At 37.6% G+C, this 288358-nt stretch overlaps 1 protein-coding gene across 1 annotated transcript; it reads left to right on the forward strand.

Moving 5' to 3' along the window:
- On the forward strand, positions 5886-207462 carry ADAMTS20 (ADAM metallopeptidase with thrombospondin type 1 motif 20). Its single transcript, XM_018047904.1, has 39 exons — positions 5886-6294; positions 6873-7234; positions 26842-27004; positions 55177-55436; positions 65789-65872; positions 66392-66516; positions 67824-67864; positions 78432-78537; positions 80353-80499; positions 82351-82492; positions 85923-86027; positions 94445-94590; positions 95730-95911; positions 96009-96145; positions 99267-99384; positions 101675-101770; positions 104800-104966; positions 105125-105254; positions 110207-110333; positions 111895-112105; positions 112244-112408; positions 113423-113587; positions 115847-115966; positions 116553-116660; positions 117387-117551; positions 117647-117937; positions 118722-118883; positions 120400-120576; positions 154283-154450; positions 163494-163667; positions 163743-163913; positions 169260-169460; positions 172204-172333; positions 172545-172639; positions 172727-172821; positions 173351-173484; positions 181099-181190; positions 202992-203096; positions 206021-207462. The coding sequence occupies exons 1-39, from the start codon at positions 6204-6206 to the stop codon at positions 206108-206110; spliced, it is 5748 nt and encodes a 1915-aa protein (XP_017903393.1). The 5' UTR covers positions 5886-6203; the 3' UTR covers positions 206111-207462.

Below are 288358 nucleotides of genomic sequence, written 5' to 3' on the forward strand. Positions count from 1 at the left end.
ATTTGCCTGTTACTCCAGGTGTTTCTTGACTTCCTACTTTTGCATTCCAGTCCCCTATAATGGAAAGGACATCTTTTTGGGGTGCTAGCCCTATGTTGGGAAGCCCAAATGCACTGTTGTTGGATGCATTTTAAAAGTAGAATCAGAAAGGATCTAACTGCATCCCAGAACAAAGTTCAGGAAGATTTATAGGAATACAAACACATGTAGCACCCCAAAATGTAATATTCACAATATTCACAAGTGTAATATTCACATCCATCAAAAATTATCAAGCACTCAAAGGTGCAGGAAAGTATGACCAATACTGAGGGGAAAAAATCAATTAGTCAAAACTTGACTGAGAATTTTTTTCATATGTTAAAAACAGACGTCAAAAGGATGACTGCAACTGCATTTCATATGTTCAAAAAGTTGAGTAGAGGCATGTAAACTACTAAAAAGACCCAAGCTAAAGTTCTAAACTATAGCTTGTGAGACAAAAGATACATTGAAGAGGATTACTGTCAAACTAGACATTGCAGAAGAAAAGACAAGTGAATTTGAAGACAGCAAAAATAAATAAATAAATAAACCAAATGAAACACGGAAAGGAAGAAATAGTATTTAAAGAACTGAGCCTTAAAGAGCTGTAAGACAATTTCATTCAATTTCATATACGTATAATTAGAACCCTTAAAGGAGAAGAAGGAAAAAAAATACATTTGAAAAAATAATGGCTCCCAAGTTAGCACATTTGATGAAAATGATAAACTTGCAGTCCCCAAAATTCAATGAACTCCAAAAGGAAGACACATGAAAAAAATTACCTCAGGGTACACCATAAACCATTCACACAACAATAGTGATCAAGAGAGAAAATCATAAAAACAGTCATTACAAAGATACCCCATATACAGAGGAAAAGGATGACATATCTTTATTGGCAAAACACTCAAGGAAGAAGAAAGTAGATAAAAATCTTTAAATTATGAAAGAGAAAGAAAAAAAATAAACCTCAACTGAGACTACTATTCCCAGAAAAAAAGAAGAGAAGAGAATAGGAAACAAATAGCAGGATGTAAATATATAATTACATTAAGTATAAATGGCATAAATATCATAATTAAAAGAGAGATGATAAGATTGGCTGATCAATTCAGTTCAGTTCACTTGCTTAGTTGTGTCTGACTCTTTGTTGCCCCATGGACTGCAGCATGCCAGGCCTCCCCATCCATCACCAACTCCCAGAGTTTACTAAAACTCATGTCCATCGAGCTGGTGATGCCATCCAACCATCTCATCCTCTGTTGTCCCCTTCTCCTCCCACCTTCAATCTTTCCCAGCATCAGGGTCTTTTCACATGAGTCAGATCTTTGTATCAGGTGGCCAAAGTACTGGGGTTTCAGCTTCAGCATCAGTCCTTTCAATGAATATTCAGGACTGATTTCCTTTAGGATGAATTTGTTGGATCTCCTTGCAGTCCAAGGGACTCTCAAGAGTCTTCTCCAACACCACAGTTCAAAAGCATCAATTTTTCAGTGCTCAGCTTTCTTTATAAGTCCAACTCTCACATCCATACATGACTACTGGAAAAACCATAGTCTTGACTAGATGGGGCTTTGTTGGCAAAATAATGTCTCAGCTTTTTAATATGCTGTCTTGGTTGGTCCTAACTTCTTCCAAGGAGTAAGCGTCTTTTAATTTCATGGCTGCAGTCACCATCTGCAGTGATTTTGGAGCCCCCCAAAATAAATCTGTCACTGTGTCCACTGTTTTCCCATCTATTTGCCATGAAGTGACAGGACCAGATGCCATGATCTCAGTTTTCTGAATATTGAGCTTTAAGCCAACTTTTTCACTCTCCTTTTTCACTTTCATCAAGAGACTCTTTAGTTCTTATTCATGTTCTGCCATAAGGGTGGTGTCATCTGTGTATCTGAGGTTATTGATATTTCTCCCAGCAATCTTGATTCCAGCTTGTGCTTCATCCAGCCCAGTGTTTCTCATGATATACTCTGCATATAAGTTAAATAAGCAGGGTGACAATGTACAGCCTGACGTCCTCCTTTCCCTATTTGGAACCAGTCTTTTGTAAGATTGGCTGATAATTTTCCCTAGTTCTCCTAGGTTATAGAAATTTTGGTACTTAAACACAGCATTTGGTGATGGAGGATACTTCCTCAAACTCTGTTTATAGTTCTTTTTCACGTGATGATTATAATCTAGTTTTGTTTGCAGAAAAGTAAATAGACAATTAGAACATAGGTTAGTAAATCCTTGGGAAGTGGAGCTTGGTTTTTTTCTGTATACCTGTATATGAATACTGCAAATAACAATGGTTTAAAAGTTATTAATTCAATGGCCACAGCTTGTACTATTTTAACTATAATAATGAAAAATTTCCAGATCTGCTACAACATATAGAGTTTCTACTTAACAATTGGTCATTTATAATTAAAAATTAAACAGTAACTCTGAGGGTCTCTTGGCAAACCCATTTTCTGTGCATTTACCATTTTCCAACTCTTTCCCCCTGTTAGGTCAGTGGTTCTCAACTGGGGCCAATTTGTTTCCCTGGGGGCACATTTGAAAATGTCTAGAAATATTTGGGGTTGTCACAACAGGAGTGAGGTACTCCTGGCATTGTATGCATAGAGGGCAAGGATATTGATAAACATTCTAAAATGTACAGGGGAGCAACTCTATAACAAAGACTCACTCAGCCCAAAAAGTCGATGGTGCCTTAGTTAAGAACCTTGCACCTGAGTGACCATTCATCTCAGTTTGCTCAGCACATCCCGTTTTCACATTGAAAGTCTTGCATCTCAGAAAACCCCCCAGTTTTAGGTAAACAGTGGAGAATGATAAACCTAAACCCTACCTACTAATACTTGAAAAGCAGTCTGTATTCACTTAGTTGTTTCTTTTGGTATGAATGCTCAGTCTCCTCTTGTAACACAATAAAAATCATAGTCAGCACGAACATACATTAAGCACATATTTTGTTCAGTATTATGCCAAATATGTTAGCTCTTTTAGTCACCTTAACAATTGCCTGAGATAAATATCATTGCCTCTATTTTACAGTTGATAAAGAGTAGGCTTATAGAGTTTGAATACATTCTTGAACTTTACACAGCTGGTCATGGTCGAATTCAGATGATAAAGCAAGGTCTATCTTGAGTATAGTGCACATATATCCTTGCTCTGAAAGACTGGAATTACTTCTTCCACACTGTGCCAATATCATAACATAGTTTGTATTTATAATAATAATTGTTGGCATTATAAATCAAACAATACATTTGATATAATTATGGCTTTATTTTCCAAGTTGTTGTTGGTTATGACTGTGCTGCATGAGATTTGAGCTAGTATGAAGAATACAGTCTGTTCTTAAAAATTATGGATTTTGAAACCAAAGAGATTTGATATGTGATCTGGGTTGAATTACCAAATTTCTCTAAGTCTCATGGGGGGAAATGCATAAATAAATAAAGTAACGTTTCTAAAGTCCCTTGTATAGTGCTTGGTATGTCAAAGGAATTCCATAAGTGGTAGCTATAATTGTCCATGTGGAGAAATGTTTGATTTAGGTGGCATAGATTAGTTTATTCATGACATGTTCACCAGTAGGGAAGGAAAAAGGAAGAGAGATAATGCAAGATAATAAAGAGAGATAAGTAAATGTTGTGATATTCATCACAACAGTTATGGTCTGGAATAATGAAAAAATTCTGGTGTCAGGGTTTTTAGAAATCCAGTCAGTTACTTAGTTACTGCGCAACATTTATCTTTTATAAAAGGAAAGAAATAATGCTCTTTACTAAACACTGTGCAGATTATAATGACATAAAATACATACCCCATACATCTTCCTGCTTCTTTAAAACAAGAAAAAAACAGTTCTGTTCCTAGGACATTGTTTCCAAAAAGTTACAGCAGATCAAAAAAAATCAAATGCTCCACTGCAAATACTACTTTGAATGACAAACATTCTGTGATGAAAATGAAATATTTATTTTGCCTGCAGTCGGCAGTCATAGTCAGTTAAACAGGTGCAGTTCTATTTTCTGTTATTTGTATGAAGGTAGGCATGGCACCTGGGCTTCCCAGGTGGCACTAGTGGTAAAGAACCTGCCTGCCAATGCAGGAGATGTAAGAGATGCAGGTTTGATCCCAGGGTTGGATAGTACCCCTGGCAGAGGGCCTGACAATCCACTCCAGTATTCTTTCTTGGAGAATCCCATGGACAGAGGAACCTGGTGGGCTACAGTCCACAGGGCTGCACAGAGTCATATGACTGAAGTGATTTAGCATGCACACACAGGCATGGCTCCTAAGGTAACGATGCATTCAGAGCTGCAGGGCGATTGGAATGACTCTAAATTACAGTATACTGAAGGCAACCACCAAATAGCTGTGGGTCAAGTCCATTTTTGCTTTGTTTAGAGTAACAGTAGGATTAATTTAGAAAAACACCATGAGGAGTCTGTAATTCTGTGATGAATAAAAATGACACTTGTGAGCAAGGGGTAGATGAGTAGGGGATGGATTGTGGAAGAATTACCATTATCAAGCTGGGTAATTTCCTTGGCAAAAGTAAGAAAATCTTCCTTGGACAAGACTTCCACATTTGTGATGAACAGATGGACTAAGGGCATGAAACAGAGGCTTGTTATGAGAGGTCAACTCAGAGTGAACAGTATTTTCATTGTTGAGAGCTCAGAGGAGAAAGGACAGCCAGGGACTAAATTGAGAGTGTATTTCTTTATGTTTGTGAAGATTTATTCATCTAATTCCTTTATTTTTTATACTCATACTTTTTCTCTCCCTTAGTTGGATTTGGAGAATATCTGACCACTGCCTCTTCCTTTTTTTTTTTTTTTATATATTGGTTATTGAGAGGAGCAATATGGAACCTGTAAATTAAACAGGTGGATTTGGGTAATGAGAAAGGAGTTCTGAAATGATGACACTTTTTGCTGCCCCTGAGCTTTATCCAGCTTAACAAACCACAAGATGACGCAACTGGGTTCAGAGCTACAATAAATGCTGAGGAAGATAACTGTGAATACATGGGGCTATTTGAGTGTTATAAACAAAGGGCGTATGAATATTGTGAAAGTATCCGCAGGAAGTCTCATAAAAGCAATGGCCCATAGACAGGAGTAGATCCAAATTTTGTGGTGGCTGATATTTACATAATTTGGTGAGGCCCTTTATGCAAAATTAGGTACAAAAAAATGAATATTGAAATTAAAAAAAAGTGATGACTACTCTAACTTTAGAGACTGCGATCCTTTTCTGTCGTTGTTGAATTTCTTTAGGTGATTGTCAGAAATTCTCCCCAGAAGTGTGTTGATTGCACCTTTGCTTTCCACTCTAATACTGAAACTCTCAACAACTCCTCGGGTGCACAAGGGGCCCTGCAAATGAGGCCTGGCCATTAAGCATCATTGGTAGCATCCTCTGCCTACAAGATTTTCCCTCTGTAGTTTACTTTATCTTGCTTGAGAAGCCTAACATTACCATGATGCATAAATAACAGAAACTTTTCATCTGATGCTTGCCATTTCATTGTAGGAACTAAAACCTCACACACCTATGCCCTATCTGGACCTCGGCCGCGCAACTTGAGTCCTAGGTTTTACGGGTACCTGGATGGTGTCCAACTGGGCCTCGGGCGACTCACCACGCTGCACGCCCACAGCGGGAGCCCTCAGGGACCGCACTCCGCGTGCGGCTGGGAGCTGGGGGCGGGCAGCTCGCTGGAGGGCGAGCCGGGGCCGCGCCTCCCTCTGATTGGCCCGGCGCGGCCCCTGGGGGCGGGCTCTCCCCCGCGCTAGCCGGGCCCGGGGTGGCTCTCTTGGCACCGTTCCTGCTAGGTCGGCTTGCTTCCTCGCGCTGGGCTGGACTGGTGTAGAGGGCTTCTGAGGGCGGTGCGGGCGCAAGAAGCGAAGCGAGGCTGCGGAGAGCGAGCCGTGGGCTGCGGGGCTGCAGTGAGATGAAGCAGTGGCTCAGGGAGCGAAGACTGGCAGTGTGGCGCGACGGGCCGGCCCGGGGCCGAGGCTGCTGCTCCGGAGGCTGCTGAGACGCCGCGGCGGCCGGCGCGGAGAGCGACAGGCGAGAGGGAGGAGAGGCAGCGGAGCGCTGGGAAGCCGGCGGGGCGGCGGGCGGCTCGAGTTGGCCTCCCCGGTCGGGATCCCCCGGGTGGAACCATGCGGGTGGTCAAGTGGCTGACGGGGCTGCTCTACCAGCTCTCGCTCTTCATCACCAGGTCTTGGGAAGTTCACTTCCACCCCAGGCAGGGTAAGGTCACCGCGGGGCGACTTCAGGAGCGAGGTGGGGCGCGGGCCAGAGGGGGCGGGAGGACGGAGGCGGGGGGAGCGACTCTGTCCTTTGGGGGACCGTAGCCCTGCCGGGGCTCTCGGGACTCCGGGATCCGTCAGCCCGAAGCATCCCCGGAGGTTGCGGCTATGTGGGGTTTCTAGGAATCGCGCGCGCAGGGACCACGTCTCCCTTCGGGGACCACGCGGCGGGGGCGCGAGGGGCAGGATGGCGAGGGCGCCAGCGGGCACGAGTTGGCGGCCACAGGGAGGAGAAGAGGGACGCGGGAAGGAGGTGGCTGCTGAGGACCCTGAACGTCAGAGTCCCTGCTTGGGGAGGGTGGAGAGAATCGGGGGTGTGGGAAAGCAGGCAGGCACACTCACAGAGCGCACGTGTGTGTGCGCGCGCGCGCTGGCCAGCGTGTGTCCATTTGTCGCGCCCGGCCGGGGATATGGGGACCTGGGGCTTCGGCCCTTTGGAAAGGAAGTCTGGTTGATGAAGTTCGAGGCTGGGAAGTTGGAAACGGGTGGGGCTCAATGGCCGTATCCCTGTGATTGCAGAAGCCTTAGTGAGGACACTGGCCTCCTACGAAGTGGTGACCCCCGCGCGGGTCAATGAGTTCGGCGAAGTATTCCCGCAGAGCCACCACTTCAGCCGGAGGAAGCGCAGCTCGGAGACTCTGGAGCCCACACCGTTCAGAACCCACTACCGAATCCGCGCCTACGGGCAGCTCTTCCAGCTGAACCTGAGCGCCGACGCGGCCTTCCTGGCTGCGGGATACACCGAGGTGCACTTAGGCACCTCTGCGCACCAGGCGGAGGAGCGCAGCGCGGCGCCCGCAGACCTGCGCCACTGCTTCTACCGCGGCCAGGTCAATGCTCGCGAGGATCACACAGCCGTCTTCAGCCTCTGTGGAGGCTTGGTAAGCGCCCTCCGCCCCCTTAGCGTTTTCTTGGGATCCAGTTCAGTAAGCCGAACATTGGCTTTTCCTGAATGAGCGGTTGGGGGACCCAGGCGATCAGAGTGCGCCACCAGAGGGGTTAACACCTAGATGAACCCAAGCCAGAGGCCACTCCTTCCTGCAGGGGGAAAGGGATGTGGAGGATCAGCCTGTCCCTCTCTGCTGGGCAAAACTGACCCTCTTTTGCAAAGCTGTGAGAAAAAGTGTCAGATGCTGAGCAAATCGGGGAGGCAGGCGGGGCTCTTTGCCCTCACATGAAGTGCGGTTTCTAGCAGGAGGGCAGGCTTTTTCACTTACACATCCATGCTGGACTCTGTTGAGACCAACACCCCTGAATTTACTTAAATGTGTTCTTTGAATGAAGAGTGATAGAAGAAAAAGAGAATGAATATAGGGTTTGAAAAGAGTTGGTTTTTTTTTTGGCTAGTGTGGGGATAATCATTAATCTGTGAATTACAGGATAGGGAAAAGGTTGAATCTGTCTGTTTAAAATGTACACTTAAAAATGTAGAGCCTCTACGAAGATCTGGTGCCAGCAAATGAGAAATGACTATCAGAATGACAAGAGTAAAAGATGTGGCTTTTGTAAAAATCTCATTGTAGAGAGAGGAAATTAAATGAAATATTGGATTCTAAAACAGAGGTTCTAAACCTTCTTTTTTTTCTCCCCATCAAATTTTTCAGCATTCTAGGGGAAACCCAGGACCTCCTGTCAGCATAATTTTACTGTGTAAAATAGCATACCTGTTCTTTAATTGGCTTTCTTTTAAATACTAACAATAATCAAAATGTTATAAGTATTAGAATTTGTGATGTCATAATACTTCCTTTATTAATGTATTAAATAATATCTGTTGGGGAGAAGACTACTTCTATACTTTTGTGGTGGTAATGAGAATAAATAATCCAGATAGTTTCATATTGCATTATGTTAGTGTTGAAGTAGCTATTATTTTGGGGCTTCCCTGGTGGCTCAGTGGTAAAGATTCCACCTCTAGTACAAGAGACATAGGAGATGAAGTTTCGATCCTTGGGTTGGAAAGATTCCCTGGAGAAGGGCATGGCAACCCACTCCAGTATTTTTGCCTGGAGAATCCAGGGACAGAGGAGCCTGGAGGACTATAGTCCATGGGGTTACAAAGGGTCAGACATGTCTGAAGCAACTGAGCACGAATGTGCAACTATTCTTTCATTGCTAACAAAGTCACAATGTCTGTAGTTTTACCTGCAATCGTAATTGAAGGAAATGTTAAGTATCAGAAGTTAGGGAAAATAAAGATGTAACACTTTTCTATCCAAGTTCACAGAACCTTTAGTTGTGAACACTTAATATTAAAACATCCACGAACTTAAGTTTGTGTTCAAGAAAAAGACTAATAATTTGGCTACAGAATTCTCTTCAAGTATTCTGGCTTTTGTTGGTCAAAATTTAGAAGAGTTTCAGAACATCAACATTATTTACTTTCTGATGAAGTAGAAAATTGATAACAGTTCCCTCTAGGCAAAATATAATACTTCCTTCCAGGGTAATTGATGTAAGATGTCTTTCTGGGTGTGAGTATTGGTCATTACTAAGTAGATTTGGAATGTCTCTTTGTTCTTCTCCCTGCTATTTTAGTGTGTGTGTATATATATATGTATATATATATATATATATATATATCAAGATATTACATATATATCTCAAGGTATTTTATATATATATATAATTATTATTTTGATTTATACATACAAGGAATGCCGTGGACAGTTTTCTTTCCTGCTATAGATAAACGTAAAATTCAATATCAGAATGGAAGAAACACGCTAATATTTACACAGCCATCTACAGATAAAAGAAAAGTATTCTCTTTTCAAGAAACTTTCAAAATGTTTAGTTTGTCTGGACAATTCTAGATTTACTACCACAAATTTGCCACGGTCAGTATGTTTTCTTGATTTAGTATTTAAGGCATGGAAAAAAGTCCAGATGGGAAACGTTATTAGGAATGATGTTTCTGCTCATGTTGATTCATAATGTTGGTGTAGTTCAAATTATTTTTCAGCATCTCCTTTTTGAAAATGTTTTTAAGTCTTAACAGAAGTTCATCCTTTCCTCTCACTTCATCAGTTAGGACATAGTTGTCTAGTTATACTGTGTTATTAATTTGATTTATGTATGTACTTTGCTTTTGATAGACTTACTGATATTATCAGAGTTTAATTTGATTTAACATTTAAAAACATATTTTTCATAGCTATATAGCTCAGCTTTATCTCATTTTCTTTGTATGTGTAAGTCTGTGTTGAAGACATCAGTCATGGCAGAGATAGAAAATTTCTAGTAACACAGAAAATAACTAGAGGTACCAGGATCTAAAAATCTTTTAGAAGTGTAATGAGGACCAATTATAAGTCTGAATCACTAATGAGATTAGTGACATTTCTTTGATTTTTTTTCACTTATGATATTAGTACTATAGCAGATATTAGCTATTATTTTGGGCTTCCCTTGTGGCTCAGCTGGTAAAGAATCTACCTGCAATGTGAGAGGCCGGGGTTTGATCCCTGGGTTGGGAAGATCCCCTGGAGAAGGGAAAGGCTACCCACTCCTGTATTCTGGCCTGGAGAATTCCACACACTGTATAGCCCATGGGGTAACAAAGAGTCAGACATGACGACTGAGCAGCTTTCCCTTTATGATTGTTTTATTTCTATTTCGATTCTCTCCTTAGCACTCTTTAGAAAGATGTTGTGGGGAGGGAGGTGGGAGGGGGGTTCATGTTTGGGAACGCATGTAAGAATTAAAGAATTTAAAATTAAAAAAAAAAAAAAAAAAAAAAAGAATGATAGTTCCGGTAGGTGGCAGAATTTCTCGTAGGCTTTAGAGTCCATTTGTTATAACACCAGATTTCTTTTTTTAATCTCAGATTAGTCTTTAGATTCAGATAAAGTTGCATTACCCACAACCTGAACCAGCTGAGTTTTTGCAAATCCACCTTGATGCAATGCCCAGGTTGTCAGTAATGCTCACCTACAGCCCTGTTCCTGCTCGTTTCCCAACTCATCTTTGTGACTTTGTATATGTGCTGCTGTAATGATCCAGCTTTGATCTTTGTCAGTCCGTTAATTGCTAAAGTTGAGATTTACTGAAGGATATTTAGAGCGAGTCTTACTGAGGTTCTCTTTTTTTCGTTGCTCTTTGCTTTTAGTTTTGCTTTTAATCATGAATAGATGTTGTACTTAATCAAATGCTTTTCCCGAATATCTTGAATGAATGTGAGACTTCCTAATTTTTTTTCCCCGCTAATGTTCATTATCTTGAACATTGCTGGATTCAGGCAAATGTTGACCATTGATGAAAATGACCTCATACAGGGCCATAAAGTGTTTTGAGGCCTTTGTATTGCTTGAGAGGAGGGTGGGGAAATCATATTGTCCTCCAGTTCCTCTGGCCTCCAATGTCCTTTGTGCCTTGGTCTCTGCATTTTTCTGGCACCAGCAGCTATATTCTGAGCCTGATGGCTTTTCGTTGTTCAGCTGGGTTTCACTGACTCATTCCCTCCTGGGTTCTCTCTAGCGCTGTGTGTCCCTCTGAGTTCTGGCTGCAACACCTGTTTGATTTCTTGTCTGCCGGATGCATTGTGTAGCCCTCGACACAGGGTCACTTAATTCCTGTGCAGTGCTGTCTCCATGTAAGGTGGTTTGGTGATGCCATTGGTAATCTTCCAGACCCCACTAAGGTTCTGAGACCCTCCAGGGCATGGGACTTGATTCCTCCCCTTGCCAGACTCTGCCATGCCCCTTAGTTCAATGTGTGTGTGAGAGGGCCTTGCAGAGAGAAATCCCTTCCCTGAATCCTGTGTAGCACGCTGAAGCACTTATCTTGGCAGTGCCCCTAGACCATCTAACTCGCCTTCTGCCTCCAGACCTTAACCTCCAGTGAGTCAGCGCACACACCTCCTTTCAACTGTTTCCTTTGCACCCATCCTTCTTTTCTTCCTGGAATCCACTAAGTTCTCCTTTCGTGTCTCATTCACTTGGCTTGTTCCCCTTCCAGCTTCTCCCTTGAAGTAGCATCTGGCCTTCCTTTCTCTGGTGGCTGCTGAGGAACTTGACTTTTAGAGGAAGGGAATAAAAAACAAATTACTATTTTCCAAACACCTCCGAACATACAGCCTTTAAAAAAATTGACACCGCAACATATTTATTGATTCCTTATAGTTGCTAGTGTTGCAACTCAGATATATGAACTGAAACTTTCTTTTAATTTCTATTCAGCTATATTTTCCCGACTTCTGGAAGTCTTAGGTTTTACATGTTTTTCTCTTTCATTAAACCACTGAACCATAACTTGTATTGTTTAGTTTTCTTCAGTGTTTTGGGCCCAAGAACCAGAAGGGGCTATGAGTCTGCCAGAAATTTTCTTTGTTTCATGTGGGTATAACTTTTGCTTTTCTAATCTTACCTTCCCTGTAATTTTTCTTTCTCATAAGTATTTATCACATACTCAGACATTTCTGATTATTTTTGTGTTTCTAAAATCTATAGTAGATATGAAAATAGAGCCAAATCATAAAGTTACCTATAAGCAATATAATGGCTAATCAACTCTGTTTTTAGTTCATTGATAAAGTCACAGACTATATAGTTATCAGGCCTTAATACCCCTAGATTCAACTACAGGCTTTTTTTTCACGGTCATATTATTTATCTTCTCATAATGTTGATAGACAGTTGCCAAAGTAGAGGTCAGTATTCCTTAAGATATAATATTGGGGGCATGTCCTGGTCAGGATGGCATGTGTAAATTGTACAGAGACGTTCCCGACAACCCGTCTCTCTACCAGCTCTCTTACATTACCTGGTGGGTTCCCTTCTTCCAAAGGCCCTCAGGGACTAACCCGACTGCCTAGACAATTAACTTCACTGTTTCTTGGTGGGATTTGAAGCAATGCAGTCTTTTTGGTTGAAAGAAACAGTTTCCAGATGTCATAAAACCAGACGTTGCATCTGGCTTTTACAGTATTCTCACGGAGTAGCTTGCAGTGTCTGTGTGTACTTTTTTGAAGTTTCTCATGTGAACCATTCTGCAGCATGTCAGACACTAATGCCCTCTGATGACTGATTATTGAGGTGCTCTAGTAACTCCTTGTTCAGACAGGAAATAACTGCATGGAAACCATCAATAGTGTCTTTACTGTTTTTTTGTCTTGTAAAACTTTTATTTTCTAAACTTTCTATTTGTTCAGAAGTCCTATAGCCTTAGATCATTACACATGCTATTCTGTATTCTTTGTTGGTAAAATTCACAAGGACCCCTTTTATTTATTCCCATACTCAGTTAAATAAACAACACTAGGAAGACTTTCTTATGCCTCTGCCTTTAACATTGTAGTGTTAGCCTAGGTCCTCAGATGGCAAGGTGGGGTTAACTGTGCAAAGAGTTTATTTAGGGGAAGTGTCTGTGTTAGAGAAAAGGAGAGAGCAGTGGAGTCTGACACCAGTGAAGAGAGGATGACAGTGTTGGGTAGAAGTACCCCAGGCTGCAGGGCACTCTAAGCAAGGTTCCACAAAGCTCCCCATCAAAACTGTTTGTCTGGCAGAGGAATCCCTTGCCTCCTAAGAGAAAGTTTCCTCTTCATAGCCAGGCCACACTTGGTTACTGACTGAGTGGTGCATGTGAGATACTGCTGGGGCACAAGCACGATGGCTTTCAAAGCCTACTGTGGGAGTCCTTAGCTAATTATGCTCAGCCTTCTCAGGGCCACCAAACATGACATCAGGCACACACACACACACACACACACACACACACACACACACCCACTCAATGAAATAGTCTGTTGAATGCTGTTAACAGAGCAGTATAAGAAGTGCTGGGTGAACTCTGAGAAAGGTGCGAGTAAGAGTGTTATGAGACCTAGGCTGTAGGCTTCTCAGTTGGACTTTGAGGGATGACTAAACACTTGGGGATGTGAAAATTCAAGGGCTTCTTGTGGGTCTCAGCTGCTGAAGCATAGAGTGGCTTGTGAAGTAAGGGAGAAATTTAAGGTTAAGTTCAGATTAAGGCTTGAAATGTATTATGAGAGTAAGGGCTTAAACTGTAGGTGGTGTATTAGCCCGATGTGTTAGGAGTGGTACCCCCTTATGCACATTGTGCAGGGGCAGAGGAGGCACTGAGAAGACCACCGTTGTGTAAGGATGACCCCTGTATGGGTAGGGGAGGGGAGCCGCTGAAAGTAACGTAGTTGCAGGGGCAAGAAGAGTGGGTCCCTGTGGGCAGTGCATATGGAGACCAATCTTTCTCAGCTGCAGTTTTGTACCCTAGGGAACATTGGCAGTGTCTGGGGAAACTTTTGGTGTCACAGCTGTGCAGCGGGCAGGGGAAGCTAGTGGCACCAAGTGCATAGAGGCCAGATACGTTGCCAAACATCCCATAATGCCCAGAACAATGAAGCATACCAAAATGTCAATGGTGCTGAAGTTATGCAACCTTGGAGGAGACCTATTAGAATTTTGGATCAGAAGAGCAGTCGAAAAATATGGTTCTAATGATTCATGACTTAAATGACTGAGTGATCCTGTAGCCATTGACCGAGAAAGTCAATACCAGGAGGAGGTGGCAAGAAACAGATACTTATTCTAGAAATATTTGTTTGATTTTACCATAGGTATACTTTAATCTTCAGAAGGATTTGAGTTCATATTTACTCTTCTCTTTGTCTAGAATGTCCTTTTCCTAAAACTCCTACTCATCTTACTTGCTTTCTTTGCCCTGATCTTCTCTGGGAAGAGCTGACCAGGCCTACCTTCATTCTACCACCAGACTTTATATACATCATATATGGAATTGGGGTTATTTGTCCATGTTTCTGTCATTTATAGATTTTAAGTAAGAGAATGATAGTCCTGTTTACTTTAGCACCCAGTATAGCATATAGAAATGTTCAGTACTTGAATGAATGATCTAGAGCAACTTTTATTTATATGTTCCAGGTAATTAGGTTAATTCTTTTCTGGAATTCAGTGCAAGAAAATTATTTTATCAATTTTAATTGAAATACTTGGACATATTTAAAATTTTTTTCATATAGATTGAATCTTTTTCAGATGTCCAAGTTAGTTGTGTTCCATTTATTACTTCATTTATATGGCTTGGAGAAGGAAATGGCAAACCACTCCAGTATCTTTGTCTGGAAAATCCCATGGACAGAGGAGCCTGATGGGCTGCAGTCCACGGGGTCACAAAGAGTCGAGCTTGACTGAAAGACTAACACTTATATGGCCTTACACTGCACCTTTGTTACTTGTGGCTGTATTTCTGTTTATCTGGTAACTGCTGTTTCCCATAAAATAATGTTACTTAAGCTGTCCATTTCATACTAATATTTAGAGGAAGAAATAGATCATTCTTTTCAACTGATCCTTATCAGTGCTTATGTACCAGCCACTGTTATATATGACATACAGTCATGTCCTTATTACAACAGCAGTAAATCTATTAATTAAAAAAATTCATGAGTTACATAAATGCTTTATTACCATAGTAACAGAATTGGAAAGGCATGCCTAACCTCTTGACTCCCTCAGTCCAAAGGTGACACACACCACTTCTGTCTACATTTTGTTGATGAAAATTTGTTGCCTGGCTCTGCCTAGATGTCAGGAGCTAGAAAATGAGGGACAGTGCTATGTCCATGAGGAAGAGAGGACAGCAGATTCTGGTGATCACCAACACTTTTCACTGTAGGCTGTTTTTCTGTGCACCAAGCATACCTGTGCTTTTCTCTTCTTACACTTCAAACATATTTATATTGTATATAAGGAGACAAGCCTTCAGGGGCACTGTTTCTGCTCATGTGCAGGATCTCTGAGTAATGCACAGTCTTTGCCATAAAGTTCAGATGTGGCTCCTTGTGGTTTAGCAATTACTGAATTAAAAGGTAAATTGTCTGCACCACCCCCAACCCAATATACAGCATGACTGTAATTCAAATTTTAACTTCCTACAGAATGTTGGTAGTTCTGAGGGTCTGTAGATTATTCTACAATGAAAGTGTCCAGGGCTTCGTTAGTCTAGGCTCATGTATCTTGGAAAATATAATCTCGAAAACCAGGTTGACTTCTGATGGGAAGTCAAGTTTTGGTAATTGCTTCGAATTAGTTTCCTGTGACAGTTACCAGAGCCTAAAAGGCATTTACATTAAATCTGTGAATTCCAAGACTCTTCTATGAAGAGAAGCAAAATATTGGATTCTCATCTTTGGTAAACCAAATTCCAACTGTATTAAAGAAGTATTGATAGAATAAACTTCTTGTATATTATAATCATTAGAGAAAAATGTAAAGGGAGACATAATGAGTGATAAAGGTGATATTTGCTTAATAATTGAAGAGTACCATATGCCAGAGTAATTGTAAATAAATTGAAAATTTAAAGTAAAACTAGGAAAATATATGCTGTAAATATGACAGATGGTCTGGCAGGTATATAATATGTGTCCTTCTAACTTTTATATATATAATACTTACATATAAATCTTTGTTAAGTAATACTGCTTTAAAATGTTTTGGCACTAGATCATGAACATCTTTCCATTATACATCTATGGAGTAGTTCTTAATCATTTCTTATTGTTTTAAATTTATAACTTGTTATGATGACTTTAGGCCTTATGTCTTCACAGATATTTTAGTAAGAGGTTGGGAGAGACTTCTGAGGACCACTACACAGACCTCACAAGAATATGGCCATTTCTTTGACAGTTCTCTTCACTTCTAGTGAGTCCATGTGACTTCAAACACATCTCAGTTCCTCCAGGAAAAAGAAAAGTTACAGAATGTACTCCTCATTAGTGATGTCTCTGGGACACTGTTTATATAGCTGAGTCATTTGGCTGCATGAATCTTGGGTAGATGAATCCAGAGTCTGTCTTATATTCTTAATCCTCATGGGTCAGGACGTGGTGAGAGCCTTGTTTTTTTCGGTGAGTATCAGCAGTGTTTCCTCTCATGTTCACACTGCAGATCTGGAGTTGTCCTGTGGAGTGGGGAATAAAGAATGTTCATGGAAAACTAGCCAATCTGATCACATGGACCACAGCCTCGTCTAACTCAGTGAAAGTGGGGCATGCCGTATGGGGCCATCCAAGATGGACAGGTCATGGTGGAGAGGTCTGACAGAATGTGGTCCACTGGAGAAGGGAATGGCAAACCACTTCAGTATTCTTACCTTGAGAACCCCATGAATAGTATGAAAAGGCAAAAAAGATAGGAAGCTAAAAGAGGAACTCCCCAGGTTGGTAGGTGCCAAATACGCTACTAGAGATCAGTGGAGAAATAACTTCAGAAAGAATGAAGGGATGGAGCCAAAGGAAAAACAACACCCAGTTGTGGATGTGACTGGTGATAGAAGCAAGGTTCAATGCTGTAAAGAGCAATATTGCATAGGAATCTGGAATGTTAGGTCCATGAGTCAAGGCAAACTGGAAGTGGTCAAATAGAAGATGGCAAGAGTGAACGCTGACATTCGAGGAATCAGTGAGCTAAAATGGACTGGAATGGATGAATTTAACTCAGATGACCATTATATCTACTGTTGGCCGGAATCCCTTAGAAGAAATGGAGTAGCCATCATGGTCAACAAAAAGAGTCCGAAATGCAGTATTTGGATGCAATCTCAAAAACCAGGGAATGATCTCTGTTCATTTCCAAGGCAAACCATTCAATATCATGGTAATCCAAGTCTATGCCCCAACCAGTAACGCTGAAGAAGCTGAAGTTGAATGGTTCTGTGAAGACCTACAAGACCTTTTAGAACTAACACCCCCAAAAGATTTCCTTTTCATTACAGGAGACTGGAATGCAAAAGTAGGAAGTCAAGAAACACCTGGAGTAACAGGCAAATTTGGCCTTGGAGTACAGAATAAGGCAAGACAAGGCTAATAGAGTTTTGCCAAGAGAACGCATGGGTCATAGCAAATACTCCAACAACACAAGAGAAGACTCTACACATGGACGTCACCAGATGGCCAACACTGAAATCAGATTGATTATATTCTTTGCAGCCAAAGATGGAGAAGCTCCATAAGTTAGCAAAAAGAAGACCAGGAGCGGACTGTGGCTCAGATCATGAACTCCTTATTGCCAAATTCAGACTTAAATTGAAGAAAGTGGGGAAAACCACTAAACCATTAAGGTATAACCTAAATCAGATCCCTTATGACTATACAGTGGAAGTGAGAAATGGATTTAAGGGCCTAGATCTGATAGAGTGCCTGATGAACTATGGACAGAGGTTTGTGACATTGTACAGAGACAGGGATCAAGACCATCCCCAAGAAAAAGAAATGCAAAAAAGCAAAATGGCTGTCTGGGGAGGCCTTACAAATAGCTGTGAAAAGAAGAGAAGCAAAAAGCAAAGGAGAAGAGGAAAGATATAAGCATCTGAATGCAGAATTCCAAAGAATAGCAAGGAGAGATAAGAAAGCCTTCCTCAGCGATAAATGCAAAGAAACAGAGGAAAACAATAGATTGGGAAAGACTGGAGATCTCTTCAAGAAAATTAGAGATAGCAAGGGAACATTTCATGCAAAGATGGGCTCAATAAAGGACAGAAATGGTATGGACCTAACAGAAGCAGAAGATATTAAGAAGAGGTGGCAAGAATACACAGAACTGTACAAAAAAGATCTTCATGACCCAGTTAATCATGACAGTGTGATCACTCATCTAGAGCCAGACATCCTGGAATGTGAAGTCAAGTGGGCCTTAGGAAGCATCACTATGAACAAAGCTAGTGGAGGTGATGGAATTCCAGGTGAACTGTTTCAAATCCTGGAGGATGATGCTGTGAAAGTGATGCACTCAGTATGTCAGCAAATTTGGAGAACTCAGCAGTGGCCACAGGACTGGAAAAGGTCAGTTTTCATTCCAATCCCTAAGAAAGGCAATGCCAAAGAATACTCAACTACCACACAATTGCACTCATCTCACACGCTAGTAAAGTAATGCTCAAAATTCTCCAAGCCAGGCTTCAGCAATACGTGAACCGTGAACTTCCAGATGTTCAAGCTGGTTTTAGAAAAGCCAGAGGAACCGGAGATCAAATTGCCAACATCCGCTGGATCATCAAAAAAGCAAGAGAGTTCCTGAAAAACATCAAAGCCTTTGACTGTGTGGATCACAATAAACTGTGGAAAATTCTGAAAGAGATGGGAATACCAGACCACCTGACCTGCCTCTTGAGAAACCTGTATGCAGGTCAGGAAGCAACAGGTAGAACTGGACATGGAACAACAGACTGGTTCCAAATAGGAAAAGGAGTCCGTCAATGCTGTATATTGTCACCCTGTTTTAACTTCTATGCAGAGTACATCATGAGAAATGCTGGGCTGGATGAAGCACAGCTGGTATCAAGATTGCTGGGAGAAATATCAATAACCTCAGATATGCAGATGACGCCACCCTTATGGCAGAAAATGAAGAAGAACTAAAGAGCTTCTTGATGAAAGTGAACGAGGAGAGCGAAAAAGTTGGCTTAAAGCTCAACATTCAGAAAACAAATATCATGGCATCCAGTCCCATCACTTCATGGCAAATAGATGGGGAAACATTGGATACAGTGGCTGCCTTTAATTTTTTTGGGTTCTAAAATCACTGCAGATGGTGATTGCAGCCATGAAATTAAAAGACACTTACTGCTTGGAAGGAAAGTTATGACCAACCTAGACAGCATATTAAAAAGTAGAGACATTACTTTGTTTGCCAACAGAGGTCCATCTAGTCAAGGCTATGGGTTTTCTAGTGGTCATGTATGGATGTGAGAGTTGGACTTATAAAGAAAGCGGAGCACTGAAGAACTGATGCGTTTGAACTGTGGTGTTGGAGAAGACTTGAGAGTCCTTTGGACTGCAAGGAGATCCAACCAGTCTATCCTAAAGGAGATCAGTCCTGAGTGTTCATTGGAAGGACTGATATTGAGGCAAAATCTCCAATACTTTGGCCACCTGATACAAAGAGCTGACTCATAAAAAGACCCTGATGGTGGGAAAGATTGAGGGTAGGAGGAGAAGGGGACGACAGAGGATGAGATGATTTGATGGCATCACCGACTTAATGGACATGAGTTTGGGTAGGCTCCGGGAGTTGGTGATGGACAGGGAGTCCTGGTGTGCTGAAGTTCATGGGGTCGCAAAGAGTCTGACATGACTGAGTGACAGAACTGAACTGAACTGAACCAGAGGAGAGAAGACCCATCTTTTCAAAACCTGGCAATGAATCTTCTGCTTTAGGCTCCTGGGCCAGTTACATGTTCTTCCTATCATCTGTTCATTCATTCAGTGTGTGCTTGTGTATCATACACCATTTCCTCGGCATGATTAGTAGTGTAATAATGAGGAGCTGTCAGGGGAAAAATCCTTTTGCATTGAATAGAGCACCCTAAAATAAAGATAAAACTCAGAGTTAATCTTTATCTTCTTTTATTACATAACACTTATACTTTATTTAGAATAAAAAATAGTCGCTGTAACATTTGTGGTTTTAGTGGAGACTTTTCCATCCTGTGTCAAAATGTACTGACTTTCAGAACTGTTATTGACATTATTTTAACACACACTTTGCCTTTCTAAGGAAGTTAGGTGCTGGACCGTGCTGAGTTTTTCTTCAGTCTTGTCTGACTCTTTGTGGCCTTATGGCCTGCAGCCCTCCAGGCTCTTCGGTCCATGGGATTCTCCAGGGAAGAATACTGGAGTGGGTTGCCATGCCCTCCTCCAGGGGATCTTCCTGCGACTCAGGGATCAAACCCACACCTCTTATGTCTCTTGCATTGACAGGCGGTTCTTTACCTCTAGTGCCACCTGGAAAGCCCAGTGACTTCATTTTAACAGACACTGCCTTGCTAAGGAGGTTAGATAGATAGAATTATTTGTTTGTTTTACAAGTTGTGGAACTGAGGTTTGAAATATGAAGTGGCTTGCCCAAGATTCCATGAGTGCAAACCGAGGATTCGGACTTCCTTATTACAAATAGTGTCAAAGTGATTTTCATATGACTTAAAAGGACGGGGGAGCCTGGTGGGCTGCTGTCTCTGGGGTTGCACGGAGTCGGACACAACTGAAGCAACTTAGCAGCAGCAGCAATGATTAAAGATTGAGAAACTAAACATTTTGATTTCATGATATTAATTACCAGTGTTTCAATAAAAATCTGATTTTATTAATAGTTGGGAGCAATTTGTTACTAAAATAGATTCTCAATATTGGCTCTAATTGTCTTGTTCAGTAGTACTTCATTTTGAACTAGTTCTATTGTTTCCAATGTTAATGTGATTAGCTGTAAGTTTTTGGGAAAAGAGTCCAAATGGTTTATATTTTGTGCTTGTTGTTTTTACCTTTTAATAAAATCTGAGAATACATTATTGTTTGTGGCCACAGTACATGTGCTTGCCATGTTACTAGAAAAAACTATGTATGAATGAATGTCACAATAGTGAAATAGAAACATTTTAGAAAAACAATTGTATGAAAATCCTCTAAACATAAACATTTTGGCCTATGAGAGCAAATTAGAACTTGCTGTATAATCACTTACTGCCTTTCAAAACAGTGTGGCAAGTAACAGATTATTGCTTCAAGAAATTTGGAACCCCTTGCCCAAGTGAAAGCTAGTTATTCTGCTTTTAATAGTCATCAAAAGGAAGAGTTTGGAATTTGATTGGCATTTCTCATGAATCAAGTTGCAGTGACTCTCCATACATAGGCAGTTGCTAAAAATACGGCATGCTCTAAATATAATTGTATGAGCCACCTGTTTTACTAAGTCTTCCAATGACTTACCAGGTTCCTTTCCAAGTTTAAAAAAAAATAAGTGCTCCATTAGGAGCCTTTAGGTAAAGCTCTAATATTTTTTATTATTTTTGCAGAAAGTCCTCTGCAGTAAAGTGGTTTATAGGAAAATTGTTGGAAGCAAAATACTTCTTCACTGATAAATATGGGTAAACCCCTTTGAGGACAATTATTTTTTTCTTGAACTAATTCTTTTAAAACATGAAATTTTGTTGAAGGTGACGATTGAGTTATAAAAGCAGTATTATTTTTAGCAGGGTAATATTCTAGGGTCTTTGGTAGTGGCCCAGTTGGTAAGGAAACAGCCTGCAATGCAGGAGACTGGGTTCAGTCCCTGGGCTGGGAAGATCCCCTGGGGGACTGGGAAGATCCCCTGGGGAAGGGAATGGCTACCTACTCCAGTATTCTTGCCTGGAGAATTCCATGGACAGAAGAGCCTGGTGGGCTACACAGTCCATGGGGTTGCAAACAGTCGGACATGACTGAACAACTAACACTTCCACTTTTAGAGTGTTCTAGCATGACTCCAGGAGGTACTAATGGACTTGATACAACCATATTCACCTTTCATATGAGAATGAAAGTTGGACTTGTGTGTGGGTTTATTTGAACATTACCACTGAAGTACCCCACAGTAAAATTTTGATCAAAAAGGAATATAAAAAGTTTCCAAAATATGGATATTTTCAGCATTGCTTGGGGAAAATGTGACATTATTCAAAACATTTTTGGGATGAGTAACAAGCCTCCTCATGTCTATTTGTATCTTTTACCAGGATGCTATCACATTTTCCCTCCTCAGCATGCTTTTTAAAATAGACAGAAAGTGATTTTTCATTATAAGTCCATTTACTCAGGTTTCAGAAATAGTCTGTTACTTCTAAGTATAGTTAATTATTTTTCTGGGAAGGCAAAGAAAGCTAGAATTCTGGTATGTGTTGAAAATAAGTGATTTGTAGTTGTGTTTGAAAAAAAGCACTGGTAGAATGAATGAAATATGCTAGAATATAATATACTAAGAAACAGATGAATTTGTTATATATATACCTATGTATCTTTTCTACTCTAGAATGTCCATATATCTGATGGAATTTCCTTTGTATTAAGCCTTTAAACTGTGTATCCCTAATATATTTACACATTTTGTTACCAAGAATGCCTGAACATTTAAATTTTTAACATTGAAAGAAATCATGCTAATCTCAGCCAAGTCCCTAAACTATTGTAACTTAAAAATATTAGAGAAAAAAATAAAAGATAAGTAATGCGTATATGGTGTGGGGAAATCAGGTACATTACCATGTTACAAAAATGTTTATTTCTGTAGATACGTGTTGAGTGCCTGCTATGTCTCAGGCAATGGTTTAGGTTTTGGAACTGTAGGAATAGTAAAGACTTGGTTACTTTTGTGTGGTGATGAATGTAGAGAAGAATTTATGACTATAATTGCCTGAATCATTTAAATAGCTTTGAGTGACTATTCAATTAAAATGGTGATTTAAATATGTTATTAACAATGAAATTTAAAGCAACAATTTCAAAGTTATTATCCCTAAATAACTTAAGGATATTTACAATTAAGACATGGAAATGAAGCCTCATTCTCTAAAACTGTAGTTGTCATAGCATCCATAATTCAGTAATTCATTTCTGAATTGGTTGTTCACAGAAATATGCTTTTCTAAGTGGAAATTTGCCAAGTTTTATATGTAGGTAAACGTATATTTGTGTCTTTGGAGGCGTGATGAGTGCTTTTCACTGTCAAATGTAATGAGTACAGCTGGCTCCTGCCTGTTGAGCTTCTGCTGTGTATCCCTTGTTTGCAGATCTTCAGCCTCACTCTCCTCTGTCGCTTGAACCTGCCAAGCTTTTCCCTGCCACTGGGCCTTTCAGTCACTGCTCTTCTGTTTGCAGTGTTCTCCCAGAGTTTTCCATGGCTACCTCCTCATTATTCCAGCCTCAGCCCAGAGTGCCTCCATCCCCACACGCTCCGGGATTCTGTCTCCCTGCCTTATTTTTTCTTTATTGGACCTATTACCAATAGGTAATAGGACCAGTATACCACCAGGCATATTGCATTTTTTAATCTTTTCCTATATAAGTATGAATTCTTTGAAAGCAGAAATTTTATCATATTCACCTCTGTATGTCTAGTCCCTCGACCTCTGCCTGCTCTTTAAATATTTGTTAGCTGTTTTTCGGGTTTATCAGAGTCGGTGTCCGATCACTAACACAGTGCACGGTATTAAGGGACAAACTATGGAGCCAGGCTGCCTGGGTTCACACCTTGATCCTGTTACTTACTGGTGTAAGACCTGGACAAGGTGCTTAACCTCACTGTTACTCCTTTGTCTCACCTGTAAAATAAGGATAATAATAACTTGCTTCAGAGTTATTGGTAGGTGGAAATAAATGATGAATGTATATGAATGATATCTGCTGTATATTTCAGAATTAGCTACTGAGATAATGATAAATGCCTGTCCTCTATAATTTAGCCTCACCGAACTAGAGAAAGGGATCTATTTCCCTCCCCTGCTATGTCTACAAGACCATTCTCTACATCTGTATCTCCATTCCTTCCCTGCAAATGGGTTCATCAATACCATTTTTCTAGATTACGTACGTATGTCTTAATACACTGTATTTGTTTCTCTCTTTCTGACTTCTTTACTCTGCATAGCAGGCTCTAGGTTCATCCACTTCACTATAACTGATTCAAATTCATTTTCTTTTTATGGCTAAATAATATTCCATTATACGTATGTACCATGTCTTCTTTGTCCATTCATCTGTCGATGTGTCCATGTCTTGACCATTGTAGGTTGTGTCCATGTCTTGACCATTGTAGATAGAGCTGCTATGAACACTGGGGTACATGTGTCCTTTTTGATTATGTTTTTTTCAGTGTATATGCTCAGTGGTGGTGTTGCTGGGTCATGTTTCATTTGTAAATTGGATTGCTTCTTCCCGAATATCTTCTCATTGTTTTCTATATATGTAAATACTATTTAATCTGTATATTCTGTGACTAAATTCACTTCGTTTTTATAGTAGTTTTAAAATTCTTATTTGTTAAGGTGTACATTGATGAAGATGACAGTTTTATCTCTTCCAATTTTTTGTTTCTAATCTTTTATCTAATTCTGTTATCTACAACAGGTGATACTGGGCATCCTTGTATTCCTGACCTAAGTAGGAGTGCCTTGCATATATCTTTGTTATTCATGATACTGTCTTTGGGCTGTGGTACAATTCATCTTGTTTAGGGAACATCTATTTATATTTTATTGATGTTTTTAAAATCAATAATCTTGACTTTTTTCAAAAAGCTCGTGATTTTTTTTCACGTTTGTGTAAGTGACTGTGATGAATTAAGATTTCCAATGTTGAACCATCGTTATATTCTTATGATAAACTCCATCTGGTCATTTTCCCATGTTACAGACTTGTGTTTGCTTATATAATTTAGGATTTTTAGCTTGATAGTCATATGTGAGCTTGTCCTATATTTATTTGTTTTTTTTTTTTTTTGTAGTTGTTTTGCTTTTGTGCTGTCTTAACTAGGTTTTGCCATGTGTTTACACTATGCTATGCTATGCTAAGTTGCTTCAGTCATGTCTGACTCTGTGCAACCCCATAGATGGCAGCCCACCAGGCTCCCCTGTCCCTGGGATTCTCCAGGCAAGATGACTGGAGTGGGTTGCCATTTCCTTCTCCAATGCATGAAAGTGAAAAGTGAAAGTGAAGTTGCTTAGTCATGTCCGACTCTTAGCGACCCCATGGACTGCAGCCTACCAGGCTCCCCCGTCCATGGGATTTTCCAGGCAATAGTACTGGAGTGGGTTGCCATTGCCTTCTCCTTGTGTTTACACTATACATAAAAATAACTAGTGTTTTTTTTCATAGTTTGAAACAATGAAAATAACAGTGGAATTATCTGCTCTTGCTAGGTTTGGTGGGATTCCTCTATGACATTATCAAGGCCAGGAGTTTCTATGATGTAACTCTGGTATCTTTTTCTATTGTTGGTAGTAAAGAGGTTTGTTGGATTTTTACCATCTCTGAAGTCATTTTGGAAATAATATTTTCCCAGATAATTATCTCCGTCATAAATTCTTCCTCTCACTGTTTTTCTGCTTTCCTTAGGCACTGACATCATGTAATCTTTCTCTTCCAGCTGCTGTACCATCACTGTCACCATAATTTAGGTTTTGTTACCTCCCTTCTGGGCTATAGCTTCTACCTTATAAATCTAGTATTTTAACACACAGTGTCACTAGATTAAATTTTACTGCCTACAATATTATTCATTCCTTTAATATATATTATCCAATATGCTATGTGGCAGGCATGAAAGGCATGCAGAGAAGATGGACAAAGCCCTACTCTCATGGACTTATATTTTGGTGGATGGTGTCAGACAAGTAACATATATAAGTAATAATCTATCAGGTAGTGATAAGCATTATGGAGAAAAATGAACCTGGATAGTGGGGATAGACATAGGAGGCTGGTAACATTTTAATAAATAGGGTCATGAGTGTTGAGCTGGGACCTGAAACAAGTCACAGAGGGAGCCAGCTGGGAAAAGTGCTTGAGGCAGGTTTAGTAAGTCATAGGTCCTGAGCTAGGAGAATACTTGTCATATTTAAAGAATAGCAGAGATATCAGGAATGGAGCTTGAGAATGAGCCAGAGTGGAAGAGCAGAGTTTGAAATCAGAGCTCTTGGTTGTCTGTGTTTGGAGGGATGGGGTGGTGGAAAGGAGTGGGCAGATCGTGTAGGACATTGCGGACCATGATAAGGAATTTGGATCTTACTGAGTGATTTGAACAGTTATAATACTGTTTTTTGTTTTTGTCTTTTTTGAGAGCAACATGATCTTGACTAAAGACAAATTATTGTGGCTCCTCTGTAGAGACTGTAGAGGACTATTGATTTAGTCCAGGAAGGAGAGAAAGTTAGGTTAGTTCATGGATACAGTGGTGAAATTTGGGAGAAGTGGTTAGATTTCAATTATATCTTGAAGATTGAGCCATTTGGATTTGCGGATGAATTGAATGTGAGATTTGAGAGAGAGCCATCCTTTATTTTTCTCTAAGGACTTTTGTCTGAAGCAATCTAAATAATACTGTTGTCATTTACTGAAAGAGGGAGCATTGAAGAATAGCAGGTTTAGACTGAAAATAAAGAGTTTGGTTTTGGACATGCTGAGGTTGAGAATGCTACTGTTGATCTATGTGGAGATGTCAAAAAGCAAGTCAGATATTGCATTCTGAAGTTCAGGAGACAGGTCTTTGTGAAAACTCTTCAATGGCTCTCAACTTCTCACAAATTTTAGATTGCTAGCATCACACTCGAGATTTTTTATCTGACCCTAGCCTTCCTTTTAAGTCTTGTCTCACACTATTACCTTACATAGACCAAGCCAAACAGGCTTTCTCACTTCTGGAATGTGCTAAGCGTTTGGCCATTTTGATGCTGTCACTTATGCTATTCTTCCTAGCTGGAATGCCTGTCATTTCAACTCTGTTTATTAGAATATTATTCATTCTCCGTGACTTTATATATAAGAAGAAGACGTGAGCCAGGAAAGGAAACATTATGTTCAGTTGATGACTTTAGTGAATGAACTCCTGGCTATCTTGTTTTGTGTCCTCATTTTAACCTGTGGGACAGCACACTTTTTTCTACTTAGTGATGGAAGAAAATAAATTTTCATTTTCTTTATTTCCAGATGGGAACATTTAAAGCACATGATGGTGAATATTTCTTAGAACCTATAATGAAGGCAGATGGGAGTGAACATGAAGATGATCATAGCAAGCCGCATCTTATATACAGACAGGAATTAAAGGGGAACTATTTTCTGCAATCTCACAAGCCTTGTGATGCTTCAGGTAAACTGTGAAGTGAAACTCTTTATGGTAAAACTGTAATATTATTATCTTTTTTAGTTTAGAATTTATGTATTTTCTTTAAATTTTGATATATGTGATATTTTAAACAAGTAAAACTCTTTATGGTAAAACTGTAATATTATTATCTTTTTTAGTTTAGAATTTATGTATTTTCTTTAAATTTTGATATATGTGATATTTTAAACAAATTTTCTTGACCTGAGGGATCCATTAGAAATTTATCTACAGCCAATTTTGTTGTACATTGTTTACATTCAAAAAAGTATTCAGTAGAGTTAGCCTTTGAAAAATGTGAGGGTTGCTGATCCCCTGCCCAGTTGAAAATTCATGTATAACTTTATAGTTAATGCTCCTTATATGCAGTTCCACATCCATGGATTCAACCAATCATAAATTGCATAGTACTGTAGTATGTATTTAGTGAGAAAAACTCCATAAAAGTGGACCTGTGCAATTCTAACCTGTGTTCAGAGTCCACTGGATTTGAGATTTGTAACAAAGAATCAGAAATTTTTTACTTTAATCTGTTAGTGACAATAGTATGATTTTTCTCAGTAGAATTTAAATGATTGAAAAAACTGAACCTTAATAACAATAACATGTTGCTCAACTTTATATACTTTTAAATTTGTATAAAGGAAATATTTCAGATAGTTTTCTGGGACTTTTTTGCTCAGCATTGTTTTTAAGGGTTGGCCATGTTGGTACATGCAGCAGCTGTTCATTTTCATTGCAGGGTATATATCACAGTTCAAATATCCGTCTTCCTGTCAATGAGCTTATGGGTTATTTGTAGTTTTTTGCTACTATAAAAAATGCTGCTGTGAAAATTATCCTCATCTCTTGTGTTTGAGTCCATTCAGAGTATACACATTGTTACTAGAGAATTCCACATTATTTTGCAAAGAAGTGTTTTTTTTAATCAATTTTTATTTCCAGAAATATATGAGAGAAGTATGTTCCTCTTTTTTTTTTTCTGTAAAATTCAAACTAATGAAGATTATTCATGGTTTAGAACTTAGGAATTGATTATTTCTATAAAATGAAAGTCTGTTGCTAGTAGAATACTTGTATGTTGCATAGAAGTTGTATTAAGAGCTGTGTCCTTATAATATACATGAATCTTCATCAAATCATTTTATGTCACTCTATGAAGAATGGTGAAAAGCACCTGCACTTACCATCAAAGTATAAAATCTAGACAAGAGTGGGATTAGAAAGGATTTATTTGAGATTGTAGGTGTCCACGAACTATGGTTCCAAACACTGCAATGCCATCTGTTTGGGGATATAATGATATGTAGGCCTTTGAAGGTTTTCCCTGGGAATGCACTTCTTAACCTTTGCTATTATATGAGTGCCATTTTGGAGTGGTTCTCACTGTGTCTAAGGCCGTGTTTTAAATCTATTGACATAATAGATGCCTTTCTTATGCTTTTAATATGAGCATAAGGGTTTCATTTTTATGGCTTCAAAGAAAACACAAATGGGTACAGCTCCACAATAGAATTCTACGGAAGGCAGCTTATGCTTGTTCTGATCCACCATTCACGAGCAGCTTGTTTAATGAATTGTTTAGCTTCTTAAGAAGAAAGCCACCAAGTAGACACTCTGAATGCGTAAATGTTTCACATAATGATATGCAGGGTTTTGCATTTACAATCCGTTCATTATCAGAAAGAGAATGGTTCAAGAAAAGCCAGGCCCTTTTGTTTAAAAAAGCAAAAAAAAACCTTGTACTAAATTAGATTTATTATAAAAACTACAAATAGCAAGCAAATAGAAAGCTATGCGTTTTAGTTTTCTTTTAATCACGATATATTTTCCCAAAATGTTTATCTACTAAAATGCTAAAGTAGTATCATTCTTTTCAATTCTTAAATTACCTACATTTTTAGGTATAATTAACATACATATTCTTAATCACTAAAAAGGCAATCAATTAATGGCCTAAATAATTAGCTGCTAATCATCATTCTGTTAGTAAAATGGAGAGTTGTAAATGTCATTAGTAAAATGTTATCAAAGGTTTTTCCCTTCGTCCCCAGTTCACACCCTGCTGTTCTGTAATACTTGCAGGATCTTATATATTCTAAAAACATGAGGAGAATTCTTCAAATAGGTAAGCCTAAAGCTTTAACTTAGGAACCCAAAGAATTAATTGAAAAGGAAAAGCCATTTTTTTCTCATATTTCTACTGATTTAAATTTATTTAAAATTCGAAAATACTGTAATTCATAGTTGCTTCAGTCTTGATGGATTAATTTTTTTTTAACATCAGATTTTATCATGTGGCTATATGAATTATGTTTGGTAGCTGAACCTTAGCCATTGTGGATGCCAGGTTTCCAGGTAGATATCAGACATATTAGAAGTCAAATCCAGTAGAAATGGTAAAATAAGCTCATAAAACCCATGAGATGAACAAACAACCGCACAGTAACAAAATTAAAACCAAAGGGGGAGGGAAACCCTGAAAAGATTGATAGGAATGACGATAACCCTCTGGATTCTGTCAAGTGTGGTTCTGCCTTTACTTACTCTTCAAGGCAGATCAGAGCTGGTCTGTGCTCCTTGGGAGGCTGCGTGAGCCTTATTCCCATTCTGCCATCACTACTCTGTCTCTCTCTTCTCAGTGTCCTTTTCTTTCTTACCTTTCTTCCCATTTCTCTTCTTGGTTGTTATTGCTTTTCCATCTTCTAAGTTGAACATTTTTTAAAAGTGCACTTCTTGTCCACCACTTTATACCAGTTCTTATATAGTCTATATATTTCCTTTGTACTTCTCTAATTTTTAGCTTCTAATTTAAATGATATAGAACTTAAACATGTTCATCTTCAGCTTGTCCTAAGATGAAATCTCAGGGTTACAACTGCCGGATGCCAGTGTTTTCTTGGATGTCCCAGGGTATCTTAGATTCAATACATCTGAATCCAAAGTTACTCTCTCTCCCATCTCCCTTTTTACCTGCACTCCTCAAAAGTATGTTTTTGGTGTTCAAATTTCTGTTGAAATTAAGCATATGCTATATGATGCACACTTAACAAGTATTACTTTTTTTTCTTTCTTTATTGTTTTAATTTATTTATTTTAATTGGAGGTTAATTACTTTACAATATTGTACTGGTTTTGCCATACATCAACATGAATCCACCGCAGGTATACATGTGTTCCCCATCCTGAACCACCCTCCCTCCTCCCTCCCTGTACCATCTCTCTGGCCCTAAGCATCCAGTATCATGCTTTTTAAAGTCCTGTTCAGTTAACTAGAAAAGATTGATTTATATTTGAATAACAGATTATTTGCCTCAACCTTCAGGTTTTCTTTTTTGATTTGTTAATCAGCATGCTAAAGTTCATGAAAGTAGTTTAGTTGCTTAAGTGGCTATTCTTCATTTTATTATACTAGCAATGTTCTTAAGTTCAATTTTATCCCAAGAAAAGAAAAATCCCAAACTGTGAAATTTGACCAACCTATTAAGATTTTGAGACTGTGAATGCTATGGAATAGAAGATTATCTATCTATCTATCTATTTATCTATCCGTCTATCTATCTTGTTGTTGTTTAGTCACTCGGTCGTGTCTGACGTTTTGTGACCCTATGAACTGTAGCCTGCCAGGCTCCTGTGTCCATGGGATTTGTCAAGCAGGAATACTGGAGTGGGTTGCTATTTCCTTCTCCAGGGGATCTTCCCAACCCAGGGATCAAACCTGCGTTTTCTACATTGGCAGGCGGATTCTTTACTGCTGAGCTCCCAGGGAAGCATGGATCTGTACTTTTCAAAGCACTCCTTATAGTCATGTGTCACTGCTCCTTAGAGTAATTCTGAGCTGTAATCATCCTTGGCGCATGCATGTTTTCTGTGAGGGGAAGACCTAGTAGTGCTGTGACAATTATTTGCTCTATGCATAAAGCATTATTTTATTAGCTGATCTGTTTTGCCAGTTGTGTGTTCTGCTTGCTGTAATAGTGAAATGTCTTAAATAATTCATTCCAAAGAGAAGGATCAGTCTGCCATTTTTGATACTTACTTTGTGTTATCATTATTATGCCTGTAGCAGTTCCAGAACTTCGAAGTCCTATTTTATTTGTGAAGTCTTATATTATCTAGTTTTACTTGTGATGAAGTTAATGATTCCCGTTGGGTGAATTGTGTTTTAAATGGGATATGAAGAAGGAAACCCACATGCTGGGAACCAGAAGATATATTTATCCAGTCTGACAGGTGCATTTTGAAAATATGTATCATGGAAAGTCACTGTGATCTTTCATATTTTAACTGCGGTAACAACAGTTCTAACCAGGAAGGACTACCTGAAGACTACTCACTCTTAAAAATTTAACAGTTTTTAAAAATCTTCTTTCCTCTGTATTGGGATTATATATTTCACACTCTGTCTTTAAACCGGAGAATGTTTTGCTGGTAGGAATAATGATCCATTCTTCTAGTTTTGAAGCGTAGTCTTTTTCTTGACGTCTTTGTACTAACTTGGGAATTGATGGGGAGAGTTGTGCTTCTTGAGGTATAAAAGAAACGATCATAATTATAACCCCTAATTGAAGAGTAAACTACACCTGTGTCTTAAACATAATAGTGCCAAACCACTTCTTATGTTTCTGTTAAAGATTTGCTTATCTCTCGCTGTAAAATTACAGTTTTTTTTTTTGTTGCTAGGCATTGTGATGTCAACTTGTTCTGGTTCATGTGTTCATCAAATCTCTGTTGAGGTGAGACTGAAATTGTTAATCCTTCTTTGAAATGCACTGTGCGTCTGTGTTTCTTTCCCACCTCCGTTAAGAACTTTTCTCTTTGTTTTAGATTGGTATGCTTCCTGTTTTGAAATTTCTTATGTAGTGTTCTTAGTCACTTTGCAACTTGGTTAAGTTTCTATGTGTTTTAACTGGATGGTAATATAAGCCTCTCTGCTAGAACTGAATACATCTCCATTTCCCCTTTATTATAGCAGTGCTTGTTCTTCAGTGCTCTGTCTCCACCATATGTTTCCTTTGGCTTCTTTCATACTCTTAGTCACTTGTTCTTTAAAGAAATTTCTCCTTAATGTTTTCTCTACAGTGAGAGGTATCTCCTCAAATTTCTAAAAAATCCCTTTGCTGTAAATATAACTTTATTTAGATATTTAAGATGCTCTTCACTTATAGAGATAAAAATGTGAATGGAGTTATTCATTTTTAGCTCTTTTACTAACTGTACCTTAGTATAGGTTCTTACTCTACTTAAAGTTGCTATTCATTTTACTTGTAATTAGCATCTTACTCATTCTCCTCTGGTTAACGTACCTGCCCATGATTTTGTCAGATTAAGACCATGGACTTTTGAATTTCTGGCTCTGTAATATCTCACTATTTAGGGGCTGCTCTATTTATTCTGCACATAATTAACCCTATCTTGTATTGTTTTAAAATTTCTTCTGTGCTCTGTTATCCTACATCTCAGTTTTAAGATTCTTTGTTTATGTTCCTTAAACTAAAGGGTTATATTTTATTTCATTTTTTTATATTCCCCACAGCAACTAGTACTATGTTATGCTTATAATACATGCCCATGTAAATAGTTGAGAAATTGTTAGTACTAAAATAACTGGACTGCTTACAGATAGGTATGAAAGATGATGTTCATTTAGAAGGTGATTTGGTGCATCATACAAAGATAGTCTAACGCAGATATGAAAGTTGTAGAAGCTTACTTGAGAAAAAACTCATTATCTGAAACCCAGAAGAAGAGTAGGGATTAGGCAGGGAGAGGGTGAGAAGCATTCCATACAGAAGCAGGATGATCTAATACTGGGGAGGTAAACAAGGGGAAGTTCATGGAGGTCAGTATAAACTGTATTAGGGGTTTGGGCTTTACCTCAACACTTATCCTGTAGATATTGAGAGTCATCTCCTCAAGTAGGTCAAACAAAGATCCTGATATGGGGTCTGATTATGTTGTTTGGCCTGACTTGGTCTGAATTAATTGCTGTTATTGGGAGACAGAGATGTAATCATCCACATCGCTCTGTTGGTAGGGTCAGGTGAGTGTAACGGGAACTCTTGACTAAGTGAATAGATGGGGATAGATACCCAAAGAGAAATTGGGGACTGTTGTGAGAAGTTAGGTGAATAAATGCTAGAGAGGGGAAACTGCAGAAAAGCAAGATGGGCAGTTATAATATTGGTGTTATAAAAATTGGTGCCTATGAGCACTGGCAAAAGAAAATGCCAAAAACTGACAAATACAGAATGAAGAGACTTTCTGACATTAACAGATTAGTAGCTGAACTTTGTGTTGAAATATACAGAATGAGTAGAGGACTGAGACATTAATAACTAAAGTACAAGCTATGGTACGAGTAAGAGAACTAGTAGTAATTTTGTTCTTAGTGTAACACTGTCCAGAATTTTCAGTCAGTTCATTTTTCCCTGCTGTCGTGGTATTCGATAATTTTGCATACATGCTAGCAAATTTGGATTTCCTGACCACCTCTCAGTTTTTTATTTTGGTGATGTAGAGCATGCAAATAGAAAGACCAAGATGATATTCAGGTTATGACTTTTAAATTTGTGCCACAAGAAAATGGAAGAAATTTCTGAATTCTTTCTCTTTTACTATAGTAGTACATTCACTACTAGCCCTAGGGGACTCCATTTATAGCATTCAGCAGGAAGGAGAAAATATATGATGTAGGGTCAATAAATAAATAGCCTGTCCATCTTGTGGTGTGCTAGAAGAAGAATGAAGAAGGGACGCAAGAAGAGTTCAGTGGTGAAATATGTGTGCAGGTTTTCCCTGCTCCATGTTCTGGGGTGAGCTTAAATTGAATAAGTGGAGAAAAGAGCTGACTGCTAAGAGGAGACTCTGGGTCTTATTTCACATCAGTAACTCTGGAGGATGAGGTCTCAATTTGACCCTAACATGGATTTGTTTATTCATTCATTTATAATACATATATTTGAGCACCTCCTTCACTGATGCTACAGTGGTGCTGGGGATGTAACTCATCCCATGACCAGCCTGTACAAATACAGTTGCTGTGAGCAGGGTGAGAGGGTAGAAGGAGATGAAGTAAACATCTCCTATGGCAGGCTAGATCCTATAGATGTGGGTGAATCCAGGTTGTGGGACCTGGAGATTACACAAGGGGGAGCTCCTAAATTGCAAATAGAACTGCCATATGACCCAGCAATCCCACTGCTGGGCATACACACCGAGGAAACCAGAATTGAAAGAGACACATGTACCCCAATGTTCATCGCAGCACTGTTTATAATAGCCAGGACATGGAAACAACCTAGATGTCCATCAGCAGATGAATGGAAAAAAAGCTGTGGTACATATACACAATGGAGTATTACTCAGCCGTTAAAAAGAATACATTTGAATCAGTTCTGATGAGATGGATGAAACTGGAGCCGATTATACAGGGTGAAGTAAGCCAGAAAGAAAAACACCAATACAATATACTAACACATATATATGGAATTTAGAAAGATGGCAATGATGGCTCTGTATGCAAGACAACAGAAAAGACACAGATGTGTATAGCGGACTTTTGGACTCAGAGGGAGAGGGAGAGGGTGGGATGATTTGGGAGAATGGCATTGAAACATGTATACTATCATGTAAGAATCTAATCGCCAGTCTATGTCCGATGCAGGATACAGCATGCTTGGGGCTGGTGCATGGGGATGACCCAGAGGGATGTTGTGGGGAGGGAGATGGGAGGGGGGTTCATGTTTGGGATCGCATGTACACCCATGGTGGATTCATGTCAATGTATGGAAAAACCAATACAGTATTGTAAAGTAAAATAAAGTAAAAATAAAAATTAAAAAAAAATAAATAAAATGAAAAAAAAAGAAAAACAATAAATAAATTATGAGGACAAAAGCTTCTAGGTTTCCTTCAAGGTCTTTGAAAGGGACTTTGTAAGTGAGAGATAGAAAGTTCAGCTATTTTAGATTCATGGTGAACCCACCTCAACATGTAGGACCTTGTAAGACACAATAATGGCTTTGGTTATAACTTCAACACTGGGAGCCACTGTAGGATTTTGAATGTAGGAGTAATCTGATCAGCCTGTTTTTTAAAGATATCACTCAGATTGTTGTAAGGAATACTGAAAAGCTAGCAGAAGGGCAGAAGCAAGGAAGGTTAAAAGGATATTGCAGTAATCAAGTTGATAAATGATGTCTTGAACTGGGCAATAGCCATGAAGTTAGCCATGTACACAGATACTGTGTACATCTTAATTGTCAAGCTGATAGGTGGAGTGAAGGTGGGGGTTGAGAGTAAAAATTGCCACATATTATTTATGTTTTATATTTGTTTGTTTTTCCTGAACAAGTGGAAGAATTGTCATTTACCAAGATGGGGAAGTCTGTGGAAACCATGGATTAGAAGAGAATATCAAGAAATTAGCGTTTAGATATTTTGAATTTAAGGTACTAATTAGATATCCAAGAGGTGAATAGTTAGGTAGGCAATGGAATATATGAGTTGGAAGATCAGTAAGGAGTCTAAGCTTGGGATAATAATTTTGAAGTCAGACCATATAAATGATGTTTTAAGATAAGTTTGCATAAAATTGTGTAGGGAATGGATTAGATGCAGAAGAGAAAAAGTCCAAGGACTGAACAATGAGGTATTTGATTTTTAGCAGTTGTGGAGATGAGGAGAAAACTAGAAAGACTGAAAAGTAGGGAGATAATAAAAAAAGCTGAGGCAATAGTGTCCCAATCTAAGTGATAAAAGATTTTTCAAAAGGTAAGACTAATTGGCTAAATGGTGCTGAGAATTCAAAGAACATGAAGATTTAGAACTGATTATTAGATTTTGCAAAGTAGAGATGATTGGTGACCCTAAGTATTGTGCTAATTGGAATGGGTTCCAGAATAGTTTCAGGAATAAAAATTCATAACATTAAGGTATTACAAAGGAGACTTAGATTAGCTATCTTTAGGCTTTGAGAGGACTAATCCTGTCAATGGTGAAAACTTTTGTTGAAAAAGTGATACATTAAGCTTTGGAATACAGCATAAAATGGACTAAACTATATCTTTGAAATTAAGAGCTCAATTTATCCATTTCAAACTTTGATTTATTCCTTTTGTCAAAATCCAGAAATAGTGAACTTAATAAAGCTTTTGAAAGCAGTGTAAATAAGTTTATTTCATGTAAATCAATTGAGATATTTCATAGGAATAAACATTTAGCATAACATTTCTTTTGAAAAGTGTTCATATATGTGTATCTGTTTTATATATAATTTTTTTCTACCATTGGCCTATTTATGATATTGTACCATGACAAAAAAAGCTAAAAAGAGTCCTAAAAATATTATAGCTCTGTTATAAGTCTTAAAATGTGGTACAACAGATCCTTGATTTTATTCAAAATTTGTTCAAGATTGTTTTGGCTATTCTTGATATATATATTGTTGATTTCCACAAAAGAATAAAAGGGATTTTTATTGTATTTAAATGGATTAATAGGTCAATTTGAAGCATTGACATCTTTCCAGTATTATCTTCTAATCTATCCATATGACATATCCTTAAAGTCCTGCTTAATTTCTCATTTAATGTCTACTAGATTTCTTTGTAGAAGTCTTGTATATTTGGATTCTTCTGGGGTATTTAGCCAGTTTTGACACTATTGTAAATAATATAATTAAATTTTATCTTCTAATTATTATACATAAAATGTATAAATTTTATATATAACAATTTCATTTTCTAATTATTATACATAAAAATGCAGGCAAAGTTTTACATTGATCTTGTTCTGCTTATATATTCTGTTTATTTGTTTATACTGTTGGGTTTTGTATATGAAAATATAAGACAGTTTTATTTCTTTCTTTGAAAGATTATTTCCATATTTTATTTCTTTTCTTGCCTTATTGCACTGACTAGAATTTCTAGACGGAGAAGGCAATGGCACCCCACTCCAGTACTTTTGCCTGGAAAATCACATGGACGGGGGAGCTTGGTAGACTGCAGTCCATGGGGTCACTAAGAGTCAAACACGACTGAGCGGCTTCCCTTTCACTTTTCACTTTCATGCATTGGAGAAGGAGATGGCAACCCACTCCAGTGTTCTTGCCTGGAGAATCCCAGGGACGGGGGAGCCTGGTGGACTGCCACCTATGCGGTCACACAGAGTCGGACACAACTGAAGCGACTTAGCAGCAGCAGCAGCAGCAGGATTTCTAGAACAATGTTGAATGGAAATTGCAGTGATGAAAATTCTTGCCTCATTGGCAGTTTTGTAATGAAAGCTTTTGATGTTTTCTGATGTGCACAATGTCTGCAACCAAATGTTGCAGCTCTTTCTTAGGAAGAAAAATCTATTTTTATCTGATTAAGAAAGTTCCCCTAAACTCCTGCTTCATAAAGAACTTTTATTATGAATGGATATTGAATTTTATCAAAACATTTTTTCCTTCATGTACCAAGGTGATCATATTTTCCCCCTTTGTTTAGTTATTTGATTCTCAAATGGCAAATCTGGCTTGGGGTCTTATCAGACTAGTTTTGGTAGTATTTTCTTTAGAGTTTCTACATTTATGTTTATGAGTAGATTTGGTTTGTAATTTTTCCCTTATTGCATAGAAAAGAGCAAGGAAGATGAAGGGCTATTGAAAAGAATGATTAAAATGATGGACTATGAAATATAAGCTATATAGTCATTTTTGTTTTATATACTTGATATTCTTTTAGAATTACTCAAAAAGTAAAGAAGTAAATAATTCAATAGATTTTTGGAGAGCAATAAATGTAAAATTTTCTATGTAAAGTATTAGTTTACTAATCAGCCAGATCGTTCATTTTAGTTTTGTTTTGGTCTTCCAACACATGACTTAACTACAAACGCTAATGAAGTATTAATCTTTGATCACTAGTATTGACTCACATGATACTTTTCCCATGAAGAAGATGCAAGATTCTAATTATTTGCAATTAAAATCTAATTCAGAATTGCAACATTCAAAAGCAGCTCTGTTTAAAGACATCAAGACATGAGATTGTCTACTTTTACAATGAGTACAAATGTTGGGGAAAATTACACAAGGATGGGCCAGGTTCTGGGCTGGTCCCAGCTGGTGTTCCACTCTTTGTGAGGATCATTATTGGTAGAGTGAGAGCTGGGCCAGTGATCAGGTCAGCGACAGACATCTGTTTCATGTGGAGAGCATCCAGTTCTCTGGACCTCCCCCAAGGAGGCTTCTTCCTTGTGCTTTTCTTCCTTGGAAGAGAGCCAGAAAACTGAAGATAAAAACTCCCTTCCCACTCTCATCTGATCTGCAGTTTGCAACTTCTTTTGCCTAAATACAAATGTACCTAGAGATAAAATAACTTCCTGGTGTACGATTGACAAAAATATTCTTTTAGAAAGTGGTAATTTGTTAAATTCTGAAGTGTAGCCAAAGATTAAACAAAATACCTGCTTGCAAATAAGAATTTGACCTATCAGTGATTTCAGAGTTTGATTTTATTCCCCCACTTTTGTCAGTAACTGAAAGAACTGGACTTAATAAAAGCCTTTACAAAAGCAATGTGAATAAAAATTTAGTCTGTAATAAAGATGCTAATTACTGTTAAGATATTGCATAAAATTTTACACTTCCTGTAGTGTTATTAACTATGATTTATGTCTCAGATTTTTTGGAAAATAAAGTTATAACTCATAAAAATATAAAATGTAATGCAAAGATATACTTTAACTTATTCTTTATTCCAATGTTACTGCAGTCATTACAATTTATTTCTTAAACTATATATATATACACAGGAAGTGTAAGATTTTAAAGAGTTACTTAGTAATAGTGTGGAAAAATAGTATATTAGTTCAGGGATAGAGAAAATAGGGTGTGTGTGCACGCTCAGTCATGTCCGACTCTTTGCAACCCTTGGACCATAGCCTACCTGGCTCCTTTGTTCATGAGATTTTCTAAGTAAGAATGCTGAAGTGGGTTGCCATTTCCTCCTCCAGGGGATCTTCCCAGAGCCAGGGATCAAACGGGCATCTCCTGCATCTCATGCATTGAGGGCGGATTCTTTACTGCTGAGCCGTCAGGGAAGCCCCAAGTAGCATCTAATGCTTATAAATACCTACTTAGAACTAACTTTGTACTTTGGGAGGTGTTTTAGGATGCTTAGTACTTAAAATTATCTCAAGGCAGTTCTGGAATGGTTCTACATGAGGCAGATTGTCAGATAATATGGAGAAATGGAGCTCTAGGAGGAAGTCATGGAAAGTTTGGAAAGCAGAGGGAGTTATTTTATCTACTATTAAGCAGTAGTAAGTGGCTGTGGTTCAGGAGTGACTTGCCATGAAAGCTCATCTGAAAATAGGAAGACAAGACTAACGAGGTAGAATTCTCAGTTGGTGTCTATTTTAATAGTGTTATGCTATGTTCTAATTTCAGCAGTCGTGCACTCTTGCAAAATAAGCTCATTACATATCAATGAGATATGTAGTGTTCAGCATGAATTCTGAGTAACTGACTTTTCTTTAAAGAATGAAATGTCACATTTCATTTACATGTTTAGTTGCTAAGGGTATAAATCTAACTCATCGATAAGATTTTCAGTATCTTTTCAAGCAGTTGTTATTATCAATATTTATTATCAATATACAATATAACATTGTTATATCAATATACGTAATTGTACATTCAAATTCTTCTTACATTTGTATCATTTGGTTAGTTTGTCTTAGTCTCACTTTTTTTAGAATTTCTGAAAAGAGATAGGATTTTAAGACCTGAAAAGGCACTTCCTAAAATGCGAAGGGCAATGCAAGTATTCCTATTCTATGGAGGTTGGAGTGCCAAAAGCTGATAGGAGACAATGGCTGTGTATTCCTCTCCATTTAAAAAATCTTAAAGGTTTTGAATTTATGAATGAATATATGCTTGTTTTTAACTCTTGATTTATGCAAGAATCCTTGATTCAGCTTGTTAGAGAAATTGTCTTGTACATCTTCAGAGCTAGCCCCAAAGGTTGACTTTTCAGAATGTGGAAGAAAGGATATTTACTCTGTAATATTTACCAGTGTGCCCTTTGTCCTGTCAGAACACATAGCAGAAGGAACTAGAATTTCTTGCTATATGTAGGATTAATGGGAGTAATTTGGGGGTTTCCAGTGCCCCCTTTTTTTTCCTCCCTGAGGGCCACTAAAGTAAAAAGTAAAGTGAAAAATAGAGCTAAACCCCTTTATATCAGAATTTTAGCTCAACTCTATGGTTCTGTAATGCAAAGAAGACAAGACCCCATATTTTCATGCATATGACTAACTCCTCTTTTAATTTTGTAGGAGGCAGGATTTTCCGTTATAACACTAATTACTAAATTCTTAACATTCTGCATGTATTACCCACATATGCCCTTTAAAAGGGTCATGTGATGTGAATTCAGATGTAGTAATTGATATTGAGAAAACATGAATTCATCTCTTTATTATGCACTTATTTTTGGTGGTTGTTGAAATTTTATGTAACTTGTGTCACATGTCTCTGTTTTAAAAAGTACACCATAATAGTAGCTGATTCAGGGATGTAATGAGGAGTAATGATGTAATAATGCTTTTATATTTCATGTTTCAGCTGGCCACAGGCAAGTCCATGATGTTCTGCACATTTATCACTAATAGATGGGGTTCTAATTATTAACTTGTGAACCTCTTTGAAATAAAGAATTATAAAGTGTTTTATAAGCAAATTCTTTAACAGTGGTTGATATTTCTAATATTGAAAAATCAGAGAACTATAGATTTTTATGAATTTTTATGTTATGGAATACTGCTGTTTTAAAAAAATATGTTCTGAAATTATATTTACAAGCTATGTTAGCATGTACAGTTTACTTGACCCTCCTGTTCCTCGCTTTCTTCAAATAAAGATAATCAAAATACCCACCTTATAAAGTTGTTAATAATGAAATAATTTACAAGTACCTGATACATAGTTAGCATTCGTTGAATATTATGTTTGCCATTATTGTTGCTAGTAGTATTAATAAGAAAACTCAATAAGATTGCAATATAGGACATATACTAGATCCAGAAGACAATTTAAATCATGAGAAAATATAACTGAGATTTCACAGTATATGTGATATGATCGTCCTTTATTTCAAGGCACACTCAGTTCTTTGAGCTGAGAGTCCTATTGGGTATTTAACAAGTAGTTTGAAATATTGAAAGTCTAGAATGAGCTTCATGTGATTTCATGCTTGTTTTTAAAATGGATGACGTGCTGTTGGAGAATGTAAAATTTGTTTACTCATCTGGTTAAATACAGAGCAGGAGTATCAATTCCAGCCTCAGCCCAGAGACTAGAACAAACCCACAGCAAACATTATCCTCAATGGTGAAAAATTGAAAGCATTCCCCCTAAAGTCAGGAACAAGACAAGGGTGTCCACTTTCACCGCTACTATTCAACATAGTTCTGGAAGTTTTGGCCACAGCAATCAGAGCAGAAAAAGAAATAAAAGGAATCCAAATTGGAAAAGAAGAAGTAAAACTCTCACTGTTTGCAGATGACATGATCCTCTACATGGAAAACCCTAAAGACTCCACCAGAAAATTACTAGACCTAATCAATGAATATAGTAAAGTTGCAGGATATAAAATCAACACACAGAAATCCCTTGCATTCCTATACACGAATAATGAGAAAGTAGAAAAAGAAATTAAGGAAACAATTCCATTCACCATTGCAACGAAAAGAATAAAATACTTAGGAATATATCTACCTAAAGAAACTAAAGACCTATATATAGAAAACTATAAAACACTGATGAAAGAAATCAAAGAGGACACTAATAGATGGAGAAATATACCATGTTCATGGATCGGAAGAATCAATATAGTGAAAATGAGTATACTACCCAAAGCAATTTACAAATTTAATGCAATCCCTGTCAAGCTACCAGCCACATTTTTCACAGAACTAGAACAAATAATTTCAAGATTTGTATGGAAACACAAAAAACCTCGAATAGCCAAAGCAATCTTGAGAAAGAAGAATGGAACTGGAGGAATCAACTTGCCTGACTTCAGGCTCTACTACAAAGCCACAGTCATCAAGACAGTATGGTACTGGCACAAAGACAGGCATATAGATCAATGGAACAAAATAGAAAGCCCAGAGATAAATCCACACACATATGGACACCTTATCTTTGACAAAGGAGGCAAGAATATACAATGGAGTAAAGACAATCTCTTTAACAAGTGGTGCTGGGAAAACTGGTCAACCACTTGTAAAAGAATGAAACTAGATCACTTTCTAACACCGTACACAAAAATAAACTCAAAATGGATTAAAGATCTAAATGTAAGATCAGAAACTATAAAACTCCTAGAGGAGAACATAGGCAAAACACTCTCAGACATAAATCACAGCAGGATCCTCTATGATCCACCTCCCAGAATTCTGGAAATAAAAGCAAAAATAAACAAATGGGATCTAATTAAAATTAAAAGCTTCTGTACAACAAAGGAAAATATAAGCAAGGTGAAAAGACAGCCTTCTGAATGGGAGAAAATAATAGCAAATGAAACAACTGACAAACAACTAATCTCAAAAATATACAAGCAACTTCTGCAGCTCAATTCCAGAAAAATAAACGACCCAATCAAAAAATGGGCCAAAGAACTAAATAGACATTTCTCCAAAGAAGACATACGGATGGCTAACAAACACATGAAAAGATGCTCAACATCACTCATTATTAGAGAAATGCAAATCAAAACCACAATGAGGTACCACTTCACACCAGTCAGAATGGCTGCGATCCAAAAATCTGCAAGCAATAAATGCTGGAGAGGGTGTGGAGAAAAGGGAACCCTCCTACACTGTTGGTGGGAATGCAAACTAGTACAGCCACTATGGAGAACAGTGTGGAGATTCCTTAAAAAATTGCAAATAGAACTACCTTATGACCCAGCAATCCCACTTCTGGGCATACACACGGAGGAAACCAGAATTGAAAGAGACACATGTACCCCAATGTTCATCGCAGCACTGTTTATAATAGCCAGGACATGGAAACAACCTAGATGTCCATCAGCAGATGAATGGATAAGAAAGCTGTGGTACATATACACAATGGAGTATTACTCAGCCGTTAAAAAGAATTCATTTGAATCAGTTCTGATGAGATGGATGAAACTGGAGCCAATTATACAGAGTGAAGTAAGCCAGAAAGAAAAACACCAATACAGTATACTAACACATATATATGGAATTTAGGAAGATGGCAATGACGACCCTGTATGCAAGACAGGAAAAAAGACACAGATGTGTATAACGGACTTTTGGACTCAGAGGGAGAGGGAGAGGGTGGGACGATTTGGGAGAATGGGAATTCTAACATGTATACTGTCATGTAAGAATTGAATCGCCAGTCCATGTCTGATGTAGGGTGCAGCTTGCTTGGGGCAGGTGCATGGGGATGACCCAGAGAGATGTTGTGGGGAGGGAGGTGGGAGGGGGGTTCATGTTTGGGAACGCATGTAAGAAAAAAAATAAATAAATAAACATAAAATAAACGTAATAAATAAAAAAAAAATAAAAAAAAAAAATAAACTCAACTAGAATGAATGTTGTACTTGATATGTTTTTTTTAATTCAAGTATAATTGCCTTACAATATTGTGTTAGTTTCTGCTGTACAATAAAGTGAGTCAGCTTTATGTATATATTTATGCCCTCTCTCTTGAACCTCCTTCCCCCCACTTCCTTAGGTCATCAGAGAGTGCCAAGCTGAGCTCCCGGTGCTGTACACCGCAGGTTCTCACTAGTTATCTGGTTTACATGCTCTTTGACAGAAATCACAGCAAGATTCATTTTGACCCACCTCCTAGAGTAAGAAACATAAAAACAAAAATAAACAAATGGGATTCTAATTCAACTTAAAAGCTTTTTTACAGCAAAGGAAACCATAAACAAGACAAAAAGACAACCCTCAGAATGGGAGAAATTATTTGCACACGAAGCAGCTGACAGCTGATTGGATCACCCTTGCTCTGCCGTGTTCATCTGATAAATTTATTGTCTTGTTCCTCATTATATTCCTTTCTTCCATCTTCCTCCTTCTATCTCCCTCTTTTCTATCTCATTTCCAAATTTATCATCCTCACTTTCTTCATCCTTCTCCTTTTCCTTTCTTTCCATGAACATTTATTAAGCATATCTAAAGGGCAGAACATATTGCCCAGCAGTGTTTTCAGGCCTTGACAGAGTGTATTGCTTGATGGTAGTGGGGATGACTATGTTTAGTGGTGGGCTGATGGGGAGGGGCTTGGGACTTCATCTTATCAGCAATGAAGATCCATTGTAATTTCTTGAATAAGGATGAGATGAAAGGGATAGTCCTAAAAATGAATCATTTTGGATGCAAATGAAGGGTGAATGGGAGGGAGAAGAGACTGATGATGATAGTGGGATCATTCAAGAGATAGTTTGTGTCTTATTTTGATTTACTATTCAAGCAGGCCTTAAGAAGTCAAGTGGGCCTTGAGAAGCTTCACTTCGAACAAAGCTAGTGGACATGATGGGAGTAGTTGAGCTATGTCAAATCCTAACAGTTGATGCTGTGAAAGTGCTGTACTCAATATGCCAGCAAATTTGGAAAACTCAGCAGTGGCCACAAGACTGGAAAAGGTGTTTTCATTCTAATCTCAAAGAAAGGCAATGCCAAAGAATGCTCAAACTACCACACAGTTGCACTCATCTCATACGCTAGTGATGAGCTTCCCTGATGGCTCAGATGGTAAAGCGTCTGCCTGTAATACGGGAGACCTGGGTTCGATCCCTGGGTTGGGAAGATCTCCTGGAGAAGGAAATGGTGACCCACTCCAGTATTTCTGCCTGGAGAATCCCAGGGACAGAGGAGCCTGGTAGGCTACAGTCCATGGGGTGGCAAAGAGTCGGATATGACTGAGTGACTTCACTTCACTTTACACGCTAGCAAAGTAATGTTCAAAATTCTCCAAGCCAGGCTTTAACAGTACGTGAACCATGAACTTCCAGATGTTTAAGCTGGATTTAGAAAAGGTAAAGGAATCCGAGATCAAATTGCCAACATCCATTGGATCATCAAAAAATCAAGAGAGTTCCAGAAAAACATCTACTTTTGCTTTACTGACAATGCCAAAGCCCTTGACTGTGTGAATCACAACAAACTGTGCAAAATTCTTCAAGAGATGGGAATACCAGACCACCAGACCTGCCTCTTTAGGTACGTCAAGGCTGTATATTGTCACCCTGCTTATTTAACTTATATACAGAGTACATCATGCAAAATGCCAGGCTGGATGAAGCACAAGCTGGAATCAAGATTGCTGGGAGAAATATCAATAACCTCAGATATGCAGATGACACCACCCTTATGGCAGAAAGTGAAGAAGAACTAAAAAGCCTCTTGATGAAAGTGAAAGAGGAGAGTGAAAAAGTTGGCTTAAAGCTCAACATTCAGAAAACGAAGATCATGGCCTCTGGTATCATCACTTCATGGCGAATAGATGGGGAAGCAATGAAAACAGTGAGAGACTTTATTTTTTGGGCTCCAAAATCACTGCAGATGGTGACTGCAGACATGAAATTAAAAGATGCTTGCTCCTTGGCAGAAAAGTTATGACCAACCAAGACAGCATATTCAAAAGCAGAGACATTACTTTACCAACAAAGGTCCGTCTAGTCAAGGCTAAGGTTTTTCCAGTAGTCATGTATGGATGTGAGAGTTGGTCTGTAAAGAAAGCTGAATGCCAAAGAATTGATGTTTTTGAGCTGTGGTGTTGGAGAAGACTCTTGAGAGTCCCTTGGACTGCAAGGAGATCCAATCAATCCATCCTAAAAGAAATTAATCATTGAATATTCATTGGAAGGACTGATGTTGAAGCTGAAACTCCAATACTTTGGCCTCCTGATGTGAAGAACTGACTCATTTGAAAAGACCCGGATACTGCAAAGATTGAAGGCAGAAAGAGAAAGGGATGACAAAGGATGAGATGGTTGGATGGCATCACTGACTCAATGGACGTGACTTTGAGTAAACTCCGGGAGTTGGTGATGGGCAGGGAGCCCTGGGGTGCTGCAGTCCATGGGGTTGCAAAGAGTCGGACACGACTGAGCAACTGAATTGAACTTATTCCAACAATGTTACTCTTAAGTAAGAAAGCTCTGAATGAGTTTAGAGGCAATAATATTATTGACAGCAGGAGCAATACAAGGAAAAATGTGAAGTGGCAAAACTTGGTGATCAGATACAAAGGGTGAAGGAAAGATAGGAAGAGCCCAATTGTGGTGTACAGTTTAGTTTCAGTATGGTATTTGGAAGTTATTGCCCACATTGATAGAAAAAGGGAAACTCAGGATGGGAAAAGAAAACTCATTTTTATATGCTTTGTGTAAGTAGAACATTCAAGTCAAATTACGGATAATTTCATTATTGTTTGACAAACTTTTTAGTAGTTTATGTTTGCATAGATTATTTAATCACCTTGCATTCTAGAATACTATATGCTGTTGGAGGAGTTATTTTTGCTTTTGTAATTTTAAGTATTTTATGTTCTAGTAAGCTGATTATCATTGTTGCATGATGTTTAAGATGTAGTGCTTTGGTCTAAATTAGTTTTGGGTCATAATACACTTGTTATTAATAAAGGACAAGACATTGTTTAAACATTTGAGTTTATGGAGCATTGCATAGAAATGGTGTAATTGAATTGGCAAAGAGTTTTGCATAGTGCTCATTTATTTAGGGTATTTGGAAAAGTCATTTTTATGATCATTTATTATAGTACTTAAGCATAAATATCAGAAAAAGGTAATGAGATAAAATGTTTAACCTGTAAGATATTTACAGATACTATTTTCAAAAATAATACTATAATTCAGAAACCAGTAAACAAATTCATTTTAATGATTTAAAGGAGACTGAGATATTAATGAAAGAATTTAGTAGTTGTCTAGTCACACCTCTCCTTATGACCGGTGCTAAAAGTCTGAGGTATAACTTCCATGTATTTTTGGCTCATCATATAAGTTTTTATGAATCTGTATATTTTGTAAAAGTTTGTTTTCACAAAAATGAGATCATACTATCACTCATATTATCTTGCCACTTACACTTTTTACTTAAAAATGCATCAGAACATCCTTCCTTATGAAAACACATAGACCTCATTCATTTTTTTTTCCATATCTGCATAACATTCCATTGTTGAGTTATTCCTTTGCTGAGGATTATTTGTTTAAAAAGGTTTAAATGTGGCCTCTTGGTTATTTGAGTTATCAAAGCCATTTGTCTTTGCAAAATTAGATTTGCAGAATCAAAACATTAGCAAAAAAACTTTCTAGTATTCAGCATTTCTTTCCTAATATTTAGCATTTCTAAAACTACTGTATGATAGCGATCAGAACTGTCCTGTTATTTTAATAGTAGTTGGTTTTGTAAATTACTGTTTGTTAGGAACTTGTTGATAATAATAATGAAAGTCATGAATATATAAACCAATATGAAATACAGCATTTGGACAGCAGCCCATATATGGCCACACAGTTTTGCTTGCATCCCCCCTCCCCTTTAGTCCACCTACCTCCCCCGACCCGATCATTCTAAATGTCATGCATGTCACCTCCCTGCTTTTTCTGTAGTGTTGCTGCATCCATACATATTTCTTAAATCTTTATTTTGTTTTTTAAGCTACATAAAAATGTGTCAGATTTAATTTTTTTCATTTTGGTCACTTGTAATTAACAAAATTCACTCATATTGTTGTGTGTTAAAGCATGAAATCAGATTTCTTCCAAATCAAATATTTTACAAAGTCTGCACAATATTCTTATCATTATTTCCTTTTCTATAGAGATCAAACCCGTGATATCTGTTTTGGTGGAAGTGTGTTTGTTGTTAAATTATAGTTTTCTTTCTTTTTTTCCTTTAACTTTCATTGTCAAGCAATATATTTTAGTGGTTAAAATCACCAACTTTGGAGCCAGATATGTAGGATTTCTATCTCAGATGTGCTACTTATTACTTAAATATGGCTGTATTTTACTAAACTAATTCTATAGATCTTTTGCTTTTTGATAGACAAATATAAACTGCCTTTGTTTGTATATGAACCAGTTACTTTTTTTTTTCCTGGTTTTTGAAATGAACCAGTTATTTGTTTTCATTTTCAGCTCAGTCAGTTCTGTTGTTCAGTCATGTCCAACTTTGCAACCCCATGGACTGCAGCACGCCAGACCTCCCTGTTCATCACCAACTCCCAGAGTTTACTCAAACTCATGTCCATTGAGTCAGTGATGCCATCCAATCATCTCATCCTTTGTCATCCCCTTCTTCTCCCGCTTTTAATCTTTCCCAGCATCAGAGTCTTTTCAAATGAGTTAGCTCCTTACATCAGGTGGCCAAAGTATTGGAGTTTCAGCTTCAACATCCAGTCCTTCCAATGAACACTCAGGACTGATCTCCTTTAGGATGGACTGGTTGGATCTCCTTGCAGTCCAAGGGACTCTCAAAAGTTTTCTCCAACACCACAGTTCAAAAGCATCAATTCTTTGGCCCTCAGCTTTCTTTGTAGTCCAACTCTCACATCCATACATGACCACTGGAAAAACCATAGCTTTGACTAGATGGACGTTTGCTGGCAAAGTAACGTCTCTGCTTTTTAATATGCTGTCTAGGTTGGTCATAACTTTCCTTCCAAGGAGTAAGTGCCTTTTAATTTCATGTCTGCAGTCACCATCTGCAGTGATTTTGGAGCCCAAGAATATAGTCTGTCACTATTTCCACTGTTTCCCCATCTATTTCCCATGAATTGATGGGACTGGATGCCATGATCTTAGTTTTCTGAATGTTGAGTTTCAAGCCAACTTATTCACTCTCCTCTTTCACTTTACCAAGAGGCTCTTTAGTTCTTCTTCACTTTCTGCCATAAGGGTGGTTCGTCTGCATATCTGAGATTATTGATATTTCTCCCAGCAATCTTGATTTCAGCTTGTGCTTCATCCAGATCAGTGTTTCTCATGATGCAATCTGCATATAAGTTAAATAAGCAAGGTGACAATATACAGTCTTGACGTACTCCTTTCCTGATTTGGAATCAGTCTGTTCCATGTCCCATTCTAACTGTTGTTTCCTGACCTGAATAAAAATTTAATTAACTGTGTATGTTAATTCCTTAGTCTCTGTATATTGTGGATTACTCATCTATAAAGTGGAATTAATAATAGTACTTACTTTATATGCCACTATTAAATAAGTTGGGCTTTCCTGGTGGCTCAGTGGTAAAGAACCTGCCTGCCAGTACAGGAGATGTGGTTTCCATTCATGAGTCAGGAAGATCCCCTGGAAAAGGGAATGGCAACCCACTCGTCTTTTTGTGTGGCAGATCTCATGAACAGAGGAGCCTGGTAGACTACAGTACATGGGGTTGCAAAAGAGTGGGATATGACTTAGTGACTAAACAAAAATTTGATGAGTTAATATAAATAAATTTGTTAGAAATGAAAAGTTGACCCATAAACAAGGAAGGAGTTTGAGGTGCTGGCTACCCTGTTCAGGGTAAAATCTGCATGTCCGTTTACAGCTGGCTCTCCATATCTGTGGTTCTGCGTCTTCAGATCTGCAGATCATAGTCCCATAGTACATATTTATTGAAAAACATCCATGTATAAGTCAACCCACACAGTTCAAACCCATGCTGTTCATGGATTATCTCTACTTTATTTATAATAGACAATATACATTGTGTTATTTGTATTTCATATTAATTTTATTCAGTTTCTTTTTTTTTTCTATTTCCTTACTTTTGCTGATTTTTCTATTCTTAAGTCATCCCACAACACTTTGAATTTAGAATTTGTACTAAGTATCTTTTTCCTTTGGTAATGTGGTTATTTTAACAGCAGTATATATGCATACCTATACTTACTGATTTTAAAGGAATGTAATAATTGTATCCTTTTTGCACTAAGCTATGTCACATATCCCAATTCCTTCTTAGCCCACTGAAATTTTACAAAGTGATTATTCCACTTTTCACTGTCTCCAGCAGTATATGAGAGGTTCAGGAGCCCCAGATTATATTACCATGCCTAGTTATTTTCAATATTTTTCATTTTAGCCTTTTGGGAGGATATATAGTTAAATTCATTGTGTTTTAATGTGCATTTCCCAGATTATTGGTAATTTTTGGTACTGTTTCCTGTGTTTATGCCTTTGAATTTTGCCTTTTGTGAGGTATTCAAGTCTCCCTTATTTTTATTATTATCTTATTTCTTATTTGCAGTGGTTAATGATATAATCTGTATATAAGTCCTTTGTTTATATTTATTCCAGATATCTCTTCCTTTTCCCATAATAATGTTGTTTGGTGAACACAGTTCAAAGTCTTGGTTTACTCAAATGAATAGTCTTTTTGGTTAGTATTTTTTGTGTCCTAAAGTCCTTTCTCAAACAAAAACCAAGGTCGTGAATATATTCTGATATATCATCATTTCAAAGACAGATGAAACATGTTTGAGATCTTTCCCTTTTTTAAAATTCTTAGAAAAGTTTTGAGAAAGTAGTGCTATTTCTTCTTTAAGTACTTAGTCATGTTTGCGGGTGAAGCCCTTTGAGACTGGGTTTTTGGGGAAGAATTGATTAGAGTTCAATATTTTTAAGTTATGTGACTGTTAGGCTTTCTAATTCTTCATGGGTCAGTTTTGATAAGTTATGTTTTTTCCAGAAATGTTCTAGAAAACATTTCTTAATTTGTTTGTATCAAGTTGTTTATAATATCTTCTTAATGTTTGTTTTTCCCTTTTTAAAACAATTACTCCAGAATTGAATTTTTAATTTGAATTTGTATATTTTTTTGTTCTAAGGATTCTTTTTTTTTCTGTGTATATTGTTTATCCAATGTTTTCATTCCAATTTGGAATTCTTTCTTTCTTTCATTATTTCAGCCTACACAGAGTCACCTATTCTAACTTACTGTCAATCTGACTCCTTCAAGCCACAGTACTTCTTCAATTGTGTTCTTGTTTAGCTTACTATTAACCAGTGAGATGTTTAATTTTGTAGCACCCAGGCTGGACAGAACTTTGGGGGCTATCTCAGGTGGAGATATTGACAGGCTCTGGTAACCAACCATTCAATTTTGTTTCTATGATTTTTGAGTGTTTTAGATCGCTAATAAGTAGAATCAAATAGTATCTATACTTTTGTGGCTGGCTCATTTCTAGTTATCATACTATCCTCAAGATTCATCCATATCAGAGAATGTAATAATTTCCTTTTTTAAAGATGAATAACCCATTTTCTATATATACTGTGTTTCATTTATCTATTTATCAATCAATAGATATTTGAGTTGCTTCCACCTTTTGGTTATTGTAAATAATGCTGCAGTGAACATGAGTGGGAAAATATTACTTCAAGACCCTGCTTTTAATTCTTTTGGATATGTACTGAGATGTAGAATTGCTGGATCATTTGGTAGTTCTGTATATAAATTTTTGAGGTACTTTTATATTATTGCCCATAGTGGTTGCACCCTGTTTTATAATCCTACCATCAGTTCATGAAGGTTCCAGTTTCTCCACATCCTCATCAACACTTATTATTTTCTGTTCTCTTTAATACTAGCCATCCTAATGGGTTTGAAATGATATATCATTGTAGTTTTGATTTGCATATCTCTAATGATAAGTAACATTGACCATCTTTTTATATGCAGTTGTCCATTTTTTATCTTTGGTAAAATGTCTATTCACATCCTTTCCCCATTTAAAAAATCAGGTTATTTTTATTGAGTCATGAAAATGAAAGCCGCTTACTGTGTCTGACTCTTTGCGACCCCATGGACTATGTAGTCCATGGAATTCTCAGGCCAGAATACTGGAATGGGTAGCCATTCCTTTCTCCAGGGGATCTTCCCAAGCTAGGGATTGAACCCAGGTCTCCTGCAATTGCCGGTGGCTTTTTTACCAGCTGAATCCCAAGGGAAGCCCAAGAATCCTGGAGTGGGTAGCCTATCCCTTCTCCACGGGATCTTCCCAACCCAGGAATCAAACTGAGGTCTCCTGCAGTACAGGTGGACTCTTTACCAATTGAGCTATTAGAGAAGCCCTTATTGAGTTATAAGCATATATATATATATATATATATATATATTTGTATATGTGTAGTGGGAGAAGGCAATGGCACCCCACTCCAGTACTTTTGCCTGGAAAATCCCATGGAAGGAGGAGCCTGGTAGGCTGCATTCCATGGGGTCGCTAAGAGTCAGACATGACTGAGCGAATTCGCTTTCACTTTTCACTTTCATGCATTGGAGAAGGAAATGGCAACCCACTCCAGTGTTCTTTCCTGGAGAATCCCAGGGATGGGGGAGCCTGGTGGGCTGCCATCTATGGGGTCGCACAGAGTCGGACACGAATGAAGTGACTTAGCAGCAGTGGGTATTACCTCCATAGCTCCTCATCAGATATGATTTGCATGTATTTTTTCCCATTGCATTTTCACTGTTTTGATTGTGTTCTTTAATGCACATACATGTTAAAGTTTGCAGTCACATTTGTCTGATTTTTTGCATTTATTGCTTGAGCTTTGGTGTCATATCCAAATAATCACTGTCAAACCCACTGTCATGGAGCTTTTCCTCTGTTTTCTTTTAGGAATTTCAAAGTTGTTTTAGATCTTAATCCATTTTGAGTTAACTTTTATATATGATGTAAGATGAAGTCCAATTTCACTCTTTTGCATGGACATGTCTAGTTGTCCCAGCACCATTTGTTGAAGAACCTATTCATTTTTCATGGGCTGTCCTTAGTTAGCACATTCGTCAAACATCATTTGACCATATACGTAAAGGTTTCTTTCTTGGTTATTCCATTCACATTTATGCAAGTCATGCTATGGACATTCTTAGTGTTTTCTGGACATATGTTTTCCTTCTTTTAGGTATCAGGATTGTAGTTGCAGGGCTTCCCTGGTGGCTCAGACGGTAAAGCATCTGCCTGCAATGCGGGAGACCTGGGTTCAATCCCTGGGTCAGGAAGATCCCCTGGAGAAGGCAATGGCACCCCACTCCAGTACTCTTGCCTGGAAAATCCCATGGATGGAGGAGCCTCGTAGGCTACAGTCCATGGGTTCGCAAAGAGTCGGACATGACTGAGTGACTTCACGTGAGGATAGGTACATGTGTAATTTAAAAATTGCCAGATAGTATTCTGAATTGGCTGAGACAATGCTTGGTATTATCAGTCTTTTAAGTTTTAGCCATTTTGTTAAGGTAGAGTCATTTTTTAAAACTTTTGGTTGAATTGTTATTTAAGGACTAATTTGAGATAACTTTAAGTCCTTCGATATGTGTTCATTTTTTTTTTATTCTTCCCACTAGAGTATAAACTTTATTAGATGCTATTTTCTGCTTAATTTCTGATGTTTGCTGACATTGAGCAGTTACTCAGTTTATTGTGAATGAATGAAATGAGTGAACAAATAATAAAAACATGAATATTTATCTTTTTCCTGATAACACTGGGATTTGTATATATCAGATATATCTAGGATCTTCTCCAGGGTCAAATAATTAGTCATGAATATTTTGGTGGGTGGGCTTCCCAGGTGGCACCAGTGGTAAAGAACGTGCCTGCCAATGCAGGAGATGTAAGTGATGCAGTTTCAGTCCCTGGGTTGGGAAGATCCCCTGGAGAAGGGCATGGCAATCCACTACAGAATTCTTGCCTGGAGCATCCCATGGACAAAGGAGCCTTGCAGACACGACTGTAGCGACTTAGCACAGCACAGCACATTTTGGTGGTTGACTCGAGCTATATTTTAAAACTTAACAGTGTAGTAATATTAAAAGGCAGGATAGTTTTAGAAATTAGGAAAAGCAGTTCATCTGTAGAAACATTGTTCAAGGACTTTAGTTTCATTTTTTACAACCATAGAGTTGCTACTAATTTTAAGGGAAATGAATTATTTTTGTAATACAGGTTTATATTCTATCTAATCCTTGAGCTTCCCTGGTGGCTCAGATGGTAAAGCGTCTGCCTGCAATGTGGGAGACCCAGGTTCAATCCCTGGGTTGGGAAGATCCCCTGGAGAAGGAAATGGCAACCCACTTCAGTACTCTTGCCTGGAAAATTCCATGGACTGAGGAGCCTGGTAGACTACAGTCCATGGGGTCACAAAGTCAGAAATGACTGAGCGACTTCACAATCCTTGTAATACAACTAAATCTTGATTGTTGTAGTATTGATGATTTGACTTATGAACTATCCAGGACCTTTTATTTCTTCTTACCTGATTGCTTTGATCCACTTTCCTGTTCTAAATACTTTCACCAAACAATTATCAGAAAAATTAGCAGAGAAAAATAAGAAAGAGAGTAGAGGAATAAATTGAAGGAGAAGGAAATAAAACAAACACTCAAGCTGCCGATGAAATTTTTTCCATTAGCACAAATAATCATGAATTTAGAAGTAACTTTTATAGAAGGACTTAAAGTGATTGCCGTAATAATCCCTAATGTTTTAGCAGTTTTAATGCTGTATTTATATATAAACAAACATAATCAAAGTAATCAGGTATTTTATATAATCAAGTATTACAAAATTTACATCAACCTTTGAATTTCTGGATTTGAAAAGCCATCTATTGCTATATGGATTTGGTGCTCTTTTGATGTTGCATAACAAAAAAATATATTTGTTTTCTCTACTTTATGAAGCTTTATCCTATAAAATATAATTTCTCTGCAATGAGATTAGATGCAGTCAGCGGCTTGAGGACCCAATTTACCTACTGAAAAAAGCCTAAGTTCTCCTTGATTTGTTTTTATCTTCTCTCCAGTGGTTAATGCACATTTTGAATAGTCATGGCTGTTAAAGTAAGACTTATATACGGTTTTGTTAGTGCAATATATGAAAATGTGGACATTATATTACTATGAGTAACAGTAATGCTTATGATAATGTGTAAGACTTTAAAATAAATTTTTTGTCCTTATATTTCATATTGGAAGCAGTTGTAAAAGTATTAAATATTTTTGGCCCTTCTATTCTGTGCAACATTTTGAGTCACATCCAATTTAATGACTCTATATTATTATATTCTTCCCCCACCAGAAAGTGAAATAAAGAAAACTACTCTACCCTTTCATAACTACAGCGACATTAATGAAAATCTCAATATAAAGGAAGAGAGAGTTTTAGGATACACTTCAAAAAATATATCTTTGGAAGATGAAAGAAGTCAATTGCATTCCAGGAAGAAACGTTTTTTATCATATCCAAGATACGTGGAAGTTATGGTTACAGCTGACTCTAAAATGGTTCATCACCATGGACAGAACTTGCAGCACTACGTACTAACTCTGATGTCAATTGTAAGTAAACTTAACAGGCCCTTTGTATTTTCTAAAATGTTTTACATAATATTTTTTCATATTTAATTAAAAATTTCCCCAAACTTTAGATGTAAGCAAATTGTTTACATTTAAGCCAAAATATCTGAATGAAATTTAAATATATAGATGTATAAAGCAAGTGTTGCCTTCTGTTACTTGGACAATTTTTAAAAAATCTAAAACCTTTTAAACAAACCGCTTACAGAAAGTGCTTCAATCTTGATTTCATCATGTGAATGACTTCTGCCCCCTAGTGACAGAATTGATCTTTTGCCCTTTGAATCTGAATTTTTAATAGTTTCTGTATAGAAGGAGGGAATACTAATTTTACTACTATTGCATTCACCAAATCAAATTGGGACACATATTTTAAGTTATAAAGGTACTTATGGTAATAAAAGGAGCTCTATTATTAATAGAGCTGCTTTAACAAACTTAGGATGTTAGACGAATCTTAAGATCATGGCCTTCGATCCCATCACTTCATGGCAAATAGTAAGGGAAGAGAAACAGTGGCATATTTTATTTTCTTGAACTCCAAAATCATTGGATGGTGACTGCAGCCTTGAAATTAAAAGACATTTGCTCCTTGGAAGAAAAGCTATGACAGACCCAGACAGTGTATTAAAAAGCAGAGACTTTTTAATCTTTTTATCACTTTGCTAACAAAAGTCCATAAAGTCATAGCTATGGTTTTTCAGGAGTCATGTATGGATGTGAGAGTTGGACCGTAAAGTATGAGTGCTGAAGAATTGATGCTTTCAAACTGTGGTGCTGGAGAAGATTCTTGAGAGTCCCTTGGATAGCAAGGAGATCAAACCAGTCAATCCTAAAGGAAATTAACCTTGAATATTCATTAGAAGGACTGATGCTGAAGCTGAAGCTCCAATAATTTGGCCACCTGATATGAAGAGCCAACTTGTTGGAAAAGACTCTGATGCTGAGAAAGATTGAGGGCCAGAGGAAAGGGGGTGACAGAAGATGAGATGGTTGGATGGCATCATGGACTCAACAGTCATGAGTTTGAGCAAACTCAGGGAGAGAGTGAAGGACCAGGAATCCTGGTGTGCATTAGTCCATGGGGTCGCAGAGTCAGACACAAGAGTCAGTCAGCCACTTAGTGACTGAGCAGCAACAATGAACAGTAAGAGCACAGTAACTATAAGCACTTGTGATCTGATGTTAACGTCTCTACTGAGCAGTGGTGGCATATGGATAGATTTCTAGTGCTAGTGAAGAGCACCAGTTCTGCTGGTAGCGACACTCTATATACACTAAAGTACATAGGCACACATACACGTATGTACGGGCTTCCCTGGTGGCTCAGATGGTGAAGAACCTGCCTCCAGGGCAGGAGACCCAGGTTTGATTTCCAGGTGGGAGAGATCCCTTGGAGAAGATCCCTTGGAAAAGGGAATGGCTACCCACTCCAGTATTCTTGCCTGGAGAATTCCATGGCCAGAGGAGCCTGGTGGGCTTCAGTCCATGGGGTCACACACAGTCGGACACAACTGAGGGACTAACACACACACACAAATATATAACACATGTACCTACTGTCTGGGACATTCCTGGATTAAGTCCTGTTCTTTTGAAGTAACTGCTGAAAGCAGCTCTTTCATGCTCAGGAGTATCTTGGTTTAGCTGATGAAATGTACAGTTTCCTCTATTTATACACATTCAGGATATTGGATCATATCTCATATTCACAGGGAGGGAATTAAGGTCTGCTTGGCTGGAAAGATGGGACCTGGACACATCTATTATAAATTTCACTTAGCAAGAACTTTCCGATCAACTTCATTGTGACTGAAAAGATCCTAAGACCTTGTTATTTTCCTTACATACAGCATTTTATCTTAAATTCTTATACGTTCTGGCAGTACATTGCTTCTGCTGCCTAAACAAAGTATCTGGTATGAAATGAGCACTCAATAGTTAGTAAAAGAATAAGTACATAAATGATTAAGCTAATACTTTTTTCAGAATAAGTGACATTATAATGGGCAACAAACATATCATCTAAAATGATGCTTTGAAATTTGTGAAGTGTAGATGTGTTTTATTGACTTGAATTGAATTTTTAAAGTGCCAACACAGCTCTACATACAGATTTATCCTGATTACTTTTTAACCTCTGAATCTGAAGTAACTATCTAGATGTATATAATTATCTACATGTATAATTATTTAGATACTGGTGTGGCATGCTCCAGAGAAGGCGATGGCACCCCACTCCAGTACTCTTGCCTGGAAAATCCCATGGATGGAGGAGCCTGGTGGGCTACAGTCCATGGGGTCGCGAAGAGTCGGACATGACTGAGCAACTTCACTTTCATGCATTGGAGAAGGAAATGGCAGCCCACTCCAGTGTTCTTGCCTGGAGAATCCCAGGGACAGGGGAGCCTGGTGGGCTGCCGCCTATGGGGTTGCACAGAGTCGGACACGACTGAAGCGACTTAGCAGCAGCAGCAGCAGCAGTGGCATGCTCATTGTGAAGGGATTCTAATGGGAACATGGAGGATGCTGATTGATATATAGGAAATTACATCATTTATATGGAATAGTGTAGGTTAAACTTGGAAATTTTATATGGTTGAAGAAGATATTCATTAAGAAAATTGGGAAGGTGATAGAGATAGTGAAGAAAATTACTAGATTTTATAAGTACAGCAGGTTTTGATGTTAAATGACAACTCCTGTATCAGTGCTTTGGAAATACTGACTCTAAGAGGTAAAGGAACACAAAAGTAATTTTTGAATAACTACATACAGTTTTGATGATGGTACCATCCTCAGAAAAGTTTTGTCATATGTATTTTATGATTAAAATCATTATAATCATAGTATCAATTAGAAGATATTGTGATGTACCTTGTGAAGTTGTCCATGGGGGTTTTAAAACCAGAGTTCATGAATGACAAAGTCAACCTTCTGCCATCATGGAAAGTAAATCTGGTTTTGAGATTGCTTGAAGCCACAGACCTATGCATGCCCGTACCATTCCCTAGATGTTTAATTCCATTAGGAGAGCCCATTTCAGTTAAGATGAAGTGTTCGTAGATGCTGTCAGTTAATCTGTGTTTAGCTTTCATTCATAGGGAAATATTGCCACAGTTGAGGAATAGGGGGGTATTCCAAATATAGACGTTGTTGTTTAGTTACTAAGTCATGTCCGACTCTTTTGCAACCCCATGGACTATAGGAGGAAAAATTTAGGAGGATAAACCTCCCTTTTGAGGTAGTTTTGGTTTTATACGTACTTTCTTTCTTCTTCAGAGGTCCGATTTCAGATGACTTCAGATTACCTGGGTTTTTTGTTTTCTCTATTCCTTTTTTCTTTCATTAAGTGTTTAAATAAGGATATTGGAGAAGGCGATGGCACCCCACTCCAGTACTCTTGCCTGGAAAATCCCATGGATGGAGGAGCCTGGTGGGCTGCAGTCCATGGGGTCGCTGAGAGTCGCACACAACCGAGCGACTTCCCTTTCCCTTTTCTCTTTCATGCATTGGAGAAGGAAATGGCAACCCACTCCAGTGTTCTTGCCTGGAGAGTCCCAGGGAAGGGGGAGCCTGGTGGGCTGCCGTCATGGGGTCGCACAGAGTTGGACACGACTGAAGTGACTTAGCAGCATAGGAAAGTCAGCAGACTTTATGATTTTGGACGTGCATTGTTATTTTATTAGTTAACAATAGTGGCTGTAGCTATATTTGTAGATGTAAACCATATTAAAGGTAAAGAGAAACTTGGAGAAAATCAGTAGACTTGTTTTGCTTGGGAATTTCTTAGTTTTAGTATTAAAAATCTTATATCCCTGGAAATCCCTCAGTCCTAAGCAGACAGGGACAGTTGGTCACACTACATGGAGACTTGTCAAATATAATCCAGCTTGTTTTATCTGCACTTGTGAAGTCCATTTCCATATTGCTCTAAAGAAGTAAGAGGAATGCTGTCTCTCCAAAACTGTCTCCAAATGTTGCCAGTTGAAGAATAAGCCATTCAAGTTTTGTGTATGTCCTGAGTTTTAAAGAGACATTAACTGTATTTATTCAGACACACTTGGTGTATTGGTAATATTTTTTGGTCATAGTAACTTAGGAAAAAGACAAGAACATGTGATTTACACCTGGAATATGATTGAGAGTCATTTAAAGAAAAGTTCAAAGTGACGAAAGAGATTTTGTGTTGAGCTCCAGATATAGTGAGGGAGACTGCTGAATGCTTTCAGCATTGAGCAGATAGATTATATACATACTTTAGAGAGGGGATTATCTACCTTAACTCATCCCATACAAAGTAAACAATTCTGCTATCTTCTCAAACTTTTCCTTTTCTTTCAACATTTTAACAATAGCTGAGTGCAGTGGATATAGAAATAACGTGTGATTTAATTCACCTTTTAGAGTGCTTTACTCATGTTGTAAAAATAGCTTAGTGATCTCTATTCAAAGAGTTTCTAGAAATAACATCAAAATTAGCTGGGAAAAACACATTTGTGGTATATAGTGCACCTAATGAAATAAGTGTGTGTTAAATGAGCAGAGATGTTCAACTTTTCGCTACTCTAAAATTTTTCCTTAGAGAATTTGGGTGATATTATCAGGTTAAAATGTCATTTTAAATTCATTATTAAACTATTAAGTAGTATTTAAATTAGGAAAATTACTTTTTTCAGCAGATTTATTTTGATATGCAATGACTTGCATGTCAACTGTTTAATAAACCTTGGAAATATTGTCAGAAGCCTCCACACTCCTTTTGTTTACAAAGTTTGATTTGATAATATTCACCTTGTTACAGATTTAATAATGTAAATCTCAAGAGCATCATTTGTCAGGAATTAGCCCTATTTTTAAAAACACAGTTGCTATTAGAAGCAGTTATCAACTAGAAAGTTTTACCTACATTACGTTGCCTTAATATCATTGCTTTCAATTCTTTGAGTTGTCTTTACTGATGTTATTTAGGATGGGGAAAATTTTCAACCACATTAGAATAAAAACTAGTGATTTGCTTTCGTACATCACATTCAACCATTTTATGTTACCTTTTCCTTCAACTCAGTGCTCTACCTGTTCTTAATTCTTTGCATATATTTTCTTTGGACATATGTGGAATGTCATTTTCTAACTTAAAAACAATAGCATCTTTCTGATGAGTAAGGATCTATGTAACAAAATCAGTTTTTTATAGATAACTTCAAAGGTGAAGATGGTCAGAAGGTACAAATAACCAGTTATAAGATAAATAACTCCTGGGAATGTAATGTACAGCATGGTGACTATAGTTAGCAACACTGTATTTTGTATTGGAAAGTTGCTAAGAGAGTAGATCTAAAAAGTCCTTATTAGAAAAAAAAATACACCTATATATGGTGATGAATGTTAACTAAACTTATTGTAGTGGTCATTTGTAATACACACACACATACACACATACACATATATATCAAATCATTGTATACCTACAACTAATATACTGATATATGTCGATTATCTTAATTTTTTAAATGGCTTTAAAAAAAAGGTGGTCTCTAAACATGCCATTTATGAACATTTGCTGAAGCTGTGTTTCAAAATAGTAGTCAGTTAATAGAGATATAATTTACATATTGCATGAACTGTATGTTGCCTGAGATTTTCTTAAAATATTTAAACAATTCATAGCATTTCTTTTCCTTTTGCTAATTATCTATGAAGCAATGTTTACTATTTTATGAGGCCTGTAAATCAATATGAATTCTATATGCCAAGGGAAAAAAAATCACTTACAGGATAAAGGATTGAACACATTTTAATTGGATCAATAAAAGTCCAAATGCATAGCACTCTAAAATGGAGTGATTACAATTATATATAATAATATTACATGGTTTTATAGAACAGAAAATATACCTTAGTAATCTGATCTAGTATTTTCTACAGTATAGTCTGTGGGGTGGGATACTAGTCCTGTGGTTTGTTGATGGAGGGGAAAAGAGAATTTGGCCAGGCAGTTGAGTAAGATGCTGCATATAATAAATACCTCTCGTACATTTAATATTTATGCATGTCAAGACTAGTCAAGGCTAGTCAAGACTTAGCCTAGCCAAGACTCCATGAAGAGTTATCCATGGAGTTATCCACTCTAAGAGTTATCTACTCCAAGATACCCATGAAGATATCTTTTTACTCAACTTTTCTCCAACTGTGGAATAAATTTTTTTCTTTAAAACAAATGTTCTCGCACCCTTTTCCCAACAGCTTCTGGTGAATACTAATCCAATACACCAAGGCATTGTGACCAAGGGTGCTTGGTGCTCAGTGTGGTGGGGGGTATTGAGATAAAAAGTAGATAAATCTATTTCCAGAGCTGGACAACTGGCTTGTAACTAGTAAGAGCCAGAGCTGAAATCTAGGTCTCCTGTCTGCGTAGGACTTCTGAGGCCATGGTCAAGTAACTAGCAGGACAGTGTCAGGGTGGGGCATGAATCATGTCAGGGTCTAAAATAACGTTTGTGCCAAGAGCTATTTAGGAAGTACTTAGGGTAGAGTGCTGAAATTTCATAAGATCAGACAAAGTAGTCAGAGCTGAAGCTAGACTACCTCGGGTGGAAATTACTCTGTTGCTCCCAGCCGCCTAACCTTGAGTGTGTTATGAATTTCTCCCTACCTTAATTTTCTTATACGTAAAATGGACACAATAGTTTCATTATAAAATTTGTTGAGAATTATTAAATGAATTAATACATTTAAAACTTAGATCACATCTGACACACAGTAAATATTCAATAAATATTATTTCTAGTTATGTATTTATGAGGAAGTTGCAAACATGATACCCTATCATTGTGGTGGCCTATTATGGGGTGGCAGTTTTAGGGATAAGAGAAGCATGTTGTCATGATAATTAGAAAAGCTTCTGAAATAACAAGTAGGTCTTCTGATCACTTACCTGCCTGATTCACCATTCAGCTTAATTGAACAGTTATTCAATAAAAGCACCTTTAAATATCCAAATACTGTAAAAAATATATATGTATAGGGTGTGAGCACATAGATTATAAAGGTCAATACATAAAACAGTAAGAAGTAAGTGTCTACAATTAAATAAGCAAAATGACCTTGAAGAGACATGCCACTTAATTTTAATTAATTTTTATTGGAGTGTATTTGCTTTACACTGTTGTGTTAGTTTCTGTTGTGCAATAATGTGAACCAGCTATCTGTATACATACATCTCCCACCCTCTAGAGCCTCCCTCTCAACCCCCACCATCCCACTCTTCTAGGTTGTCACAGAGCACTGAACTGAACTCTCTATGCTATCTTCCCACTAGCTTATCTGTTTTACACACGGAAGTATATATAGAAACATGACATTTTAGTGTTTTTATATACACTTAGAAAATACCATTCTGAGGATTTTTGGGGGGCATATATGAATAATTATTTAAACTGAGCCATCTGTGTCTTTTACCCCTGGAAGACTGAATTTTTAATGGTATTAGGTAAGCCAGTAGATATTTAATAAATATTGAAAAAGATAAAACTGTGAAGCTTTTGGATCCTTTGCTTTCAACTTGCCATTCTATGATAACTAATTTGAAACACATGAACTAGAATAAACATTATATAAAACATATGCCTTTTCTTCTGAACGTAGTAATAATAGCTGTCATTGATCACTGTGACCCAGACCCTGATCTAAATGCTTTTCTTTACAATAGCTAGTGTTCTTTATTTTTTATTGTTGTTGCTTTTATTTGGTTTTAATTGGAGTATAATTGCTTTATGAGGTTTTGTTGGTTTCTGCTGTACAATGAAGTGAATGGGCTATATGTGTGTATATATCCCCTCCTTCTTGAGCCTCCCTCCCATCACTCCCTCCTACCCCTCCAGGTCATCACAGAGCACTGAGTTGAGCTCCTTGTGCCAGACAGCAACTGGCCACTTGCTCTCTGTTTTACCGAAGTGTACGCGTGCTGGTGCCGCTCTCTCGATTTGTCTCACCCTCTCCTCTCCATTGCCCGCCCCCCATGTCCACAAGTCCCTTCTCTATGTCCATGTCTCTATTCCTGCCCTGAAAATAGGTTCATCAGCGCTATTTTTCTGGTGATCTAAATGCTTTCTGTACACCATCGCATTTAATCTTTATAGCAGCCTGGTAATTAGGTGTTATCAACAAGTGTCAGTTAACATTGCAATTAAAAGGACTCTACTTCATAACATTGCCCATCTTGCATAATTACTTGAATTATTTTTTTTTCCTAAAGTTAAATTTTAACAGAAATTTTGCTGAAGTAATATATTTAAAAAAACAGTATCAAAACACTGGGAACGTGTTTCTAAATTCTAGCTGGTTGCTTGGTCTCTTGTCAATCAAGGTGCCGCATCTGTTTTCTTCTGAAACGGAAAACATTTTTGTGGTTATTTTATAGTTTATATTATGTATCCAGATTGCCATTTGTAGGCAGCACATTTCAGGCAATGCGTAGAGAAATTAGCCATTTAGATGTGCCTAAGCTAAGTGCCTAAGCTTTTATCTCTGGAGGACCAGGAATGCATGCTGACCAGTGGCAAGTCTTCGCAATTGGCTTTCATTAAAAGAGCCTTTGTGCTTGCCTTTGAGGTGCTTTGTTTACCTTCTAGTTTGACTTAGGGAAGCATCTACTTTTAACCTCACATGGTCAGAGGATAACTCAGAAGGCACACATATGGGTATACTCTGTTTTTTTACAATAGATGCTCGTTTTCCATGTAACTCTCTCTATATTAGTTCAGCCATAGATTTTTCCACAGCTGCCATGTTAAAGTGAGCAATACTGCAATACTAGCCGACCAGTGTGAAATTGCCAGTCATCTGCCTGTCTCTGTTTAACTGAACTCTTATCTCCACTGGGGTGACCATCTCTCTTGCCAAAAAATGCTAGAACAAAAGGCATCACTGCAGGTAAAGATGGTCAATCTGTGCTTGTGGTTGTACAGCTAAAACAATAGGAAAAATGCTAGAAACTTTATTTAAGTTCATGCTGACCTACAGGGTCAGCATTTCCAGAGATGCTTTTGGGCCTGGTTCCGATGGTTCTCATGTTATTCATTATGTTGAAGCAACTTTGGGTGATAGGATCAGAGCTCCACTATTGGTACTTCTAGGAAACTGTAAGCTCCACAAGGTCAAGGATCATCTTCCCTGTCTCTGGGTCTGTAGCCAATAAAGAAAGGAATATTTGCTGAATATTAATTAAATAAATGAAAGAAGTGGCACCTCCTGAAGGAATTGCTGTCTTGGTTTGGGCAGTGGTCCAGGAGATGGTGATCCACATTCAGAAGCAATTTTCATCGCATGGGTGGCCCAGCTCCAGAAAGGTCATGGAATACACTCTTGCTATCTGGCAACCTCCATGGTGGCTGTAAGAGGAGGATATTAATTGGTGAATTGTACAACACTTTCACTATCAGTCACAAACTGAGCCCATGCAGAGTCCCTTGTAGAGTGGCATTCTCCAGTTTTGGAGAGTGGAAGACCAGATTGTGACCTATGACTTCTTCTGTGGCTCTTTGCTGACTTGATGGACATGAGTTTGAGGAAGCTCCAGGAGTTGATGATAATACAGGGAAGCCTGGTGTGCTGCAGTCCATGGGGTCACAAAGAGTTGGACATGACTGAGTGACTGAACTGAACTAATGACTCTTTGTGATTCTTGATGAATTTGTCTCCATGGATTCTAATGGTGCTAAGCAATTAAAAACCATAAGCATATTCAGAATTGAAAATACCCAGTCATGGCAAGAAAGATTAGGTAAAACTACCAAAGAATAGGTAAAATTTATGTGTTTATTTTTATGGAGTATTTTGGTCACATAGATTGTGGATTGTGACACAGAATAGAGTGAATTTTTTGCTGAATCATCTAGAACAGTATTTCCAAGCCCCAATCCATATTCAGATGCCTTGAAGATCTTATTAAACTAAAGATTCTGACTCACTTGTCCAGGTGGGGCCTGAGAATTTGTATTTCTAATCAGCTCTAGGTGATATGGATGCTGCTGATCAATGGATTAATCTCAGCAACAAGATTAAGGATACTGTTTCTCAAACTTGGCTTCACATTGGAATCAGAAAAATGCCAGGGAGTTTTAAAAGATACTGATGCCTGTGTCTCAACCCTAGAGCTTCTGATTTCATTGAGGAGGGGGGATGTGGCCTGAGCTTTAAGGTTTATGAAAAGCTCCCTGGGAGATACAGTGTGCAAATGAATTGGAGAATTGATGCTGTCAGATTGGTTTTAATTTCCTTTTGAGAAAAAAATATTGATTTTAGGCATCAAATCTTATACTTTTTCCTTGCAGGTTGCAGCAATCTACAAGGACTCAAGTATTGGAAATCTTATAAACATAGTAATTGTAAAATTAGTTATAATTCATGATGAGCAGGTAAGAAACAGTTCTAAAACTAATATTCCTAGTTGTAGTAGGCTCTTAGGAGGAATATATGTATGTAGAACATGAAATGGGATAATTGAAAAACATGTTAAAAATCTTGATTCCGAAAGGAATGAGGTTGACTTTTTCCGTCATGATGGAAATGAAATGACAACAGAGGAAGCCACAGCAAGTAATAAACAATTTAAAAAGTTAAGGTTGAAAACAATCAGATACTCACTTTTTATAAGTCTACTGTTAGATTTAAAATATGATCATTTTTAGAAGTTAGTTTTTTTGATCTGAAATATTGGATGCTTACATTGAGAAGCATCTAATTCAGTTCTGTTTTGATCACAACGTTCTGAAGATTGCTAAAATATTTTGAGGTATGAGGGAGCAATGAAGTGACTTCTTCATTTGTCTATAAAAATGCTATTTAATGAACTGCATAAACACTGACAAGTTTGGAAAGGGAGAGGGCATGAATGTTTTGATGTAATTGTTGAATTGCTGCTTTTTTGTGTGTAGGAAGGACCAGTCATCAGTTTTAATGCAGCTACCACGTTACGCAACTTCTGTTTATGGCAACAAACTCAGAATGTTCTTGATGATGCCCACCCATCCCACCATGATACTGCTGTTCTTATCACAAGGTACAGTTCTAGGAATAACCCTTCCAATGAAATTGTTTACCCTTTGTCTCCTGCACGATTACTAATACTTCTTGTTACCTTAATCCTTTATCAGTAGTACATAGTAGTGTTCTATGAGAACTTGTATTACGAAAGATACCCTTGAATGAAAGCATTCTTCTGTTTCTTTCAGACCAGAACCCTGGCCTGATTCCTTAGGAAATTAGCAGCATTAGGTTGCTAAGTAACGCTTGACCTAAACAAAATGATTTCCTTAGTATGTTAGTGACAGAATAACAGAATTAGGAAAATTATTTGAAAATTAACATAGTTATGGAACTGGGAATGCATTTTGTTTCTTCCCTATTTGACCTTCCAATCGCTTGGAAAAGAAAGCCTCTGAATTTATTTATTTTTAAAAAAGCCCTATCTGCTCTGTGTTTTGTTGCTCAGTTTGTATCTCAATTACTGGGCTGCTTTTGCTAAGCTTTTTTCTCAACCCTATTTATTTAAATGAAAAACAGCTATTATTATAAAATGATTATTTTATAAGTACATTGTTAATTCACACTGTTGTTTCAGCCACCGTCATGGCATAAGAATCCCAGGTTTTGCTTGGTTGGTTGGCCAAAAGGGAAAAAAATCTTTTGCTTGAAGGTCAGATTCAGAGAAATTTTGACTTTCTAGAACCCTGAAATGAAAATCTTCAGTCAGTGTAAAACAACTGACATAGTCCATGTGCTTTATCTCTTTTCCAGACTAAGCAGAATTGCTCACGTTTATACACTGTATTCTAATGCCCTAGGTTGTGGCTAGAGATAACAGATTAAAATAGGAGGGAACAAAAGGGCTCTAAGAGGAGGCCACGGGGAAAGAGACTAGAGAATTGTCATATTGAATGGTTAGAGACCGAGTAATGCAGAAGCAAAAAGTTTAAGCAACTTGGTAACATTTGAGAACATCATTATTTTGCAGCAGAGAATAATAGCTTTAGTTCATAATCATGTTGAAACATCAAGAAAAGAGTATTACATATACTACTGCAAAGGTAAAGGCAGGGAGGTGAAAAATACATTAAGAAAGCTTTTCATTGAAATTGATTAAGCTCCAGCTGTTTATAGCAGTCACTTTTATACTGTACCTATTTGCTTATTGGTATGCAAAAATGGTACATTACTCTAGGTTTAAACTTACTGAGAGCTTGAGAGAACTAGATCTTATAAGTCAATTTAGGGCAAGAGATATGTCAAAATTAAAGCTTCTTTGTCTTTGCTTTGGCGTGTTGCAAAAATATTTTCTAAAAATGCTTCAAAATCTTTTGTTTTAAGGGAAGACATTTGTGGAGCTAGAGAGAAATGTGACACATTAGGTGAGTTATTTTGTAAATATAGCTTATATAATTGTTTACTGAATTATTTAGGATGATGTTTAGATTATCTTTCTTTTAATTTACATATTAATCATTTTGTTTAGTTGTCTTGATTAATGATTATAGTGTCACTATTATTTGATTTTTGCTTCTATAAGTTTTAAAGAATAATAGGAACTACTATTTATATAACAATTACTAAATATCAAGTGCTGTGCAAAGCTTAACATATTTAAAGTATTTTATTATGTATCATTTGATCCATACAAAATAGTACATAATAACTTATATGCAGATGTAAAGCAAGAAAAATAAAATGAATAGCCATGAATTCACTATCTGATTTATGAAGTAGATTTAAGAATTAGAAATTTAGCAGTACTGTTCTATGGCCTGTGCTAAGTCCTTATTCTATCCCTTGCATTTTCCCAAGAGATAATCAGTTGCATAAATGTTATATGTGCCAGTTCCTTCCATTTTTTTGAAAAATAGTTTTATAGCACATGTATGTATTCTTAAAAGAAACTGCTTGATTATGCTTATTTTTGAGCTTTAGTTCATGCATTTTCACTATTACACAATATTTCAACCATGGTTCACATATCTTTATTCTGTCAGTGAATACTTGGGCTGATTTCAGCTTTTTTCTATTAGGAACTTTATTATAAGACCCTAAGGTATATTCCTAAGATTAGAATTTCTTGTCACCAAGTGTGCTCATGTTCAACTTTATAAGATATACCAAATTATTTTCCAAAGTGGTACCAATTTTCATTTTTTATCAATAGTGTTTAAGCATTCCTTTTGATTATATTCTTATCAATATAAGAATCTTCAAATTTCTCATTTTTGCCAATCTAAATTTAATATATTTCATTAGGGTAGTAATTTTCAGTTCCCTGGAGTCTGGGCATCTTTTTATATATTTACTAGCCATTTATATATCTTTTCTGAGAGGAATGAAATAAATGAAAGAAAGTTGCCTGTTTTTCTGCTGTAGTACTTTTCATTTTCTTATGCCTTTTAGTGTTCTTTATAACTTCTTGATACCAAACCCTTTTTAGATTATATGTATTATAAATATCTCTTAATGATTAGTTCCTTAATGATTATTGTTGTGTTTGTATGAAAATGTATACTGTAGCTGAATTTATAATTTTAGAGTTAGAAATTTTATGTCTTATTAATGAAATTATAGCCTTCTAAGTATTCTGTAGTGCAAAATCTGAATGTATTATTCTGTTTTCTTATTACTATTTTTTTGATATGGTATCAAATAAGGATCCCGTTTTGTAAGATTCTTTTCTGTGTGGATATCCAGTTTCCTGAGATCATGTTTTGATTAGTTTCCTAGAATCTGCAGTGCCTTTCCTTAGAATCTGCAGTGCCACATATAAAATTTCTGTTCGCACTGGCATGTGCAAACATCCTGCTGTTTCATTAATCAATACTTTTTATTTAGTTCATCTACCAATTCCATAAATTCAAATTATATAGCTGTATAATAAATCATAATTCATAGAGTATATACTCTATCTAATTTTCTTCAAGAGTTTGTGGCTATTCTTGGACCTATGATCTCCTATAAAATTTTAGACCAGTATGTTAAGTCATTATGAAACAGTTACCTATTTGTGAAGGTCTTTTAAAATATTTTTTAGTAATATGTATTATTTTTGTTGAGTTTATTGTGCCCAACTTTCATTTACCTCTTTTATTAGTATATTGGTGTATGATGTTGGTTGATAGAAATATAATAAATTATTTGGATTATTGATTTTAAATATAGACACCTGATTCATTAATTAATCTCATAATTTACCTGTGGGCATTTATATCATTGTAAATTATGGCTGTTATTCTTTTCCCTTCTTCAATCCTTATAATATTCTTTCCTTTTTTAAAATCTTTTTCTTTTCCTTTTTTTTTTTGTCTTAAAGTAAGATAAAAACCTTGTTGAATGTTGAATAGAAATGATGATGATAGCCTTTTTTCCCTTGATTTTAAAGGGAATATTTGTAAAGTTTCACCATTAGGAATATTTGCCACAAGTTCTTCTTGGCTGATAAACTTACCATAATTTTCTGAAACTTAGAAAATGTATACTTTTTATTAAAAATTTTTGCAGATCTAGAAGTGATCATATGATTATTTTAATCTTATGAATTCCTTTTATGAGTTTTGTAACACTGAACCAATCTTGATTAAGGTTTTTTCCTTTTTTTTTGTTTGTTTCTAAACACACCACTAGATTTCATTCCATGCATATATTTTCAGGACTGAAATGACATTCCTTTGATTGTATTTCTCTGATTTTGATACTGGGAGGAGAGAGCAAATTAGCCAAGATGGCCCGGTCAGGCTCTCTCACCGCACGTTTTGTAAATAATAACTATGTAACAGCTGAGATCACTTACAGCGCTGCGCATGGGCGTCACGAGATACTTGCTTGGTCACAAGCTGCTTTGTGCCTTATGCCGGTCAGAGCATCACCACAAGAGCCCTCGCTGCTGTGGCACTGGGGCTACATTGGAGTGGCATCATGGCTATGTTATATGAGGTTATGCCGCGGCTGTATTACTGCCGCATTATGGTTATGTTGTGGCTGCTGCCAGGACTGCTGCGTGAGTCAGGAGAGTGGCTGTGTTATGGCTGCCATGCCAGCCCAGCGAGAGTAAACGTGTCTGTAGTTCCTACGGCTCCTTCTCAGCTCACGCCTTGTCTAGCCTGGGCTTAGCGAAAAGTGCGGACAGTGTGAACAGCGAGACAGTTGGTGTCATGAGTAGGAAGAGTGACACAGATACCCAAGTGTTATTCACCATGCCTAATTTGTTGGGAGTATATATTTTTTCCCATTCTCTGGAAGATTTCATATAGCATTGGAGTGATCTATACCTTGAAAGCATGGGAGATCCCACCTAGAAAACCATCTGGGTTTTATCTTTCCTGTGTGGAAATATATTTTACCATTTAATTTCTCCAAGGATAATCAGACTTAAAAAAACATCTTTTTGAATGTGCTTTAAAAACTGTTTTTCTAGATATTATACCATTTCTTTTAGTAGTAAAATTTGTAACTTAAATTATTCTCATAGCACTTTCTTTTAAACTCTTGTCTATACCTGTCTACAAGCCTCATTTTATTTCTGATATTATTTATTTGAACTTCTTTAAATGGCTCAATTTCACTGAAATATTGTGTATTAAATTTTTCTTTTTTTAGAGGATCAACTCTTTCTTTTAATCTCATTTTTATTTCTTTAATTTCTGCTTTCTCTATCTCATTTTCCCCCAATTTACTTATGTTTGCACAAACCCCCCAAGTTTCTCTTTTCTAATTTTGTTAAGACTACCCATTTACTTCAAGGTATCATTTTGCTATGTCCTACATGTTTTTATAGATATTTTCAATGACATTTAAAATTAAAAAATTCTAAGTATGTGTAAATCCATCTTGATTTCTTCACTTATTAACTAGACTTATTAATTTAGAAACGCATTTAAAATTATATGAATGTATCAAGATTTACTGTTTTTTGTTCAATTTCATTGTAGTTGCAGAACATGATCTATATGATACCCATTCTTTGAAGTCTTTTGATATCCCCTGTATGGTCTATTGTTCAGTCACTCAGTCATGTCTGACTTTGTGTGACCCCATGGATTGCAGCCCAATAGGCTTCCCTGTCCTTCACCATCTCCCAGAGCTTGCTCAAACTCATGTCCATTGAGTTGGTGACATCATACAACCATCTCATCCTCTGTCGTCCCCTTTTCCTCCTGCCTCTGTATTTCCGAGCATCAGGGTCTTTTCCAATAAGTTGGGTTTTTGCATCAGGTGGCCAAAGTATTGGAACTTCAGCTTCAGGATCAGTGCTTCCAATGAACACCCAGGACTGATCTCCTTTAGAATGGAGTGGTTGGATCTCCTTGCAGTACAAGGGACTCTCAAGAGACTTCTCCAAAACCTCAGTTCAAAAACATCAATTCTTCAGTGCTCAGCTTTCTTTATGGTACAACTCTCACATCCATACATGACTACTGGAAAAACCATAGCTTTGTTTAGATGGACCTTTGTCAGTAAAGTAATGTCTCTGCTTTTTGAAATGCTGTATAGGTTTGTCATAGCTTTTCTTTCAAGGAGCAAGTATCTTTTAATTTCAAGGCTGCAGTCATCATCTGCAGTGATTTTGGAGCCCAAGAGAATAAAGTCTGTCACTGTTTCCATTGTTTCCCCATCTATTTGCCATGAAGTGGTAGGGCCAGATGCCATGTTCTTAGTTTTTTGAATGTTGAGTTTTAAGCCAACTTTCTCACTCTCCACTTTCACTTTCATCAAGAAGCTTTTTATTTCTTTGCTTTCTGCCATAAGAGTGGTATCATCTGCATATCTGAGGTTATTGATATTTCTCCTAGCAATCTTGATTTCAGCTTGTGCTTCTTCCAGCCTAGCATTTCGCATAATGTACTACACATATAAGTTAAATAAGCAAGGTGACAATATACAGCCTTGATGTACTCTTTTCTCAATTTTGAATCAGTCTGTTATTCCATATCCAGTTCTAGCTGTTTCTACTTTATCTGCATACAGGTTTCTGAAAAGACAGATAAGGTAATCTCATTTCTATCTCTTTAAGAATTTTCCACAGTTAGTTGTGATCTGCACAGTCAAAGGCTTTAGTGTATTCAATAAAGCAGAAGTGGATGTTTTTCTCGAATTCTCTTGTTTTTTCTGTGATCCAGCAGATGTTGCCAATTTGGTCTTTGGTTCCTCTGCCTTTTCTAAATCCAGTTTTCTATATAAGCTCTCTCTATGTGTACATAAGATGGAGAAGCTCTATATAGTCAGCAAAAACAGGACCAGAAGCTGACTGTGGCTCAGATCATGGACTCCTTATTGCAAAATTCAGGCTTAAGTTGAAGAAAGTAGGGAAAACCACCAAGCCATTCAGGTATGACCTAAATCAAATACCTTTCGATTATATAGTGGAAGTGACAAATAAGATTCAAGGGACTAGATATGATAGGCAGAGTGCCTGAAGAACTATGGACAGAGGTTTGTAGTATTGTATACAAGGCAGTGATCAAGACCATCCCCAAGAAAAAGAAATGCAAAAAAGGCAAATGGTTGTCTAAGAAGGCCTTACAAATATCTGAGAAAAGAAGAGAAGAGAGGCAAAGGAGAAAAGGAAAAATATACCCATCTGAATGCAGAGTTCCAGAGAATAGCAAAGAGGGATAAGAAAGCCTTCCTAAGTGAACAATGCAAAAAAAAAAAAAAAAAAGAGGGAAGCAATAGAATGGGAAAGACTAGAGTTCTCTTCAAGAAAATTAGAGATACCAAGGGAATATTTAATGCAAAGTCAGACACAATAAAGGACAGAAATGGTATGAACCTAACAGAAGCAGAAGATATTAAGAAGAGGTGGTGAGAATATACATAAGAACTATACAAAAGAGATCTTAATGATCCAGATAACTACAATGGTGGGATCACTCACCTGGAGCCAGACGTCCTAGAGTGCAAAGGCAGATGGACCTTAGGAAGCATCACTAGCAACAAAGCTAGTGCAGGTGATGGAATTCCAGCTGAGCTATTTCAAATCCTAAAAGATGATGCTGTGAAAGTGCTGCACTAAATATGCCGGCAAATTGGAAAACTCAGCAGTGGCCACACGACTGGAAAAGGTCAGTTGTCATTCCAATCCCAAAGAAAAGCAATGTCAAAGAATGTTCAAACTACTGCACAACTGCTCTCATTTCACATGCTAGCAAGGTCATGCTCAAAATCCTCCATGCTAGACTTCAATTGTATGGTCTATTATGTGGCCAATTAAAAAATGTTTGTGTATGTTCCAACAGAATGTATATTCTTAACTATGTCTGTTAAATCAATTTATGCTGTTCAAATCAACTACATATTTACTATTTTTTTTTGCTTAGTAGGACACTAACCTGAAACATGAATATGTCTTTGTTACTCTTTATTTTTAATTTGACATTAAAATTTATTCAGTTACAGTGTTCAGATATTTTGTTTCATCTATTTTTGTGCTAACTTATTAGGTGCATATAAGTTTGATTTGAATTGTTTGCAGTTGTACAGTGACTTTTTAATGTCTAATAATGCTTTTTAAATAAAATATAGTCATTATAATTTTATTTTTATAATATTATGTCTAGCAATACTATAACTAGTCTGACTTTTTCTTGTTTAATATTTGCTGGATATATCTTTTGTTTCAATTTTTCAGAGTCTCATTTCTTTAGATAAATCCATCATATAATTGGATTTTTAAAATGATAACCACAATAATCTTTGTTACTACCAAAGTTAGTCCATTTACATTTATTATAATTGTTTTCCATCCTTTTATTTCTTTTTATCTTCATGCTTTATTCCAGCAGCTCTAATGTGCGTTTTATTGTTTTTTTTTCCTTTGGCTGCATCTAATTTGGTATTTCATTCATTCCCTGAATTTTCCATTTCAACATGTTTTGCAATTTCAAATATTCTACTTAGTTGTTATTCAAAATCTGCCTGTTGATTTTGTTTATACTCTTTTTATGTATTCTCATATTTATCATTGCCTTTCATATTTACTGAAACATTTTATTTGGAGTAATTTTATATGCCATCTTTGACAGTTCCCATATTCTAAACATTTGATAACCAAATATGTGTTGTCTGCTAATTTTCTGCTATGTTTACTTGTTTGTATGTTTCATGATCTCTAAGTGTAAGTTCATATTTATATAAAAATTATCCATAAGGTTAGTGGCGGACTGCTTAAAAAGTGTTCTTTCCTCTAGAGAGATTTTCAGTTGTTTTTGCTGTAATCTGAAGGGTGTTAATAACCAAGCTCCCTTAAACCTAAGGCAGAGACTTCAGAATCAGATCCTCTACTTTGAAGCTTCCTCTAGCAAGCTCTTAGTCTCTGCATCATATTGCTTTTATCAGTATTTGCTCTCAGAGTAACTCTATTCTTACTATTCCTTGCTTGCTGTTTAGGATTTAGCACATGATATGAATCATATGGGGCTTCCCTTGTGGTTCAACTGGTAAAGAATCCACCTGTAATGCGGGAGACCTGGGTTTGATCCCTGGGCTGGGAAAATCCCCTGGAGAAGGAAAGGCTACCTACTCCAGTATTCTGGCCTGGAGAATTCCATGGACTGTATAGTTCGTGGGGTTGCAAAGAGTTGGACCCGACTCAGAGACTTTCACTCACATGATACAATTGTTTATATGTATGTATGCATGCATTATTAGGTATGAGATGAGCAGGGAGAGAGTATATCTTAGGTTTTGGAGATGTGGGGTTTTGATAGTTCTCATACATCATGAGCTCAGTATTCATTTAAAAAGTAGTTTTTATTACTGGATGTGTTTCTTTGTGGTAAAAGGACTGTCTAGAAGTTAATCTTCCACAAATGTGGAAGTAGGCACCTGCCACTCTAATTTTTACAACAGACCTCATCTCTTCTCCTTGCAAGCTACTCTCTAACTTTGTAGATATATTCTATATAATTAGATATATTTATATATCTAGATGTATTATTCTATATATCTAGGCTTCCCAGGTGGTGCTTGTGGTAAAGAGCCTGCTTGCCATGCAAGAGATGTAAGAGACATACGTTGATCCCTGAGTCAGGAAGATCCCCTGGAGGAGGGTACTGCAATCCACTCCAGTATTCTTGCCTGGAGAACCCCATGGACAGAGGAGCCTGGCAGGCTATAGTCCATATGGTTGCAAAGAGTTGAACACAACTGAAGTGACTTGGTACTCAGATACATATGTTCTGTATTTCTTAGATTATCTGTGCCTTGTTTTTGCATATTTATACTAAAAGTTAAGTATGAATATATTTGCTATATTTTTCTATTTTTAAAAATGATTTAATGCTAAATTTTGAGTTATTCACTCCCCATTCATTCTTTGCAGTTTTCAGCTACTCCTGTGCACATAAATCATACTGATGTCTGGAAACATAGACCATGCAAATCAAAGTAGTCCTGTTATCCTTTAAATCAAGAGGAGAAGTGATTATAATGATAGCTGATATATTTGAGTGCCTATGTATCAAACACTACACTAAGGTTTAACATGATTATACTCATTTAATCTTTACAACAAACCTATGAAGACCTATTATTCCAATTTTATACATGAGGATAAATAATTTGCCCAAGGCTACACAACTTGTATTAACCCAAGTTTTAGTATTTTAGTTTCCCTTCTAAAATATGTGGAAAAAATAACAAACTAAGAATAGTTCTTAATAACAAATACCAGATACTGGCAATAGTTACTAAAGTTTCCTGCTTATATCTCCTTTTGCAAGTATTGTTGCCTTAGTCTCTGGGAATATTTTATAAAGTAAGTTAAAAATTGTTGTTTTTCTTCAAGATGATAGATTGGTGACTTTGTGCAGCTTCTTGCACTTTCAAACACAGGGAATCTGTGTCAAATTTGGGCTGTGCTAGTTTATTCTGTTAATATCTCTGCCCAGTTTTAGAGAGCCCTGAATCAAAGTGAGTGAATCTAGGCATAAACTCTCAGCCAACTGCTTGGTACTATAAGGCTATACATTCACTTTGATTTTTGTTAGTCTTGTTTATCTAATGGACATGCTTGAGCTTGACCTTTAATCATGTGCAATGCTAATTTTTACAGATATGTCATGTGACTAAGATGTTCAACTTAGAATATATCCATCTTAAGCTGGAAGGGGTTGCCATTTCTTCCTCCAGGGGATCTTCCTGACCTAGGAATTGAACCTTGGTCTCTTGCATTGCAGGCAGTTTCTTTACCATCTGAGCTATAGGAAGTCCCGCCCATCTTTGAGCATGAAGCAAAGTTTGGGTGGTAATGGAGTCAATGAAAAAAGTGAAAAGTTAAAGTATTAGTCACTCAGTCATGTCCGACTCTTTGCTACTCCATGGGCGATAGCTTGCCAGGCTTCTCTGTCCATGGAATTCTCCAGGCAAGAATACTGGAGTGAGTATATTCCCTTCTCCAGGGGATCTTCCCAGCTCAGGGCTTGCACCCATGTCTCCTACATTACAGGCAGATTCTTTATGGTCTGAGCCACCATGGGAACCCAATGGAGTCAATATTGTATTTCAAATACCCAGCACTGTAAATGAATAGTACACTGGAACTGAGCCACTAGGCAAATTGAAAATACTAGTGAAGGCAAGGGAACAACAATATTCTTAAAAAGCAATGTGTACAGTTTAACTTATTTTGACAAAGGAGAAATACAAAATTCACTAAAAATTGCCCATACAGTATGAATTTTAAAATCTTAAAGACAATAATAATTCTCTCATTCTTTCTCAGAGGACTGTTAAAGAAAGAATATCTTTCTTTCTTTTTTCCCTTCTTGCTTTGGTCTTGATTCTAACTAAGGAAAAGTTCTTTTGGTGGGGACTTTGCCCAAGCAAGGCTTTTTGGCATTAGAGTCAGAAAGAGGGCATCTTTCATTTTTGTTAAGAATGTATTGGTGAGTGAACTCATTAGTCTGACTTTTTTCCAGTATTTTTAGATTCTTTAGTTAACGTCTATTTCTATTTTTAGGTACACGTAATAGGAAGGACTGAAACAGTAGCTAATATGTCTGTTTATTTTATATTAAGGAATTTCTAAATGAAAAATTTTACAATAAGAAACTGATTATTGTATATATGAAAATCTTTTTTTTTAATCGAAGGAATCATCATAGGAGAGAAAATAAATTTGTAAGCAAATATTGAAGGATAGCAATAGTAAAAGCTATGTGTTATGTTAAAAGGTAAAATAGAATGATAACTTGATGATGAAATATGGAATATTGTAATGAGCATTTATTTTATATTTCTTATCCTAGATTAAAAGATTGTATCAGTTGTAACTGTTGTCTTTGGTGTCCAGCCAGTTCATGTTGTCATCATCTTTCAGCAGCAATTCCAGTTGCAAGTTGTTATTTAAATGAGTGGCTAGATCTTGATGTGTGATACGTGTTCCACTGCTGAAATGGTTACAAAATAAGTGCTTCCAATGATTATGTCATTATCATGCCTTATTTAACATCTATTAACTCCAGGCACTATTCTAAGTATTTAACATATTTTTAGTCATTTAATTATCATATGGTAATTGAATAAGTGTATACTGCTTCAAAGCTTTAAAAAATTAAATAAAATTTATAATTTGTATTGTTCTGGACCATTTTCTTTGTTAGTACTGTTACCAGTTTAGACATTCATTACCTTTCCTACTAATAACACTAACGTGGCCTAAAATTTCATTCTTCCTGTGGCCTTTTCCTTTTCCTGTCTTTTAAAAAATTGTTTGCTTATCCCATATTCTGGATTATTTTCTTCAGTAAAAGTATATGGTTTCAGCTACAGATAAATCATTCTGTTGTTTTTTTTCTTTGCCTTTTAAAACATTTGTGCAGTATTAACAGTCAACTCTGCATTTAATTCTAAGTAGTAATGCCAAATGATAAATGCTTTAGTGCTTTCTTTATGATTCTGCTATTCCCCATTTTGTTGAAATGCAAACATGAAATTTTTCAGGTTTAGCAGAATTAGGTACCCTGTGTGACCCTTTACGGAGCTGCTCTATTAGTGAAGAAAATGGGCTCAGTGCTGCCTTTACCATAGCCCATGAGCTTGGTCATGTGTAAGTACCTTCTGTCCCCTCGGTAGTGTGCCTTCCACATAGCGTTGCATGAATGTCTACAATTCTGTCTTTAACGGAGTAATTAGCATCTTTATATCTTTACAAAATATTAGTAGTTTAATTTTAACCCCTGAAATGCTAACTCTGGCTCTTTTGTGATCTATGTTAGGTCAGACAGGCTACACAGATCAACAGACTAAGCAAAGAACTAGAAATTTGGAACTCTTTTCTTTCATTTACTGTATTGGATTATATGACAAGCACTTCTGGCCTCTATCCCTTGTTATCCTATGCATGACCAGGTACTGTGCTCTACCGTCTTATGGGAGGGCCTATAGGGTCCCCTGGTTCTAGGGAGCTCCCCCAAATATTTGTAGTATCAATTCATTTCTTGCTTTTATTGCTCAGAGCCCCAACAAAGTATGTGGTCTGTGGGAATTTCTTAATCACTGAAATATTTTCTTAAAACTTTTTCTCCCAGATCTATAGGTTTTTTTTTTTTTTGGTAAACATTTAGAATTCTATCTGTTCCTATATTATTAAAAATTCTACTGTGGTTTTATGCTCTAAGAATGTGGAGGCCATGATTTCCCATGATACCCGTGAAGCTCCCATAGAAAGTCAGAAACCCCTAGAAATTCATCCTCTGAAAAATGATTCCCAATGTACCCACAGTACTCTTTTGATTTTTTGGTTATTTGTTAATAAGGAATTGAAGCTGGAGCTGCTTCTCTTGAACTCCATTGTCTTTTCCTGGTCATGCCTTGACATCCTTAGAGTATTCAACTGGAATAATTTCAGGCAGAGATAATTTTTATTAAACTAGTTCCTCTTCAGTTCCCTGTAGCATCATTATATCTCATGACCACCCACCAAATGCATACTCAGATTTTTACGTTGTTTGCTGAAGTAGAGCAGGTTCAGCAGCATGCTCGAGGTATATCATGCATTGCGGTAACATCCTGAAGGCAGTGTTTGCTGGTTGCCAAGGGTTTTAACTAGTACAGTATTCTTGCAAAGGATACTACCTTTTATTTTCTTTCTGAGAAACTTTTTAGGTGTGTTTAGAATATCAGTAAGTAGTTTAATTAAAACACTGATATTAAGTACATATTTTGACAGGTAAGGACTGAATCAAGTGGTTTCATTATCCCTTCTAAATGTAGTTTTTACTGGGATCCTCAAAAAATATGTAGAATCTGTTGCTGATCAGCTGACCATTTAATGTCGTTGCCCTTGTAAAGATTTGGTTGCCATTTGGGAATATTTTTATTATTCCAGTTCTATCAGTCATCGCTTTATGATTATAAAGCAGAAAGAGCAGTTAAGCTGTTTCATGTGAAATAGGTGGAAAGCATAAAGTGATATGGAATTAAGAATTAAAGAAGTTTTTTTGTTTTTTAATTCTGTAGTAATAGTAGTCTGGAAGTTACTGTGGTGGAGCCTTTGCCTAATCTTTCCACACACATTGCCTTGGGTATGGATGTTAGAAATTATAATTGTTTTATGTGAATGCTGTGTCGATATTGTGATGAGGTGAGCCAGAATCCAAATAATTTGATTGTTGAAATTCATATACCAAAGCAACAGACTGTGCTACTGATCAGCGTTATAATCTACTATTTCTTGAACACAATGCGCTTCTAAACATGAAGGTAACCCTAGCATTTCAGTACTTTATGAAGAGATCAAGAGTATAAATCCTGATATAATCAGATTGGTCTACATTTTAGATTATATTATAAAATAAGAGATCTGTTTCTAATGTTGTATACATTTCATTATTCTTTTTTAAGTGTTTGTTTTTATTTTTAGATTTAATGTTCCACACGATGATAGTTTTAAATGTAAGGAAACTGGAATTAAACATCAGTATCATGTCATGGCTCCAACTTTAAATTACCACACAAGTCCTTGGACCTGGTCAAAATGTAGTCAGAAATATATCACTGAATTCCTAGAGTAAGTGATTTCGTGTTACTTTAGTTACGTAATTGAACATTTATTAGATTATAAAGTTTGAAACGTGTATTCTTTTAGGAGAGTTCAATCTCTGTTGAGTTTTTTCTTGCTTAAATTTAAGTTTGCTTCCACTGTACAAATGGATGTTTAAAGACAAAGAGTTTTATTATTTCATTCTTAACTATATTTTTTTTGGTGGGGGATTTAATTCAAAGCTATCATTTTTTTTTTAAATTGGGTTCCTGTTATGATAAAAACTCCTTCTTAGGGAGATGCTTAATGGGAATCAAAGCTTCCTTGTGTATTAAAATTTCTTCAGAAGCTGCTAAGTAATATTTTGAGAGGAGTTTGAGTGGCTCAAGTTTGAGGTGTCCTTGAAGGACAGAGAATAGCTGAAGTCGAATTATGAATATTCCAAATAGTTCTCTAAAGAGATATGGAGTCTCTGGGTTTACCTATCCTTTGGAGGCGATTGCTAGCTCAGATTCAGATTGTTCTAGTAGCCTTGCCTCTTCATCTCCTACATTTCTCTGCTTCCCAACTTATCCAAATGGTGTTTCTATCCTAGTTATTGAAACTTGTTCTAAAAGCAAGGCCAAACTCTTTCCAGGTAATCTTTTGGTGTAAACACAATATTGTTTGACTTTTTCTACTACATATTTCTAATCACTAATTTATACAGTTTCACTTACCTATCTCTATGAGAACTATGGGAATGAACGAAACCATCTTTTGGAATATATATTTATAAATGTATCCCTTAATTATGATTAACAATGATTATTTATCCTTGTATGGGAACTTGATTTAAAAGCACAACACATAGTTGCTGATCTGTACATGATGGCATATGGCTTTGTTTGATTGCTGACTGAAGCACTGATTAAAAATACCAGTAGGTATGCTTATTTTTGGAAGGGGGTGATATGATTCTTGCCAATGGGTATTTTAAAAGTTACATGTTCAGTTTTTTTGGGGGGCAAAATTTATTATGCCCTCTAGCCAGTAAAAAATTCTCCCCAAAATATTTCTTCTAATTATTTCAAATTGAACAAATGGTTGCTTTTAACTGAATTGGAATGGCTGAACGTTTTCACAGTTTTCTATATACTATATATTACGTGACAAACTAGGAGTAGCAAATACACATTTTTGCTACTATCTACTATTTTGAAAACTCCTTTAAAGTTATTATATAATGCATTTAATAGCAACTTGCAAAGCAGCCATTTCTACTCTCAATTTGCAGTTGAGAAGTCTTAGACCCAGGGAGACTAACTAACTTGTCCACACTGTGCAATTCGGAAAGTGGTGACACTCAAATGCAAAGTCCCAAAGCTGGCATTGTTTACTGTGCATTATATTCTTTTTCTAAGAAACTGTTTGAGACAGAGACAGCATAGCACTCTGAAATTCCTTTATTTTGTTATCGACTATAAACGAACTTTCTCGGATGATCTGAAAATGTTACTTTTTACATTTTGACAGATTGGAATTAGATATGGGGAATTCCTGTTGGATAGCAAAGCAGACCAAAAGTGTAGTGTGATCAACATAGGAATGCATGTTTTAAACATTATATTCGATGCATTTTTGTTTATTTTTCGTTATTCTTTAAAAAAGTTTTACCTTTAAGGCAGTGGTGGGGATTAAATGAGAACAAACACATAGAATAAGTCCTTTATAAACTGTGAGATTTTCTTATTGACTTTGATGTGAGTTGGTTTTTAAATTATGAAAAAATACTGATGTTCTCTTTGAAAGTGCAGAGCTACAGAAAAATGTGGTAAAGAATCTTCTACTTAAATACATCCATGTGTATTCACAATATTTTGTTCCCTGTCGTTGCAGTACCGGTCATGGGGAATGCCTCCTTGACAAACCAAATGGAAGAATATACGATCTATCTTCACAGCTTCCTGGATTAATGTATGATGTAAACAAGCAATGTGAGCTTATGTTTGGTCCTGGATCACAAGTGTGTCCCTATTTAGTAAGGAAAATTATGTTCTTTTGTTTGAAAACTACCATAAAGTTGTAGTTAAGATATATTTCAAAATGTACTTTATTCTCTTGGACAGGTAGTATGCTGAACTTATCTTGATTTTTAAATATTAGAAAAATTTGGTGTTTGTCAGAAAGAGGTTTTTTAAAAAAAGGGAAACTGTAATTTATTGAATACTTATTATTCACCAGGTGCTATTTTAGATGGGCTTTCCCTGGTGGCTCAGATGGTAAAGAATCTGCCTGCAATGTGGGAGACCCAGGTTCGATTCCTGGGTTGGGAAGATCCCCAAGAGAAGGGAATGCCTACCTACTCCAGTCTTCTTGCATGGAGAATCCCATGGACAGAGGAGCCTGGATGACTATAGTCTATGTGGTTGCAAAGAGTCACTCTTTGTTAGTTACAACTGAGTGATTAACTTTCACTTTCACTTTGTTAGTTACTTAAAAATTATCTTTAACTCTCACAAAATCCTATGAAATATCCAGGTTAATGAAAATTGAAAGCATTCAAAGAGTTATTTTCAAATGATGTTGTTTTGTGGGTGGGAGAGATAATACACGTGCTTTAATAATGAATTGTATTAAAGACCCCAAGAATTTCATAGACTATATTTTACTGTATACAGATTTGAATACAAAGGAATGAAATTTGGAGCCTGTTGTTTAATTTTCTTTAATCATTACTTTATAATTGGTTTCAAGGATTTTTCATAGGTTCAGTTCAGTTCAGTTCAGTCACTTAGTCATGTCCGACTCTTTGCAACCCCATGAAATGCAGCACACCAGGCCTCCCTATCCATCACCAACTCCTGAAGTCCACCCAAACCCATGTCCATTGAGTTGGCAATGCCATCCAACCATCTCATCCTCTGTTCTAGCCTTCTCCTCCTGCCGTCAATCTTTCCCATAATCAGGGTTTTTTCAAATGTGTCAGCTCTTCGCATCAGGTGGCCAAAGTATTGGAGTTTCAGCTTTAGCATCAGTCCCTCCAGTGAACATCCAGGACTGATCTCCTTTAGGATGGACTGGTTGGATCTCCTCGCAGTCTGAAGGACTCTCAAGAGTCTTCTCCAACACCACAGTTCAAAAGCATCAATTCTTCAGCGCTCAGCTTCCTTTATAGTCCAACTCTCATATCCATATATGACCACTGGAAAAACCATAGGCTTGACTAGACGGACCTTTGTTGGCAAAGTAATATCTCTGCTTTTTAATATGCTGTCTAGATTGGTCATAACGTTCCTTCCAAGGAGTAAGCATCTTTTAATTTCATGGCTGCAATCACCATCTGCAGTGATTTTGGAGCCCAGAAAAACAAAATCAGCCACTGTTTCCACTGTTTCCCCATCTATTTCCCATGAAGTAATGGGACCAGATGCCATGAGCTTCGTTTTCTGAATGTCGAGCTTTAAGCCAACTTTTTCACTCTCCTCTTTCACTCTCATCAAGAGGTTCTTTAGTCTTTCTTTACTTTCTGCCATTAGGGTGGTATCATCTGCATATCTGAGGTTATTGATATCTCTCCCGGCAATCTTGATTCCAGCTTGTGCTTCCTGCAGCCCAGCATTTAGCATGATGTACTCTGCATATAAGGTAAATAAGCAGGGTGACAATATACAGCCTTGACGTACTCCTTTTCCTATTTGGAACCAGTCTGTTGTTCCATGTCCAGTTCTCACTGTTGCTTCCTGACCTGCATACAGATTTCTTAGGAGGCAGTTCAGGTGGTCTGGTAGTCCCATCTCTTTCAGAATTTTCCACAGTTTATTGTGATCCACACAGTCAAAGGCTTTGGCAGAGTCAATAAAGCAGAAATAGATGTTTTTTCTGGAATTCTCTTGGTTTTTTGATGATCCAGAGGATGTTGGCATATTGATCTCTGGTTCCTCTCTGGTTGAGCATCCAGAAGTTCACGGTTCACGTATTGCTGAAGCCTGGCTTGGAGAATTTTAAGCATTACTTTACTAGTGTGTGAGCTGAGTGCAATTGTGCGGTAGTTTGAGCATTATTTGGCATTGCCTTTCTTTGGGACTGGAATGAACACTAACCTCTGAAAAAGTTGAGGACATTTTTATTGACTCTGTAGCCAAGATTCTGTCTTCTTTTGGGGGTAAATTTAGGATTTAGTTCTAATAAATGTCAGTACTTTGGTGAATCTATGCCTTACTTTCCCAAGCAGAATACTCATTTCATATTCTTCAATCCTGTGCAGACCTTTGCTAAATTGCTTACTGTACAAGTAGACTGTGAAGATGATTGAACCAGGAATCTCGCCTTGTTCATTCATTTAAATAAAGATATGTTCCAAGGATTTAGTTTAGATCTGCCATATAATAGGAGCCAAAAAAAAAAAAAGTGTTTACGGACTGTTGAATGAGTGAATACATGAATGATTTATGAATGAATGAATGGATTATGAATAAATGAAAGGTACTTAACAATGAGCACAGGGACATGCAAAGCATACTGCATATAGTGCATATTATTCCTAAAATCTTAAATTTAAAATCACAATTATTTATGTCTTTAAATATCCGCTATGGAGAGGAGACGATATATGTCAATTATTTTTTATAAAAAAATACATTTTTTTTCATACTGACTTGGATACTGAATGAACTTTGAATTTAAATTCAAAGAAAGAAAGGGATTATCTTGGGCATAGCTCCTGTGAGCCTCTGTGGGTTTTCATATCTTGTGAAAACTTCAGAACCCTATGTTCAAAAATTGAAAGTATGCATTATATTTACAAAATAGGAAACCAATATACATTATACAGTTTTTCTATGCACATTATTCATACATTCCTCTGTTGGATCAAAAGGGACTTTTGGAAACTCCTTGTGAATAACATTTAACAACAAAAAATCCCTTAGAAAAATGTCTTGCAAAGAGAGAAAAGTATCTTAGTAATTTTGAATGCTTCGCTCCAAGTCATCTTTTCCATTATTCAGTGTTAGATGGTAATCCAATTTTTTAAAAACTAAATGTTGCCATTTTATGTGTTTAGAGGAAAATTGATGACCGAAGACTGACTGAGTAAAGATTATTATGTGTATCTGTATTAGTTGTTCAGTCACGTCTGACTCTTTGCAACTCCACGGACTGTAGCCCATCAGGTTCCTCTGTCCATGGAATTTTCCAGGCCAGAATACTGGAGTGGGTAGCCATTCCCTTCTCCAGGGGATCTTTCTGACCCAGGGATCGAACCCAGGTCTCCCGCATTCAACCAGATTCTTTACTGTCTGAGCCATCAGTGAAGCCATAGTAAAAGATTATTACTGATTATTTCCAGCTCTGACCATGAAACCAGGAAGTATCTAGGATCAATTTATAAATCTGTGCATGATACTGAATTGATCTGGTGGTCATAGTGTTATTTTCACTCTTGTGTGCCTGCCTTTTATTACTCACAGAAACAATGCAGGCGTCTCTGGTGTACCAGCGCAGAAGGCGTCCACAAGGGCTGTCGCACTCAACACATGCCTCTGGCAGACGGAACAAACTGTGGTCCTGGGATGGTAGGTTTTCTCGAAGGGTGAGTTTTGTATCAAGAGATTATCCAAGGATGTGATTGCTCTGTGTTTCAGCACTCTTCATTACTCACCATCATATTTTCTTCTGCTAGTTGAATTAATGTTTTTGCTGTGTTTGTTTGATGTATGTTTTCAAGTGAATTAGAATTTCAATTTTATCCGTTTTTCAAGATAAAGCAGATGGATATTATAGTTAACATAATTACATGGACATTTACTTATGTAAACATATTATACTCTTGTTATTAAAAAGGTATCTAGCTATAAGTATTCCAGCAAATATCTGAAATACTCCCAAATTTAAGGATTTACCATTGTATACATTTCTCCTAAAAACTCAGATAAATATAAATGAAAGTTTTAAGTTGATTGGTTTTCGTGTTTTTAAATACATTGTATCTCTAAGACAAACTGTCAATCATACTGCATCTTTTCCATTCTAGCATCAGTGATAAACTTATGTAAATCTGCCAACAAGAGGTGAAGTGACTGGGTTCACCATGATAATGAAATGTGACCTATTACATATATTGATTTGTGGATATTGAACAATACATCCCACTTAATCATAGCGTATGATCCTTTTAATGTATTGTTGAATTCAGTTTGCTAATATTTTGTTGAAGATTTTTGCGTCTGTGTTCATCAGTGACACTGGTCTGTAATTTTCCTTCTTGTGATACCTTTGTCTGGTTTCATTATCAGGGTGATGCTGGCTTTGTAGAATGAATTCCAGAGCATTCCTTCCTCTGTAATTTTTTGGAATAGTTTGAGAAGAATGGGATTCCCTGGTGGCTCAGCTGGTAAAGAGTCTGCCTGCAATGCGAGAGACCTGGGTTAAATCCCTGAGTTGGGAAATCCCCTGGGGAAGGGAAAGGTTATCCACTCCAGTATTCTGGCCTAGAGAATTCCATGGACTTGTATAGTCCATGGGGTTGTGAAGAGTCAGACGTGACTGAGTGGCTTTCACACTTTCAGAAAAATAGATGTTACTCTTCTCTAAATGTTTGTTAGAATTCACTTGGGAAACCATCTGGCTCTGGACTTTCAAGAGTTGGGAGTTTTAAAACTTATTGATTCAGTTTCATTACTAGTGAACTTCATAAACTGGTATTTTTACGTTTCCTTCCTGATTCAATCATGTAAAATTGTACATTTCTAGGAATTTATCCACTTCTTCCAGGTTGTCCATTTTATTGGCATGTAATTGTTCATCGTAATCTCCTAGGATCCTTTGTGTTTCTGTGGTGTCAGCTGTAACTTCTTTTTCATTTTTTATTTCATTGATTTGCTGCCGCTAAGTCGCTTCAGTCATGTCTGACTCTGTGAGACCCTATTGACTGCAGCCTGCCAGGCTCCTCTGTCCATGGGATTTCCTAGGCAAAAATACTGGAGCAGGTTGCCATGCCTTCCTTCAGGGGATCTTCCTGACCCAGGAATTGAACCATATCTCCTCCATTGCATTCAGATTCTTTACCACTGAGCCACCAGATTTTAGCCTTCTCTTATTTTCTTGATGGATCTAAATAATAAATTTTGTTTATCATTTCAAATATCAGCTCTTAGTTTCTTTGATCTTTTCTATTCTTTTTTTTTGTATCTATTTTATTAATTTCTTCTCTTTCTGACCTTTATAATTTCTTTCCTTCTACCAACACCGAGTTTCGTTTGTCCTTTTAATTCTAGTTCCTTTAGGTATAAGGTTTACTTGGGATTTTTCTTCTTTCCTGAGGTAGGCTTGTGTCGCTACAAATGTTCCTCATAGAACTGCGTTTGCTTTCATTACATAGATTTTAGATGGTTGTGTTTTCATTTGTCTCCAGGTATTTTTTTTTTTTTATTACTGTGTGACTTATTGGTGGTTTAGTAGCACAGTGTTTAGCTTTCGCACTGTGTCTTATTTTTTTCTTTGAAAATTTTTTCTTGTAGTTGATTTCAGGTTTCATAGGACTGTGGTCAGAAAAGATGCTCGATATGATTTCAGTCTTCTTGGTCTTATTGGTTGCCAGATTCTGTCTTGTGCGGAGACTGCTGGCCACTTGCACATTTGATGGGGTCCTGATGTGGCTGGCTGCATGGTCAGTGGAGGCTTGGTCTTGGTGCTTGCTCACTGGTGGTTGGACCTCGATTCCAGGGCAGTTGGCTGAGGTTCCCAAGAGGTCCCAGAGCTAGTGCCAGCCCGCTGATGGCCTGCTGATGGGTGGGCCAGGTCTTTACACAGCTGGCTATGGAGCCTTGGTACTCCCAGGGATGGTGTCTGTGGGTCCAGCGAGTCCAGGCACTTGCCCCTGCTCACTAGTGGCTGAATCTGGCCTCAGAGCTAGTAGTTGCTCATGGCAAATGGAGCTGGATTCTGGGGTCCATGTTTACCTGGGATGTCCTGGAGCTGGTGTTATTTTCCTGGTGGGTAGCTTAAGGCCCAGGAAGCCCTAAGACTGATGCTGGTCCACTGGTGGGTGAGTGTGGTCTGGGTTCCTGGCTTCAGGGCCCTGCTGGTCCCAGAGTCAGTGTGGGCCAGCAGGTGGTATGGCTGGAGCCCAGGGGTTACAAGGGCTGGTACCTGCCCCCGTTGGGTGGCATCTTCTCTGATGGTTGGCTGCAAATCTCTTGGAACCTTGGGGTTAGTGATGACCCACTGGTGGTTGGGGCTGGGTCCTGGGCCCTCTGGTGGGCAAGACCAGCTTTTGGAGTGGCTGGGGCCTCAGTGGGTTCTGTGGCAAATTGGCTGGCTGGAAGATGGGTCTGTGTTCCCTCCCAGGTAATTGCTTGGCATGGGGTGACCCAAGATGTGCCAGTGAGCTAGTGGGTGGGGCCAGGCCCTGATGCTAATAAGCTAGCAGCAGGAGTGAAAGTGGTGCTCGCCAGTACCAGTGTCCTCGTGGTGGGACGAGCTCCCTAAAATGCCTTCTGTCAGCTTCTGTGTTACCAGGGTGAGTCCCAGATGCTTTCTTTCTTTTTGGGAAGCTCTCCAAGATCAGCAAATGGGTCTGACCCAGGCTTCTTTGAAATTTCTGCTTCTTCTCTGGGTGTTGAAGCATGTGATATTTGTGTGTGTGTGTGTGTGTGTGTGTGTGTGTGCCTTTTAAGAGTGGAGTCTCTGTTTCCTACATTTTTCTGACTTTCCTGAAAGTAAGCCTTGCTGGCATTCAAAGCCAAACACTGTGAGGCTCGTGTTCCTGGTGCAGGACTCCCAGGCTGGGGAGCCTGCTGTGAGGTTTAGACTTCTGGGTCCTTGGAGAGAACCTCTGCAATTCTAATTATTCTTTCATTTGTGGGTTGCCTACCCAGGGGTGTGGGTCTTAACTATACTATGTTCCCTCCTACCCATCTTGTCGTGGTTCCTTCTTTATATCTTTAGCTAAAGTCTTTTCTTTGGTCTTCAGGTCACTCTCATTGATAGTTGCTCTATAAATAGTTACAATTTTTGTGTGTCCTTAGGAGGAGGTGAGCTCAGGGTCTACTATCTTTGCCCCATCTCCTGTCTGTTCTTTATTTTAAAGTAGATGAAGCTATCTAGTATACTCTGTCTTGGCTAGGAGCTAGTGGGTCAGGCTTCTTTTGTTCAACATGATGTTTCTGAATTTTATTCATATCATTGTGTGCATCAATGCTTCTTCCTTTATGTTGCAGTTTAATTCAGCTGTGCCATAATTTGTTTACCACTTTTCTGTTGATAGATAGTTGGGTCATTTCAAGTTTGGGGCTTTTATGTATAAAGCCACTGTGAACATCCTTATATAAATCTTCTTGTGGCCATATGTCTGTATTTCTCTTGAGTAAATTGTTAGGCTATAGGTGTGTGTTTAACTTCATAAGAAAGTACCAAACTATTTTCCAAAGTATGTGAACCATTTTAGACTCACCAACCAATATAAGAAAGTTTGAATTGTTCTGTATTCCTTGCCAATTGTTTATTTTGTTAGCCTTAACAAAATTTTAGCCATTCTAGGGGTACAAAATAGAATTTAATTCTTATTTTGACTTGTATTATCCTAAGTGTTACCAATTTTGAGCATCTTTTTTGTATTAGCTCACTTAACTAATTCCCCAATGAGACAGTATGGAAAGCATGGGTTTGTTGAAATCCAGGTAAATATGGTGAGATAACCGAGACCTACTTAAAAACCCATGTAGATTAAAAGTAGAGGTGACATTTGGCATAAAATATAAATCATATGAGGTATAAATTCCCTTAAAAAAATTAACTGAAAATAGTGAGCCTCTATGCATTAGCCATATTGAGTATTAAGAGCTCCTGTTATTCAAGGAAAGTTAAACAAATATCCTTAATTTTTCCTTTAGTTCTTTTATCTTGTGACTGTCTTACATGGTGATGTCTGTTAAACGCTTTTCGTAGTAAATCTGTTTGCATGTAGACATGCTGAGCCCATCTGACAATGAGTTAATTTTACTGCATGATGAACAACATAGCATTCTTTTTCACGCTCTGTTCCCTCAGAAATAAATAAATAAAAAGGGAGTGTGGCAGGATTGTTTAAACATTTCTGGAAGATGCCCACAAAATTTACACGCACACAGTATGTTCTATTTTGAGATTTTGTTTTTGTTCACTTCTAGTATGGCTTTCTCATATTAAATGATTTGTGCTAATGAAGGGCACAAAGCATTTTTTTTTCTGCTAATAATTTTGGTTACAAGGATTAATTCATTCAACAGAAATTTGTCAAGGGCCTCCTACATGTCAGATACTATTCTAGGTACTCAGAATATATCAATGAATAAAAGAGGAAAGATCCCTGCCCCCGTCCTGGAGCTTATATTCTAGTTGGATACTGTAGTATTACAAACAATATAATGGCACCATGAATAAGAGAAATAGAGCAGAAAAGGGATTAGATGTTGTGTGGTAGGAGAGGACAGATTGCAATTTAAAGTATGATGGTCAAGGGTGATCTTATGGGAAGTTGCCTAATGAGCAGTTTTAAAGGAAGTGAGGGAGTTTGCTATGAGGACATCACAGGGGAGTTGAGCTCCAGGCAAAGGGAATAGCCAGACTTCTAAATCTGGAATTTTCCTAGAGTGTTCAGGGAAGAGCAAAGATGACATTTTGACTGGAGTGGAATGAAGAGAGAGAGAGAGAGAGAGAGAGAGAGAGAGAGAGAGAGAGAGAGAGAGAGAGAGAGAGAGAGAGAGAGAGATGTGTGTGGGAGTTACTAGAAAATCTTTTAGGTGTTATGAGAATTTTGTGTTACTCAAAGTGAGATAATTGAAAGACTTGACAGAGGAGTCACCTAATTTGACTTAATTTTTAAACTACGTTAAAAAAGGATCATGGCTGTTCTGACAACTTTTGAGACTAAACTCTAAGGGCCAAGAGTAGACAAGGAGGAGATGTACTCAGGGGAGCTGTTGGAGTAAAATAGATGTTTGTGGCTCAAATCAAGTGATGATATTTATATATGTTTTTGAAGGAACTAGAGCATTTGCTTGGAGAAGGCGATGGCACCTCACTCCAGTACTCTTGTCTGGAAAATCCCATGGACAGAGGAGCCTGGTAGGCTGCAGTCCATGGGGTCGCGAAGAGTTGGACACGACTGAGCGACTTCACTTTCACTTTTCACTTTCATGCATTGGAGAAGGAAATGGCAACCCACTTCAGTGTTCTTGCCTGGAGAATCTCAGGGACAGGGGAGCCTGGTGGGCTGCCATCTATGGGGTCACACAGAGTCGGACACGACTGAAGTGACTTAGCAGCAGCAGCAGCAGAGCATCTGCTAATGTATTAGCTATGGAATATTAGAGGAGGAAGAGATAAGATGACTATGTATTTGGCTGATAACTGAGATCCACTCAGCAGATTTTGAGGGGGCAGGTTCAACTTTGGATACGTTATCCTTGAAGTGGCTATTAGACATTGAAACGAAAGTGAGGAAGCAGCTGTCCATAGAGTTTGGAGTTCAGGAAAGAGATCTGGACTGGAAGTGATTAGTGAAACAGATGACTAACGGACCATGGTCTGAGCCCAGAGACATTAAGAGGTTAGAAAGAAGAAGAAACTGCAAAAGAGAAATCATTAAAGAGAAAAAACCAAGAGTGTGTAGAGTCCTGGAAACCAAGAAAAGAAAAAGTGAATCAAAGAAGAATAATGATTAGCTCTGTCACTTACTATGTCATATAAGTCAAAGAAGGCAGAAACTAAGAACTAGCCACTGGTCATGGTGTCCTGGAGGCCATTGGTGATGTCACATGAGCAGGTTTGTGGAAGGTGGTATGTGAAAGCCTCTGGCTGCAGTCGGGTAATGAGAAGAGGTGGAGAGAGTTAGACCATGAACAAAGACAACTCTTTCACGGAAAAATAAGACAATAACTGGTGAAGGAAATGAGATCTGATATTTTTGTTTAAAAAGAAAGAGTGGAGTACTTCTCCAACTATCTCTCGTAAAGGACTAGTATTCTTTTTTTAACTATTTCTGGTCATTTATAAACATGCTATTGTATAAAATGGTAAAAATGAAATGAAGAAAGACATTCCAAGTGTGAGCCAATTTTTTTCTATGGAAAACAAAATGGTGGTTCCTCAAAAAGATTAAAAAGAGGTACATGTGACCTAACACAAAAATTTCTGGGTGTATATCCAAAAGAATTGCATTATTCACAATAGCTTAGAAGTGGAAGCAACCCGTGTCCATCCATAGATATATGGATAAAGAAAATGTGATATATACATACAATGGAATATTTTTCAATTGGTAGAGGAATGAAATTCTGACACATGCTAGAACATGGATTAACTTTCAGGACATATTGCTAAGTGAAAGAAGCCAGCCCTAGAAAGACAAATGGGCTTCCCAGGTGGCACTAGTGGTAAAGAACCTGCCTGCTAATGCAGGAGACTTAAGAGACAGGGTTTGATCTCTGGTTTGGGAAAAATCCCCTGGAGAAGGGCGTGGCAACCCACTCCAGTATTCTTGCCTGGAGAATCCCATGGATAGAGGAGCCTGGCGGGCTACAGTCTATAGGGTCGCACAGAATCGGATATGACCGAAGTGACTTAGCATGTATGCAGAAAGACAAATACTGTGTGATTTCAGTTATGTGAGATATACAGAGCAGTTGAATTCATAGACACGGTAGAATGGTGGTTGCCAGGTTTAATGGGTGCAGAGTTTCCATTTGGGAAGACAAAGAGTTCTGTGTGATGGTTGCACAGCAATGTGAATGTTCTTAATGCCACTGAACTCTACACTTACAAACGGCTATGGGAGCACATTTTGTTGTGTGACTTTTTCCACAATTAAAAATAGAACAGGGCTTCTCTGGTGGTCCAGTGGTTAAGAATCCTCCTGCCAATGCAGGGACATAGCTTGATCCCTGGTCAGGAAAGAATCCACATGCCGTAGGGCAGCTGAGCCTGCTTGCCTAGAGCCTGTGCTCTACGACAAGAAAGTCACTGCAATGAGAGCCCGCACACACCCTGCAACAAAGAGCAGACCTTGCTTACCACAACCAGAGGATGGCCATGACCAGCAACAAAAGCCCAGCACAGCCAGAAATGAATGAATGCACAAATGTTAGAAAATAAAATGTGAGCTGATTTCATCATTATTAACTTTAACAAACAAAATTAATCTTCTGACTGTTTCTAAATGCTTACCTTCATCTTCTGTACTCATGTTCTCCCAGTTGACAGTGACTAGTTCAAAGACCAGCATCTGCATGGACTACAGTTTGATTAGCTTTCATATAGTGGCGGCTGGAACAGTGATGATGTAGGAGAGATGGGAGAATTGCTGGAGTGGTGAGAGGAGATGAGATTAGGTGCACGATGGAGGGACTGATTTTGGAATTTTCATGTCTACTCATGGGCAGGAAGGCCGCATACTGGGCATAAGGGATGGTGGGAGATTTTGGGTGTTGGGTGGGTAGAAGAGGTTCTGGGAGATCTTGGACACCTTCTTTTGTAGATTTCCACTTTCTTGATGAAAACAAGAAGCAAAGTGATCTTTGAGACTTTGAGTAAAGATAGAGTAGAAAGTTAGCTAAAAGAGTAGGAGAGTGATAGATACCTTCGCATAAAAGGTAGAAGCATGGTTATATACCATATTAATCAAATATTTGTTTGCTTCTTTTTCAAAAATACTTTTCATTTTTAAGTTTTCCCCATAGGAATAGGTCTTCCCTCTCCAGTGAGACTCTAGCTCTCATAAGCACAGTAAATTTCCTGTTCCTTTTTGCATTCTGTTGATCTGTTTCCAGTTACTCAGTATATACTCAGGAAATATTCACAAAATGGTACCAAATGTAATTTCGTTTCTGAATTGATAACATTCTGCTTGGAGTTGTATGCATTTTCTTCTGCTGGTCTTTCTGCTGTGTTATTATTACTGGGATGCCCTAACTAGATAACACATGAATCGTTTCTTTCTGTGTCATTTTCATAGCATTGCCACCACGGGCTATGTGTAAATAAAGAAATGGAAACACGTCCTGTAGATGGAGATTGGGGACCATGGGGACCTTACAGTTCTTGTTCAAGGACATGTGGAGGTGGAATCAAAAGCACAAGCAGGCTCTGTAATCGCCCCGAGTATGTCTTTTTTATGTCACTGTAAATTAAGATTATCTCAAGGCACCAGAAAGTAAACATCAGTTTCATTCACTTCTAAAACTGGAGGTCAGTCTGTAAGTTTCTGAGATTCAGAAAACTTCTGGAATACTTTAAGCCGTATTACTTTCTATCTTGGTAGATTCAGACCTTAAAAAAAAAAAAGTAAAATACTTTTAAGAATTTAAGTTAAGACAGACATTTTCTTTCTTTTTTGATTTAGTGTAAATTTGAGAAATAGTTGCAAATAACGACAGTAATATAATGGCATTTTTACTTTTACTGTGCTTTTGTTGAAAGAGCCTGGCCCCTTTCAACTGTGCTTTGGTTTTCATGGGTAAAATAGGTAGTTTTGTTACCATTTCTTACTGTTTGGTATAATTTGTCATGTCATATTTTCTTTTTCTTATTTTCATCTTATAGTTGCTTCAGTGTCTTTAGCTTGAATAAGTACTGAGGCACAGATCCTGCTCACCAAACTATTTAGAAGAATTTAGGGATTCCATAAAAAATTTTAAAAATGGTTCTCTTAGTATAGATATAAATAAAGAATTTTTAATGCAGAAATATGACATACTATGAATAGAATATGACTTAGTTTACTTGAATTTTAAAATAGTTGAATTATGCTGAAAGTCTTCATATAAGTTTTTAATCTTCCAACATGAAATGGAGTTGGATGTCTATAGATTGATACCATGAAATTCTTTGGACTGAGTGATACATAGGATACACACAACAAAGAGTCAGATATACTTCTTTTTAATTTTAACATGATGTCATCTTCCTTTGTGATCATCTTGGGTTCACTCTATATGTCTCCCTGCCTCCAAAATGCATAAACAAATCCCCACCATTAGTTCCTTGTTAGTTAATCTAGTCATGAATAAGACATCATTTCTGCCCTCCAGGCCACAATGTCCATGTTAAAATGGATTTTCTATAGTTCATTAACCACAGAGTTGCTTCCCGATCATGTAACATACTTCTGTTAAAAATAAAAAGTGTTAGTGGGACATCAGTGGTTTTCCAGATCCTGGAAAGGGATGGAACAGTTTTAGAATGAAATGGCAGAAATAACCTTGTACTGATGTGCTTTAAACTGTAATGAATTTGACTAGGCCAAGAAACGGAGGCAAGTACTGTGTGGGCCGCAGGATGAAATTTCGATCATGTAACACTGATTCATGTCCAAAAGGCAAGCAAGACTTCCGTGAGAAGCAGTGCTCTGATTTTGATGGTAAACATTTCAACATCAATGGTCTCTCCCCTAACGTGAGGTGGCTTCCAAAGTACAGTGGGAGTAAGTAATTAGAATACTTTTTTTGCTGTGAACAGTTTTGGGACAAAGGAACACACAGATGTGTTCGTGTCCACCAAAATTTGACTTTTTCTTACAGTTGCTGTAAAAGATCGTTGTAAACTCTATTGTCGGGTGGCTGGAACCACTAGCTTCTACCAACTGAAGGACAGGGTTGCCGATGGTACTCCTTGTGGAACGGAAACAAATGACATCTGTGTTCAAGGCCTGTGTCGGGTGAGTAAAATCGCTGCATTTAAAATGACTTCAGAATACTGTTTTCCTTCTATTTTTCTAGCCAGATATTACTTCTGCAATTTGATATACATTCTTATGAGTTTCAGTGCAGCATCCTTTGTTGCTACCCCACTGTCTATAGGAACATGCTGCTGCTGCTGCTAAGTCGCTTCAGTCGTGTCCGACTCTGTGCGACCCCAGAGACAGCAGCCCACTAAGCTCCTCTGTTCCTGGGATTCTCCAGGCCAGAATACTGGAGTGGGTTGCCATTTCCTTCTCCAATGCATGAAAGTGAAAAGTGAAAGTGAAGTCGCTCAGTCGTGTCCGACTCTTTGCGACCCCATGGACTGTAGCCTACCAGGCTCCCCTGTCCATGGGATTTTCCAGGCAAGAGTACTGGAGTGGGGTGCCATTGCCTTCTCTGATAGGAACATGGTTAGGAGCTATTGTTTGTCATCAGGAGTGACTCACGAAGCAGTAAGATGAGTTTGCTGGTTTTGTTTTGCCTATGGTGCTCAAAATCAAGATGAGGGATGAAGTTAACATCCTAAGATGTCTCAGGACCCAAGGAATGCAAAGTCCTTTTGCTAGTTTGAACGTGACCTTCTGTGGTGACACTTTTTCCCTCTGTGTTGGAAGCAGTGATATCCTCCCACCTGCTTTCCATTCTCCTACTTCTTATATGCATTCAACAAACTTTTACCAAATTTCTATGTGGGCTTCCCAGGTGGCAGTAGTGGTAAAGAATCTATCTGCCAGTGCGGGAGACACAGAGACACAGCTTTGATCCCTGGGTCAGGAATATCCATTGGAGGAGGAAATTGCAACTCACTCCAGTATTCTTGCCTGAAGAATCCCATCGACAGAGGAGCCTCGGGGTTGAAAAGAGTCAGACATGACTGAGTGCGTGCACACACACACACACACACATTCTGAATGCAACATACTGTTCTGGTCACTGAGATGAAAAGATAGAAAAGAACACCCGCCTCTGACATGGTGGCAGATCTGTGGAGGAGATGGACACACACACAGGGCTGTGGGCTCATCTGCAAGGTGGCATGCAGATGTTGTAGATGGAGTGTCTTAGTCTATGGGGAAGTGGGTAAAGGATTTGGAGAGGCTCATGCAGGGTGTGAATCTGGATCTAATTATTAGGATAAGAAAGTTTTAGAAAGGTGAAGAAGTAAGGGACCAAGATTGGAGGTGGCCACCAGCTGACGGTTGTTATGTGAAAATGTTTTCCAGAAGTCCTTGAAGATCCAAGAATTTGGAGTTAAGCAAGAGATGTGATTTGATTTGCATGTTAAAATCTTCAGAATGTACCGAGTTGTTAGGAAACTGGAGTTAGGTAGGCCATTTAGTGGGGCTTCCCAGGTGGTGCTAGTAGTAAAGAGCTGGCCTGCCAATGCAGGAGATGTAAGAGACGCGGGTTCGATCCCTGGGTTGGGAAGATCCCCTGGAGGAGAGCATGGCAACCCACTCTGGTATTCTTTCCTGGAGAATTCCATGGACAAAGAAGTTTGGCCGGCTGCAGTCCAAAGGATTGCACAGAGTTGGGCATGACTGAAGACTTAGCACGCATGCATGCAGGTAGGATTTTAGGTGAGAGCAGATGAGCCCCTGAATTAAAGTGTGTAAATTGTAGATGGCAATCCTAACAATGGATGGTGAGTTTGAGAACTAGGATAGTGAATGTTGTCTAAAGAATATAAGTATCATCTTGTGAACTCATTCCTTAAGTGCAACTTAATAGGACCAATTCTTCTCCCTATAACCAAACATCTGTTATTACCTAGGTGATAAAGGCCTTGCACCCAAAGGGCTAATGAGATGTTTAGAGAAACTGAAAATAACTTACAGATTGGAAATAAGCTTTGGACTTCCCTGATAGTTCAATTGGTAAAGGATCTGCCTGCAATGCGGAAGACCCAGGCTTGATTCCTGGGTCGGGAAGATCCTCTGGAGAGGGATAGGCTACCCACTCCAGTATTCTTGGGCTTCCCTTGTGGCTCAGCTGGGAAAGAATACACCTACAATGTGGGAGACCTGGGTTTGATCCCAGGGTTGGGAAGATCCCTTGGAGAAGGGAAAGGCTACTCACTCCAGGATTTTCTGGTCTGGAGAATTCCATGGGCTAGTCCATGGGGTTGTAAAGAGTTGGACATGACTGAGCGACTTTTGCTTCACTTTATTTGACTTTTAAATATGAGAAAAAGGGCACTTGGTGCCTGAAAACTTGTTTTATCTAAGTTAAACCCAGAGAGTCAGATATAATGAGAAAATATGACATGCGTCTGAACATAAAGATGCATATTACTTTCAGAAAATATCTGGATGGAATTTTCCTTTTGGAAATATTTACCTTATAAATACAAAGTCATGAGGCTTATGAATTTTTCTTACTCTCCTGATAACTAAATTTAAAGGAGTGTTCCAAAGAACTAAATGTTATTGCAGTGTATGCAGAGGGCACCATCTGTGTGGAAAAGAGCTGCGTTTGTTCTTTCAAAGCCTTGGGTCAAACTGTGTACTCTCACCTTTATTTATTTACTCATTTTTTTTCTTAAACACTTTATTATGCTGGATATTAATTTTAAGGAAATAAGTTATTTCTTTCAGATATGCTCAGTTTATCCCCAGAGTTCTAAGGTCATAAGTTAAAAAAAAAAAAAAAAGTAAATCATCAACGACCTCTTTTTGAACTTACTATAGTGTGTTACTTTTTGTCCCATTTGAATCACATGTCCTTAAAGAATTACTCTCGAATAATCAAAATAGGAATCACTGTCAATATTTATTACAATGTGGATTCTTAGCTTTTTACTTCCAGGGATTTTTAAGAACATCTGAGAATCTATCTTTAAATCCCACACCAGGTGATTTTGATGCAAGAAGTATGTAGATGATCCTTTAAAAAACAGTGCTTTTTCAACCATGTGAACAGCTGTGTGAAAATACTGGTATACATATAGCAAGATCATTAGATATCCTGAAAAAATCCTGTTGTATTGAATTTCCTGTTAATTGAAAGAATATTTTTGGAAAGAACTTTGTAAAGCCCCATTAGTGCATCGCTAGTCACTTCAATAATCTTGACTGCAATTATTGTGTTTTGAAGCAAGCTGGCTGTGATCACGTGTTAAACTCCAAGGCCAGGAGAGACAAATGTGGCGTGTGTGGTGGGGATAACTCCTCCTGTAGGACAATGGCAGGCGTCTTCAACAGTGCACATTATGGTGAGCTCTGCATTTCTTTCCAGTTTTCTCTTTGGGTATAATAATGGGACTATATCATTAAGGAATAATAGTGTTGGTTTGTTGTTGTTTATTCTGTATTTTAGTTCAAAATGATTAATTAAATCTTGTACAAGTTGTATGATTGAATTAATGAATTTACCTGCTTAAGACAAGTTTAATTCTTAAAAAAAATTTAGGTGCATTTATTAGAATAAATCCAGTACAATTTGACAATGATGTTTAAATAGTCCCCCTGTCGTACCAGTTAATGAAGTGTTTTTACTGCTGCTTCTGTAATTTATATTGTATATGTTTATAATCTTTCCAGGAAATTTAATTTCAATTATTTTTAATCATCTGCACTACATGTTTTCTGTGTGAGTGATCTGGCCTGTCTGTTGTTTTTTATTGATGATATATTGAAACTGATTGAAGGTGAAGGATGAAGCCATTAACTTAACTGTTAATTTGGAATTATTGTTACATTTGATTTTTCAGTAAGTCTGGATTACAGATATAATTGATATTTGGCCATGGCTTCATTTTTCTTGAAAAATTTTATGAGAATATATCAGATATTTTCCATTAAATTTTCTCAGAGACGTTTTTTATTTTTATGGTAATAAAATCAACCCATTAAAACTTTATTTGCAAAATAAATGATGTATGTTTTACAGTTTTATTGTTCAGCTTCAAATTGTATTCACATGTTTTTGAACAGAGTTGTTTAAGTTAGTAAGAATCACTTCAATTAAAACAGTGTCATTTAGAACACTATATTTATATGGAAAGTGTAGAACATTTACTACTCTGGTCATGCTTATGCATCTAAGTGACTAGATGATTTGACATTATTTTTCTAGTTGTTATGATTCTTTATTTCTTGGGACCTATATATATTTGATCCCTTTTTATTACCAGTGGCACACATTTATCAAATTCTGGTCTGTATTCACTGAGAAGTAATTTTTCTATATAAAGCTGAATGCACCAAATTAGAATTTAACCTTGCTAAAATTGTGCTATGAATTAATCAGTTTGCAAATGGAAAAAGATTAAATTCATGTGCAGGTTCTGAACAGCAGTTGTCACATTACTGCCCCCTAGTGATAGCTTTCATCTTGTCACATTTACAATGCCTTGGAATACTTTCTTGAAAAGCATAGCAAAGACATAAATAGTGGAGCTGGTAGGAACATTTTATAGTGAAAAAGAATCATGAGTCAAATTATTTTTGTAGGCTTATATCTACAACCAGTATGCATTTAACGTATACAGAATAACCATACCATTTATCAGCTTATATTTAAATATGATATCTTAGATATAAATAAATAAGGCTGCTCTGAAAATGCAAGATAATCTCATATGAGACTTAACCTCTTTTAAAACTTCCTCTTCTAAAGTTAATTTCATATTTATAAAACTTAATGTATGTGAAAAATTTCAACTCAAATCCTAATATGAGAAAGGAAAACCTTAGAATAATATCATAGAGCAGAATTAATTGTTGACTTAAAACCTGAGAGTATTTGGAAAATGATATGACATGATTAGTTTTAGTGCAGGAAAAATGTTTCTTGTTTAATGTATATTTGTATATGTAATGTAATGTATATTTGATATAGTGTTTCCTCATATTTTGAAAAGTGCCAGTGTTATTGAATTTGGTCTCATAAAACATTTCCCTAGAGTAAACTTTTTACTTTTCTCTTGACAATTTGTTAGTAGACTTTAAAAAATAATGTAAAATTTAGGGGGTAGCTATGGCGATTCCTGCTTACACTGGAACCTAAAAGCTTAAGAAAAACATTCCTCTTTAACATTCACTCTTGCTGTTCACTGAGTCTGTGTAGACATCTAGCAATGGTCAGCTATTTTTATATCTCCCGGATTTGTGAATAGCATTTGGAATCCTGTATTTTTCCCCATTAGGAAGTATAAAATGTAAAAGTATTGGTCACATTTAAAAATTAATGTGTGTGTTAAGTAGTTCAGGAGCTAAATTACTAGGTGCATTTTTATTCTATATTCAGAATTTTAAAAATAATAGAAATTAGGAAGTGCACCTTAAGAATCCCAAACTGTGTATTTCTAGGCAACAAACACTTTTTCTTAATCCTTAGTGATTTGTATAAGCCATTGATTCAAAAAGAATAAGCACATATCATCTTTCAGAGATAAAATGAAATTAATTCTGACTATACTATTCAGATTTTTCACTCAGCAGTACTAGCCTCTGGGCCATCTGCTTTTTGTGAAAGTTAACATGTATAAAATTATATTGCAGGTTATAATGTCGTTGTAAAGATTCCCCCAGGAGCAACAAACATTGATATTCTTCAGCACAGCTATTCTGGAAAACCAGAAGATGACAATTACCTGGGTAAACATTTTTAGTTAAATGGCAGCCAGTATGTGCAGTTTCATGGAGGTCTGTGGTTGTAAATTCTTGGAAGGCAAGAAGAGCCCCTTGAATAAACATGCAGTTTCGGCTCAGACTAAGCCAAGTCATCTGACTCCATATATGTGTTCTCTTTTTGAATTACGTACCATATCCTATTTTAAAGATACTAAATTAAATTCTGGAAGACAAATTAAGTTTTTTTCCCCATGAGGGTGTTTTAGATAACCAGAGGTTATATTCAGTTAAAGTTGTGTATGTAGTTAGAATACAGTTCTCTAGTTATAAACCTCATTGGGGTTAAATGTTTTTATTTTTTTTCTTTATTTTTTTTTTAATTTTACTTTATTTTACTTTACAATACTGTGTTGGTTTTGCCATACATCAACATGAATCTGCCACGGGTGTACACGTGTTCCCAATCCAAAAAAGTGAAGTTGCTCAGTCGTGTCCGACTCTTTGCGACCCCATGGACTGTAGCCTACCACACTCCTCTGTCCATGGGATTTTCCAGGCAAGAATACTGGAGTGGGTTGCCACGGCCTTTTGCAGAGGATCTTCCCAACCCAGGGATCGAACCTGGGTCTCTTGCATTGTAGGCAGATGCTTTACCATCTGAGCCACCAGGGAAGGGAAATGTTTTTAGAATTTTTTCTTAAATGTTTTTACCATGTAGCACAAGTCTTTAAATATAATTTTTATTGTGATTGTATTTTTATTGCTCTTACGCTACAGAAAGAGGGCTATAGTTTCATATTTTTAGATGTTAATGAACATAGTCCTAATATATTGTCTTTTAGCTATTTCTAGAATATACATTTCAGTTGTTATTTACTTTTTGGAAATTGACGTATAAGTTTAAAGCATTTCACTTAGGCCTACAGATGAAAAGAATGCTTTACAAATCTTGTTTCTGTCTGATAAATACCTTAATATTGACTTACATGTAATTCACTAAGCTGGTGATATAAAGCTGATAATGAAAAAACACCTGCCTCACATTAATGAAATGTGAAATATTGGCTCAAGTAATCAATGCTTTGAATTGATTGGGAATCTGAATCTATAATGAACAGCCCATTTCAGAAATTATATCTGGCTTTATAGAAATTATATCTGGCTTTATAGAGCCAATTGTAGAAAGAACAACTGCTGAATGGATGCAGATTTTCCTTCCAGGGTGATGAAAAAGTTTAGAAAACTAGTCGAGGTTGCACAACACTGTGAATGTACTGCACGCCGTCAAGTTGTTCAGTTTAAAATGGTTAATTCTGGTTTTGTTCATTTCACCTCTATAAAAACAAAAACAAAAAAATTCCTAAAGAAAATCAAATGTAAATGTTTTACCTGTTGACATTTAGTTGTACTGCTTTTTCTTTTTCATATACACAGATGTATGCCATATTTATCATTTGGCGTAGACATTTGCCATATGTATTATAGACAATTTATTATGTCTCTCTTAGGATCCAAATGTAGAAATTTGGTTCTGCTCAAGTTTAAAGGTTAGAAATGTTCACTATTAAAATATCAGTATACTTTGTCAAAGAACTGCTAATGGAAATATCAAAATCTAAATAGGGGAGCAAAATATATGTGTGGAGTCTTTAGAAAGGACTTGGAATTTGCTCTGGTAACTAAAAATAATGAAATGTATATAGTTTTTCTCAGTAAAGTTTTGTTTATTTCCCTTAATTTTAGTGTAACAGGCAGTCCTTTAAACAGGCCTGTCCACTTCTGATAATGTGCAGATTTACAGAGTGATTTTCATTTTGTTGGTTCTTCACTGAATTCAGTGTAGGGTATAAAGACAATCACAATAGTCCAGCAAGACACAGAATCAGCAAACGTGTTTGGTAGTATTCCCTTCAGCATTGGTTCAAGGTGGTGTGTAGTATTTGTTTAGTCATGGTAACTTGTGTGCTCTGGGTAGGGTTTCCTGGAAGACCAAATAAGTGTTTTCCAAAAAGATTAACCCACTGAGAAGTATAGTAAATCAGCTATGTATTTAATTAACATGGGGGTTTTATTAGTGTACAATTTAAAATATTAGACACCCTCTCAAAAATTTAAACTAACAACACAGCACTTTACAATCTATACACTTTAAAAACATTTTCCAAATTTGATTCTAATTATAAAGCCTGTGAGTTGGGAATTTTTATTATTTCTATTATGTAATTAAAAAGCAAGCAGTTTATCCAAGATCACATAGAAATTAATTGGAACAATTTGAACTTAAATCAACTGTACTAAGTCCTGTGGTCTTCCACAACCCTGTGGACACCATGCAATTTTGTACTTACAAAAGTAACAAATTATGACTACATACTCTGTTCCATACTCATATACACATGTAAATATTAGTATATAGATAGACACACATATACTTACTTGATAGGCTGATGTTAATACCTATCTATGGGAAAGAGCAAGAATCACCAGGGGCAAGAACAGAGGGGGCAGTGGGAGGGTTCTGAAAAAGTAGCCACTCACACAGGCGTGACCAATGATGAGTGCCTCCCATGAAAAAGATCCAGATGTTTACAGAGGGAGGAGTGGAGAGGCATGGGCTTTTAAAATATTGACCCTAGGATGTTGAAGCTTTATACATGTTTTCCAAGGTAAACAGAACACTACAGCAGCCTGGCTGCCCTTTCTTTCCTCCCCGTGGATGACCAGGGTTGATTTAGCTGATCTGTTGGCATGATTTCCCTCTGTTTTTCCACTTCCTGTATGTCTCTCCTGGTGCTGCATGCTTTGTGGAAGATGACCTTCTCAGAAAGAAAAATTATAGAGTGAATGTATTTTCATGGGTTTGGCTGATATGCTAAAGTTTCGCTGCTTATGGGTTAGATACCACTTTATCGTAAAATAAAGTTTATTTCCTCCGTATTAGTTTATATTTATATTCTCTAACTGCAGAAGAAAAGAATGTGAATTTTAAAAGTTAAAACTGTTTCTGGACCGTTGACTGGTTTTGCTGTTTCATGAGCACTATCCTTTTACAGCATTATCGGACACTCAAGGGAATTTTCTTTTGAATGGGAATTTTGTTGTAAGTATGTCCAAAAGGGAAATCAACGTACAAGGAGCTATTTTTGAATACAGTGGTTCAAACAACTCAATTGAGAGGATTAATAGTACTGATCGACTGGAAGAAGAACTTGTTTTGCAGGTAAATTCTTAGTAGTTGTTACTAAGACAGTTTTAATCATATTAGTAAAATATGATGCTTAAGTAAGTGCTTTGTATTTATTATTCAACATAGAGTGATATCTTTTAAGAATATATCTTTTATGAATTGATTGTGTGCCCCTTTGTATTTTTATTGAGGTTTTGTGTGTGGGTAATCTATACAACCCTGATGTACGTTATTCCTTCAATATCCCTGTGGAAGAGAAGAGTGATCTATTCACATGGGACCCGTATGGACCATGGCAAGACTGTACAAAAATGTGTCAAGGTACACTAGAATTAAATAAAAGGGACATAAGTTCAGCTGTGGCATGCTGGTATAATTTGGGGTGCTCTTGAGTCTGGCTGCCTGTGGAACCCACACACTTATACCACACAGACTTACAAAGGTTTCCTGTCTTTGCTCTCTGTCTGCTTTTCTCCCCACTCATTCTGGGCTCCTTACACTTAGCAGCCTCCCTTATCTCAGCCCTTTTCCTTATCATCTCAGCCCTTTTCAATGTTTTGCATCATAGCTCCTTTCCTGCTGCTGCTGCTAAGTCACGTCAGTCGTGTCCGACTCTGTGCGACCCCATAGACGGCAGCCCACCAGGCTCCCCCATCCCTGGGATTTTCCAGGCAAGAACACTGGAGTGGGTTGCCATTTCCTTCTCCAATGCGTGAAAGTGAAGTTGCTCAGTCGTGTTCTCACAGTTACAGAAAGGTTCCCTGACCGTGACACTGTTTTCTGGTGAAATGCTCACCTTCTTGTCCTTTTCTTCCATCCGCTTTCCCAGACACCCATCTCCTTCTTTCAGTGTTGTGGGGTCGACATTCTCTCATTCTCTTGTTTCCCTTCTCCGACCACAGGGAAATGTGTTTGTACTGATGGATGAATAACTGAAAGGAGCACAGGGAGAGATGAAAAAGCCGTGACGTTATAGTAGAAAAGCAAGTGAACAGGCTGGTATCTTTGGGCAGTCTATAATTATGAATACCTGGTTGTGTGATGCTACACTGGTTTGAATCAGTAAATGTTTATTGACAGACTATTTTGTTTTGGATCATTAGGATCCTGATTTTGCATTCAAGTTTTGCAGTCTAGCGGATGAAACAGAAGAATGAGTAAATTTTCTTAATTTTAAATGGTAAAAGCCATGCCACAAAGATGCATCGAGGAGACCCCAGGAAGGATGGAATGAGCAGTTTGAGGTGAAATGGGAAGACAGAAATTGGTGTAGAGTGGGAAAGTAGTTCCCAGGGGCACTAGAGACAAGGTCTGGGAATTAGGGGAGAAGTGAGTCAGAGGAGAAGCAGCTCCGAACAGTACAGAAATGAGCTGAGAGAAGGTAGGTGGCCAGAGGCAGCAATCACACAAGATGGGAACTTGAAGGGCAAGATAACAAACTGACCTCAAGGTACCAAAGGGATCGTGGTCTCCCATCCCAGAAAAAGGCACAGACTTGGCCCTGTGGTACTAGGACAGCAGTGCCCGGGTGCTGGTGTAGAAACAGGCATTCCTGTTGGAACCGTGTCTCTGGGGAGGGAGCCTGAAGTAGATGATGCCAGGCTGACTGGCGCAAACACTGCAAGTAGGAACAAAGCTTTGGTAACACAGAAGACAGAGGGATTCATCTTGACACAAAGAACCTGGATGTGCTTTATAGAAGAGCATAGAGAAGCGGGTTGGGCATCTGGGACCAGCATTCCAACATAACTGGGTAAACTGGTCTGTGGCAGTAGATATGGGGAGCTAGAAGAAATCTAAATAAACAGTTGAATGAAGGAACATTCTAAAATATGGGGGACACACCAAATAAACACATAACGATCCAAAATGAAAGGCTGGAGAAGGCATTTTGAGATAGTTTGAGAGTCTGAACCAGGAAAGATCTCTTTCCTACAGAAGGAAAGGAGCCGTTAATTCAATTGCCACCAAGTATATATTATGATTATAGTTCCTTTTGTAAGTGTGTAACTTTTGGGTTTTTCTAAAGTGAAGTTTCTTTAGTTTTGTTTACTTGTTTCCCTGTGCACTGAAAATGATCGGGCTCCAGACATTTTGTGAAGGCTGTAAATTTTGGAGCTCTGTGTTCAGGGTATTTGCTTCAGCTTTCCTTTCCTTTTTCTTACCTGTTGTTCCCTTGGCCCCCTTCTCCCCTGCTCTAACTTGGCCATGTTGCTTTTCAGGCCTGTTACACGGCTGTCGTCATGTGCTCTCCCTTCTTTATCACCGTGTGAGGTCTCTTTAACTTTCTTCTGTGTTGGATTCCCTGTGTCCCAGATTCTGTGAATTCCTCTTTTTATTTCCTCCACTGAGGATAACATAGCTGTCGGACATTTCCTGAGAGGGCAAGGCAGTGTTTTGAGACCTTTCCTGTCTGAAAATGGCATTATTCTGTTCTCACGCTTGATTGATTGCTTGGCTCGTATAAAATTCTAAGATAGATTATTTTCCTTTAGAATGCTGAAAATCTCGTTTTGCAGTTTCCAATGCTTGGATATGATACTTCCTAGTATGGAAATTTTGTGTCTCCCCTCCTAAATTCCGGGAGTGAGAAATGTCAGGACGCTGTGTGTTGGCTTGGCTTTTCCTTTCATCTGTTTTCCTGGTAATTAGGATGCCTTCCAAACTGGAAACACAGATTCTTTGATCTGAGAAGTTTTATGTATGATATCTTTGATAATTTCTCCATATTAAATTTTCTCTTCTTTGTAAAATTTATATTGTCTGGTTATACAGCCTCCTGGTCTGATCTCTTATCTCACAATTTCCTCTCCAAATGTACATTTTTTTTTCTTAATGTTTCTCATCAACAGCTTGCTTTTGTTTCATGGAGGCAATACCTGTGTCTGTGAGAGTATTAATTATAGTCTTGGAACTTTCTTCTGCTCCCTGACATATGTGTTTCTTCTTAATTCTGTTTCTGCTTATTTAGGTCTCTTTTGTGTGAGTGTCTTTCCTAAATTGCCTACTGATCTTTGATGTTTATTCATATTTAAGACTAAAATGCTAATTGAAAGTCCTGTGTGGGTTAAATAAGTCTTCTTATAGTTCTTTACTGTGTCTTTGGGGGAAAGGCTCAAATGTTGCTGTCACTTAATCTTTTTTCTTGAGCTAAAGAGTTTTCCAAGAAAGGAATTCTCCCATCTTCTGATGGCCAGTGAGGGGACTGGAGAAACTGTAAAAATTGGCTTGGAGCCAGAGGGAAATGGAGGGTGAGCCCAGTGGGCCTGAATCTCATTATTTCAGTATGGAGACTTGTACTGAGTCCCTCTCTTTTCGGTACAGCACTTCCCCAGCTTCCCTCAGCTGCTGTGTCTTTGCCCCCAAGTTCACGGGCTCTGGAGCTATGCTATCCAGTATCCAGTATGGTAGTTACTAGCCACATGTGGCTAGCCCATTGAAATATGGTATAAGTGTGAAATGCACAATGGATTCTGAAGACTTAGGATGAAAAAAGAAAGTGAAATGTATCATCAATAGTGTTTCTGTTGACATCATGTGGAAATGATCCTGTTTGGATTTGCATCTTTTTACTTTTTCATGTCACTACAAGACAATGGAAAATCACATGTGGTTCACATTGTTTTCATTAGATAGCGCTACTGTTGACTCTTAGGTGGAAGTCTGACTGTTCTACATGAATACTTTTCAGTCATTTCTCCATTTTTTCAGGCCTATGCCTCACACATTCACCTCTTCAGAGGGACCTGGTGTTTTTGATTCCTGGGCTTTGCTTGGATTCTGTGGCATGAATGGTTTGTTTCTTACTTTCCTCCTCCACAGGCTCAGGTTTCAGCTTCCTTGGCTCTGTTAAAATAGTGATTTCCATCTTCTTTTCATATTTAACATGTCCTTTTCCTGCCTACTGTTTCCTCTTTCATTCTTTTTGTTCCTTCAGGTTTTTGCCTTTTCAAAATTCTTTATAGTTCTTTCAGATGGTATGCATGCAGAAATAAACATGCATGCTCATGTTTCGCCAACTGAAAGTATACAGTTGAACTTGGAGAAAACAGAAATTTGATCATGCCACTGACAGCTTGAACGTTTTCCTATCTCCTCGTTGCGGAAAGTGCAAAGTTCAGTCTACTCTGGCCTCTCTGACTTCTCGAAGTTTCCTTCACTGTGGTTATGTACCATATAAACAACTGCTAAATCTCAATGACTTAGAACAACAAACATTTATTTCTCGCTCATACTGTGTGGTGGCTGCTAATTGGTTCTGACTCTTCTTCAGCTTGCTATCTGCCTCCATGTCATTCTCAAACAAATTAATAGACTTTATTTTAGAGGGGTTTTAGGTTTGGGTTCGATCCCTGGGTTGGGAAAGTCCCCTGGAGGAGGGAACAGCTACCCACTCCAGTATTCTTGCCTGGAGAATTCCATGGACAGAGGAGCCTGGCAGGCTGTCGTCCATGGGGTCACAAATAGTTGGATACCACTAAGCAACTTTCACTTTCACACTAGGTGTATAGAAAGTTGAGCAAAACCTACAAAAAATTCTTATATTCTCTCTTCTTCCACACCCCTTCCCCAGTTCCCCTGTTATTACCATCTTGCATTCATGTGGCACATTTATTCCAGTTGGTCCATTAGTATCAACTGAAGTCTGACCATGCTGCCTTTTCATTCATGATTCCAGGCTGAAGGATCAGCCCCCTCTGGAGAAGGCTGTTTTAGAAACAGAGAGAAAAGAGTTGGCAGAAGCAAGAAAAGACTTTTAGAGCTTCTGCTTAGAACTGGAATAGTCACATTCCCTTCCAGGTAGTTGGCACAAACCTGCTGTGGATGGGCAGGGAAGTCTGCTCCTCCTCTAGGAAGTTATAGAAATGTTGTAGCAAGTAGAGATGTGTAATTTTGTTGCAGTGAAAAGGCAAGCAAATAATGGGGAGCAGTAGTATACTGTATCATATCAGCATGGACCCTGACCACTCGGTTCTCCACTAGCAACCCTTCCATCCAGCTGTAATAAATTTCTTCCTACTTCACACACTTGCCCCACCTTCCTTACATCTTCTTACTCAGCAAACTCCTCAATGTTTCAGGATTCATCTTGCTTATTGTAGAAAGTCATTCCTGACTAGCTCAATATGCTAGCCTATTTGTATGCTATGTTGAAATTGTTTTTGCTTTCTTAGCTGCATCCTTCAAGCTTTTAGCAGAAGTAAATTATTATGGAACATCTCCTTATGTGATTTTTTCCTTTGATTTTTATTTTTCCTTTGACTTTCGCCAAGGTCTTCATAGAAGAAAAATTACTTGTGTACGTAAGAGTGATCATATGGTCATGTCTGATCAAAGCTGTGACCACTTACCACTTCCATTGCTGGTAACTGAAAGGTGCAATACAGACTGTGAACTCAGGTAAGAAAAAAAGAAATAATGTATAATGTAACCAGATAAAAATCAATAAGTGAGATAAGATGTAAAGAATCTACTGCAGTGCCTGGTATAAGGTGGACATATAATTAATGTCTGTCCTTTCCCATTCCCATAAAAAACTTTAGACCTGCTAATTGATTATGAAACTCAGCAGTTGGTTTGAGTTTTTTATTCATAGTATTTGCTGAATTTCAGAACAGAGACCTCAATGTTTTGTGTAAGAAATGGAAACAAATTTATCTGTAAAATAAATATAGGAAAACTAATCTGAAAACCTATGGTTTAAAGCTCTGAAACAATACATTTAAGCATGATCCTCTAATTCCCATTGAATTCATGTACCAATAAACTTTTAAAGTTTGAGGATTAGAGAATCAATAGATTGATTTGTCTATCTTATCAACATTTTGTCCATTAAACATTAAGTAACAAGATCCTAGATCATGGCAGGCAAGTTTTTTCTTCTAAAATTCTTGTCATTTGTTTTCTTGTGGCGGGTCTTACAGTGACGCTAAGAGCAATAACCCTGTCTAGCAGGCAACAGTCAACATTCAGGGATGGCCAGAATCTCCTTTACTCAGCAACGATGAGAATTTTTATGTATTTGTGGTATTGTTTGGGGGCATATGGTGGAAGGCTAGTGGTAGAATGGCATGTACAAGTTGCATCCACTGCCTTGCAGTAGAGTGAAGTGCAGCGAAATCCTTGAGATACTGTTCAGATGGAAAGAAGCTCCATGAATTCTCTTCTTTGCTGTACTGCTGTGCTCATACTGTCTGAGAGATTGCTAGAGTGTAATTGGGATAATTTTGCTAATGCTAGCAGATTTTACTTGTGGAAAAAAGATGTTCTCTTTGAAAGCATGTCTAAAAGTAGATTGTATCAGTTAATGAGAAAATGTGACATGCTTTATAAAGACAAGTTTACCAACTTTTAAAGGCTTTTGATGTAGTCATGTGCCCAGATGTTCTGTGATCCTCAGTCAAATAAAGATGCCGCATAGGGAGACACCACCTGATTACAGGTCAGATATACTTGGTTATAGTTTTAAATCTGCCACTGGGTAACCTTAATCTCAATCTTAATCTCATCCAATTGTTTTAAAAAATCTAGGGAGAGGCTTGGGATTCCTAGGAAGAGAACACAAATTTCCTTGGGGTTCCTCTAGGGTGAGGCTTGGGGTTCCTCCAAATGCCTGGGTGTGGTGCTGGTTCCCTACCTCCAGCTTTTATGGATTTGGAATAAATGTTAAATTTTATTTAGAGAAAAGTAAAATTTCTGACAGAAGCCAAGCATATATACCATTTGAATGCACAGCATGACTGGGCTTCATTTTCTCATCTATATGATGAAAGTTTGGACTCTGTGATCTCTAAATTTTCATCACTAAATCAATGATATATCAAATATTTTTATTGTGGCTTGTCCATAATTTCTAACATAATTTTTAAAATTAAATAATATGTGCGAATTTTTCTGAATCCATGTTTTAAACTGTGTTCATCAGCATACCTCCTAAGCATAATAACATCATTTTTTGTAGGTGGCACATCATTGGCAAAAGTGAATGTTCAACCCTTTGTGGTCAAGGATACAAGTCATTGGACGTCCATTGTATGAAGTATTCCATTCATAAAGGACAGACTGTTCCAGTAGATGACCACTACTGCAGTGACCAGCTTAAACCTCCAACCCGAGAACCCTGCCATGGTGACTGTGTCTTAACAAGGTGGCATTATTTAGAATGGTCTCAGGTACAAAGAAAAAAGAATAGCTTAAGAAAAGTTGCTCCTTTATTTTACATCTAATTAAATATTTGTCACTTCAGAGTCGTGTTTTGTTAAAAGTTTTACTTTGCGTCCATTTTTCACCACTTTTCTTTTTTTAATCAGTGTTCCAGGAGTTGTGGAGGAGGGGAGAGGTCTCGAGAATCTTACTGTATAAATAACTTTGGCCACCGTCTTGCTGACAGAGAATGCCAGGAACTTCCCCGAGTGACAACAGAGAATTGCAATGAATTTTCCTGTCCCAGTTGGGCCACTAGTGAGTGGAGTGAGGTAACATTAAGCACTTGAGGCTTAGAACTATTATAACATTGTAAAGGAGATCTTTGTAGTGGAAGGCTATGTAATTCAAAAAATATTTCAATTTGCTCTATCATTTAATAAATAATTGTATTATCAAGATAGTAAAATTTAAAAATGGTTTGTCCTTAAGCTATTTACAGTGTCTGGCCAACAATGACATAATTGGTGTTTAATCTATAACCATTTTCATAGTGGGCTTTCCTGGTGGCTTCCCTGGTGGCTCAGATGGTAAAGATCCACCTGCAATTTGGGAGACCTGGGTTCAATCCCTGGGTTGGGAAGATCCCCTGGAGAAGGGCATGGTGGCCCACTCCAGTATTCTTGCCTAGAGAATCCCATGGACAGAGGAGCCTGGCAGGCTACAGTCCATGGGATCACAAAGAGTCAGACACGACTGAGTGATTAGTACATTTTCATGGTATACACAGTAGGCTGAGATACATACTTGTTCTAAGGTCAGTTTTGTACCTTTATTTCTGGAACAAATAGATGTTGCACTGGGATTTGGGCAGCAGAGGTTTGGAGTGGCGGATTTTACCCCATGAATATCTCTGGTTTTTCTGAGGCATGGAGGGAAAATGTCTTTAAGGATGGTCTTTAATTGTATTGCTGCTGCTACTGCTGCTAAGTCGCTTCAGTCGTGTCCGACTCTGTGCGACCCCATAGATGGCAGCCCACCAGGCTCCCCCATCCCTGGGATTCTCCAGGCAAGAACACTGGAGTGGGTTGCCATTTCCTTCAACAATACATGAAAGTGAAAAGTGAAAGTGAAGTTGTTCAGTCATGTCCGACTCTTAGCGACCCCATGGACTGCAGCCTACCAGGCTCCTCTGTCCATGGGATTTTCCAGGCAAGAGTACTGGAGTGGGGTGCCATTGCCTTCTCCGCTTTAATTGTATTTGAATATACAAATTGATCATTGCATTTTTGGGGAGTATTTGTGTTGACTAATACTGAAAGTAATGGTCAGTGGTATTTTTCCAGTGTCTGGTTACCTGTGGAAAAGGAACAAAGCAGCGGCAGGTGTGGTGTCACCTGAATGAAGATCACTTGAGTGATGGCTTCTGTGACCCAAGCACCAAGCCTGAGTCTCAGAGACCCTGTGAGCTTCATGCATGTACTTCCTGGCAAGTAGGACCTTGGGGTTCTGTGAGTATATGACAGTCTATGGATTTCTGCTCTAATCCATCATTACAGAATAGCACAGAATTATTGTATATTCAGTCTTTTAGTGGCTGCATCTAATTTTGGGGTGGCTCTTGGGGAAAGATTCCTGAAATGTAAATCTGTACCTGTACAATTTTTTCAGTACTGCTAATTTTGCTGTGGTAAATATTCTAGCTTTGACTTTTAACTCTTTTGTTAACCACAATACTATAAATTTCTGTATTCAGGATCCTGCCATAAACCATAATAGAAAAGAATATGAAAAAGAATATATATATATGAATAACTGAATCACTTTGCTATATGCCAGAAATTAACATAGCATTGTTAATCAACTGTACTTCAATAAATAATTTATGCTTTCATCAACTTTATGTAAACTATGCATTTTCATGTTTGGTGCCTAAATTATTCTCTCTACTGTATTTAGAGTAGGCCTTGTTGGGAAGTTTTGCCAAACAGATGGCTAGGAGATAATCTGATGGATGAGTTGTGGGCAGTTTAGTATTCTGTGTAGATTGCTACACTTGCCAGGAAACCTGCTCTCATCTGCCATTTAACTCTGTCCTGTTCTTTTCTTTCTTTATCTCTTCAAAATTGACTTCGTATATCAAGTGGCATGCATATACCAGGTCAATTTTGAAAAGTATTTAGTTTGCCTAAACTGTATTGACTCTGCCACCAAAATATGAAGCTTCTATTGATAGTTTTACATGATAACTTTTTAAAGATACAATAATAATTGCCATTTCAATTTCACTATTTTCAGTTCAGTTCAGTTCAGTTCAGTCGCTCAGTCGTATCCAACACTTTGCGACCCCATGGACCGCAGCACACCTCCTTGTCCATCACCACCTCCTGGAGTTTACCCAAACTCATGTCCATTGAGTTGGCGATGCCATCCAACCATCTCATCCTCTATCATCCCCTTCTCCTCCTGTCCTCAATCTTTCTCAGAATCAGGGTCTTTTCAGATGAGTCAGCTCTCCGCATCAGGTGGCCAAAGTATTGGAGTTTCAGCTTCAGCATTAGTCCTTCCACTGATTTCCTTTAGGATGGACTGATTGGATCGCCTTGCAGTCCAAGGGACTCTCAAGAGTCTTCTCCAACACCACAGTTCAAAAGTATCAATTCTTCTGTGCTCAGCTTTCTTCACAGTCCAACTCTCACATCCATACATGACAACTGGAAAAGCCATAGCTTTGACTAGACGGACCTTTGTTGGCAAAATAGTGTCTCTGCTTTTGAATATGCTGTCTAGGTTGGTCATAACTTTCCTTCTAAAGAGTAAGCGTCTTAATTTCATGGCTGCAGTCACCATCTACAGTGATTTTGGAGCCCCCCAAAATAAAGTCTGTCACTATTTCCACTGTTTCCCCATCTATTTGCCATGAAGTGATGGGACCGGATGCCATGATCTTAGTTTTCTGAATGTTGAATTTAAGCCAACTTTTTCACTCTCCTCTCACTTTCATCAAGAGGTTCTTTAGTTCTTCACTTTCTGCTATAAGGGAGGTGTCATCTGCATATCTCAGGTTATTAATATTTCTCCCAGCAATCTTGATTCCAGCTTGTGCTTCCTCCAGCCCAGCGTTTCTCCTGATGTACTCTGCATAGAAGTTACATAAGCAGGGTGACAATATACAGCCTTGACATTCTCCTTTTCCTATTTGGAACCAGTTTGTTGTCCAGTTCTAACTGTTACTTCCTGACCTGCATGCAGATTTCTCAGGAGGCAGGTCAGGTGGTCTGGTAGTCCCATCTCTTTCAGAATTTTCCACAGTTTCTTGTGATCCACACAGTCAAAGGCTTTGGCATAGTCAATAAAGCAGAAATAGATGTTTTTCTGGAACTCTCTTGCTTTTTCAGTGATCCAGCGGATGTTGGCAATTTGATCTCTGGTTCCTCTGCTAAAACCAGCTTGAACATTTGGAAGTTCATGGTTCACGTATTGCTGAAGCCTGGCTTGGAGAATTTTGAGCATTACTTTACTAGCGTGTGAGATGAGTGCAATTGTGTGGTAGTTTGAGCATTCTTTGGCATTGCTTATTTTATTAGTATCTATATAAATTTGAATAAAGATATGTTGATTAAATTTCTTCATTTTAAGTCTAGAATCTAGAATAGAGGACTAATAAAAATAGCTACTGAAAATAGATTCTTAACTGTGTACATGTTAAGAAAATTAAGTTTATGTAATATCTGAGCAATGGTGTTTCATATCTGCTTATATTCTTCCAGTGCACAGCCACGTGTGGACAGGGGTACCAGATGCGTGCTGTGAAGTGTGTCAATGAGCTATTTAGCACAGTGCTAGATGACAGACTGTGCCATGGAGCTAGTCGCCCAAGTGAAAGGCAGGTAAACGACACCTCTCCATGGATTATAAACCAAAATGTTTGATACAGGAAGATTATTGATGTGTTAAAATTATTTCCATATGTATCTTTCCACTTAAACATATATGCCTTAAAAATAGAGAGTTTATTGTTCTTGGTTTTGCCAGCTTTATTGATGGATTTGGTTTTACTCTTTATGTGATATTGGATCACTCATTTAACTTATGTTTCCATCCTTTGAACTATAGAAGGATGATGCCTTATTATGAATATAATGAACTTCTCAAGTGTGGCTTAAGGTAGTGATCTGTGTTCATTCAGAAGGTTTCAGCTTAGTGATATTTTTGAAAGACTATTACTCTTTTCTTTTTAAATCATCAGGCAGAATGATCCAAACTTTAACCTTCAGAGTCATACTATCCACCTCTAGCCCTTGATAGTACTTTGTACTTTTGAAAAATAAAAACCTTTACATCGCTTATTTGTAGTTTACTATGCAGCTGTTCTTGACTTACATAATTGAAAGGAGAAATGAAGTATAGGATTTAGTATCAATCATAGTGGTTAATTCATTAATGTTTCATGAGGTCCATTTTTCTTTCAAACAGAATTGTATTGTTACACCTTGCCCAGTTATCCCTAAAATTGGGGCCACTTCCTTGCCAGCTGTTCCCATGAGAAAGATAACACAATGGCGATATGGTTCTTGGACACCAGTAAGTGAATTTCTGTAAGAGAGACAGTATTTCTACTATGGAGGCTTTCAGTTGCTCCAGATTTGCCAAATTAATGTATGCATTCATTCTCAGGTATTTTGATGGAGATGGTGTTGGAAGAGCATAAGGTTTAGAATTAGGTAATTTAATGACTAAATCCTGTTCTATCTTTCAAGAGCTCTGTTTCTGTGGGCAAGAATTTAAGTTTTCTAGGTCTGTTTTCTAATCCTACCAAATGAGGATGATAATATTTACGTCATAGGTTGTTAGGAGAAGCAGATGTGATATTAGACTTTTATTAGATTTGGAATATACACTTGCTTTGGTCTTACATGAAAGGTATATTTTTAAGTTTCATATATTCTCTGAATATTTTAATTATGAGATCCTATCTTCTCTATTACCTAGGTCTTTCAGAGTTGTCTTAAATGTTATCTTTAGATTCTCTTTTATCTATAATCTTTTCTTTAATTTTGACAAATAGCTAATCACTATTCTGAAAAGTTGAGTGTTTTGTTTTATTATCACAAGCATCTGATTTTTGAAGTTTATTTTTTAAACTCATTGGAATATTCACTGCTCTGTCTTTGACTCAGAAATGATGCCAGGTGATAATATTTATAAATTAAGTTTTTTCAAGAATCTTGAGGTTTAGAAATTTGAACACCAAGTGTAAGGGATGTAAGAGTGTCCTGTATAATGCTCTGGTATGATTCAATTTTTCAGTGCTCTGTGTCTTGTGGAAGAGGAAATCAAGCCCGCTATGTAAGTTGTCGTGATGCTCATGATGGAATAGCAGATGAATCATTTTGTGCCCACTTACCCCGACCGGCTGAAATAGCTGTCTGTTTTAGCCCTTGTGGAGAGTGGCAAACAGGGAATTGGTCACCTGTAAGTACTTTTTTGCAAAAAAAGTGAAATGAGAAATTTAAATATAATATTTGAACTTTGAGGTAATGCAGTTTATTGGCTAAATTTGTGATCAGTGTTCAGCTTCCTGTGGCCGTGGAAAAATGACTCGACAAGTTTTATGCATCAACTATCATCAGCCAGTTAATGAGAATTACTGTGACCCTGAAGTCCGCCCTGTGATAGAACAAGAATGTAATCTGGCAGCCTGCCCTCCCACGTACAGCCACTTTCCGAGTTCCTCTGAGCAGCCAAGCCATTTTCCAGGCAGGAATTTTCCATTAACTCACAAACCAGAAGATAATCAAAATCAGAGGGTCCATCCATCAATCAGAGAAAACCAGTGGAGAACAGGACCATGGGGATCAGTAAGCCCTCTTTATTGAGTTATACTAGTTCTGTAATTTTGTTATGTTATATGGCCTTTTAACAGAAATGTACATAATGACATCAGATGCTTTCAATGCTAATTATTTCTGAAGATCAGTAGTTTAAATCTTAAAAAGATTAAGCAATTTTTGATGTAGATTGCAAATCTCTATAGAGTTCTAATTGAATTATACCCTAATGTGATATTATGATTACAGAGGAATCCATCTGAAAAAAATCTTAGAGTCCATTATAGTAAAAATGAAACCTTTTAAGTGTTAAGATTACCAATGTCTATGAAGAAAAGCATCAAACCCAGAAATTAACTGTGTGATATGATAACAGTGCAGTAAGCTGGTGTAAAACCATGATTACTTTGTACAAAATGTACAATTGTGGTTCGTATTTTGTATGAGATTAATGATACCAAGTAAAGAAAAACAATGTGAAAGTTGGGAAACTTAATATTATCTTTTTTTTTTTTTTTCCTTCCTAGTGAGACCTGAAAACTTGAATTCCTTTTTACTTAATGCCTAGGACAAGGGTGAATTTTTATTGCAAACTTTAAAGATTTACCTTCCTATCAATAAATTTTAATGAAACCATAGGTTTTTTTGACAGATATTCTTTATTCAAATTATGATTCCAAAGTGGAGGGAGGGGTAATTTGGCGAGCTTGAAGTTGAGTCAAAGAACTGTTTTTCTTTTATTTTAGTGTTTTATAATGTAATTTTGTGACATGGAATCTTCAGTTTGTGTGTTCCTGTGTTTCATCCTTTCCAGTGCTCTAGCAGTTGTGCTGGAGGTGTTCAGCGTAGAGTTGTGGTCTGCCAGGATGAAAATGGACAAAGTGCCAGTTACTGTGATGCAGTGTCCAAACCCCCAGAGTCAAAGCACTGTGATTCAGGACCTTGTCCACAGTGGAACTATGGAAGCTGGGGAGAAGTAAGTCCTACTCTCTCCTAAACTTGTGGAAATTATGACATCCCCTAAGACCAAAAGTTAAGCACTTCATACCTGTACTGTTGAATAATCTTACTTCGCTATACTAGACAGATTTTTTAAAAATTGGGTCACTAAAACTATAATCTTTAAATAAACATTGTATCATGGTATAAATCACTCGTTTATGATAGGAAATATATACTCCAAATTTTTGACAGAATGCTATGTGCTAGCCAGTAGGTGACTTCCTAATACCTCTCTAAAACTAGTATATTATTATCTTAATTTTTTAGAAAATTAATTGATATAAAGACAGAAAAATAGAGTGATATGTTGGCCATGTTAATATCCTATTATGGAACCATTCATTTGATGAATCTAAAATGAATAGCCATCAATTATTTAGCACTTTCTTCATGTCCTGATCTTCTTTTAGGCACTGGGATATGAGGATAATTTTTAAAATGGTTGTAATGAATACTAATTCCACCTGTATTATGCATGAGAAAGAAGAAAGACTTACATTGGCTTTGGATAAATAAAACAAGCCACTTAATAGTCAAATATTTGTGTTTAATGATTTTTTAAAAATTAATTTATTTATTTTTGATTGCCCTGGGTCTCTGTTGCTACGCTCAGGCTTTCCTTAGTTGCAGCAAACTGGGGTTCCTTGTTATTGCAATGCTCGGCCTTCTCATTGCAGTGGCTTCTCTTGTTGCAGAGCACAGGTTCTAGGCGCATGCGCTTTAGTAGTTGGCAATACGCAAGCGCAGTAGTTGTGACGCACAGGCCTAGTTGCTCTGCAGTATGTGGAATCTTCCCGGACCAGGGATCAAAGCCCTGTCCCCTTTATTCGTAGCAGGTTTCCTATCCACTGCACCACCAGGGAATGCACCACCTGTTTAATGATTTCCAGTACCGTTCTCTCCATAGGGAATTTGGAAATCATTGTTTAAAGATACACTTCTGATCAGGTGCTAATTAAAGTATGTCTTTAAAATATACTTTTACAATTTTCCAAAATGAAAGTGACTTTTTCAGTTGTGAGTTAATTCTTGTGAAAATTCAAATAATTTGAAAAATTGTGAAGAGATACGAACTTTTAATATTTGATAATTTCCTGCCAGACTTTAGTTCTGTGTGGGTTTCAGAAATAGGTTCATTAATTATACATGCTGCTTTGCCACCTGCTGTTCTCATGTAATAGATATACTCAACATCTTTTTATCTTTGTAAATTTAGATTTCCCTTCATGGATACATGACTATGTATCTTTTGATAGGATACCATATACATTATGTAGTTATTACCTATTACAGTACTAATTTTCAAAATTTTGTCTTTTAAAAAAAAAGGATGGAACTGAAACTTTGATTTATTTTTGAAGAAATGTTGAGAGTTACGAAGAAAGGATAAACTTTAAGCTTTAGCAGTTCTGATTATGTACTCCACTGAATAAACCAACGTAATATTCTCTTTGAAGCCACATAGTTTTTATCTTCCTTCTTATTTTTAGTGTACGCAAACGTGTGGAGGAGGAATAAAATCAAGATTTGTAATATGCCAGTTTCCCGATGGCCAGCTGTCACAAGAGCAAAACTGTGAAATGTTGAACAAGCCGCCTAGTGTGGTACAGTGTCATATACATGCTTGCCCTGATGACGTATCATGGCATCGGGGACCATGGAAATCGGTACGATAGTGCTCTTACTTTTATCCTTCTGTTTTGTTTTATTCTGTCCTTTTTCTTTAATTTTCTCTCTTTATAAATTGTGATGCACACATTTTATCTTCCAGTATTTTTTTTAAAGCAGACCATTGGCCCTCTTGGCTTATGTCATTAAATTTGACAGTTTGAAAGAGAATTCATTCAAGTACTGTAATATATACATATATATATAATAGTTTTACATGTATTTAATTTTTAAGTGAATTTTGAACCATAGCACTAATCTAATGGAAGTGTTTTTCTCCAGTACCCTTTTGGCTTGCCACAAATTAATGGTAAATGTTTTGCTATTTACATTTGTACATAATGTTAACATTGTGCTTGTAACAATGGCAAGTTAAGGCTGTGTCTTGTTTGAGTGTATAACTATTTGTGGCTTTTGTCTGTCAATGTCCAGTAACTGATCTAAAAGCAAATAACATTTTTAGCATTGTTAAACTTTAATAGTTTGTTTGGAAATGTGAAAATATTGTATTAAAAAAGAGAAATTTACTTACACAAAGTAAATTAATTGTTTACAATTTGTTACATACATCATGAAAAAGTATGATTTATATAGTAATTTATATGAATGTTCATATCTTCCACTGTGTGGAGTTACTGTGTTTTGGGCTGTTTTAATTTTTTATTTTTTGAAGCCATAGACAAAAATTCATAAATAGCCATGAATGATTAATTTCTTCTAGTATTTTTCAACTACCCAGGCTTTGAAGAATAATTAATATATAGATACATTGAAACTAGCATTATGATCAATTTTGATATTTTAAATACAAACAACCAAGTACACTTCTTTCCGGGATTAAAATGATTGGAGTCTATAATCTATTTATAATTAAGATTATAAAGTTAAACAGTTCTTTATTTGGAAAATAATTAACTCTGATTTTATACCTGAACCTGATGTATGCACTTGTTTTGCTTCACCCAGGTCAAAGTTTTACAGTGAAATGTAAACCTGTTTCAATTCATGCTATTTGAAGAATAGGTCAAGTTCTAATTCAGACTAAATTCATCTTTTTAGTCACTATGACTGATACAAAACAGCAGAGCATTTTAACTTTATGGGAAGATCTTAAATTGCTGCATTAGAATTAGAGAGCCATAACTTTTGGGTAACTAACAAAAAGCATTTTGCTATGGAAAGCATTCACATATGTACTTAAAATGTTCACTGATCATCTGCTATATCCTAGAGACTATACTGTCATGATAACATAAAGACATATTTGTTACCCTATGGAGTTTACAATCTAATTGGAGAGATTTGACGTCCTGTAAGAAGTCACTATAGATTTTTTTGTTGTTGTTATTAGTTGTTTTTGGTTGGAAATTCACTTTCTCTGTACTATATCTGTTACGTTTTCTTTTGTTTTACTGGTTTAATTATAAGCCTAGTCATTAATAAGACTTAATCCATAGATTGCCTTCTTGGAATTTGCCTCAATTGGGACAGCAGACATAAAGGTTTTATTTTCCCTATTCATTCATGAATTCATTCGTTCACAAAGCATTCAACATTTACTCATGGCTTCTGCTTTGTGCTATATATTGAAGTTCCTAAAATTAAGTGATTTGAATTAGATCTTCTATATCAGGGATCAGCAAATTATCCAACCTGGCCCATTGTCTGTTTTTATAAACAACTTTTATTGGAACACAGGCATGCACATTTCTTATGTATTATCTACGGCTGCTTTTGAGACTTGCTTAGACTCAATAGAGACTTTCTTTGACTCAATAGAGACTTTCTTTTACAATAGAGACTGACCCTCAAAGCCTGAGATACTTACTATTTGGTCTTTCTGGGGAAAGTTTGTTGATTCCTGTTCTATTTAATAAACATCATGAAACTTTAAAAATTTGACATACCTAAATTTATAGCATATTGGAATTGCAAATACGCATTTGAAGTCAGTTTTAGATTTTTTGATCCTTTGTTTAATATTTTCAAATATTTTAAGGTTTATCAGTCTTTTCTACATATTCACTATAGTATTTATATAATTTTGCTCCAGCTTTATTGAGATATGTAGTCATACTGTATAAGTTTAAAGTGTACAACCTCACAAAATTTTGATTGTGTTGGATTGCATCAAATGCTATGTTCCAATAATTTGTATCATGATATTTTTTGGTATGTCATAAGTAAAAAACCTGAATGTTCACTAAAGCCCCTTTGCAGAGATAACTTTGTCAACCTCACAAAAACAAGTGACCAAGAAAACAATAATTTCAAATTACAAAATAGTAAAACAGAAGTATATAATTCTTCATTGTTTATTACATGTCTGTCCCACAAAGGAGTTCATTGATTAATTCAGTCTTTGCACTATTAAAGAACTGTAAATTTTTTGATAAATTGAAGATAATTTTAAAATTACAATAATTTTATTTATTAACTTTTAATAAAGTAAATATATATCATTAAAGTTTCTGGATTTCTTATTATATGAAGAATTTTAATCCTTAAATTAACCTTTTATATTAAAAGGGTTTAATTGATCTGAAGTTTTATTGTTAAAACCAGTTATAACCTTTTAATGTACCTCTTTCAGTGTTGCTACGTATTAGCCAGATTTCAGAATACCTCTTATTAACATGTCAGGTTAATATTCTTTAATGCATAACTTTAATTTCAGAAGATCCTATTTACTAAGTTACAAAAGTAAGACAATGTGTGTATATGTATATAAGTATACATATATAAATGACATGAAATCTTAAACACTTTTCATTTTAAAGTAAAATTAAAATACCAAGTGCTAAATAATTAAAATGTAGCTAGGAATGAAGTTGTAAATATACATTTAAATTTTCTCCATGTTGGAAACTGTGTTGTAATAATCTATAAGCATGATTAAAGAAAGAAAATAATCTTAACATATCTGTTAATGACTGCATTTTTGTGACTAGTCAATGTGAAATGATTGTATTTTAACCCTTGCTTATTAATGATGTGTTGTTGGCCTTGTGCTTTTCTTAATTCACATGTATATTGTATTTTTATTCCTTGAACCAATATCTAAAATGTTATAAGTCACTGAACCGATTCTGTATTGTAAAGAATGCCTCTTTTCTTTGGAGGGTTTTTTAAATAACAAATTGGTAATTTTTCTTATTAAACATTTAATTATTGAATAGTATATGTTTTCATAATTTTACTGAGTATGTATATAAGCTACTGTTATTTTTATATAATCCTATTAGAAACTAACATTGGTTTTTAAAAATGAGATTTATTGTTTAGCTATAAATTTTTAAATACTAGGAATTTTAATATTCATATATTCTAAATATTGAATAAAAATTTATGATGTAAACAAACTTACTTAGTAAATTAATAGATGTACTCATGCCCAGGATAGTCTTTAAAAGGTGAGTAAAATTTTTATTTTTCTTTGATAAAGTGAGGGGCACTACATGTAACATAGACTATTTTAGCAAATGCTCTTTAAATAAATTTATATTAATTTCTCTATATTTCCCCATAGGCCTCATTTAAGTGATTTATTTTCCTAGAATGTTTTCATTCTGTACATAAAATCAGTTCGTATTTGGTAAGACAATGATGTGCATTCCATTATTTTCTGGAGTTAATGATGATCCAACAGAAGTAAAGAGAATAATTTTTTCATTTAAGATTGTTTTTTCTTCTAAAATTGAGAAAATGTTTTTTAAAAAGATGAAAGCTTGGTACTTGAACCCTCTTGATCCTAGTGCTTTTCCCAAAGCATTTTTTTTATAAAATAGTACCCTCCTGTAGCATTGTGTTAAAACGTATATATGTATACGTGTGTGTGTGTGTGTGTATGACTAAACTCCTATTAAGATACAATGGAATGTGACAAAAACACTTTCAGAAATGAGCATGGGGTAGCTGCACACACCTAGTAAATTTGCAGTTTGTCAATTTAACAGTTTTGTGTAACAAAAGAACATTGAGGGTCTGAGCAGAGGGGCTGGGCTCCCACTCAAGGTGGAATGCACTTGGAAAGAAACTTGTTACTGTGTCTATTGCTCCTAAGTCCAGCAGCAGCCAGGGGAACAAGGTAATGTGTGGGGAGATGGTTTCAAGAAGCTGTCAGTTCTTTGTAAAGTGGAATGTTCAGTAAAACTATAGTAATTGGTTATTTTCTTAAATTTGGGAAAGACACACTTAAGTATAGCAAAGGGCTAGAAATCTACTTCATTACCAATTTATCATGGAAATCTACTGAAATGATGTTTCTATTTGTTATATTGCTATACCTTTCTATGGTACATTCAGTGACTCCCCCAAATTCTAAGCATTCCCTACATGTCGTAGGCATTGTGTTAGTCACTAGAAGTAAATCGGGCACAATCTCTGTGTATAAGGAATTTGCAGTTTGGTGGTGAATGTACTAAATAAACAGATTATCAGAAGCAGAATGAGATTCCTGTCTCTTTTCAGTAACAACCTTCTGACTTATAATAGTGAAGACTCATAATATTAGGGGCTTAATAGACTATAATTATTCAAGAATTTGTAATGAGGATTGTACTTAACAACTTAATTATTATTCCAACAATTCCTTCGAGAAAGCCTAAACTAGTATGGTATATTCCATTACAACCTGGCAAGAGATGAGCGGTGTTGAAGTCTCTGTGCTAGAAGAATACTTTAGTATTTGTGTAATTGCAGCATCTTTTTCTTTTTTTGTGTATGCACAGATTTCATGAATCACCAAAAGGGAGGATGTGGACTGATTTATAGTTTACCCTAGCTGTGATGCTTTGAAAACAGTTTTAGAGGCACAAATGGGCCTTGCAGGTTTGACATGTGCAATCTAGGCAAAACTGAAGGAGACAATCTAATGATGAGAATGTGAAAAAGACATTTGCATGTGTGTTTGATTGAGTGAAGTTAGAATGTAATTTGAAATAACTAAAAAGTTAACTTTATCATTACATTTATAGTTAACTAAAAGTTTATATAGTTTGTAGTTAACTATAGTTTGTAGGTAACTAAAGAATATCATTAACTGGTGATATATGTATTTTTCTTTATCTTAAAAAATAGACAATCATGTTTCTGTTATAATTCTATTTTTCCAGGCATAGTGCTTCAGAATATTTAAGAATCTCTGGAAAGAGATTTTTAAATGTTTTAGAAGAACGTAGTCTCAGTATTCTACAATATCTGTGTGCTATATAAAACTATATATAAGATATATAGACATTATTAATATTAGCATATTTATTAGATACTCTGATTTTTTGTTATAATTTTGTATCAACATTTGATAGTTTGAGAATAAGATTTAGTGCCTATATAATTAACAACAAAGTCAAACATTAACACAATTAATTTCTAATTTTTTAATTATAAGTATATTTCTCAGTAAAATAGTTTGATCATATACCCTTATATAGTATTATATAATCTATACATTATAAGCATAAACTAACATATAAATGTAATTTATAGAAGATACAAATAAGAATTTAAGAGGATAAGATGAATATTTAATATGTTTTTAATTTTATGGATAACAAAATTTTTCTCTATTTTTTCAATAGTGAGCTATTGTTATAGTCATCTCATTTCTAAAAAGTGGTAGAATGTTTCATTATTTTCATTAATTTGAAATCTTTGTTCAGCACAGTTAGAGTGGTTCAAAAGTCTGGTTTATTCTACTATGTGATTTCAATAGCTTCCATAGCTGAAAAAATTACTTTGCAAAAGTGCATATCTCCATGTAGCATTACCACTGAATGTTCCTGTTATAAAGTAGTGATTCAATTTAAATCCAATATTCTAATTATTGAAAAAATTTATTGAAATTTGACAAATTTCCATTTTCCATTCTGTCATTCACTTCTTGAAAAGTATTATACTAAAAGGAGTTATATCTTTGTATTTTAACAAATAGTGTTAAAACTCAGTGAAACTTTGAAAGATTTGGAAACAATTTAAAGATATTAGAAAATTTTGCTCCAAAGTTTTAAATACAATGGAGAATTTTTATAGTTGGTATACTTATGGTAACAAATCCCATAACACTAGAAATACTTCCAGGCGTTTCAAAGAAGGATTTGAAAGAAGCAGTTATTATTATTATTGTTGTTGTTGTTTTTGATGCACCAGGCTTTAGTTGTGGCATGCAAACTCTTAGTTGAGGCATGTGGGCACTAGTTCCCTGACCAAGGATTGAAGCCAGATCTCTGCACTGGGAGTTCAGAGTCTTAACCACCAGACCACCGGAGAAGTCCCCCAAAGCAGTGTTTTCTCATCCAGTGCTAAATGTCTCCTTTGCCTTAAAGAGAGATTATGAGTCTATTTTTTTTAAGTGCCAGGTATCACATTTTTATCATTATCATAGAAAAAATTCAGCAAATTTTGAACAAGCCTCTTTTTGTAATAGAGTTAGTAATTACTTCATCTTCATGAGACCATTTGGTACTTTGAATACAGTATGTAAAACTCTGGAGACGGGCATGGCAACCCACTCCAGCATTCTTGCCTGGAGAATCCCATGGACAGAGAAGCCTGACAGGCGACAGTCCACAGAGACGCAGAGACTACACATGGCTGCACATAGTCACATACACTATGGCTACAGTCCATAGAGTTGGCATGACTGAAGTGATTTAGCACACTGGGCCGAAAGCAGAAAAAAGAGCAGCAGCAGTGTGTATGACACTCATCTCATTAGAGTGTTACAAATGTATAAATGTGTAACCATAATCGTTCATCTTTCTCAATGGGTGTGTGTGACATGTGAGTACACTGAAGGTGAGTTGCAACTGATGATCTCCCTGCCAGGGTACCTGATGTATTATATGCTTGACATATCAGCCTGACATATAACTCCGTATAGTAAAGCTTATTTTCTTCGGTAAAACACATGTGAACAGAAATTATTAAAAATGTTTTGGATACTCCATTGAATTACCTTGTCTCTGAGATACACTTAAAACTTAAAGGTTCAGTAACATCTCTAAAATCTCATACGCTACACAGTAAAGACTGGAATTATGTAATTTGTTTTCATAGACACTATCATCTGCTTCCTGGTTGTACTTCCCCACCCCATCATATTATTTTCATATGTTTGTGATAGTTCAATGAAGTATTACAAAGTTTTTGGTTCAGTTCAGTTCAGTTCAGTCACTCAGTCATGTCCGACTCTTTGCTACCCCATGAATCGCAGCATGCCAGGCCTCCATGTCCATCACCAACTCCCGGAGTTCACTCAGACTCACGGCCATCGAGTCCGTGATGCCATCCAGCCATCTCATCCTCGGTCGTCCCCTTCTTCTCCTGCCCCCAATCCCTCCCAGCATCAAAGTCTTTCCCAATGAGTCAACTCTTTGCATGAGGTGGCCAAAGTACTGGAGTTTCAGCTTTAGATCATTCCTTCCAAAGAAATCCCAGGGCTGATCTCCATCAAAATGGACTGGTTGGATCTCCTTGCAGTCCAAGGGACTCTCAAGAGTCTTCTCCAACACCACATTTCAAATGCATCAATTCTTCGGCTCTCAGCCTTCTTCACAGTCAAACTCTCACATCCATACATGACCACAGGAAAAACCATAGCCTTGACTAGACGAACCTTAGTCGGCAAAGTAATGTCTCTGCTTTTGAATATGCTGTCTAGTTTGGTCATAACTTTTCTTCCAAGGAGTAAGCGTCTTTTAATTTCATGGCTGCAGTCACCATCTGCAGTGATTTTGGAGCCCCCCAAAATAAAGTCTGACACTGTTTCCACTGTTTCCCCATCCCATCTATTTCCCATGAAGTGATGGGACCAGATGCCATGATCTTTGTTTTCTGAATGTTGAGCTTTAAGCCAACTTTTTCACTCTCCTTTCACTTTCATCAAGAGGCTTTTTAGTTTCTCTTCACTTTCTGTCATAAGGGTGGTGTCATATGCATATCTGAGGTGATTGATATTTCTCCTGGCAATCTTGATTCCAGCTTGTGTTTCTTCCATTCCAGCGTTTCTCATGATGTACTCTGCATATAAGGTAAATAAGCAGGGTGACAATAGACAGCCTTAACATACTCCTTTTCCTATTTGGAACCAGTCTGTTGTTGCATGTCCAGTTCTAATTGTTGCTTCCTGACCTGCATACAGGTTTCTCAAGAGGCAGGTCAGGTGGTCTGGTATTCTCATCTCTTGAAGAGTTTTCCACAGTTTATTGTGGTCCACACAGTCAAAGGCTTTGGCATAGTCAATAAAGCAGAAATAGATGTTCTTCTGGAGCTCTCTTGCTTTTTCGATAATCCAGCGGATGTTGGCAATTTGATCTCTGGTTCCTCTGCCTTTTCTAAAACAAGCTTGAACATCAGGAAGTTCATGGTTCACATATTGCTGAAGCCTGGCTTGGAGAATTTTGAGCATTACTCTACTGGCGTGTGAGATGAGTGCAATTGTGCAGTAGTTTGACCACTCTTTGGCATTGCCTTTCTTAGGGATTGGAATGAAAACTGACCTTTTCCAGTCCTGTGGCCACTGCTGAGTTTTCCAAATTTGCTGGCATATTGAGTATTGCGCTTTCACAGCATCATCTTTCAGGATTTGAAATAGCTCCACTGGAATGCCATTACCTCCACTAGCTTTGTTCGCAGTGATGCTTCCTAAGGCCCACTTGACTTCACATTCCAGGATGTCTGGCTCTAGATGAGTGATCACACCATCGTGATTATCTGGGTCATGAAGATCTTTTTTTGTACAGTTCTTCCGTGTATTCTTGCCACCTCTTCTTAATATCTTCTGCTTCTGTTAGGTCCAGACCATTTCTGTCCTTTATCGAGCCCATCTTTGCATGAAGTGTTCCCTTGGTATCTCTAATTTTCTTGAAGAAATATCTAGTCATTCCTATTCTGTTGTTTTCCTCTATTTCTTTGTATTGATCGCTGAAGAAGGCTTTCTTATCTCTTCTTGCTCTTCTTTGGAACTCTGCATTCAGATGCTTATATCTTTCCTTTTCTCCTTTGCTTTTCACTTCTCTTCTTTTCTCAGCTATTTGTAAGGCCTCCCCAGACAGCTATTTTGCTTTTTTGCATTTCTTTTCCATGGGGATGGTCTTGATCCCTGTCTCCTGTACAATGTCGTGAACCTCATTCCATAGTTCATTAGACACTCTATCTATCAGATCTAGGCCCTTAAATCTATTTCTCACTTCCACTGTATAATCATAAGGGATTTGATTTAGGTCATACCTGAATGGTCTAGAGGTTTTCCCTACTTTCTTCAATTTGAGTCTGAATTTGGTTATAAGGAGTTCATGATCTGAGCCACAGTCAGCTCCTGGTCTTGTTTTTGTTGACTGTATAGAGCTTCTCCATCTTTGGCTGCAAAGAATATAATCAATCTGTTTTCATTGTTGACCATTTGGTAATGTCCATGTGTAGAGTCTTCTCTTGTGTTGTTTGGAAGAAGGTTTTTGCTATGACCAGTGCATTTTCTTGGCAAAACTCTTAGCCTTTGCCCTGCTTCATTCCACAATCCAAGGCCAAATTTGCCTGTTACTCCTTGTGTTTCTTGACCTCCTACTTTTGCATTCCAGTCCCCTTTAATGAAAAGGACATCTTTTTTGAGTGTTAGTTCTAAAAGATCTTGTAGATCTTCATAGAACCATTCAACTTCAGCTTCTTCAGTGTTACTGGTTGGGCCATAGACTTGGATTACGGTGATATTGAATGATTTGCCTTGGAAACGAGCCGAGATCATTCTGTCGTTTTTGAGATTGCATCCAAGTAGTGCATTTCAGACTCTTTTGTTGACCATGATGGCTACTCCATTTCTTCTGAGGGATTCCTGCCCGCAGTAGTAGATATAATGGTCATCTGAGTTAAATTCACCCATTCCAGTCTATTTTAGTTCGCTGGTTCCTAGAATGTCAACATTCACTCTTGCCGTCTCTTGTTTGACGACTTCCAATTTGCCTTAATTCATGGACCTGACATTCCAGGTTCCTATGCAATATTGCTCTTTACAGCATTGGACCTTGCTTCTATCACCAGTCACATCCACAGCTGGGTATTGTTTTTGCTTTGGCTCCATCCCTTCCTTCTTTCTGGAGTTATTTCTCCACTGATCTCCAGTAGCGTGTTGGATACCTACTGACCTGGGGAGTTCATCTTTCAGTATCCTATCATTTTGCCTTTTCATACTGTTCATGGGATTCTCAAGGCAAGAATACTGAAGTTTGCCATTCCCTTCTCCAGTGGACCACATTCTGTCAGACCTGTCCACTATGACCCACCTGTCTTGCGTTGCCCTGCAGGCATGGCTTAGTTTCATTGAGTTAGACAAGGCGGTGGTCCTAGTGTGATTAGATTGAGTAGTTTTCTGTGAGTATGGTTTCAGTGTGTCTGCCCTCTGATGCCCTCTTGCAACACCTACCATTTTACTTGGGTTTCTCTTACCTTGGGTGTGGGGTATCTCTTCACGGCTGCTCCAGCAAAGCACAGCCACTGCTCCTTACATTAGTTACATTAGTTTCATGTAAGAGAATATAATCTTTACCTCACCAAGAGAAATATAATTTTTCATTTACCAAAAAAGCTTTGCAGCAATACTATTATTCTTAAGCCTCCTGAATCTTTAAATATCAAGTCTTTCCTACATCTTGAGATTAAGAATTGTGGTAGCATGCCTAGGTTTTGGTTAAAATGGCTATTGTTTAGCGGAGTAACCTTTGAAAAGTTACTTAACATTTCTAAGATTTTGTTTCTTAGAGTATAAAATAGTTCCTATCTAAAGAGGACATTTTTTAGTATTAAAAGGAACAATAGGTTAAGTGGTTGACATAGAGCTCATTACTTAAAGATTCCATTATTTTGATTTGTATTATCACTGATCTACTAAGAAGTACTGGATATTTATATAGCAGTTAGAATGTGTTAGTGATAGTTATGCAGCACTAGATGTGGAGGGTAAAAATACAAATGTATCAAGAGATAGAAGGTAGTACATATTACAGGTTAAGTACATATTACTGGTTAAGAAAAGACTTCTGCTGCTAAGTCGCTTCAGTCATGTCCTACTCTGTGCAACCCCATAGAGGGCAGCCCACCAGGCTCCCCCATCCCTGGGATTCTCCAGACAGGAACATTGGTGGAGTGGGTTGTCATTTCCTTCTCCAATGCATGAAAGTGAAAAGTGAAAGTGAAGTCACTCAGTCGTGTTTGACTCTTAGCGACCCCATGGACTGCAGCCCACCAGGCTCCTCCATCCATGGGATTTTCCAGGCAAGAGTACTGGAGTGGGGTGCCATTGCCTTCTCCGAAGAAAAGACTAAAACAACACAAATTATACATTTAATTATGACTATCATAAATTTGAGACAAATGTTTGTTTTAATGTGTGATTTATCAATAGCAGGAAATATAACTTTAACCTAGTTCCAGTTCAGTTCAGGACAGTTGCTCAGTCGTGTTGGACTCTTTGCGACCCCACAGACTGCAGCATGCTCCCTGTCCAACACAAACTCCCGGAGTTTACTCAAGCTCATATCCATTGACTGGTGATGCCACCCAACCACCTCATCCTCTGTTGTCCCCTTCTCCTGCCTTCAATCTTTCCCAGCATTAGGGTCTTTTCCAATGAGTCAGTTCTTCCATCAGGTGGCCAAAGTATTGGAGTTCCAGCTTCAACATCAGTCCTTCCAATGAATATTCAGGACTGATTTCCTTTAGGATGGACTGGTTGGATCTCCTTGCAGTACAAGGGACTATCAAGAGTCTTCTTCACACCACATTTCAAAAGCATCCATTCTTCGGCGCTCAGCTCTCTTTATAGTCCAACTCTCACATGCATACGTGACTACTGGAAAAGCCATAGCCTTGACTAGACAGACCTTTGTTGGCAAAGTAATGTCTCTGCTTTTTAATATGCTGTCTAGGTTGGTCATAACTTTCCTTCCAAGGAGTAAGCGTCTTAATTTCATGGTTGCAATCACCATCTGCAGTGATTTTGGAGCCCCCAAAAATAAAGTCTGACACTGTTTCCACTGTTTCCCTATTTCCCATGAAGTGATGGGACCAGATGCCATGATCTTCATTTTCTGAATGTTGAGCTTTAAGCCAACTTTTTCACTCTCCTCTTTCACTTTCATCAAGAGGCTCTTGAGTTCCTCTTCACTTTCTGTCATAATAGTGTCATCTGCATATCTGGCGTTATTGATATTTCTCCTGGCAATCTTGATTCCAGCTTGTGCTTCATCCAGCCCAGCGTTTCTCATGATGTACTCTGCATAGAAGTTAAATAAGCAGGGTGACAATATACAGCCTTGACGTACTCTTTTCTCTATTTGGAAGCAGTGTGTTGTGCCATGTCCAGTTCTAACTGTTGCTTCTTGACCTGCATACAGATTTCTCAAGAGACAGGTCAGGTGGCCTGGTATTCCCATCTCTTTAAGAATTTTCCACATTTTGTTGTGATCCACACAGTCAAAGACTTTGGCATAGTCAGTAAACCAGAAATAGATGTTTTTCTGGAACTCTCTTGCTTTTTTGATAATCCAACGGATATTGGCAATTTGATCTCTGGTTCCTCTGCCTTTTCTAAAACAAGCTTGAACATCTGGAAGTTCACGGTTCACATACTGCTGAAGCCTGTCTTGGAGAATTTTTTTTTAATTTATTTATTTTAATTGGAGGTTAATTACTTTACAGGCTTGGAGAATTTTGAGCATCACTTTGCTAGCATGTGAGATGAGTGCAATTGTGAAGTATTTTGAGCTTTCTTTGGCATTGCCTTTCTTAGGGATTGGAATGAAAACTGACCTTTTGCAGGTCAGTTTTGAACCTAGTTCCAAAATCTAGATAAAAACATAATTGAAAATACTGTGACAAGTAATCAGATTTCTGGGGAACATAAATTTGGTCCAGTTATTAAAATTGCCAGAAAAAGGCTCATCTGCAGTAGAACCATTTTTGTTTATAGGCTGTAATTTTTTTCAGGGTATAAACATATTTGGGCCTCCCTGGTGGCTCAGTGGTGAACCATCCACCTGCAATCTAGGAGACACAAGGTTGAGAAGATTCCCCTGGAGACGGAAATGGCAATCCACTCTGGTATCCTTGCTTAGAAAATCCCATGAACAGAGGAGCCAGGTGGGCCACAGTCCTAAGGGTCTCAAAAGAGTTCAATACAACTTAGCAACTAAAGAACAACAATATAAACATTCACAAAAGTGTCTTTCTTATGGTAGATTTTACCTATCATAAACAAACTGACAGGTAGAACCAAAAAGCATTTTCTGTGATTAAAGATTATTCACTATGTTTGGGATATCATTAAATATAGTGTGAGAATTAAAATGTGCCAATTATACTGTATAAATGGCTATGTGTGCTCTTTGAGAATATAGTCTACAGGAAAATGAAAGAATAAAAGGAAATTTTTACTGCCACACTAATAAAAAAATGTTTCCATGTTCTACCACCGAAGTTTGCACCCTTCCATCTGAGGGAAACATTTTTACCGTTTATTCTTAGGCCTTTGGAGCATTTTCACATCTTGGAATAGGGAAGCTAACAAGGCTTGGCTCCTCCCACATCAGTGTCCAAGCTCAAAAGAACAGTAGGAGTTCATATGGGCTCCTGTTTCCAAGTTAGAATTTTGCTGCAAGATCTTAATTTTAGATGCAACCAGAAGATTGCATTCTTCTCGTCTCTGCTGACCCTCAGGGTACCCCATAGAATCAGAACAACAACATCAAAAATCTTGAGGAAAGAGATCTAAATTAGATGAAGCTTTCCTTTCTGTATAATTTTTGTAGAACTAAAGTTCATCCAACTCTACTTCATTCAGGTAACATAAACTGCATATTTAAATAATCTTTGTGTATATTTGCTCATATATTTTTTCTATATACCATTTATTCAGTAAACATTTATAGATATGGTTTCTGACCTTGTTAAGTTTAGAATTCTCATTTATCTTTATTTCAGCACCTTTAACATGTGTGCATACTTTGATAGAAAATCTAGTTATTTTTGTTGATGCATAATTTGAACATGAAAATAATCCTAATATCTGAATTTCTGTTGTGCTAAGAAGGATATGGTATTTATTTAGATATATTAAATAGGCCATTTAAGATTATGGTTTATACTAAGAGCTCTGGAGATTTTTTTTTGTATTTTATGAAATTAAATATTTTCTTCAATTTAAGGAACTGCCTGCAATGTGGAAGACCTGGGTTCAATCCCTGGATTGGGAAGATTCCCCTGGAGAAGGGAAAGGCTACCCACTCCAGTATTCTGGCCTGGAGAATTCCATGGACTGTATAGCCCATGGGGTCGCAAAGAGTCAGACACGATTGAGTGACTTTCACTTTGACTTTCAAGTTTTTTATGACTGTGTCACTATCAAACTATGAGGATTTCTTTATAGTTACTTTTAAAGTCAACATATGGAGAAAACTTTTAAATAAAACTAACTTCCTTATCTGATGGGAACATGTTTCCATATAAAGTGCTTAGGAAATTTCTAGAGGAGTTATTAAAAAGTTATTAAAGTTGGAATGTTTTTCGTTTACATCTGTTGTAATAAAAAGCAGATTATTTTTAAAAATTATTTTATCAGAAATTAAAATTTAAAAGTCTGGGGAATAACTTCAGGATTTCATTCAATACCTATGTCATAGTAAATGAGGCAATATCAAAATATAAAATTGATTTGAAGTTCTTAAGAATTAAAGGATGGCATATTCTCTAACCAAAGGATGTCCTATGATTCACATGTGCAGAAATTTTCATTTTCTCATTTTAGTAAATAATACAATTTTAAAAATAAACCCCTAAATACATGTATCTAAAGAGTTAGATTATTGTGATATTTGAAATATTTAAAAAAATACTGTTTTCTTACAATTTTTGGTATTATATCTTTAAAATTGGGAAAGACTTGCAATTTCCTCTTTCATATCCTACTATACAAAGCTTACATTATTAAGTTTCTCATCTGAATTATACACAGTTTATATATTGATGAACATTTCTAAAGGTTGGAGACTATGCATAACATAACCCACTTCTTTCTAGGAAAGTTATGTGATTTCTGTTCTGTATTTTGAGCTGAAATTGATATATATGAAATATTCACCTGTAACTCATTCTGCACCCTGAAGTAGGAATACATCAAATTCCTCTTCCACAGGGCAAATATTTGAAGGCAGCTATTTTTCTGTTTTCCTCATTAAATATATCTATTTTGTTCAGCTCTTCAATCATCACAATCACCTTATCATTACTCTCATAAAATCTGACATCTAGAATTTCATTCATTGGCAAAAATGGTCTAACTGTTAAGAATATAGCTAGAAAGAATATTGCCACCTTTGATATGAACACTGTGCCCAATATAATCAGTATTGCATCAAAATTCAGTTCCTAGTTGTCACCTAGTCTTTTTTTATGCTAGTCTTACATCAATATAAGCCTAATATATATAGTATATGATAGAGTTATGAATCATTTTATTTATCCATAGCAGTAGATATTTTTAAGCAAAAATATAGAATGTCTATTTTTTTGTAATATTTTGGATTCATATATCTTTTTAAATTCTTATATCTGAATTTTATTTTTTAAATTTTTTTCCAGTGAAAGGATTCATTTTATTTATTTTAAAAATTTTATGATTGGAGTATAATTGCTTTACAATGTTGTATAAGTTTCTGCTGTACAGCAATGTGAATCAGCTATAAGTATACATATATCCCCTCCCTCTTGAGCCTCCTCCACCCCATGCCATTCCTCTAGATCATCACAGAGCACTGAGCTGAGTTCCTTATGTTATACAGAAACTTTCCATTATCTTTCTATATTACCATGGTAGTGTAAATCTGTCAATGTTACTCTCCCAATTTATCCGTCTCCTTCTCCCTTTGTATCCACATTTCCGTTCTGCACATCTGCATCTCTGTTCCTATCGTGCAAATAGGTTAATCTGTCCTGCTTGTCTCGACTCCACATGTATGCGTTAATATATGAGACTTGTTTTTCTCTTTCTGACATACTTCATTCTGTGTGACAGACTCTAGATCCATCCACATCACTACCAATGATCCCAATTTATTTCTTTTTATAGCTGAGTAATATTCCATTGTATATATGTACCACAACTTCTTTATCCATTCATCTATTGATGAGCATTTAGGTTGCTTCCATGTCCTGGCTTTTGTAAATAGTGCTGCAAGGAACTTTGGGGTACATGTGTCTCTTTCAGTTACGGTTTTCTCAGATTATGAACCCAGTAGTGCAATTAATGGGTCATATAGTAGTACTATTTGTAGTTTTTTAAGGAACATCTATACTGTTCTCCGGAGAAGGCAATGGCACCCCACTCCAGTACTCTTGCCTGGAAAATCCCATAGACGGAGGAGCCTGGTGGGCTGCAATCCATGAGGTCACTGAGTCAGACACGACTGAGCGACTTCACTTTCACTTTTCACTTTCATGCATTGGAGAAGGAAATGGCAACCCACTCCAGTGTTCTTGCCTGGAGAATCCCAGGGACGGGGGAGCCTGGTAGGAGGCTGTCTGTGGGGTCGCACAGAGTCGGATACGACTGAAGTGACTTAGCAGCAGCAGCAGCATACTGTTCTCCATGGTGGCTGTGCCAATTTACATTCCCAACAGTAGTGTAGGAGAGTTCTCTACTCCATACCCTCTCCAGCATTTACGGTTTGTAGATCTTTTGGTGATGGCCATTCTGACTGGGTGAGGTGACACTACTTTGTAATTTTGATTTACATTTTTCTAAGAAGGAGTTATGCTGAACATCTTTTCATGTTGGCCATCTGTATGTCTTCTTTGGAGAAATGTCTGTTTAGGTCTTCCACCTATTTTTTGCTTGGGTGGTTTGTTTTTTTGATATTGAGTTGCATGAACTGCTTGTACATTTTGGAGATTAATCCTTTGTCAGTTAAATAAATCCTTCTAATTTTATGTCAAAAGTAAATTGGGAAGCATGCTTTTCATGTTTTCATAAAGTAATGAATAGTGTTCTCTGTGCAGACTCAGTAGTTATGGCCTGGGGGTTTAGTTGCTCCATGGCACATGTATCTTAGTTCCCTGACCAGGGATCAAACCCATGTCCCCTGCATTGTAAAGCAGATTCTTAACCATTGGACCACCAGGGAAGTACCCCAAATGAATTTTGATTCAGTCAATAGTTATTCTTATGTCACTGTGAAGTCAAGTAATGTACTTTGAAGCACTGCTCCTTTCTTGAATAACTCTTTGATTTTCCTGGAGTTAATAATTGCATCCTTAAAAAATTTGCTTAGTTTCTTTTAACATTCCAATTATTATTTTTTCTCTTAAGCTTGAACAGTTATATAAAAGCTCTATGAATTTTTCCCCTAAATGCTCAGATAGTTTCTCTTTCCTAAACTCTTCCCAGAGCTACCCACCCCCAAACCATGATCTTCTCCCTCTGATCTGGTTAGGAGGAACTTAACCTTGCTGATCATTCTCTAATCCTGTGAGGTCTTTTCACTCAGTTTCTATTTTGATGACTTTTTCTTGGATCTCATTTACTTTCTTTTATTTACTCTTCTATACGAAAGCACTTTTCCCTGTATCTTCTTGAAAGATGAAAAATGGGAGATTAATTTTTCCTTTTGTGAAAATCTGTCTTTAGTCAGTCCTCATAATTCCTTGATAACTTGGCCAGTTATAGACTTCTAGCAGAAAAATAATTTCCCTCAGAATTTTAAGGCGTTATCTTATTCTTTAGCCTTTTGAGAAATCTGGTGATTCTGAATCCTTGTTGTAAGTGCCTTTGACTCTGTGCATATACCACTGAAACTTTGGTATCCTTGTCTTTGTTGTTCTGATATTGTGTGAAGTGGCTTAGTGTGTGTGTGTTTAAAACGCAATTACTGGAGTGGGTTGCCATTTCTTTCTCTGGGGATCTTCCCCACCCAGGGATTGAACCCAGGTCTCCCGCATTGCAGGTGTGTTCTTTATCATCTGAGCCACCAGGGAAATCCATATGCATTCTATAGGCCTTTTCATTAAGGAGATTTGTGCTGAGAAAATCAATTTTATTATTTCTTTGGTAATATCTATGTAACTATTTCCTTTGTTTTTCTTTTTTTCAACTTTTTCTCACTGAATATTAGAGTTTTTGAATTGATCCTCTGGTTCTTTTGTTTTTATTATCTTATGTTGTATCTCTATCATTTGGTTTTACTTAATGGGAAACTTTGTCAATGTCTAAGCCATCTCTTGAATTATTAATATCATTATATATTTAATTCAAAGTCTCTTCTTGCCTTCCCATTATTTGGGGTCATACTAGTCTATTCTTTTGTCCATATAACGTCTAGTCTACCTCTCGTTAATAACTGTTTTTTGAGGGGAGAGTCTCTCTTAATTGTCTCTGTATCCTTTGGACCCTTTCTTTTTAGGATAAGAATGGAAGTGGTTTTCTGCTTTTCCTAAGGAAGTTTTTTGCAGCTCATTCTTACTTAAGAGTTAGGCAATAGAGAACTGATATAAAAGTGCATATGGATAGATTTTAGTGGCTGGTGATTTTCCCTGTAAGTCACCGTTTTAGATCTTTTCTCTTGGAGTCTCCGTTTCTCAAAGAAGGACCCTGGAATGCCTTGCCTGTGAGCAAGAGTACTATGCCCCGAGAGACCGAGGGTCAGAATTCAATGTGCAGAATTCCCTGTTCGTCCTCCAGCATCCTCAGCTCTGTGGCTCCCACGTTTAACTTCTCTGTAGCATAAACCCCTAATCTACCCTCATAGCTCAGTTTGTACAGAATCCACCTGCAATGTAGGAGACCCCAGTTTGAATCATGGGTCAGAAGATCTGCTGGTGAAGGGAAAGGCTACCCATTCCAATACTCTTGGGCTTCCCTTGTGGCTCAGCCGATAAAGAATCTGCCTGCCATGCAGGAGACCTGGTTCGATCCCTGAGTTGGAAAGATCCCCTGGAGCAGCGAAACGTTACCCACGCCAGTGTTTTGGCCTGGAGAATACCATGGACTGTATAGTCCATGGGGTTGCAGAGTCAGACAGGATTGAGCGATTTTTCACTCACTGCCTGAGGAGGAGTGGAGGAGTTGTAGCTTTCCTTGTTGCGTCCAGGTGGTGAGCCTCTCACTGGTCCTGCTGGTACAAGGTTGTCTTGCTTCACATTGGTCTTCTTTCCTTTCTTGCATCTTCCAAATCTATTTTATTTACTTCGATATTGTGGGTTGTAAAAGAAAATCGATCAGGGAGGGGAAATGAATACATATAGTCGCTCCACCATTTTTAACTGAAATTGATTATGGATTTTGACCATATATCTATTCACCTTCTATTCTATTTTCTTTTCTTTCTCTCGACTCTGAAATAACTTGAGGTATGTCTGATGTGTTTTTTAGTATCTTGGTAGACAGAATTTTTTTTGCAGGCAAAACAAGACAGGATCTTACTGAAATTCACTTAAAGTGGTTATCCTCCTTCTCTCAGCTATGAATGATTTGTAAATGTAAGAGCATTGAACAATGCACCTGTTCCATTCAAGTGTTTAATAGAGAAACCTACACCGTAGATTGTATTTTCATGACCTATTTTATATTTCCTGAGGATCTGGGAAGGAAGAAAAAAGACAGGGGAAAAGAGGTTTAATAAGACTTTAGAGTATTGTGTCAAGCACTGTTTTAGATTCATTCATCCATTATCACCTTTAATCTCACAACCACCCTGAGGTGTAGGTGTTGTTATTGCCGCTTTATGATGAGACAACTGAGGACCAGCAAGGTTAAGCATCTAACCCAAGGCTGTTCAACAGCTGACAGTTGAGGTTCAAGTGTAGGTCTGTGATTCTAATCTATATGTCTTTTTTATTATTCTATTTTCCACACCACAGTAGTAAAAACTATAGAACCCAACCTTAAATTTTAACATAGATAATTTACTTTTATCTGATTAAGGTAATTTAAAAATTAGCTTAAAATCACTCAGAATTAATCCCTATAACACTCTCTCACAAGTTTTATTGCATATGACAAATAGACATAAATAGGTGCTATGGATATTGTTCCTTTAATTTCAACTTTGACTTTTCCCTTAACAAAGCCTTCATAGAGCTCATTTTTTATTTCTCATCGAAGAGTTCTCAGTACATATTCCTTTTCAGACCCTTATAACCCTACTGGAAAGCAAACTTCTTGGCTTGACCTCTGTTAACTCCCACAGCTAGTGCAAAAATATTCGAACAAACTTGAAATGGTAAATCCTGCTATTTTGTTAGCACTTGATTTTAAGAATTTTGTAAACGTTACCATAGTAAGTAATGCCTTGAAAATCAATATATTTCTAAAGGTATCAGTTATTTTTCTGATTTCCTTAAATTCTTATGGCCCACCCACACTGAATAGTTCTCTGCTTTGTTCCATTCAGGAAAGCAGATGCTCATGGTTTTGAATGTAAGCTCCCAGGAGATAAAATAGGAGTGGGTTTGCATCATGGAATGTGCCATACCATCTAACAAAAGTAACGTCCCAGTTGTCATTTATATAAAAACATCAAGAAAAAGTAAATGCACAATAATGGCCATAACAAATTGTTAAAATTAGACAAGATTCATATTAGCCTCATATTGACAATAACATTTTTTCCCTCAGTTCAGTCAGTTCAGTTACTCAGTAGCGTCTGACTGTTTGTGACCCCATGTACTGCAGCACACCAGGCCTCCCTGTCCATCACCAACTCCCAGAGTTTACTCAAACTCATGTCCATTGAATCGGTGATGCCATCCAACCATCTCATCATCTGTTGTCCCCTTCTATTCCTTTCGTCAATCTTTCCCAGCATCAGGGTCTTTTCCAATGAGTCAGTTCTTCTCACCAGGTGGCCAAAGTATTGGAGTTTCAGCTTCAGCATCAATCCTTCCAGTGAATATCCAGTACCAATTTCCATTAGGATTGACAGGTTGGAACCCTTTGCAGTCCAATGACTCTCAAGAGTCAACACTACAGTTCAAAAGCATCCATTCTTCGGCTCTCAGCTTTCTTTATAGGACAACTGTCACATTCATACATGACTACTGGAAAAACTAGACGAACCTTTGTTGGCAAAGTAATGTCTGCTTTTTAATATGCTGTCTAGGTTGGTCATAACTTTTCTTCCAAGGAGTAGGCGTGTTTTAATTTCATGGCTGCAGTCACCATCTGCAGTGATTTTGTAGCCCCCCCAAAATAAAGTCTCTGCTACTGTTCCCCATCTATTTGCCATGACGTAATGGGACCAGATGCCATGATCTTAGTTTTCTGAATGTTGAGTTTTAAGCCAACTTTTTCACTCTCCTCTTTCACTTTCATCAAGAGGCTCTTGAGTTCTTCTTCGCTTTCTGCCATAAGGGTGGTGTCATCTGCGTATCTGAGGTTATTGATGTTTCTCCCAGCAATCTTGATTCCAGCTTGTGCTTCATCCAGCCCAGGGTTTCTCTTGTACTCTGCATATAAGTTAAATAAGCAGGGTGACAATATACTGCCTTGACGTACTCTTTTCTCTAATTGGAAGCAGTGTGTGGTTCCATGTCCATTTCTAACTGTTGCTTCTTGACCTGCATACAGATTTCTCAAGAGGCAGGTCAGGTGGTCTGGTATTCCCATCTTTTGAAGAATTTTCCACAGTTTATTGTGATCCATACAGTCAAAGGCCTTGGTATAGTCAATAAAGCAGAAATAGGTGTCTTTCTGGAACTCTTACATTTTTGATGTTCCAACAGATATTGGCAATTTGATCTCTGGTTCCTCTGCCTTTTCTAAGTACAGCTTGAACATGTGGAAGTTCATAGTTCATGTACTGTTGAAGCCTGGCTTGGAGAATTTTGAGCATTACTTTACTAGCATATGAGATGAGTGCAATTATACACTAGTTTGAGCATTCTTTGGCATTGCCTTTCTTAAGGATAGGAATGAAAACTGACCATTTCCAGTCCTATGGCCATATAATTGTAAAGATTTGTGGTACTCAGAGAGTCAATAAAATCTCTGAACAGGAAGTCTTTGGATGAGTTCCACTTGCTAAGCAGATTTTATAGAGGAGTCTGAAATGTGAACTACTCCTTTGTAATACACACAAACCATACTATTAGACAGAAAGTTAAAACAATAAACTATAAATTTTAAATTAATAGCAGTTTTTCTAGACAATTTTTGCTACAAATAGTGCTTACGTTTTGAATTAGAATTACATTTACTGTTGCTTCTAGCACAATAAACCTGAGTTCAGTAACTTATGTTTCTGGGTTTTTAATGACTTTTTGTCAAGTCTTATTGTTGAAGAAAATGAATCCAATTATTGAATATTTTAGTTATCATTTACTGGGATGATTTTTCATTCTGATTTTCTAATATTTGTGTGTAGAAAATAATGTATGATAAGTGAAAATTTCTGTATAAAGTAGTTGCTTGAGTTAAAGCAATTTTGCTTTGGGTGTTACATTAAAAAATAATCAGAAGACTTTTCCATATTATAGTAAATTATCTTTAAACATTACTTACAATTGAATTAGCCAAATGAATTATGCATGAGATAATCATGTTGCATTGATTAGCTTTTAACTGTAAATGTATTTTGTGTGTGTACATAAATATATACATATATACTCAAAAATAAAATTTTAGAACATGAAATAGAAATTAAAATGTTTTAATTTTATGATGATATAAATGTAGTGAAAATTCATTGGATATGTTTGTTATTAAGCATATGTTTCTTTGTCCTTTAAGTTGAAACTCAAACATCTTTGCAAATAAACCTGACTTGAAATATTTTAGATGTCTGAATTTACAAATTTTAAATATAATCAGATGCAGTACAACTGAATGAAATATTTCAGTAGTACATGTTTTAGAAACCAAATGCTGTCTTGGGTTGTTAAAGCTACACAGTCAAAGGGTGTCTGTAACAGGTTAAAAAGGAAATTTTCAGACTCCATTAAACTTTAAAACTCTAAGTATAATCTTTCAGGAAATACTGTGAATGGGGTCCCTGTTGACAGATTTAGTATCTTACTCCTTACTGCACATATGCATCGAATTAAAGGAACAGTAGCAGTACTCTTTTACAGAGTTGACACTACATTTAATATGCATATTTTGACTTTTTTCTGTGTGTGCTTCTGTTTAAACACAGAGATACTCTACTATACTTTGGCTGTTTCTTGCTATGTCAATGTTTTACTTCTCTAATAATTTAGGAGCTCTATTTTAAATAGTATTCTACCATTGTAGGAAATGCTCTTAATTACAAAGTAGTTGTACAGAATTCATATCTAACGTTTTTCTATGCATGCATGAGTGCTAAGTTGCTTCAGTTGTGTCCCACTCTGTGTGAAGCTATAGACTGTAGCCCCTCCAGCTCCTCTGTCCATGGGATTCTCCAGGCAGGAATGGTGGAGTGCACTGCCATGCCCTCCTCTAGGGGATCTTCCTGCCACAGGGATCAAATCCATATCTCTGGGTCTCCTGCATTGGCAGCAGGGTTGTTATTTTTTTACCTCTAGTGCCACCTGGGAAGCCCACAGTTTTTCTGTAGTGGGGCTTTTCTCTTAGGTGGATAGTTATCATTGGATTCTTGAAATTTCAAAAACCATACTGCTCCTGGGTTTAGGTTTGGCCTGTTTTTGTTGTTGTTGTTTGTTTGTTTGTTTAGCTTCTCTATTCTTAAAAATCAGAAAGAAAAAAATGAAACATATATAGTGTTTTATTCAACACGATATCTAATATCTGGTCTGTTTGACCTGAAGCTCTATTATTTCCCTTTGTAATATGCCATTTCATAGACAAATCTTTTGTTTCATTAGTGTTACAAAGACATTTAACATGATCACCAAAATGTCATTCTAAAAAATTCAGTAGAAAAATAATGATCAAAAATATCTCATGAAAACAATTTTAAATTTAGCTTTGCTACAGAAGTATATAACTCACCTAGAGCCAGACATCCTGGAATGTGAAGTCAAGTGGGCCTTAGAAAGCATCATTGTGAACAAAGCAAGTGGAAGTGATGAAATTCCAGTTGAGCTCTTTCAAATCCTGAAAGATGATGCTGTGAAAGTGCTACACTCAATATGCCAGCAAATTTGGAAAACTCAGCAGTGGCCACAGGACTGGAAAAGGTCCATTTTCATTCCAAACCAAAGAAAGGTGGTGACAAAGAATGCTCAAGCTACCACACAATTGCACTCATCTCACACGCTAGTAAAGTAATGCTCAAAATTCTCCGAGCCAGGCTTCAGCGATACATGAACCATGAACTTCCAGATGTTCAAGCTGGTTTTAGAAAAGGCAGAGCAACCAGAGATCAAATTGCCAACATCCACTGGATCATGGAAAAAGCAAGAAAGTTCCAGAAAAACATCTATTTCTGCTTTATTGACTATACCAAAGCCTTTGACTGTGGATCACAATAAACAGTGGAAAATTCTGAAAGAGACGGGAATACCAGACCACCTGACCTGCCTCTTGAGAAACCTGTATGCAGGTCAGGAAGCAACAGTTAGAACTGGACATGCAACAACAGACTGGTTCCAAATAGGAAAAGGAGTCGGTCAAGGCTGTCTATTGTCACCCTGCTTATTTAACTTCTATGCAGAGTACATCATGAGAAACGCTGGGCTGGAAGAAGCACAAGCTGGAATCAAGATTGCTGGGAGAAATATCAATCACCTCAGATATGCATATGACACCACCCTTATGGCAAAAAGTGAAGAGGAACTTTAAAGCCTCTTGATGAAAATGAAAGAGGAGAGTGAAAAAGTTGGCTTAAAGCTCAACATTCAGAAAATGAAGATCATGGCATCTGGTCCCATCACTTCATGGGAAATAGATGGGGAAATAGTGGAAACAGTGTCAGACTTTATTTTTGGGGGGTTCCAAAATCACTTCAGATGGTCACTGAAGCCATTAAATTAAAAGACACATTCCTTGGAAGGAAAGTTATGACCAACCTAGATAGCATATTGAAAAGCAGAGATATTACTTTGCCAACAAAGGTCCATCTAGTCAAGGCTATGGTTTTTCCAGTGGTCATGTATGGATGTGAGAATTGGACTGTGAAGAAAGCTGAGCGCCGAATAATTGATGCTTTCAAACTGTGACATTGGAGAAGACTCCTGAGAGTCCCTTGGACTGCAAGGAGATCCAACCAGTCCATCCTAAAGCAGACCAGTCCTAGGTGGTCTTTGGAAGGAATGATGCTAAAGCTGAAACTCCAGTACTTTGGCCACCTCATGTGAAGAGTTAACTCATTGAAAAAGACTCTGATGCTGGGAGGGTTTGGGGGTAGGAGGAAAAGGGGACAACAGAGGATGAGATGGCTGGATGGCATCACCGACTCGATGGACGTGAGTTTGAGTGAACTCCGGGAGTTGGTGATGGACAGGGAGGCCTGGCTTGCTGCAATTCATGGCATTGCAAAGAGCTGGACATAACTGAGTGACTGAACTGAACAGAAGTATATGATAGTTTAGTTTTGTTTAGTACAAAACAAAGATAAATAATACATATTCCTACAGAGAAATCCATTGATACTTTTGGAGTTGCCACAAGGACTAAGAAAAACACAATGAATCCTCTCAAATTGTTTCAAGAAAGACACTTCAAATACCCAATTATGTTTTAGCTACTATGATATGTTTGTGTTTAAATCTATATCACTCCATTTTATTGATTGTAAGTTGATGCTTCTCATTCAGTTGCACTTGTCTTGATGGAAAGGATTTTGGGTTTGTAGTAAGAAGTTGTAATGAATGATTGCATTTCTGTGAGTTTAGGTCTCCTAAAACAGACTCTGCTGAACCCCTTTGTCACTTGGTAGGAGATTTTTCTTGGTTGTCTGAAGAAATTAGCTAATATCTGCCATACCATAAGCAATCAGGTAGACATGACATCTAGTCATCCAGTTGTGAGCTTTTACTTTTGCAACTAATGACTGTGAACCTTGCTATATATGAAACAAAGAGATGATGCAATATCTAGAAATAAAGTAAAAAATTGTTTCTTCATCAGATTGCCTAATGACTTAAGAATTAGTCTCAAAAAACAATCAGAAAAATCCAAAAATTTTGAAAAGCAAAGATAAATTGATTAATATAGCTTCCCTTGTGACTCAGATGGTAAAGAATCTGCCTGCAATGTGGGAGACCTGGGTTCGATTCCTGGATTGGGGATATCCCTCAGAGAAGGGAAAGGCTACCTACTCCAGTATTCTTGCCTGGAGAATGTCATAGACAGAGGAGCCTGACGAACTACAGTCCATGTGGTCGCGAAGAGTCAGACATGACTAAGTGACTAACACTTTCACTTTCAACTTATTTATATTGTTTTATATTTTCTTGTTAATCATTTTTGTATAACATCAATTTTTGTAAAACTAAAGTGAAGGTATTTCTGATAGCTGAAAAACCAAATGGCATAACTTTAACCATCCCTGAAATGGTTTGTGAAAAAGTGTAATATTGAATAAAATGTTTACAATAGCACTGTCAAATTTTGATAATAGTTTAATATTTTCCTTATCAGCAATTGAAGAAGAGTGTTAAATTGTTACAAGATACTTCTAGTTATGATGAATTGACCATGAATGACTAACTCTGCTCACTTTAAAAATGGGGTCATCACCAGATTTACTGACTGAAGTCCATTTAGAAAACTGGAAATTATTTAGGCTATATATCAAATGAATTTAGAAATTTTAAATGAAAAACCAAGAATCTATATGAATGGTTGAGTTTTTCTTTAAAACCTGTACTTTCACTGATTGTTTGCTTATCTTGATAGTCATTAAAAATATTTAATGTAGAACTTGCAGTTGATGTTAGAGCTCTTTACTAATATTAGGTATTTATAATAATGATTTTCTAATATTAAGAATCAAATGTTAGTTTTAATACTTATCCTTAGAGTTATTTAGCTAAAATTTACCTAAGGAACATAGAAACAAAAATATATTCCTTTGTTCATAGAGAACACTATGCAGGAGCATTGAAATAAACATTTCTAGTCAAATTTCTAGTCTAGATACTTTTCTAAATGTATTTATAAATTGTATGTTAGTGACTCCGTCTTGTCCGACTCTTTGCAACCCCATGGCCTGTAGTCTGCCAGGCTCCTTCTAGTCAAACTTAATTAAAATAATTAGTAATTAATTCTTACAACTTAACCTTTGACTTCACTTGTTATTCAGTAGGCCAAACTTTACATTCTTTTTTTTAATCTACTTCTTAGCTAAAATTGAGGGTGACCATTGCTATGTAAAATAAGCATTAAATTTAAAAGATATCATCTAAATCAACTCATGTACCACCAGTGAAATAGCTACTATTTTAGAAGACCTATGGTTCATGGGTCGCAAAGAGTCGGACACGACTGAGCGACTGAACTGAACTGATGGTTCATGGTACACAGGAATTACTTCTTCTTTTGAGACGAAGAATAGTTCATAACACATTTAATTAGAAACGACTGATTCTGGGTTCTTTGCATTTTTCGTGATTTCCTACAGTAGGTCTGTTCCCAGGAGCATTTATATTCTAGCAGGTAAATGAGACGTGCAGCAGGTAACTGAGTATTGAGGTATAAATGCTGTGTAAGAGCCTCACCTAATCTAGTCTGGGCTCTGATAGCAGGAAAGGAGGGAGGGAAAGTAATTTAAAATTTAGCATTGAAAAATTTGTAGGGATGCAATGGGAGAAAGGTGTTAGGATCGGAGGAAATGACATGTACAAAGGGATGGGGATGAGCAAAGGATTTTCCAGGTAATGATATTCTTTATGTCATCTTCCCATTCTCTTTTACATTATGAGAGACATTTTCAAGGTCGTCCTTCATGTAATCAACCTTGTATTTTGCAGGATTCTTTATTAATTTTATTTTTACATTTTGCTATAGCTTTATAAGTTCTGTAGAGTTTTCTGAGTTTGGTCATTTCTTTTGTTTAAAAAACCCCTTTCTCCTCATCTCTGTGCCATGTCATGACATGTGCTCAGTTGTGTTCGGCTCTCCGTGACCCCGTGGGTTGCATGTAGCCTGCCAGGCTCCTCTGTGAAAGTTTGCAAGAATAATGGAGTGCGTTGCCATTTCCTCCTCCATTCCTTATCTTTACCCAGACATTTATATGAAATAGTTATTCTTTTAGTAATATTACATATGAAAAATAGGGGTTGAATGAGATTTTAAAAATTACCTAAACTCACCCAGTTTGTTTCAATAAAAGGCAACTTACACATGGCTAATGTACAGTGTAATAGTTACTTTTCAGGGCTATTTTTTTTTCTAATTAGGATACGAACTAACTAACCCAGTATCAGTATGTTTCCCAGTACTTTCAGAGATGATAAAGACCTAGATCACCCTTAAAATTTACGAAAGTGTAATGCACGCTTGTGTGCGCGCACACACACCCACACGCATACACACACTCCATGGTTTCCCATTTCCTAGAACTAGATAAACTTCATTTCCTTATTTTATTTTGTCTTGCAATTTAAGTTTGTAGAATTAATCAACAAGTTTCTCACAAATTGTCTATTTATTCTTCTATAGTATCCTTATATGTAAACAAACAGAACAATAGTCCACATGTATAATATCAGAAAGAATCTTATTCTGTAATTATATACAACTTCACTTGAAAAACTGGACTTGTTCCAAAGTTATCATGTGAGAATGGACTTATTAATTCCAGCTGTCCATTTTGGAGTTGAATGTACCATCCAGCCTGCACAATTCTGGATATTACATTGCATTTTTAGGGCTTGCAAATTCTACATTTGTTTCAAATGCTCCGTTTTCCTTAGATAGGCACATGTCTTCACCTAATTTATAAGAAGAGTCAATTCAGGTTATTGTATTTAATGTCACTACTTCCTGTAACTACTCCTCTACAGTACTTATGGAAAAATCTCAGGAGATTGTCAAAGGTGTCAAGGTGATTTTTAAAGAAAAAAATTCTGAGAAGCATGCTGGAAATGAGTTATACAGTGTTAATATATCTTCAAGGAGATAAAATTGTACCAGGGACATAAAATAGAGAAAAGCAATGAAAAGAGTTACTGCGATCCTAGAGAAAAGAACGGCCAAGTTGAGTCTTTCTACCAAATAAGCTATTTTTTAGAATCTTTACAACTAAGAATGTATTCTGGTTTGAGAGAAGGAAAGTAATATTTCACTACTTATTTACACTGTGACTGCCTCATTCCAACTAAAACATGACTCTTTGCATAACATATTCTCTTACTTAAATCCCCACATGAAATTCATCAGACATGACAAATAATATATTTATTCAGATCTTGGGGAAAGAGTTCTTTAAAAGTGTTATTGAAGCATAATTTACTTAGCAATTCTTTGATTTTATATTTTTTGTCCATCTTTCCTAGAGGACCTTGAGTTTAATACCAATGAATATATTTCATGGAGATATAAGCTATTTTAATAAATTATTTTAGAGTTTAATAAAAACAAATTAGAACTGCTTGCACCCAGGATCAACATCAATTAATCAGCTGATATTTATTGTACCTACCAGTGGTGGGTCACCTGGGTGATCTAAAAGGTCCTTGACCTCTAGAACTTTGGGTAGATAAAGGATGAGACAAAAAATAGAAAATGATGAAATGCTAAAAGCAGAGTGAGACAGAAGAGTTCAGAGCAGTGAATGATATGTGTCCATGGAGTTGACTTTAAGCTTTAAAGATAAATACTATTTAGAAATGCCAGGGCAAGTGAGTAGTCCAGGTTTAACCTGGAAATAATACCAATCAGGCATTGCTGTGATTGAAGATGTCACCTTAAAGGGAAAGTAATCATATTATGCCTAATTAGAGCAAAGGTTGTGTGTTGAATAGAAACAGAATATGAGGTTGGAAAGGGATGTTGACTGAAATTTCATGGATCAAGAAAGCAAAGAAGAGTGCAAGTTTATTATTAAAGACAATAAGGATGCATTGTCAGTTCTTGAGCAGAGAAAAAAAGCAGTATGCTTAAAATTATGTTTAAGGATAGTCTTGGTTACAGACTACAATAACAAAGAAGAGAAAGAATCAAAGGAGACTTTGAGTTAGATGAGGAGAAGCCAGTCTTCACTTCAGTAGTGAACTATAGTGTCAGTTTACTGTCCATACAAAGATGTTGCTTATAGAGAAAATGTATTGTTCATTCTAAAGTAATATCTTTGGCTTAATGTCTCTTCTTGCGTTACATAGTTTTGTAAGTGAATTTGTCATTCTTATAAGAAATATCAACAATTTACTGCATGTTTACTGTGAGATTCTTGGGTTCTTGGCACTGATAAAAGAACTATGAGAATGCTGACAAACAGAGACACAAGGGCAATGTCTAGATAAGACACATCAAAAATATATATAAGACCATTCACCTTTGTCCATCAACAAACCTACGTCTTCAAGACTGAGGTTTTTTTTTTTCGGTCTTTTTTTTTTAATTTTTATTTTTACTTTATTTTACTTTACAATACTGTATTGGTTTTGCCATACATTGACATGAATCCACCACGGGTGTACATGCGATCCCAAACATGAACCCTCCTCCCACCTCCCTCCCCATAACATCTCTCTGGGTCATCCCCATGCACCAGCCCCAAGTATGCTGTATCCTGCATCAGACATAGACTGGCGATTTGTTTCCTACATGATAGTATACATGTTTCAGTGCCATTCTCCCAAATCATCCCACCCTCTCCCTCTCCCTCTGAGTCCAAGAGTCCGCTCTACACATCTGTGTCTCTTTTGCTGTCTCGTGTACAGGGTCATCAAATATCACATCTTTCTGAGTGTTTACCAAATATCCCATAAAGAAATGGCTATTTTTCATGATTGTCTTAATTTAATCATAAATTTTATTGTATTATTTTAATGTTTTTTTACTGTCTTCCTTTTTATTCTGATCTTTATTGAGTAATATTATTTAAGACGTACTCTGGCATTATCCATTTAATAGGTGATATGTGTCATCTGGATTATAAGCACTTTGAGGATAAATCAAAGGAAAGAGTTGTTTAATGAATCTATATTTATATGCTACTTTTAGTAGATGGTAGAAACCTGATAATATTCACAGAAAGAGTAAAATAATAAATGTTTTCCAATCTTCCATAAGTATTGCTGCATTCATATCATGAATATTCACAAATGATTACTGTTTAAAAGGGACATTCAGGGAGAGTAATGAATGCTCTTTTGTTCAAAAGGTCACAATTGAAAAGTTAGAAAAAATAATATGAACCTGAGAAGAAAAACTCTTTGTGTGTCTGTGTGAGTATGTGTGTTTTAAAATGCAGCTTAATATATTTTTAATTGAAGTATAGTTGATTTACAATGCTGTGTTTGTTCCAGGTGTAAAGCACAGTGATTCAGTTATACATACATGTATATCTATTATTTTTCAGATTCTTTTCCCTTATAGGTTAATACAGAATTTTGAGTATAGTTCTCTGTACTATGCAGTAGGTCCTTGCTGGTAAAAGCATTCTTCTGTGTGTGAACATGTATGTATACTCCCTGATAATGAATGCCTGGTATTCAACAGTATGTGATTTTTTAAAGGTTAGTATACTTTATACTCGGAGAAGGCGATGGCACCCCACTCCAGTACTCTCGCCTGGAAAATCCCATGGATGGAGGAGCCTGGTAGGCTGCAGTCCATGTGGTCACGAAGAGTTGGACACGACTGAGTGACTTCACTTTCACTCTTCAATTTCATGCATTGGAGAAGGAAATGACAACCCACTCCAGTGTTCTTGCCTGGAGAATCCCAGGGACGGGGGAGCCTGGTGGGCTGCCGTCTCTGGGGTCGCACAGAGTTGGACACGACTGAAGTGACTTAGCAGCAGCAGCAGCAGCATACTTTATACTAAAGTATAAAATATGTTATATTCTTTGAAAAAATAAACGCTGAAGTCAAGAAGCGGGCAGGGAAGTGCCTAAGATAAACAGCTAGGAGAAGTACCCATGTACACCCGTGGTGGATTCATGTCAAAGTATCGCAAAACCAATACAGTATTGTAAAGTAAAATAAAGTAAAAATAAAAAATAAATAAAGAAAGGTAGATCTGAAAGAGAAGATCAATAGCAAGAGAGAATGAACACAATACAATTTATGAAGATCCATTAGCAATTCACACAGAATTAAATATGTTTTAAGTCACATGTAAGGGTGTAGGTGTTAAGGGAAAGAGAACATCTCAGATATGGTAATAAGTCTTAATAATCAAGGCAACAAGTTCAATTAATTGCCTATTCAAATAGGATATAGCATTGCAAATCTAATAAAAGTAAATTATCCTCAAACTATTCATTGTTTAATTTAAAATAGGCAATTTATAGTCTATATTAGATATGTAGTCTTTGAACTCATACATAAAATGCATAATATATTATCTAATGTTCTCAGAACTCAGTATATGTTTCTAAATGAAACCATATGTGACCAGCTATCCCAGAAGAATGACAGGAGTTATCTGGAATCCATGTCTTCTTAGCTTAACTCTTCCCTGGTGCATATATGATGCTGAAAATTATCAACATCCTGAGAGTTTATGAAGGAAAATGGTAGGAGAAGCTAATATTCACTGAGAAGGCACCATGTGTAACAGGACCAGACATTCCATATGCTTTATCTCATGTTTATCTTCATAATAAACCAGTAATATGGTGAAATTATCATCTTTATAATGAAGAAGCCGAGGCTTGGACAAGGGGTGAAATATGCCTGACGTCACCCAGCTAGTAAGTGGCAGAGCTGGTATTTAATGCCAGAGCTCCAGCTCTTCTCCTCTGCACTGACTTCACTCATAAAATGGTAACTGGTTGATAACTGAAGCCAAATTATTTTTAACCTGTATCTTTACAGAGATTTTAGTTAGTTTTCTGCTAAATATTTTGGAGGGTTTGTGTTGGAATGATACCATTGCCAGATTGATTAAGAAAAAAAAAAACCTCAACTGAATCATGCTTACAAAAAATAAATTTGGAGGATTCCCCTGGTGGTCCAGTGGTTAAGAATCTGCCTTCCAATGCAGCAGATGCAGGTTCAATCCCTGGTCGTGGGACTAAGAGCGACCTGCTATGAAACGACTAAGCCCTCTTGCCGTAACTGGAGAGTTGTGTGCTGTAACTAGAGTCTGTGTACTGCAATGAAAGAACCCAATGCTGCCAAATAAATTAATGTATGGAAAAAAGATTTTCCGCTTTCTCATATTTTCCTACATTGAGAGTTTTCTTTTTTTTTTTTTTTTAACATTCGAAGCATAGTTTGCACTGTGGCAAGACATGTAGAGTTAAAAATAGATTAGGCCATGACCGTACAAAATTGAAAGCAAGTTTTTTATTAGAATATGTGTGGTAACAGGAGTTAGTTGCAGATAGTCTTTAACCTTAAAGGAGCTAAAGCATTTATGTGCCAGAAGAGTGCTTGGTGTATGGTAGATAATCAATACTTTTTATAAAATACATGGTTCCCTTATGATACCAACATTGATTTATGGTCTAGGGCAGACTGGCAAATTTTAAATTCTCTCCTTAGAAATATCAAAGTATAATTTAATGAAAATATCAAAGCAACGATGTTTTGATTGTTTCATTTCCTGCTTCTTATAGATAAATCAGTCAAGGTAAAATGAATCAAGTGCATTCATATTTATCTTCCAGTGCTCAGCTTCCTGTGGTAAAGGTTTAAAATACCGTGAGGTGCTTTGCATTGACCAATTCCGCAGGAAATTAGAAGAAAAATATTGCAGTCATCTACAGAAACCTCGAACACATAAAGCTTGTAGATCTGTCCGATGCCCTTCATGGAAAGCCAACAGATGGAAGGAGGTATGTAAGGTGTTTTATGGTTATATATGTATGTTTGCATTTAAAAAGAAAATCTTAATTCATTCTGCATGCTTTCAATAACCTTGAAACTGTTATGCCACTAAATGTATTTTATTCTATTACACATTTTTTTTCACACTATGCTCTGAATTGATATTATACAGTGTTAACACATTTGCTAAGTTCATAGTTTAATAACAAATTAGTCTTGATTATTTTGGAGGCTATAAACTTTACAAGAAATTCTGTTACTGAATACTAGGGAGGCTACCAATGATTATAACATTATTCCAGGTGGTCTAACAGTAAAATACATATGTTGAGGTATTTAGTAACTGCCTTGTTACCACACTGAAGTCTTGGATTTGAGCTAAGGTCTATGGGGTCGCACAGAGTCGGACACGACTGAAGTGACTTAGCAGCAGCAGCAGCAGCAGCAACTTGGAAAAGGGACTGGTAAGTTCCACATGGATCGTAATTGGAGATGGTTTAAGAGTTAGGGACATGACAGAACCAGGGAGCCTGGCTGGTCTAAGGCCAGAGTGGACAGACTTGGAAAGACTCAGCAAAAACAAAGCTTATACTGAGAAGAGAACAGGGCTAAGAAGTCAGGTTATAGAAGAAGGCTGATGGATACTTGCTTTGGCACACTCAGAGAGGTAAACTCCAAATCTAAACTTGGAAAGGCATATATATGAATGTGGTTGTTCAGCAAAGACCAGCGTGGGTAATAGTAAAGAGAAGCAAAACATAAATGAGGCCAGAAATGTTAACCAGAATAATTTCCTGAGGCTTGATGTCAGTGGGGCTAAGCTTTCTCAAAGCTACCTGGCTGCTTGCTGCCGTATCTCAGGGTATGTATCCTTCTCTTAAAACAGCTAGTCCTGCCATGGGAAAAAGAAACCCATCTTCTGCTGATGGAACTTCCTTGTCTTTGTCTGATGTAGGAGCTACATTAGGAAGATAGGGGCTCAGACAGGAGCTGGAAGTGGGCTTCCCCTGGGCCCCTAAATTTTATCCTTCACTCCTTGAGATTGGAGCTTCCCAGATGGTGCTACTGGAAAAGAATCCACCTGTCAATGCAGGAGACTCAAGAGACATGGGTTCAATCCCTGAGTTGGGAAGATTGCCCTGGAGGAGGGCATGGCAACCCACTCCAGTATTCTTACCTGGAAAATCCAAGGATAGAGGAGTCTGGTGGGCTACAGTCCACGGGGTTGCAAAGAATCGGACACGACTGAAGTGACTGAACACGCACACACAGTAAATGAAATTATTTTTCATAATTTAGCAGAGACCGTGATTTTAAAGATTTCACATTAATCTGTTCTATTTAGTGAATGCCACTACTACCCATTAAGTTGTTCAAGAAAGAAACACTGGGTCTATCCTGTTTCCCTTGACCCCACAGTTAGTTATTCCCTGCTGCTGCTGCTGCTAAGTCGCTTCAGTCGTGTCCGACCCTGTGCGACCCCATAGATGGCAGCCCACCAGGCTCCCCCGTCCCTGGGATTCTCCAGACAAGAAGACTGGAGTGGGTTGCCATTTCCTTCTCCAATACATGAAAGTGAAAAGTGAAAGTGAAATCTCTCAGTCGTGTCCGACTCTTAGCGACCCCATGGACTGCAGCCCACCAGGCTCCTCCGTCCATGGGATTTTCTAGCCCTAGCTTCTCTCAATTCTTCCATCAGAGTCACTCTTAAGTCTCCATGGCAATCACCCCAGTCTAGTTCATCATCATCTGTTTCCAGGTGACCTCATAACATATATTTTTGCCATTATTTACTTACATATGGTATGAGCTCTGGAAGAAGTCTTAATTCTTCTATGACTTAGTTTAAAGTCTTGGTGAGTTCATGCTCCTTGCAACCCCATGGACTGTAGCCCGCTAGGCTCCTCTGTCCATGGGTGTTTTCAGGCAAAAATACTGGCCTGGGCTGTCATTTCCTCCTCCTGGGGATCTTCCCAATCCAGGGATTGAGCCTGTGTCTCCTGTGTTTCCTGCATTGGCAGGCAGACTCTTTACCACTTATCTAACCATGCCTATTTCTTCAGCATTATCACAGGCCTCGAAATCTTAGATACAATGGATATCTTGTTCACTAAGTGCCCAGCTTAGTATGGAGCTACATACTTCTTACTTTGAATTCTATAATTCAGTTGCAAAAAAAATAATAAAAAGGACCTGCCATCTGTTAATTTATACATTTGTCATGTTGTGGTTTTGCTTAAAGTAGGGGTAGGCTTTATTTTTTCTGGACCAAGATGTGGCAGGTAATGACAAAGCAGCTTTCCACTGGAGAGGTAAACATTCCAAAGGCCCTGCACCCAGCGCATGGCAGAAACCTTTCAATTCTGACATCAGGTGGGAGATGCTGGGGGATGGGAGTGGGAGAGACTCCCCTTTTGGCCACCAGTAGCCCTGGTGATCCCCAGGACCCTTTCACTGCCTTGCAGCAGCTGTGGTTGCTATTCATGAGGGATTCTTCCTGACCCTTGACCTCCAGTCCCACAATAGTAAATCAATCACTGGTGCTAACAACTCGGCGTTGGCTTGCCACCAAGTCTGAAATTATATAAGATTCACTAAAGGAACATATTCCAGGGGTTTGTAAGATACAGATATGAATATGTAAAGACTATAAAAAACACAGATGCTTTTGTACAGTCAACCTTCTTCTCTTTGAATTGGTTTTCCTTGTCATAGAAATTAGCTTCATACACCCACACAGAACCCAAAACTCTGCCAGAAACAAATGACCACTTGTGAAGTCGTTGGTTTTTGATTTATTCCATAAAAAGTACCCACGTGGAGTTAACGATCGCAGGCTGTCGCTGCACTACATATAATAATATATTTAGCAGAAGCATAATTTCAGAGGTAGTTAAGAGATAATCACTGGTTGCTACTTTGTTCTGGCTGCATAAATTGTAACATTGCTTTAATAGCACTCACTAGAAAATAATTTCGTTTTATTACTATTTTACATTATACCTCTAATGGAAAGATTTGTTTGGCAAATTGTGACCACAGAGGTGCTCAATGAGTTTTGAAGTTAACACTTCTGAGTTGGTATTTGATTTCTTTTTTTTAATGAAGATTTAGTAATGCATTTTAATGACTGCAACCAAACAGGAACAAACATAACTGCATAGAGTTCTTTGTCTCCTGGGTCCAGATGTATGCCATTAGATGTAACAGAAATACTAGAATCATTTAAAAAGGAAAAAAAAAAAAAAAAAGAAAAGAGCTCATCCTTTTGTTTCTGGAACCAGACATCTTTTATTTATGTTTTCACCTAATTTTACCCATTTGAGACTACCAGCTTTACTTATAAATTCAAGTTTTTAAGGCTAGACTGGTGTTAGAGTCCTCATGTCTCATGCTTAGTTCAGTGCCATCCAAACGTAGTTTACATGCTCAGAAAAGAGTTGTTCAGAATTCTCCTCTCCCCTTGATCAAGGGAAACCAGCTGGACAGCTTAGAAAGAACCTAATCTCAGGCCTTGCTATTGAATCAAAAGGCTTGTGACTACAGTCACTTACTTGGTTCCCCTTCTTAGAGACCCATCATTTTCTTTCTAGTATTTTAAGATCAGAGCTGGAACCAAAGGTGATATGAGTTCCAAAAATCTCATAGATCTATTGGTTAGTGCCCCCTTTCCCAAACCCTCTGATCTGGAAAAAACTTTTTTGGAAACTATCTGCTAAATGCTGGCATGTTTAAGTGATTTGGTATTTCTGTAATTCCATATTTTATATATTTCCAACATACACACACACGCATATATGTATATAGTCATACTTGAAAAATTCCCACTGTATACATATATATCTTTTATAATCTACAAAGATAGTGAACCTTAAGCTCCCATGGGTCCCTTATCTCTATACCCAGGTCGAGTGTTTCTTCTGGGAAGACAGCTTGGAGCCCAAGGTGAAGGAGGATGTCTCTTTGCTCTGGGAATGGGTGAATATGCTTCTCAATCTTTTCTAGCTAGTGCCAGCAATTCTGTTTTTGCATTTGTATGCTGCCTGTGAAATCTCTTCCTTTATCATCTTTCTTGATACTTAAGACAGTCTGTCTTTGAGTGGGCTGAGATGACTAATACTCTTTGGTTTGAGGCGTGTGTGGAGAAATTTTTCAAGGCAGGGATAATTGTATCTCTGTAACAAAAGTGAAAAAATGGGACTAGGAAGGAAGCAGCAAGGGTCAGTGACCTCCTAACACTGTGTGAGAGACTTCTGTATTCCTTACAGTTGTAGGGATTATTCTTTATGTATATGAGGAAACAAGGCTTAAATGGTTTAAGTAGCTTGTGCAGGTCATTGGCAGGAAGTGATAGGGAGAGGGGTGAGCATTTGAATACTGGTCTGAGTTTTCCCCACTGTAATTGCTGCCATAATTATTTTTATCATTTTACATTAGCTTGCCTTTATATTTTCTTAGCAACATCTTTTGCTCCTCTTACAAAGCGCCTAAAGTCAACAATTGCAGAATGTCACTGGGCTACACATAATGTATTCAAGAGAAATGTAATTTCTATGTTGTGCTGAGTTCATTACAGGCTTATTTATATATAAAAAAGTCTGTAGCATCAATTTAAGGTATACATGGATGTCACACATCATAGGTAAATAATTGAAGGTTCTATTGATCATGTATTAAATCACTAGCAACATATTAGATTACAATAGATGAAGTGTTCATATCTTTGCAGTAATAAATTCTGCTCAGATTTTTGGAATAGTACCTATTCTGAGACCCGCACTAAAAGAAAAGTCTTGGCAAATTACCAAATCCCCAGAGAAGCACAATTGAATTGTAACTATTCTGTATAAGTTTCATTGTATTCTGTTGCAAGCAGGAAAAGCCCTGATTATTAGTGGCTTGAACTCAAAGACATTTATTCTTTACATAATAAAATCAGAAAGTCACTAGATTTAAGTTAGATTCAGGAGTTCTACAATGGCAAGGGTGCTGGATTGTCATTTCTGTAGTTCTGTTGATCAACTGCTAAAGGTCGTAAAATAGCTGCCACAGTTCCAGGCCTCACATCTTTATACTTTCTCACATGGAAGTCAGTATGTATTTGTTCTATGTTGGTAGGGAGGACAGATTCTAAACAGTGGGTAAGAGATTAAGGAAGAATATTTCAGGTCAATATAGGAGAGAATTTGCTAACTTCAGAGTCAGCCAAACCAAAACCAGAATGCTTTTAGGATATAGTGAATGTATGAAGCTATGGAAGTCTGGATGGATTTGATGTTCATTCATTCACTACTGCTGTGAAATAGATTTCAGTGTTGAAGAGAAATTAGAATTAGATATTTCTAGAGTCTTTTTAAACTCAAAATCCTCTACTGCTGCTCCAGTACTGATTCACTTGAAATAAAATATAGTTACAAATAACTGACTATAATAAAATCAAAATCTTATTCCATTAAAAAGAAATTATAAATAATGCATCAGGGAAGGAGCTTACTATTACATTTTAAATGATTGTTTATTAAATGACAGAGTGAATTAGCATTAATGAACCCATTTTGGCAAAGCATGTTTAACATTTCTTCATCTCTGTTCTGTAGTAGCTAACGTGGCTATTGTACCTGTGGATTGGCTAAAATTTATCTTCTACACTTCCACTGTCCAGGCTTGTGTTGGATGGACAGTTGTAGTGTATTTATGCATAAAGTAGGAAATTTGGCAGACTTTTCCTGTCTGAATTAAATTATACAGTGGTGGTGAGTTAGTGCCTTAAATCAATTATTTGTGTCATACATGTAATAATGGCCTCAAATTGCCTTCATATGAGTTACTTGGATTTTTAAATAAAGACTACATTTAACATGCTTATAAATGTGTGGCTCTATAAAGCTGTTGAATAAGGGTGCCTATTTTGGAGTTAGGGGTATACCTTGGGAGGTCATTCTAATAGTAATACATTGCTGAACTTAAGAGTGAGTTATCATATCTTCACACCATTTACAACTGGAAGAGGAGCTGATGGGAAAAGGCCATAAATTCTCCTTTGGAAATGTTGGATTTGAGGTGCCTTTGACAAATCTACATAGAAAACATATGAAAATCTTGTCAATATATAAAAAAGTGTAAAAAGTAGAGTTAGTTGTTCAGCTGTGTCCAACTCTTTGCATTCCCATGGACTGTAGCCCTCCAGGCTCCTCTGTCAGTTGAATTCTCCAGGCAAGAATTATGGAGTGGGTTGCTATTCCAACTGGAGGAACAGATTTAGAAATTAGTGGTATATAGAAAAAATTGCTCAGAGAGACTTCAGAAGGTATAAAGAGAAGCAAGTTATAAACCCTGGGAAACACTAACATTTAAAGGCTAAACAAAGAAAATAGAGTCAATTAAGGACTCCAAGAGAAAAGTACCTGGAACCAGAGAGGATTGAAGCCAGAATGGCTCAACAGAACATGGTTAGTGGTGCTTAATGTGTCAGTGAGGTTAACTAAGAAAAGACATGAAAAGTTTTTGTTGGACTTGGCAGTCAGGGTTATTGATGACGCTAAGCTAAGAAATATTTCATTTAAGCAATGGATTCTCTTCTCTGTTCAAATCTGAAATATATCAGTTTACTCTTTTATATTCTTCTCTCTTAAAAAAAGAAAAGAAAAGAAAAGCAAGCAGTAGTCCAATAGTCCAGTTTTTTCATTTTTTTGTTTGTTGGTTGGTTGGTTTCCTTTGAGGATGAGCTCCACAATAGTAGTTACTCGTGGCCTCAGTGGAGTCTTCTAAACCTGTGCTATGGTCAGTCAGGATCAATCAGCAACTTGGATTCTTGAATAACAGAATATTATATTTGTCTGACAAAAGTTTTTATTAAGCTGTCTTTTGTGAATTTCTTTTTCAGGAATATTTTTTTTCAGGTTTAGAGGTAGAAAGTTTTCTAAATATAGTTTGTATTTCTGTAATTATTGCTGGAAAATGTTTGCAGGAGTCTTATTTTATAGGCTAAACATTTTCACCAGAGGTTCAAATAAGCAAAACCACATCCCAACATCTTTGCTTGATATTGAACCCTGGACAAAATACACAAAATAATATGTGATTATTATCTGCATACAAAGGAGCCATGTCTTTTTTTTTTTTTTTAAACATTCAACAAGTTGGCAAAATTCAACTGCAAAAGCATTAATTGAGGGTTAGTATAAGTAACTTACAGGCTTCCCAGGTGGTGCCAGTGGTAAAGAACCAGCCTGCCAATGCAGGAGACATAAGAAACACGAGTTCGATCCCTGGGTCGGGAAGTTCCCCTGGAGGAGGGCCTGGAGAATCCCAGGGACAGATGAGTCTGGTGGGCTATTGTCCATGGGATCATGAAGACTCAGACACAACTAAAGTGACTTAACATGCATGTATAAGTAAGCTACGTAGATATGCAGAATATTCTTTGTAAGTTAAAAAATAATATAAAAATTCTCTTTTGAGTCCGTGATGGCCATTTACAGACACAACACAAAAAACTGAATTTAAAGGGGCCTCTAGAGTAAAACTGCTATAAGAATCTATTAGAGAAATTTGAATCTATCAAGTGAACTAAGTTTTTTAGCATTTGGGGCTTTAAAAGTTTTTTTAAGTTCATCATGAAACTATATTCTGCAGATAAATATTTACTGTTAGGAAAGAGAGATCAGTGACTCTGGGAATCTTGTATAAATAAAGACCTTAATGAAAAACCTGAATTTTTATCCTTATACTATCACAGTTGGGAACAATGATAAGGCCCCACATAACACTCAATATGACCTCCAATCCCTTCTAGAATAACAAAGAGTATAAAAACCAAGCTCACAAATTAAATAAATACCCTTAGACATTGTCCATACTTTATTACTGTTGGCATCACAGCTCTTGGTTGTGGTCAGGCTCTGTTGTTTTACGGCTTGGCCTTGTGGAGCTGAAAAAGCCCTGAGAGGCTGCCAAGTCCTTCTCCGTTCCCTGGAGGCAGCACGAGGAGAGTCTGGAAAGGAGTGAGCTTAAATCTGCCTCACCAGTGACTCCAGTCAGCAGCTCAGGCAAAAGACTTAACATCTTTGAGTCTCAGGACCTCAGTCTTGGTACTACCTTTGAAGATCTACTGTCAGGAATAAATGTGTGGAACGAGTTCTATGAAATTTTACAAACAACGCAAAATCTTTTTGCAGATAAGGCAAATGAGACCTGGAGAGGTTAAGGCAAGGTTGCCTAGGTAAACTGTAGGTTGACTCAGTTTCCTCAAATACCTCTCTATGGAAATATAATCATGAGTCAACAAATATTAGGACACCCATGCTACAGTACCTACTGTAGGTATAAAGAGGAATAGAACCCAAACTTGGAAATTATTGTTGCTTTGAAGGAAATTATGCATACAGTGTAAGGATTTAAATAATTTTCAAAAGCAATGTAATAGTAGAATAGTTTGATTGAATGTTGTGGCAAATTTTGTAGATATTAAGCATGTTTAAGTCAGAAGAGAATTACCAATTCGGATGGAGTATCAGGTCATAGTTTCTATATGACTTGAATAAATATTGCAAAATAAAGAACATCTATTTGTGTATTTGAATAGCTGCTCCAGACCAGACGGTGTTAAAAATACTTCCTGTATGTATTTTCTGATTCGTGATATAATATCAGGCTATGTTAAAAGAAACAAGAAAATAGGTCATGACTCTATTTTGTGATTTTTACATAATTTTATATTTGTTAGTTGATTATGGAGAAGGCAATGGCACCCTACTCCAGTACTCTTGCCTGGAAAATCCCAAGGACAGAGGAGCGTGGTAGGCTGCAGTCCATGCGGTCGCTAAGAGTCAGGCACGACTGAGCGACTTCACTTTCACTTTTCACTTTCATGAATTGGAGAAGGAAATGGCAACCCACTCCAGTGTTCTTGCCTGGAGAATCCCAGGGACAGGGAGCCTGGTGGGCTGCCTTCTATGGGGTTGCACAAAGTCGGACACGACTGAAGCGACTTAGCAGCAGCAGCAGCAGCAGCAGCAGTTGACTATTCAAATCGTTTGGGCTTCTTCACAGTGCTCTGTGACCTGCGGCTCCGGAGTTCAGCAGAGGGATGTGTACTGCAGACTCAGAGGAGTTGGTCGGGTGGCGGAAGAAAAGTGTGATCCATCCACGCGGCCTTATTTTCAGAGAGAGTGTTGGCATCGGGACTGCATACAGTACCACTGGGCGGCAGGAGAGTGGTTGGATGTGAGTATTGTCAAGTAAACTTTCACACAGCCGTTCAGTGAGAGAGTGTTCTTCATTTCATCATTGTGTTTCTAGTGCTCAGTATCGTGTAAGAAAAGAGAGACATATCGGCAAGTGAAGTGCATGGATGCACAAAACATTCAAGTGAGTGAGAGTTTCTGTGACCTCGCGACCAGACCCCTCGCGGTGAAAAAGTGCAGAAACTCTCCCTGCAAGTATATCGTGGTAACAGGAGACTCATCCCAGGTAAGGCAAAGAAAGGAAGTTGACGACTTTCACTCTTAGTAAAATTGAGTCTCAAATTTGATACAGTTGAAACTGGGTCTGAATTTGAACATGGGAGCGGGTAATAGTGTGTATATTAACCTAAGGAATAAAAGCGCTGGGAGATTAGATGGTGCAAATACAGGAATAGTGACATGCATGTTAAATTCTGGTGCATTTCTGAAGTGTCAAGCGGTGATAACTGTGAAACCAGCTACCAGGAACAGTTTGGCATCTGGACCTGCAGAGTTGGCTGCTTAAAAAATTTTTTTTCTTCCCGTTTTATTTAGGTATAATTGACCCACAGCACTGTACAAGTTTAAGGTGTATATATGAAGTATATACTTTATTTATTTATTTATGGAAACTTAGATTGACATCATATCTTGGATGTTGTAATTAATGGTGCTATGAATATTGGGGTGCATATATATTTTTGAGTTAGTGTTTTCATTTTCTTCAGAAAAACATCCAGAATTGGAATTGCTGAATCATATGGTAATTCTACTTACAATTTTTTGAGGAAACTCTATAATATTTTCCACAGTGAATGTACCAATTTATATCAGAAGTGCATGGGGGTTTCCTTTTTTCCACATCCTTGCCAACACTTGTTTTTTTAAATCTTTTTGATTATAGCCATTCTGACAAGTATGAGGTGATATCATGGTTTTGGTTTGAATTTCCTTGATGATTAAAAATGCTGAACATTTTTTCATGTGTCTGTTGGCCATCTGTATGTCTTCCTTGGAAAAGTGTCTATTCAGAGTCTCTGCCCATTTTTTAGCTGGACTGTTTGCTTTTATTTATTTATTTTTATGATACTGAGTTGTGTAAGCTTATTTATTTTCTTTTCAGGTACACTTTTGCAAATATATTGTCCCATTCAGTAGGGTGCCTTTTCATGTTGTTGATAGTTTCCTTAGCTATGTAAAAGATTTTTAATGTGCTGAGGACCCATATGTTTGCTTTTGCTTTTGTTACCCTTGCTTAAGGAGATGTATACCAAAAAAAAAAAAAGAAAAAGAAAAAAACACTGCTAAGCCTGGTGTGAAAGAATATATTACTTATGTTTTCCTCTGGTAGTTTTATGGTTTCAGGCACTATATTTAAATCTCTAGTCATTTTAAGTTTATTTTTGTATAAGTTGTAGGAAAATTGTCCAGTTTCATTCTTTTGCATGTAGCTGTCCAGTTTCCCCAATGCCATTTATTGATAAGACTGTCTATTCTCCGTTGTATATTCTTAGCTTTTTTGTTGTTTGATTGATCACATAAGCATAGATTTATCTGGGGGCTTTCTGTTCTGTACCATTCATGTATGTGTCTGTTTTTTTTATGTCAGTATCATAGAGTTTTGATTACTATAGCTTTATAATATAGTTTGAAAGCAGAGTTTGGTACCTCCAACTTTTTTTTTCCTCAAGATTGCTATAGCTATTCCAGGCATTTAATGATTCAATTCAAATTTTAGGATTCTTTGTTCTACTTCTGTGAAAAATTCCACTGATATTTTGATAGGGATTGCATTACATCTGTAGATGGCTTTGTGTAGTATGGACACTTTAACATATTAGTTCTTCCAGTCCAAATGCACATGTTATATCTTTCTGTTTATATGTGTCTTATTCTGCTTATTTCACCAATGTTTTATAGTTTGCAAAGTATAGGTCTTTCACTTCACTGGTTAAATGTAGTCCAGGATCAGCTTGTCACATTGTATGTACACTTCAGCATCATTGAATCATGATCAAGTTGAGGAATATTGCCATCTTAATTGTGTCTTCTAATCCACGAATATGACCTTTCCATTTATTTAGGACTTATTAATTTTTTTCGAAGATGTTTTAAATTTTATAATTTTCATTGTGCAGACCTTACACCTCTGTGGTTAATTTTGTTCCTAAGAATTTTATTAATTTTTTATGCTTCTGAAAATGGAATTGTACTCTTTTCATTTTCTGCCTATCTATTTATAATGTGCAGAAATATAATTAATTTTTGTATGTTAAAACACATTTATGGAGGCCAGTTCTTTTTTTTTTGTACAGATTACTTTTCTATATGCAGAAGTATATCATTTGCAAATTCAGGTAGTTTTACTTCTTCCTTTAAATATGGATGCTTTTTACTTCTTTTTCTTGCCTAGTTTCCCTGGCTAGAAACTCCAAATCTGTTGAGTAGAAGTGGTAAAAATAGACACCTTCCTCAGAAAATTTTCTTTCAATTTTCATAATTAAATATGTTAGCTATGATTTTTTTTATAGATTCTGTTATCATGTCCTTATATACCTAGTTTGCTTAGTGTTTATATCATAAAAATGTGTTAGATTTTGTTAAATGCTTTTTCTGCATCTATTGAGATACTTACATGGTCTTTGTATATGAGTCTCTTCCTATGATGCAGTCTACTGATTGATTTTCATATATTGAAACAATCTTACATTCCTGGGATAAGTCTCACTTTGTCTTGATGTACAATCCTTTTTATTTGCTCATGGGATTGTTTTGTTTGTGTTTTGTTGAGCGTTTTGCATCTATATTCATAAGAAATATTGGTCTGTAGTATTTTTTCCTTGATATATCTTCATCTAGTTTTGGCATGAGGGAAATACTGGTCTCATTAAGAAGTGTTCTTTTCTATTCTGTGTTTTGGAAGTGTTTTGGAAGGGTTGGTGCTAATTCTTCTCTAAACATTTGGGGCAATTCACCAATGAAGCCTCTAGTCCTGGATTTTTGATCGTGTGAAATTTTTTGATTATTAATTCAACCTATTTACTTGTTTATGGGTCTACATGGATTTCTGTACATGTTCTCCCATCTCCCCATAGTTTTTTGTTTGTGACTTTTCTGAACTAGCTGTAAAGTCTGTTTTCTTTGTCACATGTGGTCATTAAAGTCTCTATGTGATTAGTTTAGTTTTAAACTTATGACTGGATAATTATTTTCTGAGTTATTTGGAACCAATAATCTCCAGTCTTTGCCAAGGGGCTCTGTGTAATGTGTGAGCACCTTCAACAGACAACTGTTCCTTGACTTTACTTCCTGCTTATGCAGAACCTTGACATCAGTCAGGAGTGAGAATGTAGGCACTTCTCAGTTATTTCCTAAGTTTGCAACAGCCCTGGATAAACTTGTGGATGTCCATGGCCTCCTAGTTGTTTATGACTCTGTTGGAGCCTTTAAAGCTCTGTGGACATTTCCAAACTTTTCCTTTTAAGCTTTTTTGGGTTGCCCATTGATTGCCTGCTTATCCACCTTCTGTGGAAGTTGCAAAGTTAAACATAGCCTTTAATTGTGTCCACAAATGCCCCCAAGGAGAAGGCTTTTAGCACTGGGCAAGTGCAGAGTAAAGTCAAATAAAGAGAGACTTGCAAGGGAGGTCTTTCAGAAAAGCAAAGAGTTCAAATAATGATAGTTTTCTGGAAATGAGGCTTAGACAGTTCAGTTCCTCTGGTGGCTTCCAGGCTTTTGCTCCTCACTATGTTTGCATAGGTATTGATTTTCAAGGCCACGATAGGGCTGAAGAGGGGGAATGGAAATAGGGCACCTAAAACATACAAAACTCTTCTTCCAAGATTTAGCTTTATTTCTTTAATAAATGCTTCCAGGATTGCTGCAAGCCTTTGGTTAGTTTACAGAGCTCGGAAAAAGTTGATTTTCACAAGTGTTGCCAGTTTTCTCACTGCATTTATAGAAGAGAACATTTTCAGAAATCGTTGCTCTGCTATTTTCACTGATGTCACTCACCCCTCAGGGTCTTCTTTGATAGATGGATTTTTCTCATCATAGTTTATATTTTCCTGTCTCTTTCTCTGGAGAAGGAAATGGCAGTCCACTCCAGGACTATTGCCTGGAAAATCCCTTGGACAGAGGAGCCTGGTAAACTACAGTCTATGGGGTCGCAAAGAGTCAGACACGACTGAGTGACTTCACTTTGCATGCTAGTTATTTTTTATTGTGAATTTTCATTTTTATTGTTGGCTACTGGATAGTTTTTATTCCTGTATCTGTATGTATATTTTGAACTTTGTTCCAGAATGTAATTATTTTGTTTGTAAGCAGTTTGCACTTTTCTTATCTAGCTCTTACAGTTTTTTTATGTGAGACAGATGTGTTGTGACTCTGGTCTTACATAAAAAATAAAATCCCAAAGCATTGTTTAGGCCTCCCCTGGTAGCTCAGATGGTAAAGAATCTGCCTGCAATGCAGGAGACCTAGGTTTGATCCCTGGGTCAGGAAGATCCCCTGGAGGAGGGCATGGCAAACCACTCCAGTATTCTTGCCTGGAGAATCCCATGGACAGAGGAACCTGGTGGGTTAAGTCCATGGGATCCCAGAGTCAGACATGACTGAATTGACTTAGCATGCTTGCACAGCGCATTGTTTAGTCTAGGCTTAGCTATTCCCCTCTACTCTGCCACAAGACCCTTTTGAATACGGTACCTATTGCTGCATGTATATAAGGTTCTACAGTCTGAATGAAGGGAACTGACACTATATCTGGTCCTGTGTGAGTGCCAGATACAGTGACTCATGAGTTTTTGATCAGTCCAACCTTGGCCTCAGTTGGCCTCACGTGTTTACACTAGTCTGAACTCTGCTGTCCCATAGGGGTCCCTTTCCTTTTTTCAAAACCTGGGCACTCTCTCAGTGCAGTAAGCTGGAGGAATTACAGGGTCACTTTGTTTCAATTTCCCAGGGATCACTATCCTTTATTGCCTAATATCCAGTGTCTTAAGAGCTATTGTTTTATATATTTTATCCAGGGGTTTCTGTTGTTTTAGGTTAGAAGGTAACTCTATTCCTTGTTATTCCTTTCTTCTGGAGTCAGAAATCTATTTGCTCATTTTTGCTCTGGATCTTTCATTTATATCTAAATCACTTACCTATTCTAGTCAATGGTAATATACATCACATTGTGTGTATGAAGATAGATGTATGCTAAACTTATATAGAGTTACAAGTATGTTAAGACTAATAAATGTCCTCTATTTCAGTTAAGAACCATTGATGTTTCATTTTTCCAAATCTGTGCTTATCAGGAGATAACTTTTCATTCAGTTAAGCTATTCTTAAATATCAACAAGAAAAATAAACAAAGAAAAAAAGAACCCAAACGAGCAAAATACATAGGCACTACAAATAGACAGTCAGTCTTGAATCTGGATCCTTTCCATTTACTGGGAAAGTTGCCTAATGTCTCTGAACCTTTGTTTACCCATCTGTAAATGAAGCTAATAAACAGGATTGTGTGGGGAAACCCTAAGCTGTGAACCCTTAAGTTTAAGGGCATCTTCTTCACCCCTTGTAACACTGTATTTTTCAGTGTGCAGGTAACTGTGGATTTAGTTATCGACAAAGGATTACATATTGCGTTGGGGTCCAATCTATGGAGAAACATAAACTTCATGAGCTATGGCCTATAGACTATCAAGTATGCCCTGTGCTGCCTTCCCCTCAGGTTTACAAATGCAATTTTAGGACCTGTTTGCATATGGCCACTTGGAAAGTTGGAAAATGGAGCAAGGTCAGTATGTAATTATGAATTTAAAATCTTATGAATGAGATTTTCTAGTTGTGGGGTGCATGGGTATCTGCACATCTATCTAGATATCAGAGTTGTATCATACCCCAATTTTATAACAATCACTATGTCAGTTATTTGTACAAATATCTAGTCTCTGTGTTTCCTATAACTTGCTTTATAACTAATCCTTGTGTCTTCCTCAGAGAGCCTGGCACAGTGGCTTGCATTTTGAGCAGATACTTAAGCAGTATTTTTTAGTTCAGTGAAAAAGTAAATAAATTTAACATATGAGTAATACAGGTTATTTACATCCTCTTCCATTTTCAATTTAATTGACAGAAAGCAGGTAAATATTGCTATGCAAACTTAACATGTTCAGTTCAGTTCAGTAGCTCAGTCGTGTCTAACTCTTTGCGACCCCATGAATCGCAGCATGCCAGGCCTCCCTGTCTATCACCAACTCTGAGAGTTTATTCAAAATCATGTCCATTGAGTCAGTGATGCCATCCAGCCATCTCATCCTCTGTTATCCCCTTCTCCTCTTGCCCCCAATCCCTCCCAGCATCAGGGTCTTTTCCAATGAGTCAGTTCTTCGCATGAGGTAGCCAAAGTATTGGAGTTTCAGCTTCAGCATCATTCCTTCCAATGAACACCCAGGACTGATCTCCTTTAGAGTGGACTGGTTGGATCTCCTAATAGTCCAAGGGACTCTCAAAAGTCTTCTCCAATACCACAGTTCAAAAGCATCAATTCTTCGGTGCTCAGCTTTATAGTCCAACTCTCACATGACCACTGGAAAAACCTTAGCCTTGACTAGACGGACCTTTGTTGGCAAAGTAATGTCTCTGCTTTTTAATATGATATCTAGGTTGGTCATAACTTTTCTTCCAAGGAGTAAGCATCTTTTAATTTCATGGCTGCAATCAGCATCTGCAGTGATTTTGGAGCCCAAAAATATAAAGTCAGCCACTGTTTCCACTGTTTCCCCATCTATTTCCCATGAAGTGGTGGGACCAGATGTCATGATCTTAGTATTCTGAATGTTGAGCTTTAAGCCAATATTTTTACTCTCCTCTTTCATTTTCATCAAGAGGCTTTTTAGTTCCTCTTCACTTTCTGCCATAAGAGTGATATCATCTACATATCTGAGGTGATTGATATTTCTCCCAGCAATCTTGATTTCAGCTTGTGCTTCTTCCAGTCCAGCATTTCTTATGATGTACTCTGCATAGAAGTTAACTAAGCAGGGTGATGATATACAGCCTTGACGTACTCCTTTTCCTATTTGAAGACAGTCTGTTGTTCCATGTCCAGTTCTAACTGTTGCTTCCTGACCTGCATACAGGTTTCTCAAGAGGCAGGTCAGGTGGTCTGGTATTCCCATCTCTTTCAGAATTTTCCACAGTTTATTGTGATGCACACAGTCAAAGTCTTTGGCATAGTCAATAAAGCAGAAATAGATGTTTTTCTGGAACTCTCTTGCATTTTCCATGATCCAGCAGATGTTGGCAATTTGATCTCTGGTTCCTCTGCCTTTTCTAAATCCAGCTTGAAGATCTGGAAGTTCATGGTTCACGTATTGCTTGCTGAAGCCTGGCTTGGAGAATTTTGAGCATTACTTTACTAGCATGTGAGATGAGTGCAATTGTGGGGTAGTTTGAGCATATTTTGGCATTGCCTTTCTTTGGGATTGGAATGAAAACGGACCTTTTCCAGTCCTGTGGCCACTGCTGAGTTTTCCAGATTTGCTGGCATATTGAGTGTAGCACTTTCACAGCATCATCTTTCTGGATTTGAAATAGCTCAACTGGAATTCCATCACCTCCACTAGCTTTGTTCGTAGTGATGCTTTCTAAGCCTCACTTGACTTCACATTCCAGGATGTCTGGCTCTAGGTGAGTGATCATATCTTCCTGATTATCTGGGTCATGAAGATCTTTTTGTATAATTCTTCTGTTTATTCTTGTCACCTCTTAATATCTTCTGCTTCTGTTAGGTCCATATCAATTCTGTCCTTTATCGAGCCCATCTTTGCATGAAATGTTCCCTTGGTATCTCTAATTTTCTTGAAGAGATCTCTAGTCTTTCCCATTCAGTTGTTTTCCTCTATTTCTTTGCATTGATCGCTGAGGAAGGCTTTCTTATCTCTCCTTGCTATTCTTTGGAACTCTGCATTCAGATGCTTATATCTTTCCTTTTCTCCTTTGCTTTTCACTTCTCTTCTTTTCACAGCTATTTGTAAGGCCTCCTCAGACAGCCATTTTGCTTTTTTGCATTTCTTTTCCATGGGGATGATCTTGATCCCTGTCTCCTGTACACTGTCATGAACCTTCATCCATAGTTCATCAGGCACTCTATCTATCAGATCTAGTCCCTTAAATCTATTTCTCACTTCCACTGTATAATTTAATTGATAAAAAGCAGGTAAATATTGCTATGAAAACTTAACATGTATCACTGAGTAAAAACTCAGGAGTTTGATTGACCATCATTAAATCATATTTGTCAAGTATTTACAACATACTGCTGAGATAACTGTACAAAATGGAGGGAAAAAAGTGAGTAAGTGAGAAAGAATAGATTCAGTCTCTTAAGGATTTATCCCATTGTGACTCTTCAGCCTCCTGGCCATTACTGAGCATCAGTTTGTTCCAAAAGGACCTAGTCAGGGAGGAGGAGATGTGTATTTACTGGCCTTATTATCTGTCTTATAGTTCATCTTCCAATTTTACTCTATTCACAGTGCTCTGTGACTTGTGGAGTTGGGATGATGGAGAGAAGAGTGGAATGCATGGCCGATAATGGTCTGTCCAGTGATTTATGTTTAAAGCATTTAAAACCAGATGCTCAAAAGAAATGTTATGTCAGTGACTGTAAGTAAAGACTTCAAAAATCTATTTAGAAACTAAGTGCTCTAAAGAAGTTTTAATTAAAATTTGAAAAAAATATTTAGAGTAGTCATACACTCCACAAAATGAAGGTTTCTTTTTTCAGAGTATAACAATATTGGTATAATTAAGTTAAATTCATGTTGTGTCTGTAATATGTTCATTATTGATAAGTTGTGCTCACTTGTCCTTGAAGGTAAAACATTTATGAGCTGTAAAGAAATACAAGTGAAAAACAACATTACCAAGGATGGTGACTATTACCTTAACATTAAAGGAAGAATAACAAAGGTATTATGTAAACAGTTCTTATTTGATTTTAACACTGACCATTGACTTTGAAACAAACTTTTCCAGATCTTTGCATTTTCCCTTTAGATCTATTGTGCTGGCATGCACTTGCAGAACCCTAAGGAATATATATCATTGGTCAAAGGTGAAGAAGACAACTTTTCTGAAGTGTATGGTTTTAGGTATGAGCTGTATTTTGCCTTCTCTGTGCATATTTATGGTTCATCAAGAGAATTAGAAGTTCCAGAGTTTGGAGTGGTAGTTGAATAGCTCGCAGCGGGACAAGTAATTTAAGAGCAGATGAACATATTAGGACATAAGCCAGATATTGTCCATGCCTGTTCAGTAATCAAACTTTGGGTATTAACATGTACTCACAGAAAGATTGAATAAGAAGGATGCTGTGGGTGAACAATGGGACAACAGAGGAGGGTAGAATTTAAGACCTGTGTATGTTTTCATAGAAATCAAGTTGATTCCGGTAACAAAAGCTAGGAGAACTACAGCTGAATTATTTTTCTGCAGACTGGTCTTGAATTTCCGATTGATCATTTTGTACGTTAACCTTGAGTGATTTTTACTTCTTTCACATTTAACTTGTTGACACAAAAAATATTGAAGAGGTTTCTTTTTCCCTCCCACTTCCAAAGCTACTGTTTACATTATGGTCTAATAACTACCTAACACCAAAATATTCTAATGTTGTTATAGACTACGAAATCCATATGAATGTCCTTTTAATGGAAGCAGGAGGCATGACTGTGAATGTAAAAATGACTATCTGGCTGCTGGACACACTGTTTTTAGCAAAATAAGAATTGATCTTACTTCCATGCAAATTAAAAGTAAGTACTGAACCTCTAGTTGTAAAATGAGAAACATTTATTTGCTAATGCAAGTTTAACAATATGCTGTTTGGTGTATGTGGTATCTGGGGTCTAGCATTGTACAATAATTACTTAAAAATTAAAAAAAATATGTTATTAGCTACATTCTTCAATGCAATAATATGGACCTTGGGAATTCTTAATAAAAATGTGCTAATGATACTGTTATTACTAAAGATACTGTTGTAATAAAGATATCACCCTTCTGAGATATAACCCTCTACCCTAAAATTCCAAATTACTTTAAAAATAAGGAAGTCAATATTTTAAATGTAGTTGTATAAGCTTTCTGCAAAGGTTTAAAGTAATAATTAACATTAGTTTCATGGACAGTTTGTCTAATATTTTCTTGTACTTTGTCTCCTTTGATTTTTTTTAACAACCTTATACTAGATAAGGCAGTATTTCATCATATTGTTGCAAGTGATAAAATTAAGATGCACTTACAGAATTAAGTGACTTGCCCCACTTCTTGGAGTTAGTAACTGGCATTGCAGAGATAAAGTCCCTCCCACCCACAATCCCAGATTATGGACCTGCTGCCTTTCTAGGAATCAATTTACAGGACAGTATAGTTTAAGTATGTTTATGAACGCTAACATATCAGACAGTCTACCCTCCTGGATATTACATAGTGACATGAAAGGCAAATAAGTTCATTTCAGAAGCAGAAACTCTAAATAAAAATTAAATCACCAAAGCCTAGCATAGTGCCTAAATCATAAAAAGAAACAAAAAAGTGTTGAGACAGTGAATGCATGAATACATGATCTCTAACTTGCAGTCATATGATGGTGAACTATTATTGTCAGTGATAGTGGCTACCATTTGCTAAACACCCACCGTTACTGTAGTGGGGAAGGATTATGCTGCTTTGGATATGATCATAAACAAGCTAGACTCCTGAGTGTAAGCCGTCTTCATCCGGTTACTAGTCTGTGACCTTGGGCATCTCTCTAAGCCTAAATCCCCTCATTTCTAAAGTATGCCTCTCAAGCTTTTGCTTTCTTTTTATGTCTTCTTTCCTTCTTTTATTTATTTATGTTTTGTTTTTGGATAGAATTAAGAGAGAATACTTGCAACATACCTAGTAAATTCCCTGTAGGTAGTAAGTGCTCTATAAATAAAGTTATTATTTAGTCATATATGCTGTGTCAGCATTGCTAAGTAAATAATGGACAATTAGGAACTTATTTGCTGTTCGTTAACTTTTTATTTTTCATTCATTTATCTAACAAACCTGCCATTTTTCCAGGCATTGGGCTGGGCTCTGAAGATACAATATTAAATGTATACACTTTCCACTTGCTTTCATTGTCCTTCCTCAAACTTATGTGCCAAAACTCCAGTCTTGATTAAGTTAAACCTTTCATCTGCACCTGCACCATGAAATGTGTGTGTGGCAAATAGTACACAGGCCTCCTGACTGATTTACTTTAAATGCTGACTCCTGAGCTTGCATGGACCCTACTCCATTCCTCCTCCACTCCTTTCAATGTCTAACTCACAGCTTCTTCTCCAGCTTCAAGCTTCTAAAATTTCTAATACCTCCACTCTAGTCCCTTATTGCTGATGACCTTGTTTCCTCTCTCACTGAGAAACTAAAAACAAGAATGGAATTTCTGCAAACTACCACTGAAATGGTGCAGGATCCTACGGTTCTTGCCCTTCATGTTCTCAGCCTGCCTTCTGTCTGTAGAGAAACTTTAGCCAAAGAGTAAGTTTAATCAGAGAAGTGAGAAAATGTAGAAACAAAGGAAAACAGTCAAAGGAGACCAATAGTCATTAAGCAAAGTCAAGGATCTTTATTTAGTTCTTCCCCAAGAGCTATAGATAATATTCTGAGCCATATCCTTTGAGCTGTCTTATAGATACTGAAACTCCCACCAGGCTGAAGAAGATGATCATCACACTGTAGCTGTGACATAAGCTGCCACAATTTTGAGTACTGGCCTCAAAGAGATGGGAAGAAACTGATCCTGGAACTAAAGACTGTGTGTGTGTGGGCATGATGCTTCAGTTGTGTCTGACTCTTTGTGACCCCATAGACTATAGATTCCTCTGTCTGTGGAATTTTCCATGCAAGAATACTGGAGTGGGTTACCATTTCCTCCTTCACGGGATCCTCTTGACCCAGGGACCCAACCCGAGTTTCTTATGTGTCCTGCCTTGGCAGGCAGGTTCTTTACCACTAGCACTACCTGGAAAGCCTGGAACTAAAGACTAGCTGTACTTAAAACAATCAGGATGACTCTGATCAGACTACTGCACGACCAATTCCAAGGTGACTCTCAGAGCTGACTGTGCTGTTTTTGCATGTAGCCCCCTCGCTCTGTCTATAAAAGCTTTTGCCCACTGACTGTCAGTGGTGGGGGAGCTGGCTTGTGGATAGGAGCCTGCCCAGTCCTCTGGTTGCTGGCCTCTGAAGTAAAGCAACCTTTCCTTTTCACCACCCTTGACTCTTTATTGGGGATTCCATGGTGGCTCAGATGGTAAAGAATCTGCCTGCAATGCAGGAGACCTGGGTTCAATCCCTGGGTCAGGAAGATCCCCTGGGGAAGGAAGGGGCAACCCACTCCAATATTCTTGCCTGAAAAATCCCATGGACGGAGGAGCCTGGTGGGCTACAGTTCATGGGATCACAAAGAGTCAGACATGACTGAGTGACTTCACTTTCTGACTCTTTATTGGCTTTAGAGTGGCAAGCAGTTGGATCCCACTTTTGGAAACATCACAACTACTAACCCACCTAAACCTTGACCTCTAGACTTTGCCTCCTCTCCTGGTTACTGTGGATGAACTGTTCCCGCTCCCATCTGAGGCAACCCTCTCTACTTGTGCTTTGGTTTGCTTGCTTTGAACCAACTCCAGAACATTATTTCAGCAAGCTTTCCTTTCTCTCTTACATCACCTGTTTTTCCTCCATTTTTCTAAATCCAATGACAGATTCTTAGTTTTTATTTCACTTGATCCATCAGCAGCATTTGGCTTCCAGGAGTCCACACGCTCATCATTTGGTGCCTGTCTTGGTCACTCTTTCTTCTGTTTTTCTCACTATTTCTCACTATTTCTCAACTTGGTTCTTTATCTTCTACAACAATGAGTATTGAAGAAATTCAGGACTCCATCATGTCCTTAGAGGGCTCTTTCAACTTACAGAGTTCAAACACCATCTGTTAAATGACAGTCCCAAATGTATAGCTCCAATTTGGACTGCTACCCTGAATTTCAAGATTCAACTCCCTGTTCAGCATACCTGCATCTAATAGGCACCTGGCAATGTATCCACAACTCAACTTTCAATGTTTCTTCACAAAAACTCCTTCTACCCCTGATTTTCACCATTTCAATATATGGCAACTATAATCTTCTAGTTACTCTTGTTGAAATACAGCAACGTCTTTAACTCCCCCCTTTCTCTCATACTTGCATGCCATCCATTACCAAGTTCTACAAGCCAGATAGGGACCTTTCATCAGACCCTGATGATGCTGGCACCTGATCTTAGGTTCTAGAACTGGGAGAAATAAGTTTCTGTTAAGACACCCAGTCTATGAGTTTGTAAGGGCAGCTTGAACTAAGACACACACCAAGTCCCGCTTTGACATTACCTCATTAGCTCCCACCTTGATAGAAGTCAATATTATTTTTTTCCACCTGAATTATTATACCTATGGAGTGGGATCCCTGTTTACTCTGGGAGCACTCAAGTTCCTTTTCACCTTTCCCCCTACTCCTGACCTAGATTCTCTTCTCAGCAGAGAAGCCAGAGTGATCCATAAAGCAAGCCATGTCATGCCTCACACATGATCTCATTTCATCTTTTTAACAACTCCAGCCTTTGCTCAAAACTCTCCAAACATCTCTCATCTAACTCGTAAAATAAAAACCTTGCCAATGGCCAGTAAAACTCAACATGACCTTCCCAACCCATTACTTCTCTGCTCCTTGCCTCCACATTCTTCCCATCCATGAACTGCTTCAGACACACTTGTCCCTTGCTGTTCCTTGAATACATCAAACATCTACCCCATCCCTCCTTAAAGCCTCTGCACTTTCTGTTCTATCTGCCTAGAATGACTGTCCCACAGTTGTATGTTGGATTTACCACTTAATATTTTTTGGGTCTCTGCTTAAACATATTTTCCCAGTGAATGCATCCTAGACCCTCTCCATGCCTAAACTTCATTTCCCCCTGTCCTTTTCCTGGTTATGTATTTTTCCTATCGCAATAATCACCTGTAACATATGATAGTATCTACTCTGCTACTTACCTCTCTTTCTGGTAGCACTCAGAGTCCATCAGGCCCTGTTTCATTCACTTGTAGTACTTATAATAATGCCCAATACATAATATGTTCTAGAGAAATATTTGCTGAATGAGTCAACTTTCCTCAAGAAGCTATCTTGAGGAAATCTTGAAGCCAAATTTGTATTAACCAAAGAGAGAAAATGGAGTTTCAGGAGGCAGAGACATCTTGAACACAGCATGGGATGGTGAAGTATCTGGTTCCATCAGAGATTAAGTCACCCAATTTTGCCTAAGCATAAATTGAGTGGACGTTGGTAGCAGTTTGTTAAAGAATTTCCCAGAAAGAAGATCATAAATAACAATGTATACTAAACTATAAATTGAATTTATCTTCTTTTTATTTTGAGTTATGAGGACCTTTGGGGTAAAAGTATGAGCAAAGGAGGAAACAGACTTAGTTGGAGGGAAAACAAATTTTATCCATGAAGATGATTAGAAAGCTAATATTATTAACAATATAATAGTTCAGATGGAAAGTGATGAGGATCTAAATTATTAAGGACAAGGTTTAAGACAGAGAGCCTGAGAACCTGAGAGGAATATTAAAGAGGCACACTCTGTGATTTTCTAACAGAAAGAATATGGGGATTTGTGGCATGAAATGTTAATTGTGACATGAAAGGATAATTGCATTTAGCTTGTGACCTGTAATTGTTCAGTCACTCAGTTGTGTCCGACTCTTAGCAACCCCATGGACTGCAGCATGCCAGACTTTCCTGTCCTTCACTTTCTGGAGCTTGCTCAAGCTCATGTTCATTGAGCTGTTGATGCCATCCAACCATCTTGTCCTCTGTTGTCCCCTTCTCCTCTTGCCTTCAATCTTTCCCAGCATCAGCATCTTTTTCAGTGAGCCAGTTCTTTGCATTAGGTGGCCAAATATTGGAGCCTTAGCATCAGTCCCTCCAATGAATATTCAGGATTTAGTTCTTTTAGGATTAACTAGTTTGATCTCCTTGCAGTCCAAGGAACTCTACAGAGTCTTCTCCAACACCACAGTTCAAAAGCATTAATTCTTCGGCTTTCAGCTTTCTTTGGACAATTTAAGTGAAAGCTATTTTGGGGTTATCCAGGTAATGATGTAGGAGACCATAGCAAAGGATGATTTGAAAATTGTGTCTGTTTGCCTCAGCTTAACCCAGAGTGCCATGTGTAAGCAATGGGTAAATGGTCAACAATCAACTCTTAACAACCAGGAAAAAGTTTGATTTGTATTATTTTTCAGTTCCTTGTCGTATATAGTCCCACCATGACCAATTTTAAGCTACCAACACGAGCTCGTTTTGCATGCAGGTAGGAAAAGACACACCAAACTTATTCTCATGATTGGGTACAAGCTGACCTGGCGCACCACGGAAGGCCTCCTGGGTTTGGAAACTACTCTTAGAGATACAATAAATATTTCCAGAAATGCTACCTTTGGGGATTGCCTCTAGGGGACTGGTGTCATCACTGGGGCATGCGGTGGTCTTGCAGTCTTCTTGGAAAGAACTTGAAACAATGTTAGCAGAGGTGAAAGCCACGGAACGAGTGAACATTAGTTGAAATATTATTTAAGTGGTTTAAGCATCAAAAAGTGATTGGGCCAGCTTATCTTCAGGGTTTCTCCTATTTTTGAGCCAAGATCTCTACTTTTTTGATACTTTATATAGAATCCCCAGCATTTTTGCCAATCAAGAAATTTTGTTAACACCATTAGCAAAAATAAAATAGAAATAATAATATAATGTAATAATATAAGAAATCAAAGAAATAGCACATTTTTTAGCTGGGTGTTTTTGAATTCCCTAAATGAACTGATATATGTATTCTCTATAAGCACTTGCATACTGCTTTGTCATAATTTATCTTTTTTTAAATTTGTTTGTTTTTTTGGTCACACCACACAGTTTGTGGAATCTTAGTTCCTGGACCAGGGATTGAACCTGGGCCCTTGAGCAGTGAAAGCTGGAATTCCCTATATATCTTTAGTATGTCTTGGTGTGTTCCTCCTTGGGTTCTCCTTCCTGGAACTCTCCATGCTTCCTGGACTTGGTTGACTATTTCCTTTCCCATGTTCAGGAAGTTTTCAGCTATTATCTCTTCAAATATTTTCTCAGGCCCTTTCCCTCTCTCTTCTCCTTCAGGGACTCCTATACTGCAAATATTGGTGTATTTAATGTTGTCCCCGAGGTCTCTTAGCCTGTCTTCATTTCTGTTCATTCTTTTTTCTATATTCTGTTCTGTGGCAGAGATTTCCACCATTCTGTCCTCCAGGTCATTTGCCCGTTCTTCTGCCTCAGTTATCTTGCTGTTGATTCCTTTTATCTCTGTTTGTTTGTTTGTTCTTTAGTTCTAGGTCTTTGTTAAGCATTTCATTCATCTTCTCAATCTTTGCCTCCATTCTTTTCCCAAGATCCTGGATCATCTTCACTACCATTATTCTGAATTCTTTATCTGGAAGGTTGCCTATTTTCACTTCATTTGCTGGTTTTTCTAGGGTTTTATCTTGTCCCTTCATCTGGGACATAATTTTATGCATTTTCATCGTGATTAACTTTATGTAATGTGGTTTTGTTTTAGCTGCTTTGAGACTATGCTTCTTCTTGCTTCTTCTTGTTTGCCCTTTGGTAGATGAGGCTAAGAAGCTTGTGTAAGCTTCTTGATGGGAGGGAATGGTGATGGTAAAAACTGGGTCTTGCTCTGGTGGGCAGGGCCTTGCTCAGTGAAGCTTTAATTCAATTATCTGCTGATGGGTGGGTTTGTGCTCCCTTCCTAGTAGTTGTTTGGCCTGAGGTGACTCAGCCTGGAGTCTACAGGCTCCATGGTAGGATGAATGGTGAACTCCAAGGGGGTTTACACTGGGGGAACTTCCAGTGCCACTGTCCCTGTGGTAAACCCCTGCCAACCCATGCCTCCACACCTATTTATCTTTAAATAATGCTTCTTCTAATTTTGTTCCTTGACTGCACTTTACTATTTTAGATATTCACTATGATCTAAAATACAATAGAGCATATATTTAGCTTTTAAAACATCTGGATTAGTTGCAGATGTCCCTGCCATTTTTAGGGCAGTTTTTGAGATGAACATTTTATGTTAAATAAAAATTTGAGAGCCTGATCTATGTTATGTAGGAAAATTGTGCAACATTTTTGCTTAAAGTTTTGGATTAATTATATGAATGTATTTAAGAATATAATGTGAAGACTGCATGCCTTGTATTCAATGAAGATTTGAATACAGTGTCTTAGTGCTGAAGAGTTTCATTTATTATTTTCTAGCTACAGACCTTCTTTTTGCCCAGACAATATTTGGAAATGCAGTTCCATTTGCCACAGCTGGAGATTGCTATAGTGCTGCCAGATGCCCGCAGGTATTTCATATTTGTTTAGTATTTTCTCACTGAAAAAAAGAATAATATTTCTCCTCATTTATTTTCTTGACCACAGTACTGCAAAAAACATAAGTAAATAGAAAATGATAACTTCTTAGATGAAATTTATTGCAAAGTTTATAGATAAACTTTGGAAGAAAAGCATCTTTGCTAATATTGCATTTGTTTGAAAGGTATAATATAAGAATTTAAAATAGTTTAGATCCTGTTTCTCCTTCCACAATGCTTTATTATTTTTAATCTTTCCACTTAGTTCCTAGAAATGAATAGACAATATATTACAAGGTAAAGAAATGCATCACAAGCATGTGACTTTCATTACACTGCTACCAACATCAGTTATTTTAGCTTCCTGGGCCTGTAACATTCTCAAAATAATTTTCTATTATTTGTGAAGTAATACATTTCCATGTCTTCTTGGTTTTATTCTTTCTTTTCCAGGGTTCTCTTCATATATATTTTTATGTCACCCTTGAGATTTCTAGTACAAAAATGTGTTTTCTAGAAGAAATTTACTATCTCATTTTTAATAAAGGATTTTATGGAGTTGTTATGAGCAAGCAATATTTTATAATAAGACAGAGAGATAAAAGCTAGGTGAATATAGCATCATTAGGTAGATTTATAGAAAATTAAAAAATCATGCACAGGAGGACTAATTATAATATTGATGTCATTTTGAAGACAAGTAGTCAATAGTTTGCTTGTATTGTCTCTTCTAGGAATTTTGTATTCACAATTTCCATCAAATGGCATGTAAGATATGCTGAATATTAAAAAAAAAAAGAGGACTTTTTCTGTATTAGAGAAGTGCACTTAAAGGAGGTCACTAGACCTATAGGCTCAAATGAATATGAAAAAAGTTAACCCAGAGGGATGGCATGGGGAGGGAGGTGGGAGGGGGGTTCAGGATGGGAACACGTGTACACCCATGGCGGATTCATGTTGATGTATGGCAAAACCAATACAATATTGTAAAGTAAAAATAATAATAATAATAATAATAATAAATTCAATTAAAAAAATGACAACTCATTCTAGCAAAAATTATGTTGCTGCTGCTGCTGCTAAGTCGCTTCAGTCGTGTCCGACTCTGTGCGACCCCAGAGATGGCAGCCCACCAGGCTCCCCCGTCCCTGGGATTCTCCAGGCAAGAACACTGGAGTAGGTTGCCATTTCCTTGAGGCAATGATTAAGTGAGGCATTATGGGTCTTAATTTTGAATTATAGAAAGTGATTAAATATCTACCTAAACTATGAACACAGACTTTTAAGAATAAAGCTATTCTTGGCATGTATGAAAAAAATAAGTTAACTGAGATAAATATATAAATCTTCTCAGAGGTTAAAGCGTCTGCCTGCAATGCGGGAGACCCGGGTTCGATCCCTAGGTTGGGAAGATTCCCCTGGAGAAGGAAATGGCAACCCACTCCAGTATTCTTGCCTGGAGAATCCCATGGACAGAGGAGCCTGGTGGGCTACAGTCCACCGGGTTGCAAAGAGTCAGACACGACTGAGCGACTTCATTTCACTTCTTCACTTCAGACCGAGAAATACAAATAGAACCTCGTAAAGGGATATGAGAGCTATCCTGGTAGCTCATTCCAGTTCATTTTAGTCAGTTCAGTTCAGTCACTCAGTCATGTCTGACCCTTTGTGACCCATGGAATTAAGCATGCCAGGCTCTCCTGTCCATCATCAACTCCCTGAGCTTGCTTAAATTCAAGTCCATCAAGTTGGTGATGCCATTTAACCATCTCATCCTCTGTCATCTCCTTCTCCTCCTGCCTTCAGTCTTTCCCAGCATCAAGGTTTTTTCCAAAGAGTCAGCTCTTTGAATCAAGTGGCCAAAGTATTGGAGCTTTATCTTCAGCATCCATCTTTCCAATGAATATTCGGTACTGATTTCCTTTAGGATTGACTGGTTTGATCTCTTTGCAGTCCAAGAGACTCTCAAGAGTCTTCTCCAGCACCACAGTTCAAAAGCATCAATTCTTTGGCACACAGCTTTCTTGATAGTCCAACTCTCACATCCATACATGACTACTGGAAAAACCATAGCTTTGATTAAATGGACCTGTGTCAACAAAGTAATGTCTCTGCCTTTTAATATGCTGTCTAGGTTGGTCATAGCTTTTCTTCCAAGAAGCAAGCATCTTTTAATTTCATGGCTTCAGTCACTAACTGCAGTGATTTTGGAGCCCAAGAAAATAGTCTGTCACTGTTTCCATTGTTTCTCCATCTATTTGCCATGAAGTGATGGGACCGGATACCATGATCTTAGTTTTTTGAAGGTTGAGCTTTAAGCCAACTTTTACACTGTCCTCTCACTTTCATCAAGAGGCTCCTTAGTTCTCCTTCGCTTTCTGCCGTAAGGGTGATGTCATCTGCATATCTGAGGTTATTGATATTTCTCCCAGCAATCTTGATTCCAGCTTGTGCTCCATCCAACTTGGCATTTTCCATGATGTACTCTATATATAATTTAATGAAGCAGGGTGGCAATATGCAACCTTGTCTTACTCCTTTCTGGAAAAACAGACTGGTTCCAAATCGGGAAAGGAGTATTTCAAGGCTGTATAGTCACCCTGCTTATTTAACTTATATGCTGAAGAATTGATGCTTTTGAACTGTAGTGTTGGAGAAGACTCTTGAGATTCCCTTGGACTGCAAGGAGATCCAATAAGTCTACCCTAAAGAAAATAAATCCTGAATATTCATTGGAAGGACTGATGCTGAAGCTGAAACTCCAATACTTTGGCCACCTGATGCAAATAATTGACTCACTAGAAAAGATCCTGATGCTGGGAAAGATTGAAGGCAGGAAGAGGGGAAGACAGAGGATGAGAGAGTTGGATGACATCACTGACTTGATGGGCATGAGTTTGAGTAAGCTCCAGAAGTTGGTGATTGACAGGGAAGCCTGGCTTGCTGCAGTCAATGGGGTAGCAAGGAGTTGGACATGACTGAGGGAGTGAACTGATATTGATTTGGCATACTGTACAAAGAAAATTACAAATAAAGGTTTTGATTTTATGGTTTGTAGAGAAACACAAATGCCAGATACCAAGCAGGAAAATTCCTTCACTGAGTAAGTGGTTGAAAAGAGCATCTTTTGTAATACTAATTATCCATCTTCCACTGTATTTAATGAAGATGTGGCCTGTGTTCATTTTCTTTCCCCACAAAAATGCATTCAGTACTGTACAAGCACAAATCTAGGCAAAGGAAGTGCCCAGATCACAAGTTTTGCAAAAACTCCAGGAGTTAATTATTGACAGGGAGGCCTGGAGAGCTGTAGTCCATGGGGTTGCAAAGTGTTGGACATGACTAAGTGACTGAACTGAGATGTTCTTCTGGAATTCTCTTATCTTTTCTAGGGTCCAACGTATGTTGACAATTTGATCTCTGGTTCCTCTGCCTTTTCTAAATCCAGCTTGAACATCTGGAAGTTCTTGGTTCACATAGTGTTGTAGCCTAACTTAGAGAATTTTGAGTATTACATTGCTTGTGTGTGAGATGAGTGCAGTTGTGTGTTGAGGAAACGTGGTCCACTGGAGAAGAGAATGGAAAACCACTTTAGTATCCTTGCCTTGAGAAACCCATGAACAGTGTGAAAAGGCAAAAAGATATGACACTGAAAGATGAACTCCCCAGGCAAGTAGGTACGCAATATGCTACTGGAGAAGAGTGGAGAAATAGCTCCAGAAAGAATGAAGAGGCTGAGCCAAAGTGAAAACAATGCCCAGTTGTGGATGTGACTGGATGTCAGCACAAAGACATGAACATTCTTTGGCATTGCCTATCTTTGGGATTGGAGTGAAAACTAATCTTTTCCAGTCCTGTGGCCACTGCTGAGTTTTCCAAATTTGCTGGCATATTGAGTGCTGCACTTTAATAGCATCATCTTTTAGGATTTCAAGTAGCTCATCTGGAATCCATTTTAGTTCGCCGATTCCTAAAAAATTGATGTTCACTCTTGCCATCTCCTGTTTGATCACTTCCAATTTACCTTGATTCATGGGCCTTCCATTCCAGGTTCCTATGCAATATTGCTCTTTATAGTAGTGGGCTTCACTTCCATCACCAGTCACATCCATAACTGGGCATTGTTTTCACTTTGGCTCAGCCTCTTCATCCTTTCTGGAGCTATTTCTCCACTCTTCTCCAGTAGCATATTGGGCACCTACTTGCCTGGGGAGTTCATCTTTCAGTGTCATATCTTTTTGCCTTTTCACACTGTTCATGGGTTTCTCAAGGCAAGAATACTGAAGTGGTTTGCCATTCCCTTCTCCAGTGAACCACATTTCCTCAGTACTCTCTATCATGACCCATCTGTCTTGGGTGGCCCTGCATGACATGGCTCATAGTTTCATTGAGTTAGTCAGCACTGTGATCCAAGTGATCTGTTTGGTTAGTTTTCTGTGATTGTGGTTTCCATAAGGATAAGAGGCTTGTGGAAACTTCCTGATTGGAGGGAATGGCTGTGGGGGAATCTGGGTCTTGCTCTGATAGGTGGAATGCTCAGTAAATCTTTAACCCAATTTTCTGTTGATGGATGGTTGGCCTGAGGCCAAACTATGATGCAGTAATGGGGTTCTATTAGCTCAGTCAGTAAAAAGTCCTGACAGGGGCCTGTCAGGCCACAGTCCATGGGGTTGCAAGAGTCGGACACAACTTAGCAGCTAAACCAATGGCGATAATGGTGACCTCCTTCAAAAGAACTTATGCCAGGGCTGTTGTGTTCAGTGCCCCAACGCCATGGCAAGCCACTGTCGACCCACACCTTCACTGGCTACTCCAGGGCACTCACAGGCAAGTCTGGCTCAGCCTCTTGTGGGGTCACTGTTCCTATTTCCTGGGTCCTGGTGCATATAAGGTTTGGTTTGTCCCCTCCAAGAGTCTGTTTCCCCAGTCCTGTGGAAGTTCTGTAGTCAAATCCCACTGGCCTTCAAAGTCAGATTCCTTGGGGGTTCTTAAAGGAAATCAGTCCTGAATATTCATTGGAAGGACTAGGGCTGAAGCTGAAGCTCCAATACTCTGGCCACCTGATGGGAAGAGCTGACTCGTTGGAAAAGACCCTGATTCTGGGAAAGATTGAGGCAGGAGGAAAAGGAAATGACAGAGGATGAGATGGTTGGTTATCATCACCAACTCAATGAAAACATGAGTTTGAGCAGGCTCCAGGAGTTGGTGCCAGACAGAGAAGCCTGCTGTGCTGCAGTCCATGGGGTCACAAAGACTTGGACATGACTGAATGACTGAACTGAACTGAACTGGTAGTTCAGCTGGTCAAGAATCCACCTGCAATGCAGGAGACCCAGGTTTAATTCCTGGGTCAAAAAGTTCCCCTAAAGGAGGGACAGGCTACACATTCCAGTATTCTTAGGCTTTCCTGCTGGCTCAGTAGATAAAAAATCCACCTGCAATGTGGGAGACCTGGGTTTTATCCCTGGATTGGGAAGATCCCCTGGAGGAGGACATGGCAACCCACTCCAGTATTCCTGCGTGAAGAATCCCATGGTCAGAGGAGCTTGGCTGGCTACAGTCCATGAGGTTGCAAAGAGTCGGACATGACTGAGTGACTAAGCACAGCACACAGCACAGTGATATGAAAGTGACTTAGGTTTTTTTATTCAACCACCCTGAGTTCAATATGACTCATGTAGACCATGTAGTAATGTGTAAACTGCCCAGTATAGTTGTAAGGTACCAAAACACAATGTTGACACCAAAAGATTTATTTGTACTTGACACTGAAATATATTTATTTAAAATTTTCTGTCTGAGAAAGATAAAATTTTAATCTATCTAGGAGTAGAATCAGGGGAAAAGAGGGGAAGGTTTAAGTCATGTTTTGTAAAGAAAATGAAGAAGGTAGCCAGGAAAAGAGAGAGAGGTTATGATTAACTATCATTAAATATGTAGAGAGTGCCCCGAGACAGCAGTGGCATCAGTATGTGTTACTTAAAAAGTGAAAGAAAAGTGAAGTCACTCAGTCGTGTCCAACTCTTTGTGACCCCATGGACACTAGGCTCCTCCATCCATGGGATTTTCTAGGCAAGAGTACTGGAGTGGGCTGCCGTTTCCTTCTCCAGGGAACTTCCTGACCCGGGGATCAAACCCAGGTCTCCCACATTGTAGACAGACGCTTTCCATCTGAGCCACCACTTAATCTTAGCCAAAAAGCCTTACTTAAGGAGATATTAATGAGACAGAAGATTCCAGTTTAAGGTAAAAAAGACTTTTGTCAGAGAGCGTTTTCCAGTAAGGAGACACTCTGCAAAATCTGAGGCCTCAGTAAATCACTAATTTTTGTCCATATTTTTGTAAATTGATCTTGTGTTCTGCAAGCCTGCTAAATTCATTTATTAGTTGTCATAATTTTTCGCTGGCTTCCTTAGGATTTTCTGTATACAGAGGCATGTTATCTACAAATAGTTTTACTTCTTCCTTTGCAGTCTGGATTTTTTTTAAAAATTTCTTTATCTTGCCTCATTGCACTGTCTAAAACTTTCAGTATACTGTTGAATAGAAGTGGCTACAGTGGACATCCTTGTCTTAGTCTTGATTGCAGAGGAAAAGCATTAAGTCCTTTATCATTTATTGTGTTAGTTGTGAGTGTTTTGTAGATGCCTTTGGTCAATTTGAAGAAGTGCCCTTCTATTCCTAAGTTAAGTGGTTTTATCATAAATGTTGTGTGTGTGTGTTCAGTCGTGTCTGACTCTTTGTGACCCCTACGGACTGTAGCCCACCAGGCTGCTTTGTCTTTGGGATTTTCCTGGCAAGAATACTGGAGTTGGTTGCCATTTCCTCCTCCAGGGTATCTTCCTGATCTGATTAAACCCATCCCCTGTGTCTCTTGCTTTTCCTGCATTAACAGGCGGATTCTTCACCACTGAGCCACCAGGGAGGCTCATCGTGAATGTTGGATTTGTCAGATGCTTCTTCTGCATTTGTTGAGATAATCCTGTGGTTACTGTTCATTACTATAGTGATAGTGAAATGGTGTATCACACTGATTTTTTGTGTGTTGAAGCAGGTTTGCATTCCTGGGGGAAATCCTTGATGATATCTAATCCATTTTGTATGTCACTAGATTTCGTATGCTTTGTTGAGAATTTTTTGTCTGTTTACAGAAAAGATATTGGCCTATCATTTTCTTTTTTTGTGATGCCCTTGTCTGGTTTTGGTATCAGGGAAATACTGGCTTCATAGAATAAATTGGTAAGAACCCCCCCCCCCCCACTGCCTTCTGGTTTTTTGGAAGAGTTTGTGAAAAAGTAATGTTTGGTGGGATTCACCAGCAAAGCCATCTGAGCTTGGGCTTTTCTTTGTGAATGTAGTTTTATTTACTAACTCAACCTCTATTTATTGTGGATTTTTTCAGATTTTCTAGCTCTTAAGTCTATTTTGGTAATTTTTTTCCCCTAGGAATTTGTCCATTTCATCAAAGTTATCTAAACTGTTGACTTACAGTTGTCCATAGTATTGCCTTATAATCCTTTATATTCTTGTGAGATTTGCAGTTGTTCCTGATTTCAGTTATTTGAATCTCCTCTCTTTTCTTGATTTTGTTAATTTTGTTCTTTCTAAAAAATCAACTTTTTTTTACAAAATTTTTATTTTTACTTTATTTTACTTTACAATACTGTATTGGTTTTGCCATACATTGACATGAATCTACCACAGGTGTACATGAGTTCCCAATCCTGAACCCCCCTCCCACCTCCCACCCCATATCATCTCTTTGGATTATCCCCGTGCACCAGCCCCAAGCATCCTGTATCCTGTATCGAACATAGACTGGCGATTCCTTTCTTACATGATAATATACATGTTTCAGTGCCATTCTCCCAAATCATCCCACCCTTTCCCTCTCCCTCAGAGTCCAAAAGTCGTATACATCTGTATCTCTTTTGCTGTCTCGCATACAGGGTTATCATTACTATCTTTCTAAACTCCACATTTATGTGTTAGTATACTGTATTGGTGTTTTTCTTTCTGGCTTACTTCAAAAAACCAACTTTTGATTTTGCTGATTTTCTCTGTAATTTTTCTCGTTTGTTTCTCCAGTTTCCACTCTATTCAGTATCATTTCTTTCCTTCTGCTTGCTTTAGATTTAATTTGCCCCCCACCTGTTTTTTCAGTGCTTAATGTAGAAGTTTAGGTCATGGAATGAGAGCCTTTTTATCTTTTAATATGGGCATTTACAACTATAAAATCCCCTTTAAATACTTCTTTTGCAGCAATCCTGAAGTTTTGGTGTTGTGGGTTCATTTTTATTCATCTTGAGTGTTTCCTATTATCATTTGTGATGTCGTATTTGACTCACTGGTTATCTAAGAGTGTGGTGTTTTTGTTCTTGCATCACTGAGTCTCGTCTGATTCTTTGCGACCCCATGGACTGCAGGACACCAGGCTTATCTGTCCTTTACTATCTCCCAGAGTTTGCTCAAATTCATGTCCATTGACTCAGTGATGCTATCTAACCTTCTCATCCTCTGTTGTGAATTTCCCACATTTCCTTCTGTTATTGATTTCTACTTTCATTCCATTGTGGTTGGAAAATACACTTTGTATTATTCAATCTTTTGAAATTTATTGAGGCTTGTGTCATAGCATAGCATATGGCTATCCTGGAGAATGTGCAGTGTGTGCTTGGAAAGAATGTGTGTTCTGTTGTTGTTGGGTGAAGTGTTCTCTGGATGTCTGTCAGGGCTAGTTGGTTTAAAGTATTGTTCAACTCTTCCATTTCCTTGTTGATCTTCCCCCTAGTTATTTTATCTATTGAAACTGCAGTTATTATTGATGAATTATCTACTTCTCACATCAATCTTTTAGTTTCGTTTATTTTGTACGTAATTTATTTACCTTGAGATTTTTATTGCACATGATTGTCTGTTTATAATTATCATAATTTCCTGATATATTGACACTTTTGTCATTACAAAACGTTCCCTTTTATCTGTAGTATCATTTTATGTTTTAAAGTCTAATTTATCTGATATTATAGTGGCAACTCAGCTTGTTTATAGTACATGGTGTATATGTTTTCCTCCCATTTGCTTTTGACACTCCTACAGAGAACATTTTGTTGAATTTCTGCCATTTGATTGGACTGTTTAATGTTATGATTGATATATCTGAATTTATCTTTGCCATTTGCCATTTTGTTTTTCATATGTCTTTTCATTTCTGGTTTTCTGTCCTCATTTTACTGTTTTTTAAAAATTCAGTGAATGTTTTCAAGTGTAAAATTTTAATTTCTTTCATAATTTTCTCACTATATTTTTAATTGTTTTCTTAATAGTTGCTCTAGGGCTTACAGTGTACATCTTAATAGAATTTATTCCAGATTTCTATTACCTAATTGCAGTGACATAGAAGTATTACTCCTACATATACTTTTCCCCCTTTCCTTTTCTGTTGTTGTATTTGTAATGCATATACCATCTAACCTATGTAACAAACCCACAATAAATTTTTATAATATTACTTTATATAATTTTGGGCTTCCCTTGTGGCTCAGCTGGTAAAGAATCTATCTGCGATGCAGGAGACCTGGGTTCGATCCCTGGGTTAGGAAAATCCACTGGAGAAGGGAAAGGCTACCCACTCCAGTATTCTGGCCTAGAGAATTCCATGGACTGTATAGCCCATGGGGTTGCAAAGAGTCAGACACGAGTGAGCAACTTTCACTGTATAATTTTATATCTTTTAGAGGTAAGAAATGAGAGAACTTAAATTTCATAGAGTTTTTTGTGTGTGTGTGCGAAACTTTTTGCTTCTCTTCATTTCTTCCTGTGGATTGCAGTTACCAGCTGCTTTCATTGAATTATCCCCAAACATCTTGGGTTCCACCTACCTGCTTCATTTGTGGCAACTTTTCAAGTATGTTAAATTTCTGTATCCCTGTGTGCTAAGTCGCTTCAGTCATATCTGACTCTTTGCAACCTGTGGACCATAGCCAGCAGACTCCACTGTCTGTGGCATTCTCCAGGCCAGTATACTGGAGTAGGTTGCCATGCCCTTCTCCAGGGGATCTTCCCCACCCAGAGATCAAACCAGTGTCTCTTACATCTCCTGCATTGGCAGGTGCGTTCTTTACTACTAGCGCCGCCTGGGAAGCCCACATTTCTGTATATTACTGGTCAATGGTATCATTACATACATGCTGGTTTATACAATTACTTTTAAATAAGTTGAGAATAAAGAAACATACAATTATAATGTCTTATATAGTTGCTATTGATGAAATTATCTTTACTTGTATGCTTTCCTTCTGTGGCAACTGTAAGTTCATTTCCTAAGTCTGTGAGTCTAAATATGCCATCCCACTGTCCTCTGGCTTCTGGATGAACAACAGAACTCAGCAATTTATCTTACTGACATTCCCATATATGTGCTTATTTTCCTCTAGATGCTCTCAGATTTTTTCCTTTGTTTTTGAGTCTCAGCATCTTTCTTGTGATATATTTGGATGTGGATCTTTTTGTGTCTACTCAACTTGGAATCCATTGACTTCTTAGATGTGTAGATTAATATAGTTTCACCAAACTTAGAAAATTTTCAGCCAGGATTTCTTCAAATATATTATCTGGTCCTTTTGGTACTTCCATCATGCATGGTTTGGTGTTCCTCATTTCTCTGAGGCTCTATGGCTCTATTCATTTTTATTCTTTTTTTTTTTTTTGCTACTTTTTCAGATTTTATCATCACTTATTGGTATCTTTTCAAGTTTGCTGATTCTTCTGCCAGCTCCAATCTGCTGGTTGATCCCCTCTAGTGAATTTTTATTTTGGTTATTGTACTTTTCAGCTCCAGAATTATCCTTTAGATCTTTTTATAAATATAATTTTTATCTCTTTAGTGATAGTCTCTTTTGATGAGACATTATTATCATACTTTTCTTACTTTTGTAAACATGGGTTTTCTTTAGTTCTTTGGATATATTTTTATAGCTTTGGATATATTTTTAATATATTTTGAGTCTTTATCTGCACAGTCTGACATCTGAAACCTCTCAAAGGCAGTTTCTGCTGCCTTTTCCTCCATTATGAGTCATCCTTTTCAGTTTATTTGCCTGTGTCACAATTTTTTGTTGAAAACGGATCATTTTAGATAGTATATTTTAGCAACAGTGGATACTAAGTTTCCTTTCCCCTTTAGGATTTGTTGTTTGCTTAGCTGTTTATTTGTTTAGCTCCTTGACTGGGCTATTTCAGTGACATCTATTTCCCCTGTAATATGTAGCCTTTAGTGTCACTCTTCAGAGGGCTCAGCCTTGGACATGTACAGTTACCCAATCCTTCTGGAATGATAGTGTGTTTAGCTGGGCTCTCTTTGATGAAGTTTCTAGCTGGTCTGCCTCTACTGATATCACACTCAACTCTTACCCACTACTAACTGGTAGATGATGGCTCTGTTCTTTCAATAACATCCTGGAGGCATAAATTACTCTATGGTCTGAGCCAATTAAACTCAAGCCCCAGGGCCAGTGTAGGCTTATAGGTCAGTCTTTGAGGTCAGGTCAGAAAAACCTCAAAAAGCGACATTCTTAGCTATCTCTTTCCCTGGTTTTCTCTGTTAAACTGAGATCTGACCTACTGTTTTGCTTGTTGCTCTCATGCAGTTACTACCATGCTCCTCTCAACTACACACCGCTAAAATCTTTTTTTTTCTCAATAGCCCCTTTAGGCTTGAACTTCCCCATTTTCTGTCCCAAATACTCAGGCTACTTAGGAAAATCTGTGAAACTTTCTGTTCTTGCAACTTGATTTTTCCCTGAGGAAGAGCTTTTGCACCCATTCTGTGGATTGAGTGGGTAGATCCCACTTTGCAGAGTAACATCCCTAGTCTATGAGCAGAATGCTGGGTCTTGACATTATTCCTTGGTCTTCTTGGCTTGTACTGCTCAGCATGAAACCTGTGCCCTACCAGTGATTTTAAGTGGGAATGATTCAGGCCTTGAGTTCTTGGCCGACCATGCCTGGGGCAGATCGCCAGATCTATGAATAAGGACTGAGTGGCGGAACGGAGCTTCAGATCTCTGTAGGTCTTACCTCTGATCCAGCTTCTGTAGCACAGAGCTGTGTGAGATGAGGAGTGCTGGTGTCTCGCCTGCCCCCTGCTGCCCTTGACATATACCCTTGGAGAAAGCTTATCCCTAACAGAGAGCTGGGGGAAATAAAATCCTCTGTTCTTAGCTGTACCCATGATGAGTGGAGCTATCATCTTGCTGAGGTGGGAAAAAGAGAGGACAGGCCATAGACAGGTCATGGTTCAAATGTCACAGACACTCTTCTAACCTAGATTTCATAGATTTTCTTGAATAAATGTTTCTCCAATTGTTGTATAACCTTAGGACAATTTCAAGAGAATTTAAATGGTTGTTGTTTTATAATTTTTTAAATGCTTGAAATGAAACATTTTGTTTCGAGATAACTGTTGACATGTAGCTCTAAGAAATAAGACAGGGATCTCATGTACCCAGTATCCCCAAATGGTAACATCTTATAGGATTATAGTATAATATTGCAACTACGATATTGACATCACTATATCAAGATACAGAACATTTTCATCATCACAAGGACTTTTATAATGACAACTACTCCCCTTGCACCACCAGCTTCACCTTATCCCCTAGCAACCACTAATCTAGTCTTCCTTTCCATAATTTTTGTCTTTTTTTGTCTATTGTATAAGTAGAATCATATTAGTACATATGTCTGTAACTTCTAGCATTTTGAAGAGTGGCGATAGTGAATATGCTTTAATTGCTTCTGATCTTAGGGAGAAAGCATTCAAACTTCCATCATTAACTGTATTGTTGGCTACAGAATTTTGGTATGTGTTCTTTATCAAGTTGAGGAAATTCTCCTCTATTCCTGTTTTTCCCTATGTTTCACTCTTTAGTCCACAGGTCTCTTCAAATTGCCGTTCCAAAAGTGCTCGCTCTCTTGGCTCTGCTTTTAAGGTAGATAACTTTTCAGAGGAATCTCAAGCTCTCACTCAATCTTTGAGCCTGGTTAGCTCGATTCATTGAAGAAGGCAATGGCACCCCACTCCAGTACTCTTGCCTGGAAAGTCCCATGGACAGAGGAGCCTTGTAGGCTTCAGTCCATGGGGTCGCTAAGAGTCGGACATGACTGAGCGACTTCCCTTTCGCTTTTCACTTTCATGCATTGGAGAAGGAAATGGCAACCCACTCCAGTGTTCTTGCCTGGAGAATCCCAGGGACGGGGGAGCCCGGTGGGCTGCCGTCTATGGGGTCGCACAGAGTCGGACATGACTGAAGCGACTTAGCAGCAGCAGCAGCAGCAGCAGCTTGATTCATGTCTATTCTTCTGTTTCTCTTCTTTCATGTTCGTCTACCAGACAGTTGGTCTCCCTCCAAGATGATGACTCTCTGACCTACATCTTTTATTTAGTTCTTTTCCCAGGACTCTCTTTCCCCTGATGAACTTCCCCTTCTGAAGTTTTATATTGCATCTCTTTGAACACCTGTTCTAAGATCAAGGATGTGTAATCTAAAACTTTTACAGCTCTAAACAATCTTTTCCCTCACATATGTATTTAAAATAACATTTCCATTTTTACTCTTTAAATGGAGATTATTCATTCTCCAATGACCAGCTCATGTCAAGACTGGTCAGCTTTGTCCAATAATCCATTTTCCTTCTAATCACTTCCTTTCGGTCATGTACTTGATATGATTAGAGAGAGGGAAATTGAAGATGCCACCTAGAGATGTGAAGAGTCTGCTATAAGGTACCATCATTTTGGGAAGATCATGAAGTTCTGGAAATCTGGTCCTTTTTATAACATGTTGAATTGAATAAGGTCTGGCAAATGAGAAGATGTATGACATATGCTCACATAGAGACTTGTAAACAAATATTTATGGCTGTGCTCAGTTGCTCAGTTGTGTCCAACTCTTTGTGATCCCATGCACTATACTCGGCCAGGCTCCTCTGTTCATGGGATTTCCCAGGAAAGAATATTGGAGTGAGTTGCCATTTCCTTCTCCAGGAATCTTCTCAACTCAGATCCTGAACCCTTGTCTCTTGCATCTCTTGCAGATTCTTTACCCCTGCACCACCTCGGAAGCCCCTGGTCAGTGAGACATCAATAAAATTCACAGGAGACTGATACACAAATAAGTAATATAATGGTCATTTCCTCCTACAATATCTTGAGAAAGTTTTGTAGTTATAAACTAGGTAACTCCAGTTTACAGCTGGAGAAAGAGACACTCTGTGTCAAAAAGCTGTCTAAGATCCTTCATAAAGTCAAAGGCAGCATTATTATAGTAATAAAATGCTCCTCCTGCTCATCAAGGTGAGATGTCTTCCCCACAGAGTTCTCTAGACATTTCTGGAACACAAAGCTTTATTTCCAAAATTAGATGTTATTGGGCATAAGTATGTGCTGTCAAAAAAAGATATGTCCATTTTTTTTCCAGTCTGTGTTCAATTGCCTGAAGTTACTGTTACTAAGAGTACAAACTGCCCAGTATTCTTGAAGATATTCTGTCAAATATATAAACCAGATTGTGTGTTAATTTATACAACATTTTCATGAATACTCTCCAGATGTTTAATGTCACCGAAAGAACTTATTCTGTTGTTTAGCATTCATCAAAACCACATCCTCTGTGTTTGCATATGACAGGGCACCCCAGGACATAAATGCTAAAAAGAGAATGGACACATATGGCAATCTTTAAGGAAAATAAACTTTGCGATATTGTAATATAAGATGAAGTTAAGGAGTGTGATGTGACTTTAGAATACATATATCAAAAGTGAAGTGAAGTAAAATGTTTGGTACTTTTCACAGAGCCACAAAAAAGAAAAATCCCCAATGTGTATCTCTTTATCTATTTTGTAATTAATATTGATTACACGAGAGCAGGAGAAATACCCAATGCCAAAGGATCATGGCCAGCATACATTTTGAGTATTTAGAGCCAATTTTTAAATATTTTGAATGTGTATTTTTTATTATAGTGTGTCAAGTTAGATGTATATGCATACCCTTTTGATTATACTGCTTAGATCCTCTTTCTCCTTATTCTTGTCCTCTTGATCTATCTTGTTGCTAAAAGTGGTATATTACAATTTCCTATTTTTAGGGTGTTTCTACCTATGTCTCCTTTCATCTCCTGTAGTTTTGCTTCATAAAAGTAGCTGTGTTATTTGATGTATAATATTCATGTGTTATATCTTCATTGTGGATCATGGTTTTAGCACTTCTATGTCATGTTTTCCTGATATCAGACTTGAATTCTATTTTACATTATCAGGATTTGCTTCACTTCCTCTCTTTTTATGCCCAGTTACCAGGTATACTCTTGCGTGCATGTGTGTGTGCAAAGTCACCTCAGTCATGTGCAACTCTTTGCAGCCCTATGAACTGTAACCCCACCAGGCTCCTCTGTCCATGGGATTTTCCACACAAGAATACTGGAGTGGGTTGTCATGCCCTTTTCCAGGGTATCTTCTCGACCCAGGGATCGAACCCACGTCTCTTCTGTCTCCCACTTTGGCAGGCAGGTTCTTTAGCACTGGCACCACCTGGGAAGTCTGTATAGTCTTGCACATCCTTTTATTAAAATTAATTAATCCTAATTGTTTTAAGATGATCACCATAAGTCAGCACAGTAATTCTCTCTTCACTGCCATACACACTTTTAATTTTGGCTTTTCTGAGTCACTTTGTTTGAAATGTATTTCTTACATATAGAATGTAGTTTGGGTTTTGTTTTCAAGTCAATTGGAATTTTTTTTTTCTTTAGATGTTATATCCATTCACATTTTAAACTGAAAAAAGATAACAGTAAAATTGCCTTTATTAGTATACAGTTTTAAACATGTATGCAAATTCATGTTGTTATCACCATAATCTGAATATAGAACAACTCCCTCACACTGGCTCTGTGGAGTCAATTCCTTCCACCTACCTCCTGGTAAACACTGATCTTTACTTCATTGCTTTAGTTTTGCATTTTCTGGGATGACATAGAAATGTCATAGAAATGAAGTCACACAGTGCGTAACCTCTTGAGATGGGCCTCCTTCTCATTACATTGGTCAATGTAATTCTTTTGAGGTCCATCTGTCTTTTGCATGCTGCATGTGTCAATAATTTGTTCTTTTTCATTGCTAAGCATTATTCCATCAATCAGATGTCATACACTTACCCTACAGTGTTCATTTGTTGGAAGAAAATGGGTTGTTTATAGAATTTGGGATTATGGATAGAGCGATATGCCCATTTGTGTACAGGTTTTTGTGTGTACATGTATTTTCATTTCTCTGGGAGAAATGCCTGTGAGTGAGATTGTAGGGTCATATGGTACATGTATGTTTAACTTTATAGGAAACTTGCAAACTAGTTTATTTTTGTTGTTTTAATTTATTTTTAATTGAAGAATAACTGCTCTACAATGTTGTATTGGTTTCCACTGTACAGCCATGTGAATCAGTCATGAGTATACATATATCCCGGCCCTTTTGGACTTCCCTCCTACCCACCCCCCATCCAAACTGTTTGATACAGTGACTGTACCATTTTTAAATTCCCATCAGCAAAGACTAAATTTCTAGTTGTTTCTCTTCTTTTGTCAGCACTTAGTATTGTCAAGTTTTTCATTTCCCCATCTTCAGTGGTATCTTTTTGTAGTATTAATTTCTATTTCACTCATAATGTTAAGCATCTTTCATGTGCTTATTTGTCATCTGAGTATCCTCTTTGGTAAAGTGTATATCCAAGTCTTTCTCATCTAAACAATTAAGTTGTTTGTTTCCTAATTGTCCATTGATGTTTATAGTTTTGACAGTTCTTTTTTAAAGTTAATTAATTTTTGGCTTCCCTGGTCCTTGTTGCTGCTCGCCAGCTTCCTCTAGCTGTGGTGACAGGGGTTTCTCTCTAGTTGAGGTGCGTGCTCTTCTCACTGCAGTGGTTTCTCTTGTCGTGGAGCATGGGCTCCGAGTGCAGGGGCCTAGTTGCCCCACGGCACGTGGAATCTTCCTACACCAAGGATCCAATCTTTCTGCCTGCATTGGCAAGCAGATTCTTATCCGCCGTACTACCAGGGAAGTCCTGAGAGTTCTGTATATAGTCTGGATACAAATCTTTTGTTGTATGTAACGTTTGCACATGTTTCACTCATGGTCTGGACCTTATCCCTTCTTTTTCTTAAGTGTCTTACACTTAAGTGGAGGTTTTAAAGTTTAATGAATTCAAATTTACCATTTTTTTTCTTTATGACATTTCGTGTCATATTTAAGAACTCTTTGACTTAGTCCAAGTTACAAAGATTTTCTGCTATGTTTTCTTAAAAAAATTTATAGTTGTATGTTTTACATCTAGACCTATGATTGATTTTGAACTAATTTTGTATGAAGTTGCAAGAGTTTTGCCTATAGACCTCCAATTGTCCTAACACCATATGTTGAGAAGGCAGTTGTTTCTCTCCTTTCCACCTTTGTCAAAACTCAACTGGAGGGGATTTCCTTGGTGGTTCAGTGGTTAAGAATCCATGCTTCCAACGCAGTGGCTACAAGTTCAATCTCTAGTCAGGGAACTAAGATTCCGCTTGCCATGTGGTATGGCCAAGAGAAGTCAACTGGACATATTTTGAGTCTATTTCTGACTCTCTTTTCTGATCCATTGATCGGCATATGTCTCTTTCTTCACCATCACAGCACTGTCTTGGTTATGATAGCTTTATGTTTGGGTGTGGATGTGTGTGTGTGCTCAGTTGCATCCGACTCTTTGACCTCATGGACCATAGCCTGCCAGGCTCCTCTGTCCATAGAATTTTCCAGGCAAGAATACTGGAGCATGTTGCCATTTCTTACTCTAGGAGATCTTCCTGACCCAGGGATTAAACCCACATCTCTTATATCTCCTGCATTGGCAGGCAGGTTCTTTAACACTAGCACCGCCTGTGACAACTTTATGCTCACATGTGTGCTAAGCTGTGTCTGGCTCAATTGTGTCTGGCTCTTTGCATCCCTATGGACTGAAGCCCACCAGGCCCCTCTGTCCATGGGGTTCTCCAGGCAAGAATACTGAAGTGGGTGGCCATGCCCTTCTCCAATGATAGCCTTATAATAAGTGTTAAAACAAGGTAGTATGGGTCCTTTAACTTTATTCTTTTTTTTTCAAACTTGTTTTAATTATTTTAATTTCTTTATAAAAGAAATATAAATTTATATAAATTTTAGAATCGGTTCTCTTTTTGGAATTGCATTAGATTTATAGATCCCTTCCATAGTAAAATAGGTGGAACAAACTTTAAAACTGTAAAACCTATGACATAATGGGGATGTATGAACCAAGCAGTCAGTCCAAGAAGTGGAACTTTAAAGCTTGTATCTATTTCTATGCTTTCCCTCTGTATCCATAAGTATATTTTCCTTTAATGAAGCTAATTATTCCAGGAAAACATTCCTATTTGTTGAATTCTTAGTTCTTTTGAATCACCTTACCTTCTACTTGTGATATATCTTGTCACTGGAAGATTTTCTTTTTTGTCCGCTCTCATACACTTCCCTTCCTCTTGACTCCTACCTCTGGCAACCATCAGTCTATGCTTCCCTTCTCAGATCAAGACTAACACCTTTCTCAGAACTCCCATAGTTTTTGTTGCCTAGTCACCAAGTTGTGTCTGACTCTTTGTGATCCCATGGACTGCAGCACATCAGGCTTTCTTGTCTCTCAGGATCTCCCAGAGTGATCTTCTGATTTCATGGCTGCAGTCATCGTCCGCAATGATTTTAGAGCCCAAGAAGAGGAAATCAGTCACTGCTTCCACCTTTTCCCCTTCTATTTGCCATGAAGTGATGGGCCGGTTGCTATGATCTTAGTTTTTTTTTTTAATATTTCATTTGAAGCTGGCCTTTTCACTCTTCTCCTTCACCCTCATCAAGAGGTTGTTTTGTTCCTCTTCACTTTCCGCCATTAGAGTGGTATCATCTGCATATCTGAGGTTGTTGATATTTCTCCTGGCAATCTTGATTCCAACTTGTAACTCATCCAACCCAGTATTTCTCATGATGTGCTCGGCTTATAAGTTAAATAAACAGGGTGACAGTAAACAGGCCTTGTCGTACTCCTTTCTCAATCTTGAACCAGTCAGTTGTTCTGTACAAGATTCTAACTGTTGCTTCTTGACCAGCATACAGGTTTCTCAGGAGACCGGTAAGATGGTCTGGTATTCCTGTCTCTTTAAGTTTTCCACAGTTTGTTATTATCCGCACAGTTGAAGGCTTTAGCGTAGTCAATGAAACAGAGGTAGATGTTTTTCTAGAATTCCCTTGCTTTCTCTGTGATCCAGCAAATGTTGGCAATTTGGTCTCTGGTTCATCTGCCTTTTCTAAACCCAGCTTGAACATCTGGAAGTTCTCGGTTCACATAATGCTGAAGCCTAGCATGCAGGATTTTAAGCATAACCTTACTAGCATGGGGGATGAGTGCAACTGTTTGCTGGTTTGAACATTCTTTAGTACTGCCCTTCTTGGGAACTGGGATAAGGATTGACCTTTCCACTCTTGTGGCTACTTGACACCAAGTCTGCCACTCAGTTTTGAACAAATGAGTGAAATGTATTTTTCCCTCAATTGGTATCATCCCCAGTTTCAGATGAACTGTTTTTCTACTTCTTGATACCATTATGTAGCTTTTGAAGAAGGACTAAAGAAGTAAGCAAAGCTCTTGAAAATTAATCTGGAAAAATGAAGCTATAGATATTTCTAGACCTCACTGATTATGTTAATGACCACTTGAATCTCTCATTACTCAGTTGGATTTTTTTTCTTTCACTTCCAGTGTATATACATTTGAATCCTTCCCAGCAACGTTGAGCAAGGAAGTAAACGATAAATATTAAGTTGTGAAAATACTGCATGACACAACAAGAGTGCTATAAATGGCTAGTTACAGACAAGCTACTTCACAGAATATATTTCCATTTCTTTTATTTGGCAAGAAGCTGACAAAAAATGAGTTAATGTGGGATTAAATATTTAGTTCAAAGTCTGTATCAGATGACTATCAAATAGTAGAATATATCCTTAGAATTTGTTTTAATTTATATATTTACTAATGTAAAATTCTGATGTGTCTAGTGTTCATGTCATTTATTATCACAAGTATAAAGGGTTTAGATATATATCTATATATTAATTTTTATGATGCTAAAATTTAATATTTATAATGTTACACTTAATTCATCCATTTAAAAACACTTACTGAGTACCTGAATGGGTCTTCCTGATGGCTCAGACACTAAAGTATCTGCCTGCAGTGCAGGAGACCTGGGTTCCATCCGTAGGTTGGGAAGATCCCCTGGAGGAGGGCGTAGTAACCCATTCCAGTATTCTTGCCTGGAGAATCCCCATGGACAGAGGAGTCTGGAGGACTATAGTCCATGGGGTTGCACAGAGTTGGGCATGACTGAGTGACTAAGCACACACACACAGAGTTCCTAGGCCTTCTTCTGGAATCTAGGATTACATCAATGAAGCAAACATACAGGTATTTTAAATGCCATAACCAAGTGATGTATGTAATAATAAACTTTCTATGGAATTTATCTAAAATAAATTATTTCTGTTCGGGGGAAATTCTGCATATATTATCATTGTATTATAAATACATTTGAATCTATTTTGATTTTAAATAAGTATGTGATAAGAAATCTAACTTAATAAACTGAATTGATACATAATTTTTAGCAATTGTAGTAATTTATATCACAAATATATTTTACTTTTGCTTTCATGAAAGGTAATATTTCCCATCACGTAACATAATCCTTAATGTTTTATCGCAGTTTTGCTCAAGATTCCTGTGTCCTAGGCCACAGAATATTGTGATGTGATCTAAGATTGTCCTAATATAGCTCTAAATCTGTATGTATACTGAACATTGGTGTAGGCTTAATTAGCATTCATTAAACACTTCAGCTTTTCAGTGTGTGATTCTGTACTGTGAGATCATATACATGAATGCCACATATTTTATCCATTTTAGTCATGCACTTTCTTACTTAACATATTTAAAGTTTAGTTTTTAACAGTGATAGTCTAGAATATTTTGACATAAGATGGTCCTTGTGTCTTGAAAATAATTAGATCATAATGCCACTAGGGGGCTCACATACCATGTGTGTAATTCACGTGGCATCACACATCTGCATAACACTTTCGGGTACTTAAAAAGATGTGATAGCTGGGACAGTAATACTATGTTCAATAGTTTTTGTGTGAAAGATGTAAGGGCACAATAACAGAAGGAAATACATTAAATAGGTGTAACTTATCAGTGAAGTTAGCAGTGAGGGGTCAAAAATTGAAACTGGATAAATGCTAGTCTGGTACCAGTCCCTATGACACCTCTTCTATCTAGACTTGCTGTTGCTGATGCTATAGGAATGTAAGCTCTAGCTGTCAATCACTAGAATCCTAGGACTGGACAAAATTACTTTTCAACAGATAACACTATCTGGCATTATTTCAGTTGTCCCTTGTAATTGAGAAGATTTATTTGTAATCAGTTTAAAAAATCTCTAGCTTGTTCATTTTGTTAGTGTAAGAAAGTGTATGTTTTATATCAACATTCTTTCATTTTCTAAAGAATCTAGGAAGGCAAGATTTTAGATCATGCCAATTCATGTGTTTCCAGCCAAGTACATGCATAAATATTTTTTGTTATTAATTCCATCTAGTCTTATTTTTTTTTATTTTTTATTTATAATCAAGGGACAGTTCAGCATTAATTTGGCAGGAACTGGGATGAAGATATCCAGTACAGCAAAGTGGCTGGCTCAGGGCAGTTATGCCTCTGTGATCATTCACAGATCACAGGTAAGTCCTGCTGGACCAAAAAGCCTGTCTGAAATACTTCTGTGCTGTGAAGTAGTGTTAAATTCCTCTACTTTAAATTCAGAATTATATGAAGTTAATGACTGATGCTTTTGAACTGTGGTGTTGGAGAAGACTCTTGAGAGTCCCTTGGACTGCAAGGAGATCCAATCAGTCCATCCTGAAGGAGATCAACCCTGGGATTTCTTTGGAAGGACTGATGCTAAAGCTGAAACTCCAGTACTTTGGCCACCTCATGTGAAGAGTTGACTCATTGGAAAAGACTCTGATGCTGGGAGGGATTGGGGGCAGGAGAAGAAGGGGATGACAGAGGATGAGATGTCTGGATGGCATCACTAACTCTATGGACATGAGTTTGAGTGAACTCCGGGAGTTGGCGATAGATGGGGAGGCCTTGCGTGCTGTGATTCATGGGGTCACAAAGAGTCGGACACGACTGAGCGACTGAACTGAACTGAACTGAATGACTAATGAGTTTTTTCATATAATGGGGTATGTTACATTATGACGAGGTATAACTAATGAAATTATGGAATGAGGTTCATTTTTATTCATGTGCTTATGGAGGTTTTATATATATACACATTCTTGTTTAGGCTATAGATATCTGTGCATGAAATCAAGTGCCAGAGCATATAGATTTAAGTAGTTCAAGTTTGGGGCTAATGGTTTGCAACACAGGTGCTTCAAAAAGAGGTAGTCTTTTTAGCTATACTCTAATTATTAAAGACAGTTACGTTTTAATATTTCAAAGTAAGAGGTAAATTTTTGGTTTATTTACTTCACTGCTTTGACTTAGTGATTTAGTGATGTCAGAGTCATTTGTCATTTAATGAACATCCATTATAGTTTCTTCAAGAATTAGGAATATTTTTATGGTTGTATGAACATTTTCCTCGTCTATCTTTATTTAGAAAACATTGCCATGAGTTGAGAGAATAGCACTGAAACGTGTATATTACCATGTATGAAGTAGATCGCCAGTCCACATTCGATGTATGAGACAAGGCACTCGGGGCCGGTGCCCTGGGATTTTAATTTTTCCTATAGCACACGTATTATCTAAAGTATTATCCTCCTAATTGTGGTGCTGGTGTAGTGTACTAGCACATAAAATTTATGAGATGGCTCCTGGTACTTAGAATTACCAGATCTTAGATAGCATGACCCGATCTACATTAATCAGGATCTGTGTTATAATTTCTGTTCTCACCTATATTGCACCACTTAAATCAATACCATCAACAGTCCCTGACTACACCAAGGTTTTAGAATTTTTCTTTCTTTTGCTAAAAGTGACTTCATTCTTATATGTGAATACTACTTGTAAATGAGATTCAATTTTCTGATATTTGCAGACTTTAAAATACTTTATTTCTGACTATTATGAAATTGTGTTTTAATGAATAATTAAAGACTTTATATTTTTATTATTTCTATCACATGGGTAAACAGTAGGCTTTTAAAATGGCTATTTATTTCTAAATATTTATTTGGCAAATTTAGGTGTCATCCTTTTGGGTAGAAGAACAGAAATAAATCAATTACTTAGTTAAAATATGTTCTGAGTAGGTATAAAATTTAGACAGTGCAATGAGATATTCTGACTTTATCTAGTTGTTAGGTATCTTCTGGTTAAATGACAGCTGGCCAAGGGCAGCAGTAAAAATGAATATTTAGTACAATCATTCCTTTTGCATATATTTAAGTTTTATTGTAAAGGCTATTTGTTTACTTAATTGAGAATTTCTCCCTCAATCAAAGATTTTGCACATGAAGGTATTTCCTGAGATCTGACGCATGGTATGAAACTCTGACTTATGAAACCCAAATGTACTTATGGAAATGAACACATATTTTCATTTCCTAGTAAAGTTAAACAAGATTAGGGGTTTACTTGATCCATTTGAGAACAGGAATGTATATAAATTGGAATTTTTACTGCCATCCCCTTCTCTGTTTACTCAGATTCTCTAGAGTGTAGAAAGCTTCTGAAAGAAGAGGCAACTTCAAAAGCCCCTGATCTCAAAACATTATTTATCCTCAAAAGTTTCAGGAACCCAGTTTCCTTTTCTACCCTCCCTCCTTAGATTAAAAAAACAAAATCATAAATAAAGCAAAACTTACCTTCTTCAGCAACCATAAGAGTTCAAACTATTTTTGTTTCATCCTATCAGAAGGCCTTTTGACTTTTGGACCTAAAGTTGGAAGACAGTCTGGAAAGAAAATCTATCCTGTCCTCATCACTTCCTTCATCAGCCTCTGCCCACTCATTCCTCAGTCAGCAGCTCTGCTTTTCTAAGAAAAAAAAAAAAGAAGAAAGAATCTCCTTTTCTGTTGTTGTTTGGTCACTAAGTTGTGTCTGACTCTGTGTCTAATTATAATTATTACTTTCAATCCAGTTTTTTCCCTCCATTCCATCACCTTTTATATTTTCTTCAAGCTGTGTTTCTAATGCTTCCAGGAGATGTTTGAAGTTAAGGTCAAGTTTGCATAATATCCTTCTTTTATTTAGTCCATGAGAATCTTATATAAAATCCTAATACCTTTCTTTTATTCGGTCTGTGAGAAACACTGGACAACAAATTGGGAGAGGTTTTAATAAACTCACTGAAGCAAATAGATACCTTGATGAAAAATATGTGGATTGAGATGAATTGTCTAATGTAAAGTGTAGTTTATAATCATCAAGTGGCTAATATGAATCTCGGGTTCTCTAATTCCCGTGACCACAGATTTCAGCTAATCCTGAAATGGCCTGATCTTTGGCCTCAAGTATAATTGTTATAGGGAACCTTGGCTAATTATTTCAGCCACATGATTCAAAGCCTTTGCTTTTCTGCCTTGTGCACACAGATACCAGCATGTAACAGATTCTCCTGTGTCTCTGCCTTTTCTATTTTCAGGATGGAACCAAAGTCTATGGCAGATGTGGAGGGTTCTGTGGAAAGTGTATTCCTCACATGACTACTGGTCTCCCAATTCAAGTAGTATGAACATTCAGAAGGAAAGTGTGTCCCAAAGAAGAGACATTCTCTGGAACCTGCAAATAGCTGGTGCTTGTTTCTTTACTCCTTCCTGAGATTTATGTCTAAAATATTTGTGCCTTTTTTCTAGGATGCTCATGAGGAGTCAATCACTGCTTAATTTTTCAAGGCTTTTGAAATAAACTGAATGATACATGGTTCTAATCAGGATCCTTAAAAGGATGAAATAATTTATGGTAGGGCATACAGGGATGTTTGAATTATGCTAGGATAATACTACTGTTAACAGATTGCACTGGACCAGAATTATGTTATGCCTATAAACACACACGTAGATCGTTGCTCACATCCTACTGTACAATGAAATGCTTATTCTACTTGTTAAAATGGAGCAAATAAAAATTAGGAAAATGAACTTAAATCATAAACATTGAATCTGTCAGAAGAATAGCAAATCAATGGTCACATCAAAAAAGTACATAGCCATTATACTTTCTACTGATACAGCTTAGATGCCTTGTTTAATGTTTCCTTTAATTTTCAATTGTGCATTATGGTGCTTCAAACAAATCATCCTAAAATAGAGTATAGTTTTGTAATTAAAGTATATAGTTGGGTTAAATACTAAACATGAAATTTGGTGGGTATAATACAGAATAAGTTATAATTTAGTAGAATTTCACTTAAAAACACCTACCTCTAATTTGATTGTACTTATAAGAGCAATACATTGTTTTTAAAATGTTTATATTCTATCATGTCTTTATAACTTATATGCCTATATGTCTACTCTTAAAAAATTTATTTTCTCAAAGTTATGTACTGTATATTAATCAAGTAGAAAACTAAGAATTATTGACATTTTGAAGAACCTGTTTTGGTAAACATAAAATTATTTTTACATATGCAAAATTTTTATTAGAGAGTTCAAGTTATTTTATACCTGAGGTCTCTCAAATCCAGAACATGATAGATAGTATAAAAATTAACTATTCACGAGTAAATGCTCAGGTATTAAGAGATTTTTTAGGTGAATAATTTAATTGTGTATTATACAACCATTTGATTTTAAAAGAATCATAGATAATATTTTTCTATGATAACCTCCTCTATAAACCAAGAAAACTGAATCTAATAATAGATTTTTGCCAGGAAATAGTAGTGTAGTAGTTTTACCCACAAAGTTTTTCTTTTTCAAACTATTAGGGGTGTATTGTACCATATAAGGTACTAAAGCAATTTTGTACCAATGTGGTTAAATAAACATTTAGGGATCTCTGTATCAGAAAAGAAGTATTTTGCACTATGTGCCTGAAACCAGTTACAAACATTATTACGAAATGTATAACATGTTCTAGAAATGTTTTTATGCATAAGTAAAATCATATAATTTATAAATATTTGAATAATAAAGATATTTGTGTGATACATTGGGACTTTGCTTTCATTTTCCTTAAAAAAAAAGGAAAAAAAAAGAATTCTTCACCAAAAAAAGTCTGTAACTGGAAAATCACTTCAGAAATTCTAAAACATTTTACTCTAATTGTTGCAATTTCGATGGAAATAACTCCTGCCTAGGAGAAGGCAATGGCACCCCACTCCAGTACTCTTGCCTGGAAAATCCCATGGATGGAGGAGCCTGGTGGGCTGCAGTCCATGGAGTCGCTAAGACTCGGACACGACTGAGCGACTTCACTTTCACTTTTTACTTCCATGCACTGGAGAAGGAAATGGCAACCCACTCTGGTGTTCTTGCCTGGAGAATCCCAGGGACGGGGGAGCCTGGTGGGCTGCCGTCTGTGGGGTCACACAGAGTCAGACATGACTGAAGCGACTTAGCAGTAGCAGTGTACACCTTTATGGAAATAAGGGCATGAGGCTGACAGAAATTTGCCGTGACTTCTGTTTATAGAAGGGGTACCATGTATGCTCATATTCAGTTGGCCAGATTAAATCACATGACCTAATCCTAGGCAATGGGACAGGGAAATATACTTCTGCTACAGGGCAGGATGGCCAGATGTATGGAAATGAGTGAGGACTCACAATCTTCTCCCAAGGGAGGGAGAAGATCCTTGGGAACAATAAGATTCTATGTCCACCATTTTATGTCTTCAACTTCACCAGAAATTGCCAGAGTACTACTTTCTAAAGGGGTGGAATAAATTTAAATTACCACTGCCTCTGTGTACAAATATTAGAATATCTACATTCTCAGTGACATGTCAAATTTTTTTGATCTGATGGGGTAGAGAGTAGTATTCAGCTGTTTGAATTTATATTTATCTAACACAATTGCACTCATCTCACATGATAGGAAAGTAATGCTCAAAATTCTTCAAGCCAGGCTTCAACACTATGTGAACTGTGAAAATTCCAGATGTTCAAGTTGGTATTAGAAAAGGCAGAGGAACCAGAGATCAAATAGCCAACATCCATCGGATCATTGAAAAGGCAAGAGAGTTCCAGAAGCATCTATTTCTGCTTCACTGACTCCAATAAATCCTTCCACTGTGTGGATCACAACAAACTGGAAAATTCTTCAAGAGATAGGAATACCAGACCACCTTACCTGCCTTCTGAGAAATCTGTATGTAAGTCAAGAAGCAACAGTTAGAAACAGACAAGGAACAACAGACTGGTTTCAAATCAGGAAAAGAATACGTCAAGGCTGTATATTGTCACCCTGCTTATTTAACTTATATGCAGAGTACATCATGAGAAATGCTGGGCTGGAGGAAGCACAAGCTGGAATCAAGATTGACAAGAGAAATGTCAATAACCTCAGATATGCAGATGACACCATCCTTATGGCAGAAAGTGAAGAACTAAAAAGCCTCTTGATGAAAGTGAAACAAGAGCTTGAAAAAGTTGTGTTAAAATTCAACATTCCAAAAACTAAGATCATAGCATCCAGTCCCATCACTTCATGGCACATAGATGGGGAAACAGTGGAAATAGTGACAGACTTTATTTGCTTGGGCTCCAAAATCACTGCAGATGCTGACTGCAGCCATGGAATTTAAAGACACTTGCTCCTTGGAAGAAAAGAATGACCAACCCAGACAGCACATTGAAAAGCAGAGACAGTACTTTGTCGACAAAGTTCCATCTAGTCAAAGCTAATGTTTTTCCAGTAGTCATGAATGGATGTGAGAATTGTACCATAAAGAAAGCTGAGTGCTGAAGAATCGATGCTTTTGAACTATGATGTTGGAGAAGACTCTTGAGAGTCCCTGTGACTGCAAGGAGATCCAACCAGTCAATCCTAAAGGAAATCAGTCTCGAATATTCATTGGAAGGACTGATGCTGAAGCTGAAACTCCAATACTTTGGCCACCTGATGGGAAGAACCAACTCAATGGAAAAGACCTTGATGCAGGGAAAGATTGAAGGCAGGAGGAGAAGGGGACAACAGAGAATGAGATGGTTTGATGACATCACTGACTCGATGGACATGAGTTAGAGTAAGCTCTGGGAGTGCTGCATTTCATGGAATCACAAAGAGTCTCACAGGACTGAGAGACTGAACTGGACTGTTGAGAGGGCCTTGTAGAGTAAAACTTACAATTAAAACTTAATCAAGTAAACTTAATCCAGTTATCTGCTGATGAGTGGGGTTGAACTTCCTCCCTGGTAGTTTATTGGTCTGAGGCAACCCAGCTCTTTGATCTAAGGGTTGTATGGTCAGGTTAATGGTGACCTCCAGCAGAGTTTATGCCAGAGGGGACCTTCCCAGAAAGCTGCTTCCACTCCTTCCATCCCTGTGGTGAGGCCCTGCTGACCCACGCTTCCACAGGAGACCCTCCAACACTAGCGGGCAGTTTGGGTTCAGTCTACTGTGGAGTCATTGCTCCTTTCCCCTAGTCTTGGTGTGCACAAGGTTTTGTTTGTGCCCTCCAAGACTTGAGTCTGTGTTTCCCCCAGTCCTGTGGAAGTTTAGTAATCAAGTCCCTTTGCCTTCAAGGTCAGCTTCCCTGGGGTTTCCCAGTCCCTTTGTCGGGTCCCCAGGCTGGGAAGCCTGACATGTGGTTCCAAACCTTCACAACAGTGGGAGAACTTTGGTATTATTGTTCTCCAGTTTGTGGGTCACCCATCCAGCGGCTGTGGGATTTGACTTTATCATGATTACCCCCCTCCTACCATCTTGCTGAGGCTTATTCTTTGTCTTTGGACTTGGGGTATCTTCTTTTAGTAGGTTCCAGCATCCTCCTGTTGATGATTGTTCAACAGTTAGTTGTGATTTTGGTGCTCTAGCAGGAGATGAGTGCCTGTGCTTCTACTCTGCCATTTTGAACCAGAAGAAACAAAACTATTTAGTATTTAATTGTGAGGAAATAACGCAGTCCTGGAATGGAGTAGATCAGCACTTTTAATGCACAAAACCTGTTCAGTTTACCAAACAAAGCAAAAAGATTTCATTCACAGTGTTTCATAGTTAAGTCTGCCTGAGTTTTTGATGTACTTTGCATTTTCTGTCTTTTGGGTCTCATAATAAACACACAACTGTAACCTCAATGTTGTAAATTGTAAAATGGTGGGAAGAAAAATTTCACTGCTTGCCCTCCTAATATATAAATTGCGAGATTAAATGGGCTATTGTTTGTGAATATGCCTTGAGTGGTAGAAAGTGCTAAATTAGCTATATTCTTTAATGTTAAACATAGAAAATAATTCCAAAAGGGCTCTAGTGACCAAGCAGCAGGTTCTGAAGGTCTACACTCCCGTTCTGCTGCTTATGTAAGCTCTATGAACTTGGGAAAATCACAGACTTTGTATGAACATTATGGTTGTAACTATACATGTGAGCTGTTAGTAGTATCTTTCTCACTTTGTGGCTAAAATATTAATCTATAGAAACTTGGCGCTAGGTCAGGTTCATAAGTTAGGTTAAAAATCATTTTTGCTTAAACATTTTTATTGTGGTAAGATATGCATTACATGATATTTACCACCTTACCCATTTAAAAAAATTCAGTTTAGGGATATTCAGTACTTCAGTCATTGTCACCATCCATCTTCAGAACTCTTTTCATTTTGGAAATCTGAAACACTGTGCCATTAAACAATAATTTCCCATTTAATGTTCATCCATGTTGTGGCACGTGTCAGAATTTCCTTCTAATTTTAAGGCTAATAATATTCCATTGAATATAGCATCCATTGCTTGTCCATTCAACTGTCAGTGAATTTGGGTTCCTTTCATGTTTTAGCTATTGTGAATAATGCTCTGTCAAGATGGATGTACAAGAGTTTCTTTGAGACTCTGGTCTCTCTTCTTTTGGGTGTATACCCAGAAGTGGAATTCTTGATAATATGGTTGTTCTGTGTTTATTTTTTTGAGGACCCACCATACTGCTTTGTGCTGTCTTCCAAAGTGGTTGCTCCATTTCACAATCCCATGAACAGATCCAATTTCTCCATGTCTTCACTGACAGTGGTTATTTTTAATGTGTTCGATAGTAGCCACTCTAATGGATGTAAGGTGCTATCTCACTGTGGTTTTGATTTACATTTTCCTAATGATTAATAATTTTGGCATTTTTATGTGCTCATTGGTCATTCATATATCTTCTTTTGAAAACTGTCTATTCAAGTTCTTTGCCCATTTTTAAATTAGGTTGTTTGTTTTTGCTGTTATTGCTGGGTTTTATTCTGGATATCAGCCCTTTAGATGCAAGTATATATTTTCTGTTGCATAGTTTGCATCAGTGTTCATAAGGGTGTTGGTCTGTGGTTTCCTTGCCTTCTAGTGTCTTTGGCTTCGGTGTTAGAGGAATGCTGGCCTCAGAGAATGAGAAATTGGAAGTTAGAAAGTGTTCTCTCACCTTGAAATTATTTTTTTAAAGTTTGAGAAAAATCGGTGTTAGTTTTTCTTTAAATGTTCAATGGAATTCACAAGTGAAGCCATTAAGTTCAGGAATTTTGTTGGAATGCTTTTGATTTCTGATTCAACCTCCTACCTAGTTATCAGTATAGTCATGTTTTCTGTATCTCTGTGACTCAGTCTTGATTGGTTTTGTGTTTCTCACGTTTGTCCATTTCATCTAAATTATCCAATTTGATGGCACAAAGTTGTTCATCGTACTCTTTATAATCCTTTTTGTTGTCTATATTTATTGTTGATGGTAATGCTGCCACTTCCATTTTTTATTTTAGGTATTCAGTTCTACTCTCTCTTTTCTTAGGCCAACTAAAGGTTTTCAGTTTTGTTCATATTTTCAAAGAATCAACTTTTGGTTTTATTGATTTTTCTTTATTATTTTTCTGTTGTTTCATTTATCTCTACTCTAATCCTTATTATTTTCTTCCTTCTGCTAGTTTTATTTTTAGTTGGTTCTTTTCTAGTTCTTTAAGTTGCAAAGTTAGCTTGTTGATTTGAGATATTGCTTCTTTTTTAATGTGCTTGTAACAATAAATTGCCTAGTTAGCATTGTTTCTGTTGTTTCCAGATGGTGCTAGTGGTAAATAACCCACCTACCAATGCAAGAAATACAGGTTAGGTCCTGGGATGGGATCCCCCAGAGGAGCGCATGGCAACCCACTCCAGTATTCTTGCTTGAAGAATCCCATGGACAGGGGAAACTGGCAGGCCACAGGGTCTCAAAGAGTCAGATGAGACAGCATTCACATAATTTTCATTGTATTCATCTATAAGTATTTTCTAATTACCCTTGTGATTTCTTCATTGATGCATTTGTTGTTTAAGAGTGTGTTGTCTAATTTCTACAAATTTGTGTATTTTCCAGTTTTAGTTCTATTTTGTTTTCTAACTTCATCATTAGATGAAAATAAAAATGCTCTGTCATAAAAAATACTCTATATGATATCTATCTTATTAAACCTATTAATACTTAAGTTGTGGCCTAACATATATTCCTTGCTGGAAAATGTCCACTGTAGGGTTGAGAAGAATGTGTGTTCTGTTGTTCTTGCAGTGTTCTGTATATGTCTATTAGATTTAAATGGTTTATTGTGAGGAGAAGGGGATGACAGAGGATGAGATGGCTGGATGGCATCACTGACTCGATGGACGTGAGTCTGAGTGAACTCCGGGAGTTCGTGATGGACAGGGAGGCTTGGCGTGCTGCGACTCATGGGGTTGCAAAGAGTCGGACACGACTGAGCGACTGAACTGAACTGAACTGAACTGATTGTGTTATGAGTTCTCTATTTCCTTACTTCTGTCTGATTGCTCTATCCACTATTGAGAGTAGAGCATTGGTGTCACCAATTATTATTGCAGAAATGTCTATTTCTCTCTTCAATTTTGTCCGTTTATATTTCATGTATGTTTGTCATCTGTTATTAGGTGTGTAAATGCTTCTAATTATTATATCTTCCTGCTGTGTCGACACTCTTACTTATATTGATGTCTTTCTTTGTCTAATACCTTTTTTAATTTTAAGTCATTTTGTCTATTAGTATAGCTTCTCCTGTGGCTCTCTTGTTTAGTATTTGCATGAAATATTTTCCATTCTTCCAACCTATTTTTGTCTTTGAACTAAAGTGAGTCTCTTAAAAACAGCATATAATTAACATAACAGTATATCATTTTTTATCTAATATTCCAATCTCTGTCTTTTAATTAGAGAATTTAATTCTCTTACATTTAGAGTAAATACTGATAAGGACTTACTTCTGTTATTTGCTGTTTATATTCTGTGTGCTTTATGATGCTTTTTTTGTACCTCATTTCCTGAATTATTGTCTTCTTTTGTATTTAGTCAATAACTTTTAGTAAAGTATTTTAATTCTACTTTATTGCCTTTTGTGATATTCTATAACTATTTTCTTTGTGGTTACCTTGGGGATTACATTTAATATTCTAAAGTTACAATATTCTAGTTTGAATTTATACCAGCTTAACCTCAAAAATACACAAGCATTTTTTTACAGCTCCTTCCCATGTTTTTCAGTTATTGATGTTACAAAAGTATAGCTTTATACATTATGTGATCTAAAACATAAGTCAGTAATTGATTTTCATAATGCATTATTCTCTTAAATCATGTAGAAAACAAAATTAGAGCTACAAATTTTAAAATAATATTAGCTTTTATAATGAGTCATTTATATACCTTTATTGACATCTTTATTTCTTCTTATAACTGAGTTACTAGCTAGTGTTCCTTCATTTTAACTTTCAGGACTACTTGTAGCATTTTTTGCGGGCAGGACCAGTAGTAATAAGCTCCATCTTTTGTTTATCTGGAAATATCTTAATCTTTGTCTGGTTTTGCCAGATATAGGATTCTCGGTTGATGTGTGGTGTTTTTTTTTTTTCTCTTTACATTTTGAATGTATTAGCTCACTGCCTTTTGAACTCCAAAGTTTCTGGTGACAAATCTGTCCAAAACCTTATTAAGGATCACTTGAGTGTGATGGGTTAATTCTCTCTTGCTGCTTCCAATACTGTCCTTCTTTTTTAATTTGGACAGTTTGATTTTAATGTGTGTCAATTTGGGTTTCTTTTAGTTCATCTTACTTGGAGTTCATTGAGCTTACTGTACACTTTTGTTCATGTCTTTCATCAGATTTGGAAAGTTCCTGGTCATTATTTCTTTAAATAACTTCTCTGCCCATTTCTCTCTTCTTCTGGGATTCCCACAATTCATATGATGGTCTGTTTGATGGTGTGCCACAGGTCCCTTAGGCTCTATTCACATTTGTTCTTACAATTGTTTTTCTTCCTGTTTCTCAGACTTGATAATTTAAATTATCCTATCTTCAAGTTAATGGGTTATTTTGCCACTCAAACCTGCCTTTGAATTTCCCTAGTGTATTTTACTTTTCAATTATAGTTTTTAAAAATTTCTTTACAGGTTTTCTATGCCTTTACTGATGTTTCCATTTATTTACATTTTCTTGACTTTCACTAAGTCTTCCTTTAGTTCTTTGAGCATCTTTCTAAAATTTTATCTAGTAGGTCTGCCATCTAGTCTTTTTTCAGGGGCGTTTTTGTTTTGTTGGTTTATTTTTTCCCAATGAATGGTCTATACTTTCATGGTTTTTTTAATATGTCTTGTGACATTTTGTTGAAAATAGAACATTTAAATTTAATTATGTAGAAATTCTGGCAATCAGATTCTCTTTTTCAAAAAGGATTTGCTTTTTGTTGTTTCTCTCTTGGTTTGGACTGTTATAGGCTGTCTCTGTGCCAGCAATCAACTTGGATGTAAGTGTAACGTCTTCTCAGATCTTTTGTGAGTCTGCTTCTTTTCCAAACCACACACAGTGACTTTCTAAATTCAAATACAATTGCTTTTGAATGTCTTGGTCATTACTGTCTGGCTCCCAAAAGGGGAAAAAGAGAAAAGCAAAGGAGGGAAAAAGATCTTGCCCTTTAAATTTCCTGTAAATTTCTTTAGGCTGAGAGTGAGGGGATTGCAACAGTGGGTGTGTATGTGGGGATGTGTTTCATAGTAACTGCCTGTCTCCATATCTGTATCGTCATGATCAGAAGCAGCTCACAGTGAACAAACATATGTCCCCCACATTTTCAGGACAGGTCCTTGTTGTTCACCCTGGATTCCTCAAGCTATGTGCAAGCTGCTCCAGGAACAAATCATGACTGTCTTCCTTGGGAATGGGGAGGGGCTATGAGTATGCTGTTGAGGTAAATCTGAAATTGATTGAGTATGTGTGATAGTCACTCAGTCATATCCAACTCTATATGACCCCATGGACTTTAGCCCACCAGGCTCCTCTGTCCATGAAATTCTCCAGGTAAGAATACTGGAGTGGGTTACCATCCTCTTCTCCAGGAGATCTTCCCAACTCATGGATCAAACTCAGATCTCCTGCATTTTAGGCAGACTTTTTACCATCTGAACCACCAGGGAAGCCTCCAAATTGACTGAAATTGATCACAATTTACTGTTCAAGCCATCCGCTGGAAGTTGCAAAGCTTCAGTAGATGCCAGAGATCTAAAATGGTTATATCAGACAGGTCCTGCCAGTACAATGGTTTTCTAGGTGGGAAAACAAAGATTCTTGATGATTCTTACTATACCATTTTCCTAGATTTCTCTCTCCAATAAAATTTTAAAGTGTTAACTGTCATTACTACTTTTATCGTGACCTGTGAGATCATGGATAATGCTCTTGTGAACTAGTTTCACAGTATACAAACATGTTATATGTAAACAGAGATTGGGTGTGTACCTCTTTGGAAACCTAGAGTCTCAGGGATAGTAGAGAGACTGTTTGCTTTAAAATCTGAAAAAAAAAAATCATTCAATTTTTAAAAGTTGAAGTGATGTGAAGTGAAGTGAAAGTGAAAGTCATTCAGTCATGTCTGACTCTTTGCAACTGTATAGTCCATGGAATTCTCCAGGCCAGACTACTGGAGTGGGTAGCTGCTCCCTTCTCCAGGGGATCTTCTCAATCCAGGGATCGCATCCAGGTCTCCCAAATTGCAGGCAGATTCTTTACCAGCTGAGCTACCAAGGAAGCCCAAGAATACTGGAGTGAGTAGCCTATCCCTTCTCCAGCATATCTTCCCTACCCAGGAATCGAACCGGGGTCTCCTGCATTGCAGGCAGATTCTTTACCAGGGACTCACTTTTAATAACCCTGTATGCGAGACAGCAAAAGAGACACAGATGTATAGAACAGTCTTTTGGACTCTGTGGGAGGAGGGAGAGGGTGGGATGATTTGGGAGAATGGCATTGAAACATGTATAATATCTTATATGAAATGAATCGCCAGTCCAGGTTCGATGCATGATACTGGATGCTTGGGGCTGGTGCACTGGGATGACCCAGAGGGACGGTACGGGGAGGGAGGAGGAAGGGGGGTTCAGAATGGGGAACACGTGTACACCAGTGGCGAAATCATGTTGATGTACGGCAAAACCAATACAATATTGTAAAGTAATTAACCTCCAACTAAAATAAATAAATGTATTTTAAAAAAAGAAACCAAGAAAAAAAGTTACTTTCAATTTACAGTTATTACAAAATGTTAGCTATATTCCCTGCGTTGTACAATACATTCTTGAGCCATCTTACACCTAACAGCTTGTACTTTCCATTCGCCCACCTCTGTATTGCTCCTCTTACCTGCCTATTGGTAACCACTAATTTGTTCTCTATATCTGTGAGTCTGCTTCTTTGTTGTATATTTTAGATTCCACATATAAGTGATATATAGTGTTTGTCTTTTTCTGTCTGACTTATTTCAATTACCATAATGCCTTCTGCTGCTGCTGCTGCATAAGTTGCTTTAGTTGTGCCCGACTCTGTGCGACCCCATAGACAGCAGCCCACCAGGCTCTTCTGTCCATAGGATTCTCCAGGCAAGAATACTGGAGTGGGTTGCCATTTCCTTCTCCAATGCATGTATGAATGTCGAGTCGCTTCAGTCGTGTCTGAATTTGTGCGACCCTATGGACAGCAGCCCATCAGGCCACTCTGTCCATGGGATTCTCTAGGCAAGAATACTGGAGTGGGTTGCCATTTCCTTCTCTTAATGCCTCCTGAGACTCTCTATATTACTGCAAATGGCAAATTTTTTTTCATTTTTATGCTGAATAGTTCATTAATTATAAATAAACCATATCTTTATCTATTCATCTGTTGATTGACACTTAGGTTGCTTCCATGTCTTGGTAATTGTAAATAATGCTGCTATTAATATTGGGGTGCAGGTATCTTTTTGAATTAGTGTTTTTGGTATATATATATATGTATGTACATATATACATATATATATATATCCAGGAGTGGAATTGTTGGTCCATATGGTAGTTCTTAGTTTTTTGAGAAACCTCCATACTGTTTTCAACAGTGGCTCTGCCAATTTATGTACCCACCCATAGTGTTCAGGAGGACAGATCTTATGTTAAGTATGCCTACCATAAATAATAATAATAATAATAATAGAGAGTAGAAGGCAACTTTGTGATCTGATTTGTATGTTTATGGTATAGATTGTGGTGATGATTTAGTCTTATCTCCAAGCTCATCAAGTTGCATATATTAAATAAGTACAGTTTTTTCCATGTCAGTTATATACCTCAATAAAGTGGCTTTAAAAGTTAAATACCAGGGTTTTATTTTCATTCTTAAACAGTCTAAAATAAAGACATAAAGAACACCGATAAGGGCACTAAAGAAGAATGATGCAAATCACACTGAAATGCTGAAGTGAATTGGTGCCCCTTTGACGTTGTAACCCACAGTCAGTAGAGGATGCTGTTGCTCCTCTTTCAGAGACCGTTTTCTAGGGCTATGACCCTCTACTAAGGGCATGAAGGGAAAATGAAAGTGAGTTGCAGAGATGGGGATTGCCTGGTGGAAATGATTCACCCAATTTGACTTCCTGCTGGGTAAAGCAGCAAGGACTGAAAAGGCCATGAAAATGCAAGGGAAATTATAAGCAGATGGAGGCTTTGCTGCCAAAAACTGTTCTGAGAGTAATGCTCAAAGGTGATTTTAAAGATCAGGAGACTGTATAATTGAGGCCTGTGTATACTGCTATTTCCTTCAATATATGATTAGTTAGCCTAAGAGTTGATCATTCCTGGATTTCTGGAAGCTTGATCTTAATTAACAAAGTTGCTCTGATGTAATATATGGGTTCAGACAATTTTGATTTATTTCATTGTTTTTTGACTTCTTGGCAAGGTCAAATGTTTGCAATATGCTTTGCAGCATTTTCCCTATTTCCCAGATTGTAGATTTCTTTCATTTATTCATTGAGATATATTTTGGGGAATGATTGCAAAAAATAATAGAAGTCACCAACACAGACATTGGAATAGGGCTGAAAGACCTTCAAAGTTGCACAATCATATGGTCATAAAAAGTGTGGGAGCAGGTAACTACTGGTTGGGACCAAATACCAGTTTAACTCTTCTCTGGTTTGCAGTGTGAATCCTGAAAAATTGTTTTGTCTCGCTGATACTCAATCTCTTTATTTGTAAATTAATTGCCATAGTAGCTTGGATATAGTAACCCAGGCAATGGCACCCCACTCCAGCACTCTTGCCTGGAAAATCCCATGGACGGAGGAGCCTGGTGGGCCGCAGTCCATGCGGTCGCTAAGCGTTGGACACGACTGAGCGACTTCACTTTCACTTTTCGCTTTCATGCATTGGAGAAAGAAATGGCAACCCACTCCAGTGTTCTTGCCTGGAGAATCCCGGAACGGAGGAGCCTCATGGGCTGCCATCTATGGGGTTGCACAGAGTCGGACACGACTGAAGCGACTTAGCAGCAGCAGCAGCAATATGTGTTAGTGTTATTTATAAATTGTTTCCATTGTCATTTTTTATTTTCATAATAGTTATGAGGTGGGTGAACAAAATATTCTTGTCCCCACTTTAGAAGTGGAAAAAACTGGGGCTTGGAGAGTTTGAGCTGCATGCAGATATCCCCATGACTGGGCTTCCCAGGTGGTGCTAGAAGAGAACCCACTTGCTAATGCAGGTAGACGTAAGAGATGCAAGTTAGATCCTTGGGTCAGGAAGATCCCCTGGAGGAGGGAACAGCAACCCCCTCCAGTATTCTTGCCTGGAGAATCCTGTGGACAGAGTAGCTTGGTGGGTTAAGGTTCATAGGGTTGCAAAGAGTTGGACATGACTAAAGTGACTTTGCATGCACACATGCATCCCCATGACTATTAAGGAGGATTCTGTTTCTGCTTTGTCTGAAGTCAAGGGTCACACCCTGTTATGTGATCAACATCAGTTCTTCTGGTGTAGTTGTTAGTGGGCATGAGGCTTATCCATGGATCCCGGTGAAGTACAGCTTCCAGTTCAGCAGGACTGCAGTTGGCCTAAAGTCTTGCATTTCACACCTGCTCTGAGGTGGCAAGTGGGCCAGTAGCATCTCCTGGGAGCTGATTAGAAATAAGAATCTTGACTCCAGATCCACTGAATCAGCATTTTAACAAAAGTCCTGAAAGATTAATTTGTTAACGTTTAAGAAGTATTCATTTAGAGCAGGAGACAGCAATTTTTTTCTGTAAATGATCATATAGTAAATATTGGCTTTGTAATCTTTGGTGATTCTCTTGTATACCTTAAAAGTCTCAAAAGCTCAGGTTTTATCCACACTTTCTTCTTCCGTGAGGGCAGAGTGATGTCTGATGAATTTATGTCTCACTAGGGTCCCATAGGCTTCCCTGGAGGCTCAGATGGTAAAGAATCTGCTTGCAATGCGAAAGTGGGTTCAGTTCCTGGGTCAGGAAGATCCCCTGGAGGAGAAAATGGCAACTCACTCCAGTATTCTTACCTGGAGAATTCTATGGACAGAGGAACCTGGTGGGCTACAGTCCATGGGGTTGCAAAGAGTTGAACAGGACTGAGTGACTAACACTTTCACTTTCAGGGACCCATGAGTAACTATTTTTCTCTGGACAAGTTCTGTAAAGGTCAGGGTTCTCAATTGTTGCCTGACAACGAGATACCTTCTAGTAGAAAAACACCTGTATCTGTGGTAACTGAAATTCCAGTTAAGTGAAATGTTTGACACCATGTATGTTTTAACCACCATTTTGTGCTGCTTTTTTGTCAATTCTTTAAGTACACTGCAAATATCCTAAAACAAGGATTTTAAATGGCAGTGTTCATAAGAACAATGTGCAACTCTTGACTGAGTGCATATGGGATCTTCCATAAGAGATGATTGGAAGTTCTGGTAAGACCTAGGAATCTTCCTTTGAAGTCAGCTGCTCAGGTGATTTGAATCAGGGAGGCCTCCAGAGACCTTGTTCTGAGCCAAATGAGCCGGACTTGGATTTGGCACCTCTGGTAGAAAAGCTTTTTCACTGAAGTCTCAGGAAGAATTGATAAGTGGGATTTCAAATGATGTTCTTTTGAATTCATTCTATCTCATTTTACATTGATTACATGTCAAAATTATATTTTTAGATATATAGGCTTATTAAAAATTTTTAATTATGTTCTTTTACTTTGGTGACTGAATCAGTTTTCCCCATGTTTACAAAATGGCTGGATGTGTCCTCTAGAGGCCATGATAGAATTGTACCAAGGCCAAGTTATTGTTACAGCAACAGTTCTCTAACCTTCTGTTTCAGGGCCTCTTTAAGCTCTTAAAAATTGGTGGAGTCTCCAAAGAGCTTTTGTTCAGCTGAGTTACATCTACATTGATATATATATATATATATGAAATAAAACTGAGAACTTCAAAAATATTTTAGTTTATTATAAATTAACTTTAATAAGCCAATACATGTTGATATACATCATATATTTTTATAAAAATTATATTCTCCAAAACAAAGCACACTTATCAAGAAAAATGGCATGTGTTTTAGTTTCATAAATGTCTTTAATGTCTGCCTTAAGAGAAGACCCATGGATTCTCACATCAGCTTGTGCATTTAATCTTTTGTGATGTCCCACATCATGGGAAACTCCACAATAAACCTGTGGGACAATGAGAGTGACAATGGCTATGAATATCTTACTATTATGAAGATAGTGGATTCTGAAAACCTCATGGAGGCTCAGATGTTCCCTAGACAACACTTTGAGAACCACTGCTTTGAATAAAGATAAAGCCAGGATTTCAGAGGCTAGAGAGTAAAAGTGCATTCTTTATCTTAGCATTCTCAGACCTTCAAATTCTGATTCCAACCATCCTTTCAAATACCTATCTCTCATTTCTCTACTACCTGAAATGTTTAGTTATACCAATTGCTATTAATCTTCTTATTTATTTTTCTCCTCTTTAATCTCTGTTCTTGTGTGCTTCTGCCACTGCTTATTTTGATTCCTCTTTTCAGATCATCCTCAGTTATACTCTTTACTGTATTTTTATTGTATCAAAGATAATATTTTCACATACAAACTTTCTCTATTCAGAATAAATTGCCTTTTCCTAAATATCTTCTTGCTTTGTTCCCACTGGTCATGGATTAAATGATGTCATTGATTTTTATCATAGCCCCTTCCGCATAAATTTGTTTTCCCCTAGCTAAACTGAAAGTTCATTGAAGATGCCTTTGTATACCAAACTCAGTACAGTTATTTTCTTTCTGAATGTGATTACTAGTGCTATTTAATGGATAAATAAAGGAAACATAGTGATTTTTTAATATTAAGATGCTGCTATATAAATTGAAAAATGAGTACAACAAGGCTGTATTATATCACCCTGCTTATTTGGCTTATATGCAGAATATATCATGCAAAATTCTGGGCTGGATGAATCATAAACTGGAATCAAGATTGCCAGGAGCAATATCAGCAGCCTAAGATAAGCAGATGATGCCAATCTAATGGCAGAAAGTGAAGAGGAACTGAAGAGTCTCTTGATGAGGGTTAAAGGGGAAAGTGAAAAAGCTGACTTGAAATTCAACATTCAAAAAAATAAGATCATGGCCTCGGTCCCATCTCTTCATGGCAAATGGAAGGGGAAAGAGTGGAAGCAGTGATAGATTTATTTTCTCAGGCTCCAAAATCACTGTGGATGGTGACTGCAGCCACGAAATTAAAAGATGCTTTCTTCTTGGAAGTAAAGCTATGACAAACCTATACAGAGTATTGAAAAGCAGAGACATCACTTTGCTGAGAAAAGTCCATCTACTCAAAGCTACGGTTTTTCCAGTAGTCTTGTATAGACATAAGAGTTGGACCATAAAGAAGGCTGAGTGACAATGAATTAATGCTTTCGAATTGTGGTGCTGGAGAAGACTCTTGAATCCCTTGGATCTCAAGATCAAACCAGTCAATCCTATGGGAAATCAAACTTGAATGTTCATTGGAAAAACTGATGCTGAAGCTGAAGCTCCAAAATTTTGGCCACCTGATGTGAAGAGCTGACTCACTGGAAAGACCCTGGGAAAGATTGAAGGCAAAAGGAGAAGGGGGTGACAGAGGATGAGATGGTTAGATAGTATCACTGACTCAGTTGGACATGAATTTGAAAAAATTGCAAGAGATAGTGGAGGGCAGAGGAGCCTGGTGTGCTGCAGTCCATGAGGCTGAAAAGAGTTGAGCACAATAGCAACTGAACAAAGCAATATAAAAAGCATTTTAAATAATGTTTCTAAAAAATAGTCATATCTTTTAAATAAGTTCTTTGTAATGTTAGAATTTCAGGGACATCCCTGGTGGTCCAGTGGTTAAGACTGTACCTTCCAATGCAGGGTGTGAGACTGATTCCTGTTCAGAGAGCTAAGATCCCACATGCCTCTTGGCCAAATAACCAAAATATAAAACAGGAGCAATATTGTTACAAATTCAATAAAGACTTTAAAAAATGGTCTATATAAAAACTTCTAAACTGTTAGAATTTTAAAACTTAGAATGAATAATAATATATAAATGAATTATAATACTTACATAGAATCAAAGCTTATAATTTAGTATGTAAAATGTTGCTTAATTCACAAGATCATATTCATCATATGGCAAAAGGAGTGGAGCTAACTTCATCTGTAGTTTAGCAGAAATTTGGAATCTTTTAAAATATAGGAATGATAAGTAATTTTAGATATTTCATAACCTACAAAGTATCATTTGGAAATACATTTATGTAGACAAACCATATATTTCATGGTGGTTTTCTTTTTTCAGACCATATAACCAATGTGTTTGCAGCTAATTTCATGTGTTTATGTATATCTCTCCATGTGCCTGAGGAGGAAATAGAGTCTCTTTATCTGTTCTGTAGTATCATCCATTAGGCTGTCGGTATGAAAATTACCAGTTCTAAACATACTTGAGACAAAGGAATAGTCCCTTAGTAGCTAGCAGAAAGCAAGAATGAAGTTCCTATCTTCTCTAATATTACTATTCGTTTCTATTATATCTCATTCCCTGGTGGCTCAGATGGTAAAGAGTCTGTCTGCAGTGCAGGAAACCTGGGTTTGATCCCTGGGTTATGAAGATCCCCTGGAGAAATGAATGGCAACCCACTTCAGTAGTCTGGCCTGAAAAATCCCAAGAACAGACGAGCCTGTTGGGCGACAGTCTCTGGAATTGCAGAGTTGGACATGACTGAGCGATTAACACTGCTGCTACTATAAGATTTTCAATTATAAACTTTCAAACTAAAATTTATTGCAAGCAGAATATTTTAAACTAAAACACTTGAATCTTTGAGTTCTTTTCTCATGGTTAAACTGCAAGAAAAACTGGAATCTCCACTTAACTGCTCATTCAATCCAACTTTAAACTTCCTTTAAAATGTCCACACTGTAATTTTCTCTTAGAGTGCAGAAAACTCTGACTTTCAGCAGACCACAATTTAATGCTCTGTTTCAAATCTCTGGCAAGTTAGTACACATTTCTGAGACTGTTTCCTCATTAGCTCAAAACAAATCTTACCTTGCAAAATTTTGATGGCTTATTCAAATGATAACAGTTATGAATTGATGGGAATTTTTGAATGCCTTATCTTATTTAATCCATGAAACAAACCTATGTGATAACTACTGTGATTTCCCCCCCACTTCTTACAGGAATGATAATTTTTAAGAAATTTTGTTCTTATGAATTACCTTATTTAATCCATGAAACAAACCTATGTGATAACTACTGTGATTTCCCCCCCACTTCTTACAGGAATGATAATTTTTAAGAAATTTTGTTCTTATGAATTGAGATATAATTTATGTAAAATAAAATCCACACATTTTAAATGTTCAGTCAAATGGAATTTGATAAATTTTTACATCCAGTAACCAACTCTCCAATCAAGGTAAGCAATATATAAGAACCTTGATTTTAATTAATTTGCTTAAGATTACATAGTTAATTTTTGAGCTGGGATTTGAACCTAGGCAGTCTGGTTTTAAAGAGTCCTCACTCTTGACCTTGATGTTCATCCCCAGCTACTTTTCAATTTAATAGTGGAATGTAGAGACAGAAGTGCTTAAAATTATGCATATCACAACTTATATGTTATTTTATTTACATGATTTATATGTATTAAATACAGGCTGCCTCAGTGTATTTATGTGTATTAAATACATCACCAATTGGCTATAATTAATCCATTTCAAAAATCAGATTTGCTGAATTAAATAGTTTTATTTTTCTTATGTAAATACAACCCAAATAGCTTTTATCAGATTATCCAGTGATGGGAGAGAGAGCTCCTGCTGTAATCTCTTTCAACTACATTATTAATGTTTCAAGCTTGAGACTCTTGTGCTTGTTTTCTTCAACTCCAAGTCCACATAAGCTGATGATGGGCAATGATATGTACTTTTTGGAAACTCATGACTCACATAGTTTTATAGAACATGACAATTGATCCTTCACAGGTGACAGAGAAAGGAATTTAGCTGATGCAGAAATAAATGTTTCTCTGCAGCATTTATAAAGCTTCTCATTGACATTCTTTTGTTCCAAATAGGGTTTAAAAGATCATTTTACCAAGTTTCATCATTTATTTATTTATACTTTAAAACTAAGGGTCTTTACTTTGAACAATTTTATTTAGGGTGGGACTGTTTCTGGGAAGTATTTGTTAAATGTAAAGTATCCAACTACATGAGTAATAAGCGTGACCTCATAACCTGAGAAACTGAAGATAACGACATAATGGCACTTTGGATCTGAGTTATGTTATCCTTCTGAGGTGCTGAAAGCACTTGTGGGTAAATACTGAATTTCTAAACTTTAAGATTGACTGTAAACTAAAACAAACATATTATCTTGCTTTGCGAAATATTTTGTACTTGCTCCAAATCATCTCTCTCTGTAAAATGGATTTGAAAGTGGTCAGGCTAAAACAGAAGAGGCAAGGAAGAGATTGACCTTGGTACAAGCAATCACTACAGATAGTCTGAATGCCTCCACCCCCAAGCTTGCAGAAATACAGTGAAAAGCACTAGAAAATTCCTATACAATTTGACATCAGTTTATTTTTGAATACTCATGTGATTCACTCTTTTATTCATTTACTAATGTTTATTGACTATGACAAAGCCTTTGACTGTGTGGATTACAGTAAACTGTGGAAAATTCTGAAAGAGATGGGAATACCAGACCACCTGACCTGCCTCTTGAGAAACCTGTATGCAGGTCAGGAAGCAACAGTTAGAACTGGACATGGAACAACAGACTGGTTCCAAATAGGGAGTCCTTCAAGGCTGTATATTGTCACCCTGCTTATTTAACTTCTATGCAGAGTACATCATGAGAAATGCTGGGCTGGAGGAAGCACAAGCTGGAATCAAGATTGCCGGGAGAAATATCAATAACCTCAGATATGCAGATGACACCACCCTTATGGCAGAAAGTGAAGAGGAACTAAAAAGCCTCTTGATGAAAGTGGAAGAGGAGAGTGAAAAAGTTGGCTTAAACTTCAACATTCAGAAAACGAAGATCATGGCATCTGGTCCCATCACTTCATGGGAAATAGGTGGGGAAACAGTGGAGACAGTGTCAGACTTTATTTTTTTGGGCTCCAAAATCACTGCAGATGGTGACTGCAGCCATGAAATTAAAAGACGCTTACTCCTTGGAAGAAAAGTTATGACCAACCTAGGTAGTATATTAAAAAGCAGAGACATTACTTTGCCAACAAAGGTCCATCTAGTCAAGGCTATGATTTTTCTAGTGATCATGTATGGATGTGAGAGTTGGACTGTGAAGAAAACTGCACACCAAAGAATTGATGCTTTTGAACTGTGGTTGTTGGAGAAGACTCTTGAGATTTCCTTGGACTGCAAGGAGATCCAACCAGTCCATCCTAAAGGAGATCAGTCCTGGGTATTCACTGGAAGGACTGATGCTGAAGCTGAAACTCCAATAATTTGGCTACCTCATGTGAAGAATTGACTTACTGGAAAAGACTGATGCTAGGAAGGATTGGGGGCAGGAGGAGAAGGGGATGACAGAGGATGAGATAGCTAGATGGCATCGCCAACTCTATGGACATGAGTTTGGGTAAGCTCCGGAGTTGGTGATGGACAGGGAGGCCCGGCGTGCTACGATTCATGGGTTGCAAAGGGTTGGACACAACTGAGAGACTGAACTGAACTGAACTGAATGTTTATTATTCTTTGAGCAAAATGTGATTAATGAGTATATATATATATATAACCAAATAATACCTGACTTCTAAATTTTACATTTTGGTAGTAGAGATATACAAGTCAGTATAATGTTAGACAGAATTTAGTAAGCACCAAAGGCCAAGTTAAAACTATATAACAGGGGTTATATGTTATATAGGAAGATGGGGTTTTCCTGGTGGCTCAGCTGGTAAAAAAAATCTGCCTGCAATGCAGGAGACCTGGGTTTGATCTCTGTGTCAGGAAGATTACCTGGAGAAGGCAAAGCCTACCCACTCTAGATTTCTTACCTGGAAAATTCCATAGACAGAGGCTCCTGCATGGTGTCTCAAAGACTAAGCAACTAACACACACACACAACAGGAAGATGTAGAGGCAAGCAAACTCATGAGATCTTACTGGAGCATAAATGAAATTTTCAGAAAGAAGTAGCACTTAAATAGTGACTTGTATAACAGGTAGGATTTTGAAAGCAAATGTTTAGAGAGAAAATGACTAAATATAACTTAGAAAATGGCATGGTGTAGCCGTGATTTTGGGGATACATTAATGGAGCACTAAAGAGTTTGGTTTGAGTGAACCATAAGCAATAGGAATCATAAAACAAGAAATATCTTAGGATAAAAATTTGACATTCAATTACAGCAAAAAGCCGAGGAAAAATTCTAGTTGAACTAGTATCATGAGAACTGTGCTTAACAGTGGTGAAGGAGGAGAATTGGGCAGAGGAATAGGTGAAAATGAAATTCAGGTGCAACAAATACTTTGCCAACTTGGCAGGGAGCTCTGAGGCAGGTATTGCCCTCAGACTTGTCCTAGGTTGTGTTGAAATGGCTAGGCATTTACAACTGGCTCGATCTCCAAACATGTGCAGCACTGGAAGAAGCAGGGAAATGTGGAGGTGAATGTTCCCCTGCCACTGAGGCAGACCCTGAGGGAGCTGTTGGGGAAAGTCAGTCTTCTGGTAATGCTTCCTGTCGCAGGGTGACAGGCCTCTTTCTCGCGGATGTGGGAAATACATCTACCTGTCTATCAGTAAATGGACTAAATAGTTAAAGAAAAAAAAAAAAAGATTAAGATTGTCAGATGGATGAAGGGCCAAAAGATCATTACAGGCAGCTTACAAGAGATCCCTTAAATATAAGTACACAGAAAGTTTAAAAAGAAATACAGTCACTAGGGAGAACAATATGGAGAGTTCTTAAAAAAACTAGGAATGAAGTGATCATATGGCCTAGTAATCCCACTATTGGACATATACTCTGAGAAAACCATAATTCTAAAAGACACATGTACCCCAGTGTTCATTGCAGCACTATTTACTATAGCCAGGACAAGGAAGCAACCTTGATGTCCACTGACAGATAAATGGATAAAGAAGAAGTGGTGCATATATACAATGAAATATTACCTGGCCATAAAAAGAGACTAATTTGAGTCATTTGTAGTGATGTGGATGATCTAGAGCTTGTCATACAGAGTGAAGTTAGTCAGAAAGAGAAAAACAAATACAGTATGCTGCTGCTGCTGCTGCTGCTAAGTCGCTTCAGTTGTGTCTGACTCTGTGCGACCCAATAGACGAGAGCCCACCAGGCTCCACCATCCCTGGGATTCTCCAGGCAAGAACACTGGAGTGGGTTGCCATTTCCTTCTCCAATGCATGAAAGTGAAAAGTGAAAGTGAAGTTGCTCAGTCGTGTCTGATTCTTTGTGGACCCCATGGACTGCAGCCCACCAGGCTCCTCCATCCGTGGGATTTTCCAGGCAAGAGTACTGAAGTGGGGTGCCATTGCCTTCTCCCAAATACAGTATATTAATGCATATATACGGAATCTAGAAAAATGTGCTGATGGGCATATTTGCAGGAAAGTAATGGAGATGCAAAGGAGAAAAGGAAAGATAAACCCATTTGAATGCACAGTTCCAAAGAATAGCAAGGAGAGATAAGAAAGCTTTCTTCAGTGATCAATGCAAAGAAATAGGGGAAAACATCAGAATGGGAAAGACTAGAAATCTCTTCAAGAAAACTAGAGATATCAGGGGAACATTTCATGCAAAGATGGGCTCAATAAAGGACAGAAATGGTAGGGACCTAACAGAAGCAGAAGATATTAAGAAGAGGTGGCAAGAATACACAGAAGAATGTACAAAATAGATCTTCATGACCCAGATAATTACAATGGTGTGATCACTCACCTAGAGCCAGACATTCTGGAATGCAAAGTCAAGTGGACCTTAGAAAGCATCACTACGAACAAAGCTAGTGGAGGTGATGGCATTCCAGTTGAGCTATTTCAAATCCTGAAAGATGATGCTGTGAAAGTGCTGCACTCAATATGCCAGCAAATTTGGAAAACTCAGCAGTGGCCACAGGAATGGAAAAGGTCGGTTTTCATTCCAATTGCAAAGAAAGGCAATGCCAGAGAATGCTCAAACTACCGCACAATTGCACTAATCTCACATGCTAGTAAAGTAATGCTTAAAATTCTCCAAACCAGTGCTCGCTTTGGCAGCACATATACTAAAATTGGAATGATACAGAGAAGATTAGCATGGCCCCTGTGCAAGGATGACATGCAAATTTGTGAAGCGTTCCATATTTTTTAAACCTCGAATAGCCAAAGCAATCTTGAGAAAGAAGAATGGAACTGGAGGAATCAACCTGCCTGACTTCAGGCTCTACTACAAAGCCACAGTCATCAAGACAGTATGGTACTGGCACAAAGACAGAAATATAGATCAATAGAACAAAATAGAAAGCCCAGAGATAAATCCATGCACCTATGGACACCTTATTGTTGACAAAGGAGGCAAGAATACACAATGGAGAAAAGACAATCTCCTTAACAAGTGGTGCTGGGAAAACTGGTCAACCACTTGTAAAAGAATGAAACTAGAACACTTTCTAACACCATGCACAAAAATAAACTCAAAATGGATTAAAGATCTAAATGTAAGACCAGAAACTATAAAACTCCTAGAGGAGAACATATGCAAAACACTCTCCGACATAAATCACAGCAGGATCCTCTATGACCCACCTCCCAGAATTCTGGAAATAAAAGCAAAAATAAACAAATGGGACTTAATTAAACTTAAAAGCTTCTGCACAACAAAGGAAACTATAGCAAGGTGAAAAGACAGCCTTCTGAATGGGAGAAAATAGCAAGTGAAGCAACTGACCAAGAACTAATCTCAAAAATACACAAGCAACTCCTGCAGCTCAATTCCAGAAAAATAAACGACCCAATCAAAAAATGGGCCAAAGAACTAAATAGACATTTCTCCAAAGAAGACATACGGATGGCTAACAAACACATGAAAATATGCTCAGCATCACTCATTATCAGGGAAATGCAAATCAAAACCACAATGAGGTACCACTTCACACCAGTCAGAATGGCTGCTATCAAAAGTCTACAGGCAATAAATTCTGGAGAGGGTGTGGAGAAGAGAGAACCTTCTTACATTATTAGTGGGAACGCAAACTAGTACAGCCACTATGGAGAACAGTGTGGAGATTCCTTAAAAAACTAAAAATAAAACTGATATACGACCCAGCAATCCCACTCCTGGGCATACACACCAAGGAAACCACAAATGAAAGAGACACATGTACCCCAATGTTCATCACAGCACTGTTTATAATAGCCAGGACATTGAAGCAACCTAGATGTCCATCAGCAGGTGAATGGATAAGAAAGCAGTGGTACATATACACAATGGAGTATTACTCAGCCATTAAAAAGAATACATTTGAATCAGTTCTAATGAGGTGGATGAAACTGGACCCGATTATACAAAGTGAAGTAAGCTAGGACGAAAAACACCAATATAGTATACTGACACATATATATAAAATTTAGAAAGATGGTAACGATAACCCTGTATGCGAGACAGCAAAAGAGACACAGACATGGGACTCTGTGGAAGAGGGAGAGGGTGGGATGATTTGGGAGAATGGCATTGAAACATGTATAATATCATATGTGAAACGAATCACCAGTCCAGGTTTGATGCATGATGCATACATGCTCGGGGCTGGTGCACTGGGATGACCCAGAGAGATGAGATGGAGAGGGAGGGAGGGGGGTTCAGGATGGGGAACATGTGTACACCCGTAGAGGATCCATGTTGATTTATGGCAAAACCAATAGAATATTGTAATTAGCCTCCAATTAAAATAAATAAATTTATATTTTAAAAATAAATAATAACTTAAAAAATAATAAATAAAACAAAATTCTCCAAAGCAGGCTTCAGCAATACATGAACTGTGAACTTCCAGATGTTCAACCTGGTTTTAGAAAAGGCAGATAAACCAGAGATCAAATTGCCAACATCCGCTGGATCATGGAAAAAGCAAGAGAGTTCCAGAAAAACATCTATTTCTGCTTTATTGACTATGCCTAACCCTTTGACTGTGTGGATCACAGAAGTGGAAAGTGTGGAAAATCCTGAAAGAGATGGGAATACCAGACCACCTGACCTGCCTCTTGAGAAATCTGTATGCAGGTCACGAAGCAACAGTTAGAACTGGACATAGAACAACAGACTGGATCCAAATAGGAAAAGGAGTACGTCAAGGCTGTATATTGTCACCTGCTTATTTAACTCATATGCAGAGTACATCATGAAAAACGCTGGGTTGGAGGAAGCACAAGCTGGAATCAAGATTGCTGGAGAAATATTAATAACCTCAGATATGCAGATAACACCACCCTTATGGCAGAAAGTGAAGAAGAACTAAAGAACCTCTTGTTGAAAGTGAAAGAGGAGAGTGAAAAAGTTGGCTTAAACCTCAACATTCTGAAAACTAAGATCATCCAGTCCCATCACTTCATGGCAAATAGATGGGGAAACAGAGGAAACAGTGTCAGACTTTATTTTTCTGGGCTCCAAAATCATTGCAGATGGTGATTGCAGCCATTAAATTAAAAGATGCTTACTCCTTGGAAGGAAAGTTTTGACTAACCTAGACAGCATTTTCAAAAGCAGAGACATTACTTTGCTAACAAAGGTCCATCTAGTCAAGGCTATGGTTTTTCGTGTGGTCATGTATGTATGTGAGAGTTGGACTACAAAGAAAACTGAGTGTCGAAGAATTGATGTTTTTTAACTGTGGTGTTGGAGAGGACTCTCGAGAGTCCCTTGGACTGCAAGGAGATCCAACCAGTCCATCCTAAGATCAGTCCTGGGTGTTCTTTGGAAGGACTGATGTTGAAGCTGAAACTCCAATACTTTGGCTACCTCATGTGAAGGACTGGCTTGTTGGAAAAGACCTTGATGCTGGGAGGGATTGGGGGCAAGAGGAGAAGGGGATGACAGAGGATGAGATGGTTGGATGGCATCACTGACTTGATAGACATGGATTTGGGTCAACTCTCAGAACTGATGATGGCCAGGGAGGCCTGGCATGCTGCGGCTCATGGAGTTGCAAAAAGTCAGACATGACTAAGCGACTGAACTGAACTGAACTGAACTGAATGGAGATGCAGATGTAGAGAACTGACTTCTGGACACAGTGTGGGGAAAGAGAAGGTGTAACAGACTAAGAATGCATTGATGTTTATACAATATTATATGTAAAATAGATAGCTAGTGGGAAGCTGCTGTATAACACAGGGAGGCTGGCTTGGTGCTCTGTGATGGCCTAGAGAGGTGAGTTGTGGAGGAGGGGAGGGAAGCTCAAGAAGCAGGCTATATATATTTCATAAATATATATATACACACATACATATATATTTATACATATATAAAGTTATGACTGGTTCACAATGTTTTATGGCAGAAACCAACACAACATTGTAAAGCAATTTTCCTCCAATTAAAAAATATATTAAAAAAAAGAAAATGAAAGGAAAAAAGAGCTATAACATACAAACACTACCCAAAGTAAAGCTGATGTGACTATTCTTACCAAAGAAAATATAGACGTTAAAGCTCAGAGCATTATTGAAGATTAGGAAGAACATTACATAATGATCTCTTCCAGCAGAAAGATATCTCAGTCATAAATCTGAATGCATCCAATAACAGTTGAAAAAGAAAGGAAGAGATAAATTTGCTATCTTATTGAGGCCTGTAATACACCTTCCTCAATTGAATATGGAAAATGCAGAAGGAGTAATTAGCATACATAGAACACAACCTCCAACAAGAACATAATCTCATTTTTTTCAGGTACACATGGTACATTTATTCAAACAAAATCAAGTGGATATGCTAACAATCTAAAGTGTGTTAACAGAAAAGAAGAATGCCTTCAGTGGGCCCATGGGTAGACACAACAAGCTAAGGAAAGCACAAGTGACCATGAAGAGAGGTCAAAAAATATTACCCAAACTGAAACACAGAGAGAGAAAAGAGTGAGAGGAATGGAACAGCGCATTCCAACGCTGTAGGACATTATAGTCTAATGTACATCGAACGGGTATGGCAGAAGCAGAGGAAAGTATTGAACTAACACTGTATTCCTTGATAAACTAACTGTTCTTTGTCATAAAATGGTCATTTTTGAGTTACTAATCAGATTTTTAAACTAATACTGTATTTAGAGATTGGCCAATGGTTTTCTCTCTTCTCTCTCGTTTTTCTCTATGTCTCTATTTATATCTTTTTTATGGTCTCTGTCTCTCTCTTCCCCTTTTATTGGTACTATGTCAGGGCTTCCCTGGAGGCTCAGATGGTAAAGAATCTGCCTGCAGTGCAGGAGACCTGAGTTTGATCCCCGGGTTGGGATCCCTTGAAAGAAGGCATGGCAACCCACTTCATTATTCTTGCCTGGAGAATTCTCATGGACAGAGAAGCCTGGTGGGCTACAGTCCATAGGGTCACAAAAATTTGGACATGACTGAATGACTAAGCACAGAGCATACATATCAGGTTTTGGTATTGAGGTGTCTGGTTTGATAAAATAAACTAAGAATATATCCTTTTTACTATAGTCAGGTAAAGATCCAATATATCCTGAGATTACCTGTTGTTAAGATTGGAGAAAAATCAGCTATGAAATTTTGTACTTGATTTTTGTCCATGTATCTTTTTGGTTAATTCTGCCAGTCTTGGTTTTTATACTGTATTTCTTCCTTAAATTTGAAGGCATTCCAGTTTTAGCTGTATCTTAGATTTTGGCGTAATGCTTTCTTTTTTTTCTGTATATAGTTCTGTAATTTTTGGTTTTAGCTTGTTATTTAGAGTTTCTTTAGAAAGATAATTCCTAATTTTCAGATAGTTCCATATATGAAGACTTCCTATTACCTTTTTTTTCCCGTGTCTACTTCTTTTTTTTTTTTTGAGGTTTTACTTTATTTTTAATTTTTTTACTTTATAATACTGTATTGGTTTTGCCATACATTGACATGAATCCACCACAGGTGTACATGAGTTCCAAACCCTGAACCCCCCCTCCCACCACCCTCCCCATATCATCTCTCTGGGTCATCCCAGTGCACCAGCCCCAAGCAAAAGAGACACGTGTACCCCAATGTTCATCACAGCACTGTTTATAATAGCCAGGACATGGAAGCAACCTAGATGTCCTATTACCTTTTTATACTTTATTTGATTTATGATAAAAAATGTAGCCTGTAAAAGCTCTACTATTTTTTATTTCATCTAGGCTTGTTTGTGGAGAAATAATGGAGTAGATTGGTTTTTAAAAAATATTTCTTTTTTTTATGTATTCTACTAAGTACGTCTGATTCTAAAAGAGTTATACTAAATCTGACACTGCAAGTTAAGTTTTTAATCAAGTTCTATATGTATTTATGTTATTTTTGTTTTGCATATTTATCTTTTTATTTGATATATACGAGTTATGACTTTAGTATATGACATCATTACCCTATTTTGTAATTTTCTTAAATTATACCTTCTCTGTTAATAATATTATCATTCTGCTTTTCACTTTTTGCCCATTCCATTGTGTGCATCTATTTATTATTACCTAGTTTATAGTATATTTTACCTAAAAAATATTTTCTGATTTTTTTAACCTAATCTCAAAAATCATTTAAGAAGAGAATTAATCTTGCTCACTTTTAATTTTGTAAATAATGTTAATGCATTTTTAATAATATTAATACATTAATACATTTTATTTTATTTCTGCTCTCTTTATTTTCCTGTATATGTATGTGACTTTGCTACCTAAAAAAACTTCCACTTGCTAACTTAGAAGTGAATTCTGCTATCTCCTCTACTAGTAGTTAGAATTTATCCTTTGTTACAATGAGGTAATGGTGTTACTGACAGATGCCAACAGAAGAGGATGCAAAATGTTTTCAATGACAAAAGCTATGGGATGTGAATGATATCACTCACTCGCAGGAGTGCAGATTCTACCAGGCCAGAAGAAGCTCTTTGTAATTCTCACAAGGGCTTTCTTCCTTGATCTCCTTTGCATCTGGCTCTTCTGAACACTGGCCTGCTCATCAGAAGCAAGTGGCTGATATAAACACTTCCAACACATTCCAGAATGTTTACTGAGATATTGGGCAAAACAAAGATCAATTTCCTAAAGCCCAGAGTACCCTCAGTGAAGTCAGGCTTCAGTTTGTCTGAAGACTGCTCTTATTTCCCATTCCAGGACCCCAACTGCCATCTGTGTCAACTCAGCAGGACTGCTTTTTCCTTCTCTTTCTTTTCATGTTTCTTTTTTTATTTCTTTGGTTTCTTGTTTCCTTAATATTTTTCACTTCCCAACCAGAGTTATAGGGAAGAGGATGTATCAGTTAAACATATCAAAATATTTGATCCTTGTTATTAATAGAATGGCTTGTTCTCTGAATCTTCTCAAATTTTAGCAGACATTGGACATTGATCTTTGACTCCCATCAGTAGGTACAACTTTTGTTTAGCATGCTTTATATTTTTGTCTTTGTCCAGCATCCTCATAGACATGTAGCCTGTCCCAAGCTCAACCTATTCCAATTAGCTTCCCTTTCCCAAAAGGTCATAAGTCATGCTGCTACTTCCAATTCAAATAAGTGTCTTTTTTACTTTGCTCTAATATAATAGCTTATTAATACATTCCCCCCTCTTTTCACTAGATTTAGTATACTATCCTAAATCAGACATATCAAGCAATGTGTTCAAATTAATATTTTTCCTCGTTTTGAACAATTCATTTCCCTTTTCAATGACCTTGGAGTTGAATGTAGGCATGCTGTCTTTATTAAGTGTGCTAATTTTGTATGAAAAGTAAAAAGGAAATCCCAGACCTCTCCAAGGGCACTCCAAACAGCAAGCAAGCACAGAGTGCATGATGGCTCAGAGAGCATCCAGTTCAATAGGCAAGGGATAGGAAATGGACATTTGAGACAAATAAAAATCTTCAGATTTTGCCTAAGAGTCTCTCCGTCTGGCTATTCATGTTCACGATTATTAAAGTCATTTTTAAACTTTTATCTCAAGCAGTTTTAGTACTGTGCTCCAGTTTCTTAAAGACTTTTGGACAATTGTAGATATAACTCTTAAGGATACTGTAGTTATCGGTATGTCTCAGTCAAGTCAAAATCAATTAAGAAGGAATGCTAGAAACTACAATCCAATTGACATCAAGAAATGTCAGCAACGTTTACAACTTTTCCCAGAGTTCAAAGTAGGGCAATTTCTTTAGGTCACAATATTTTTATGTTCTTGTGTTCCACCACAGGCAGCTCATAAAAGATGCTAGCATATTTAGATTATGTACAGCTGTGGACCGTACCACCCACGGAGTGCAAGGCTCCGACCAGGTGTGAGAAATTCCTTTTTGCTGTTCCCAGATGATTCGTAAAGGGTTGGGCCCTGAACGCCCACCACCCTTCCTGACCAGCCTGTTCTGCAGATTCCGGCTACATGCCTGCAGTGGAGGTCAATTTCCCAGAAATACCCTTCCTTTTTTGTTGCTTGTAATCAAATACATATTTCTCCACTCTTCTATAGAAATAAGACACTGACCCACTGTCCACCACATGAAGTCATTTTTGTTCCCAGCTTAGTTTCTCCTTGCCAAGATAAGAGCTTTAGCACATTTTTACTTGCCCACACTTGTTTGTTGACAGAGCAAAACTGTAAGAATATTTTAATTCTGCCATCTCACCAGCCCTACATCACTAATTCCCAGACTTTACTAAAACAGCTAATGTTTTTAATTACAACTTACTATTAGGTTTTACTTTGTAAGTACTGCAGACCTATTTTCTATCTGTATAGAACTATATATTATCTTTTTTTAACCTACAGGTAAAAAGTACTTTAAAAATAATTATTGATAGCTGATTTATATCTTATCTGACCTCTCTGATTACATGTCCAGACCTGTGTGATTTTGGATACTCAAAGATAATGGCCCTGACAGTGATCTGCTCTGTTCTGAAACTGTTGGGAAACATAGAGTATGCCTAAGAGAGAGATTCCATTTGTTACTCATCAATTCAGTTCAGTTCATTTCAGTAGCTCAGTCTGTCCGACTCTTTGTGACCCCATGAATTGCAGCATGCCAGGCCTCCCTGTCCTACTCATACTCAAGTGAAAATGACTTTTCTGATGATGTCTAGTCAAGACCTTAAGACATGATAACTATAAAGGAAATGAAAAATGCAAATAAGGGGCCTGAGAAATTCAGTGTTTTTTATGAGCAGACATGAGATAAAAATTTTTAATTAAAGAAAGATCCCCTTAACTTTAAGTTGTAGAATGTAAAAAATTCTCTGTGACATATCTCTGCTGTTTTATCAGCGTGGATGTCTCACAGAGTGGGATATTAAGATAAAATCCTAAGCAACTATTTACACTATTCCAAGAGCAACTCTAAGTCAGTTGTTGGAGGAAAATGGATGATGTCAAGGAAGGAAAGAAATTCGGACTTTTGTAACCAGTCTCTGTCATAATGGGTAGAGATTTGAGAATGAAAGAACAAAACAAAAACTGCTCAGTTAAAAACTATAGCAAAGGGAGGCTATAAGTCATGCTGCTTTATGGGTGGCCCATTAAAAGAGAAGAAAACAGGGGAAACAGATAAGTAGAGAAAAAAATGCAATTAGGAGAAGGAAGCTAAAGTTTAGGGAATAAATATGCAATGAGTAAATTGGTGAATGCACAGCATAAAAAGAGAAATTAAAATTGATGTCAAGAAGAAACTTGGCAGAACACGATAGTACACCTAAAACAGAGCTGAGCGTGAAGGACAGCATGAGAAAACAGATCCTATGGAACTTCTAAATTTCACTGAAGTCAAAACTATACAGTATCTCTCTTATTTTTTTTTTTAAGTCTTCTGAAAACAATGACCAGGAGTTTATTACTTTGAATTTTTTGCCATTTGATGACCATACTGATGAAAGAAAGAATGTAATATCACAGTAACATGTATAATTACCGGAAGCTAGATGTTGAAGAATGACCATCACCAAATAATTGAGATAATATATTCATGTTGGACTCAACAGAATTTTAGGGAGTTGTTTAAGTGAGGTAGAGATGGTATTTCAAACAACTCCAAGATGAATTCATAGATACAATGGTGTTTCTGTAATTTGGAAGAACAGATTTTTATGTAGAGGTTTTCATTTCTTAGATCGATGGATTAAGACCCTACTAGGAAGAAAAATCAGCAGAAAATAATTTAAAACTTGGAAGTAACACATAAAACAGTTACCTGAAGGTACTGGACAGTGAGGAGAAGACAGACTGATGGGGAGTCTATGCTCACTTGAAGGAGCAAACAGGGGGCATTCTCTAAATAAATTCCCCTCTCAGCAGCTCTTACCCTGGGCTAAGTGCACTCCAGGGAATAAACACAGAAAGAGTAAGGGCTCATGTGGAAAGATCCAGACATTTTGGCCGGTGAAATTAGAAACATGTATCCCCAAAATGTGATCCACTGAGCCAAAATATGAATCCTTAAATTCTATCTGCCAACACTTTAGACTGACACCTGAACAATGCATGCATGAAGCAGAGTCAAGCAACCCAGGTAAAGGCAATAGACATGAACTGAGATGAAAGAAGTTATTCAAGAAACTCAGCAATTTGTAGTTCAAGCTCAGTGGAGAAAATTGCTTGCTAAAAGCAAATGCTTATCACAGCAAAAGAACAGAATCTAGCATCCTCAGAACTTAAAATTCGTCAAGCCCAGGATACAACCGAAGATTATATAACATATGAAAACCAAGAAAAAGAAACATTCTCAAGAGAAAAAAAAATTCACCCAGTCTGAACCTAAGATGAACTACATATTGAAACTATCAGACAAGGATTTTAAAGTAATTATAACTCTTCTCAATAAAGTAAAACAAAACCCCAAACAGAAAAAAAAAAAAAAAAACCAACTGAAAGACATGTTTTCAGTGGATAAAAGTCTCAAAGGAGAAATGAAAATTCAGCTGAAAAAAAAAAAAGAACCAAATTGAAATTCTAGAACTTAAAAATAAACTTCATGAAATAAAGATGTCTTAATAAGTGGAGGAATATTTTCATGAATTGCAAGACCATGTTCATGAATTGGAAGATTCAATTTGATAACCTGGCCATCGTTCCTAAACCAATCTATAGATGTAATGCAATCCTACTCAAAATCTGAGTATTATTCTTTAATTGATAAGCCAACTAAAAAATTCATGTGGAAAGGCAAAGAATCCAGAATTCTTTAGATTGTTGGGGTTACACGTGTTATCTACTGATGGGAATATATAATTTCTAGCGAGGACAGAATGGTACCATCTCATTTACGCAGCAACTCAACTATCCAGAAAGAGTCAGTTCAGTTCAGTTCAGTCACTCAGTCGTGTCCGACTCTTCGTGACCCCATGAATTGCAGCACGCCAGGCCTCCCTGTCCATCACCAACTCCCGGAGTTCACTCAGATTCACGTCCATCGAGTCAGTGATGCCATCCAGCCATCTCATCCTCTGTCGTCCCCTTCTCCTCCTGCCCGCAATCCCTCCCAGCATCAGAGTCTTTTCCAATGAGTCAACTCTTCGCATGAGGTGGCCAAAGTACTGGAGTTTCAGCTTTAGCATCATTCCTTCCAAACAAATCCCAGGGCTGATCTCCTTCAGAATGGACTGGTTGGATCTCCTTGCAGTCCAAAGGACCCTCAAGAGTCTTCTCCAACACCACAGTTCAAAAGCATCAATTCTTTGGCGCTCAGCCTTCTTCACAGTCCAACTCTCACATCCATACATGACTACTGGAAAAACCATAGCCTTGACTAGACGGACCTTAGTTGGCAAAGTAATGTCTCTGCTTTTTAATATACTCCCTAGGTTGGTCATAACTTTTCTTCCAAGGAGTAAGCGTCTTTTAATTTCATGGCTGCAGTCACCATCTGCAGTGATTTTGGAGCCCCCCAAAATAAAGTCTGACATTGTTTCCACTGTTTCCCCATCTATTTCCCATGAAATGATGGGACCAGATGCCATGATCTTCGTTTTCCAAATGTTGAGCTTTAAGCCAACTTTTTCACTCTCCTCTTTCACTTTCATCAAGAGGCTTTTCAGTTCCTCTTCCCTTTCTGCCATAAGGGTGGTATCATCTGCATATCTGAGGTTACTGATATTTCTCCTGGCAATCTTGATTCCAGCTTGTGCTTCTTCCAGCCCAGCATTTCTCATGATGTACTCTGCATATAAGTTAAATGAGCAGGGTGACAATATACAGCCTTGACATACTCCTTTTCCTATTTGAAACCAGTCTGTTGTTCCATGTCTAATTCTAACTGTTGCCTCCTGACCTGCATATAGGTTTCTTGAGAGGCAGGTTAGGTGGTCTCTTTCAGAATTTTCCACAGTTTATTGTGATCCACAGTCAAAGTCTTTGGCATAGACAATAAAGCAGAAATAGATGTTTTTCTGGAACTCTCTTGCTTTTTCCATGATCCACCGGATGTTGGCAATTTGATCTCTGGTTCCTCTGCCTTTTCTAAAACCAGCTTAAACATCTGGAAGTTCACAGTTCACGTATTGGTGAAGCCTGGCTTGGAGAATTTTGAGCATTACTTTACTAGCGTGTGAGTTGAGTGCAATTGTGCGGTAGTTTGAGCATTCTTTGGCGTTACCTTTCTTTGGACTGTGGCTCTGATCATGAACTCCTTATTACCAAATTCAGATTGAAATCGAAGAAAGTAGGGAAAACTGCTAGACCATTCAGGTATGACCTAAATCAAATACCTTATGATTCTACAGTGGAAGTGAGAAATAGATTTAAGGGCCTAGATCTGATAGAGAGAGTGCCTGATGAATTATGGAATGGGGTTTGTGACATTGTACAGGAGAAAAGGATCAAGACCATCCCCATGGAAAAGAAATGCAAAAAAGCAAAATGGCTGTCTGGGGAGGCCTTACAAATAGCTGTGAAAAGAAGAGAGGCAAAAACAAAGGAGAAAAGGAAAGATATAAGCATCTGAATGCAGAGTTCCAAAGAATAGCAAGAAGAGATAAGAAAGCCTTCTTCAGCGATCAATGCAAAGAAATAGAGGAGAACAACAGAATGGGAAAGACTAGAGATCTCCAGAAAGAGTAGTGACATACAACAAAATATCTTCATGGAGGAATAAAATGTCTATGCAAGTCTCCTGCTGCAAGTTCAAAATTTGTTAATGTAAATAAAATACACAGTTTAAAGTGAGTGTGCCTGTGCCTGTGCATTTGATGGAACATCAGGTCCATGGCAGGGACCTCAGAGAAAGGGTTTCAGTGTCTACTATGGCTGGGAAATAATTCACATGGCATTCCCTTTCTGAAGATTCACTGTGCCCAGTTAACTGAGCCATGGCTCTGAGATTAATTGCAAGTCAAAACCTATTCAACATTATCTTTAAGTATACACAACTTGAGAAAACTATTTGGATAATACAGAAAATGAAGATTATTAGTGTAATTGTCTTGATCAACTGTCACCTACTGGTAGCATTCAGTTCTTCTTAGAAGGGAGAAAACAGCAAAACAGGGGAAGTGAGACTGTTGCTGAAAGTGGACATTTTAAAAGAATAACCATCATCAGGCCATCCTCTAATTAAAGAAAAAATAAACTGAATTGTTCACAGTCCAATAGATACCAACATTGACATCATATTATTTAGAAAGAATTACTAATAACATGATCATTATGATGACAATAGAGAAAAATTGATATCATTCTCATTCTACATGTTGAATAAATTTCCAAGTTGTATTCATTCTAACATTAAAATGTCTTTAGTATTTACTCTTTCATCTCTGTGTCTAGCATGTCTCCCCTGGTTCTTGCCCTCATTTTCACTACATTACTGAAAGAGCAAAAAGGGTTAAAAATACAGATGCTAGAATACCTGCAGGCAGCATTTGAAAGAATATGGAGAGATCAAACTTCAAGGTAATTTAATGATATCTTTCTAAGGTTTCTTGGGATTTGGGCTCCTTTATACCATTTAGCAGAAAAACAATTAGTTTCACTCATTCATTTAAATTGGTTCTCATTTCAATTTCTTAATCTACATGAAGATTCTCAGGATCAGGAAGTAATTAATCATCTGGAAGAAGGTCAGATTGAATGAATCATCTCTGCCCTGAATGGCCAACCTAAATAATTAAAGTAGACTTTGTCATGGAAATGAGTAATTTTGCAGTGAAGAAAAGGAAACATTAAATTTTGATGTATATTGCGTGTTCAAGGATATCAATCTTAATTCCCATGGCCAGGATCCAGAAGAATGTTAGGAGCCTATCAAATGAACATTGAATTTAATTGGTTACTCCATTAAGAAACATTATTGACCTCTGGGTGTCGTGATAGCATGGCATTCAATGATATTTTTTTCTCAGCTTATATTTTTTCAAACTGCATTTCTAATAATTTCAGTCAGACTTCATAGGGTGGCTCACCTTGTCCCTAAAATGATTTTTACTTTTTCTAACACATTTTCCAATATCATTATATTTTTCTTGAGTAAAGCAGCTATTTCATTGTTTCTCAAGCAATAGGCCAAGGACTGCCTATATCAGAAACATCTGGAGTCTTGTTAAAATTTTACTTCTAGGAGTATACAAGCCAAAGGAGAATGTGTATTTACAATAATCACATTAGATGGTATTTACATCCACTAAAATTTGGGAAACCCTGAACTACTCAATGATGGTGAAAGGGCAGCTAGACCCAGATCACTAACCTTCACTTGTCTAGACAAGCAAAATAGTGGCTGTTCATCCATGAGAGACTTTCTAATTTTTGAAATTAAAATAACAGAGTTAAGACTCTGAATTAATTTTAGAGTAGGGTTGCCCATTAAAACAGGACTCCCAGGTAAATGTAAGATTTGGATAAGTAACAAGTAATTAGCACATGTAAGTCCCAAATTCTACATTGGATTTACTTGTACTTAAACATTATTTGTTGTTTATCTGAAATTCAAAATAACTGGTTGTCACAAATGTATCAGTTAAATCTAGCAACCTTACTTTAGAATATCATAGGTCTGGGTTTGAATCTGCCATTTATTATCAGTTGGGTAACTTTGGAAAATGTCCTTAACCCTTCTAAACTTCAATTTCTTAAACCATAAGATGAAACAGAACTACAACAAAACAAAAAATCACAAAACAAAAAACCCCTTGAAAACATACCTTAAAGGATTGTCAAGAAAATTATACATTTGTTATATAATGTATGTATTTTATGTATAGTATATCATCTGTACACTATTGACACTTCATACGGTGTCATGCAAATATTAAGCTTGATAAGATGTAGTTTTTATTGTTATTGCCATTGCTAATAATATATTGATATAATTTAATAATATACAAGTAAAAGGGAGGGTCTAAGCCTATTTAACAAATATTGTCAGTTTGAATCAGTTCTGATGAGATGGATGAAACTGGAGCCAATTATACAGAGTGAAGTAAGCCAGAAAGAAAAACACCAATACAGTATACTAACACATATATATGGAATTTAGGAAGATGGCAATGACGACCCTGTATGCAAGACAGGAAAAAAGACACAGCTGTGTATAACGGACTTTTGGACTCAGAGGGAGAGGGAGAGGGTGGGATGATTTGGGAGAATGGGAATTCTAACATGTATACTGTCATGTAAGAATTGAATTGCCAGTCCATGTCTGACGTAGGGTGCAGCATGCTTGGGGCTGGCGCATGGGGATGACCCAGAGAGATGTTGTGGGGAGGGAGGTGGGAGGGGGGTTCATGTTTGGGAACGCATGTAAGAATTAAAGATTTTAAAATTTAAAAAATAAAAAAAATAAAAATTAAAAAAAAAGAAACTAAGAAATGTAAACAGAGTATTTCTAAATAAATATTAAAGAAAAAAAATTGACAGTATGTTTTTAGATAGCACCTTAATGGAACATACAAATCAGTAGATTCAATATTTCACTTTCTGTTCACTGTCTCCTTTGTTTGGCTCTTTGCCATCATTGTATCAGTAATTTAGGAACAAAGTATGTGACTTGTATTTTTCAGGAAGGATCCTTCTTGTGGTTACAACTTTTACAATTGATTCAGTAAATCTAAGCAGTTTGCTCCTTTATAGAAAAAAAAATATATGTATATATATATTTGATACAATTTTTCACACAAATTGAGATAAGCTCATTATATTTTTCTGTATCAGACATTTCAATAATTAAAATTAATAATCAATATATTTTATTCCAACTGTTAATAGAATAAATGTGTATGCATATGTTCACTTCAAGAATCATTTTTGTTGAAATAACTGTTTTTATTAATTATTCAGATGAATATTGTAAGTTGTATAGAATCTTGGTATCTTTTTAAAAAATTATATATTTTTAGATTTATCTTTACTTAAAATTTATTTATTTAAAAATATTTATTTTATTTAAAATTTTAATTTATTTTAATCTTTAAAAATTATTTATTTTTAATTGGAACATAATTGCTTTACAATGTTGTATTGGTTCCTGCCATATATCAGCATGAATCAGCCATAGGTATACATATGTGCCCTCCCTCTTAAGCCTCCCTCCCACCTCCTACCCCATCCCACCCTTCTAGGTTGTTACAGAGCAGTGAGGTGAGTTCCCTGCATTATGTAGCAAATTCCCACTGGCTGTCTATTTTTCACATATGGTAGTATATATCTTTTAATGCTACTCTCTTAATTCAGCTATCTCCTTCCCCTACTGTGTCCCACAGGTCTGTCCTCTATGTCTTTGTCTCTATTGCTGCCCTAAAAATAGGTTCATCGGTACCACTTTCAGTAGATTCCATATATATGTGTTAATATTTGCTTTTATCTCTGACTTTCCTCACTCTGTATAGCAGGAGCCTGGTGGGCTGCAGTCCATGGGGTCACAAAGAGTCGGACACGACTGAGCGACCTCACTTTCACTTTTCACTTTCATGCATTGGAGAAGGAAATGACAACCCACTCCAGTGTTCTTGCCTGGAGAATCCCAAGGACAGGGGAGCCTGGTGGGCTGCCATCTATGGGGTCGCATAGAGTCGGACACGACTGAAGTGACTTAGCAGCAGCAGCAGCAGCCTACAGAGTAATTACTTGTCTACTGGCAAAATGGGTAAATGTAGAGTTTAATTTGGCAGTTTTGCAATGACATACTTTTGAAGTGCTTTTGCAATATTTTTTGGATTTAATTATTTATACTCATTGTAATTATTTACAATGAGTGTATTTTTAAAGAATGCATAAACATTATAAAGAGCGTATCTTAGGTTCTAAATTATTATATACTTCTGAGTGTACACATAGCAATGACTCAAAATCAATAAAATCTCAACCATATAATGCTGAAAGAAAGAAGAGTTGTAGAATGAAATACAAAAATGACACTAATCTGTGTATAAACAGATTAATAATACACAATGATTATAGATGGATTTAGAATACAGTAAAAGTACAAAGCCACACAAAGAAATGATATCCACCAAATGTGGAATACTGTCGATCTTCATATATGTCATGGGCAGGGGTGGACTGGGTTCAAAGTGGGTGGCATGATGAACTGAACCATATCTGTTCTATTGATACTTTGTTTCAAACAAGGGATAAATCTAAAGCAGATATGGCAAAATATTGAGATTTAATAAGGCTATTATTTAGAGAGATTATATACAGCGATTCATTGTGTGCAATTTTTTGTATGCTTGGGATATTTCGTTTATAATGAGATGGGTAGAACTCCCACTCTTTCCCATTACACTCACATCTCATTGGCCAGGAACTCTGTAACAGAGCCACTGAGGAGTTATGGTGGGAAAGTAGCCCCCTGATGGAATCTAGAGACAAACACAAACACACCAATGCATGGGCTTTATAGAGGCTGTTCAGGCCCAATGAGAAGTCTATACCTAATAGAGTTATTCTGCTTGGGAGTCAGAAATAGCAAATTGAATGGTGTGTGTGTATGTTGGGTTGGTGTCATGGAAAATGAATCAAAGAAGTGAATTTGGGACACATGTTTATGGGAACAGGATGAAGTGATGATGCTCCTCTGATGCCAAGAAGTTAAAACTGCCTGGGCCTAAAAGTTCCACATGAAACACTCTTGGGAATGGTGATACTATCAGATGGACTATGATGTATTGTTCTTATTTTTCATGCGGGGAAAGTGGCTCTTTCTTCTACAAAACTAACATTGTCCAAGTGGATAGTATAAAAAAATGATTTAAAATATGGTCCTGTTTTCCTGGTGAAGTCCGAGGTTGATGGAACACATTTTTGCATCTTTCAAAGTTCACAACTTAAAGGTTTGCATGTAGAAGAACTGCTGTACTCAAAGTGAAAAATAGACTGAGAATAAAATAATCAAGTCACAAAATTTGAACTCTCTCAAGAAGTTTATACAAAAAATAATTTAATTTAAAAAACTTCCTCTTGGGAATATATAACTCTCCAGGTTACTTTTTGCCCTCCAAATTATGATGCTACCCTATATTCATTTTGTTTTATAGTATGAACTTCTTTCTAACATCGCTTCATGTATTAATTTCAAGTATATGAGATGAATGAAAAGGACTTTTCATTGCTTCATAATTTTACTTTCTTTCCATTGTTTTCCTGTTATATTTCTCTTTATATTTAATGACCTAAATATATAACCCTCAAAATTGTTATAAACAAGGGCTATATAGAGAAATTTTACAATTTTTGAAGACATGTAAAATCTTAGCAAGTGCTTCTGATTTGAGACATAGTATAAAATACTTCAATTACATAGGCAACAATTCTAACAGCAAATTCTATCTTTTAGTATTCTGTTTTCATCATGTCTTAAGCTAATAATGGCCAAGTTATCATAGTAGAGGTTAAAAGGACAGACTACTTTAAGTTGTCTTCTTTGGGTCTTGAACATTGTAAGTCACCCATGATTCTCAGTATGATTTATTGAGTTGACAAGAAAACAAAACAAAACACTTCTTCAAAGTCCAAAGTTGTGTAAATAAAGTGTAACATTTCAGTCTTACGGATATCTCTGCATCTTGGATTCTTTTAAACAAACCCTTTAAAGGAGTTGTTTTAGGATTTTCATCAAAACAAGAGTACCTTCTAAACAAAATGTGTAGTTACTTTGAAGAGTTGTTATAAGCTGTTAAAGATATTTTCTTGAAGGGAAGACCTGAGGAGAGGGAAAGGAGTATTTGAAACATGAAAATCTCAGCAGATATAGTGTGAAAATAAGTATTATCTATACCATTAATTAGAAAAGGTTATTTGAATGGATTTTACTTTAAAATTAATTTACTTTATCAATATAGAACATAATGTTTCTTAACTGGATTAAGCTAAAGAGAATAAAAACAAAGGAATTTTAAAAATTCCCTGTTAGTCTTTTTCCTGAGACACACTTCCCAGACTTCAGGGTCATCATCTCAAAAAACAAATTCTAGGATTCTTTAGAAAATTCTGTGACCCTGAGCCTCAGGGTTGTCATTTTTTATTCTATGCTTTTTGTATCATGCACAAGGAAACATCTTTTGGAAATCATTTGGCCATTGATATATACCATAGAAGTGTTGGTTTTTGTTTCAATACAAGCTTTTTAATGAGAAAGAAAAAGGATGTCAGTATGTCTTAGCCAAAGAAGGAAACTTAATGGCAAAGACAGCAATAGTGTTCTTTCATGGAGCTTTCTATTCTAGTGTAATTAGCTTTATACATAATAACAATTTTGATAGCAACAGAAAAGCCAGAGAAATCTACCTCTAGTCTTTAATTTCATAAATGACAGTACTATCTGACAATATTTTTATGAATAAATAAGGTGGTTTTCTTTTGTACAGAGAAGTTTATTTTAAAAGACTGTAGCTTCATAGGCCCATATTGGTTTTGTTTTTCCTGGCTGTAGGGAAGGGGTCTGTGCTCTGTTTCTGATAAATTTCCCCTTGTTTTCAGTTCTGACAAATATTCCTTTGAATATGGTGTATGAAAATATTCTAGCACCAAACCAAGAATATCTAACCTTATTTATGTCTGTATTCTGTCCTTAAACACAAACAGCTGTGCACACATACATCTGTCTCACGTCTGACCAAGTACTGCTGTCCAGGTCTTCATATATACAAATAAATGTTCCCAGTTTTATGGGAAATCGTGGCTGGTGCAGCAGGAGTTTCAAAACCCACATGCATTTTTCAAATCTTACTTGCACAAACAAAAAGAGGACAAATATAGGCAAGCCAGGTTTGGAATTGCTGACTTTTAGAGTCAGTACAGAATGACTGAAGAATCTATATTTTGACCAAAAAATAAAGACAACATGTAAAAAAATTACAATTTGTCAAATCTTTTAAAGCTTAGGTTATGCTTTGGTAAAGAGAAACTAATTCTAAAGTCTTCATTATTGCTGCTTGCTGTATAACTGAGAAAGCAACTTACTGACCAGTCATTAGAAAGACCAGATGAGCAAAGTCCTTGATAAATTTCTTGGTTCTCATTATTAAACACTTTGAGAAGTCACAGGCCAAGTAGAGACTCAAGAAGTTCCTCATTTTGATGATAAGATTAGGAGATATGTTTTATTCCATTATTGTATATCTTCCCTAATTTTCTATAATGTACATGAACCACTTTTATAATTAGTTTTAAAAGTTATTACAATTTCCCATTTAACCTCGAGGTTGATAAGTCAAACTATAAAGGCTATGGAGAGATTTTTTTAAAATACATATTATTATATTATATATTTTAAAAAAATGTTTTATTCATTGTCTCACCTTATCTGGAAAAAAAGACACCCTACCCTGGAGAACTGGGCTTCTCTTGTGGCTCAGATGGTAAAGAATTTGCCTGCAATACGGGAGAGCTAGGTTTGATCCCTGGGTTGGGAACATCCCCTGGAGGAGGGCATGGCAACCCACTCCAATATTCTTGCTTGGAGAATCCCCATGGACAGAGGAGCCTGGCGGGTTACAGACCCTGAGGTTGCAAAGAGTCAGACACAACTGAGTGACTAAGCACAGCACAGCACTCTGGAGAATTAATTTTAAAATAAAATGAAAATGAAAGCAAGTGGCAAAATATATTTGCCACCAATGGAGAAGTCAAGAAAAGCTTCTGCAAAATTCTGCAAGGTTTGTGATCATTGGCATACTTCCAGTTATGTGATAGAAGATGGCTCTGTTTTGTCTGAAATAGTAATTCAATCATTAATTTTTCTGTACCTGTAAAAGTCAAGCAATATATCTAGGGAAATTTGAAATCTTTTTCAAGAATTCACAAACTGTTTCTATTCTGATTGCCAGTTCAAGACGACAGATAGAGAACATGTATTAAACTTCCTTCCTCTTCAACCCCATTAAATTATAGAAAATGTATACGAAATAAAATAAGTCCATAATAGCACAGGGCCATCAGTAGTCCAGAGACTATGAGGAATCCAAACTGAAAGACAGGTGTGATTTTTTTCTGGAGGAAAAAACTAGTGGGAACTCTCTTCCTGATAGAATCTCTAATAGCTCTGTGTGAGACAGTCATGGGAAAAATGAGAAGGCGATAATTTTGTTAAAGATCTGCCCACTTAAAAAACAGGGAGTGATTAAAGACAAACCCAATCTAATTCCAACCCCAACTTTCATGGGTAAAAAGACTGTAAGTTCAAGCTAAACAAAGCTCGTTGTAAAGAGATTAAAAGCTATGTGAGGGGAAGGCAGAGCAGTTAGAGGGGTTGGGGGTGGCGCTGATTCAATTCCTTCTGCTCCTCAGCTCTAGGTGTGTATTACACAGAAGGAAGCTTGCCACCTCAACACTGGAAAGCATCTGACTCTGGAGAAAAAGGAGATAGTTGAGAAGAAAAGGTAATGTGTATCTATGCATATGATCATTTCTAATATGTGGATCCTGAAAGAGGGAAAATCTTCCTTTAGGATTTCAAGCCATAACTAAGCAGACTTGAAGAGGCCAGTTCCATAGCTTTTGCCAGTTAAACCAGACCTACCCATGAATATTCCCTTTATGTAATCAACAAATTATCTTTCTAAAAAATAGTTTGATTAGAAAAACATTTCAAAATAGAGACTTGACAATGTCTGCATCAAATAAGCTATGAACACAAACATTTAAATTCTCTCCTTCTCCAAAACCATGAACTATAAACAAATACTGAGTTCAGTTCAGTTCAGTCACTCAGTCATGTCTGACTCTTTGCAGCCCCATGAATCGTAGCATGCCAGGCCTCACTGTCCATGACCAACTCCCGGAGTACACTCAGACTCACATCCATCGAGTCAGTTATGCCATCCAGCCATCTCATCCTCTGTCATCTCCTTCTCCTCCTGCCCTCGATCCCTCCCAGCATCAGAGTTTTTTCCAATGAGTCAACACTTCGCATGAGGTGGCCAAAGTACTGGAGTTTCAGCTTCAGCATCATTCCTTCCAAACAAATCCCAGGGCTGATCTCCATCAGAATGGACTGGTTGGATCTCGTTGCAGTCCAAGGGACCCTCAAGAGTCTTCTCCAACACCACAGTTCAAAAGCATCATATCTTTGGCGCTCAGCCTTCTTCACAGGCCAACTCTCACATCCATACATGACCACAGGAAAAGCCATAGCCTTGACTAGATGGACCTTAGTCGGCAAAGTAATGTCTCTGCTTTTGAATATGCTATCTAGGTTCATCATAACTTTTCTTCCAAGGAGTAAGTGTCTTTTAATTTCATGGCTGCAATCATCATCTGCAGTGATTTTGGAGCCCCCCAAAATAAAGTCTGACACTGTTTCCACTGTTTCCCCATCTATTTCCCATGAAGTGATGGGACCAGATGCCATGATCTTCACTTTCTGAATGTTGAGGTTTAAGCCAACATTTTCCCTCTCCTCTTTCACTTTCATCAAGAGGCTTTTCAGTTCCTCTTCACTTTCTGCCATAAGGGTGGTGTCATCTGCATATCTGAGGTTTTTGATATTTCTCCAGGCAATCGTGATTCCAGCTTGTGCTTCTTCCAGCCCAGCGTTTCTCATGATGTACTCTGCATATAAGTTAAATAAGCAGGGTGACAATATACAGCCTTGACATACTCCTTTTCCTGTTTGGAACCAGTCTGTGGTTCCACATCCAGTTCTAACTGTTGCTTCCTGACCTGAATACAGGTTTCTCAAGAGTCAGGTCAGGTGGTCTGGTATTCCCATCTCTCAGAGTTTTCCACAGTTTATTGTGATCCACACAGTCAAAGGCTTTGGCATAGTCAATAAAGCAGAAATAGATGTTCTTCTGGAACTTTCTTGCTTTTTCGATGATCCAATGGATGTTAGCAATTTGATCTCTTTTTCCTCTGCCTTTTCTAAAACCAGCTTGAACATCAGGAAGTTCATGGTTCATGTATTGCTGAAGCCTTGCTTGGAGAATTTTGAGCATTACTTTGCTAGCATGTGAGATGAGTGCAATTGTGTGGTAGTTTGAGCATTCTTTGGCATTGCCTTTCTTTGGGATTGGAATGAAAACTGACCTTTTCCAGTCCTGTGGCCACTGCTGAGTTTTCCAAATTTGCTGGCATATTGAGTGCAGCACTTTCACAGCATCATCTTTCAGGATTTGAAAGAGCTCAACTAGAATTCCATCACTTCCACTAGCTTTGTTCATAGTGATGCTTTCTAAGGCCCACTTGACTTCACATTCCAGGATGTCTGGCTCTATATGAGTGATCACACTTTTGTGATTATCCAGGTCATGAAGATCTTTTTTGTACAGTTCTTCTGTGTATTCTTGCCACCTCTTCTTAATATCTTCTGCTTCTGTTAGGTCCAGACCATTTCTGTCCTTCATCGAGCCCATGTTTGCATGATATCTTCCCTTGGTATCTCTAATGTTCTTGAAGAGATCTCTAGTCTTTCCCATTCTGTTGTTTTCCTCTATTTCTTTGCATTGATCGCTGAAGAAGGCTTTCTTATCTCTTCTTGCTATTCTTTGGAACTCTGCATTCAGATGCTTATATCTTTCCTTTTCTCTCTTGCTTTTCACCTCTCTTCTTTTCACAGCTATTTGTGTGGCCTCCCCAGACAGCTATTTTGCTTTTTTGCATTTATTTTCCATGAGGATGGTCTTGATCCCTGTCTCCTGTACAATGTCAGGAACCTCAGTCCATAGTTCCTCAGGTACTCTATCTATCAGATCTAGGCCCTTAAATCTATTTCTTACTTCCTGTGTATAATCATAAGGGATTGGATTTAGGTCATACCTGAATGGTCTAGTGGTTTCCCCTACTTTCTTCAATTTAAGTCTGAATTTGGCAATAAGGAGTTCATGATTTGAGCCACAGTCAGCCCCTGTCTTGTTTTTGTTGACTGTATAGAGTTTCTCCATCTTTGGCTGCAAAGAATATAATCAATCTGATTTCAGTGTTGGCCATCTGGTGATGTCCATGTGTAGAGTCTTCTCTCGTGTTGTTGGAAGAGGGTGTTTGCTATGACCAGTGCATTTTCTTGGCCCTGCTTCATTCTGCATTCCATGGCCAAATTTGCCTGTTACTCCAGGTGTTTCTTGACTTCCTGCTTTTGCATTCTAGTCCCCTATAATGAAAAGGACATCTTTTTTGGGTGTTAGTTCTAAAAGATCTTGTAGGTCCTCATAGAACCATTCCCTTCAGCTTCTTCAGCATTACTGGTTGGGGCATAGACGTGGATTACTGTGATATTGAATGGTTTGCCTTGGAAACGAACAGAGATCATTCTGTCGTTTCTCAGAATGCATCCAAGTACTGCATTTCTGACTCTTTTGTTGACCATGATGCCTACTCCATTTCTTCTGAGAGATTCCTGCCCACAGTAGTAGATGTAATGGTCATCTGAGTTAAGTTCACCCATTCCAGTCCATTTTAGTTCGCTGATTCCTAGAATGTCGATGTTCATTCTTGACATCTCTTGTTTGACCACTTCCAATTTGCCTTGATTCATGGACGTGACATTCCAGGTTCCTATGCAATATTGCTCTTTACAGCATTGGACCTTGCTTCTCTCACCAGTCACATCCACAGCTGGGTATTGTTTTTGCTTTGGCTCCATCCCTTCATTCTTTCTGGAGTTATTTCTTCACTGATCTCCAGCAGTGTGTTGGGCACCTACTGACCTGGGGAGTTCCTCTTTCAGTATCCTATCATTTTGCCTTTTCATACTGTTCATGGGGTTCTCAAGGCAAGAATCCCAGAGGAGCTACCGCGCTTCTGGGGCCAACGGCAGCCGGGAGGAGGCACCCCGTGCCAGAGGCCAGGGGTGGCGACTTGGAGGAGCAACCCCATGTCCAGTGAGCAGTGGCTGCGTGGGTGCAGGAGGGCCTAGAGGAGCTATCCCACGTTGAAGGTCAGGAAGGGCTGCTGTGAGGAGATACCCTTCATCCAAGGTAAGGAGCAGCAGCTGTGCTTTGCTGGAGCAGCCGTGAAGAGATACCCCACACCTAAAGTAAGAGAAACCAAGTAAGATGGTAGGTGTTGCAATAGGGCATCAGAGGGCAGACACACTGAAACCATACTCACAGAAAACTATTCAATCTAATCACACTAGGACCACAGCCTTGTCTAACTCAATGAAACCAAGCCATGCCTGCAGGGCAACCCAAGATGGGTGGGTCATGGTGGGGAGGTCTGATAGAATGTGGTCTACTGGAGAAGGGAATGGCAAGCCACTTCAGTATTCTTGCCTTGAGAACCCCATGAACAGTATGAAAAGCAAGACTATCTGAGTTCAAATTCTGTTTTAAGCATATACTAGTTGAATGATCTTAGGGAAGTTGCTTAAACTCTCTGTCCTGTTTTCTCATCTTTAAACAGCTGTAATAAAGTGCACACACAACATGGGATATTTGTGAGGGTTAGATGAACTAATATAAGATAGTTGTCAATTGGACCCTAGGACATATTACTAGGTAAGCATTTATTACTGACATTGTTAATGGATGACATCACCAACTCAATGGACATGAGTTTGAACAAACCCCAAGGGTTGGTGATGGACAGGGAAGCCTGGCATGCTGCAGTACATGAGGTCACAAAGACTTGGACTAGACTAAGCTACTGAACAAAACAGATCATGGAAAAAGGAAGAAGAGTTGTTTGTTTGTTCACAAAGTGATGTCTCTGCTTTTTAATACACTGTCTAGGTCTGTCCCTTGGACAGAAAAGAGATCAAACCAATCAAAGCTAAAGTAAATGAACCCTGTATAGTCATTGGATGGATGGTTGCTGGAGTTCCAATACTGTGGCCACCTGATGCAAAGAGCTGACTCATTGAAAAAGACCCTGATGCTGGGAAAGATTAAGGGCATAAGAGGGCAATAGACTATGAGATGGTCAGATGGCATAGCATATTAAAAAGCAGAGAGATTACTTTGCTGACAAAGGTCGATTTAGTCAAAGTTATGGTTTTTTGGGCTTCCATGGTGGCTCAGAAAAGGCAGAGGAACCAGAGATCAAATTGCCAACATCTGCTGGATCATCAAAAAAGCAAGAGAGTTCCAGAAAAAACATCTATTTCTGCTTTATTGACTATGCCAAAGCCTTTGACTGTGTAGATCACAATAAACTGTGGAAAATTCTGAAAGAGATGGGCATACCAGACCTGACCTGCCTCTTGAGAAATCTGTATGCAGGTCAGGAAGCAACAGTTAGAACTGGATGTGGAACCATGGAGTGGTTCCAAATAGGAAAAAAGGAGTATGTCAAGGCTGTATATTGTCACCCTGCTTATGTAACTGATATGCAGAGTACATCATGAGAAACCCTGGACTGGAAGAAACGCAAGCTGGAATCAAGATTGCCAGGAGAAATATCAATAACCTCATATATGCAGATGATACCACCCTTATGGCAGAAAGTGAAGAGGAACTAAAAGGCCTCTTGATGAAAGTGAAAGAGGAGAGGGAAAAAGTTGGCTTAAAGCTCAACATTCAGAAAAAGAAGATCATGGCATCCGGTCACATCACTTCATGGGAAATAGACGAGGAAACAGTGGAAACAGTGTCAGACTTTATTTTGGGGGGTTCCAAAATCACTGCAGATGGTGACTGCAGCCATGAAATTAAAAGACGCTTACTCCTTGGAAGAAAAGTTATGATGAACCTAGATAGTATATTCAAAAGCAGAGACATTACTTTGCCAACAAAGGTCCATCTAGTCAAGGCTATGGTTTTTCCTGCGGTCATGTATGGATGTGAGAGTTGGACTGTGAGGAAAGCTGAGCACCGAAGAATTGATGCTTTTAAACTGTGTTATTGGAGAAGACTCTTGAGAGTCCCTTGGACTGCAAGGAGATCCAACCAGTCCATTCTGAAGGAGATCGGCCTTGGGATTTCTTTGGAGGGAATGATGCTGAAGCTGAAACTCCAGTACTTTGGCCACCTCATGCGAAGAGTTGACTCATTGTAAAAGACTCGGATGCTGGGAGGGATTGGGGGCAGGAGGAGAAGGGGACGACAGAGGATGAGATGGCTGGATGGCATCACCAACTCGATGGACATGAGTTTGAGTGAACTCTGGGAGTTGGTGATGGACAGGGAGGTCTGGCATGCTGAAATTCATGGGGTCGCAAAGAGTCGGACACGACTGAGTGACTGAACTGAACCGAACTGATGGTGGCTCAGATGGTAAAGCATCTGCGATGTGGAGACCCAGGTTCAATCCCTGGGTCAGGAAGATCCCCTGGAGAAGGAAATGGAAACCCACTCCAGTACTCTTGCCTAAAAATTTCCATGGACAGAGGAGCCTGGTGGGCTACAGTCCATGGGGTCACAAAGAGTCAGACCCAACTGAATGACTTCACACTCATGATTTTTCCAGTAGTCATGTGTGGATGTGAGAGTTGGACCATAAAGAAGGCTAAACACTGAAGAATTGATGCTTTTGAACTGTGGTGTTGGAAAAGACTCTTGAGAGTCTGCTGGACTACAAGGATATCAAATCAATCAACCCTAAAGGAAATCAATCCTAAATATTCATTGGAAGGACTGGTGCTGAAACTGAAATTCCAATACTTTGACCATCTGATGTGTAGAGCCAACTCATTAGAAAAGACCCTGATGCTTGGAAAGATTGGAAGCAGGGGGACTACAGAGGATGCAATGGTTGGATGGCATCTCTGATTCAATGGACATGAGTTTGAGCAAGCTCTGGGAGATGGTGATGGACAGGGAAGCCTGGCATTCTGCAGTCCATGGGGTTGCAAAGAGTCAGTCACAACTTAGTCACTGAAAAACAACAACAAAGTTTTGTCATAGCTTTTCTTCCAAGGAGCAAGCATCTTTCAATTTTGTGGCTGCAGTCACTGTTCACAGTAATTTTGTAGCCCAAGAAAATAAAATCTGTCACTGTTTCCAATTTTTTTCCCATCTCTTTGCCATGAATTGAGGGGACTAGATGCCATGATCTTAGCTTTTTGAATATTGAGTTTTAAGTCAGCTTTTTCACTCTCCTCTTTGACCCCTATCAAGGGGCCCTTTAGTTCCTCTTCACTTTCTGCTATAAGAGTGGTATCATCTGCATATCTGAGGTTGTTGACATTTCTCTTGGTAATCTTGTTTTCAGCTTGTGATTTATCCAGCTGGGCGATTCCCATGATGTACTCTGCAAAGAAGTTAAATAAGCAGGAGTGACAATATACAGCCTTAATGTATTCCTTTCAAATTTTGAACCAGTCCATTGTTCCATGTCCAGTTTTAACTGTTGCTTTTTGACCCACATATAGATTTCTCAGGAGACAGATAAGGTGGTCTGGTATTCCCACCGCTTTAAGAAATTTCTACAGTTTGGTGTGATCCACATGGTCAAAGGGTTTAGCATTGTCAAGCAGAAGGAGATTTATTTTTTTTTAAATTCCTTTGGTTTTTCTATGATCCAATGGATGTTGGCAGTTTGATCTCTGGTTCCTGTCCCTTTTGTAAATCTAGCTTGTGCATTTGGAAGTTCTTGGTTCAAGTACTATTAAAGTCTTTGTTGTTGATCAGTCGCTCAGTCATGTTCAATTCTTTGTGACCCCGTGGCAGCACACCAGGTTTCCCTGTCATTCACCATCTCCCATAGTTTGCTCAAACTCATGTCCATCGAGTTGGTGATGCCATCCAACCATCTCATCCTCTGTTGTCCCCTTCTCCTCCTGCCTTCACTCTTTCCCAGCATCATGGTCTTTTCTAATGAGTTGGCTCTTCACATCAGGTGGCCAAATTATTGCAACTTCTGCTTCAGCATCAGTCCTTCCAATGAATCTTCAGTGTTGATTTTGTTTAAGATTGACTGATTTGATCTCCTTGCAGTCCAAGGGACTCTCAAGAGTCTTCTCCAACATCACAGTTTGAAAGCATCAGTTCTTCAGTGTTCAGCCATCTTTATGGTTCAACTCTCACATCCATACATGACTATGGATATATGGATGTACCAGTAGTCATGTTGAAATCTACCTTGAAGAATATTGAGCATTATCTTTCTAACATGTGAAATGATAGCAATTGATCCATAGTTTCAAGATTATTTGGCATTGCCTTTCTTTGGGATTGGATTGAAAACTTTTTCCAGTCCTGTGGCCACTGCTGAGTTTTCCAAATTTTCTAGCATATTGAGTGCAGCACTTTAACAGCATCATCTTTTAGGATTTGAAATAACTCAGATGAAATTCCATTATATCCACTAGCTTTGTTCATAAGAATGCTTCCTAAGGTCCGTCTGACTTCACACTCCAGAATTTCTGGCTCTAGATGAGTGAACAGAGCATCACAGTTATCTGGGTCATTAATACCTTTTTTGCATCATTCTTTTGTGTATTCTTGCTACCTCTCCTTAATCTTTTCTGCTTTTGTTAGGTCCTTCCTTGCCATTTCTGTCCTTTACTGTGCCCATCTTTACATGAAATGTTCCCTTGGTATCTCTAATTTTCTGGAAGAGATCTCTTGTCTTTCCTTTTCTATTGTTTTCCTCTATTTATTTGCAATATTCATTTAAGAATACTTAAACAAAAAAAATCTCTCCCTGCTCTTCTATGGAACTCTACATTTGGTTAGGTATATCTTTCTCTTTCTCCTTTGCCTTTTGATTCTTTTCTTTTCTCAGCTAGTTGTGACGCCTCCTCAGACAACCATTTTGTCTTCTTGCATTTCTTTTACTTTGGTATGGTTTTGGTCAATATCACAAATTGTACAATGTTACAAATTGTCATCCTTAGTTTTTCAGACACTCAGTCTATCAAATCTAATCCCTTGAATCTATCTGTCACCTCCACTGTATAATCATACAAGATCTAATTTAGGTCATACCTGAATGATGTAGTGGTTTTCCCTACTTTCTTCCATTTAAACCTGAATTTTACAATAAGTTCATGATCTGAGTCACAGTTATCTCCCAGTCTTGTTTTTTGCTGACTGTACAGAGTTTCTCCATCTTCAGCTGCAAAGAATATAATCAATTTGATTTCAGTTTTAACCATCTGGTGATGTCCATGTGTAGAATTATTTTTTGTGTTATTGGAAGAGGGTCTTTGCTATGACCATTGTGTTCTCTTGGCAAAAATCTGTTAGTCTTTGCCCTACTTCATTTTGTACTCCAAGGCAAAACATTCCTGTTACTCCAAATTTCTCTTGACTTCCTACTTTTGCATTCCAGTCCGCTATGATGAAAAGGACATCTTTTTTGGTGTTGGTTCCAGAAGTTCTTGTAGGTCATCATAGAACCGTTCAACTTTAGCTTCTTCAGCTCTAGTGGTTGGGGCGTAGATTTGGATTACTGTGATGCTGAATGAATCAAGATCATTGATTCATTTGAATCAATGAATGAGTCCTTGGAATTCATTCATCAGTGAATCCTTGGAGATGAATCAAGATCATTCTGTCGTTTTTGAGAATGCACCCAAGTACTGCATTTTGGACTACTGTTGACTATGAGGGCTACTTCATTTTTTTAAAGGGATTCTTGCCAACTGTAGTAGATATAATGGTCATCTGAATTAAATTCACCCATTCCTGTCCATTTTAGTGGACAGGAATCCATCACTGACTCCCAAAATGTTGATGTTCATTCTTGCCATTAAGATGCCACTCTTGCCATCTTCAGCTTGACCTACTTGAATATAATGATGATATTCTAATATGAGTTTTTAAATTCTAGTCACTCATCCATCAGCAAATGTATAGTGAGTCTCTACTGTGTATTCTTGCCTGGAAAATCCCATAGATTGAGGAGCCTGGTAGGCTACAGTCCATGGGGTCACAAAGTCAGACATGACTGAGCGACTTTACTTTCTTTCACTGTGTATTAGACACTGCGCAAAACACTGAGCTTACCACATAGAATTTAGTGGTCTAATGAGAAACTTACACATTACTGAAAATACATTCAATTAAAAATTATGAATATTATGAAAGAAAGGAATAAGACTCAGTAGCAATGAAAACTGTTTACTGATTCAGGGATGGAAAAAACAGTGGGACAAAAACAGAATCAAGAACCAGATCCACATATCTTTGGAAGCTTGATAAATATCAAATTTTTATAAATGGATGGGGAAAGGAAAGACTATCCAATACCTTTTAAATATCAGGATATTTTGTTATCCAGACTAGAAAAAAAAAAGGAATAATATTAATACCTCTTACCACACATAAAATAAATTCTAGGAGGTTAGTGTGAAAAAAACCAAAACTTTGATATTAGATCTTTTGCAAAAGGATATATTTATGACTTTTATATAAGGAAGAAGTTTTTAGGTCACAAAGATCATAAATCATAAAAATATCAATAAGAATGACTAAACACACAAAATTTCAGTGCTATCTATAAAAGTTTTATACCCAGAAAACATAAATACATAACAGAAAAGTGTAAATATATAACAAAATGAAAAACAAGGCAATAGATAGTGGTCAAAGGGCACAAACAGACTTCAGAAAAAAATGAATAAAAGAAAATGAGATCCTAGAGAGTTTTAGAATTCTCTAAATTTCTTGGAAACAAAATAAACTCACCATTGATGGTTATTCTGACTAATATACCTGTGAAAAGGTTTTTAACCACCTTACTGTTGCTGCAGCCAAAGCTACCATGGACATATGTAAAGCTGAACCATTGAGTTTCTTACTTGTTGCACTGGAGAGATCACTCACTATGGTGACCTGAGCTGCGTCTGAGTGAGAGAGGGTCAGAAAGAACTTGTTATGGATTAAGCCTTGGATAAGTGCTTTAGAGGAGGACATAAGAGGCGAGACATTGCTCTGAACTGGATATTGTCTGAAAGTACAGTAATTGTGTAATTATTAATTCTTGTATAGAAAGAGCATGGCCCCACCCATCAGAACAACACCCAGTTTCCCTCTCAGTCTCTCCCGTCAGGAATCTTCCATAAGCCTCTTATCCTTCTCCATCAGAAGACAGACAGACTGGAAACCACAGTCACAGAAAACTAACCAATCTAATAGCATGATCCATAGCCTTGTCTAACTCAATGAAACTATGAGCCATGCCACACAGGGCCACTCAAGATGGGCGGGTTATGGTGGAGAGCTCTGACAAAATGTGGTCCACTGGAGAACGGAATGGTAAACCACGTCAGTATTCTTGCCTTGAGAACCCCATGAACAGTATGAAAAGACAAAAAGATTGGATACTGAAGATGAACTCCCCAGGTTGGTAGGTGCCCAATATGCTATTGGAGATTGGTGGAGAAATAACTCCAGAAAGAATGAAGAGACAGAGCCAAAGCAAAAACATCACCTAGTTGTGGATGTGACTGGTGATGGAAGCAAGGTCGGATGCTGTAAAGACAATATTGCATGGGAACCTGGAATGTTAGGTCCATGAATCTAGGCAAATTGGAAGTGGTCAAACAGAAGATGGCAAGAGTGAGCATCAACATTTTAGGAATCAGTGAACTAAAATGGACTGGAATGGGTAAATTTAACTCAGAGGACCATTATATCTACTGCTGTGGGCAAGAATCCCTTAGAAGAAATGGAGTAGCTATCATAGTCAACAAGAATCCAGAATGCAGTACTTGGATGTAATCTCAAAAGCAACAGAATGATCTCTGTTCATTTCCAAGGCAAAGCATTCGATATCACGGTAATCCAAATATACACCCTGATCAGTAATGATGAAGAAACTTAAGTTGAAAGGTTCTATAAAGACCTACAAGACCATCCAGAACTAACACCCCCAAAAGATGTCCTTTTCATTATAGGGGACTGGAATGCAAAAGTAGGAAGTCAAGAAACACCTGGAGTAACAGGTAAATCTGGCCTGTTACTGCCCTGAATGAAGCAGGGCAAAGGCTAATAGAGTTTTGCCAAAAGAATGCACTGGTCGTAGCAAACACCCTCTTCCAACAACACAAGAGAAGACTATACACATGGACATCACCAGATGGTGAACATCAAAATCAGCTTGATTACATTCTTTGCAACCAAGATTGAGAAGCCCTATACAGTCAGCAAAAACAAGACCAGGAGATGACTGTGGCTGAGATCATGAACTCTTTATTGCCAAATTCAGACTTAAATTGAAGAAAGCAGGGGAAACCACTAGACCATTCAGGTATGACATAAATCAAATCGCTTATGATTATACAGTGGAGGTGAGAAATAGATTTAAGGGACTAGATCTGATACACAGAGTGCCTGATGAACTATGGATGGAGGTTCATGACATTGTACAGGGGACAGGGATCAAGACCATCCCAAGAAAAAGAAATGCAAAAAAGCAAAATGGCTGTCTGAGGAGGCCTTACAAATAGCTGTCAAAAGAAGAGAAGTGAAAAGCAAAGGAAGAAAGGAAAGATATACCCAACTGAATGCAGAGTTCCAAAGAATAGCAAGGAGAGATAAAGAAAGCCTTCTTCAGTGATCAGTGCAAAGAAATAGAGGAAAACAATAGAATGGGAAAGACTAGAGATTTCTCCAAAGGAACTTTTCATGCAAAGATGGGCTCAATAAAGGACAGAAATGGTAGGGACCTACCAGAAGCAGAAGATATTAAGAAGAGGTGGCAAGAATACACAGAAGAACTGTACAAAAAATCTTCATGAGTGTGATCACTCACCTAGAGCCAAACATCCTGGAAAGTTGACAAGTGGGCCTTAGGAAGGATTACTACGAACAAAGTTAGTGGAGATGATGGAATTCCACTTGAGCTATTTCAAACCTAACAGATGATGCTGTGAAAGTGCTGTACTCAATATACCAGCAAATTTGGAAAACTCAGCAGTGGCCACAGGGCTGGAAAAGGTCAATTTTCATTCCAATCCCTAAGAAAGGCAATGCCAAAGAATGATCAAACTACTGGACAATTGCATTCATCTCACACACTAATAAAGTAATGCTCAAAATTCTCCAAGTTGGACTTCAACAATTCATGAACCGTGAACTTCCAGATTTTCAAGCTGGTTTTAGAATAGGCAGAGGAATCAGAGATCAAATTGCCATCATCCGCTAGATCATCAAAAAAGCAAGAGTTCCAGAAAAACATTTATTTCTGCTTTATTGACTATGCCAAAGCCTTTGACTGTGTGGATCACAATAAACTGTGGAAAATTCTTCAAGAGAAGGGTATACCAGACCACCTGACCTGCCTCTTGAGAAACCTGTATGCAGGTCAGGAAGCAACAGTTAGAACTGGACGTGGAACGACAGCTGCTGCTGCTGCTGCTGCTGCTGCTGCTGCTGCTGCTGCTGCTGCTGCTGCTGCTGCTGCTAACTCTCTTCAGTCGTGTCCAACTCTATGCGACCCCATAGATGACAGCCCACCAGGTTCCTCTGTCTCTGGGATTCTCCAGACAAGAATACTGGAGTGGGCTGCCATTTCCTTCTCCAATGGAACAACAGACTGGTTCCAAATAGGAAAAGGAGTATGTCAAGGCTGTATATTGTCACCCTGTGTTTTGAACTTTTATGCAGAGTACATCATGAGAAACGCTGGGCTGGATGAAGCGCAAGCTGGAATCAAGATTGCCGGGAGAAATATCAATCACCTCAGATATGCAAATGATACCATCCTTAGGGCAGAAAACGAAGAAAAACTAAAAAGCCTCTTCATGAAAGTGAAAGAGGAGAGTGAAAAGTTTGACTTAAAGCTTAACATTCAGAAAACTAAGATCATGGCATCCGGTCCCATCACTTCATGGAAAATAGATGGGGAAACAGTGGAAACAGTGGCAGAGTTTTTATTTTTGGGGCTCCAAAATCAGTGCAGATGGTGACTGCAGCCACAAAATTAAAAGACGCTTGCTCCTTGGAAGGAAAATTATGACCAACCTGGACAGCACATTATAAAGCAGAGACATTACTTTGCCAACAAGGTCCATCTAGTCAAGGCCATGGTCTTTTCAGTAGTCATGTATAGACGTGAGAGTTGGACTGTAAAGAAATCTGAGCATCAAAGAATTGATGCTTTTGAACTGTGGTGTTGGAGAAGACACTTGAGAGTCCCTTGGACTGCAAGGAGATCCAACCAGTCCATCTCAAAGGAAATCAGTCCTTAATATTCATTGGAAGGACCAATGTTGAAGCTGAAACTCCAATACTTTGGCCACATGATGCGAAGAGCTGACTCACTTGAAAAGTCCCTGATGCTGGGAAAGATTGAAGGCAGAAGGAGAAGGGGATGACAGAGGATGAGATGATTGGATGGAATCACTGACTTGATGGACATGAGTTTGAGCAAGCTCTGGAAATTGGTAATGGACAGGGAAGCCTGGTATGTTGCAGTCCATGGGGTCACAAAGAGTTAGACAAGACAGAGAGAGTGAACTGAATTGAATTGATATAGAAAGAGGGAAGTGTAGACTGAATCTGCAACTGTAATTGGAAAAGGAGAAACAGTTATTTTTATTAGCCAGGATAGAGGGATTCTCTTCATTTTTATTTTTTGAGCAATGTTCCTGTTTCTGTTTTTATTCAGTGTAATTACAATAGTACCCCAGGTTTTTGTCTTATCTATCACAGTCACAGAGTGGCCTTGTTTGTTGTTGATGCTCTATAAAATTGTCATTGTTTAACTTGAGAGCACCAATTTCCAAGTATTCATAGTAGGAAAAAATTAAGAACAACCTAAATGTCCATCAGCAGGAGAAAATGGACATAAAAATATGGAATATTAAAGAGCATACAAACCCAAATTATATATGCAGTACTTTTTAATGTACAAGAATTATATATATACATTGAATGCTGCTGCTTTGCTAAGTCAGTTCAGTTATATCGGCACAAAAGATAGAATGTATCAATGAATATATCATTTGTGATGATAGTACATTTACGGATGTCAGTTCAGTTCAGTTCATTTCAGTTGCTCAGTTGCGTCCGACTCTTTGCAACCCAATGAATCGCAGCATGCCAGGCCTCCCCGTCCATCACCAACTCCTGGAGTTGACTCAGACTCACATCCATCAAGTCAGTGATGCCATCCAGCCATCTCATCCTCTGTCGCCCCCTTCTTCCCCTGCCCCCAATCCCTCCCAGCATCAAAGTCTTTTCCAATGAGTCAACTCTTTGCATGTCACAAATGTAAAATAGCAGTTACATTTGAGAAGGAAAGAAAGTGAACTGAAGAAAGCATACTTTATGGGTTTTGACAATCTGAAACACTTTATTTTTTATTTTATTTTATTTATTTATTTATTTATTTTTTTTAGTTTTTTATTTCTTAAATTTTAAAATCTTTAATTCTTACATGCGTTCCCAAACATGAACCCCCCTCTCACCTCCCTCCCCATAACATCTCTCTGGGTCATCCCCATGCACCAGCCCCAAGCATGCTGTATCCTGCGTCAGACATAGACTGGCGATTCAATTCTTACATGATAGTATACATGTTAGAATGCCATTCTCCCAAATCATCCCACCCTCTCCCTCTCCCTCTGAGTCCAAAAGTCCGTTATACACATCTGTGCCTTTTTTCCTGTCTTGCATACAGGGTCGTCATTGCCATCTTCCTAAATTCCATATATATGTGTTAGTATACTGTATTGGTGTTTTTCTTTCTGGCTTACTTCACTCTGTATAATCGGCTCCAGTTTCATCCATCTCATCAGAACTGATTCAAATGAATTCTTTTTAACGGCTGAGTAATACTCCATTGTGTATATGTACGACAGCTTTCTTATCCATTCATCTGCTGATGGACATCTAGATTGTTCCCATGTCCTGGCTATTATAAACAGTGCTGTGATGAACATTGGGGTACATGTGTCTCTTTCAATTCTGGTTTCCTCGGTGTGTATGCCCAGCGGTGGGATTGCTGGGTCATACTGTAGTTCTATTTGCAATTTTTTAAGGAATCTCCACACTGTTCTCCATAGTGGCTGTACTAGTTTGCATTCCCACCAACAGTGTAGGAGGGTTCCCTTTTCTCCACACCCTCTCAAGCATTTATTGCTTGCAGATTTTTGGATCGCAGACACTCTGACTGGTGTGAAGTGGTACCTCATTGTGGTTTTGATTTGCATTTCTCTAATAATGAGTGATGTTGAGCATCTTTTCATGTGTTTGTTAGCCATCCATATGTCTTCTTTGGAGAAATGTCTATTTAGTTCTTTGGCCCATTTTTTGATTGGGTCGTTTATTTTTCTGGAATTGAGCTGCATAAGTTGCTTGTATATTTTTGAGATTAGTTGTTTGTCAGTTGCTTCATTTGCTATTATTTTCTCCCATTCAGAAGGCTGTCTTTTCACCTTGCTTATATTTTCCTTTGTTGTGCAGAAGCTTTTAATTTTAATTAGATCCCATTTGTTTATTTTTGCTTTTATTTCCAGAATTCTGGGAGGTGGATCATAGAGGATCCTGCTGTGATTTATGTCAGAGAGTGTTTTGCCTATGTTCTCCTCTAGGAGTTTTATAGTTTCTGATCTTACATTTAGATCTTTAATCCATTTTGAGTTTATTTTTGTGTGCGGTGTTAGAAAGTGATCTAGTTTCATTCTTTTACAAGTGGTTGACCAGTTTTCCCAGCACCACTTGTTAAAGAGATTGTCTTTACTCCATTGTATATTCTTGCCTCCTTTGTCAAAGATAAGGTGTCCATAGGTGTGTGGATTTATCTCTGGGCTTTCTATTTTGTTCCATTGATCTATATGTCTGTCTTTGTGCCAGTACCATACTGTCTTGATGACTGTGGCTTTGTAGTAGAGCCTGAAGTCAGGCAAGTTGATTCCTCCAGTTCCATTCTTCTTTCTCAAGATTGCTTTGGCTATTCGAGGTTTTTTGTATTTCCATACAAATCTTGAAATTTTTTGTTCTAGTTCTGTGAAAAATGTGGCTGGTAGCTTGATAGGGATTGCATTGAATTTGTAAATTGCTTTAGGTAGTATACTCATTTTCACTATATTGATTCTTCCGATCCATGAACATGGTATATTTCTCCATCTATTAGTGTTCTCTTTGATTTCTTTCATCAGTGTTTTATAGTTTTCTATATATAGGTCTTTAGTTTCTTTAGGTAAATATATTCCTAAGTATTTTATCCTTTTCGTTGCAATGATGAATGGAATTGTTTCCTTAATTTCTTTTTCTACTTTCTCATTATTCGTGTATAGGAATGCAAGGGATTTCTGTGTGTTGATTTTATATCCTGCAACTTTACTATATTCATTGATGAGCTCTAGTAATTTTCTGGTGGAGTCTTTAGGGTTTTCCATGTAGAGGATCATGTCATCTGCAAACAGTGAGAGTTTTACTTCTTCTTTTCCAATTTGGATTCCTTTTATTTCTTTTTCTGCTCTGATTGCTGTGGCCAAAACTTCCAGAACTATGTTGAATAGTAGCGGTGAAAGTGGACACCCTTGTCTTGTTCCTGACTTTAGGGGAAATGCTTTCAATTTTTCACCATTGAGGATAATGTTTGCTGTGGGTTTGTCATATATAGCTTTTATTATGTTGAGGTATGTTCCTTCTATTCCTGCTTTCTGGAGAGTTTTTATCATAAATGGATGTTGAATTTTGTCAAAGGCCTTCTCTGCATCTATTGAGATAATCATATGGTTTTTATTTTTCAATTTGTTAATGTGGTGAATTACATTGATTGATTTGCGGATATTGAAGAATCCTTGCATCCCTGGGATAAAGCCCACTTGGTCATGGTGTATGATCTTTTTAATGTGTTGTTGGATTCTGATTGCTAGAATTTTGTTGAGGATTTTTGCATCTATGTTCATCATTGATATTGGCCTGTAGTTTTCTTTTTTTGTGACATCTTTGTCAGGTTTTGGTATTAGGGTGATGGTGGCCTCATAGAATGAGTTTGGAAGTTTACCTTCCTCTGCAATTTTCTGGAAGAGTTTGAGGAGCATAGGTGTTAGCTCTTCTCGAAATTTTTTGTAGAATTCAGCTGTGAAGCCGTCTGGACCTGGGCTTTTGTTTGCTGGAAGATTTCTGATTACAGTTTCAATTTCCGTGCTTGTGATGGGTCTGTTAAGATTTTCTATTTCTTCCTGGTTCAGTTTTGGAATATTGTACTTTTCTAAGAATTTGTCCATTTCTTCCAGGTTGTCCATTTTATTGGCATACAACTGCTGATAGTAGTCTCTTATGATCCTTTTTATTTCTGTGTTGTCTGTTGTGATCTCTCCATTTTCATTTCTAATTTCATTGATTTGATTTTTCTCTCTTTGCTTCTTGATGAGTCTGGCTAATGGTTTGTCAGTTTTATTTATCCTTTCAAAGAACCAGCTTTTGGCTTTGTTGATTTTTGCTATGGTCTCTTTTGTTTCTTTTGCATTTATTTCTGCCCTAATTTTTAAGATTTCTTTCCTTCTACTAACTCTGGGGTTCTCCAATTCTTCCTTTTCTAGTTGCTTTAGTTGTAGAGTTAGGTTATTTATTTGACTTTTTTCTTGTTTCTTGAGGTATGCCTGTATTGCTATGAACTTTCCTCTTAGCACTGCTTTTATAGTGTCCCACAGGTTTTGGGTTGTTGTGTTTTCATTTTCATTAGTTTCTATGCATATTTTGATTTCTTTTTTTATTTCTTCTGTGATTTGTTGGTTATTCAGAAGTGTGTTGTTCAACCTCCATATGTTGGAATTTTTAATAGTTTTTCTCCTGTAATTGAGATCTAATCTTAATGCATTATGGTCAGAAAAGATGCTTGGAATGATTTCGATTTTTTTGAATTTATCAAGTTTAGATTTATGGCCCAGGATGTGATCTATCCTGGAGAAGGTTCCATGAGCACTTGAAAAAAAGTTGAAATTCATTGTTTTGGGGTGAAATGTCCTATAGATATCAATTAGGTCTAACTGATCTAATGTATCATTTAAAGTTTGCGTTTGTTTGTTGATTTTCTGTTTAGTTGATCTGTCCATAGGTGTGAGTGGGGTATTAAAGTCTCCCACTATTATTGTGTTATTGTTGATTTCCCCTTTCATACTTGTTAGCATTTGTCTTACATATTGCGGTGCTCCTATATTGGGTGCATATATATTTATAACTGTTATATCTTCTTCTTGGATTGTTCCTTTGATCATTATGTAGTGGCCTTCTTTGTCTCTTTTCACAGCTTTTGTTTTAAAGTCTATTTTATCAGATATGAGTATTGCCACTCCTGCTTTCTTTTGGTCTCTATTTGCGTGGTATATCTTTTTCCAGCCCTTCACTTTCAGTCTGTATGTGTCCCTTGTTTTGAGGTGGGTCTCTTGTAAGCAGCATATAGAGGGGTCTTGTTTTTGTATCCATTCGGCCAGTCTTTGTCTTTTGGTTGGGGCGTTCAACCCATTTACGTTTAAGGTAATTATTGATAAGTATGATCCCGTTACCATTTACTTTATTGTTTTGGGTTTGGGTTTATACACCCTTTTTGTGTTTTCTGTCTAGAGAATATCCTTTAGAATTTGTTGGAGAGCTGGTTTGGTGGTGCTAAATTCTCTCAGCTTTTGCTTGTCTGTAAAGCTTTTGATTTCTCCTTCGTATTTGAATGAGATCCTTGCTGGGTACAGTAATCTGGGCTGTAGGTTATTGTCTTTCATCACTTTAAGTATGTCTTGCCATTCCCTCCTGGCCTGAAGAGTTTCTATTGAAAGATCAGCTGTTATCCTTATGGGAATCCCCTTGTGTGTTATTTGTTGTTTTTCCCTTGCTGCTTTTAATATTTGTTCTTTGTGTTTGATCTTTGTTAATTTGATTAATATGTGTCTTGGGGTGTTTCGCCTTGGGTTTATCCTATTTGGAACTCTCTGGGTTTCTTGGACTTGGGTGATTATTTCCTTCCCCATTTTAGGGAAGTTTTCAACTATTATCTCCTCAAGGATTTTCTCATGATCTTTCTGTCTTCTTCTTCTGGGACTCCTATAATTCGAATGTTGGAGCGTTTCATATTGTCCTGGAGGTCTCTGAGATTGTCCTCGTTTCTTTTAATTCGTTTTTCTTGTTTCCTCTCTGATTCATTTATTTCTACCATTCTATCTTCTATTTCACTAATCCTGTCTTCTGCCTCCGTTATTCTACTATTTGTTGCCTCCAGAGTGTTTCTGATCTCATTTATTGCATTATTCATTATATTTTGACTCCTTTTTATTTCTTGTAGGTCCTTGTTAAACCTTTCTTGCATCTTCTCAATCCTTGTCTCTAGCCTATTTATCTGTGATTCCATTTTGATTTCAAGATTTTGAATCATTTTCACTATCAATATTCGGAATTCCTTCTCAGGTAGATTCCCTACTTCTTCCTCTTTTGTTTGGTTTGGTGGGCAACTCTCCTATTCCTTTACCTGCTGAGTATTCCTCTGTCTCTTCATCTTGGTTATATTGCTGCGTTTGGGGTGGCCTTTTTATATTCTGGTAATTTGTGGAGTTCTCTTTATTATGGAGCTTCCTCACTTTGGGTGGGGTTCTATCAGTGGATTGTCAAGGTTTCCTGGTTAGGGAGGCTTGTGTTGGAGTTTTGGTGGGTGGAGCTGGGTTTCTTCTCTCTGGAGTGCAGTGGAGTGACCCGTAATGGGTTATGAGACATCAAAGGTTTTGGGATAATTTTGAGCTGTCTGTATATTGAAGCTCAGGGGAGTGTTCCGGTGTTGCTGGAGAATTTGCGTGGTATGTCTTGTTTTGGAACTTGTTGGCCCTTGGGTGGAGCTTGGTTTCGGTGTAGGTATGAAGGCATTTGATGAGCTCCTATTGCTTAATGTTCCCTGAATTCAAGAGTTCTCTAATGTTTTCAGGCTTTGGATTTAGGCCTCCTGCTTCTGGTTTTCAGTTTTATTTTTACAGTAGCCTCTAGCCTTCTCCATGTATACAGCACCGATGATAAAACATCTAGGTTAAAGATGAAAAGTTTCTCCACATTGAGGGACACTCAGAGAGGTTCACTGAGTTATAAGGAGAAGAGAAGATGGAGGGGGTAGTTAGAGGTAACTGGAATGAGATGCGGTGAGATCAAAAGAGGAGAGAGCAAGCTAGCCAGTAGTCACTTCCTTATGTGCGCTCTATAGTCTGGACCGCTCAGAGGTATTTACAGAGTTATACGGGGAAGAGGAGAGGGAGGAAGTAGACAGAGGTGACCAGGAGGATAAGAGAGAGAATGAGTAGAGAGAGACAAATCCTGCCAGTAACCAGTTCCTTAGGTGTTCTCCACCGTCTGGAACACACAGAGATTGACAGAGTTGGATAGAGAAGAGATGGGGGAGAAAAGAGACAGAGGCCACCTGGTGGAGAAAAAGGAGAGTCCAGAGGAGGAGAGAGTGGTCAAGCCAGTAATCTCGCTCTCAGGTAAACTTGGGTAGTGAAGTTTGGGTTTTTAAATGTACAAAATTGACAACAAAAACCTAAGAGCAAAGATTAAAAATCTAGAGTAGAGGTTGGATTTTCAAAGATACAATATTAAAGAAAAGCAGAAGGAAAAAGGAAGAAAGAAACAAAAAGAATTATTAAAAAACAAACAAACAAACAAACAAACAAAAAACCACCAACAACCATCCAAAGACTATATATGGTGTTTGCCTTAAAAAAAAAAAAGTCTTTTTTTTAAAATAGTAATAATAGGTTATAGAAATAAAAATTAGAGGAGAAATAGAAGACTTAACAATTAAAAAAAAGTTAGAAAAAAAAAAGGAATGATTTTAAAAATATTAAAAATATATCTGGCCCTTCTCTGATGTTATGGGCCGTGTGGGATCACTTCCAAGGTGGTTCCCTCTGTTTAACTTCTTCTGTTTGCTGGTTTTTTAGGCTCACTAGTTCAGTCGCGCTGTGGGGAGGGGGGATGCTGCAAACAAATAGCACTGTCGTGTGCACACAATATCTCTGCCCCGCCTTTCTCGCGGCGCACAAACCTCTCCAGCTCTACGATGCTCAGCTGGGAACCGTCTGGGGCCGGCCCTAGGCTGCGTGCACTTCCCCGGTCCAAGCCGCTCAGGTTCGGCGCTCAGGCAGCGCTCAGAGGCACAGATTCAGCTGGGACTGTGCTTTGTGCCCTTCCCAGGTCCGAGTAGCTCAGGAGTTTGGTGAGCGCGATCGCCGCGGCTTGTCACCTTTTCTGCCACTGCTGCTCAGCTTTCTGGGTGGACCGCTGGCGCACCCCGTGAGGCAGATTGTGACTGTCCAGCACCCCCAGAAGTCTTAGCAAAGGAGCCTGCTTGCAGTTAGGTAAGTAAAGTCTCTCCGGGTCTGCAATTGCCCTTTTCCAGTCCTTAAGGCTCTGGCTGCCTGTCCCCGGTGGGGGATGGTCTGCAGCCGGCTTTTTCCGTTCCGTCCTTTGTTCTGTGCTCGGTCCTGGCGGTGTCTTATGTTCGAGCTTTTCGCGTGGTAGCTATCCCACAGTCTGGTTTGCTAGCCCAAGTTAGATCGTTCTGGTTGTGCGTGGGGCGTTCCTGCCCGATTCTTACAAAGCTCTGCAGCCCGCGCCTCCCACGCGTCCCTGCCCTGCCCCCACTTCCCAATGGCGGATGCAGGCGTCTGTGCTGCTTTTCCGCTGGGGGAGTTACTGTTGGGCTTGTAATCTGTTGGTTTTAATTATTTATCTATTTTTCCTTCCTGTTATGTTGCCCTCTGTGTTTCCAAGGCTCGCCACAGACTCGGCAGGGAGAGTGTTTCCTGGTGTTTGGAAACCTCTCTTCTTAAAATTCTCTTCCCAGGACGGGCTTCCCTTCCCGGGACGGAGCTCCCTCCCCACCTCCTTTGTCTCCTTTCTCATCTTTTATATTTTTTCCTACCTGTTTTTGAAGACAATGGTCTGCTTTTCTGGTTGCCTGATGTCCTCTGCCAGCCTACAGAAGTTGTTTTGTGGAGTTTGCTCGGCCTTGAAATGTTCTTTTGAGGAATTTGTGAGGGAGAAAGTGGTCTTCCCGTCCTATTCCTCTGCCATCTTCCCCTCCACCCCTGAAACACTTTATGAAAAGAGTGACTTTCAAAAATTATGATGAAAATTCCAACATTTGAAGAATTTGAATTATGAGTGAACAGGTGATTATTTATTAATTTTTACATCTGATGCTTGATATTTTTCATAATTATAGAAAATCAAATCATAGTTTCAAAACATATGCCAAAATTTTTGAAATTTTTCATTTTATCCTTTCTTTACGTGGAGAAAATCTACTGATGAAATGCCCCCCTGCAGGAGAATTTAGTGTAGTTTAGAGCTTCCCTGGTGGCTCAAATGGTAAAGCATCTGCCTGATATGCAGGAGACCCGGGTTTGATCCCTGGGTTGGGAAGATCTCCTGGAGAAGGAAATGGCAATCCACTCCAGTATTCTTGCCTGGAGAATCCCATGGACGGAGGAGCATGGTAGGCTACCATCCGTGGGGTCGCAAAGAGTCGGACACGACTGAGCGAGCTTCACAGGATTCTTGTAGAAGTAATCTGAATGATCAGATTAAGGCAGCTTTCTACTGTGAAAGTTTGGATCACCCAGAAAATATCCTTGCACTGGGGGGCCTGTCCAATTTATGCCAGCATTAAATGTACACTTCGGAAAGAGTTTATTTAGAATAAATCTGTTCCTAATTTTGAAATTCTTTAAGAAAAAAGAACAAGTATGGGAGGACAAAAGGAAGGATAGGGGAAAATCCTATAATCTAAAAACTGTTTGATAAACTAACTGCCAGAAATCCTAACTGAGTTATGCAAGCCTTTTATAATTATAACACATCTTGTTTATTTCATTACCAGTTAGAAATAATCTTCAGGGAGAATGTTAGCGTGGTTTAGGACCCTTATAGGAATGATCTGAATAATGAGTAACTCAGGGAGATGGAATTTTAATGCTTCAACTAGTCTCCATTTTCTGGGTTTGGTCCATATGGTAATAACCTACCAACAAGTATTTTCAGAAAGTGAGAAGGGACATGAAAATCATCTCTAGTGACAGGCAAGAGTATTTTAAAAGTGTTAATGAAAGGCTTTTAGCATGTGTTAAAGACGGTAAGGAGAACTTTCGAGAGGGACAACTGCAGAGAGAGTTTTCCAGTAGGAAAGAGTGCTGAAATCAGTTTAAGAACAAGTGCAGATTTACAGCCAGGAAACAGGGTGGAGTGAGGGACTGGAAATAACTGAGTAAATATCAAAGCTAAGGTGATTCTGGCTGACCTGACTTGACAAGATTCTTGCTGAAGTTAGGCCAGATTGATAAAATATCAAGGAAGGGATTTTTATTAATCTGACTCAGCAGGATTTTTGCTAAAATTGGGCAAAGCACAGAAAAAGCAGAGCACAAGGTCATAGAGGAAGACCCTCTCATAGGAGCCTGGCTGAAGTTTGGTCAAGGAGAAAGTCTTTATCAAATATTAGTATAAGAATGTGGCTAGACTTTGGGAAGTAATCACTGGGACTTGGAGCATTTGGGACAGAATAATATAAAATTAAAGTCTGAGTTAAAGTCTAAAGTCTGAATGTCACACAAGGCTGCTTTCTGTCTTTTCATGATTCGAGGCTTTAACCTTCTAGCCAACAGCTCCAATATCTGAAAAGGAATAAAACATTATCAATGAAGGACCTTATTGGCCAGTAGTTCTTAGACAGCTGCATCTTAGTTGTTGCTATTCAGTTATCGGTCATGTTCAACTTTTCATGACCCATTTACTGCAGCATGCCAGGCTTCTCTGTCCTTCACCACATTTTGGAGCTTGCTCAAACTCATGCCCATTGAGTTGGTGATGTCATCCTACCATCTCATCCTCTGTCTCCCCCTTCTCCTTCCCTGAATCTTTCCCAGCATCAGGGTCTTTTCCAATGAGTTGGCCCTTCACATTAGATGACCAAAGAGCTTAACCTACAGCATCAATCCTTCCAAAGAATATGCAGGGTGAGTTTCCTTAAGATTGACTGACTTGATCTCGCTGCTGTCCGAGGGACTCTCAAGAGTCTTCTCCAGCACCACAGTTTGAAAGCATCAATTCTTCGGTGCTCAGTCTTCCTCATGGTCTCTCACATCCATATACATAACTACTGAAAAAGTCATAACTTTGACTCTACAGACTTTCTTGGCAAAGCGATGTCTCTGCTTTTTAATAGACTGTCTAGGTTTGTCATACCTTTTCTTTCAAGAGCAAGCGTCTTCTAATTTCCTGGCTGCAGTCACCATCTGCAGTGATTTTGGAGCCCCAAAAATAAAGTCTGACACTGTTTCCATTTTTTTCTCCATCTATTTGTTATGAACTAGTGGGACCAGATGCCAGGATCTCAGCATTTTGAATGTTGAGTTTTAAACCAGTTTTTTTTTTCACTCTTCATTAAGAGGCTCTTCAGTTCCTCTTCACTTTCTGTCATTCAGTTCAGTTCAGTTCAGTCGCTCAGTCATGTCTGACTCTTTGCAACCCCAGGAATCACGGCACGCCAGGCCTCCCTGTCCATCACCAACTCCCGGAGTTCACTCAGACTCACGTCCATCGAGTCAGTGATGCCATCCAGCCATCTCATCCTCTGTCATCCCCTTCTCCTCCTGCCCCCAATCCCTCCCAGCATCAGAGTCTTTTCCAACGAGTCAACTCTTCGCATGAGGTGGCCAAAGTACTGGAACTTCAGCTTTAGCATCATTCCTTCCAAAGAACACCCAGGGCTGATCTCCTTCGGAATGGACTGGTTGGATCTCGTTTCAGTCCAAGGGACCCTCAAGAGTCTTCTCCAACACCACAGTTCAAAAGCATCAATTCTTAAGCACTCAGCCTTCTTCACAGTCCAACTCTCACATCTATACATGACCACAGGAAAAACCATAGCCTTGACTAGATGGACCTTAGTTGGCAAAGTAATGTCTCTGCTTTTGAATATGCTATCTAGGTTGGTCATAACTTTTCTTCCAAGGAGTAAGCGTCTTTTAATTTCATGGCTGCAGTCACCATCTGCAGTGATTCTGGAGCCCCCCAAAATGAAGTCTGACACTGTTTCCACTGTTTCTCCATCTATTTCCCATGAAGTGATGTGACCGGATGCCATGATCTTCTTTTTCTGAATGTTGAGCTTTAAGCCAACTTTTTCACTCTCCTCTTTCACTTTCATTAAGAGGCTTTATAGTTCCTCTTCACTTTCTGCCATAAGGGTGGTGTCATCTGCATATCTGAGGTTATTGATATTTCTCCTGGCAATCTTGATTCCAGCTTGTGTTTCTTCCAGTCCAGCATTTCTCATGATGTACTCTGCATATAAGTTAAATAAGCAGGATGACAATATACAGCCTTGATGTAATTTTTTCCCAGTTTTGAACCTGTCCATTGTTCCATGTCCAGTTCTGCTGCTTTTTGTCCTGCATACAGGTTTCTCAGAAGATAGATAAGTTTGTCTGGTATTCCCATATTTTTAAGAATTTTCCACAGTTTCCTGTGCTACTCACTTCAAAGGCTTTAGTATAGTCAGTGAAGCAGAAGTAGATGTTTTGCTGGAATTCTCTTGCTTTTTCTATGATCAAAAGTATGTTGACAATTTTAAAATCAAGATGATATTCTGTTGTGAACCTCTCATAATAAAACACGTATGGAAGAAGAAATATTGTGATATGTGACTCTAGACTACAGCATTTGCAATGGGAAAAAAGCATTGTAACAGCTTGTTCAACAAGAAATCAACAAACATTGTTGCTTTTACTTTGTGGCTTTAGCTATCAGGAGTTATAATAAAACATTCAAAGTACCATGGTTGTGGACAAGATGTTTTTGTGAGTTCTGCCACTTTATAACAACCTAGGAAGAATGTCTGAAATATTGCTTAGGGTGCAACTACCACAATAGTCTGGCTGAACTCTTGACATCATATAGTAGAAAACTCTCACCCACACTGATACAGTTGAAGAGTGACTGAGCCAGAGAGATGTTTATAATTTTTGGAGCAAGAGTAAGCATAGACAGCACATCTGTTTGATCTCTGTCCTACAAATGTGTGTGTGCATGGAGTGGTCAAAGTGAGAATTCTGGATTCAGACTGAAGTCAGAACTAGAATCTAGCCCCTTCACATACTAGATCTGTGACTTTGACAAGTTACTTTACTGTGCCTTAGTTTTCTCATTTTAAATGAGATAAAAAGATTGGCATAATGTGAGGACCAAGTGAAATAACAAAATTTTTAGTGCTTAGCCCAGAGCTTAACACAGAAAGAAGTTAAAAATATTAACCATTACTACTTCAACTACTACTACTACTATTATAATTGTAATTGTTTAGCTCCATAGCCTACCAAGATCCAGGAGTTGGTGATGGACAGGGAAGCCTCGTGTGCTGCAGTCCATGGGGTTGCAAAGAGTTGGATACAACTGAGCAACTGAACTGAACTGATAGCCTACCACACTACTTTGTGCATAATTTATACTTAGTAAGTATTTGTTGAATTAATTCCTAAAGAAAAATCATCATTCTCTTTTAAGTTTTTGACTGAGTTTGGATAGACCAATGATTGAGACACCCCTGCTCCCTTTAGTAACTCATGGTGCAGCTGCTTGTGATACGTCAGCTGGGACATAAAAAAGGCCACTTAGTCTCCTCCAACAGTTCAATGTCTGGTTTAGGGTGATGTATGGAGGCACCTGGATAAATCTCCAGCCTGCAGTAAATAGCCAAAGGGGAGCATTTGCTGAGTTATGTGTTGCAAACACATGGTGAACGATTATAATTTTATCAGATTTGAAGGAAGGCCTAGGAATATATTCAATAATTTTGAGAAACCACTATAAAGTCTTCACTTGTTATGTTCCTAAAGATAAGCAATCTTGGTCAGGGCCCATGGTGAAAGTGTGTCTTCAAGATATTGCACATTCAAGCATATGGCGCACTTGTATGTCGAGTTGTCAGTATTCAAATGGATTCTAGTCCTCTAGTTCTCCAGACTGTTCTAGCCCAGCTGCAAAGGACAGAAAAGCAAATCCCAAACAAACCTATTCTGAGAGAGAAGCTGGGTAAGAAGTGCAGAGCAAAGATATTATATAGATATATATTTTATGTTAGGAAGATTTAAGAGCTAAGTAGAATAAATGTCACAGTCCAAAGTATGGAATAGAGCTATGGCAGAGAACAACCTAAAAGTAACAAATCAGAGAATGAGAATTTGAGAAGGAAATATAGTTAGTACAACATGCTTCCAGCAGGCAGCAGCTTATCAAACTGGAGCTCTTTCAGAGGATGGAGGGTGTGCCTTGAATGGCCAAGCACCATCCTTGGCTTCCATCCCTAGAATTACTTAGTCTGCAAGCTAGAAGGATTTAGTGACTGCTAAAATTGACTGCTATTCACTAAGAAGAACTACAGTGAGATGGTAGATGACAGGAGCCAGGCAGTATGGGTTTAAATCCTGGTTCTACAGGTTGCTAGGTATGTAAGGACAGCTTCTTAAATTTCTTGTGCCTCCTTTTGCTCAGCTAAATGGGAAAAATGAGAATATACTTACTTTACAAAGCTGTTATGAGGATTAAGTGAGTTTTCTACACAACTCAGAGTGTCATGTTTGGCATACAGTAAGTCTGGTCTTTATTATCATCATAATCATTCAAAAAAATCAAAAGGTAGTCTAGGTGTGTGTACTCAGTTGCTTCAGTGGTGTCCATCTCTTTGTGATGCCAGACCCCATGGACTGTGGCCTGTCAGGCTCGTCTGTCAGTGGGATTTTCTAGGCAAGAAGACTGGAGTAGACTGCCATTCTTTCCTCCAGGAAGAAATCTGACCCAGGGATCAAACTCTCATCTCCTGTGTCTCCTGCATTGCAGGAGGATTCTTTATCCACTGAACCATCTGGGAAACCTACTTTAGGTATGCTAAATAAATACTGCAGTTAAAAAAAATCAGTATCTACCTATGAGGTTTCAAAAACCATATTGGAGGATAATGTTCTGAGCTACCTACTTGTGTTTCTCACTGTGATTCCATATGTAACTGACTTTTTCCCCAATTCATTTGACATTTACATATGTATTTATTTTTCTTCTAAAAATTAAGTCAAATATCTAAACAAACAAGGTATCTTCTTTCATAGACAGTCTTGGTGAAAGTGAAAGTGAAAGAGAAGTTGCTCAGTTGTGTCCAACTCTTAGGGACCTCATGGACTGCAGCCTACAGGGCTCCTCCATCCATGGGATTTTCCAGGCAAGAGTACTGGAGTGGGTTGCCATTGCCTTGGTGGAATAGACTTATTGTGCCAGGTTATTTTTTAATATATATTTTACTTTTAAATTAGAGAATAATAACTTTACAATATTGTGATGATTTTGCCATATATCAAGATGAATTGGCATTAGGTATGCATATGTCCCCTCCCACTTGAGCCCCCCTCCCCCCTCCCACCCCATCCCATCCCTCTAGGTTGTCTCACCCTGCATCATACATTGAACTCCCACTGGCTATCTATTTTGCATATGGTAGTGTATATGTTTCAATGCTGTTCTCTCATATCACCCCACCCTCTCCTTCCCCCAGTGTGTCCAAAATGTCTGTGTCTCTTTTGCTGCCCTGCAAGTAGGATCATCAGTACTATCTTTCTAAGTTCCATATATATGCGGTATTTAACAAACAATATTCATCTTTCTCTTTCTGAATTAGTTTACTCTGTATAATAGGCTCTAGGTTTATCCACCTCATCAGAACTGACTCAAATGCCTTCCTTTTTATAGCTGAGAAATATTGCATTGTTTATATGTACCACAGCTTCTTTATCCATTCATCTGTCGATGGACATCTACGTTATATCCACATCCTACCTGTTGTAAAGAGTACTGCAGTGAAGATTGGGGTACATGTATCTTTTTCATATCTGGTTTCCTCAGGGTATATTTCCAGTAGTGGAATTGCTGGATCATATGATAGATTTATTCCTAGTTTTAAAAAATAATCTCCATGCTGTTCTCCATAGTGGCTGTATCAATTTGCATTCCCACCAACAGGTAAAGGTGTTCCCTTTTCCCCACACCCTCTCAATCATTTATTGTTTGTAGATTTTCTGATGATGGTCGTTCTGACCTGTCAGGTTATTTTGATTCTCTTTTTGGGTGAAGTTTTGATGTTCTTCAGGTTCTTATTGTTAGAAACTTAACATTATTCTGAGTCTTACATTGGATATGGAGGAGTGTCCAGCACAGAAAAATCGTTTTAGAATTTCAAACCTTTCACAAGTCTTCAATGTGAGCTCTGTTGACAAAAGATGACATTTTTGGGGAAATAATGTTGTTTTAACAGGTTTCAGTTCTTGCCTTATTTCCTCTCTCCCTTCCTTTCTATTCCTGAACATTGAATCTAGTAACAGGCTCTTTAGCAGGCTTTGGCCTGTTCAAGTGGTTGAGCCAAATCTGGCTGGTCAGGAAGTAACGTCAGCCAAGTCTTCTGAGGAGGCTTTGGATTGAGTCATGCTGGAGGCCAGCCTGGGGTACTGGCCCAAAGGGGGCCGGCAGAGTCTGGACGTCACCTCTGAGCCTTTCCCTCCTCCATCCCATCCTCTCTTGTGTTGGTTCAAGCTTCTGGCTGTTACGCCACTCCACAGAACATTTTGCCAAAAGAACCCAGACTTAAAAGTCTTACAATTCAGTATGTTTATGTTAATGATATATTGCTGGAATATGCAGTACTAGATGATAAACCCATCTCAGATTTTGTATGTTTGTGTGTGTGTGTGTGTGTGTGTGTGTGTGTGTGTGTGCACGCATCTAGGGATAGGAACATTGAAAGACACTAGAAAATATGAATGGCTAAAGAAAGTTTGAGTCTGATTTGATTTGAAATAGGCTTATCAGGACATACACATAAATTCTCATCAGTGGGATGATATGATAGTCAGAAAACTGCCAGCTACATTTGATTTCTTATAGACCTACTTTTCTCTCTGGATTAGCTGACACTATTTTTTTAAATTTTATTTTATTGAAGCATAGTTGATTTATAATATTATGTTATCTTCTGCTGTACAGCAAAGTGATTCAGAATTATATTAAGTAGAAATGACAACAAAGATTTTCTTTGCTGGGACAAAACATGAATCATTATAATATTGACCATATCTCAGAAAGTCTAAGAGCAAGAAAAAGAATTCAAAAGCATCAGAGAGAATATTCAGAATGCACAAATATGAAAATTGCTTTAAAATTGTAAAGTACCTTCTAAATGTCAGAAATTTTTGCACATGGTTCCTAATTCTCATAGAAAACCTTCAAAGTTTATACTATATTTCTTATTTTATGTAAGAACTAAAATTGAGGCACAGCAAAGTAGGTGAGTTTCCCAATGTCAAATGGCTTGCAAAGGAAAACTTAAGGATGTGTTCAGGTACTGTGTTAGCAATTTACATGTGTTACTTCATTCACTCTTTACAGCAACCCTTTAAAGATGAGGACATTTAAGAGGAGATTCAATAAAGATAGTGGCAAGACTTATACCAGAACTAGCTTTAGAATTTATAATCTTAAACACATATAGTTTTTTGTCTTTTTAAATGATCAAATTTTCCTTTTGAGAGCATTTCAAGTTCAAAATAGCTTGTATCTGGCGTCTTGTTAATTTTCAAACAAGTGCGAGATGGTTATTCTTCATCCAAGAGTTCAAAATCAGACCTACACTATATCTCTCATAAAGAACTTTTGCTTTAAAAATTGGTATGTGCCAACTTTTAAGTTATTAGTATGTCAAGAGGCTCAGTGGTCTTCAGATCTTTCCCTTTTCCATATAGTCTGATACTTGGTTGAATGTGTAGGTGTTAATACTACAGACATGCTATTGATGACCTTGAAATGACTTTTATCTTCACAAATTGCTAATTACATGACTGGTCAGTTAGGCAACCTCTCAGAAATAAAAGGAATTCGTACCCGCATTAAGGATAATATAGTTAAACCTATTTCCCATTTGTCAGGTTCAGGGTTTTGCAACACAGTAAATGTGAGAAAATATATTAGAAAATTCACTGCATGAAATTATTTCACTGATAACATCAGTAAAGAAGAGAAAATAGATCTAACCAGGGAAGTTTTATCTCTTCAAAATCATTGAAGATACTTAGAAGTTAATTTTGGACTTACACATTTTGTGTAAATCCTCAAAAGAAATAATAGAGATCAAGTAATCATATTTAAAAATTTAGGTATTTATTTTTAGCAAGAACTAAGTTTATTAATGTTTGTGTCTAACAGTTTCCAGATGGCCTACTTGTACATGATATAGGAATCAGTTTTAAACTCTTAATAAATTGAAGGACAAAGTAGAAGTATTCAAAAGCATTTACCAAAGATTTTCTTTTTTAAATATATACCCAAGATTTTAAAGTTATTGATTATATTTGATACATTCTTGAGACAATCCAGACAAGAAGATGTATTGCAATTGAATTATTTTCTGCTTTGTGTTTTACTTTATCCATTTGCTGAAAATTTGGAACCAAATTTTGAGTCTCAAGTTTAATATAGATTATTAACTGGGTCTCTTCCTTCATCATATTTTCTTTTTCTTATCGAAATTTGCTGTCATTACAGGACCAATAAACATATTCATAAAAGTTCAAGTAAAAAATTTTAACAGTCTACCCTTAGATTTCATATTGCTTAAGAATCAGAAATCTTAAAGCTAACAAAAGAAATAATAATTGTGGAATTTCAGGAATTGCATGTTTCTTCTGCAAATGTTTATTGAAACCCTAGTAAATCCTAAGAATGAATGTAGTGACTGAGAGCTCAAACTTTGGAGTCAGGCTGTCTGGATGAAAATCCAGGCTCCACACTTGCTCTCTGCGGGTAACCTGAAGCAAGTTATCTAAATCTCTTGCTCCTGCTTCCTCACCTGTAAAATGGGGATAAAATAATATAATCTCATCCATAATGAAGGTAGCTGAGATTGCATGAAATAATGTAAGTAAGAGAATGAGAGTGGTGCTCTAGCCACATTCTGAGGGCTGCATATATAGTAGCTAGTGAGTATGATTATTGTTATAACAATGAACCAACCATGATCATTGCCCTCATGGTGCTAAGGTGAGGTGCTAAAGGCTTATTGTAGGGCTTCCCCTGGTGGCTCAGGGGAAAAGAATCTGCCTGCAATACAGGAGATGCAGGAAACATGGGTTTGATCCCTGGGTCAGAGAGATCCCCTGGAGGAGAAACTGGCAACCCACTCCAGTATTCTTTTTGGGAAAAAAATCCATGGACAAATGAGCCTGGGGGCTACACTTAAGAATGAATAGTGGATAGAAAGACTTATTATATTCTAGGTACAATACTGATCATTTTATTTTTATTATATTATTGAATTCTCATAATTGTTTTGAGGAAGATTTTACTGTTTCAATTTATAGGTGAGAACACTGACACTTACTAGTGATAAAATAATTTTCCTAAGGGTTCAACTAGCAAGTGAGGACACCAGAATTCAAATCAAAGTTTTATTCTTTCAACAGTAGGCTGATCATTTAGAGAAAATATATCAATCATTTACTTAACAGGAAGACAGTATAAATGGTGGTTAGAAGTACATACTCTGAAGATCACGTGATGAAGATTTGAATTCTGTCTAATCTTCTTCCCAGAATACTATCCTTGAGCAATTGTTTAACTTCTCTGTACTTCAGCTTTCTCACTTGTAATATTATAATAAAATTTTAAAAACAGATTTGGTATAAAAATTGAATGAGATAAAATACACAGTGCTTGATTTGTATTAAGTGGTCGTTTTTCTTTGATTCATTTAATTGAACAGTATAAGAGGTTGTCTATTTTGCTTTCTCACTTCATGTTCCTGGGTGTCAAAGCCAAGTTTCTAGAAATTATGATGCAGGCTCCAGAGGATGGTGTGGCTAATTTAAGAGAATTAATTTTAGATTTCCATCATTTAGTAACCTATAAAGACTAGAACTTTCTAGGCAAGGTTGATACTCAGCTGGTAAGCAGCACTACAAATATACTAGCCATTAAAATATTGAAATACAGGGTTTCTGTACCAGATGGTGAGTGATTAAAGATCTTGAGTCCATGTGCTACCTAATAAGAGGCACAGTGGTGCCTGCTGGTGAGGGTGACCCTCAGCAGCTGCAGTGTGCACTGAGATAGAAGCTGACAGAAGCATCTGTGGCACTCATCTCGTGCTCTGGAGTGGCCCAGCACAGATGAGGGCAGTAAGACACATGATAGGGCAGACAGAATGATAATGGTAATGCTGGTGGGGGTCAAGGTGCAGGCTATTTGGATCTAGACATCACTTGTCCTGCTTCTAGCTGGCAACAGCGAAGAACCAGCTTGTACCTAACACTTTCGACTAAAGGATTTTTATGTCTAATTGTAGTTCAGATTAGGGACATCTTTTAACTGATGACAATAGCATCACACAAACAGAACACCAATCATTCCTAAAATTCAAGAAATGGTTTAAAATTTGTTCAAATAGTTATTGGCACTACAACTTCTATCATTTGATAAGCAATTCTGTATTATTTCTATCTTAATTTATTTGGAAGTAAGAGAGATGTATATTTTTTTGCTTTGTTAATTGGTTTCTATGGTAAATTTTTATTTCCAGTTGTTAACTATCTTTAACAGCATGTAATTAAAGGCCTTAAACCATGTTCAAGGGCAGTAATATCTCACAAATATTTGTAAAATAGATTTCTACAACAAAGATGCAATCAGTTCAGTTTAGTTCAGTCACTCAGTCTTGTCCGACTCTTTGTGACCCCATGGACTGAGCACGCCAGGCCTCCCTGTCCATCACCAACACCTGGAGTTTACCCAAACTCAAGTCCATTGAGTTGATGATGCCATCCAATCATCTCATCCTCTGTTGTCCCCTTTTCCTCCTGCCTTCAATCTTCCCCAGCATCCGAATCTTTTCAAATGAGTCAGTTCTTTGCATCAGGTGGCCAAAGCATTGGAGTTTCAGCTTCATCAGTCCTTCCAATGAACATTTAAGACTGATTTCCTTTAGGATGGACTGGTTGGATCTCCTTGCAGTCCAAGAAGAGTCTTCTCCAATACCATAGCCCAAAATCATCAATTCTTTGGTGCTCAGCTTTCTTTATAGTCCAACTCTCACATCCATACATGACTACTGGTAAGACCATGGCCTTGACTAGATGGAACTTTGTTGGCAAAGTAATGTCTCTGCTTTTGAATATGCTGTTTAGGTTGGTCATAACTTTCTTCCAAGGAGTAAGCATCTTTTAATTTCATGGCTGCAGACACCATCTGCAGTGATTTTGGAACACTCCTCCACCCCAACCAAAAAATGTCAGCCACTGTTTCCACTATTTCTCCATCTATTTGCCATGAAGTGATGGGACCAGATGCCATGATCTTAGTTTTTGGAATGTTGAGATTTAAGCCCTTTTTCACTCCTCTTTCACTTTCACCAAGAGGCTCTTTAGTTCTTCACTTTCTGCCATAAGGGTGGTATCATCTGGATATCTGAGGTTATTGATATTTTTCCTGGCAATCTTGATTCCAGCTTGTGCTTCATCCAGCCCAGCATTTCTCATGATGTACTCTGCATATAAGTTAAATAAGCAGGGTGACAATAGACAGCCTTGATGTACTCCTTTTCCTTTTGGAAACAGTCTGTTCCACGTCCACTTCTAACTGTTGCTTCCTGACCTGCATACAGATTTCTTAAGAGGCAGTTCAGGTGGTCTGGTATTTCCATCTCTTTCAGAATTTTCCACAGTTTATTGTAGTCAATCTCTCACAAATAAATTGAGACTTTTTTCCCTAGGTGATTTGCAGACACAGTACTTAAAAATGAATAAAGGAGGAAAGAGAAATCTGTTAGCTTTATAAAATATTCTGAAAATGACAGTGAAGAACTGATTATGAGTTTATTAAAAAATATGACATTGCTCTCTTTTGTCTGATAATACTATTCCATCTTTTCAAGTTCACTTTCTTTAGTTATTGATTTTCTCTCCTGTTTCTCTGAGAAACACCTGCAATTTCAAAGTGGTTAAATTTCCCATTCCAGGTGAACAAATGTGGTAGACGGTAGCAAGTGTCAGAAAGCGAATTATCATCAGAAGACATCAGAACAAGCACTCAAATGATCCAGTTTTCTGAACCTAAATTTGAACACATGGTTCAGATCATCAGATCATGCTGCCTCACTTCATCAAATACCTATTGAGTTCTACCACACGCTGTGCCCAAGGGGTACAAACCTGGCAAGAATGCCTCTGCCCTCGTGGAATTTAGTCCAATCTAATCTGTAGGTCAGGTTACTAAAAAGTAACACAGTACTGTAATAATTGCTACAAAGGTAGAAAGAAGGAAGACAGTCCTCTACCCTTTTGGAGAAGGGAATCACATTTGAGGAGACTCTGATTCTAGTCTGGGAAGAAAAGGCATCTCCTTAACAAGCAAGTGTTAAGGCCGGGGGTGGGCACTCTGGGCCAACCCAGGCACTCAAGGAAGTTCTCTATTGAAAGAATGTATCTGCCACATGACTGGACACTAACATTCTCCAGATGTATGCAACTGAAAGAAAAAAATCTGTTAGATGTCTTGGGATCTCATCCATCTTGATGTTTTGTTGTGCTTTATCGAAGTGCATCGGCTCTCCCAGAAGTAAGGCGACTTCAGCATACTGCTACACCTGAAGGAGCTTTAGATGAACTAGGAAAGCGACTTTGTTCTTTTGCTTCTCAATGTAAGTACAAACTTTGCTCCATTTTTGTGACCAGCCTCTTTAACGTATCATGAGTTAGAGACTGAAGATTTTCTCAGTAGGCTACTTTTGGAAATCAGTTTGAGGTTGAATCTCAGCAGTTACAAACCTCAGATGAAAGGAGCCATGTGTGTACAGAGGCTTCTTAAAGACCCAGTCAGCCTTCATTTCCTCTCACAATGGGAGGCTTAGGGCCTCTACTGACTAGGATGAACCACAACAAAACAATACCTCCGTGTGTGGGTTTTAAAAATAAACTGAGTGATTTGTATGTACAAATGGCATCTTAGAAAAAGGAATGTAGAAAAGCCAAGTTGAAAAAGAAAACAAACACTACTTGAAATTCTCCCCTCTTTTCTCTTTGAACAGATTTTCTTCCTTAGAACTGTTGTCTGGAAAGCTCATATATTATTATATTGCCTGGTGAGCAGTTCAACCACCCCAGGTATTGCTCTGGGATTTTAATGATATTATTATAAATAGTATGATAGATAGGTTGGGGCTTTTGCATAGATAACTAAAAGCCTCTAGCCCTTTAAACCTAAAGGCAGAGCATATACATTTGTTATCTTGGTTACATTATTGACAACATAAGAGATTCTTTGGAGACTTGAAAGCTGGGGCCAGCCATGTCAACTTGCATTTTAGGAGCGTTTAATTAACTGACTAATAGCACAAAAGAATATATCCACTCACTTGAAGTTTCATTTGCATAGCTTATCAGTAGGAGATTTTTCCAGTAATTTGCATCCTCTCCTGCTCTCACAATTAAAATAACAAGGAGAAATCATCAAACTATATAAACAATGGCTATCAGCTAAATTTAAGTATAGATGGGAAATTAGAATTTATCTAGACCACTGTTATTAACAAATACATATTTTAAATCACATAATTAATAGCAGAAATGGACTGTTATATGGCCTTCATATTTTAAATTATTTGGAATTTATAATTATCTTTAAATAAAGTCAATATTCCCAGTAAATTATGGAGATTAAGTAATTAGGTCAAGAAACTAGCTAAGATACACTTTACATTCAAATTAAGTTTGTGTCTGAATGTGCTTTTTACTTATAGGAATCTCTAAGTACATGAAAAGTTATAATCACAAGGAGTTTATATTAAAATGATATATTTATAGAGGATAGTAATACATAATACTAACATATAAAATTAAAAAATAAAAATTTCAGCCAAATGTCAATACTCTGACAAATAAATCTCTCTCCAAATATGTAGATAATTATGTTTAAAACATCAAATAATTTCTTTGGAATAGTTTTAAGGTAACAGAACGACTTGAAAAGTCAATCCACCTTTAAGATTCTATCATCTCTGATACTATATCTTTAAAGTAGTCCTAAAACTAGAAGAGCAAAGATACTTTGATAAAAGCTGAAGGAAAGATCAAGACAGATCAGATCTCGAGGTTTTACAAGTGACTTTTTTTTTTTCTTTTAAGGTGCATATATCTGGACAATGTTAAATTGTCCAGTCGTGTGACAGATTATGTTCTCAGGAAGAGTCAGACTTTCATGTCTCTGGTAGCTCAGCTTGTCCTCCTCACAACCCTTACAATTGCCAGCTAAAGCAATGTTTTATCTTCCAAGACTGGGTTAAGAGATCTGACTCCTTTCCCCACAGAGAATAGATGACTCTCTTTCTTCTTGCCACCTTTGTAGCAATTATTGCATTGTAACAAATAATTAGGACATTGTTCCTTCCAAAACTGACTTTATAAAATCACTGCATTTTTTAAAATAATAGATTTTTATTAATCTTCAAGTCCAAGAAACACAAGAGCATGAGGAAATAAGG

Source organism: Capra hircus, chromosome 5 (genome assembly GCF_001704415.2).
Source record: "Capra hircus breed San Clemente chromosome 5, ASM170441v1, whole genome shotgun sequence".
NCBI classification, from domain to species: Eukaryota; Metazoa; Chordata; class Mammalia; order Artiodactyla; family Bovidae; genus Capra; species Capra hircus.

Excerpts from the sequence above, each read along its gene's own strand:
- ADAMTS20 (XM_018047904.1), top strand. The coding sequence starts at position 6,204 with ATGCGGGTGGTCAAGTGGCTGACGGGGCTGCTCTACCAGCTCTCGCTC. Across the intron at positions 163,914-169,259 it reads TAACAGGAGACTCATCCCAG|TGTGCAGGTAACTGTGGATT; the intron begins GTAAGGCAAAGA and ends TGTATTTTTCAG. Across the intron at positions 169,461-172,203 it reads AAGTTGGAAAATGGAGCAAG|TGCTCTGTGACTTGTGGAGT; the intron begins GTCAGTATGTAA and ends CTCTATTCACAG.